Consider the following 288,358-nt stretch of genomic DNA (forward strand, 5'->3'; position numbering starts at 1 on the left):
CTGGCAATCAATTAACTGCCAGATATAAGTCAGGCCTTTAGTAAAGACTGTAAGTAACAGCTCAGCCGTCCTCCACCTTCAATTTAAAGCACAACATTAGTGTAGCAACTGTGGCTACTTGTCATGTTGCTGAAGGTGTCTGTGGAGCGAGCAGAGCGCATGCATCCTCATTATTCAGTAATGATGCATTTGACTACACCGACTTTTCACCGTCAGGTTCAGCGCTGGATTTACATCAGCGCTGCACACTCAGCACAATGCCTCCCTGTCCTCTGGTGAGGTCCCAAGTGAGCCGAGCTGTATGCTTTGTAAAAATTCTGAATAAGCCATGGTTGTTCCGTATTGCTCGAAAAACAATAGCTGTCCTGACATTTTTGTCCGCGCCGCTAAATGGCGTGGACCACTGACGAGGCAGCTACTTGTGCACTAAAAAGAGTGCGGCCCGCTACCGCTGGCGTAGCAGAAAATGAACTTGGATTGTGGCTTCTTTTGAAGTTAAAAATAATTGACATTAGAAAATGCACATTCAAGGGCAAACAAAATATGGCTTCCAGCCGAGCAAATTGCACATCTGACTCTGCCTAACGTGCACAGACATGAAGGGAAGGAACAGGAGCTGCTGGGTTTGAATAGTAATGAGCACCGCAAATCTCCCGGACGGCCTTATATCTTGCTAACAAAGGCTAGTGGAGATAAACCGCTATGTTTGTTGATACAAGGGGGAACTGTCATTTAGTCATATTGACAGAAAAAAAACACAGCTAAAATCTTCCATGCGTGAAACATACTCATATTCTGACTCACATTAATCATCCTGTCAGAGTTTAGATGAAGTACATTTATCATTAATAAATTAGTCGGAGTCGGTGGTGGGGTAGACGAAAGGAAGGGGCGGGGTATATGCATGTGTGGCTTTGAGGGATTTTGCACTAATTATATCTTGGAGAACATGAAGGCTGGGATGTCAAACTGTAATACGTCTAATTCTGTGTTTCAGCCAATCACAGGAGCTAACTCCTCAGCAGGAGACAGGTGACATTTGAGAACATCTGGCTGCAGTTTCTGATGTCGGTGCTTAACTTTACGAGTGTCGCCGTGCACACGCCCCCGTGGTGTGGATATTTAAGGCCATCTCGGGTAGATCAGGGCCAGTTCGTGTCAAGAGGTGAGACTGGAGAAGTTTTAATTCTACAGACACAAGCTTTATCTTACTCAACCATGTCCAATGTGCATTTCCAATTTTAGCTGTTGGCAGAACATCCTGTTGTGCAGGAGGAATGCAGTGTTCGTGGTTGAGTGTTCGGGGCTTATTTTGTGAAATTTAATGAGACTTCTTGCTTTTTGGCTCGAGGCAAACCCATCATTGTTGAGTCCAATAGCGATTTCAAGACCTGTTTAAATGTAGGCCATGACCAAAGAAAGATCGTGAGGTTTGAGGTTAATGTTTTTATTTTTTTATATATATAAAACAGGTAGAAAAAAATGACCGCAGTAATAAAACATTTCTATCCTGTTTAATGCAGAGGGGGAGAACTAGAAACCTGAACTGGATACTAATTCTTGTCATTTGTATTTTAGGAGTAAGGAAATTAATTAAGAACTGCACAGTATAGCCTTGCATTTAAGTATCTGCAACTGCTTACACTGCATATTTCCCCCGAGGCAGGTCACTGTGATCAGGGACTGAGATATAAGAACATTACACCTTTATTTCCTTATGACTCTGTGTGCAGATAGGATCTGTTCAAAGCTCCGTTTCATGGGACACCTGAACTGACAGATAAGAGGACAGAGGCTTTTGCTTGAGTCAGACCAACATCACTCTGACTAATATCTCCTGAGGTTGAAGCCGACACAACAGGACTTTAAGGTAAACTGCTTACAGAATAGCCTCAAGATAAACGATGGGTGCTGTTGTCCACTGAATCACATATTTAAACTTTTGTATCAGGATCTTCCATATAAGGAGGTTTGTTTTGTTTTTTTACACAATCCTGAAGCAAACACTATTTGCAACAATATTGCAGTAACTGTTTTACCTACATTTTTATGATAGTGCCAGTTCAATATTATTTCAAGATTCAAGATTTCAAGATCTTTGTCAGTACAACAGTAAACACAGTATACAGCGCACCGAAATGCTGTTTCACCCCAAGCCCCCCATGGTGCATTTATAAGTATATAAAAGATATATCTCCACGAGATATAAAACTAGGAATGAATTATTGGATAAAGATGAAAATATTTACTTCAATATTTAATAGAACTCCAAGTGATAGTTGATGGGATGTCTCTGCAGGATGCTGGTTCTCTGCATCTTCAATTTTCACAGTGTTATAGCAAAGACCCCCCACACCTCCATGCTTCACGGTGGGAACCATGCATGTAGGGACCATCCCTTCTGTTAGCAATCAAAGCATCCATGTAGGGGTTTTTGGCACAGCACCTTCTTTGCAACTGATTTTACCCAGGCAGTGGTGCTGGGAGGTTGCTGGCTTTTCTTCACAAAGGCACTTGTATGATGTCCAATGCTGTGGACAACTCTTAAGCACAGTTTGCATGACATGATATGAGAAACCTCAACATTGAAGGACCTGCCTGAGGGGAAATGTAACAGCTCTGGGCTTGGAGCCGGCTGTACAGTCTATGGTAATTATTCAAACCTTGATTACAAGCTTCTTATTTACATTAAATCTGTTACTGATTTTATGAGCTCCTTGTCCTGAAGATTGCAGACATGCACTTTCAAGTTGCCAGCTTGAAAGTAGGTCATGCAAAATATTAAAATATTTTTTTAAGCAGTTTTTTGTCAGTTGTCTGAATGTTTTTTTTCTTAAAGCAGAATTGATGCAGCTGATGATGAAAGGCTACATTAACTGAGATTTGAAAGTTGGCTGTGAGCACCAGCTATGAGCTGTGCTGTTGGAAAATCAAATCCAGAAGACAACATGGAAAATGTGATTGAAACTGACAGCGCCGTAAGCTAATGATGTTGTTCAGCAGCTGTGTGTTATGATGTTTGGGGAATCAGATGATTGTAGATCAACACTGTCCCAATCAAAAGGCTGATGATGACTGAATTAAACAAGTCCAATTCTGTCTTTTACTGTTGTTTTCTACTTTTTAAACTCCTCCCGCCTCCTCCGGTTGTCACCGAATGCTGAATAAATTCAAGCTGTCAGAGATTTCAGCTCAAGCGTTTTCTTGTTTCAAAATAACATAATAGAAATATGTCATACACTCAGGTAAATTTGGTTTACAGCATGTTGCTAGGAAACAACAAGTGCTTATGAAAACTGTCAGCCTCCACTTCACAATTTGCTCATCATCGTCTTTTGTCAGCTGTCATTAGATTGGGCGAGTCTCCTGCTGCCAGTTATGTATATTATGGATAATTCAATAAAATATCTCTCAGTAACCTCGAAGCGAGTAAAAAGCACACAAACTCAACGTTTTTATTCTTTTCAGTCATTAAGCATTCACATCAAACATGCAGAAGACATCACAGTTCACATTTTCAACACATCCACATATTATTTAAAGTAGTTTGAAGACCTCACATGAAACAGTTTCTAAAATTCACAAAGCTGATGTGACGTTTGCTCTCTGCCCAAGTCTGAGCTTTGTGACATGATCACAAATACTGCAACTGATCAGAACTGAACTAAACAGATGGTCTATCACCAGTGTTGGGGAGTACATGTACCGCTGTTACATAATTAAAATAGTAACTATATTCCGTTACAGTTACCGTTTAAAAAGGTGGTATTCACAATACAGTTACTTTGTTGAAATAAATGGATTACATGGCGGTCTTTTCCTGTTTCATATGTTAGGCTATCCCCTCTCTAATTTTGGTGATTCCAAACAAACCCAAACAAAACACACATTAAGAGGCTCTCATGTCTGTGTCTCAATCTCGCGGCCCATGTCGCCCCTACTTACGGCCGCATAATGACGTGAAGAAATATTTTTAAAAATTGTTCAAAATACGATTTAATATGAAGGCAATAGCAGAGCGTTACAGGCATCGCCCTAAAGCATGTAGCCTGATGGGCAGTGTAGTCCGTGCTGCAGGGAGGATGGACTGCTGTACCCGTGATGTGTCTTGAGCGAGGAGGGAGAAAAAGGAAAAGTACGAGCTGTCACCGAGCAGAAACGGGAGCTGGAAGCATGTAAATATAATAAAAACCACTGCAGCCAAACAGAGAGTCTGACGAGCCCAGCTGTAAGTACGCTATTAAGACTCGACTGTACGCTGTGTTCCTGTTTTCTATTGCAGCAGCCTTTCAACGCCTCTCTCTGTCTCTGCTAGCAAAGTTGACCCAGACAACAAAGTAAAGCTAGTTTTCGGTTACGAGCCCGACACGAACCCGACGTATTAGCCAGAGGTCCCTTTACTACGGTTCGGAGCCGCGGACCTGTTTTATATACGCGCGGAATAGTTTTCTATACGAGATCACTGCAAAAAGTGCAGCCTTACCTAATGTCCACCTACTGTTACTCATTTATATTAAGATTTAAACATCTAGTTGGTGTTGGTATGGAGAGTAACCTTCAGTAATAGTAATAAATCACACAGCAGTAGGACATTCATGTAGTTGTAAAAAGCACAATAATATAATAAGTAATCCAAAGTTTTCAGAATACATTACAAAATACATTTTGGGGCATGTAATCTGTAGTGGAATACATTTTAAAAGCAACCTTCCCAACACTGACTACCACTGCTGAGGGAACATCACGACTAAACCGGATACTTCTGCTTCTCTGATCACACCTCGTGTCTCGACGATGCACGACAGATTTGGGCCTCTTTGAGTCAAGAGGCTGACAGTTATGACGTTAACATCCCCCCATGTCCAAGCCTAGTGTGAGTACTGCATAACAAATCCTGGCTCGGACAGTTCAGCTGCGCTCAGGCACATAACGCATGCGATTGGTAACCACACCCAAACACAGAACTCCAACTCTTGCTCAAGAACAGCTGCTGTCACCGCGTTGAGTAAGTAATAAGACTGTACGACATGTGAGCCCGTGAACCTCGTTGTGTTCTCCAAGTGTGTTTCAAAAGTGGAAGAAAGAAGTGAGTGGGAAAGCTCAGACAAAGTGAAGCGTACTTTGATCGGGGATCAAATCAAAGCAGCGAGATCTCGCTCGTTCTGTACAAAGAAACCTCAGATTACAAGTTGCAAGTTTGATTGAGAAATGTGGAATCGCACGAAAAAATAAATAAATTGTCCTGATTGATTTAGTGAAATATGGTGAATAAACAGACTCGACATGTGTTCATACTTTGTTTCCTAATCCAAACAGAGTGTCATCGCTTGCTTATCAAACCGACTCCAACCCGTAACATTCAGTGGACCTCTGTCTACAGGCTGTAACAACATTAACCAACTTTACATAAACTTACAATGAAGCAAAGCCAGAGACGAGAGCTAGTAGCACAAGTAACAGTGTTACTCATTTATAATGACAATCTCTATTAGCCGATAGAATAAGAACGAGCTCAGAGGAGAAAGAGATCCAGAGCGTACGACAGCATTTTGACAGAGGACACTCGCTGCGTTCCAACAGGGAGTCATTATTTATGCATTAGTGATGTGAAACTAATTGCATTCATCACCACCTCACAAGAGCCTGCAGAGCTGCCGTGCCATTTCAATTTAACATACAGAATCATTTACAAATACCTGCCAAGTGAACAAAGACGAGGGGTGAGGCGTGTTGGCTCCTGCATGGGTGCTTGAATTAAAATGCTGCTGTTTTTCTTGTTATTTTTAAATGGTGACGTGTTTGTTAGCAGAATACAGTTTTTCATCTACATCAGGGGTGCGAAACATAAGGCCCAGGGGCCAGTATCGCCCCGGCGAGGTATCCAGGCTGGCCCACTAAACGGTTTTGGGAAGTAAAGATGTGTCACGGCTGCAGTCGTGTGGTGTTTGTGTGAAACGACCCAAAATGCAGGCACTTGCTGTGATGCGAGGGAGCTTTAGTGGTGAAAATAACAAAAGTGCGGACAGAACTAAACATAAACCTAAACTGGGAAAACGAGTAAGAAACAAAACCCGAAACCATAACTCACAGAACACGCAGGGAAAAACATATGGAGGTGACACAGGGAGAGCGGAGAATGGAGAGCAGAGAGACGTTTACCAAATTACACAGACGGAGCAACGATGAGCAGAGGCAGACACACACTATAAATACACACCGGGTAATGAGGAAATGACACGCAGGGGTGGACAGCTAAAACTAATGGGCATAACGAGACACAGACCTTCAAAGTAAAACAGGAAATTCACAGACTGTTTTACAAACTAGGGACACGAACAGAACACACAGGTAGGGATAAAAGAACTAAACACAAGAACCAAAACCCCAGGAACTGAGAAAACAAGATACAGATGACACCAATATTAAACACAAAAAGCTGGGTCTAACCACCCAGGACCATGACAGGGTGTCGTCAATTTTGGACTTTTAATTGTACTTTAATAAGTTTTGCAGCTTCTACTACTAAATACATTTCTGGGTTTTTATTTATTTTTGTCTTTTACAACAGGTCTACAGTTTAAAAAACAACAACAAACGGATGTTTCCACAGCATGTCTTTATCCTGTCTTCCTTCTCTCACCCCAACCAATCACAGCAGATGGCCCCGCCCCTCCCTGAGCCTGGTTCTGCCGGAGGTTTCTTCCTGTTAAAAGGGAGTTTTTCCTTCCCACTGTCGCCAAAGTGCTGCTCATAGGGGGTCATATGATTGTTGGGTTTTTCTCTGTCTACCGTACAATATAAAGCAGCTTGAGGTGACTGTTGCTGTGATTTGGCGCTGTACAAATAAAATTGAATTGAATTTAATATTTCCTGTTAATTGACAGAAACGTTCTCTTTTTCTGTGTAAGAAATAAATTAGGAAAATTACAGAAATTTTATTTATTTTTTAATCATGTAGAAAAACTAAGAAAAAATATTGTTGAAGTTGCTCTTTTTTTGTTATATTTCGATATCTCAGGGATTAAATGTTTAGTTACATTTCTTCACTGGTCCGGCCCACTTAGGGTCAGAGTTGGAGATCCTTGGTCTAAACAAACTGTGACCTAATCAATGAAGTTCTAACGGAGCACTGACCTGTTACTCTATACTGAAATATCAACGCGAGGGAACATTCCAAGCGCCCTCGTTTGCTTAACCAAAAATAAAACTGGAAAAATAATACAGCGGCAATTTTGGCAAATCCAGTATCGCAGACTTGGCAGGAGGATTTTCAGTTGCCTCTCTTCCAAACTAGTGGCCCAAAGCCTCATCTGGGCTGTGGACTGTGACTGGCAAAGCGCTTTGAAAATAGGATGGGGGGGTGGACAATGGGATGAAATGTGCTGGCACGAGAAGGGAACAAGTTTGGCTCTGCCTTTCCTCCACTCTGTTCTGCTCTCAGTGCCAGCCACCCCCCACCCCCACCCTCTGTCATCCCACTTGTATCTCTCACTCTTTTGTCTCTTCTTCCGTCTCGATGCTACACCTCCGTTCTGCACCCCACCCCCACTTACGGCTTCACAATCTAATCCGAGCAGCTCGGCTCCCCTTTGAACCACCTTACAATTGGGTGAAGATGAGCGCTGCCATTGATGCATTGTAGTTACAGCTACTCTGCTCTGCTGGAGTTCTGACTTTGATCCCTTAAGGCTGGAGAGAAAACGCTGGGTGGCTACAGCGCTGTACGCCGCCGCTTCATCGGGTCCCGCCACGCAGCTGATCCCCATCCGAACCGGCCTGACAGCCCGCAGCCCTGAGGCCTGGCGTAACGCAGATACGGAGAGGAAATCGCCATATTTGCTCCCCCACTTGCTCTTTTAAAAAAAACTGGTAAAGAGCATTAAGAAACAAAATCAATCACAGCATCAATATTTTATGTGCTGTCTTTTTTTGGAGGGGGGCAGTCACTTGGCACAATCTACTACTTCACCTGACACTCTCTGGCAGGATGGGCCGGATAAACTGTGCAGGGAGAGAGCGATGCAAGCACTGCACTAACAGCATCCTTTGAAGATTAGAGGGAGTGGTGAGCATAGTAAATTGCTCTCCCCATGTTCCTCGGTGGCAGAGACAGTTGTGAAACATTTGTCAGCGACCTCTTTGACAGAGCAATGTCACGAATGGGAACCGCAGCCCGGACGAGATTTCCTTTCCAAATATAGAAGCTAAAAAGGGGCGAAAATGCAGAACAGAAATGACAAGCTGCAGTCCTGCCACACGTGCCCAGCTTGGGCTGTTACAGCAGAATGGATCATTAACAAAGCTAACACAATACGTCAAGGTTAATGAGTCTATATTAAAATTCTGAAAGTGCATCACGGCCAGTCACGTTTAAAATGAGAAATGAAGAATTTTTTTACAAGCACATGATGATACCAAAAACCAGAAATAAAATAAACCCCACGGGGATTTGACTCCATGGTCTTCAAACTATTAAAGGTACAATGCCATTCTTAGTCTCCTTATCGAGCTACACCAAATGCCATCTGCAATCCACCCAATAATAGATTTTGACATATTTCAAAGGATAAATCAGAACCTTGACCTGCACTAGAGGAAAGGTCAGGCCGGGGGTCACTAAAGTTATTAGGATTTATCTGCTGAGTGCCGTGGCTGTGCTGATAGCATACCTTAAATCCCTCCCTGTAAAATAGAGACAGACTGACATGAAAATCTACTTGTAACTAAATCTGTGATCCATCAGGCAAAATAATTTCTTTCTTTCAGCTGCCAAAAATAAATTGGGCTCCACTTCCAAAGTAAAGAAACTGCAGTGATTAAAATAGTTTTCTTTGTCAGAAAGTAAGAGCAGTTAGAAGCTGGTGGAGGATGGTCCAGTAGAAATGTCTGCGATAAAGCAGAGAGAGTGTAAAACAGCATTCGGCTGCAGTACAACTTCCAGAGGAAGAAGAAAAGGAGAGAGCCGTAACGTTATGGCTCAGCGATCTCTGGGACAGAAGAGTAATCAGCGGTCAAATCCAATAAAAAGTTTTCACCACAAGTTGAGGATAATGCACACCAAGCATGCTGCAAAATAACGACTCGGAATTCATAATTTTTCAAATAACCGCAGTTCTCATATTACATAGTACCTATACACACAGGAAATCTATTAAAAAAAGAAGACGACATTGAGCTGATGTTTCTAAATAAGAAAAGGAAGAAATGGAGAATCTGGGTTCACCAAACTATAACTGCACGAAGGGAAACCTGTTTGTCCCTGTAGAAAACCAAACACTGCTTAATGAGCATGATTTGACTCGATAAAGACGTCGCTTGGCTTTAATGTTTGGTTGAGTTCTTACTCTGCTCATCTGGATATTACTGCTGTCTGTTATCGTTGTTATGGACACAAAACCGTCTGTAAGGTTTACAGAGAATGGTCTGAAAGAGAGAAAGTGTTCAGTGAGTTATCTGAGTGGCCTTGTTGAGGTCACAGGGCAGACAACCACTCATTGCAACCAAACCTCTAAACATTCAGCACATTGAGCCCTGAAGCAGAAGGACTACGGCAGCAGACGACAACATCAGGTACCACCAATGGGAAACTGACATCAGCCTTCAACGGGTCACAGAAATTAGACCAGAGACGGCTGGAAAAACAGTGGCTGGTTCGATGGGTCTTGACCGATGCTGAGTCTCCAGTCATCCCAAACCAAACATGACGGCGAGTTCACTGTTCAGCACCGGATCTCAAATCAATAGCAATGCAGCTGACAAATCTATGACTGTATGATGCTGTCAACTCAACATGGACCACATTCTTTCACCATTGTTTCTATGCCACTAAGGTTTAGAGCAGTCCTGGAAGAAAAACGGGTCCAACCTGGTACTAGTAAGGTGTACCTAATAAAGAGGCCGTTTGAGTAATGTATAATATTTCCCAAAAAACAAACAAAAACAAAATAAGACTTTTTGTGTGTGACTGTCTCACTGAGCACATGTGACAACCAAGACATTAAACACGACATCATTTTTAATTTAAAAAGTCCTGCTAAACATGACAGGAATATGTTTTAGTTTAAAATCATTTTATAAAGGTTACATCTGTGTACAATTAGTTTAATTAGAGGAGTACACTGAATGGATTTTGATACAAACACAAATGTCTTAAATTTTACATTAAATGTTAAAAAAACAACGACAAAGATTTCCAGTAGTCTGACTGCAGGGAATCAGTGAGTAGCCCTCACAGACTCAGTCACACGTCACAGAGACACTAGAGGAAAAGTACTGAGTGTCTTGAAAGGAGAGGGGATGAGAGCTGCATCAACTCCAAGAAGAAAAACGTAGGAGTCACCAGATCTTGCAAGAAAGCCACCAAGTTAGCTGGCTCTCTGTCAGATTCTGTATTTAGAGCGATTCACAGTCACCCAACTTTGATTTAATGAGTGTTCTTTGAAAACAAATGTCTGCTTAGATCTCATGCAGCAATAAAAAATCCAACATAAAGGCAAAACCAGGCGACTCAGTAAAACCGGTAGTTTTGTGATGCCTTCTGTTTCAGCCTCATTATCTCAAAAGCACTTCACGCCTTTTAAATGTCAGGCTGTGCTGTTATTCTACAATTTAAAAAAAAAAAAAAGTCAAATTTGAAAGGATTCTGACCTCATCTGACAAACTGAAATAAAAAAAAAACCCAACAAGTTCATTGCTTTTTCACTGATAATAGAATTTCAGCTCGTGCAACACTAATAAAACTGTCAGGCACAACCTTAAAATTAGTTTGGATGTATTATGCTGCCCTTTATTATGAGGTTAAATAAAACATGCTTGATAATTCTGATTTATAATTTGTTTCTTTAATATTTATTCTGTTATTTGAAATAATAATAATAAAAAAAGACAGGAATAATTCTCCAAAAATCATTTTGTAAGTGCTAATTTGTTAGGGCCTTCGGTTTGCACGCCGGCTGTAAATGAACTGAAACTAAAGTTAAAATGATTGACGCCTCGGTCGAATTGATAAATCTCCCAGGCCCGGTCCGGCCTGCAACGAGGAAAACGTTTGCATGATTTAAAGAGCCGGAGCAGAGAAGAAGTTTGCTGAATTCACAAATTTTCTTTGTTTACGCCTTCAACAAAATCCTGCTAATTACAAATAATTAGCTTCATGAGGCATTTGAGGCTGTGGTGATGATGCGATGCTGTATTAGCCATTCCTTTTGATTCTGGCATCGTCTTTGGACGACCTAATATTTTTGGTGTTCCATGACTTATGACTAATGGATGAACAATATTTTGACCTCTGGAAACAAAAAGCTATTATATTATCTATAAAATATGAGTACGCGATGAGAGGAAAACAAGGTGGAAAGCTTTGAAAATATAGTTCGAATCAATGCACCTGTGGGGTTTTGGTTTTCATATTTCACAAGCCAAATATGGGCATGAATTGAGGACAGAATGTAGAGCTATTCATCCAGGCTCAAAACATGTTGTTAACCTCTGTGGAAAATGGGGCTTATAGGAGTAAGCTGTAATAATACGGCAGTGCTACAGCAGCACTATGTCTGCTATAAAGGGATTTTATAAATCCAGAATTCTATCACAGCGGCAGGAATCTACACTTTCCAATGTATTAAAGTTAAAAGTGCTCCTTTAAACCCCCAAATGCAGTTTTCCAGGATATAGAAACCAATGGAAGACTGTTTGATCTAAGCAAACTGTCAGCAAATCCTCAGTTTTGAGCTGACTGAAACGCCAGTACAGTAAGTACAGTAAGTGCCCAGCACTGCAGGCTCAAGCACCATCATTTTTACAGTCTGTGGCTGGAGGTCAAATTGCATTCAGCACAATTTATTTGTTATATACGCAGTCCATAATTTTTTATAGTCCCATTACTACACCAGTAAATTTAAACTACTGAAAGAAATTGTACAAATAAACCAATAAATTATGTATATGTAAAACACTCATTACTATGGAATGTAATTTAATCATTTGTTTTACAGTTTATTTCCCATGTTGCATTTTTATCTTAAAAATTGATTTTTTTTTTAAACTCAGGCCCGTTTAAGCACACAGATTTAGTAACTAAAATTCTGCATTTTTATATTATAGTTACAGTAGAATATATCTGGTAAAAACATCAGGTCATCAGGTTTTTGCAGTGTAATTAAAAACAAACAAGAAATATATGTAGACAGATAAAAGTAATGGAGGAATATAGTCTGTTTAGCAAGCTTGCTGACAAAAAAAAGAAGATTTCTTCTAACACACGAGAAAAGACCCAGGGAAACCGAGTTAACGATAAAAACCCTGAAAACTATAAATTTCACACCTGAGCCTCAACTCTTGCGGCCCGGCACCAAACAACTCACTGACCGGTAGCGGTCGGTGGCCCGGGGAGCGCTATAATAGAGAATCTTTTTGTTCTTTCATTTAGTGAACATTCATAAATCAGCTAGCTGCATCTGTTAAACCCTGCCCTTTGTTCTCATACCATGAATCAATGTGTTACATGCTAGCTTGGCTAAAAGGCTAGCTCAGTTAGTACACTTGTTTTTTTAGCAACCATAAATGTTAGCAGGAGGCAGCTGCTCAAACAAAATTATGATTTTAATATTTACTTTTTTTATTTACTAGTTTGAATGCTTTTGGCTCTCCTATTAATAAATACTAAGCAATAAATGCTAAAAGATTAACAAAAGAAGGTCCAACTGAACAATCTGATGCCTGTGATGGAAAATCTGCATCTTTTTGTGCGGCAGTTTTAGTCTTTAGAGATACTTAACTTTCTTATAAAGCTTCTTTAACTCTACATTTCTGTCAAAATTGGAGAAAAATGTAAACTTTTCTTTCTTCTTCTCTATCTCACAGAGTCCTTACTACAGCACTCGCTCTCGTTTTATCAAAGCACCGTGAATATGCTCGATCTAACTGAGACATCGGGGGTAATTGATCATCTCCATGTTCTGGGTACAGTCACACATTTTGACAAGTGAAAAGAGAGGAACCGCTGCGCTTCATTGTCAGAAAGACAGCAGACAAAAGGCAATAGAACCGATGTTAAGAGATCGTCTGTCCTCATTTCCCTTGCCAGTTCAATTCAATTCAAGTCTGCGGCACACGGGGGGAGCTTAGCGATTACTAAAGGAGGTCTGGATCCTTATCTGTTAAAGAGAGGAGAAGTGTAGAGTTTCACCCCTGTCAGCAGGTTTCTCTGCAGCAGACGGCGAGCGAGGCAGCGTGCTGTGATGGACTGCAAGCCGGGATGGGCTCATGTCTAAATGTCGCAATGTGCGATAAATAGTTAACGCGCCCCGTCTTCATTCTGAGCCAACTTTAGTCAGGCTGGAGTTCAGGCCGCATTATGAATAAAACATGCCCAGTGTTATCTGACCAAGGAGATAACATATATGATATCGAAATCGTAGACACACAGGCTTTCATAGAGGTGAACAGTCTGATAAATGATGTGACAGTTAACAGAAAACAGTCAAGTCAGTTTGCTGACTTATTATTCATATGAGCTGCGGCATAAAAAGTAAAAAGATTTATAGTTTTACCAGCAGAAATATGAACACAGGAATGCAAATATCTGCATATGTGAATAAGCTTGAGCAGCATGTGCAAAGTTGTACATGCTCAGCAGTGAGGGGGGCGGATAGTAAGATGTAGGTTTATTGACGTATTGATTTCAAAGCCTCGCGGTGAGGGAAACACTCTGCATTCTCTAAATCGTATAGACTAAAGAGTAATCTTCCAATTTAAACTGGCACGGCGTGCTGTAAATAAAGCTGGCAGAGAAAGGAACTGATAATGACTTTGGGCTGAGTATTAAATGTTAGGTGTTATTTGGGCCGAGTTATTCGGTGCGTACGGTCAGTGCCCGTGGATCGTTTCTGAAGCGTAAAAGAACGGAGAGCACGTTAAGTTAATTCTTAGTTTAATGTGATGAACTCACTGAATACAACTAACTGCTTACAAAGGTTCACAATGCAGGAACTCCAGCAACACTTGAGGGAAGATGAACAACTTAATAATTGACCAACGCGTTTCGGCTTGTGGCCTTCATCAGGGTCATTGCTTAAATACAAGACAGGAAACAGAAAAAAATTCAAATTAACCAATCAAAACTTCATAGATAGATCAGCTGACATATAATAGGTGGGTATTGGTTAATTGGTTAAGTCACGCCCAAGTAAATACTGGACTAGATCATTAATGATGAGGACGGGGGAGGAGAAACAAGCAACGGTTGCCAGAAAAACTTTGGCTGGTGGTTCAAGGTTCAAGTTCAAGGTTCTTTATTCGTCACATGCATAGTTTTACAGGTATAACACAGTGAAATGAAACCTGACACGATCCTCGACTTGTGCAAAAAGGGGGGGGGGGGAGAAATGGTAAATGGCCTGTATTTATATAGCGCTTTACTAGTCCGTAAGGACCCCAAAGCACTTTACACATCCAGTCATCCACCCATTCACACACTGGTGATGGCAGCTACATTGTAGCCACAGCCGCCCTGGGGCGCACTGACAGAGGCGAGGCTGCCGGACACTGGCGCCACCGGGCCCTCTGACCACCACCAGTAGGCAACGGGTGAAGTGTCTTGCCCAAGGACACAACGACCGAGACTGTTCAAGCCGGGGCTCGAACCAGCAACCTTCCGATTACAAGGCAAACTCCCAACTCTTGAGCCACAATCGCCCCTTAACATTATATATAATATATACACTAGGTCAGGGGTGTCGAACTCCAGGCCTCGAGGGCCAGTGTCCTGCCGGTTTTAGATAGCACCCTGGGTCAACACACCTGAATCAAATGATTAGTTCATTACCAGGCTTCTGGAGAACTTCAAGACATGTTGAGGAGGTCATTTAGCCATTTAAATCAGCTGTGTTGGATCAAGGGCACATCTAAAACCTGCAGGACACTGGCCCTCGAGGCCTGGAGTTCGACACCTGTGCACTAGGTGAATGTGCAGTAGTAGCATCCTCGGCAACAGGATACGTGTCCAATCGATATAAACTCACAGCAAATACCATTTTCATTGCACTGTGTGCCAATTTTGAACAAAGTTATTCCATCTATGATTTTGTCAATATATAAAAAATAGTTGTAAGATGGTTTTACTTCAGATGGCCTTTTAAGGTATTCTCATTCATCGCAAATAGCTAAACTGACAATGATAGTAGACCAACACACCACCCCATCCAACACAGACCTGTAATGGCTTCTATATATCACGTCTACCTGGTGATATGCTGGAGGTTATGTAGGATTTCATGCAATTTACTACCAGCATGTGAAGTTACAGCGAGTTAAAAAAGAAGCCCTGTTTTTTTGTTATTGCCTTCGTGCTGTAGGTAAGTGTAGCAATCTTTCAGAAGGTACTAGACTCACAGCTTTAAGCCATCACCCACACAAAATATCTCAACTCTGATAAACTCTTCACCCAATTCCAAATGACCACATTGGGTACAAAACAGACTCTAAAAAAGAGAGACTGCAATTATACATGCAATAAGATCGGCCACAAAACAAACTGACAATGTTTCTGTTCAGTAAACACTGACTGACAGTTGCTTTTTAAAGCCAAAGGAGGGTTTGAAACTGGCACAGACCATTGGCAGCTCTGGCCCACAGACTGCACACATGCTGTGGCTTGCTATATCTTTAATGTGTTTTTCATGCAACCACTGTTTTCCCAGACATTTGGGTCAACATCACATTATACGTCTGTCATACAGCATCTGGATGTTCAGGGGATGCAGACACCATTCACAGTGCATGACCCACGTTGCTAAGCAATCACTTTGAAAAAAGAAAGAAGATGTTTCTGGCTATGGATCACCGACTGCAGGTGCATTTATATCCACCTGTTTTAGTTTAGTCGTCACATGTATAAAGGAGAAATTCAATGCGACATGCTCCTTAAGTTGTTCGCAAGACACGTGTGAAAAGAAAGGGTTTGAAAAATGAGCCACAAGGTGTGAAAATGAAAGAGTAATATTTATATCATGCAGCCAGTTATTATTACATGACTTCACTTGAACAAAAATGTGTGTGTATAATTGTGTCATCACTGAAGACTGTGTCAAGGAGGCCTCGCTTATATGTGTTGAATGACAGAGGGCTGGATTGACTCTCAGCGGCGTGCACCTTTCATTGTTTTATCTTCTTCAACTGTTTTTGAAAAATCCAACTTGGATTTTTAACATGAAAAAATAGGTGGAGCGTTCCATTTCACTGCCCCGTATCAGCTCAGCAGTGAACAAAAACATCAAGATTTTGAAACGATTCAACAACTATGAAGTTGTTGCCAACACACTATACTGCCAAACGTATTCAGTCACCCACTCAAATCCTTGAACTCAGGCGTTCCAATCACTTCCATGACCACAGGTGTATAACATCAAGCACCTGGGCATGCACACTGCTTCTGTAAACATTCGTGAAAGGATGGCTCTCTCTCAGGAGCTCAGTGGATTCCAGCGTGGTGCTGTGATAGGATGCCGCCTGTGCAACAAATCCAGTTATGAAATTTTCTCACTACTATATTCCACAATCACAGTTAGTGGGATTGGGAATGACAGCAATTCAGCCACTAAGTAGTAGACCACGTAAAGTCACATAGCGGGGTCAGCAGATGCTGAGAAGCATCGTTTGTAGAGACTTTCTGAAGAATGAATTGGTTGTGTATGTGGCCTTCAGGTTAACTCAAGAACAGTGCATAGAGAGCTTTATGGAATGGGTCTCCATGGCAGCTGCATCCCAGCCTTACCCCACTGGGCCCAATATAAACAACGCTGCCGCTGGACTTCAGAGAAGACGTGTTCACCGGGCTCTCCGTCTTCCAATCCGATGGATGGGTCTAGGTTTGCCGGTTGCCTGCAAAACTGACTGCATTGTGCCAAGTATAAAGTTTGATGGGAAAGACATTTGGGGCAATTTCATGCTTTTGTGTGATCAGTTTGGGGATGGCCACTGTGGAAGAACTTGACTGGCTTGCAGAGTCCGGACCTCAACCCGACAGAAATCTTTGGGATTAGTGGAGACTGCAAGCCAGGCCTTCCTGTCCAACATCAGTGTCTGACCTCACAAAAGCGCTTTTGGAAGAACAGTCAAAAATTCCTGTAAACTCACTCCTAAACATCATGAAAAGCCTTGTGGAAAAAGTCAACGCTGTTATAGCTGCAAAGGATCGGCTGACATCATATTAAACCCAATGGAGTAAGAGGGGGACGTCACTAAAGTGTTATGGGTGTGAAGGCAGACGACCCAATATTTTTCGTAATATTTCAGTGTATTTCATAACAACATGATCTGATTTGTTGCTGCAAAATCTCGTTTTTTAAAAGATGGATTTTCGCTTTTCTTCAATGTTAGTGAAGCAAAAATGAATGAAGATTTTACCAGAATTTAGTAAATGCTAAAAACATCATGCAGTTTTTTAACTAATGCATCAGTGGTCAAAGGAGCTTGCAAAGAAAAGCGTCTGGACTTCTTTAAGTTACTTGAAGACGTTTCACCTCTCATCCGAGAAGCTTCTTCAGTTCTAAGGTCAAATGGTGGAGAGTCCCAGATATAAACCTAGTGGGAGTATCCCCCCACAGAGGGACAAAAGGACCCCCTGATGATCTTCTAATCGCCTGAGCCAAGGTGTGAAACTGGGTGTGGGTCCCAATCAGCCAGAGTTTCGGGTGTGTTCATTGTGAAACCTGGCCCACATTGGGACCCACACCCAGTTTCACACCTTGGCTCAGGCGATTAGAAGATCATCAGGGGGTCCTTTTGTCCCTCTGTGGGGGGATACTCCCACTAGGTTTATATCTGGGACTCTCCACCATTTGACCTTAGAACTGAAGAAGCTTCTCGGATGAGAGGTGAAACGTCTTCAAGTAAACTTAAAGAAGTCCAGACGCTTTTCTTTGCAAGCTCCTTTGACTACGATGACCTGGATGACTGAGAACCTTCACAGACATAATGCATCAGTGCTAAGTTGGAGTTCAGCTCACATTAAAAGAGAAAACCTGACAGAATGGACTGAGCAAAAAGATGAAATTTTGCCAATCAGCAGTGCAGGAGGAAATGTGGCGAGCATATATGAGTTGTTATCAACCATCTGCACACCTCTCACCCACTGCGCTTCCTCGGCCTGCCTTTTTCTCTGCTCCCCCCCTAACTCAGTGGCTGCCGTGTGATGCTTCGCCAGCTCCATCTGATTGCTCAGATCAGACCCAGGCACAGCCAGATGTGACCCCGACCCCTGCATGTTCTTGTGTCATCACCGAAGACGGTGCCAAGGAGGCCTCGCCTACACGTCTCGAGAAACAGGGGGCCACACTTGATACTTTCAGTGACTGCTTCATTTATTTTTTTCAAGTGTTTATGAAACACCAAATGGGATTTTTAGCGTGTTTATGTGTCGATGCAATTTGAGCACTGATAAAATTTCATAGTCGAGTCACAACAGGTCTCAAAAATAATGGAAGGTCCTCCTGGGATTATCTATAACAAGATGATTCATCCGTCTCAGATGCATCAAAACCAGACTTGTGGCCTTTCAAGTTTTGAAGTTCTGACCTTTATTAAGCACCCCCTTGAGAAACATCTGTCTAATGTTCGAATGCTGTTCCAAAGTTTCATCAGCGCTTTAGGTTTTTTTCCCCTTAATGTGAAAAACCACCTGCATAAATCCTGACACGCAGATGCAATCGGCTAATGAACAAAAAGAGAGAGCGAGATCTTACAGTAACCCTGTGGGTTTTTCCCATGACAGTGGTGTTAATGTTGCTCATTTAAGAGTTCATAGACTCACAAATTTGCATCTGAACATCTGTCAGTATTGAATATGGATATCATTTGCATATTTTAATATGAAGGTGACCGTGCCGTTGTGTTTCACTGATGGCCATTCAGCAGGATCTTGGAACTTGCAGCATGACTTTACTCGCAAATGAAACTTTGTTATACTTCCTGCACATAAATAAATTTATGACAAATAAAGATTTAATTTTGTCAACAGCCTTCACAAACTCTAAGGACTATTACATGTGTCATTTTCAGAAAGTCTTCAGTAAATGGAAATGCACAGACCCCATCATCCTAACTGTTATTCCACCTAAATATTATTGTAGAAATGGGGTTTTGATACAGTCCAGAGTAATCAGTGGTAATTATAAACTTCTTTCTCGTTAGTCTTTATTAATCACTGCCCGATCACTGTGGGCAGAACCCTGCAGTTATCATAAAAATCTGTGCATTAGTGGTGTGTGGTGTGTGGTTTTTGATTAATGCAAGCAAAGCCCATCACAACCAACACCAACAAACAAAAACATCCTCCTCCATATTTAGCTATTTAAAAACATAATATCGATCAGATTAACAAGGATGTCTTCACCTTTCTGCATTCCTTCTTGGCTGAAGAATGGTCAAATATATTTGCTTTTATAGTTAAATAAATTAATAATAATAATAATAATAAATAATAATAATAAACGTATTACCTGTTTCATAGATGCTAATCTGAAAGTGCTTGTGCACCTCGTCATCTTTCCTGTTTTTATTATACCGCACATGGTCAGAACTGCTGTCCCTTCTTCATAAATGTCATCTTTCCTAGCTTGTGTATTAAATTAGTTATTAACAGCTTTTTGACGCTCCATCTTCTCTACATGTGTAGGTCAAGGTAGCTAGCAAGCGAAAACTCATCTGTTACAATGATGCTACCTTGCTAATGCTACCTCTACACAGAACCTCAGATCATAACTGGTCAGTGTAAGCAGAGCCAGCAGCAGATTGCAGAGCAGGCTGCTCCCCTATCAGACTAGTGGATTGTCCATTATGTGCATTCATAAATAACCAGAAGTTATTCTGCTGCCCTTAGCTGCCCAACTCAAGTCAATGTTGGTAACGGGTCACCAGTTTTACCGTCTGTAAAATGGAGAGTGCTGCATACAGTTTCCTACAAGCAGAAAGCGCAGCTCTAAGCAAGTCTGTGAGAGTCTCAGAAAGGAGAGAAATTATCTCATTTTGGTACTTGAATATCGATTTTTAGATTTGACAAGGCAAGTACTGCATCGTTTGCTTGCCCTGACGTATTGCCGCTTCTGTTCACTTACACCAATAACAGCAGTTAAGGCCACACCAGCACGCAGTACAATTAAGCATTTACAGGGCTAGCTGGTAGTTGCTAAGCTACCCATTATTTTGCTAGTTCTTTCGGCTACTTATCAGGCTAGTCAGTCACAGTGGGTCATGTAACTTTTCTCCATCTTTTTTTAATATTATTACTCACAATTCTGTCATTGTTTCCTTTTTTATTGCTAGTTTTTTTTAGCTTAAGCTAACCCCCAGCTGGCTAATTATTTTGACATCGTCCAGTAGAGACACAAGAAGAGATACGGTACTAAATGAATAATAAATAAAAGATGCCACATGGTGAAAGATGAAGCTAGTTTGAACTGCCTTCTCTTTAAACTCCACAAGGGTATGACAGCTGAGGTAGACCCTAAAAGACTCGGGTCACACACACACATCTATCTATCAATCTATCTATCTGATAGATAGATATGTTTAAAATTATTCTCATTATTTTAAACATATCTACCATGGGTCAAGTTCTGCCTCAAGAACAACTTTTTAGAGATTAGTAAAATCTCTTTCTGAAGCTTTCTCTTTTAATGTGTAATTAGCCATTCTCTCATATTTTGTAGCCCATTTTGTTCAATAAATAATGAGTCTAAGACCGAGGAGGGGAATAAAGCTTTTTATTATAATGATCTTACTACTAGTCAGAAAGAAAATGTGCCAGCTTGCTAGCATCGCTTGGTCAAAAACAGGAAAACAACTCTACTGAGTTCATTTTAAAGATGTACTCATAGGACAGTTTCCATTTTCATAGAACAAATGAAGTTAAAGTGAGTGGTGCCTTACTGCTAATACACTGTAATAACTTTGTCAATTTGGGATTTCCTGTCTTCTCCCTCTGTGAAGACAGCTTGCTGTTTGTTTGTAGGGTTTATAAAAAAAAAACAAACTTTCAACACATTTTAACTATTTAAAGGTGAATAAAAAGATTTCCTGTCCTGTAAAAAGTGTTTCCTGGACAGAGGCTCTGTAGAAAATTCAACTACTGAATTAATTTAACTGAGTCCTAATGAGAGTAAGCAATAATCGAGCCTACTCGTAATATAATATCAGTGTTATGGGTTTGTAATTGTTAACATAGAAATAAAATTGGAAATGACTGAATAAGCCAAGCAGTACTTTACATCAAAGGGATGAAGGACTATACCCAGTGTTTGCAGCGACTACTTTCATATCGTCTCTCACCCTCAGTCAACAGTGAGCGGCAAATGTCTCACTGATAAGAAATAAAACTTGGCATTTGTTAAATCTTATATCCTCTGATGCATATCCAATTTTGCATACATTGTAACATTCTGTAAAAATTGTGCACATTGATGGATCAGCCTCAAACAATTCTATATAGAAATGCCCAGAAAAAAAGAAAGTATTATTATTTGAATTCATCAGCATGCAGATGTTACGCATTGTGGCATGCCAGTTTATAGACTACGTTTAGAAGTCTAGGAGAAATTTGGGAACAAACATACAGATCCTATGATTGTCACAGTATGACGGCAAAAACAAAGTCAAGCTAAAGCAGTTTGAAGGTGTTAGTTTAGGAGTGCTGTTGTGGTTTAATGAAGACCAACAAACGAGAGCACACAGTGATGCGCTGGACAGCAAATTTATTACGAAATGTAATGCACTTTGCACTGAGTCTACAACGAAGTGCAGAGATGGCAGCATGCAGTCAGAGCTTGTAGAACAATGCACCCTGTAGAGACTGTATTACTCGAATTAAAAAATTAATACAGGGCCAGTTTTCATATTAAAAACCCATTCTGACCTTCAGCTTTTTCATCAAGTGCTCAATAAAGAAAAGTCTATCGTCTAAGCAGACACTTAAGTATTTGAAAACAACATGATTGTGGTTTTATTAGCATTATAACGAACTATAACACACGCTGTGAGGCCTGCAGCCGGTGACAGACTGGAGTTCGTCAGTGGCCTGACACAAAGTAGCGTACGGTGTCATCGTCATAAAGGTGCACTTTAGCTGTAGATGCATTTTTTCGAAACATGAGTCAGTTTAAAATAGTCAAACCTAACTGGATAAACACACTGACATCTGAACAGAAAGGCGGGTCCCATCACTGGAACCAACATGACTGAGTCTGCCTCACAACTCAACACAGTCAACAAACAAGTTATCAAAGTGCTGCTTTCTGTCCAGGAATTAGTTTCACACAAATATTATTATCAGCTCAGTTCTGTTTCAGTTGATAGTAGAAGGTTTGGATACACAGCAATGCATGTTTAAATCTGAAGAGTCTTCACCCTTCACAAAAGCAGAACAAAGGCTGGTTTCCACATTTTAGAGACGATATTAGGCTGGATTTTCAAACTGAATGATATGCTCTGCAATAAAAATCAGTCTGAAAGGACAATGCTGAGAATCTGTTACATTTCAAATCAGAAGCAGATTATAAAATGTCCAACATCAGCTTCACTGTTAATGTCAAACGAGTAAAATAATATATGTTCTGTCAGGAAGAACTGGAACATGACGGAGATTTTATCTGTTTCCAAAGTTTAGAAGGATTCTTGAGGTTTTCTGAAATATATATTAGTTGTTGATTTGGATATTCAAGTTAAAACTGTACATTTATTTATGAGAACTAGAAAGTCCTGTCAGCAGGGAAATCTGTGGTCATAGTCTTGGCCCAGGACACTTTCGATTCAGGTTAAACTGTCGTACCATGAACCGTGGACAGATATCCTAAATCTCTTAATATGAGTGGGCTCATTGGACATCATCATGGAAGAATTACAAAAAGTGTTCGCACACACACAACATCATGTATTACATTCTGCTGACACAGGTCATTTAGAAATGCTTGTTCTCCAGATTGTTTAAAATACTTATGAAACCATAATGAGGCTTGAAGTTGGGTAATTTTGAATTTCTTCACAGGCAATCGAACAATTATGGCTGATATGATTACAAAATACTGTGGTGGATGAAAATTGGTGAAAAGGTGCATTTGTGAGAATGTTATCTACAACAAAGATTTACTTTGATCTTTTGGGTTGAGCCATGTAGGAACAATTGGAATATCTAAATATTTAGCTCATAGTTTGGCATCCTATAATAGCTTATAACAGTAAAATAAAGCAATGTCTAGCTTTAGTATACATTTTAATAAAGAGCTACAAAACCGTAATTTAACGGGGACGATCAAATTTATGAACATTGTAGCCAACAAAAGCAAACGGGTGGTCTGGTGTCGACTTTTTAATCCCAGTTTAGGATGAAACCATACTGTATCAATATAACTTGCTAAATGGACTGATACTTATGTAGCACTTTCTGCTCTTCCAGTTCACTCAAAGTGCTATTTATACAACAAAGCAACACAGAGAAAATCTTTAACATTACAAAGCACAAAAGCTATTTTTTGTAATCTGCTGGTGTGAGAATATTTTGATGGCAACAGTTTGGTTGCACATTCTCAGATAACAATCCGGTCTTTAAGTGATGACGTGATAAATCCTGCTTCCAGGTCCAAACTACTCTGTGTTTAATAAGGCTGTTGTGTTTTTAACATGTTTTAATGCTTTGTATCCTGAACAAGCCCCTAAAAACAGTCAGTGATCACTCTGTTTTTGTTACCACTGTTTATTTTTAAGCTCAGTTTTTAAACCTTAGGATGCAACTACAGCCCTGCCCATGCAGCAGTATATGAATGACTAACCTCGTATTGTGGATGGATTATCTCAGTTGTTCTCATGACTGAAGTTTGGTCCGTTTACAGCATCCTGCCATGCGATTGCATTTGTCCCTAACCATCGGGAACCCTCATGCTAACTTTTATCGAGTGGAAAAAAGTTAGCGTTCATCCTCCAGCTTCAGTGTGTTCATGCTATGCTAACATAGCTGTGTCGCTAGCGATCACGTAGCACATCATTATATACCAGCTAGCCCAACTTCAGTAACCCTACAAACGTCACTGCTGTTTAGTTTTTTGTCTCCATTTATGTTGGAAGTGATAGCAGAGCTGTATGTTTGAATTTTTTCAGAAATCTCTCAGTCAGAACATGCTATATCATGTTTAGGTGGAAGCTAGCGAGCTAACTTCCTGCTAACTTCTAACTCGGTTAAATTTAATAAATCCTGTTTTCATGGATGCCTGGATGTTAAACTCAATTGTTACACCTGGTAAAGCAGCAACACTGATCATTTTATTAAAGATGAAAAAATTTAGACAGTTTGTAACTCTCTGTGATGCCACAGTGTTTGTTTGACTTTGGGACCTGAAGCGGAGTTTGGGCCCAAACGTGGCTAATGACATCAGACTTAAAGACCCCGGATAGCAGCAGCAAAATAGAGCATTTTAAGTTCTTAGACTGTACATTAGTTTTGCACTCGGTACCTCTGGAAGTAGAATGTGAGGAAGCTGCCATTCACTGTAAATACAACAGCATCCTCTCTTGTGACTTGAAAGTACAATGCTACTGTCACATGGGGTGAATTAGAAGCTCTGAAACTTGATGAGGGAGATGGCAAATATCCACTCACCCAACGGAGTGCAGATGGCCCAAAAAGGCACATGTTAATTAAGAAACTAACCAGATGTGTGCTGCCAGCAGTTTCAAGAAGAGCCAGCAACAGCAATCCATAAGGCAGGATAGGTCACTAAACTGGGTCCCAGACCAGCATCGGTTGGAAGTAATGCCATCTCCATTTTATATTCATGTTATATAACTAAATGTAGTGCATGTGCATCTACTGAGTGGAATCAAAAAGAATCTTTTCACAGGTATAGAGGGTTGTTTAGTCACCCAGGAGTGCTCGTGTATCCCAGTAACACCTGAAATAGTTGCAACAGCCCAGCAGCTGTGACAAAATAAAACCTTTATATCTCCTGACAGAATAAACAAGAGCAACTCAAATGAGTCTCTTTTCCAGATGTATAGAAATGTCTTCCTACTCTCAGCTGGATTTTTGGTGAACGCAGAAAAAGAAGGACACAAATAATGTCCAGAACTGTTGCCCATGTTGGATTATAGGGGGGGACTGACTTCGCTGTGAAAGTATTGGATCTTTAAGATGCTTTTGTGACCGGGCTTTCACTACAGCTTCATCATGCAGAGCTATGAGGGCAATTGAATGGCGTCCATGGCAACAACAGATTAAAGCAGTCAATGTTTTCTCCCTCTGTTCTGAAAACATCTGTGAGCAGCTTTAACACAGAATATGTACTGACATTGGCTCATTACATTTGTTTCCATTTCGGACTGTGGTGCCTTTGATGCTCCATCTCTACGCTCCTTTAGCTGCTGACATCTCATCTTTTGAAAGAGATCAATTCCGTGACGAGATAATCGCTGCAACTTTATTGACAATTCAACTGTGACCTGATACATGACTGTGTTAGTAAGTCATTGTTCTCAGCTGGAAAAGGTTGGCCTCATAAAAACTAATTTAACTTCTGAAGCAGGCCATTAGCCTCTTAGCCTTTGACAAAAGGCTGAATCTGAAAATTCTCATTGTATGAACCGTTCACACACTAATCCCGTGGAGTCCTCTGTTTTCTCTGCAAGGGGTTTAGGAGGCTCTCGAGCACCATATGTTGTGCATCATCACCTTAACTAGAGGCATGTGTCTCATAGCGTGTGTGGATGCGTCTCCATGTGTCCAAGTGCACAGATGTATTTGCTTGAGCATGTACATGGCTCTTAGATGTTTTGCTGTGGATAAGATACTTCAAGGCTGAGATAAAGATGGAGAACAGGTGGTCTTTTAATGACTCGCTCATGGCTCGCTTACTCTATTTACTTCACTGAAGAAAGGAAGAGCTCTCGCTGCATTACCTTTCTCTCTTCCTTGAGATTCACTCTGACGGCTGTTGTACGTGTTTGTGCTAACCGGCTAAGGGTAAACTCTCCATAACCCCCCAATCAATCTAAATTTAGATCTCTTTGATTTGCTGTCTTAAAAGCAACAGAAGAAGTTACTCAGCCAACCTCTGAGCTTGTTGCTCATGGCCAAGGTGACTGCACCTGGGTTAGGTAAAACGTTTTCTTAGCATCTGGTGAACTTGGTTGGCGAGAAAGCCGCTTGTCACAGTCAATCAGTTCGCAGTTCATTATGATCGACTCGGGCGGGAAATCTTTAAGTTGCTCATGCATGGATGGAGGAAAAGAGATGGCGGCACATCAAAGCATCACGGATGCGGTTTGCTCATGCATGCTAACGTGGCACCAAGGTCAGGAGAAGTTGCTAAGTGACTGCTCCCGATCCAGCCATTAGAAATTAAAGTGTGCATTGATTTAATGCTACCTTGTATGATCCAATCAGCCTGTGATGTTTTAGTCGTGCAACTTCAGAACAGTTTTGAGTGCTCTATTAAATGGCCAGAAATGCTTAAATGTCTTCTATTTCCTACTAAGTTGATATTAAAGGTAAGCAACCTTTGTGTTACCAAAGTGTTTGATTTGGACTCTTTTTTTTCTCTGTCAGTTGAAAACTGTCGATGACTTCAGTTAGTGTTGGTTACGTAACCCTCCGAGTAAGGAGAAAGCAGCAGCACACGCCACCGTTCAGTAACATCCACAGAATGTTCTCCACCTCCGGTTGATAAAGCAGAACTTGGGTGGTGGACAAATTCTTGGTCCACTAATGGTGAAAAAGAAAATGGAAAGCATGCTCCTGGTCTTGTTGCCCACCTGTAAAGCTGCCTTCATGCTTGGAAAGAGTGCACTCTTCAAAAGAAAACTGATCAGAGACCCAGCTATCAGCTGTCATCACCAGCAATGACCCTCCACATGTAAGTCTGAAACAGAAGTTGAGATTTGCTCTCTGTGCAATTCTGATCACATTTCGGTAAAATCTCAGAGCACACTGTGTCAGTGGTCAGGATGGGACTTCCAGGCAGTGAAATCAAAATTGCAGCTATGCTGAAAAGTCTTTGCACATACATGAGAATATGATGCTGAACACAAGATTGGTCAGATTTATCGCACAGAGGTCAAAATCAGGGGCAGTGCTAATGCTAACCTTAAATCCTAACCTGCTGTTGCATGCATGCATACATACATACATACATTTTCTGCTGCTTATCCATGTCATGGGCACAGCAGTGTAGCAGGAAGGCCTAGCCAACTCCTCTAGTTCTTCTGGAAGACATCAAGGACTCCCTAAGCCAGCGAGAGATGTAATCTCTCCAGTATGTCCTGGTTTTGCCTCTGGGCCTCCTCCCAGTAGAAGATGCTTGAAATACCTCAGCTAGGATGCAAGCAGTACTCATCCTATCCAAATGCCCTAGCAACCTGGCTTCTTTCATTATGGAGGAAAAGCAGCTCTGCTCTTAGCCCCTCCTGAGCTCCTCACTCTATGACTAAGGGAGAGCCCTGCCACCCTTTGGAGGAAACCCAGTTGCGCTGCTCATCCATGATCTCATTCTTTGCTTAGTATCAGGAGCTTGTGGCTATGGGTGAGGGTAGAGGAGTAGATCAACCAGTAAATCAGCAGCTTCACTTTTATGCTCAGCTCTAGGGGTTCGGTGCTTTTCTAGATGAGGTGACACCCACAGGCAGAGGCCCTGACGGTCCAGTCATAGACGATTAGACTTCACAGGGTTAATCAGAGAAGCTGGAGTCTTGTGCTTCTGTAAAAACAGCATAATGAGAAATGGAATAATCGAGGCCAAGTTTTGAGCATGGTTCCCAAATGCAGCGAGGAGACATGAGCTAAAGTGTCACTTTCAAGTGTTAACTTGCTTTACAAGGAGCAGAAAGTGATTTACAGATGTTTCTGCCCCAGCTTTCATCTCCAAGGCTCTACTGCTGCTCTATTTTCTGATTGGTGGAAATGATGTCAGCTGGAGAAGAACAGAAGGTACAACTGATGACTCCTAAACTGCTGGGGATGAAAAAGAGAAAGAAATTATTATTTATACAGAGCAAAGTGTTATGAATTACAGGCAAAGAAATCTTTCAGCATTATTAGGATGACAATCGAAAAATGTGCGTTTTTGAAAATTACATTGCTCGTGGGTTTAAAGCTGGTTTTATTTCCCACCCATTTCAGTAATTTGTCATATGTAACAGGACAAATTGTATTAGTCAGCACACCTCTGGGTTTCTTGCTGCTGCTGATTGATTTGAAATAACTCAGAACCATCTGCTCCTTGAATACCTTACTCACCATTTTGCTTATTATTACAGTTTCTCCTTGTTCTGTGCAAACAAAGTATTCCATCATGAAGAGTTTGTGAGGATAATTGACTGAAATGCAGTCATAAAATATGAGGTTTACAAAGGTCCTTCTAGAAAATTGATCTGGAACTCATAGTCACACATTTACTACACTATCTATCTACACACTAAAGCACAGAGCCAGCTTCCTCATCGGTCCATTATTTATTAACTACCTGTCAGAACAGGTACCTTAAGCTAAATAATGTATAATAGCATTTTTCTTTGTTATTCATAGAAATCAATTTACCTTTATGCTCTAATGCCTTGAATCAACTGAGATTGATTTTTCAAGACTGGTTTCCATTCTAGTCATGCTAGATTTGTATTCCTAATGTGTGTGTGTGTGTGTGTGTGTGTGTGTGTGTGTGTGTGTGTGTGTGTGTGTGTGTGTGTGTGTGTGTGTGTGTGTGTACTGGAGGGGGCTGTTAGGTTAAGAATTTGCATTTTAAGTGTTTTTTCCCCAACAAGTTTTATTATGAACCATAAATGAAGAGAGTGTGGTTAAAGCCAAGGATTGAAGGAGGACCAGTATTTGTGATGACCAGACACGGCACAGATATATCCTTGATGACAAAAAACTCAGAGTGGCTTTGATTCAATTGTATTTCAAGCTTTAAAATTGTGAGTTTTGTCGTGCATATTTGCTCAGATGGAATATCGGTTTTAAAAAATGCCCGATTGCTCTCTGCTCCCTTTCCAGACACCAAAAAAGTCCAAAGTGTGTGTGTGTGTGTGTGTGTGTGTGTGTGTGTGTGTGTGTGTGTGTGTGTGTGTGTGCGCGCACACGGGCAGCGTTTGGGATGATTGAGACTACATGTCTCTGCTTCACAGAGTAGCAGCCAGCTTTTTGTTTGTCTGTCCCCTGAATTCTCTTAACAGATGCGTTCCTAAATTAGCATTCCCGTCCTTTCCCCTTTTCCCACCTTGCCTTAAATGCATCTCCAGAAGCCCTCATGCTTGACTGTGGAGCTCCCTGAGTTGAGTGCGAGTTATGCCACAAATCTTTGTTGGGGGACAGAAAGGGGTTTATTTCATATCATGCTCCATAAACCAGCACTAAACCGGTGAGGGCGAGCAATCAGGAGGTGAACACATTGTGGGCCGCGGGGACTCTCCAACATGGCTGCACCTCGAACTCCCCTGGATTCACACCAAGCGTTAAATCAAAGATGGGGGAGCTGGCTGTACTCTGGGCCTGAGATTAGTGCTGGAGGAATGATTCCATGCTAATTGGAAAAAAGAAACCCTATGACACCTTTATAAGCACAAAACCCATTATGGGGCGTCATGAAGAAAGAGGGAGAAATTGAAAATGCAACGAATACAAATGACGGCAGAGTTTAAAAGCGAGCCTGCAGAACTTGTGATGGACGGCTCGGTGTAATAAGGGATGAAAGTATTCAAAGTGAAAATCACAAAGTAACCCCAGAGAAGCCTGATTTGAAAGCAGAGGACTCTGGGATATTACGGCACCAGGTGGGATAGTTTAAGTTAAGCCATTAGGTGGGATGAAAGGTTGCCCTGAAAGTAGATGGATGCACCCCGCCTCCTCTGCCATTACAACACCTGGCACAAAAGGACAGCAGATTTCAACATTTCATGATTGTACCCTCAAAGCCTTTTTTCGGTGTGAAAAGGAACGGACATAATGTACTGCAGGGAGTAGGAGCTGAGAGGAGCTTCGGAGAAAATAGAAAACCATACAGACAGCGTCGCGCCTAATAACGGGCAGAGGTTCAGCTGAAAGGTTGGGGTTGTACAGTTAATTCAAGCTGACAGGGTAGGGGATAAAAATTGGTTTCTCCTCTGCAGCCAACTAGAGGGCCAACCCTGTCCAATCTCCGTGATGAAGAGGAGTACGTGCCCCTCCCCTCCCTGGTAGATGGTGAAGTAGGAGCGAGAAGGAGGTGCTTTATTGAAGGTGAAAAGTTGCAATGTTTTCTGAGTGGACAGCCTCAAGGGCAGCTGGCATGAGATTAGAGGATGTTATTAGAAAGCAATGGGCTGTACCTTCCACTCATAATCCTCCCACATGGGAATGTGTGTGTGTGTGTGTGTGTGTGTGTGTGTGTGTGTGTGTGTGTCTAACCTGATGCTATCAGTGACATTGCATTCCCCGGACTATGAAAAACAGTCGTTACTCCTACACCCAGCTAAATGTTTTTTCTTTTCCTGACACTCAGCTTCACCTCAGCAAACCCTGAGTACACCACGCCCAAGCATCCCCAAAATCCTGCAGCAGGCGGAAGACAGCTGCCTCCCCCGCGTGTACCGGACACCCAAGGATGCTTTTTTGTTGGTTAAATTGGTTCAATCTGATCAACAAGTCATTGCCTTTAAAAATATGTTCATTTTATGCATAAATCAGAGTGAAAAGGTCTTTCAACAAGGTTTATCTATTGTTCAACCACTTTCCCAATTTAGGGGGTGGGAAACATCACAGGACAAGAGGTGGGGTCCTTCATGGACAGGTCCCCGCTCCATCACAGGGCTAACACACAGAGACGGACAACTACACACTCTCACATTCACATTTAATGGATCAGTCACAATAGAATAGCAGCAACCTCCTAAGAAAAGTCAGTGGCTGCATTTGGTGACAGGTTACAAGTAATGGTGACATCTGATTGGTCACTGAGAGGTCGATCGCAAGGGGATTGCACAGGTCGCAGCATGAAAAGCACCCTTTGTCCAATAAGCCACAGTCTGACTCGCAAATGTTTGCAAATAACTGCCATCTAATTATCTAATAATAATAATATTGCAATCAATCTGAGTCAACGAGCGCACCTCGTCAGCAGTGCATTTCTTTGCAACGACTCTTGTCTGGTTGGTTTTTCTGTTCTGAGTATATTCCTGTATAACATTCAAGGTTGCCAAGCGTCTGTGTCATTCTGCAGTGAAATCCTCGCGCTGCAGCAAATGTGTCGTTTTTTGTAGAGTTATTCTGTAGCTGCTTCAGATCTGTGACGTTCTGGCGGGTCTCCATCCTGAAATACCAAAGTCGCGTGAAGAAACCATTTCAAAGGCAACTCGACTGCAAGTTCATTGCACACGGTCGCAATAACTCTGGTTGTGCCACAGTCTCCAACAGCTGTTTTCCTAGTGTGACTGTAGCATGTGTGGGAGTTGTGCTTCTACATTAATAAATATATAGAGATATATGCATTTAGCTCTAACCTGACATATACCTTCCTAGAAATGTAACTACAGTTCTTAACAATTTTTTTTAAAACAAATATGCACAAATACTCTGCTGTTCAAAACAAAAACATTGTTATTTCATGACAACAAAAAGGACGTTTCTAATGAGCGAGTCCGAAATTCATCAAGCACAATGTTCAGCAAAAAGATTTTCCCCGCTACCAAGGAGTTGTTTTACTATTTTTCATAAATAATTAGGTAACATTTATAACACCACCTGCCAATAAGGCACAAGTACCCTGTCCTTATGTGCAGTTTGCAGGAAAGTACAGGATGCATGAGATGTAAGATGAGGAAATATAACATAATTTTATGTAATTATTTTATTGTTTCCTGCAAAAACCTGACTTGCTGCCTGCAAAATGCACCTAAGTACAGGCTACTTGTACCTTATTTGCAAGTCGGGTTATAAAGGATTACCAATAATTATTTATAAAATATAATTTTACACATAACAAAATGCAGGAAAATTAGAGCTGTGTTTTTGTGTTTTTTCTTATATTCAGTGATCGTCTTTGTTGTTAGGTTCCCTGCATAGCTTTTAGACTTGCAGGAACTAATGCAGCCCATTGATGTATTAAGGAGGACTAAAGTCTGTCCAGGTGAACCTGACTGTTCATCCAGTGACAGCTTGGATAGGCTCCCCTGGGATCATATGTTGGACAGGTAGACAAAAGTGGATGATACATGGACTCAACCCTGTTCATTTAAATGAAAATCGATTACTTTGAAAATTGCTTCCTCATTGTGCTCACTTCCCACGATCATTAGGGAGGAGGACCCTTTCCTCAACAGGTCCCCTAAAATCCCAGGACATAGACTTCACATTGCTCTGTAATCCTGGAAATGCAGAACATGTGTCAATTTTGTGTGGAGGTTTTACAAATATGAAATGCATAATTAAAATGGAAAGAACAGGAACCCTTGTTCTCTTTATTTTCATCTGAATATTATCTGCCAACATACAGACATCAGTTTCATTATGGTGGTGTATAAGGAAAATGCTTTCTGGGAATTTTTGTAACTAAAGCAACCCGGGACAAAGAAGAAGATAAGCAGGCGGGCGTGTTGGGTGAGTGATCGAGCAGTGCTACACGAGCTAGTAGCAGTTACTGTAGCCCTGCTAGCCACAAGCAAAGATAAGAAGCAGGTGAGTCCCAGAATCTTCTTTTATTTTGTCATTTTAAACTTGTAAAAGCTTTTGTGGTAAGTAATTTAATTTAAATATGCAGTTATATGGTGAAGATGCATTTAAAATCAGTTTCAGTCAACACTGTAATAGTATGGTAAAAAAAAAATCCAAGTAATAATTGGTATGAAGCCCCTCTGCCTTCATCAGTCCATTCAGGCTGCCTCAGTGTCTTTGGTGACTTAATATAATAACAGAATGACTCCATGATGTTGTAATCAAGGCACTGCGGGGGGGCCATATCGTCTGTGAGAGATTTATGAGTCTTTATGACTGTGCATTTGGGGCGCTTGTCAGAATGAATTTAGGTCAGACAGAAAATTAGCTTGATAAACCATAAAATGCTTTGAATTAACCACATTTACATTGACAGGATATTTTTCTCGTGTCATATCAGAGTGTAAAAATGTGTTTTTCCTGCAGCGCCTTTCACATACATCATGTAAGCAAATCGAAATGAAAGCCACAACCTAACTATGCGTGGTCACTGCTCAATCTAGAAATTAGCTTTTCATTTTAGTAAATGGTGACATTGATGAGAAAATATATCATGGGATACATTACAGCCATCTTCTAATAAATGTTAATTGCTGTTTTGAGCATGACGATGCCTCGCACTTGCACCGGTCATTAATTAATTCTTCAACTGCAAAATCGCTTTAAATTCATCAAAGATGCAGTTTGTAAGAGTGCTACGAGTGCTCCGCTGTCTTAATATCATTATGTACCTGAATCATGTGCAGGATCATGGTTGCTCTTTTATGTTTTAAGTGTTATAAAACGTGTAGAATTCATATTTTATAATGCTTAATGCCATGTCTGCTCACATTCGACTACAGGCGTTTTTGGGCCAGTTTAGGCTGGATGTACCCCTCCCTGGCATCCAGACTAGAGAATCTGTAAAAGGACATTTGGTGACCATGTAATAACAAGCTGCTGTACCTGGGAGACCAGTTTCCAGCAAAGTAAATATGGGGTGAAGAGCATGTTAGTGCGGAAAAGTCTTGGGCTTGTTATTGAGAGGTGGTTGGACATTTTTACATGTGTGACCTAAAAAAAACACACAAACAGTTGAGGCCACAGCTTTGATATTGGTATCTGTGTCCATAATTATTAGCCATAAAAGAAGTCTGACATTTGTTCAATAGTGTTTTTAGACTCTTGTATTCTTCTTCCTATTGCAATAGTAATCTTTTCTATTGCAGGAGCAAAGCTGAAAAAATTGCTGGTTTCCGTAAAAAACCACGAATAGAGAAAATATGAAAAATGGCAACAAAAACAAAGCTTTCCACTGGATTCACACACTTGCATTTCCTTCATGGAGAAAGAAGCAAAAAACGTCGACATGTTATCATCCACTTGACCCATGATGATGAACATATCTCAGTATATTATTCTTGCTATTCCCTTTTGCTTTTTATCAGTTTTTAAACGTTATTGTTTTTTTCTGTATTGTTGTTATTTATTTATCTTTTTGTAATCTTCAAATAGCTGTTCAGCACTTTTTTTGGAAAGTGCTTTATAAATGAAATTATTATAATTATTATAATGTACACTCTAAGAAGTGACACACTGATGTTGGTAGCATTATGTTAATGTTTTATGTTAAAACTAATGCCACCAATTGATTTTTAACTTTAAACACAAGTATGTTGTTTTGAATTTAATTAACAACATAATATTTCAATACAACAAAATGCAGTAAATTAAATCCAACGTAAAAAGTTCATTTAAAATGAAGAGCACTTTAATTTAAAGAGGATTGTCCTAATAGGCTCTCCGTACTTCTGAGTTTGCACATGTGCAGTGTGGAAGTTTGATCATCCGCCATTTTCAACTGAGACTTGCATATGCTTAGTATCCTGGATAGAATCCATCGCCATCTGAGGATTATTTGGTAAGTACAACAATTTAAGGATGACAAATTTGATTAATGTATACTAACTGATAAACATCTGACACTTTCGGGAATACTTTTGCATTTTTTTTTAACCAAATGATGCCTGGTAAATTTTTTAACACTCTAGCTTGTATACCTCTCTCACGTGTTAGAAGTATGAAGACATTTAACAAATATTGTTGAACCTGCTTCGGTGTAATTTTCCAAAATCTTTTGCGATTCCTGTTAAGGTGAGACTTGCCTACTAAGACCTACAGTTTTAAAATTACTCCCAACATCTACCGCACCTGCTCCCTGACATCAGTAATGACCACCGGGAGCGCCAGCGATCCTGTAGTTTGAAGAATGAAATGAATGTATAGTGTATTTTAGAAATGTGCATCAAGTTGCTACATTGTTTGAAAGAATTTGACTCCATGTTGATTTCTGGTTTAGTGTCAAACGCAGGGATTGAAGCGATTAACACTTTGATTTGTAAAGTATAAGACATGCGTTAGTCTGTTGTCATTGAAGTGCAGAATAATGTGTAATACTGTTATATATAATGCATTTAACTCCTTGTATCAGTTTCCATTGGTTATCATCGCTACCGAAGACAGGAAATCATCAAAGACATGCCATTCATTGCAGAGGTCAAAAACAGATGGCCTGCCATCAATTCTTACTAACTTTGTTATTGCAAGTCATTTTCATAAGAACTTGTATTTGAAGAAGAAAGTACTGTAAATTGTTAATTTTAAAAGATACAATATGTTTGACTGAAAGTTGTAACATTCTTGCATGTGGCCTCTAATAAAATTAATAGAGAATACTCTCTAGTTGTAATTTTTAATATGTTTCAGGTTGTTGCTAGAGGTGGGAATCACCATACATCCCACGATACGATATTATTGCAATTTTTAAAAATATTTTGCGATATTCAGATTCTGTACATAAAGGTAAACTTTATCAATATTAATTTTATCTAATAACAAAGTCTCGCACTCAGTCTTTCTCTCATTTCAGTCAGTTATATTGTTGACAAACTGAACGGTTTGTATTACAGTCTAGTCCAACTTAACTGAATGCAACCATCTGGTACAATTATAGCTATTCTGAACTATGAAATTTGTGAAAACTATGCAGCCCCTTCAGCAACTGAAGAATTTGAAAGTAAATTAAAACAAAATATAATTTTACATTAAATAAAAAAGTTTTAAACTTAATTAAAATAAAACATGTCTTAAATGAAAATAAGTAAACTGTCATGTTTATTGCTGCCATAAAAAAAGTTAAACACATTTGGACAGTGAAGGAATGTCAGGATTCTTGCTCAGAAAAAGGAGCTGATCAACATGCTCTGAAGTCAGAGCACAAAAACCTTTTTTGTAACAAAATATAATAATTAATATTATTGGTCATAAATGTGCTGCAAAAATGCATGGAGTGAGGCTGATGGAGGGCAGTGCTGAACCCTAAAGGCAACATGTATAAAAGGTACACGTATATGGATTTACAGTGTAATCACATTACACTGAGAGCGCCATTGCCACAGTGGATAAAGCAGCGCACTTAGGGAACATCAGTAAATTTCACGAAGGACAAATTGACACCAAATCAGTCCTAAGCAATGAGACACACCGATTTTAATTTATTAATTTATAAATTAATAAATTGATGTAAAATTAATGATTTTTCTATAATTGCTTCCAGGTCATTTGACCAATTTATTTACTACACACCAAACCTAAATAAATTTTAATGCATCTTCTGTAGGGCTGGGCATCTTATTGCATTGCTTATCAATATTGTGATAACACACGTCCTATGTGATTAAAATGATAGACTGCTTTCAAACCTCTAAAAAAATATATGATAATTTAGTTGAGACTATTACTTCCATTAATGTCAAACTTATCACCAATTCAACAAGATAAATAACTGCTGGTTTGTCTAAATAGCACATTTGCTAAGTTTAATTTGCAGTATTTGTATTTGTGAGGCTGCATTGATAGATTTATAGGCAAAAATACTATTATGATCTTTTATTGTAACTCTTATTGTTAAGAAGCTTGGAAAGAAAGGCATCTGGACTTCTTTAAATTGCTTGAAGACGTTTCATCTCTCATCCGAGAAGCTTCTTCACTGAAGAAGCTTCACTTTTCTTTCCAAGCGCCTTAGACTACGATGACCTGGATGACTGAGAACCTTCACAGACTTATTGTTATTGCAAAAAATACCACAAAATGTCATGATAGGATTTTAAGTCCATATTGCCCAGTTCTAATCTTCTATTTAATTTTAATATTTTTAGGGGCACAATTATTAAATATATTGTTGAACAATCTAGAATTGATTAAAGCAAAAATGAAAGCTTTCACGTAATGTCAAAATTGAAAAGCTTCGATTTTGGGGTTCATATATTTGTTGATCTGACTCAGAGGAGTCAGTGCCTTACCAATCATGAACCTCACTGAACGTCACTGATGTGAGTTATGAAACATTGCTTAATCACTTATCTGTATTATGTGTTAATATTTTTTACTTTGTTTTGTAAAGAGGTTGAAAGGAACCAAAATAGGAAACTTCTCTCATATTGAGTTCTTATCTCCACCAGAATCCCAGCGTTGATGTTCGACGGGAATGCGTTCTGAAAGCTGTCTGTGTCTACTTAAATGAAAAGCCAGATGACCTGTTCAAGGAATTCTTGGTAAGTTAAAAAAGGAAAACGATCAGTTATTTTCCTTTTTTTAATTTGGGATTGGAAATGGAAGGTGGACTTACTTGTCCATATGTATATGTATGCAATTAACTTATCTTTTTCTTTTATTTTTATTTAAAGGATGTGGATCTTGGAGCAAGCAGAGAAACGGAGCAGCTGACTTTGGGAGTCTATGTTGTCAGACATGAAGGAGCAAACTCTGTAGATACACCTGAGGACATTGGTGTCATCATAGAAGGATGCACTGTGCTGCAAGCTCTTAGTGATGTGGCAAAGGGTTGTGCCCTCCTGCTTGGACTAATCTACACTCTAAATCTGAGCTAACCAAAGCACCTGAAATACACATTTGAATTTCTTCAGAAGGTGCTGATGGAGTTGGATGGGAACAACCTATCCATGAAGGTGCAGGTTCTGAAAAACAAACTGCTTGAGTGAAACAGCCTGCTCTGAACTATAGAGGACACTGAACTTTAAGGTTTTCGAACCCTTCGCCTTGCACTTTATAAACTGTTGTGTTTGAATTGCCACAAGAACTTCTGCAAGGCCTTTCACTTTTCTGCGTTCTTTGTTCTTGAACCTTTACCAACATTGAACTACACTGAAAAAGACTGCTCGTAATTTTGGACTTCAGTTTAAGTTTTGAAGCAAAGGTTATTTTTCTAAATATGGACAAAAATGACACTAAAGTAATTTCTACCTGCTGTTTGCAGGGCTGTATTGTGGGCTTTTCATTGTAGCCCAATCAAGTTAATGTTAAAAATGTTGGAATCACAACACTTTCCAGTTTTAATCATTTCAGTTTAACATGACATTCTGCATCTTGTCTTCCTGCACTTAAAATGCACTTGAATATATGTAAAGATTGTTTAGGAAAAAAGATCTAGAAGCATTTGAATTGCTCAAAGTGTGCTTCAACAAGTTTTACACAAAGTGTTATTAAAGTTAGGTTAACTGAATAAACTTGTGTTCGATTTTTTTAATTTACAAACTTAAATAGAGTAAGTTGCAATTCTGTTAAAGTGATTTAATCCTATAGTTTCAGTAGAGCGTGTTTTGGGTGAGTAGATTTATCAGATTTACTTAAAATTTCTTGTTCAAATTAAATATATCATACATTTTATATTTCACTAACCCAGTTGTGTGGAACCGGTTGACATAACTGGGTGGAGTAAATACAACATGTTATTTCTTAAAGTAAGTAGAGCTTGTTTTGGTTGAGTAGGTTTTATTTAGTCTTCTCAATTTAAATCAACAAGGTTAGTTAGATCAACATTATGATATTCAGCTAATACAACATGATTCTTTTGATTTGCATTTAATTATCCAAATGTTATCGGATGTACTTAAAATTTCTTGTTCAAATTAAATGTATCATACATTTTATATTTCACTAACCCAGTTGTGTGGAACCGGTTGACATAACTGGGTGGAGTAAATACAACATTTTATTTCTTAGAGTGTAGCAGTTTGTTAAACAGCTTGGAAGGGAAACGTTGGCCTAAACAGAATTAGCCATGAATAAAGAATAGCTAGCTAACGTTACCCTGTGGTGCTTGTGTCTAATGTCAGCTAGCATACAAGTGTCAGCATTGTATTGCTGCTATAGGCCATATGCTGTTTTCAGAGCATTCATGGTGTGACCTGCTCTCTCTGTCTTTTGCCAAGTCAGGCTATCCCGGCTCAATCTAAAGTTGGAGCTGATCAAATTCTCCCAACAAAGTCAGAGAGAAAGTGAAACAGAGAGAAGAGATTCAGCTACATGTTGTAAAAACACACCAGGGACCAGGTCAGATAAAAAAAAGCTAGCTAACACGCACACAGTGAATGTATGTGTGAAGTTTTTTCAGTATAGTTGATTCAACATAAAACGGTCATTTGAAAGTCTGTCCTTTCGTGCTATTGCTGCCGTATTCCCACTGAGTGTTTGAGGTCGCACAGCTTTAGCATACCTTGAAATCCAAGTCCTCAGACAGGCTTGCCCATTAGTCCTAAACATTTTGCATTTGCAACATAATGAATATTTTCCGCTTTAAGGGTGTTCCTGGACTTTATATGGTAGATATATATTAGTATCTGCCTCGCCAGGACTCCACGAGGTGGTGCATTGCTCCGTCTGGCCGAGTATCTTAACAGTATCCCCGTGGTGTGTGCCGTGTAGTGGCTTTCAAATCCTGCACTGTGTGCTTTGAGATATGAGAGAAAGCATGTTTAAGTTTATTCTTGTGTGGATGCTGCAAACCGCTTTCAAAATCGGACAGGATTTCAAAACTCCTGAAGACCGAGTACGTGTTTTGTAGTGAGCTAGTCTGGCCGAAGTCTTTCATCAGAAAACTTATAATGATGCCGTTTTCCACCAATGACATTAACTGCTGTTGTCTCCATGGTAGCTTTAAACGGGTTCCTGAGAACAAGGTCATTTCAGGGGACACAACTCTCACGACGCTGCTTCCTATACTCATTCATGCATCTCTATTACTACCAAGGCTCTTTCATTTACAATTCTATTAGTATTTGCCCACAATATCTCATCATGATGTATATGCAGCACAAAGGTTATCAATTCACCTTCACTGACCCTTGAATTGACCTGTTCTTAACCTGAGGGCACGTCAGTTTTACAGCTAAGAGCGCTCCATTTTCTGCAGTGCACCGTTTTCTCCATCATAGAGGAAACAGGATCCGAGTATCTCAGGAGTGATAATGCTGCTGTTGTGGATGAGTCCTGCCTGTGCTCATCTCAAGTATCCTGTCAACAAGCCTTTTTGTTAGCATTATCCAATATGTTCTTTTTAGCCAGCACTAATTGAAGTTATTCTTAAATAACTCATTTGATGACTCACTTCGAGCACTGCCTTACAATTACAAGGCTTGAATAGTTTGAATGCTGATTAAATTATATCTGTGTGTATCGCTGTAACCCATTTATCCATCAATACTCTGCTTTCTTTCCAAGGCTAGGTTTTTAAAGATTAGCAATGGCAATAATGGCAGTTTGAAGATGCCAACTGCTTTATGTGGTGTTTTCCTTCAGTTATGCACACATACTCTCAAAGTTTATTTTATTTTTCAAATAAATTTTCTTTCTACTCGCATCTAACTGGAAAACAGTCATTTGTATATAAAAGTTTATAACATTTACTTGCAGAAATGCTAAAAGTCCATACGCACTCTAAGCGAAGGGTCTTTTTACAGTTTTCAGCATCTGACAATAACAAGAAATTAAGCAGATTATATGTTTTTTTTTCGTCACACTTTGAGTGGATTCAGATTCTGACCAACACTGGTCTGCTTCTAAAACATATATATTAAATAACCTTTACCTCACTGGAATGCAGGGAGATTACATACATGGATACATAAATACAGAGGGGACATAGTACAGAGGTAAGGACCTTCTACTTTGCAGTGTTCTGCTGGGATGTGGGAGCTCATAGAGGGACAGGAAGAGCCTGAATAAGCTGGTCAAGAGTGCTGGACCTGTTGTGGGCTGCTCCCTGGACTTCACTGAGAAGGTGACTGAATGGAGCATGTTGGTCAAACTCACACAACCTTCTTGCACTCTGCATGAGGCAGTGAGAGTGCTAAAGTATAGTTATTAATTGTATTTTCTGGAAGAGAGAGAAATGCATGCTTGTTGTAAGTATTTCCATTAATTACAGCAAGTTGCCCAAGTCCTGAAGCAGGTTAGCGAGCTACTAGCCAATCAAATAATAGTATTTTCTGTTGCTGGGGTAAATTTTTTCCCACCTTAATGTATATATATCAAAATGTTACAAGATTTGACCCATCAGTATAGTCCATCAAAGGATAATCAGTGTTTCTTACCTGTTTGCTGGTGCCAGTTGTATCCCATGAAGGAGCGGCGGCCATCTTTAACCAAAATACTAATTTTTAGCTTGTAACGAACAAGCTGTCAGTCATTAGTCTCCGCCCCATCGCTCCCCTTTGATACGCCCACAACACAAAAATCAGGGTGAAAAGTGTGAAGCTAAAAAAACAAAAAAAAAATTCAAAATAAAATAATTGATTTAAAACAAAAATATTTTTCATTTAAAAAATTTTCATTTCGCCTTTTTTAAATTGGCGGGGGGCTGGAGCCTGTGCTGGACAGGTCATCCGTCTGTCGTGGGGCTAAAATTCTTATCGTTACATCAGTTTGGACCTTTTTAAATGGCTGCTAATGAAGAAAGGCACAATATTATAACAAGACGCAATCATAAACAGATGAGAAAACATAAGCTAACAATTTATGATTAACACTAAATAATCTAAACAATGCACACATGTATACAATGTATCCTGTAAACAGCAGCCGATCAGCTGTTTTAATTGTCAAACTTAAATAAATCATCAAAATCCATAAGAAACATTTTTTCTCTGATGCAGAAAACAAATACGCTCTCCGTGTAGCCTGACTGTGATCATTGAACATTGATTAGTGAAGCAGAACATGATAGGCTAAAAAACTACCAGTACAGTCACAGAAATATGTTAGCTTACTCTTTGAGCCTGCCCACCTTTTTTACTTTGGCGACTAGACAGTATTCGGTGCTCATTCTGAGGGAACTGAATCCTAATAATAACAGGACTGCTAAATCCTGCACATTAATGCTGAAATTCAAATTCATAACTGATTAAAAAATAAAAGGAAGTCAGCAACGAGGAAGAAGCCAGAGCCATGCAGCATCTGGCTGTTATTGAGACTAATCCCGAGGAGACTGGAAGAAATATTCACAAATATATTATTCCAGAATTTATTGCCACACATGCTGCTCACAGTTATCTTGCCATGGGCAGCAGCGTGAGTGAGTTATAGCAATGCTCTGTGACACCGTCACTCTGAAATCCTTTTTTCCAAGTTTTCAGATATCTGAAACCAAGAAGGCACGTAGGCCTTAAATATACCTCACAGCCGTTACTGTAACACTTTTTAAAAACAACGATTTCCTGACATAATTCCCAAAACCGAATATATTTTTACAGATGCATTAACTATAGCATTGTTTCTTTCTCTTCCAGTTTCCTACTGACATGCAACATGTAATACATGTTCTATGACTTTTACATCTGACAACGTACATTTACATTTACTACAGGCAGTTCCCAGAGTCGCTGTACAGCGTACAAAGATCTTTCCGAATAATTATTACAGTTCATATCACTTTTTTGTGTCAGAAAGTTTCATTTTTATGTGGATGTAGATCCACTGGTATTCCTATTTATCCATATTATATATTCTGTATTCATATATGTATATATATGGTATATTTATGCTTATATCCTTAATCTCATTCCCCTTTGTTGTGTCTGTAACATGCAACTTCTGTCGGTGCTGTGCTACTGGAAACTGAATTTCCCACCCGAGGGATTAATAAAGTTTCATCTAATCTAATGTCCAATTTTTTTAAATGGTGCTAATAGCATCCATTGGTCTTTATGAGTCATATCTAACTAAGCTGAGGCTTTAGTGAAAACATCAACAGGGTTTTAATAATAAGGATTATTGTAAACATCAAATATCAATCTTGAATTTATATCGTGCTTTCTGTTAAACTCGTGGTAGCTTGTAAAATGTGTCCATATATGAAATACTACGTTATATGTTTAATGTGTGAGAATGCCGACAGCCACAGCAGCTCCCCCGTAAACGTCGGAGCAGTTTTGCATCTCCTTTTCCCTCCTCGTCACAGCACGCTTGGCAAAATTTAAAAATTCAATAAAAACACCACAGCTGATGATCTCTCTTCATCTATAATAAAGCACAAATTTGTCGACATGGTGATAATTATAAGAAATTTAACTGAGCGTCTGCACGGTGGAATGGCTCACCATAATTGCAGCTACTATAAATGCTTACTTTATTGCCATTATAAAGTATTCATGCTCCGTGGTTGATGTGCTCAGAATGTTTCACGACAGCGGCACACTGACACACAGCATGAATGATCAGAGCAATAAACCCCCAAAAAGGGCAAAAGGAGGATAATTCGTGGGAGTCAGTGCAGCCACAATACTAGTATTTTTACACGTTTGAGTTAGTACTCTGTGTTTAAACATGAATCCAATTTTGTACCTTCACCCTGCTTTTATCCATTCTGAGCAGCCGAGGAAGTGAGCTGTGCCAATTCAGCCGAGTCCTCAAAGACAGGGAAAAGGAAAAGCCAGAAGGAAAAAGGCCTTTTCCCTTCCTCGCACCATCCAGCTAATAATACCTGAAGTCAAACGGACCGAGCGTTCCTCAAAGATAAGGAGTAGATGCTTTTTGTATAAAAGAAGTCTGCCATCGCATTGCTGTGTAACAAATCCCAAATTAGCATTTGAAAAGATAAAAAGCAAAATTATTCACCGATCAGTTTGTTCCACTTACTGTTTAATCTAAGAACACCGTGTGTTGTATTTACATTATATATGCATCATTTCTTGAGGTGAAGTGTGTTGTAGTTGGAGTGGAGAAAGCAACAGATATGAGCTAATATCTTAGTCTTTTTCACATCATGGTTAAGTGCACAAATACTCCAACAGCTATTTTCTGTTATGGATATTTAATAGAAGATGTCGTCAACAAAGGTTCATTTTGTGTGGAAAAACAGAAACATTTAAATTATTCCACAATGTTAATATTATAGGTTGCATTAAGTGGAGAAATTTAACTTTTTGAATCATAAGACATTCTTTAGGGTTTAAATATGAAGCCATCACTTAAGTATCAAAACTGTTGTTTCTCTAATGACCTACTTGGCATCTCTGACACACCCCTATCCCGGTTCCAATCATATCTCTTTGACCGCTCCCAGTTTATCCAACTTAAACCATTCCACTCTCGTCTATTCCCAGTTACTTCTGGTGTACCCCAAGGTTTGGTCTTCGGTCCTATTCTCTTCATAACATACGTCCTCTTTTCCATAAATCTGATCTTTTGTTTCACTGTTGATGACGCCCAGTTATGTCTCTCCTGCAGGTCTGATTCCTCCCTCCCATCTTCTTCTCTTACAGGATGCTTATCCCTGTTAGAGCTTTCAGCTGCTCTGCTCCCAGGCTGTGGAGCTCTCTACGCCCGGATATAAGACACTCTGGTTCTCTCCCCCACTTTAAATCTCAACTCAAAACTTGTCTGTTCAAGTCTGTCAGTGTTTGCCGGATAGTCACGTGACTGCAGCACTTGAACCTACATCGTTACCATGGATGTCACATGTCCAAAATGGCGGACAATTTCGCGGTCAGGTGGTTAGAAGTCAAATGACTTCAAAACCTTCATACACACACTTAAAAATGCCAAACTTTAAAGCAGAAATATGTTTACGGCCTCGCATGAAACCAATTTAGTCTCTAATTTCTTCAGTTGGTGTTTCTAATCTAAGTGGTGTCTATTTTACCACTTTGTGGGGAGTTTTGGGACCCACTGCTTAGATCTGCATAAATGCAGCTTTAGCGCGGCTGACCTGAGTGACACGCAGCTTTGGATTATTGTTTAATGTACATCCAGTAGCTTTCCAATCAAGCTTCTTTGCTGACAACTTGCTTCTCCACTCTTATCCAAATATCCACGCTCTTATTGAGTTCCAAAAAATACAACTTAATGCTAAACTGATATAAAAAGGAACTTCCCAAACCGATGCGGCTCCATCTGATAATTACAGGCTATGGTTTTAACCATAACTATGCTCATGCTCACATCAGAGCTGATTATGCGAGACATGGAGGTTTTAGCCATGTCATTCTTGAAGTTTCTATCTTTTCATTTCTAAAACTTAAAAAAAGTAACATCACCCACTTTAGTTATTGTTTTTTTTATCAGTGGTCTGATAAAACCACACCCACAAAGTCCAAATAACAACCGTGATTTTTTACATTTTAAACTGCCATAGCTGCTACCGTTTCCTCTTGTTCTTCTCGTAGCTTTCCACCTTCTCCCTCTCATTAACACACATGTATTCTGTGTCGCTTCTACTGGCTTTCACTCCTCTTCTCTCCAGTGCATACCTTCACCTCTCCAGGCTCTCTTACTACAGATCACAATGTCATCTTCCAGTATCATAGTTCATGGAGACTCCTGCCTGACCTCACCTGTCACCCTGTCCATCACCATCGCAAACAAGAGCTGACCTCTAATGTAATTCCCCCCCCTGAACTTGAACCCATCTGTGACTGCTACCTCACACCTTACCGCTGTCTCGTTGTCCTCATATGTCCTGCACTGCTGATCACCGCTGACTTTCTCGTGCGGTATCTTAAGTACCTTCACCAAACTTGCCTGTTTAATTATAAATATATAATCTAGGCTTTTTCAGACATGAAATAACATGATGTTAAGTTGGGAGTCTTGTTTAATTTTTAATATGCTGACATGGTGAATAAAGTGCTTTCCTGAATATTCCTGTACTCAGCATTTGGTGTGATGAAATTTAAGCACGCAGAGACGGCATTCTCCTCTCATTTCTTTCTTTTTTTTTCTGTTTTAACCTTTCCTGGCTCGATCATTGCACGAGGAGAAGCTGGTTCACAGTGTGTATGTAGCGTTAGAGATGATGATTGAAGTCTGAAAGGCGGCAGGTTTTCCTCTGTGCCGCTCCGGCCTTTTCATTAAGCTGACTGCATTCAGTTCAGACTTCCACGATGAACGTGGAATGGAAATGTTACAGGTCGGACCTAGCAAGATTGCAGTGGCAACTTTTACGTTAAAGTGACAAGGGTGTTTATTCAGACATGGTAAATTGTCATCAGGTGTGCACGCCTAGCCTTGGAGGTCACCGAGGCAGTTTGCCAATTTGAAACCAAGTGTTCTGGTGCTTCAACAGCACCAGCAGACTGGGTCAACGATGTACGTGTGATGCAGCATCCACCTAGCTGACCTTTAGTCTCTGCACTATTATTACCATTCAAATACAGTAAGTCTAGACTTTAGAGTCATTCCAAAAAACCGACTGCGTTACAGTAAACAGTATTCTCACCAATCCATTTTCTATACAGGCTGGATAGCAGAGAGGCTGAAGCCAATCCCAGGTGACTCTGGGTGTTCACATCCAGGACCAATTTAGAATCACCAGTTAACAGGACTTCCAGGGTGTGATGTAAATATAGCAGGTGCAGTATAACCTGTCCAGGCGCTTGCTGATTCCTGGAACTTTTTGATGACACCTCATTTGCATGTTTTTGTACTGTGGGAGGAAATTGGAACAATCCGAGAAAACCAATGTAGGCTTAGAGTATATCATCATTAAATAATCCAGACTACTAGAGGCAATTTAAATGCATCACTAAATCATTTAGATGATGTAGGAAAACTTGGTAATTTAACTTTGGCATTTAATGTGACTCAATTTGTTGGATTTTTCATTATCTTAATTCAAATTATACACATTAGACATTCTTTATTCCCAATGAACACTTGATGGCTGGTGATATTTAACATCGCGTACTTTGGCTTGTTTTTTCTAAAGCTGGATTTGTTCACTGAAAATGTCAAAGTAACAATTAAAAGGTTAGATTAACATTAACGTCTGTTATTCAGCCTAAATTATATCTCACCAAGCAGAAGGCAGAAGTTGTTTCGTGCACACCGTGCAGTGAAACAAAGAAGCTTTTTATTTTCGATAGTAGACTCAGACATGGGGAAATTATATGCCTGCAGTGTCTTTATAACTGCTGAAGCCTAGTTATCAATGCAACCTCCATTCCATCAGCGGTACACTTTGGCACACGTCGCTACATCAGATGTTTAATTGGCCGTTCCTCAGTATAAGTGGAGAGCACTGAAGAACTGCAGTTTATCCATCAAACAGTACCTTAAAAATGACTGCCTGTTCCTTCTTTTCTTTTTCTTTCTTTTTACACAAAATTGCAGCTTAGCGAGCACAAGAACACGAGTGGATACTGATCTTGACATTTCTTCTATGACTAAATCGAGCGAAAATTGACAAAGTAATATGTACCTTGATGAAAGGAGCAAAAATGTGACGGTTACAGTGAATAGGATTTATAGTTGATCAAGTGTCTATTCAAACAGCCACTGAGGGTCAGAACTTTGGTATAATTCGGAGGTTATTTGTCCAACCTGAGTTTCTTTTAACACAGAGGACTACACGGGGCTGTAGGCTTTCTCATTAGGTTGTTATGGCAGCATTTTTAAAAATATTTTATATTATATTGAAAAAGAAACCCTTCATAAACCCTTTGCAGTAAGTGCTGCTCATTTATTGGCCTCCATAATAATCATCAGTTGTTGGGAATATGTGCATTTGTGCAGACTAATAGGACTATTCCATTCAGGGGATTTTATTTTATTACAGCCGAGCAGTTTCACGTGTACGTTGATGAATTTAAGTATGCAGAAGTATTCACTGCCACACATAAAAGCCCTAAATCCCCCCCCCCCCCCCAGGACCTTGGATGGTGTCATGCAGCCTTGGCCCCTCCTTTTGGCAGCATGCCGCCTCCTGGCAGTCAGAGCTCATTTTACTCGCTCATCCACACCCCTCGCATTGATCTGTGTCGTCCCGAACATCCTGCATGCAGGCATCAACTGAGTACCGCTTTTACATCCAGTCTGGTGAGCAGATGGCCTACATGGACCCAAAAGTGAGGACTTGGTGTTCCAGATCTTTAGTAGTGGGATGATTGGGGTGGGAAAATACTGGGCAGTGCGAGGCCACTGGCAGTGTCAAGCAAGATGGACCAAATGATGATGCTGCATAATGGTCTGCGGTTGGGCAGATACATGGTTGGGTTGGCAAATGGAAAAGAACTGATCCACCATACACTGTGGCACACTGGGTAGATGAAGACCGGGTGTCATAATGATGAGGTGTGTTCAGCTCCAGAGATGAATGCTACCAGCTGCCTCGCTGAAGAATTGGACAGCACAGTGAGCCTCTAGCAAGGATCCAGCTAACAATGTAAAAGTGAAGGAATGACCAGGCATCAATCAGGTCAATTACAGCACGAGCTGTTAAAGTCATTTACGGCGAGAGGAATTACACAGCTGATTCACAGTTGCCAACATTTAGCTATAATAATTCAACAAAATTGGTCTTAAACTCCAATCCAGGTGCATGACATTATATAGATTGATATTCACTCGCAGGAGAAGATCGAACACACACACACACACACACCATGACTTTGTGTTTTTGGAAAAGGGGCTGCAATAGGGATGAACTCAAAGACTAGAGCAGGGGTGTCAAACTCAAATACACAGTGGGCCAAAATTCAAAACTGGAACAAAGTCGCGGGCTAACGTTAATATTTATTGAAAAACAAAATCTTCCTCCAGATATAAGAATGAATCTTTTCTTATGGACTCAAACAAGTTTTGCTGAAAAACTGAATATGGAACAAGCAAAGCTTAATACTAAACAATATATATATTAGCTGTATAATACCAGTAGGCCAGCTCTAATAGTAATTTGGTATGGCTTCGCGGGCCAAATGTAATTAGGCTGCGGGCCAAATTTGGCCCGCGGGCCAGAGTTTGACACCTATGGACTAGAGAATGATGCCGAGATTGAACCTTGGATGCAGACTTTTAGTCGAGTTGTTGGTTAGCAATTAAAACAATTCACATCAAATAGTGTTTGAGTTTGGAACGAGCTGCTAACCACAATCACACTCAGACAGGCTCAGCATGGGGGCTGACTGAAGATTAGGCTTTCTAGATGTCATTGCCAATCATCTATTTGTTGTTTAAGGAGGATGGGATTGTGGTCACTACTGTTACCACATTTTCAGGCATTGCTATAGAGTGGCATTTATCAGCCGAGCAATAAACCTGTCAAGTGCTGTCACGGTCCTGAGTCTGTGGACTCAGTGTTTGTATTTGTTATCCTTGACTTCATGATGTGTTTTGATTCTCTTGGTTTTTATTTCTGTCTCTGGTATTCGTAGCTCCTTAGTTCCTTGGCACTTCTTGTGTTCTAGTTCTGAGGTTGTGGTTCTGTGTTACTTCTGTTTAGTGTACAGTCATTTCTGCCAGTGTGTCCCTTTGTTCTCTGTCAACTGTGTCCACTAGTCTAGTCCGCGTCTGTTATGTTTCCTGTTTTACTTTGAAGGTCTGTGCACTATGTCAACGTGTTGAGTTTTGCCTCCTCTTTGTCTTGTCAGGTGCCTCCCAGCTGTGCTCTCCTCCTGTTTCACATTCACTAATCACCTCAGTATGTATTTAAGCCCTGTGTTTTTCCCTGCCAGTTGTTGTGTCCTCCACATTTGTTGTGTGTGTATTCCTCCTCTTCTATCATCAGGTTAAAGTCATGCCACGCTATGCATCTCCAGTCTAGTTAGTTTAAGTTTTTATGTATTGCCAAGTTTGTCGTACCAGCAAATAAAGCTGCATTTAAGTTAATGTTTTGTCTCGGAGTCCTGCACTTGGGTCCAGCCACACAACTCATCGTGACAAGTGTGAAGTAGATTGGATGAGCAGTTGTTGAGAAAACTGAAAAACACACACATCACATCATATTACAGAAGAGTCCTTATTTCATTAGTAAGATGGCATGATGAGGGTCTATAGGGTGGCTTAGCAATCAGACCTAAAGTTCACTGGGTTTTAATTGCCATTTGGTAATTTGATTAACTGGAAATTTTCTGCACTGAGAACAACATTATCAACCAAGGCAGGTCCATCAGTTTTACATAAAAGGCCTTGTCCTTTGGAGGAGCTTAACAGCCCGTATCTTAATGTGTGGCTACCTGTCATGGGTGTTGCTTTTGTTTCCACACTACCTGCACTGACGATGCAATCCTGGCAGTGAATTTTAGCAGCAGAACACAGCCTTAGTAAAATAACATGCAATATTCTGATTTAGTGTTTTTCTGCTTGTGTTTAGTTCCTAATAATGTATGAAATGTGGCAGTGTTTCCAGTATTTAATTACTATTCCCATTAAACACATTACGGGTAGTTAAGAGCAACAGTGCAGCACGCTTATAATTACAGAAAGAGTGGGGCATTTCAGTTTCTTGTAAAACAGCAGGATGTTTTCAGAATTCTTCATAGGTTACACAAAATTGATATGTGTTAGTTTGAGTGTATACTAGTGAAAATGTCCTTGTTGGAACTTCTTATAAAAAGGACAGAGATGGTAACTGTATCAGTCATCTTATTTATTTCTCTGCAACAAAGCAAACAAGCTTATAGTTGGAACATGTTGGGATTCCTTCCCTTTTTATCCACTGAAGGTTATTTAGGAAAAACGCAAATAACTTTCAAAGATGAAGTTAAAATGTGTTTTCAGAATTATTTACATTTTTAACTCAAAATTAATCATTTAAATATCTAATCTGCAAAATGACAAGACTCCGGCTGTTACTCTGGAAGAATATGATCTTTCTTTAGATGATCTGTCAGGTGGGATTGTATAAAATTCCCATTAAACCTTTTGTCTTGAGATTTTCATTTTCTTATTAAAAATCATGTTTTCATTTTTCATCAAGTCATTTGTATCAATTTTTAATTATACGCAATAAAGTCACCAAACATGATTTTTTGAACTATGTTTTCAATTTCAGTTCTCTCACCCCAACCAATCACAGCAGATGGCCCCGCCCCTCCCTGAGCCTGGTTCTGCTGGAGGTTTCTTCCTGTTAAAAGGGAGTTTTTCCTTCCCACTGTCGCCAAAGCGCTTGCTCATAGGGGGTCATGTGATTGTTGGGTTTTTCTCTGGATTATTGTGGGATCTACTGTACAATATAAAGCACCTTGAGGCGACTGTTGTTGTGATTTGGAGCTGTATAAATAAAACTGAATTGAATTGCAGAGGATCTAAAACATATAAACTGATTTAACACCAAGTAAGACATACTTACTCAAAAATATAAATTTACCATATTAGCACACATCAAAGGCCTTTGTTGAGCGCCAAGGAGACAGCAAAATTTACACATCGGTGAAAAACAAACCACTTCTTGTGTGAAGTAGATTGCAACCCTCTACCTAACACAGAGAAACTACTGCATGTAGAACCTGCCTGTTTTATTACTTCAGCTGGATCAGGGACACAAGCAACCATCTCTACCAGTGCAGATTAGATGGTGCAGATGTGTTAGTACTTTCAATCAAAGCAGGAAGTGATAATATTTTAGATGATATAAAGGCTACTTTTCACCGATATGAATACAGGTGTGCCTTGAAACTTTGCCCTGTCCTTTGGTGATCCTTGGGCAGAGAATGTTTGAAAATCACTCCCACAGAGGTGTCATTGTAAAGCCTTGAGCTAAGTGTTTTTGCCCATCTTGTGCCGTTTTTAAAGTGGACATGATGATTGGAGCTCTGACCAAAAGTATACCCATTCTGTTTTTTCTAATTGGCCCAGGAATTTACATCATTTTGTATTCACTAAGAGCTGAAACCAGATCATCAGAAAAGGGTTTGTTAGGGTCACAGATGAGTGGAGATGAACTAAACTTCTACAGATGAGTTGCCACTGGATTGCCATTTAGTTTAAGGCTCTCCTATTAGCTTCACTTTCAGATCCAGTAGCTTCTTTGTCTTTTATGTACAGTGACCTTTTACCCTGAGGCCCGCTAACACGTTAATGTGGCCTTGACAGCTAGGCAAGTACATTCTTATCACAAAACTGACAAGAAATAAGATCACGTTTAGGGCGTGCAAGTCCCCGTTACACTAATGAAGTCTGTGACATCTGTGATCCACGGTCATTGAAACTTTTTTCTTTAGTTTTTCTTCCCCAATTAACCTCCATATTAACGCGCCCCGCCGTGCCGCTGGGAGAAAAACACTGACGACTCACCGGGGTTTGCAAAACTTCACATACTTCTAGAAATACTTCAGATTACGCTTGCTGTCTCTGCGCGACAGGAACAAAAACATCTTAATTTGACACTGCAGATACAGCAAATAACAGACAAATCACTGATCTGACTGACTTGTGAGATTGTTGGATTCCACAAACACTTGAAAATAATGAGCTTCTTCAAACAGACAAAAGAAGCACCGTGTTCTGCATAGCAATGTGTATATAAGAAAAACTTGGCTGCACTGAAATGTATTTGTTTGTGCCAGCTGTGACTTTTTTTAAATCTTGCATTGCTTCTTGTAGAGTGTGTTGAAGTGTTGGCAGGATTAGTAGACAGTTCAGTTTCTGGGCAAACTCACGGGTTGCCATATAAAATGAGGTCACTTGCTTCCCTTCGGATTCTAATGGCAGTTATTGATGTCTTTAATAAGTTTTCCCCTTTCTGTTGGGTATTAATGGACGGCTTGATTCTGGGTGGTGCCGGTGGTGCCACGAGAAGCTGAACAGACCAGACAGGGAGGCAGATGTGGAGAGAGTGAGACGACAGAGATTGAGAGAGAGAGAAAGTGGAAGAAATCCTAAGAGTTCAGTCATACTAATCCCTTTGGCCGAGAGCTGTGAGTCAATTATTCTTCATTTGTCTTTTATCTTGCCACTACTGTCTGAGAATGGGGCTCCTCCAAGGGCTCACTTATTGATGCTGTCTGCCCTGAAGGGCTCACCATAATTCTGAAGATGGGACCAGTGGTGTGCAGGGTTGAAGGGGGTAATTGTGTCAGGAATTGGGCTTGGTCAGCGAGCGGGTACCTCATATTGGGTTGTAAAAGCTGACACGAGTGGAGGCTATAATATGGAGTAAAGGGTGCTTGGCAATGTTACAGTTTTGATAAGGTTGGAATTTACGGGAGTGAGGTTTGTTTTTTGTCTGGACACAACCATCTGCTGGACCGTTCAGTGTAAATTACTGTAAATGTGATTATGTGCGCTTATATATAACATGTAATGACACAAAAAAGGGGATTTATAGTTTGAAAGTTAAAAAAATATCAAGAAGTCAAGGAGGTTCGTGAACGCTCCCAGGATACAGTCGAGTAGTTATTATAGTTGCTCAGGAGTATCGTGACTACATGGTCAGTGTAACAGTGTTTAATAGTAATGACCACAGATATGTTAATGTATTAGCATGTCCTCGCATCGACAGTATTACTGATGCTAACATAATGGTTGGCCCAAGCTCACGTTAATAATGTGAGAGTTTGGCATAAATGTTAGTGAGTGCATCAGGAGTGGGACTCGTGTGTTTATGCTGTGAAAATGGAAAACTGTACATAAAATGACAAATGTGACTTTGGGTGAAGATTCTTTACGTGAGTTTGATTAAATCTGACCAATAGTGTAGGAGGTGTGATTCCTGCAAAACTGTCCACAGACAGATGGACGGACGAATGGATGGACAGACGGGTGGACAGATGGATGGATGCCTCGCCGTGGCGTGAGCTTATTGGTCCTTCAGCCAGATGAGCCAAAAGTTGAATTCTTAGAATATTCCAGCAGCCCTTTCTAAAAAGTCATTTCTGTACCGTTGCTGTTTCACTCCACGAGCCTTTGACTGAGAAAATGTCTTAAACCCATGTTACAGACTGTTATTTCAGCCTGTAAATCTTCTCAGTGACTTGCCGTGCCCTACGCTCATGCAAAAATACATTTGCCAGCGATTATCTTAACTGCATATTACGCCAGCGATGGAATGAATCCAAGTCATAACTACTGAAACGTTGAAGTCAAGCACTTGCATATTGATCTTCCAATTTAGGGAAAAGGTTGCCATGGCACAGAGTGATGAAATGAATCTGTGTGTTACAGCAATTCCTTTGAATTTGAGCGTCAGTGTTTTTCTTTTTAGAATAATAAAAGAACCAGTCAGAACTGTTAGATTAAAGGAAACCTCCTGTTCTTGTGATGGCCAAACTCTAAAGGCGGTAACTCTTGTATTTTCATTTCTTCATTTGAACACAGTAACACACTTTAATTTCCAATAACTTTATCGATTGGTTCGGATACATTTGTTCTATTTGTAAGCGCGCATTTAGTTTACTTATGTATTCATACCACTTCATTACTTTGATTTTTGACTAACCTTTGTCTTTTACTTCTTACCTGCCATCATCCCTGGGAGTTGCTGGACAAAAGATGGTAGCCAGGGTTGGAAACCACTAAATGCAAAGAGGGATAATTGGACCGCACCAACACTTCCTGCTGAAGGGGAGAATGTGTGTTTTCTTTAATTTAAATCAAAGTATTTGTATTTAATTAAATATTAGAGTTTAGGGTTCAGTGGTTTTTGATTTTCTTCTTTGGTGTTTAGTTTATTAACTAATCAGACTACACTGCATTGTTTGTTTAGTTATCCCTTGTGTGTCATTTCCTGTTTAGCTCAGTTATGTTTGTGTGGGCAGTCATTTGGTTTGTTACGTTGCAGTTCTTGCTTGAGTTGAGTTTGGTTTATTTGACCTCTTTTATGAGCTCAACATTTATTACTTTTGTAAATATAATTTTTGGGTTAAATAAATGGCAACCCTATTTTTCAAATAATTCCTGTGACGACTCCTGTTTTCAACTCAGTCCATCACAGTTCTCATTTCCAACTCCATATTTTTATTATGGATTGAACTAGGGTAGCTTTGCATAATTCAGAATTCAAAATAATCCTCCTTTATTTCTTACTGGGTCCTAGTGTAGCCCATTAATTCACCCACTGACTGCTATGAGCCATTTTACCTTCCTTTACCCTACCATGAAGGTAGCTTTCTTCTTAGCTTATTGAGGTTTTGCTGACACGTGTCCATTAACCATGTGATGTTAACTTATCTGACATTTTGAACATGAAAACTGTGGTAACGACGAATGATCAGCTGAATAAAACCGCAGTCAAAGAAGCTTTCAGACCAGTTTACAATCGTCTCACAACCACCACTCATGAGAGAAGATTGTGTCGTCCCCAACTGGCTTGGAAAACCCGGCTCGTTATTGCTTTGGTTGCTAGTATACTGTTGAAATCATCATTTGAATAGAAGCGACAGACTCAGTGATGAACGCAGTCCAGCTACTCTCTGAACTGCAGTGAAACTGAAAACTGTGATGCAAACATGAAAACCTAAAGACAACTGTGGCATCAAAGAAAACACAGGAGGTTTTTGGTGCAGCACCTTCTTTGCAACTCATTTTGCCCACTGAAAGCCAGCAAGCTCAAAGAAACGCTGTCAACTTGTCAGGGACGACACATTTTTCTCAAGAAGCTGGTTGTGTCACGTCCAATGCTGCAGACAACTCAGCAATCTGGGAGCAATGTTATACTACACGAGAAAACTCCACAGGAAAGTATCCTTACATATTGGAAACTCTGCCTATTTCCCTTTAAGTGATCACACATTTGTGAGGAAAACGCATTTTGTTTTGCAAATGAAAAGCTTCCTCTCTCTTCTATCTGTGTGTGTGTGTGTGTGTGTGTGTGTGTGTGTGTGTGTGTGTTTCACAAGTCTATGTCACGACTTGCCACAGTGGCCCTCGGCTGCTAGTAAGCAGCTGAAAAGATGATGCTGAGTTTATACCAGCGTGTGAAAAACAGTATGTCAATCAATGCATTTGTCCTAATATAAATATAATTTATATAACACCTGAGGAAAGTTTATGATCTTTTTCAATCATTAGGATTTATGCACTAATTACCCATCAAAGCATGGTCAGATCATTATCTAAATCAGTTATAGACAAGCACAATCTGACTAAACCAACATCACACACAGTCTTTACATGTCGTTATTGAACACACTGAGTAATGAGTCACAGTCCAGGCTGAAAAAGTAAGTAACTCACTGAACCTTCTTTATCAGGCACGAACTCCAGCAGAAGTCTGTAGTTCTTTATGTGACCCGTGTAATGATGAGGAGGAATCTTCGACCATACTGATGAACTGAATCGATTTGTCAGTATTTTCCGATTTTGATTGGCTAATCATGAGTCTAGTCTACTCTGCCAGTGCCTGTAACTTAACCGAGAACTTACCTTTCCCAGTCTCATGCCAGGCTCTGAACAAATACAGACACTTACACTTTTAACAAGATGTCAAACGAGAGAATACGAGGAACCAAGTGAACCCAGAAATGAGACAGAAAGAGGCAGAAAACCATGAAGGACATAACTATGTCGGCATCAGTCATCATCACACCAAAGGCAAGATATGACATAAATCCAAACCCATCCCTGGATTAACCACAACTACCTAAACCTCTTTGTTTCAGGCAGCTCTACGAAGTCTGAAATCTGTCATCATAACGGTGGTTATCAACTTTGTCCATTAACTCAGGCTGTCTGCTTCAGAGTCTGCCGCTCTGCTCACATACATGAAAGCGCCGTTTGATTCGACATTTGACTTCTAAGTCCACACAAATTGGATCAATTGAGGGCTGCTTGGTCCAATCTGTGAAACTGTCAGAAGGATGGAGAGAGATCATTGCATTTAAAGATACAATATTTTATACTTTTTCCACACTGTCAGTGATGGCCTTGGTTTATAACTTGACAACTGCAAATTCGAGCTACGAAACACAAAGCTGTATCCAATTAAGCATTTAAGCTACAGTACAGGTCTGACCGTCTCCCATAACCTAATAAAGGAAACTCACTAATCACTTGACAGTTTGCTGCCAGATCAAAAGAAAGATTTCACTGATTAAAAATTATTGGCAATCTATGATCTACAGATCTGACAGATTAATGTTCAGGTCTGAACTCTGACAGCCGCAGCTCCAACAGTGCAAAACAGCAGCTGATTAGGACCAAGCATATAAACATTTATACGTTTTCTACATAATCGGCTGAATACTTCAGTGACAGCGTGACGCACCATATAACATACTGCTATAACTTTACAGCTGGCCTTCGTTTGGTCGCAGTAGTAAAGCTATGGTTCAGTAGGGTGGATGTATTCCATTAGCAGCAAATCTGTATAGTACAGCTCAGTGTAAATACAAGAATCAGAGAAAATCTGGACCTTTTGTGTTCAGCATCAGTCGAACTAGCGAGGTAAAATAGTCACTTTTGTGACCCTGGTGACACTGAAAACTCAGTACACTCGTATAGCTCACTAATCCCTTCAGTTTGCTTCATACGACATCCCTCAAGACTCAATATTACTAAAGCTAAAGCTCACAATAATAAAAGAAATCAGACCAGGAATAAAAATAAATTAAACAAACAAAAATTAACGTGAGGATAACAATAAAAAACCAAACAGAATCCAAGACTCAAAGACTGCTGTCAGACTCCACAACAAAGACTTTAACTGATCAAACACACACATCTACAAATGTGCAATAACGCTAATGTGCAATAATCTTTTCTGGCATCGTTGTATTTTTACTCAGTTGTATATAACATTTGTATTCTATTTTTATCTTATTGTATATTTTATTCTACTGTATATAGTATTTTATTTTATTCTATTCTGTACAGTTGTGTACTGTATTTATTCTTGTTGTATTCTAAGTTTTTGCTTCATAACTTTTGCACTGTCCACTTCCTGCTGTGACAAAACAAATTTCCCACGTGTGGGACTAATAAAGGTTATCTTATCTTATCTTACATATATATCAACCAAACATCCAAAACACAACTCATCAAAAACTGAGGCTAACTGCTCAATGCAACTGATTTAAATGTCCGAATTCAGGAAACAACCAATTCAGTTCGATTTCTGTCCAAATCACAACAGCAGTCACCTCAAGTTGCTTTATATTGTAAGGTAAAGGTAAATACACCACATTCTTCTGTAAAATCTATTAATGCAAAGTTGAAGCCTTTTTTTGGAAAGTAGGAAAGAGGTAGGAAACCATGATGGTCCCTCCACCATGCTTCAAAGCTAGGCTTGGTGTTCACAGCCCGTTTCCTCTTCCTTGCTGTGATCTAGAAACACTGGTTTCCATCATGGTGTTTCTGCATTGACCTTTCTTCTTTGCTATATTCCCCACAGTGGGCAGATGAAAAGAGGTTTTAGCAAACAAACATGTTACCCTTTGGTTCTTTTTCACCTTTTTTAAGGTTGCACACTGTGATCTTTAGATTTTTGCAGGATGCTCTGACGGAGAGTAAGAGTAGTTCTGGATTTGTCTCCATTGTTGTGTCTTTGTGCCTATTGTGGACTAACTTCCAGCCTGTTATCATTACAACACTGTTCATAACAACCAGTTTGAAAGCTGTTTATGTCTTTATCTCTTTGTCCAAGCAGCTTTTGAGGAAGCTGTTAGCACAGCACATTACTAATGCTGGGCAGACACTGTGCGATTTTTTTTTCAGTCGCACGATTCAGCTCCTGCTCAAACTGTACGATTGACTGGCAGGGGTTAGAAGTTCGTAGGTCACGATGCAGGGTCTCACACTATACGGCTGGATGCTCTGATGCGACCTGAGTGCTCACACTGTGCCTCCATAAAATGAAGGTTATAACAGAAATTCTGTCGCTCGCTCTCCCTCTCTGTCTTTCACTCACACACACACACACCACCACCATCAACTTTGCTAAATTGCTAATGAAAAACATGATCAGGCAGCTGTGATTGAGCAGCAGTGTAGATCCAACTATTTTCACGGTTGTTGTGGTCGTGATAATTTTGTGAGGCCACATCGAAAAGGCTCGGGTGAGCTTGTCATAGTTCTACAAGTTGTGCCTCCATCGCTTGTGTCCAGATCACACGCTGCACTGCCGTGCTGCTCCGTCTTTTTCGCTGACATTTGTGTTTCGTGCGCAGTGTGAGAAGCTGCGGTGACGCCCTCACGACGGTCGTGAGGATTTCAAACCTGTTTGAAATCCTCACGACCAAGCGATTGATGATCGGGAGCTGGTCGTGAGGTGTTAATCGCTTCTCGTTACCCCACGTATACTACACGATGCACGACGCACGATGAAGGCCAAAATCGGGCCGATCGCCAAAACGGTCGCACGACTCAAAAATCGGCTCAAAATGGGCCAAAAATCGCACAGTGTATGCCCAGCATAAGCCCAGCATTACTCGGACACAGGTCTGTTTGTTAGTCGCATTTTCTTTGTCTAAATGTGACTTGGGTGACGATCAGGGACCATTTTGACGATATTCAGTGAATGAACATGTTTGTCATTTTTTTTTTTTTTTTTGCTACTATAAACATATAAAGATGGATATGGCATTGGAGATTGGGTGTCACAAGGATGGAGCTGTTTTTTATTGGAGGACAAGATCTGTTGCTATGGCCTTGGGCTGATAATGAGGCTTTAAATAATACAGTGAGCCTTCATTTTAAACCTGCCCTAGTTAACCTTCAGCTGTTACTACATGCACAATTATAAATGATTTAACAAACCAGCATGTCAATAACAAATGTGCTGATTCCCTCCAGGTCAAAGTGTCAGATCTATACGCTGCTTGTAGCATATTCTGTCAGTAGCCTTTTTGCTTTCATTTATTCTAAAAGCCATGAGATAACACAGAGTTACAACAGCTAGTTAGAAAAACTGCTGACAGACAGCCAACAGAGTGACGGAAGGAAAGAGGGGGGAGAAAGAAAGAAAGAAAGAGGCGTCCTGCTATGAAAAATCTCTTTGATGCTTCAGTACAACCTGAGAAGAAACGTTTGCTCTTTCATCTCCAGGTTTCTGGAGAAATATGGAAATCGCATCCTTGAAATCGCTGCAAATATTTTCATATTCTTTGAATGCAGAATTGTTCATTTTTTCCTCTTTTTAAATATGTCAGGTATATAAACGATATACACAAGACATCCTACTGTATGTGTCCACGACAGATGTATTTGTTGCAACTAGAGATTTTCTCACATTAACTGTATGTGTGAACAGGGTTCAACAGGATAATAACAACAGGAGCAAATTAACACTTGAAATTCAGTGTGTGTCACACAGTCGCTTCCATATTAAAGGATGGGAACGCAGGCTCGTTTCCATTTAGCATTATGTCGTTTAATATGAATTCACATGTTGTATTTTAAATCTGTTGGTTTGTTTTTTCTTTTTTAACATATAATGATTAATAAACTTTGTGTTATTTTACTCTAATCCGTGTATGTCTGTCATTATATATACTGTGTACACACACACACACACACACACACACACATCTGAGTAAAGTCTTTAACCAAAATAAAGCTGATACAGATTTTTTATTTTTTTTACTTTTACTGTTAAATGTGTGCTTTTACAATTTAAAAGCCAATTTAATTATTATGAGTAGGCTTTATTAATTAGCATAAACTGATAAATAATTGAACTGTTAAAATAGCCTGAAGCTACTCTGTGTAAAAGAAGGCATGTTTGTTTTCCTCCACCTCATTTTATTTATTCGTTTAAAATCTCCTTAAATTCATAGTTACTATGATCAAAAATTAAAAGAATAAAATCATCAGAAATAGCTCCGTCGCACGTCTTACAAGATTCAAATGTTGCTAGTTGATAATAAAGGTTGCTGATCCATCTGCCACAAAGTGTGAAACGTACTCTTTTCTTTGTCAAGAACAAAGACACCTGAGGAACCACTGGCCAATGTTTCCATGCCAATGCTCTATAAAAACATTATCCTATGGGTCTATTTCCAAAGACATGTTATGCACCTTCAAAGCCAGAGGACTCGTGTAAATAAGAGACCTGCAGTATTTTAAAAATGACTCATAAATGGAGCGTTCTTGTAAGATGTCATCATGACCGATGTCAGCCTAAATTTGGTTTTCACTGCTTATTTCCTTAAAGGCATGAGTGAGGTTCCTGGAGAGAGAGGCTCACAAAAATGTCACGCAGCCAGTGAAAATTTAGACAGAGCTTGACAGGAAATAGAGACAGAGAGACAGAACGAGACGAGGCAGGTTTAGAATCTGTGTGACGTCCTCTGTGGAGACACAAGACTCACAAGACAGAACCTCAGTGTTTCTTCACCCAGTTATGGCTGATTGACAGAAATGTGAAACTGAGAAACATCAAACAAGCTGCTAATGTATAAAAAATGTGAAGCATCCAACTACACTTTGTGGTTATGATGATGTATCATTCTTTTCTATTAAATTTTACCAACACATTTTAACAGCCACTTCACAAGCGCATGGCACAACACAGAAGAGCCACCTCCACAGGACAAGACTCAGCAGTCCATCTGCATCTTAAGGATAAAGGACACTCTTTCGAGGATGCCAATGTTCACATTTTGGACAGAGAGGACAGATGGTTTGAAAGAGGAGTGAAAGAAGCATCTATGTCCACTGTGAGCAACCATCTTTGAACAGAGGCGGGGGTTTACGACACCAACTCTCTGCCATCTATAATCCAGTTTTGAGATCCCTTCCCAGACGCCTTAACGCCCACTCACATCCTGGGCCATCTGACCTCAGGAATTCGCATGATAAGGTGGGGCCAGGTTTCACAATGAACACACCCGAAACCCTGGCTGATTGGGACCCACACCCAGTTTCACACCTTGGCTCAGGCGATTAGAGGATCATCAGGGGGTCCTTTTGTCCCTCTGTGGGGGGATACTCCCACTAGGTTTATATCTGGGACTCTCCACCATTTGACCTTAGAACTGAAGAAGCTTCTCGGATGAGAGGTGAAACGTCTTCAAGTAAACTTAAAGAAGTCCAGACGCTTTTCTTTGCAAGCTCCTTTGACTACGATGACCTGGATGACTGAGAACCTTCACAGACAACACATTTTAAAGTAAAGGTCCCTTTGACCTTCTCTTGTATAAGCGTTGCATACAGTATATAATGTGTTCTTACTGCCTGAGGTCCGTGTAATCGCCGCATTGCTGCAGCACAGTCTGTTATGCTATGCTGCTTCGAAAGAAAAAAACAAAAGCATATTTCTTGTATTTTTGTATTGTTTTTCTCCTTTATTATGTTCTCTAATGAAGTATTGATTTCACAGAGTTGGAAATGAATATCAGCCGGGCGCTGTGGGAGTGGGCTCTGAGGTAAATCTGTGTGTGTTGGTAGATTTTTTGTGTAACCCTTGTTCTTCTTACTGAAGCAATGACTCAAGTGTTAAGAGGCACGGCGCTCGTACAGCTATCATTTATCTTGTTATGAATTTAAGGTTCATTTGCGTGATCCAGCTTCAGTTTGAAGTTTGCTGTGACAAGCGCAGAACGCACTGCGCTCATTGCTAATTACTGTGAATCCAGCAATTCAATGGATGCTAACAAAACAACAGGTAACCTCAAGCTCAGTTCAACACAGCCGTCTTGCACTGACGCTTATCCAATTAAAAGTACATTTACCATAAACTCAGTTGCTTTCTGACGCTAATTGCCCCCCAGCCCCACCTCGCACTCATTCTCTACCTGGCAGCACTCCATTGTTTGTTTTGCACTTTGCTTAAGTGCAAGGTTGGAAGTGCAATACCATGAAGCATCCTGTGAATCCACTCGTCCGTGGTCTCATCTGATTACAGCAATTATACTAATGTCTCAAAATTAATGCAGTAATGATTTATTGGCGCTGAAAATGGTAAATGCAGGTCTGCCCACACTAGCACATTTAAGGCGCATTGGTCAATTAGCCAGTCAATTAAACAAGGTCCACGTGTCATTTCCATTCAGATTCTTTTAATTAATACCATTGCTGTGCGAAAACAGCTGACCCATATAACGTGTGTGTGTTAGAGTGCAAATTGGTTTATTGTTGATGAAGAACAAGGTTAGGAATCGCATAATGATTCCACAAGACGTGCTTATGGTGAGTTTGCATATATTTAAATTTAAATAATATTTATACAGTGTCCACAGAGGACATTCAAACCATGCTAAAGTCAAAATGTATGTCAAGTGTTACCGCTGTGCAACTATTCAAACTTGAAACTTGATTATGATTTTGGGTTCTCACAGTTAAATAAGCTTGTGTTGATTGATATTGTGTATGTGTGCTCTGCCAATAGTCCTCCCTACATCTGTACCTCACCACATGCCTAAATGTGCTGATAACAGCTGTTTCCTTCATCGCGCAATTTCAAGTTCAATTTCAAGTTTTCTGGACTAGTTTGGATGAGCAGCTAATGCTAAAAGACACAATATGTCAACTTAGACCTCAAAGTGACTCATGATCTGTTGTTGGGAAGTGTCACAGCCCTGGGGCGGTGGCCCAGTGTTTGTTTCATTATTATGAATCTTTGGTTTATTGTTGGTTCATTACTATCAGTGTTTTTGTTTCTGTTTTGGATTTTCAGCTCTCTGCTGTGTCCAGTTTGTCTCTGTGCCTGTCGTGTGCTTCCTGTTTTACTTTGAAAATCCGTGTCTCATGTCAGTGTTTCTGGTTTTGCTTCCCTCGTCTCGTTAAGTCTGATTTCTCCCAGCTGTGTTTCCCTCCTGTCTCCATTCCCTGATCACGCCACTGTGTATTTAACCTGTGTCGCGTCGTGCCCTCATTTCGCTGTGTGTTTTTCCTCTGTGGTCCTTGTAGGTTTCCGTGTTCAGGTTTTGGTTTGTTTTAGTCAGGTGTATTTGTAAGAGTTTTTTTTTTTTATCCAGCAATAAAAGTTGTCTGCCTGCCTGCTCCACACAGCCGATCCTTGACAGGAGGCGAAAGAAGAAATCAAGCGAAGACTGCTGTAGCGTTGTGTCTGCACCAGAAAGCAGCACAGCATGTTCAACTGCAAGAAAATGCAACATAAACGGCAGTAAAATTAATACATTAAAGCCAAGAAATATGGTTTCGCTTACATTAATTCTCCAACATTAACTCAAACGTCCACATTAACCGTGCACCTCACAAAGACACAATGAAATCACCAAAACAAAGATATTTATCCAATAAACACGGTGTGTAATGACAGCGTCAGTGAAAAGGTCAATATATTTCTGAATTTATTGGGGAGCCAGAGGTGTGAGATCAGCAGAGGTGAGATGTGGGAGCACCTGGAAGATCTTCTAAGGAGCTTTGCAGCAGCATTTTGCACAAGCTGCAGATGATCCAGGAGGGCTTTACTGAGGCAGGTGAACACTGAGTCACAAAAGTTCAGGCCAGATGAAATAACAGCACAACCACCTCAGATTTTGTTATTTCTCATGAGGTAAAAACAGCGTGGATCCAGGCCCTCGACAGACATTTCCCCATCACATTTTTAATACTTGCTTTAACATAGCAGCAAGGATGAAACAGAAGTGGGGACTAAACAATTTTGTTCATAAATGCCATGTTGGTTTTTTACTTTTGGATTTATTGATCAAATACAGTCAGGTGGGCTCCTCTTTGCGGCGGTAGCAGGAATGCTAAATATCCATAAATCTGACAGAGATAACAGAAATACTGTTCTTTAAAAAAAAAGCCCAAAACAATTAAAAAAAAAAACAGAAAAAAACTTGTTGATTGTTGACTGCAAAACGGAAACAGGAACTGGATAATTTTCATCCATTTTTCACAGCCTGAGCACTGAAAACACAAAGGTTCAATCTGTATTTACACTAATTTCCTGAACGTGTCCAAAAACTGAAATTGTGCATCACGATTGGTGAAAACGTCTCTATTTTGTGCTCAGTATGATGAGCACCACATTACAAGACGTCCAAGGGAATCTTGTTGGATACGAGAGATTTTGGCACTGTTTTTCCATTTCTATGGATTCTACTTTAACAAACTCCTCAATCAACTTCATAACTGGTCCGTCTAAACTTGAGCTCTTAGTCATGTTAATTCAAAGTCAGTAAGGGTAATTTGCTGCGGCAGCGCGGTGGATTTCAATCATTCGTCACAGCACGAGAAGCTGTTACACCACACAGCGACACGGCCTAGTCCGTTCCAAACTGCTGAATCGAGTCCAAGTCTGGAGACGTCTACATGCCAGTGTTTAGTCACAGACATGGTGCCACCGAGTAGCTTTAATTTTTATTGAATTCTCACAATTTTGAAACCAGACTGCATATTATTTAACTGTTACGCCAGTATTTTACTTTAAAATGATCATCACATTACATCAGGCGTTTCCAACTCCAGTCCTCGAGCGCTACCGTCCTGCAGCTTTTCGACAAATCCTTGTTCCGACACACATGAATCAAATGAGAGTTACAGGCCTTTGCCAAACTTGATGGCACGCTGACGAGGTACCATCTGATTCAGCTGTGTTGGAGTAGGGACGCGTCTAAAAGCTGCAGGACAGCAGCTCTCTGACTGGAGTTGGACACCTTGATACATGATGCATATTAATTTCCCAAACCGTTTTTTTTTTTTTGGCTGATTTAAATTTATAATTTAAGCAAAATTATCATGTGAATAATATTTTAATTTTAATATTGTTATTGTTGATTTTACACTTAAAAATAGCTCTACGGTCGATATTTTACTGTAGAAGAAAATGTTTTAACTTGAAAAGAAAAAAATGTTTTTCCCTCAAATGAACATGAAAATAACCTATAAAATAAAGTTTGTGCACAAACACAAACACAAATGTTTTCCACTGTAAAAAATTAACTATCAAAATAATAAAATAAAATTTAAAAAAAATTGTTGCAATTTCCCTTTCAATGGTTAAGCCTTTCCTGTAAATATTATAGTGAAACATTTTTAACCAGTATGACTTTAGAGTTAATGTTTTACGAATTAATTTACAGTTTGAATAAATTGTTTTGCTATTTATAAACATATTTAATATGACACAACAAACGTGAGCTTTTATCAAAGTGTTTACCTCATGAAATATGAGGTAATATATCACCTTTCACTGTTCAATTCATAGTATGAATGATCAACTACTTTATTTCATGCATACATATATTTTCTAGTGAAGTATTCAGCTAGCTCAGTAGTTCAGTTGCTGTTATCGAACCTTTTTTAGACTAAAGTGCTTTAACTGTTCTACTCTGTAAGCTTAATACACAAAGCATGATTTTATTCAAATTCCTAAATGTAACAAAAAAATGTCCACCTTAAATTTCCAACAAAGTATTTTATTTAACATCTTTTGATCTTGTGAACATCAGATGTTTACATTTTTACTCAACAAATCTGAAATACTTACCTCCATGACAGCAACAGTAAGGAATCAAACTGTGGAAGTCAAACTGTGTGAAACCAAAGTTGTAAGTAAATAGCAGCGTTACCACATTTTTCAGATATAAAACAGCGAAATAAAAGTAGAACACGTACTTTTATAAATTGTGTCTAGTACAACTTTATTAATAACTTGCCTCTCACAATGAACATCTGTAGAATGTGTAACACAGTATAGCTTTCTGATTGTCTGAAACAAGAGGGGAGGACTGGATCCACTCATAGTCAGCAATGTCTGAGATGAGAGTGAGGACTCTGGGATTGACCGACTCTTTTCTTCCTGGACTCAACCTTGGTGCCTCTCTCAGGATTTATAGAAAAGAAACACCTTTATTGATGAAAGGGCGAGAGAGACTGAGGGAATGAACACCCTGAGGTGGGCTATGGTCTGATAAACACACAAATCCATAATAAAAGAAATGTCACTGTTGAAGGCACTCCAGTGTTCCACAGGGTAGTGCATGTTAAAGCAGAAGTAACTGGCAAACATTAGGCAGAGGTGAAGGTTGTGATGTGGTCAATCTTCTCGTCGATGCTCAACATGAATGTCTCAGCAGTGAAGCAGGAGGAACCTAAAAATTAAAAACAAAAACAAAGAATTAAAAACTTTAATAACAAAAACTGTCATGTCACTCATATATACAAATACTTGTTACATGGGTTTTCTGACTGGCTGAACTTCTATGGTTGTGTTAGCCAGCGTGTCAGTGTGGAAGCAACAGAACATGAAACTAAACAAGCCACGAGTAATGGATTGGATTTATATAGCGCTTTTCAAGGCACCCAAAGCGCTTTACAATGCCACTATTCATTCACTCTCGCATTCACACACTGGTGGAGGCAGCTACGGTTGTAGCCACAGCTGCCCTGGGGCAGACTGACAGAAGCGAGGCTGCCATATCGCGCCATCGGCCCCTCTGGCCAACACCAGTAGGCGGTAGGGTAAAGTGTCTTGCCCAAGGACACAACGACCAGGACAGAGGATCGAACCGGCGACCTTCCGGTTACAGATACGCTTCCCAACCCCCTGAGCCACGGTCGCCCCAACGAGTACAAGAACGTGGCCGGTACAGCAGAAACTGTCTACTTACAACAAGCAACGATGAAGGGTGTTGGTGGCACTTTCTCCATCTGAGCATCTTCTGCAAGGCTTGTCATCTCAACAGTGCAGCAGAAGCTCTTCCTTCTCATCAAATCGAGCCAGTAAAAGAAGCATCATCTCAATGACTTCTAACAAGCAAACACTGGACTGACCTCTCTGTCTGAAGTTTGAGAAGAGCATTCAGGACTTGTTTGCGCTTTTGTGCATCAACATATTTGAGGAACTTTGGTGAGGAAGGTCTTCACCAGATTCACACCAGTCAGTTGTTGGTAATGTGCCGTCATACCAACTTCATTGAAGAAAGGGGGCCATTCCTGGCCAATGTGCCCTCTAATTTTTCATGTGTCTGAGCGAACACACAAACTCTCTGAGCGTCCCTTGGACCACTGTGGTCACGCCAGCATCGAATCCATCCAAGTTACATGTTTATTAAAATAATCAAATTACAGCATTTACATTTATGTTAGACTACTTTTAATTAACTGCTTTAGCCCACTTACAATGAAAATGTAAAAAAAATGTTGTTCGTGACCTGTGTAGTATGTTAACACTATTGGAAGTAAAAATAACTTGAACTCCAATTTCAAAAACACAACTTTCTTTTTTCTTCTTTTTGTTTTTTTTTTTAATAAAGCTCTGACTTGTATTATGACTCTGTGGTCTGGGAGAGAGTCTGTAACTCTGTCTGCAAAATACAGTAAATAATGACCAATGTTGGGCAATTAATTATATAGTTACTTCTTCAAAAAAGTTACTGAGTTTGGCAAACAACAAGGTTTTTTGCAGCTATTTTTTTAAAAAAAAAGTTACTCCGTTTTTTGAAGCTGTTTCCCTAAAAATGCAGCCAAGGCGTTTTTAAATAAACATTTCAAACTATTTACAGAACAATCAGCTGTTCTGCATCAGATTTGATGCCACACAAATTATTTGTGCCACTCCGCCGTCACTCCTAAAACTTCCCCCCGTTTCTTAACAACTAGATGCCACGTTGCCATATCATTTTTTGATTGGTCGACGTGGTACTTTTTTGGACGAATAGGAAAGCGAGAGGGGGGTGGAGTTTGTTTTTGCTCACAGGCTTTCGAGCCTTTTTTCTTATAAAACGCCGTTTTTACCGTTTCTTCCCGCAGTAAATATAAACAACGACAGTATTCAGCAAGGAAAACAAACATTGCAGATATTTTTATCATAACTCTGGTTTTACGTGGCCGATCAACAGAATTTAAAAACTGGTATAAAGTCCACACTTTTCCCGTCAGTTGTTCCGTCTGTCCTGCTCACATCTCCAATGGTTGTACACGTTGTCATTAACGTGGCTTCACTCCACATCAGCCACGCTGCTTTGCTCGCTAAAACACCGGTGTCGGCACATGAGGACGCTGTCATAGCCTGTCAGCAATGTTGATTAGCTGCGTATATACGAATGTAAATCGCATTATTGGCTGGACTATGGGATAAGGTGGCATCGTTCTGATCCCATACGGGAGCAGCCAGTCACTCACTGACTAACACTGCAAAACAGAATTGTTAAAGTTTTAATTTTAATTTCAATTCAGGTTAGATTTTTTTATTTGTGCGCAACGCAGATTTTCTGTGCGCAGAGACCGTGCCAGCAGTGCGCAATTGGGAACATTGTTCCTGGCATAGTTTCTGGATGCACTTGACTAGTTTTTTCAACTCATCTATACCTTAATTATTCTTTTTAAACAGCTTCTTCATTTCTTCTTTTTTCAGGCTGAGTCTCCAGTCTCAGAGAGAGACAAATGATTTGGCTCCCACTGAAAACTGCTTGTATCTAATCTGTTATTATTATGTGAAATAAAGCAAAAATGTGATGTGACAGCATATATCCATTACCAGCACAGCCATGCTTACATTCAACAATTAAAACCTGTATTTTTTTTCAACACAAATTTAAAAAAAATTAATAGCGTTTGACTGTTATAAACTTTATGGAAATCCTCCGTTAATAAAACAATGCAAGTGTTTTGAGTAGGGTTATGTATTTTTCTTTCTGAGAAAAAATTAATTTATTTACAGAAAGTTCACATGAAATCAGCAGCTTTAAAATGTTTTATAGCTGACAGGTTTTTTAATCACTGTTAAATATACAGATATTTTTTCCAGTGAAGAATGAGGCTTCTCACTAATGTTTTGCTCAAATAAAAGGATCTAACATTGTAATTGCTAAATTCAGACCTTTCAGGGGAACAAGGGTAAGCTGAGGCAGCGTGTCATCAGCATCTTTGATGCTGGATCAAAGTGAAATTATTTTCCATCAAGCTTTACGGCCAATATGTCCTTTTGTTACATGTACTGTATGACCACGGGCAATTCAAAACCACTTTTCATTGATCTTGACCTCCACCCACAATATACACAAAAGAAAACATACACAATGGCTGAATATCATTTTTAGTTTCTTAGTATTTTCTCTTTATTCCCACTTTTGTAAACCTTTAACTGTTACACAGATATTGTTCAGGCACAGTTAGTAATTATTGTAGTCTGACCTGTAGATTTGACCTCCTCATAAACACAGAGGTTGCTGACGTGTCAGTTTCTGTGACTGACATACAAATAAATGCAAAAAATAAAGTGTGTCAAACGCACGAGAGGCCAGGAGCTCCAAATCAGGACAAAAATAGCACTTTTTCTTTGAGTCATGACTCTGTCAGACCTGAGCACAGAAGCATGATGAACTTTTTTTTTTTCTCATTCGCAGTGAGTCATGCTTCATGCTGTGAGATAGCCGTCGCAAATAAACGTCCAGAAAAGGTTCAGGAACTATCGCATCAGAACTTGGCTGCTAACTGTTGTTGTTTTTAGGTTTTCTTCAGTAAGCTAATCCCACGATAGCTGCCTGCACGTCCATGAATCCACCGCAGACAGGAACCGCTAATAGCAAAGATGGCACGTTGCCATTTTGCTAAAAATGTATACAAAAACAGGCTTAAGGAGTGTGTGTGTGTGTGTGTGTGTGTGAGACAGCCATACTTCTATTATAAATCCAAAACACAGCTGGCTGGAAAGATGTGAGCATAACGGCATCTGCTTCTGGCCTTCATCTCATTCACACACACACCCGCACCTCAAGCACCGGACTATAATTCATAATGAGAAAAAGATTAAATTGGACTTATGAGGAAGGCAGCGCTGTGTTTCCGGCCAAGTGTGTCTCTTAAAAATGCATCAACACTTATTACATTGTGCTTAATGGCCTTCGAAGAAATTTGTCCCTTTGCCATTTTGGTCACGGCTTAGGAAAAGTGGTCATAATGGATGCTAATTAAGTCATGACTAAAGCTGGACACACAAACTAACACACACACACACTGAGACACACACACTGAGACTCTGCTGTTGGAAAACGATAGACTTTCCCATCCACAGTTTGACTGAAATTGGCCAGATATGTAATTCACAAGAAATAGCAATAAGTTATGATTACAAGATGGAGAGATTGTTTCCATCATCTGAAAATACTGGCTGCACTCCCTCAAGTGCTGATGTTCCAGACATATGTGATTGTTGCCTCGAGCCAAAGCATGACACACTGAGGCTGTGTCTGCTTTACTGCTGGCTAAAAACTTTGACTGGAGTTGTCAACTGTTACGGATTTTTTATTTTTTTTAAAAAGGAACAAAAAGACTTTTACTTCACACTGGCAGCCACGTGAAGTCACACAGAGTCCAGTTGTTTCTTTTACTGTTTTTTTCTTCCTTATTTACAAATAAAATGTTTGTTAGTGTGGGAATCAATTGAAAACAAATACAATGACGCCAGGACTGACGAGAAGTGGTTAGCGGTTCCATTGAACAGAACTATAATTATCTACTTCTCCATCTGGTCATGTGGCCTCCTGTGCCAGGAGTGAACCTCCTGCTGTCTCCTGTCTCCGCTCAGCCAAACACAGCTAAGCTTCTCAAATGAGGTCAAAGGAGCGGGCTTGGCAAAGCTTAAGATACAGCTTGGACGTTGTAGTTTTCAGTGGTATCCATGTTGGCCAAATAACTGTGGTCCCGTAGCTCTTGCTGGAATTATTTATTATTATTGTTATTATTGTTTTAACTGTTTTGTAATATTTTAGTTTTGTGAAATGGTGCCATCTGAAAGTGAAGCTCAGCACTGTTTAGGCAGACTTTGTAGGGAGTCATGTCGTCTGATGATGGATATACAGCTGTGACGTGTGTGGATGCCGACAACCACAACTGTAGTCAAACGTTTACATGAACTCTTCGTGTGCATGTCATGGCAATTTGGTGCTTTTATTTATTTATTTTCTGACTGTACAGGAACTGTGTGCATAAGTTTGAATTGATTTTAGATTTGTGTTAACCTGTGCAGGGTCCAAAGCTTATATAAATGCTGGATATTGGCAAAGTTCATTCAAATTGGTTGGTTTCCTGGATATAGACGTGACATTAAGCATGGTCCACACATTTTAAATAGGACTGAGGTTGGAGCGTTGGGAAGGCCATTCCAGAAGCTCCTTTATCCAGTCCAAATCCAGTTTTGATGTGTGTTTGAAAATTATTCTGTTGGAAACCCAAGTTTCAACTGTTGATTTGAGGTGGCTGAAGAATTTGGAGGCAGGCCTTCTTCATTATTCCATCCCTTTGTGCAGCTTACCAGTACCATTGACAGAGCATGTTGCTACCACCACCATGTTTGACAACCAGGTCACCTTTACTGCTCTAAACATAAAACATTTTTCCAGGAGGCTGCAAATCCAGTCGAGCTTGAAAGTGTTGATTTTGGAGCAGACTCTTCCTTCTCGTTCAGCACCCTCTCAGCCCATCGTGGTTTGGTTTCCAGTAGACTGCAGGCTTGAGCTTTGTTGGTTTGTGAGTTGTTGCCAAACAGCCAAACCAATTTCCTCTCCTGTGAGAATAACAGTTTGGGTCTTCCAGAGCTTGGAAAGCGGTGACACATCTGAATACCTTGTTTATGTACAACTGTTTGAACCAACTTGTGTAAACCTACAGTTCTCCTTCTTAGATCTTTACCGAGTTCCTTGGATTTCCACATTGTTCTGAGTCAGTCCAGTGAGTGCTATGAAAGAAATGCCTTGTATGGTAACAGCAAAGGGAAACCAGCTTTAGTCGACCATGATCAGCAACAAGAACTTAATAGACCTGGACCATGTCAAGTTAAAAGACGTATCTTCAGCACCATTTATTAAACGATTAAAGTGGGTGTATATTTGAGCTACTATGTAACCTTTTAACCCTGTTTGTCTGTGGACTCAGGCTACGTCCACACGTACACGGGTATTTTTGAAAACGGAGATTTTCCGTTTTCGTTTTAAAAAATAATCCCGTCCACACGTAAACGCAGAAATGAAGGAAAACGCTGCTAGGAACATGCCAAAGCAACAGGTGGCGATATATTCCTAACCGTGTAGAAATGTTGGCCAATCAGAAGTCTAGAAGCCTCGGTGGGAAATAGTAAACAAAGATGGGGCATAGAAGCGAGTCGTATGTGTGGAGGGACAGTAACTGTGTGTGTATATGTAAGCATTTAAACACTGCAGAGAGTACAAGTAACAGTAACAGTATTGTAGAAATTCATTTCACCGAAACAATAACGTGGCGCACAGTGTGGCGTCAAAAAAGGCGCACACCTTTGACGCTGCGTTTCCTGCGTTTCCTCAGTTTTTCTCGTCCACATGTAAATGCAAAAATGGAGTTTTCGAAAATATCCACCCTGGCCGGCGTTTTTAGAAATCTCCGTTTTCAGTGACCGAAAACGCCGTTTACGTGTGGACGAGGGTGCAAACGCATAGAAAAATCTGCGTTTTCAAAAATACCCGGGTACGTGTGGACGTAGCCTCAGTTCTTGTTTTTTAAAGTCATTAAAGATGTTGATGTGTGTTGTACAGTCATGAAAAGCCTCAAACTGATGAATGAATATAAGCGTCTGACCACAACTGTGGGTCAGACGCTTATGTGACAATAACTGTGATGTTTAACAATGAAAGATCAAAACTACACACACGCAACTTTGGAGGCATTTCATTTACAAAACAAACAAACAAACATGCGTACACAATAATGAAATGTAATGTAATTAAAATTTAATTACTACTTAATGTAGATAAAAGTAATTTTTTCTGCACCAAAATAATTTCAACGTGATAACAAGAAGAAACAATTTTCTCTCTGCACGTAGGCCGTTTATGTGTGCGTATTTGTTGTGTAATGTTTACATAAGAAGTTATTTAGAGTTAAAAATGGGAATGTAAAATGTGTCTGGAACAGCTCCTGCAGAAAAGGGTTGAAAGAATATCCCGTTGTTCAGAAGAAGTAACAAATCGATGCAGCAAAACCAGAGAGATACTTTTTCCCCCTCCTCTTGGTGTCCACAAACCACTTCAAACACTAAGAGTTCAGTTAAAGAATTGGATGTGTATGTGAGCAGCAGCTAATATAGCCTTGACCAGTGCTGACATATCAGATTTTGTGCTGCTCCCTCTGGAGCCCCAAAGGCGTCTAAACAACTTTATTTCACATTTAAAAGCCGATACTGAGGTGGGAATATCGGTAGAGTGGAGTTGGGACATTTAATATTTATCTGAAGGCTCCTCGAAAAGCCCATTAAGGTTAAGAGAATGCCAGAAATACACATATAATGTACCAATAAACTATTAAACGTTTTCATTAGACAAACAAACACAGTTGTTGTGTTTACAGACTTGATAAAGTCGTGTGTGTAAGTCACAGTGTGCCAGTGTTAGCTGACAATCAGCATTTTCATTTGATTTCTTCTGCCTGTCTTTTGTTAACAATATAACACAAAATCCAAAAGTTCAGCTTTTATTGATATGGTGCTAACTCGCATGAAATATTAATCTCAAGGTATTGTAAGGTAGCAACTCTCTAACTTAACTGACAGAAACACACCAATCGAATGAGGCTGGTGTTCGTATATGTGGAAGATTGTTACTTGGAGCCAAAAAGATTATATTTGCATGACAAACTTTCAGTATGTAAAAATACATTTTCTGGAAAATTCCATATGTTCATTGTACGAATGCTAAATTAGCTTTAACCATGTCAAGTTTGGATTGTAAAGTGAAATTTGCTAAGGAAAGAAATCGTCTCTCTGTGCTCGTCTGTCATCAATCCAGCGGACGTCACCACTTTATAATGAAACAAAGAACCAACACAGAACAACATGTCATACATAATATTGCAGCCTATGCCCATAAAGACAGCGCGGAGACCGAGACACTGTGTTTCACCTTTGGAACCTTTGGTAGTGGCTGTTTGCTGTAGCAGACAGGTGTATGGGACCCCTGCGCTCACTAACACTGTGCTTCTTGTCAGAAGTAAAAATATTGTGTGTGCAAAAAGATATGCTCAAATTACATACATATAAATACATATTTATACATTTGATTAAAAAAAATGCAGTTTCCTGTGCTGTATGTACACAATTATATTAATGCACAGAGACAGACCTGATTGTTTTATGATCTACGTTATGGCCAAGATTTAGTTTTTACAGTGTAGAGAATATTCAAAAGCATCATATCAAACTTCACTACACTTAAAAACCTAACTATGATTTTCTATAGTCATCCAAAAACATAAAGATGAGTGCTCTCGTTAGCACTGTAACCACGGAAGATTTTAAAAGGCTGAAAAAACAAAGATGCAAATGGCATCCAACACATCGTTGTATTTATTTGCTTTTTATAAATGTATTACTGAAAAACATGAATGTTAAAAGGGCAATTATTTTTGCTTTTTGTCTTTAATGACTGAATTATAAGGTTTGGCTATAGCCATGAATACGTAACATTCATGTCACGTATACGTGACATGAATGTTACATTCCAACCACATGACTGTGCAGAACACAAAGTTAAGAGGTGTGCTGCATTTCATAAATGTGTCTTTATTATTCATGAAAATTGAAGGTGGGGAAACTGAAACAGCAAAGTAGAGAACAATCGTTTTTGTTTGATTTTATTTAGGCATGTTTGAACTTCCATACATAATATGCGAACTCTGCTTTTCTATTAAACGTGTCAGCAGAAGTAATCCAACATTTTTACTTTTGGGAATTTTGGGCACTGCTTCCTAAAGTTTACGCTTTTAGACATTAATGGCCTGATTACACCACGAAACCATTTATTTCATTAAACTTAAAATAATTACTCAGTTTGCAGTTCTGGCTGCCGACGTTCCTTTGGATCATCTTTGATTGACATGGATAAAGAGGAATTGGGTGAAAGCAACAAGCAGAAAAGTTTGCCTCATCATATCCACCCCGAGCCTCCAACCATTCCCATCCATGCATGTTACATACTATGACACTTTGATTGTGTTTACATGTAATGCTGTAGTGCAGCGGTCCCCAACCCCCGGGCCTCGGACCGGTACCGGTCTGTGAGTCGTTTAGTACCGGGCCGCGAGAGTTGAGGCTCAGGTGTGAAATGTATGGTTTTCAGGGTTTTTAACGGTTTTCAGGGTTATTTTGTTATCGTTTTTATCGTTAACTCGGTTTTCCTGGGTCTTTTCACGTGTGTTATGAATAAATCTTCTTTTTTTCGGTACCGGTACTAGTTTTATTTTGTTGTATTTATCCGCGACACCTTAAAAGCCGGTCCGTGAAAATATTGTTGGGCATAAACCGGTCCGTGGCGCAAAAAAGGTTGAGGACCGCTGCTGTAGTGTATTGATTCCATAAGAAAACTCCATCTGTATAATGCATGCTGCTGACATCAAAACACAAAACAACTCCAGCTTGCCGAACGAAGCTCTGCAATATTTCCTCTCTGTAAAGGATTCCCTGTGTGGTCGTGTTTCAAGCTGTTACGCTACATGATGCAATAGGACATGCACACAGAAACAGCATCAGATGAGTGAGCGCTGTGCTGGCCACTCTACTATTTATGCGCCAACGCACAAAAGTTTCCGTGCGCACGCACACACACTACTGAGGGCTATCGCTCTCACTCTGCATAAGAGTCGTGTTGTTCCTCAGTCATTCAGTCAGAGACACTATCCAAACAATCAGCCTCCCTGTCCAAACATGTTAATCCACCTACTTCATCCTTATTCCCATGGACACTGGCTGCTGTCTGCGGCAGCACTCTTGTTCTCTCCTGGGTGCACACACACATGCACACGGGCGTGTCAGCACTTTAGTGAAGCTCTTCTAACAAATATCCCTTTTTGCATATTCAAATGAGGAGCTTATCAGATAACACTGCAGGGACTTTGCATGATGTGAGGGGTGGATTTTCTATCTGGAAAGAAGTGAACGGCTCTATGATTTTTCCAGTGCCCGGTGCGTTCCCTCTAATCAGTGAAGAGGCACATTACAGTGGAAATATACGTTATCTTTTATACCAACCCTTTATACTTAATAGGAGATGATTCTCTTTTAACTTTGCACCACTTCCAGCGCTGATGTCACGCTGGTGCAAAAGTCACTGTGAAAAGCGTTACCATGTGCTGCGGTAATGCTGATGTCTGAGTATGCACCCTGATGCAGTGTAAGTCATTTGAAGCGTCTGGCAGCAGAGGCCACTGGCTATAGAAAAAACAAAAAACAGTTTCCTTTTGGTATTGCATTCAGTGGGAGGGATCAATACATTTTGTGTGCAATTCATATTGATTGTTTGGGCATGTTATATGTACTACAGTTTAAAAGAAAAGCATTGAGAAGATGGATGGGGTCGGTTATTTTTCACGTCTGAGGCACGATGCATGTACTGTAACTCTGTGGGGACATGAAAGCACCCTGCTGTCAAAATGCCAGCCAATTTGATGAAAACAGCTTTTCAGCTTTTATTTTGATGCCAGTTTCATTATGTGAGTCATCTTTTCACAAAAGACTAAAAGTACTGTGACTGTACGCATTTAATCAACGATCACGATGTGATGATGTCACTGTTCTTCGTACTAATTCAGGTGCTTTAGGTATGTTTTGATGCTAAATCCTTTGCAGGATTTCTTTAGCTTTATATCTGTTAATTAGTAATAATTCTGTGTAAAATGTAAATTAAAAACAAATTCCATTTACAAATTTTGGACAATTTCAAAATGATGTTCATGCTGTCAGATTGGGAAGACATTGAATATGTCATCATCTACAGAATATAGCATCATCACAAGATTGGGAGACTCTCTCTACACAAGGGAAAAGAGTACAAATCGATGCCTGTGATGGTCGGGCGCTCGGGCAGCACTGCATGGGCTCAGGAACAATCATGGGCTCAAACCAGAAATCACCGTCTGTAAACACAGTTCACTGTGCAAGTTAAAGCTCTACCAACAACAACAGCATCTTCAGTCCATTTCAAACGGACCGAGGGAAAGTGGAAACTGTTCTGTGGTCGGACAAACGGGAATTTTAAATTCTTTTCGGATGGATGCCAAATCCTCCAGACTAAAGAGAGGAGAAACCATCTGCCTTGTTATCAGTGCTCGGATGCTGCACAGTGCTACACTTTTTTTTCTTTAAATGCTACATTTTTACAATTTAAACATTTGATACATTTTCTGTGTTTTATTGTGAACGTAATATGAGTTCATGAAATCTGGATTCTTTTTATTTACACAGCAGTTTTAGAAGAACCACAGAAGCCAGGCTGTCATAGAGAGACAGACACTCAACCTAACCACACTAAATGTATGTCTTTAGACTTTAGGAGGAGCACAGGATTCGCCCTCAGGCCACAGAGATAACTGCTGCCCCAACATGAAATCCACGCACGGCAATACAATGAGCGTGACAGATCCACCTTACATCACACGCTGCTGCAAACACCTTCTGCCTCGTGCACCTTAACATGTACTTAAAGAAGAACCTCATAAACTGGAAATAATAGCACTCAGTGACAATTTTCAGCCGTATATAATCTAAGATAAGTCCATACAGTAAAAAGAGCAACATGTGATCTTTGCTAAAATGTTAAATAAACATGCAGAATCGTTCTTTAGTTCCTTGGTTTCTTAACTGTGCTCATTCTTTGTATCACTGATATTTAGATGCAAAAAGATAAATACACACTTCATAAATAATTAAATACCTAAAAATCTCATCTAGGTTTATAAGACACCGTAGATTGATCTACACAGTTTTATCCTCAGAGCGCGGCTGGGCAAGGTTGTGGGGCAAACAGTGCGCTGTTTCCATGCAGCTACAGTATCGAAGACATTTGCAGACAGTGAAGATAAGATAACAGACACAGGAACTATCGGGAGGTCTGGTTGTTCTTGATGCTGCTTTTGTTTCTGCTCTCGGTCTGCATCACAGGATCTGTAACCCTCGGTCTTCAACTTTGGCCGTGAACTCTTTAAAAGGACACCTACTCTCAAGTGTGAGGTAAACTAAAACATACACATACATCCTCCCCATAACGGTAGTGACACCAGCACTGATCCACGTTTCCATCTCGAGAATCATGTTGTCCGTGTAACAGCTGTAATCTGACAACGCTGTGATCGAGACAAGTCGATGCTTTCTTGTAGGGCTGCTCGATTATGGCAAAAATGATAATCACGATTATTTTCACTGAAATTGAGATCTCGATTATTTGACGATATTTATTTAACAATAACAATGTGTTGAATAATGATTTTAAAGACTGTCATAAAATAGTGTGCAAATACTGATAACAGTGCAAATGTTTGCAATATAAAAAATAAATGAAAAATGTAAACATCTGTGTTTAGTGAACTTTGCAGTGTTGCTCTGTGGTGCAGCTACGACACCGTAGCAAAGTTTACACACTGTGTCTACTTGATCCATGTCTGACTCCGCGAACCCATAATGTTTCCACATGTTTTTTTTTACCTCTCTTTTCAACCAACGGCAGTCACTCTCCTCTCCAAATAACTTCTGCTTAGCTTTCCGAGCTTCCCTCGGGTCCTCTTAATCAGCGGTCCCCAACCCCCGGGCCTCGGACCGGTACCGGTCCGTGAGTCATTTGGTACCGGGCCGCGAGAGTTGAGGCTCAGGTGTGTAATGTAGTTGTCAGGGGTTTTATCGGTTTTTATCGTTTACTCGGTTTTCCTGGGTCTTTTCACGTGTGTTATGAATAAATCTTCTTTTTTTCGGTACCGGTACTAGTTTTATTTTGTTGCATTTATCCGCGACACCTTAAAGGCCGGTCCATGAAAATATTGTCGGGCATAAACCGGTCCGTGGCGCAAAAAAGGTTGGAGACCGCTGCTCTTAATTGTTGTGACACGTGTTCGAAATGCAGAGAGGTTCGCTCGATTTGCCACACGGAGCAGCGCGAGAGTAAAGCACGAGGGAGGGGCTAATAATCGGCTCAGTCATTTTTAATGAACGTTGAAAGCCCAGATCGTAATCGAGATTAAAATTCGATTAATTGAGCAGCCCTACTTTCTTGAAACTTTATCAACGTCTCTGACAAAGAAGCTTTCCCTAACATCTCCACTGCTGTTATTAGCTTCCAATCCATAGCCCTCTTAGCAGGTGCCTATTTGGAATCACCTGCTGTTACCTTGACTTTGCTGTGATCAGAAAACCAACGAAGCCCAGGCAGAACACAACATTTTGGGGAGGTTGTTTTATTGGGATTGATGGTACCTAAAGGAGCTCCTGCTGAGAGAGATGTTGATGCATAAAAGACTGAAGAAACACAACATGAGAGATCTCTACAGGCCAACTGCGCCATGTTATTCACATCTGCTGGTAATGGAAAACATAAAAACAAAAACCCCACTCGGACAGAAATCCATAAATTTATCAGCACTATTCATGAATCATAGATCACATGTCACTGTAATCCCAGATTCTCACAAGCTACACAAAACATTTTTTTTGGGGGGGGGGGCTTTTAAAGCATCTTTGTTTCTGACTCTTTGTTTCAAACCTACTGTGGCACTTCAGTGGCGTCCCACAAGACGACTTAAAAGGAAGCGCCGCGGGCACGTCGGGGACGACGGTGACATTATCTCTCAAACCGGCAAAGTGAGTGCGTTTGCTTCTAGTGACGTTTGTAAACACGCATGTGTAGATTTGTAGGATGTGATGGTGTGTTAATGAACGGTTTCCATACTGCAAGGCATTAGGAGGGGCTGGGATTTGCAGTGACATGGAACCGCCCTGCTGTGCGTGCACGGGGTACATCCACCGCTGAGGGAGGAATGTTTTGTACTTTTGTGGTTAGACTGCGATCTCTCAGATTTTTGTTGTGGGTGGCGATGCTTTGAGGCTACATTTCCCACCAGTGTGTGGGAGGGGCACAGCAAGGGATGGACTGAGGACGGAGGGGAGGGTGGGCAGTGAGCGAAAATTACACAGTTCTCCGGTTCACAATGTAGCTGTGTGGGCCTGCATTTTTGTCTCGTTCTGTGCAGAAAAGAAAAGAAAAGCTTTGGTCAGACACCAACTGCCCCCGCGCACCTCCAAAGCTACAGCTTTTCACAGCGTCTGAAAGAAACGGGGAGGAAAAAAAATAGGCGAGGGAAAGAAACTAGAGCCACAAGTGAGTAAGTGGGAAAGAAAAGACGGATTGCAGGCAGCGTTATCAATAAACCCAGCGAGGTTCCTCCTTGCGTGACCTCGTGGGTATAAACTGATTTTGCTGCGGTTCGGTTTTCCGCAGTGTCTGCCACCTGAGAGAATCATTAAAGTGGCTTTGCAGAAGGCTGGCAGCTCTCCCTGACACATATATCAAGAACAGGAGTCTTATTAATGCACGAAAAAGGAGGAAGTGCAAAGGCCTCCATTGATACTCTCTGGTGTAATTAAAAACTAATTGGGTAGGCTGTTTTGATGACATATTCCATCTGATTACCAAATGTGCGAAGGAGGAACTCTTGAGATGGTTAAAAAAGAAAAAAGTTGTGTTGTTCTTTAATTAGCCGTCACAGGAGGGGGTGTGATTTACAGTGAACGGGATGAAAGTGGGGGGTGGGGGGGGAGTTTAAAGTCTAAAAAACTATGATCAGCTTCCCCTCGAGTAACATTGTTATAAAACTGGCTGAAAGTGTAACGCTTCAGTGATGAAGACAGTAATGCTGAGCTGATATAATCACATTTGCTGTTGCTGAACCTGAAACGTCACATTTGCTGCCTGGTTCTCGCTCATGCAGCTCTTACTTCCATTTAACTTCTCCTTTCTGTCTGCGAGATAACGTCTCTCTTGTACGTAAAAGGCAAGGAGAATAAAAAGCAGTCCGAATACGTACGGCTGGGAAATGATCTAAAAGCACATCAGCGTAATTCACTTACTAGACCTTCACAGAGATGTGCTGAAAAACAGTGACGGGAGAGGACTGTTTAAGAAAGAGTATCACATCAGATTTATTTACATCCTGTTCAGAAGAGAGATGACATTCTGAGCTGAATGCACAGAATAAAGATTTGGAGACGGCCTTTTGAAGTCTTTTAAATGCTAATAGCGTGATTTGGGGGCAGGGAGAAAAAAGCACTCTTGAACTAAATGTTTCACACATTTGGAATGAAATGATGGCAAACCTTCCACTAGAAAGAATAACATTATCTGCATACTGGTGGAGAAACAAAGGAAGTTTTGAAGAGGGTTGAGGACTTTAATGGAGGATGCAGATCTAACAGAAAGGGTTTTTTTTTTTGGTGCAGTTGTTTGTTTGGCTGCTTTTGAAAAATAAATGCCACGTTTAGCTTTTTTTCAAGAGTATGGATTTTATGTTTCTGTGTTTTTATTGTCATTATTGCTTAAAATAAGATATCTGATAAGATGTTGAATCTGGCATTCAGGAGAGATTATGAACTGGCAGAATATCTCTGAACTGTCAGAGACAGATCCTAACCAAGTATAAGCTCAGTGACCGCAAACTGTCAGCTGAACAGGAAGACAGAAAAAGTCAAGGAAGCCACGAGGAAAAGGAATATGTGATCACTGTGTGACAGGTGAGGAGGAAACAGTCCATCCTTCAATGAAGTCAGGAGCACTTTAACCAGTATCCACTTTATCCAGATTTCAGCGAGTTAAACGTCATCTCAAAATGAACAAGGAGCAATCAGGGAGCAGCTCCCTCCTCCTCAGCATATTTTGTATACATTCACTTTCTATTCAGCATATTTTTTTTCTTTGTTCCTTTTAAATGTACTTTAAGGAGTTTGAAGTAAAGTACAAATTGAGCCCAAAAATAACTTGAACTTGAAAGAAAGGCAGATGTGGAATTTAACCTCCTAGGACCTGCGTCCACATATGTGGACATCACATTTTGGGTTATTTAGACCAAAATACTCAATTTTGCTCTACATGGGCCTGATGGCCACTTACGGGGACATTATGCTGCTACTGTTCTATCAAAATTTTAAACGAATATCCTCATATGTGGCTCTTATTTTTCTTAAAAGCAAAAATAAGGTAAAAAAAAAATCTGGTAATTCTTTGTTTTTACATTCATCGGGCTCCAATCAGCCCAAATATCAAAGAGAAATTAAAAATGCATGTCGTGGAAGAGTTCGGGTCTTAGGAGGTTAAGTGTGAAAAGTATAATGTGAAATTCAGACTCACCACATACACGGTTCCATTTCCTAAAAGTTGCAGCACAATTTTCAGCATAGCTTAAAAAATAAAAGACAATTCGTGAAACTCTGACATCTTCTTCAGGGTCAAATAAGGTCAAAGTAACCTGCTGTCTGGAATCTCAGTTTCTGTTGTGAGGTGTCAACCAATATATCCTAAAGTTGACCTTATAGACCTTCGTCTATGTAAGACAGACTCTAATGGATGTTAACATCACCCCACTCTACACCTCGACACAAAACATCACCATGTTGGCGAAGGTAAAAATACCAGATGAAGGAGGAAGGGCATATCTGACAGACCAGTGTACTATACGAACACGTCGCAACCTGAGGGACCTGCAAACACACACACACACACACACACACACGGATATGATGTTGTTTGTTTGCTCACAGTATTGAATTAAGTTGAAATTCTGCTTTATTGTCATTGTTGTTGTGTTATTCTACTACAAATTATATTTCAGTGCTTTGGAAATACTGTTTTCAAAAACTGTAATGCCAATAAAGCACCGCTGGATATTGATGGTAACAGAGGGTATATTATACAGTTAGCCTAGATTGGGGAAATTATTTTGTTGTTTCTTTTTTAAAGTTAAATACACCAATCACCAGTTCCCCATGAAAAAGCTTAAATAAGTAGAACAATATGAAACCAAAGAGACAAAACAAAATAAATACGATGCAGGAAAATTCCATCAAAGCTGCAGGAATGAAACCTTCATTTGCTAATCAAAAGTGTGAAGCACTACAATATGGAGCTGCTATAGAGTCAACAAAGTAAAATATATGTGAACACAAAACACAACTGGATTCTTGAGAAAATCATTTTTAAAATTTAAATATGGTTTAAAACAAATAAACAAGCAAGCAAATAAAAGCCCATCTGTTCTGATTGCTGCTGTTTCAGAAATAATCTCCATCGATACGAGCCGGCTCGCGCACGTGCTGCGTGCCGTCCATGCACAGGGAGGCTGCAGGTGCCACTGAAAACAGGAGGCACAGTTGGGTGCTTTGTTGCAACGAATAATTGAAGGACAGAAAGTAAATGATGGTTTCTCTGTTATCATTTCCAAAAGTCTGTTCCTGCCCCTTCTGCAACTCAACCCTGCAGACCAATGTGCTGCATATGCACAGGCTTACACAGAGCTCAAGCCCACGGCATAACAACGTTAGCTAAAAATGCTCTTAAAAACAACTCGACTGCTATGATTAGTGAGATTTACCAGTATAAATCGAAAGCTGATCGCTGCATGCAGCAGTTTGTAAGAGTCTTGTCTCTGACTTGGTTATGCCTGCAGCATTAAACGGCAGCAGGATCCATCCATGAGTGCCTCCATAAGAGATGGCTGTGCACATTTATGCTTGTGGCATATACAATAACTTCATTAATTATTCATAACTATGAACCATTCCCAACACAGAGACGTAATCAATCAGGTTGTAACACAAAATGATATACTGCACTTTTCAAGTCACACTTTATAGCTGCCTAATCACTTGTTCCAAACCGGAGTCCTCAGGCTGAGTCCTGAGTTCCATCACAGCTGCTGGGAAATTCATTTAGTTGATGAAAACACACTGATTGAAGACAGACACAACATATATTTGCTGCATTGTGGTTTTGTTAAAGGCAAACAAGGACCGAGCGTGCTATGTAATTACGTCCCCTCTGTTAGGTCACCCAACCTGCTGACTAGAAGGACTGAATTTAGACCAAAAATGCAGAGCTGCTTATTTAATGATACCAACCAGGGTGAGCAGAACTATCTGCAAAGATCTGAATTATATTCAGCCCACATTTACATTAATATTCACATCCATATGTCAGAGCTCACACAGCCACACTGAATCCAGTCCAGACTGTCACCACACTAGGATACACAATACACACCCATTTAATAAATATCCCAGGAAAATGAAGTGTGGGAGAATGACATTGCCATTTCATTAGGGACAGCAGGATAATATGGGAAAAAAGATTAGATCGTTAAAATGTATTTAACACCACTTCACTATCCGTCAGTCCAATTTCTTCAGCGTATCAGGTTCAGGATTGCCTGAATCTGGTTAATCATGTCTGTGGGGGAAGCTGGAGAACTTGGAGGAAGTCCAGTCAGCGCAGTCAGCCTTGAACTCCGTGCTGTCCGCTGCACCACAGTGGCACCTGAGCCACATTACAGTTTTTTGTATTGGTTTGGTACTATTTTCATAACTAAAGTGTGCATTTTCAAATCTCTCAGTACAAAACTCACATTTGATCACATTTGTAACACCACTAGTCATTCTTTCAAATCTGATGTCATGATTTCATTGTATTTGCACATATTTTCCTTCCACTTAATCATTGTTTCAGAACACATGATCATTGTGATATATTTTGAGAACATTTGCTTTAATCACCCAAACAAAACAGTAAGATCTTTTTTCACCTTAGCAGTCATTTCATTCAGGAGCAAATAATACAAGGCAAGCGTTTCAAATTGTCCTTGGTGATGAATGAGTGTAACTGAACTGTAAAACTTTACACAGCAAATATTACACTTATGTTCAGACATAAAAAAAATTATATATATATATATATATATATAACATTACTGTAAACTGACAATTACATGTTGTTCATCTATACAATAGAGTACTATATTTTAGAAGTGAAGTTGCTATAGCAGACATGCCGCTTTTCTTGGCGAAAAGTTCTGATGATAGAGCTGACAGTTGACCTTTGTAAATTAGGCTGTACCAAGCTGGCAGCCTCAGCCATGGTAAAGCCTCTGTTAACCACATGGTCAACAATGATGGCCCGGACTTCATTAGAGACGATGGTGCGTTGTCTTCTGCTACATTTCTCTGAAGACCACCTCTCTGTCGAGGAGCACCACCACCTCTTCGATGAAGGTTTCCTCTCCCTACGAGTCTATCCTGCTCCATATTTGAACAGTGCAAAGTCTCAAACACAGTTCTACTTATATGGTAACTAATTGTGATCATCAGGGGGAAACAATTAGCAATTATAGTGTTTCTAGATTGAAAGCTCTTGCAGCAATGTGTAACTTACAAATGACCAGACAACAATCAGTCAAGTTGAAAATCCATGGACATAATGAAGGATTCATTGATTAAACATTAAGATCAGCTGAATTAAATGACAGACAAATGTATTCAACTGAATAATAAGAGATGCAAATCAAAAATTTTATAGAGATAACATTATGAAAGGCAGTAACTGTGAACGAAACATTTATTTAGATGAAACACTTATTTTGTGTAGTGAAAAGGATATTTTGTCATTATGTGTATTGTACTAACACAATTGAAAATATGCTGAAATGTTTGAAAAAGGTGCACTTTTGATGATCTGTTGTGATATAAGTACTAAGAGTTTTGAAAATGTACCAATTGCTTGTGAAAACTGCGGCAAACTAATAAAAAAAACTGTAAATGTATTTTTAATTTTCTGCTCCTGGCTATGAAACGCTATTGTTGTCATTTAGTTATCCCTAACAATCTGTCTTAAGTAGATCTGTAGGGTGAATATAATCTATGATAGCATAAATACTTCAATGATTCAATAGACAGAAACACTATAATGTCAACCACTGGTTTGAGAAATTGTGTTATGAAGCCATGAGCTGAGATGGTTTTGGTTTTTGGTTGGGTTTTTCTTTTTTTTCTTTTTTTTGCCATTTCGGTGTTTTGAAACCAGACGTAATGATGCTTGCAACAAGTCATTAACCAATGGAAATACCCTAGATAAGCCTCCTGACTTCAATAATATCCATAATTTGCTAAATGAATTTCATGTTTCATTAAATATGACCTAAAACTAGTGGCTGAGCCATAAAGTCATTAGCAAAGTGTGTACTGATGTCACAGGGAAACGGCGGTAAGTCTTCCCACAGACTTATGCACAGCTAACTTTTTCGCAAAGAAGGGAGTCGTGGCCCCCGCCCCCTCATCATTTTCATTTTTTTCATACAATATGTGCCACATGCTTGAAAATTAAAGAAAATTAAAGACACTAAACATATTTCATTTTTATATTATTATTTTCATGAGGTGAGATGAGCAATTAAAGCTGAAGTACAGACAGTTCATTTGTGTAAGCAAATTAATTAGCTAACATTAAGTAGCTTCATGGTCGCTGTAGTCAATGTTCTTGATAAGTAGGAACAATAATAACACATAATGTCAACAACAGTAAGACAATAATATCAACTGTCAAGACAGCTCTAGTCAAAACTTTATGTTCTGAATTTTAAAAGAAAAAGCATGTTGTGCTAGCAGCTGCGAAAAACGAGTAAAACTGTGAAGCACCTGCAGGAAATGAGTTACATCACCATCAGCTAATCCGGTCTTTAAGTCTGATGTCATTAGCCGCTTCCAGGTCCAAAGTCAAACGAACAACGTAACATCACTGAGAGCTACAAAGTATCTTAATTTTTTCATCTTTAATAAAATGATCATCGTTGCTGCTTTACCAGGTGTAACAATTAAGTTTAACATCAATGAAAACAGAATTTATCACATTTAACGGAGTTAGAAGTTAGCAGGAAGTTAGCTCACTAGTTTCTGCCTAAACATGATATAGCATGTTCTGACTGAGAGATTTCTGAAAACATTCAAACGTACAGCTCTGCTGTCACTTCCAACATAAATGAAGACAGAAAACTAAACAGCAGTGACGTTTGTAGGGTTACTGAAGTTGGGCTAGCTGGTATATAATGATGTGCTACGTGATCGCTAGCAACACAGCTATGTTAGCATAATAAGCACACTAAAGCTGGAGGATGAACGCTAACTTTTTTTCCACTCGATAAAAGTTAACGTGAGGGTTCCCGATGATTAGAGACAAATGCAATCGCATAGCAGGATGCTGTAAATGGACCAAACTTCAGTCAGGAAAGCAACTGAGATAATCCATCCACAATACGAGGTTAGTCATTCATATACTGCTGCATGGGCTGGGCTGTAGTTACATCGTAAGGTTTACAAACTGAGCTTTAAAATAAACAGTGGTAATAAAAACCGAGAGGCCGACAGTGATCACTGACTGTTTTTAGGGGATTGTTCAGATTAAATCAAGCAAGATACAAAGCATTACAACATGTCAAAAACACAACAGCTTTATTAAATGCAGAGTAGTTTTGGCCCTGAAGCAGGATTCATCACTTAAAGACCGGATAAAGCACCGACTTGTCTGTGATTTTGTGTTTTTTATTATTATCATTCTGCACATGCATTTGTTCCAAATCACAATCGGTAGTGGGAGTGAAGTGAAGCCAAGTGGATTATAAAGAAGCGATGCAGCTATCTGTCAGACGACTAGTAGAGCAAGAACGTAACTGTAACTTCAAATGACAACAACTCCTACATTATGCAGCAACTAGCGGCACTCCGACAGCTTCGACACGCCCTTCTCTTTAAATGTTGAGGAAAGCAGCTTGGAAAGAAAGCGTGCGGCGTAAACTCGGATAAATGACAGGAAACGCGAGGAGGTGAAATAAAACTGGAAAGAAAATGAAATCTTTATTTTTAGTCTTTTGCTATCCCACACAGGATGGAGGGAGTTTGGGGTGTTTATATTCATTAGTTTTTCTGAAGACTGCACAGCACAGTGTGTTACTATAAATGACAACAGCTGACCTTTTTCATGTTCATGTTTTCCATCCTACATATCGCTTTAGAAGTGAAGCCTCTGATGGATCATGTCCACTGGTGTGCAGTAGAGAAAGTGCTCGTCTCCTCTTGTAAATAATGAACAGCTTCCCTCTGGCCTTTTTGAAATATTTGACACATCCACGTACCTGAGTTGCAGTGTGAACGCCCGATGAAAGGCTAAAATAATATTTTCTTAAATATTAATACACCTTAATGACCGTCTTACTGTCTTCTGTAAAGCGGCGTACTACAAAATAGTTTACGTTTGAAAACATCATTATCACTTCCTGCTGACATCATTCAGTTTACGTGATCACAGGTCAGCAGTTCTTTCCCCAAAAAGTTCAGTAGTAATAGATTTGCCCTTTTCATACAAAAGATGTGATTAAAAACAGACATTAAAGACATGACTTGGTTTAAATGAGGGTTATTTCCCATTAAAGATCGTCTCTTGACTGTTTCATGGCAGACCTGTTACCTCTCTTTGTACTTGTGCTTCTGTGACGAGCTGGGTCTCCTCCAGTGTGTCAAAATGCTGACCTTTCAACTCGATTTTGGCATGTGGACTAAGTTACACAGAAGCAAATCTGGCAAGTGGGGCAGGTGGGGAGCAAAGGTCAAGTCGGTCTGAACCAAAAAACACTGCATGCCGGGTTGGCACACGATGGCTTTCTGGCAAGCAGTTCTGAATGTGTTACCTCAGCTGCCTCAGGACATTACAGTAAAACTCAGTGTCTGCAGTCTCACTCTGGGTGACACATTCACAGTCCACGATATCATGACTGTTGGAAAAACAAACACAAAAGGAGCACACCCACAGTCTGACTCCTCACATTTCATGCTGCCTTCTGGCTTTCTGTGCATTCACTTCAACTCAGTTTTATTTATGTAACACCAAATCACAGTGGTCGTTGCCTCAAGGAGATTTATGTTGTAAGGTAAAAACCTTTCAGTAAAACAGAGAACATTGCAACAATCAGAGTAACCACTTGGTGACAGTGGGAAGGAAAACCTCCCTTTTAACAGGAAGCAAGACCAGGCTTAGGGAGGGGCGGACATCTGCAGCGACCGGTTGGGGGTGAAGGGAGTGAGAGTGTGGAAGAGAATGAGAGATTAGTAATTATTCATAAAACATGGAGAGTGAGAAAGATGAGGGAAGAAGAAACAGCCCGGATCAGCCGGGCTGCGAGAGTTCAGGCTCGGGTGTGAAATTTATGGTTTTCAGGGCTTTTAGTGTTAACTCGGTTTCCCCGGGTTTTTTCTCGTGTTGTAGTTTGTGTCTTATTTTGAAAGAACTGTTGCACGTTACCATAGCGACCAGAGAGCATTAAGGGGCAGAGAGGAGGATGTTACTCTCGATGTTGTTGGTGCGTTTCAGGAGGACGCTGCTAATAAAGTTACACAATTACACCATGAATTCACGTTTATTATTATATTTACAAAATACCAGAGTTTTTGTCTCGGTCGTAACATTTTATTTTGTTTTATTTATCCGCGACAACTTAAAGGCCTTTTCACTGAGTTTTATGGGCATCCTGATAATAATAAATTACAGTAGTCCATGGTAGAAGTCAGAGGCAATTTTAGCCCATTTTTGGGGGTGCTTCAGCACGAGTGAATGAACACGGTGCGATAAAAGTACTTGTAGAAGTACATTTTACCAAACACTTACATTGACTTACATTTACTTGAGTAAGGGTTAGGGGTTGCCAGTTCAGCATGCAGTCAAGTTCTACACTCTATACCTACTAATTTTATTCAGGTGTGCTGCAACAGGGACACATGGAAAAGTTTCAGGACAGCAGCCCTCGAGGACTGGAGCTTGAGACCCTGCCTTATGGTGTTCATGCAGTTTTCTACCAGCATGTCTGACTGCCTGTTCAGCAAATGCAAAATATGTCACAGGGCGAGAGGCCACCAGTCTACTGCAGGACTAATACAAAAAGTCAGACAACTGTTCAGGCTCCAAGTCACACCTATGGCCAATTTAGGATCTCCAGTACAAGCAACCAGAGAGAAGCAACACAGGCACAGGGAGAACATGCTCCACTCAGGTGGATTCAAACCCACAACCTTCTTGCTTCAGCTAACCACTACACCACCACGCTGCCGTGAAAACAGCACATTCAGCTGCTATAAATAGACTTCTTGTTCTATACTGTGAGCAGATGGTTTTAGCATATTGCCTGAAGAATAGAGTGCAAAATGACAAATCATTTTCAACACACACCAAGTTGCAAAACCACTTAAACAACAACACTAATCACAGCCACTAAATGAAATCTGTTACTCCAACATCTTTAATATTATTTTCTAAATCAAGAATGTAGCAGATGGCTCAGAAACCATCTGTTACATGTTTTATATTTAAAGGAAAAAACACATACAGGAGGTCTAAATTTATGTCATTTGTTTCTCATGCATGACATGCATCGGACCTGCAAACATAACTGATCTTTAATTAGGTGAAGATTTATGACATGTATATGTGCAGAAGTGTTATTTTCCTTCATAAAACTCTCACCATCCAAACGCTGATCAGTGACAGAGTTCACAAAGAGGCAACACCAATAACGAAATTACCCCCACCTCCTACCAGCACCCCCCGCCAAACCCCGCTGTTTATGAGCAAATGAAGTCCCCAATTACTCTGTGCTTGCTTCTGAAGCAGCCACCAGCAATATGGGCAGCAGTTTGAATGGAAAATAAATGCTGACTAATTCCAGACATCCCTGGATGAGGTTACATCTCTCATTTTGAAAGACACAAGTCCAGGCAAGGACAAAGAAGCACTGTTGGCCTTACAGCTACAGCACATATCTGCAGTGATTACAGATGGTTATTCATCTACTCATACCCTCTCTCTCTCTCTCTCTTTTAATACTCTTCATTTTGTCCTTCCTCATTTTAATTTTTCTCATTTTCTCTGTGCTTTACTTTCACCTCACAGCCTCCCCCACTCTTTCTCTCTGGCCCCCAGACAGCTAACATCATCAACATCCAATAAAAGATCATTTCTATCTCAGAAAAGGTCGAGATAAGAATCCAAGGTTCAGCACCTTCGTTTTAGAAGCTGATTAAATGGAATTTCTAGCAGCTACAAACTCGATTTTATTCCAGTGTTTTCCTTAAATGAAAAGAACTCGTGCATTTAAAACTTGAACCCTATTTAAATTCTGGATCCAACATGGAAAAGAAAAAAGTGGTAACGCACACATGCAAAATGATTTTGCGTTCTTTACACGGTCGAATGCTAGATGCTGGATAAAAGGAAGGAAGGAATGTCAAGCTACCCCTTGAAGACTATGTGTTCTCTCAAAGAAGCAATTTCATTATCTCGAACCAGGCAGTCACGACGATGAAGATGTCATGACAAAAACAAGCTGCTCAGCGTAGTGAGTTTGGATTTTATAGCCAGTATGGATTGGATTTTATAATGAATACAAGAATGAAGCACCTTTATTTAATGGTGAGCCCAGAGGTGCACAGCTGGAGGGAACAAATGAAACAAACTAGTGCAGGAATGAAATGAAACTTCAGACAGTGATGAACAACTGATTGATGAGCGATGATGTTGTTACATCACCTAAAGAAGTTCTGTGATCTTTTAGAAATGTGACACGTCTGAATCATGTGTAAATAAATCACAAAATCAGCTTTTTTGATTATTGATCATTAACTCGACCAAAACTTTGAGAATCTCTCATTTTGCATGTTTTGCATTCCAGGTTTATCTGCCCTGGATGGAGCTGCATATCGTTTCCGAGGATGTTTACCGTCCTGTTTAGTAGTAACATCACATTATGTGCAGAGAGCAAAGACTCACAGGACTGGAAATCAGCCTGCCCCATAAATAGTTAATCTGACAATCTATAACCTGCCACGCTGGGTTCTTATACTATCAATAACAAACATATGTGCCAAACGCAGGCTAAAGGACTGCTGTTTCACTGTATCTGGAAGAGACATAAAAAACCTTTTGGAGAAGATTATTGTCAAAAAAAAGTTTCATTAGACTCAAAGCAATTTCCATTTGGCTTTATCCCAAAGAACACAATTATAAGAAAGAATAAACACACTTTAACAAACATCTGTCTTTTAAATGCCAAAAAAGAAGAAGAAAGAAAACTAAATATTAATCACTGGATTAGACAATAGACATAAAGGACAAACATAATACTGGAAAGGCTCGCAGCCCTTTTTGAAATAGATTTTGATATTTTTCTACTTACTGAATTAATGTTTTGTTTTTTATGTGTATTTTGTTTTGTGGGATTTGGTTTGTCCTCTCTGGAAGGTTCATTTAGTTGGTTTGCCTCCTGTTTTACATGGAATTTATTCAGTTTGGGCCTTTAATTAATTAATTTATGTGTATTATTATTTTATTTTTACATCCTGCAGCAGAAAACATTTCAGAGTGAACTTTTGTCCGGCTAATGTCTTCTTTTGAAGTCCAGCAGGAGAAGAACGCTGGACCTCGACTTGGAAACTACCCAAGTACTTTTAGTTTTGAACAGCTGAAGTGGTTTTACTTGACATTTTTATTTAAACATATTTTCACATGGCCGTAATGACACTTTTAGCTAGATGAGGGATTTGAATGCATCATCCGCCGCTCTTAATTAACGGCGCAAATAACTGACATCGTTAGTTACACAACTAATTACTCCTGCTTCTCACATTCTGTTCAGGTAAACAATGTGCTGTCCACTCCCACATCCCATTATTAGTCACCGCGCTACCATTCGTCGATGACGGCGAGAAATTAAAATAAATGAGAACAAACATTATTTATTAAATACGTCCCTGTTTTATTAAATATAAATGGTAAATGGCCTGCATTTGTATAGCGCTTTTCTAGTCCATAGGACCCCAAAGCGCTTTACACTACATTCACCCATTCACACACAGGCGATAGCAAGCTACATTGTAGCCACAGCTGCCCTGGGGCGCACTGACAGAGGCGAGGCTGCCGGACACAGGCGCCACCTCTGACCACCACCAGTAGGCAAACATGGGGTTAGTATCTTGCCCAAGGATATTTGGCATGCATCCAGGAGGCAGCCTGGGATCGAACCACCGACCTTCTGATTAGTGGCTGACCTGCTCTGCCACCTGAGCTACAACCACCCCACAAATATAAATACAGTTAATGAGGTTTGGACTGAAGTGAAGAAATGCACATTGCAGTAAATCGAAGACAGAACTGTTGGCAAGAAAGTTTACTCACCAACCAGGTAATTATTATATTATATGTGACATAGTTGTATTTAAAAATGACCTCACGGCAGTTTATCTGCGTGCATCATTTCCAGTGCGAGTTGTAGTGTTTCTCATTTCTTTTGCAGCTCTTGAATCCATAAATCTGAATGTTGGAACTAAAATGGACTCCAGAAGCCAACGAGCGCAACAGGACACCATTAGTCCTTTTGTATGCTTTCTTTAGTGTAGTATCCCTGGCAACTGCAGTACCTGTGAGACACTGATTAAAGTTCTTTTCCTCACTGCCAAGCCTATGAGAGCTCACCATTAACAGGCCATAGTGCTGCATTGTCAGCACACTAATGAAGCCAGTGTGTTCTTTTTAAAGTGTCATTCTGGATTATGGCCATAACGTGAGGGCGAGAGTGGATCTGTGTAAGTGTCTCCGCGAGACCCAACAGCATGCGTCCATGTGCTCTGCAAACCCCCCCCCCCTCCCTCCCCTGACGTTTCCGCAACACGGCGTGGGTCCATGCGGAGCCTCGGCGCCTTCACGGCCCGGGATCCCTGCCGTCACCTCACCGGGCAACTAGCATCGGAGTAATTTCATCTGACAGGTGACTTAACAAAGCTTTGGTCCGTGGCAGGCAGCAGACCAAAGGCTGGAGGATGGATGTCGGGCCTGTTGGGCCTTGTTTTCAGCTGGGAGGTGTGTGTCAGTATGAAGTCGGCCAGATCCTGATGGTCTGTGTTATAAGAATAAAGAGAGGGAGACGTTGCCGACTACCTAAAAACTTCACCTCAGAGGTTTGATATTGATATCAGATATCTGTGTCTGGTGGGCTTGTTGGTGCCCTGTTCTCTCGCACACTCCAAGACATGCACAGAGAGAGATAACTCATTGCTGTCATTGCACCGTCATACCTGGTGCAATAGTACAACGAAACAGGAAACAGTGGGTCAGTTCAAAAAGCTCCGAGTGGTCAGTAAGACTGTGCAAGTGTCAGTATGTTCAAAGCTCTCCAACTGTGTAAAATGTACATGAAACCAAAATGTAATGAATCACATATCTCATAAATTCATAAGGACATTTTTGACAGCAACGCACATAAAAATTTTTTTAAAAAAAAGGCAGGACAGGGACTGTGGAAAAATAAGTGGTATTAAAAAGAAAGCTGAATTGACAGGTAAAGAGATGCGTCTAAGGCTACGTTCACACTGCAGGTCTTAAAGCTCAATTCAGATTTTTTTGATCAAATCAGATTTTTTTTGTCTGCTTGTTCACACTACAAATAAAATGCAACAGCAAACGCGCTCTAGTGTGAACGCTCAAAGCGGTGCAAAAGAAGACGTCACACACAACGCGCTCTGTTTAGACCCAGACCAACAGTATTGTTTGACTGATGGCCTTAATATAAAGACTTCAGACTTTACGTTTCCCAATTTTTGCTTTAAGTTATTTTGTTATTTACATAATAACCTAATAATTATCCTTATTGCTGTTTTAGAGGAGCGGTGCTTCAAAGGATAGGTGCAGATTATACAGTACAAATAAAATGTTCACGTTTCTCCAACGTTGTCTTCCCAACAGTTTCACTGACATCTACACTGGATGTCCAGGAAGCGTTCGCGATGTCTTCTCCGGTGCTGATAGTTGGCGTCTGTCTTGTGTCAGTGAAAAGACGGATTTAATGCGACCTGACCATCAAACAGCAGTCGCTTTCTAAAACATCGGATATGTATCGGATTCAGGACCACATACGGAAGTGACCCAGATCGGATTTGAAAATATCGGATTTGTGCCGTTCACACTGTCGTACCATGATTGGATAGATGGATCGCATAGGGTCAAAAAAATCGGATTTGATGCAGTGAAGAGTTTCTTAGAGGTAAAGGTGATGTAGTGGGGGTTAAATTCAGATTAATGTTCTTCCACGTAAAATTCTGACCATCATCTTCTGCTTTATACTCTTCACTCAGTAACAAACATTTCAAAGTAAAAATATCTGTTCGACCGCAGCCACCGTGTCCTCGCTCTGGCCTCACTGATGTATAAGAACATTTACAGGGTTTTATCAGACGGGACAAATGAGATGCACTGGCCTCTGCGTGATAGCAGAAAGGGTCACAGACAGCTGGCCACTCAGCCTCTGAATATGTGACACATTTATTGGGCATGACAAATGAAAATATCGACTTCAGGGTCAGAGTTAGCAGAAGAGACAGGTTAGCTAAATGACTTGGACACAATGGAATTGAGAAGAATGCCTCACTGTGGACGGAGAGCCCACACAATCATAATCAGCACTGTCACTGTACAACTGTCTCATTAGGCAAGCAACAGGTGTAAGCAATCAAATGGCAGGTGTTGCTAATTATTTGACGGCAACAGTACCAGTGAGCATTGTTTCTGGTGATGCAGCATATTGGTAGGAAATGGATGAAATTAAATAAAGTTTTCCCACAAGTGCTTTTTCCTCAGTATGGCATCAGCTGACAAATCCACACCCTCAAAATCTTCAGTCTGTCACACATCGCAGCATTTTAGCGTTTTTAATGTCCTTCAGCCAGAGACGAGGAACGTCATGATATGGATTTTCTTTTGTTTTGCCTGATTTTTTTGTAATTTAACCAACATCTTTTCTGGACCCTTATATTTGTTTACATTTTACAGATGACTGTAGAGTCACTGGGACACGAGGACACTGGGATACATGTTGGACCACTGACGGCATCTGCACGTTGTTAATATACAACTACAGCATCTTTGGACTGGGCTTCATTTTGGATCCAGATGCAAAATTACGATTTTGCATCACCTTCATTATAAAACAGCCTTTTTCTCTCTTTTTTCAGTGATTTTCAAACAGAATTTACTTTAAAGATTATCAACAAACCATAAATATGAATTGAACTGAATTACAGGACGATGAATGTCAGTAGGTTTTTATATGATTTATTGCTCGGGTATGTGCACAAGTACATATATATTGTCGGGGTCCATTTTTACAAGCTTCTGTAGATTTCATAGTTAAATAATAGGATTTTTTTTTGTAATGCACTATATCAAAGCAATGCAGGTTAACCCAAAATGCGAGCTCTGGTGTGACTCATGCAGTGAGGTTTCGTTTATACTATGTTAAGTCACATTAACATTAGATTATTACAATCCCAGACCTGTTTTATGTCTTATTATGCAATTTATTAGTTACTTTAAAAAGCAATTCTAGGAGTTTTGTCATTTTTCTTGCAGTGTCTGCTCCACTGTCAGACCTCCTCTTGAGCTGTTCGGTTTTAAATTTATGTGTTTGGGTTTTTAAGGTTATTTTCTGTTTTATTACAAATGTTTTTCGGCTGAGTCAAAAACAGGGAAGGCAGTGAGACACTGTATGTGACAGTGAGCTTTACAAATAGGTTCAACTTGACTTGATGTGAGAAATAAAAACACTTTTTTATTTATTTACTGTAGCTGTGAAGCTGGGAGACAATCCTACAATCCTATTTTAGTATTGAAAAAAGAAGAGAGATAAGTACAAAAACTACTGCAACTGTACACAATCTGTACATGCGAACAATCAATGTTTTACATCAAGGGAAGGTTACAGTTTATTAGCACGAGGGATTAGCTGCTCCTCTGGAGCTGATACCACTCAGAGAGGAATCAAGCACACTGAGGCCGTAGGCTTGGTGGTGCAGGGCTGGGGGATGGTTTGACAAGTGCTTCAGTATAAATCAATAGCAGGCATGCGCTGATAAATCCTCCCAGCTCCAATGACCGACTGGCCCTCACACCTACGCACACAAAACAATCTCGGTCCCCCGTGTCACAACAGCTAAAAGTTATCACTGCCATGGATCAGCAGTGCGTTGATGTGTCAGCTGAAAGTCAGCTTAGAGCCCAGCTAGAGGAGGCAGGAAGCCTCAGGTCTGGTCGATTTAACTATGGGCCGCGGATATTTCAGGAAAGCAGCCTGACATAAGGTTAATTGTCAGCACTGGGAAGTTTGAGTACAGTTAATCAACTCGAGAGAGGAGGAGATGAAGGTTTTAAGTCTAAAATGATATCCATAAATCCCAGCTTCTTTGGCAGCGCTCGTGATAATCAACCTCCTGTATCAAGGCATCAAACATTCTCAAACCTGAGAAACTGGATGCTTGTGGCTACGTCATAACTAGCTCAGCGTCAGACGACTTGAATCGCACAACGAGTTGTGGTGACAGACTGAAGGAGCTGCAGGTTTCGATCAGGCGGCAGCGACGGGTTGATCGCCCACACGCGCCGACTCTCCCTGACGTCAGCCAAACCCACAAACACATTTATTAAACAGAGACGTGTGTCTTTGTGATTCAGCACAGACCTGTTTGACATCTTTCCCCTACACGTGTCACAGATCAGTCTGCCTGCTTCGACTGAAACACAAAAGGTGCCATTACACGGCTGAGCAGCCGGCATCAGCTCGTCTCAGATGGGCATGTTGATGTATTAAGAGTGTCATCATTCAAACAGCGCGCGGGCTTCGGTGCAAGGCCACAGCGCAGGTAGCTATTTGAAAAATCAATAGAAGCCCAGCAGTTATATCTGTGAAAAGGCTCAAATCAGCTGCAAAGGGATTCACATGTTATTTCAGGTAACAGGTAGCATCGTAAGCTCGCAGAAAATGCACCGGTATCGTTCTTTTATGCATGCAAAAGCTCCCAATCTTAAACCTGATGCACTATCAAAGCGCACTGAAGCAGGTTTACGGCATCAGAGAAATGGCGAAAGGTGTAGCGCGCTGAACTGGAAGCTGCAGTGTTTTCAGGAATGATATACTGTCCTACATTCACACAGCTGATGCATTTTTTATGTCCAAAACCAGAGGGGCTTTCTCACCTTCAATTTTAAAAGTGTTTACTCAGCAGCAGTCCTGAGAGCTGATAAAATAAGTTAGGGCACCTGAATTAAAAATGATTCCTCGGCTGAGGATGTGTCCCCAAAACAGTCCCCCGCGGCGCCTCTCTCCTCGCGGTAATGCGAATGGAAAAAAAGGTCTCGCCTTACCAATAAGGGCCAGCTCACATGCAGTCCCTCCTCTGTGCTCTTTCACTCTCCCTCTCTGCATTGCCATTATATAGATCTATTTTATGCCATAGAGGGGAAGCACACAGTAAAATGAGACGACAGAACGCTGGGAAACACAAGAAAACGATTAAATATGTCATCATCTAAATAATAAAGTGTGTAAAATACAATATTAAATACATTATTTTCATGGTACACGACTGGGTTTCAGGTATTTTTATGATTATCTTTCAAAGTTTGAAACAACAGCTGAAATAAAAAGTGCAACTACAACTTCCTGGTTCTTCTGTGGACGTTTGAAATTCAGGTTTGCAGGAGAGCCTGTGTTCGCTGTCTGTAGCCTAAAGACAAACGATCTAATATTGTTGTTTATTCAACATTAATGTGTTTTTAAGCCTTTCCCAACACCCTTTCCCTCCAGGTTGGAGGTTTGCGAGATAGATGTTACCGCTCGGCCGTAGAGGCGCATCCGTGAAGCAGCGGATTGGCTGCGGCCGTGTCTGTAATAACAGTTGGACCCTGCAGGGATAAAATACTGTAAAACATGAATCCAGAATTGTTATAATTAAAGAAAATGCAGGTATCAGAGTTTTTCATCCAAAGCTCAGTCGTGGCTCATTTTAATTGTGAAGCAAAATGTTACTTTTACACTGCGCGTATCATTTCTCCTCGTCAGCTTCTAAGCCGAATATGTGATTTTTCACAAGAGCATTTGTTCCATCTCAGTGTGTTTTCAGGCTACAACTCTTTCCAAGCCACTGTAGATGTTGTCCAAAGTGGATTTACCGTGACGTGGACACCAAAGTAATCTAAACTTTTCAGTGAAGTGACACTTTGAAATTTACACAAGATAAGGAACAAATAAAGTAGAAAATCCGATTTGCTTGTCACTTTTGGCACCTAATAAAAACTACATTTGTAGGGCGAGGAGTAATGTTCTCCTGTTGGAACGTGTCCCCAAGATGGCTGCCCTGGGTCAATGTTGTGCCGCTGGAGAATTTCCCAGTGAGAAAGATGGAGCACATGTTGGCCTGGGTGTACGCTGGCCCCGGGAAGCTAGCTTTACTTCTGTGAATTATTTACAATGATGTATAGGTCCCGGTGCTGGGAAGCCATTCTGTTTTTGGCTACCAGCTCACATCTGTTTTCCAAGACGTATCCGTCACTGGGAGAAATTCAGAAACTGTGGACTTGATGTATGCTTTTGGCTCCATTTTTTGTGCAGGACACTCTAGAATAAAAGAGCTCAAGCTGGATTTCATAACACACTTATGAGGATTAGAGAAACAATGCATTAAGCCCTGGACGAAGTCCGTTAGGAAAATGAATGAAAGAAGAAAAATGACAGCTGGTTTCTGCCTGCGTGTCTGCAGATCGGTGCTTTCGTGTGCTAGCAGAAAGCTCTCGAGATGAGTTTTAACTGCTTTCCAGAGCTTCCTAATAAGACAACAATCAAACAGAAAACCTGTTCGCCATCACAAGCGTTAATTTACCAAAAAGACGGATAGCAGCAATGCTACATCTCTGATGGACGAAAGAAACAACAGTTTCTCACATCTCTTGGAATCTTAGTCTTTTCATGTCGTCTTCACTATTTCGTGATTCTTTTATATATAAAAAGTGTATAAAATTGAAAACTCAACATCCAATTATTTGTGTCTGGTACAACATGGCCTGCATTTGAAGCACTCCAGGGTAATGCAATAACAACGATTCTTTACCCAAACCTGCCCTGATCTTTACCAAATGGCGCTCTACCAGTTTGCATTTTGCCCGGTTACTCACTTATTTCAGTAAAGTCCTGAGATTTTAGTGGTGGCTTTAATTAGCCAATGGGAAACCTTTGGCTTCTCCAGTATATCCTAGTGACCCAATTACAAAAATGTTAGCTATCTTCATATGGTGTCGTTTTGTTTAGCATTGGGGGAAATCACGATGCCTCTGTGGACATATTACCTACATTTTGTAAGCCGTAAAGCACAGGTGCTATTGGATCTCTGACTAAAACTGTAGACCCTGGTCTTTTTCCTGCTAGTGGAGGATTTTTCTCTCCCATAGTCATTAAATTAAAATCTGTTCATTTTGATGCAGTAGCACAGTTTAGTTATTGACTGTGAAAAAGGAAAATTAGGTCAGAGAAATGTGGAGCACGAGCCATTCTCAGGACACAAAGACAGTCTTTAGCTTTATAGGTTTATCTTCCAGCTCGTTTGAAGTCGGTGATTTCAGGTCATTGGCATTCAAGCACCGATGAGCAACAGAGATGGTTACTTAGCGTCTCGGGCTGACTGACGGCTTCGATTAAAGTAAATTTTGTGAGTTAACTTTAAGAGGTAGCTATTGATTGATCTTGTTTTTTTTCTTTTAAAAAAAGTCTTCATGCGTGTGATTGAAACTGCTCAATCGCTCCTGGTTTCCTGGCCTGAATGTGAGTCATTGTAAGCTCCCCGAGGAGAAATGTGGCGGTTTGAAGCCGAGATCAAGAGGACTCGGCTGAATAAAAATAACACAAAAATACATTTCGCATTGAACACTTTCCAGGCTTTTCTGCACCAATTGATTGTGGTTTAAAAGAATGGACAGACCATTTGAGTTCTTGGTGAGACTACAGTTCAAAGGCAAGTCTGGAAAGATGGGTTCTTCTTTCTCGGGGGGTTTTTTTGTGGCACTGTTCCCGTATTGAATATGTTGAAACTGTCAGCCACATATGCATACTGCACTCATTCTTGCTGTGGGCGTACACGGCACAAAAAGGACTTTTCACTTCCCTCTAACAAATATAACTCTGTGTTCAAAACAGTGGATACATCATGCCAACTCATGAAAACTAGTTAAGTAGTTAGCGCCTTGCTGGGCCTCATACTCTGTTTATAGAGCAGCAAATCATAAACACAAGCTTTATATATTATTTTCTCATGAAACTATCGTTTTATGGGGTATAATTGTTCCTTTTGCTCAATTTTGGTCTCCACCAACTCTTGAAGGAAATATTTGGCTCCCAGCAGCTCAATGTTGGCTTTATTCACAAGCCCATTTTCATCTTCATCTTTTATCTGCCTTTCTTAGCTGGTGGGCTTCACAGTGTGTTTTATCAGAATCATTTGGCATGCCACCAGAAAATATATGAAAGTGGTGAGACCAACGACTCAAGCCAAAAACACCAAAGCAATGATGATATTTCCAGGGTTTGTCTTAACTTCACTGTCTGTAAATAGCTCTCAAACTTAAAAATGTGGTTTATTGAACAGTTTATGATGCACAAATCATTGTTCGGTGACTTTTCTTTCTTTGGCGTGAGGCGATAATGCCACGTGGACCACAATCGATCAGCAGATTTTTATTAATATTATGAGACGTTTAATAATTTAGGAGTGCTACAAGTGAGCATTAACATATTTGCATTGTTAAACCACAATAACTCAGCGAAAGGACATGCTTCCACATGTTCAAGATCCAGTCATGTTCACATCCAAGATGGATGAAATATGTTTTTGCATGTTATTCTAGGACTTTTAAAAACAGAAACATAAAAAGGTTTTAAAAAGTTAAAACAAACATGTTCTCTGTCGCTGATATTTAAGCTGCAGGTCGGTTATAAAAAAGCATAGTTCATGCCATTAGAAGAGCTGCAGCCTTTATCGAAAAATGTGGGTGTTTGTAATTATGAGTAATAAAAATCAAATCTGATAACATTTCACACTAACACTATCAAAACTTAACAGAGTATTTGTTCCTTGCGAACGCTGCAGACACGTTGATTTTTTAAAGAAAAGAGTTGACGAGGCGGCGACTCCCTAAGCCTGGTTTCCACGGCTCCCTCGCGTGTTGCAAAGCAGCGTCTGAGCAGAGAGGTGGAGCTGCGTTATGAGAAGATAATGTGAGGAGATTGAGCAATCCAGTGAGCATGACACCGCCTCTGGCTGTACTTCTTGATTACCAACCGTTTGTTGCTTCTGTAACCTCAGCGGGGCCCTTCACCATGGAAACTCCTCATCACTCACTTCCCACCGCGCCTCATTATAGAGCCACCGCCGCGAGCACTGGTCCAGGATCAGCTCACCTGAGCCTTGGCACTTCAAAACTTACACTTTGCCAGTTATTAAAGCTGATCGGGGATGGAACTACAAAGGAAGTGGCAATTGAATGCGAGCCTCTGCGCCCGAAGGTGCGACTCTTCCTGGTTTGACGATGTTGTTGGCTCACCTCGGCGGCTGGATCATCTCGGATCATGTAACCATGAGTTAACATATGTTAAGCAGGCTGCTGTGACTTCTTTATCAGACCTGGATCTACAGATGCTGCCGTGATCAGCTGGAAGTTTGACTTACAGGGGAGATAAAACAAATCTGTGGTTCTCATGAATTAAATGCAAAAAGATTACACTAAAAATGACTTTATAACTTTTAAAGGACTGGGTAGCATGAAGTCTTTGCCTGGGGCACATTGCTCAACTTTTAGCATTCAGCTTGTAAAATAATCATACAGTTCAGATAATGTTTTAATAATTACATAAGTGCCAAAGTGTCAAGTAGCTCAAATGGATTTTCTGCTTTTTCCTGATCTTGGTGGCCTTTTGCTGCATATTAACTCGAGTCCTTTATTATATTGCACATTTAAGCACAGCAGACATTGGGATGAACTATTGATTAGAACAATTTGTGAATGAACCAATTAAAAATAGTTTAAAGCAATTAAAAGACAATCAAACAAATAAAACAATTAAGCGAGCGCCATGTTTGATGACTTAGAGAAGTGATTAACAGCCAGTTTTGAAATTGGGCCTAATCTGCTAATGAAAACTGGGAACGATGTGCTTTTCCTGGAGATGTGGATGCTTTGCAATATTTGTTCAATGTAAAAATGCCCTAAACAAACTTTCCATCAACAGGCCTGCATTATTTAAAATGCCCTGTAGCCACAAGCTGCTGAAATCGGTCCTGTAAGTTTTCTCAAAGTGGATACAGTGCAAGAGCCAAGATCTTGCCCTGCTATAAGATTATTTTTTTACCTAAACAACATGTGTGAACACTGCTGAATGGAGTCATATGAGAATTAGTAATTGCACAAGGCTCTTTGAGGCAGGAGGAGCGGTGCTGAGGGGGTTGTCAGGCAGGATTTTGAAGGTGATGCAAAGGAAGAAAAAAAGTTGGCTCCTCTACCTCGCTGTTGTTTGGATGAGCCACGATAGCCTGCAGGCACAGGCAGACAGGAGGCTGAGGACTAAACACATGCAACCCGCTCTCATTCCCATCGTGTCAAATGCTGCCATTTTGTCAAAGCCTCTGGCGTCTCTGAGATACGCACAATGTGTCCTTTGGCGTTAGTGCTGTGACGCGCTGGCTGCGGCAATATCGATCGCCAAAAGCGACGCTCGTGTTTCAAAGAGAGCCGGAAAGTTCACGTAAGGAGGCTTGACAGCTGATGTCCCATAGAAGCTTCGTTTTCACACATAATTTTGCTTTGCTGCATTTCCGAGCTGTTTGCTTGGCAGTGTTAGAGTTTGGGTTAAAACAGTCCACTCGTGACATGCAGTTAAAAACGAACAGTGTTCATTTCAAACGACGACTTCTGGGGCTGAAAAACTAAGCTAAGCTGAGGCAAAATGCAAAAGCAGTTCCTCTTATAGTCACTTGGCAAAAAATGTCAAGACTCATGTTCAAATGTTCAACTTAAAGCAGAAGAAACAAAAGTGTTAGCTGTGTTTTTGAAGCACAAGTACAGGTTTGGCTTCTAGCCCCCTCAATACGACTGCATGCAGACTAAATCGTTCTCTAACTCACCTGCTAAACCCTGAAAAGAGCCTGAATCAGTCGACAGGTGCAGCAGTCTGCCAGGCTTAACCTCTGCTGACCTGGAAAGCTTGATCATGTTGGTGCTCTCGAATCCTTTTTAATGCAGTTATCGCTCAAATAATGTGGGTTGCTCTGCATTATTTGTGCTAACAGCTCGTCTAAGAAGGTAAATGATGAGATATAGACATGTGCACTGTGTCCAGTCAGTGGATGCAGCATGCTAACTAGGCTTCCTGATATTAGCAGAGAAATTAGTAGCTCACTTTTTTGTCCCAATGTGGTCAGCTGCTTCAACGTGCACTCATCCAATGAGATGATTGGGGAAGGAGACAATATCTTTTATCAAATCTGTGGTAGACAGGTACAGCCAAGGCACAGCTTCAGCCTCAAGCGCACCTCCAACCTGCAATATAAAATCCTCTCTGTTGACTTTTGTGCTAGCAGCCATCATAAGCAACACATTTTGATTCCCGTAAGCAGCACTGTGTCTGACAACAGAACTCATACATACATGAGCACAAACTGAATCTCAAGTTGTAATTTGCATTTGATATATTACACTTTTTCATTTTGAGCTTTATCTGAAACGGCACCGCTTAACTATTCCCATGACACCGTGGCTCTGTGACTGTACTAATGTTAGGAATGTTAATTTTGGTGCTCATTAAATTATCTTAAGGTACTTACCCAACATCGAATATAAAGGAAAAACTAAAGGAAAAAATCTTTTTTTAAAAACATACAGATGTTAATCCCTACATGTCTGACAATGTTGGTGCAATCTGTTTGATTCTATTGGCCCACACGTTCAGGAGCAGTTAGGATACATACAGACACATATACAGACATACTAAGCAGTGGTGTTTGCACAATTCAAACACTAAATAAGAACTGTGCAATAGACATTTGGCTGCTGCATCTCATTAATGAGTATATTTCACTGCTTATTTATGTATGCTATATTTTTTATTCTAATTTCTTACTATGCGAATTTCTGTCGGGGTTCTGCTTCTGGAAACTTTCTACACACTGCGATCATTATAGTAAGAAGAAGACAGTAACGTTGCAATTGTGTAATTTACCAACTGCAATAGAAAATAATTTATAGCTTTACATGTGTCGATGCATTAATCATTATCAATTTAGGTTCATTTATATTTATATTGGACTTATTGTTACTATTTTAGCCTCGAAGATTAGCCACTAATTAGTGCAACGTAATGGAAATTAAAATAAAGATTTTTTTTATATTATTAATATGAACTGATTAGTACTGAAAGTCCAAATAAAATAGAAATTCAGGCTTTTTGTAAATAATTTGAGATAAGGTTGAGCCATGAATAATTCTCAGACGGTCCCTAAAAGTCATTCTTTTCTAGCCTTTTCAAACTATGACAGAGAGGGCGAATAACTGAACGAGCATCCTTTGGTGCATACGCCAGGCTAATTAGATTCCTCGTGCGCTTTAGGAAATATAAGAAAAGCGAACCTGCATTGCAACACTGCATGTATACAAAAGTGGTCAAAAAAATCCATTACTGCCACATTAATGTGTGTGATTACGCCCCCCCGCGCCTGTTTAAAGTTGTTTCAGAGTGTCGTGAATGCGGTATTCAATAAGGTGCTGAAATGCATTTATGCTCGCGATAATTTCCAATTAGTTACAATTAGAGGCTTCGGTGTATGGCACAGTTTATTCAGCTGAATGTTTTGCTGAGGTTGCCCCGTCTGTCTCTCGGGGAGCCTGCGGTTCCTGCTCAAGTAAACTGGTGTGCCCTCGCAAGCATATTCCCATTTTCTGCTTCACTGAACTGGTGGTCCCCAATAATCCTAACACCATCATTTAGTCAGGCAGGGTGCGGAGTGTTTTCATTCCCCCCTCCTCCTTCCTCTATTTTCTTCATCCCACACAGTCGGCTTGGATTCCCCGAGCCTAGCAGAGTAGAATTAATGCGTATAGTTTGTTGGCCTCCCTTTTTTCATGCACCTTGAGAGAGAGAAAAGTAGAATCGCCTCAAGAAAAGGTGCTTTAAATTCACACGCCGGTTTTTTAGGTGCTCAATGCTTTCTTCTGTTCTGATTTCTCCTGATTCTGCTGGCAGTTTCTCTCCTACACCTTATAGAAGGATCACAGTTTTTTGGAGAGCGTTCCCTCTCCTCAAAGAGGCTCTCAAATGCGGGAGCCTGGGCAAAGTGCTTTTCCATCATCTCTCCCATGCTCTGTCATGCGGACAGCAGGTTGGAACAGAATGGCTGCTTCGCTTTAATACCGAGAGAAAAGAGTGCGAGAGAGAGAAAGAATGAGGCCCGATGATGGACAAAAAGAGCGAGAAAGGGAGCGACGGGCAAAGTAAAGCCTTGCTGTGATGCTGGCACTCAGTCAGGTGCTTCTAACTCGCTCCCATCTTAAGCAAGAGATGAAAAAATGGACAGAAGTTATCTATAATAACCAAAACTGGAAGGGGCTGAAACAACAACCACAAAAAACCCCAGTGAGATACTGTAGAGGCAGGGGAAATAAAAGATAAGCTTCCTTGCTTGTCCTTTGCACCATGTCCTTTAAGACAGCAGCATATTTCCTCTTCAAAGATAAGGATTTGATTATCCAGGACAAGCTCTTCTTAAGCTTTGTCCTCTTAGTTCCACAGGCGGGAAAGACATCACAGATGAAACAATATGCTGCGGATATGAATCAAATGGGAATGTTACACGCTGAAATAGCAAAATGGCTGTGTTTACAGAGGTCTATGAAGAACAAAGGCAGAGGCTTACAATGATGGACGCAAATCCTGAGTCTCGGTAACTACCAGCTTCGGCTTCCATTCTGAGCACGCCTGACAAGAACTTTGATCTCTCACATCCAGTCACCTGGCTCTGTTCCACCAGCCCGGATAAGTCTAGACAGATAACGCACACACAACTTTGTTCTCTGAATTTCAACTGTTTACACTTTCTCTCACAGAGCTCTGCCTCCTACATGCAGCATCACAGATGAAAATATAGGGTAACGCCGATACTTTCCTCAGCCTTTGCACAACAATCTCCTTAAAAATGACGCAGCTTTCCCTCAAGGTTAAAGAATAATGAAAGGTGGCTTTTGCATTTGAGATTTCTTCTGTGTTTTATCTGATCTGTTGCACAATTCAGAGATTCTGGCACAAAAATATTTGCATTCATACTGATGCTGAGGACCCACCAAAATACTCGGCTTGACTGCGGATTTCCAAGCCTATAAGGATACGTACCAAAACAGCCAAGGACTGGGCGTGAAGGGACAGTCTGCTGTCACAAATCTGTCCCCATACAGCTGAAAAGCTTTTAACTTCAGGATACTGCAAACTGAACACATGTACTGGTTGTACTTTGTAAAGAGTGCTGAGACTGGCTTTGAGGCAGCTGCAGTTGTGATCTGGTGCTATATAAACAAAAGTTAATTGAACTGGTTACTATATTGTGCTTTTCTACTCAGATACAACACACCTCATTCACACCAACACCAATGAATCATCAGGAGCAACTCAGGATTCAGTGTCTTGCCCAAGAAGACTTTAGCATGCAGAGTAAAGCATCTAGGCATTGAACCACCAACCTTCAAATCAGTGAATGACCTGCTCTACTTCATAATAGTGGGTTGCAAAGTGGTCCAAACACTCGAGCTACTGTAATTCTACTGCTTCACCAGCACCAGTGTTCCAGTCAAACCCAGTAAACTCAGTAGGTAATTACAGTGCACTCCCCAGTAATGCAAAGTGTCTATTATTTAGACACTTCTGAAAAAATAGACACAAATGCCATTAATCACATGGCATCAAGCTAAGGAGACTAATGATAAGCTAGCTGCTGATGTCTCCAAACTATACGCTGATTGTGTAAGTGCAAACATGTTGAATGATGCCACTTCATTCTGTGGGGTGGTAAGCGTCTCCTCCATTGTCTTGGTTAATCCCCCGTAACCTGGAGACTAGCCAAGGACTCCTTGGAAACCAACGGAAAAAAACTGTATTTTCTGACCGGGTGATGTGTGGTTGCTTGCTCTAGCTAAGGTGATATTAGTCATGAACAAATATACAGATGCACCAAAACCCTTCTTGCAGCTACATTCACCCCAAGTCTGCATTTTGTCTCCAAATACTCACAGAGAAACTGTAGAGTGCAAATCAGTTTCAGCAATCAGACACAACTTTTACTTGGAAGCTGAACCGTCTCTGTTGCTGGTTTGTATCACACTTTTTCAGGTTTTACTGCAGCTTGGCAGTTAGTTAGCAAGTGTTTGCAACACTGTCACAAGGTTTTACTACCCGTTTTACCCAGCAACACTTTGCAACCTCCACAAACCATTCAATTCAGTTTTATTTATATAGCACCAAATCACACCAACAGCCTCAGGTTGCTTTAGAGTGTAAGGTAAAGACCCTTGTGGGGATAGGTTAATTGGATAATCCAAATTGCCACTAGGTGTGAATGTGAGTGCGAATGGTTGTCTGTCCCTTTGTGTTAGCCCTGCGACAGACTGGCGACCTGTCCAGGGTGTACCCCGCCTCTCGCCCTATGACAGCTGGGATAGGCTCCAGCGCCCCCCGCGACCCTGAAAAGGATAAGCGGAAGCGAATGGATGGATGGTAAAGACCCTAAAGGAATAAACTAGTTTTCAGCTAGTTGGGGCATGCACATTTCTAAAGACTTCATGTTGCCAAATGGTCTCTAGGCCTGTATTACTGAGGCTTTATCAAAACAAGGTGTTCTTTACAGGTGTCGGTAATTTAACCATCACCTAAAAATAATGGAGATTTTTTACCTCAGTCACAGGCACAACGTAAACTGCAATTTTTCTCCAAATATCTATTTTGTTACCAAAACCAGACCAACCCATAACGGACAACAAGAATAACAACTACCTAACAACTAAAAGTAGTGATCCCACAGATAAATCAAAATGTTAACCAGTCTGTGTCGGTGGGTCACCTCAGCTGGTTAGCACACGGTGCTGATGACCCCAAGGCTGTGGGGTTGATCCCTGCATGCGCCACAAAAATACCTTTTACATTATTTCCTTAGGGATTAATAAAATATTCAGATTCTGATACAGCTGCTGCCTCCATCTGTCATGATCCGGAGTCTGCGACTCCGTGTTTATGTTATTATTATTCTGTGGTTTTGGTTATTTTGGGGTTCTTGTACATTCCCTGTTCACGTTTCATGTTCCTATGTTCTGTGTTCCCCAGTCTGTGTGAAGTCTGTGTGTTGTGTCATTGCGTGTATGTGTTTCCTGTTTTATTGTGAAGGTCTGCGTCTTATGTGAGTGTTTTCAGTTTGCCTCCCTTGTATTGTCACATTAATCACTCCCACCTGTGTGTAATCTCCCTGTGTTCTCTGAGTGTATTTTAGTCGTGTCTTCTGTCTTAGTAGTTGCTGGTTCGTCTGCGTTATTCCCCTCCGTTATTCTGTGTTTGTTCCTCTGTCTTCCTGGTGATTCTCCCTGCAAGGTACCCTCGTTCGTGTTCTGGCTTTGTGTTAAGTTTTAGTTTTCCCAGTTTAGAGTATTTTCTGTTCTGTTCCTCGCCCCCTTTCTGTTGTGCTGTATTTCACCTTTTGTTAATAAAGCTCACTCACTACTTAGCAGTCCGCATCTTGGGTCCTTATCTCCATTCCACACGTCTGCTACGCCAGGCGTGACACCATCATTGGTTTAGTAGAGGAAACTGCTTAAAAGTACTCATGACGTCCACTTACAGCTCGCCACAGTCCAGCATCACATGACTAGAAGAGAGCTTATCAACAGCTAATGTTTGATCCAGCTCTGTTGGACAACGTAGTTCTCACATCCACATCTGTCAGGTAAGTGCTAGAAAACTGAAGGGCATGCATGAAAACACCTTCAAGCATCATACGTGTGATCTAAACCACCTTCACACCCTCCACCTGTGAACACGTCTTGGCTGCAACATTTAAGCACTCGGGAATCCAGAAGACTGTAGGCCATTAAATACTGCCGGTGTCATACGTTAAGCACAAGACGGCATTTGGCTGCAGTGCCCGATGCACCCGGTACTTTTCAGTCCCAAATTGAACCATCGAGCAAAAGTGAAAGTAAAAAGCAAAAGAAGACCGAGCAAAACAAAGTGAACAACAGTCTGCTGGCTTACACACATCTGGGTTACTCCATCATCACCACTCTGGGCTTCTAATGCATATTTTGTATTGCTTTCAAAGAGGACCATTATCTCTAGGCGTACAATATTGCCATGGCTGGGGCATCAAGGCACAGCCGCCAAAGGACACCTTGTGTGTAATCTGGAGATCCTGGCAGCATCTGACAGACCCGTGGCATCTGACTCCCTGGGATGAGAATGTGTTGAAATAGCCTGCAAAGATCTCCACTTATACTGTTTAATTGTGAACACAGGCAGTGTTGTCACACAAAAGAAATGCTCGTGCTGAATAGAAATCACTCACAATGTGAAAAAGAAAATGGCAGTTGAGTTACTTTATTGGCCAAACACTTATAAGAATGTCTTACAATTTTTTCCCTCTTTTTTTGGTGAGTGATTAAGGTTTGAGGGTTTAATAAAGAGGGAAATGGAATAAAAGAAATAATAAAATAAAGCCTAAAGTGCCACTTGAACCACCAGCGGGTTGCTTCTTCAAAACCTGTACCTTCTCTCCATGTGCCTCTCTCTCTCACCCCCTCAACGAGCTCTCGTGTGCAACATCTAAATGTAAAATGTCAGAAGTAATCGAGAGAGACATTTGAGCTGCAGTTCTGAAATTAGGTGAGGCTAAATTGCAGTCAAGGCTGTGTATTAGTTCAAAGTGTGATTCTCTTGGCCTTTGCGAACGAGAATCTTCCAGGTCACGTGTGCCCTCAAAGCATAAAGCGCCTGATTTCCTTTTTATCGCCACCGTTTCAATCCGAGAGAGAGCGATGAAGCCATTATTGAGCCCTCTGATCTGAGGCTCGATACGGTGTCCCCGGCTGTATAAGCTAGCCTGAAATATTGCAGGTTGCTCCCTGTCCTTTGGAGAACATTAAGCCACAGTGATGGCACAATACATTTTGCAGAGTGGTGGCCGGTCACTGCTTCTAATTCTGGGGTTTGCTTTTAAAAGGAAACCTGCCATTACTCAAACAGGAAACCCAAGTGAGAAATTGACTCTTTTCAGATTCTCCCATCCACAACACCTGCTGTCAAGGTGGCCTTCTGTAACTCCCTCACTCTCAACCTTTTCAGTCCAGCTCTTCAGGAGCCGTCGCTAGATGCGTTGTGAGGGCAGTACTTTGAGTGCACTGGCTTAAAAGACGGCATCTTTCTTTCTTTACCCCACTTCTGTCACAATTGAGCGAGCTACAAAGCATCCGTGACCTGAGCTAATGTTTAAGAAATCCTTGTTAAATCAAAATGTTTTACCCGTGTAACGATCAAAAGCCCGCTAAAAGCCCCTCTCATCAAATGAATCCAAATGAGGGAGATGTATGAGTAGTGATAAAATGAAAAGAAGAATTAAAACCAGTCCTGCACCTTTTAATCACTCCTTCTGTTGCAGCATCAGACGTCTTTTAGGTTTGTAAGATCCAAGAGTTTTTTATCTCCCTTTGACTGTCACTGATGCCAACTAAAGGGAATGAGGGATTCACCCAATTAATTTACTGAAGCCCGCAATAAAAAAGGCTGAAAAACAAGCATCCAAGCGGACGGCCTCGCAATTCAATTAATTAAGTGGAGTGCGTATTCCACCAAAGAGGAAACACAGTGCAGTTAGAAGATGATGTCATGGTGCTAATAGAGAGTCGGAGGCTTTTGTTAGCGCTGCAGACGCATGTGTGACTTACGAGTTGTTCCGTTAGTTTGGATTTTATAAGCAAACTTTGGGTTGATGAAGCCGCGATAAGTTGTGGCCGCAGTGTGGCGTTTGTGCGTACGTGTTTGTGTGTGTTGTTCAATTTACGTCCTCGTGTGATTGGAAGATATTAAAGTTTTATATTACTGCATAACAGACTCAATGAATCCTTGTAGTAGGAATGTTGGTACACGTCCTCTTTGTGACTCTTGGGGAAATAGTGAGAGTTCATTAAAGCAGCTACAGGGATTTCAAGAGGATGACTTCCTGTGCGTACTGTTGGGTTTAATCACAAACAGTGAAATGGCTTCTGTTCAGCTGAAGATATTTTGATTAAAGGCTCGTGCTCCCTGCCTCAAGCGATCCGGTTTCTTGGAGGAATCTGCAATTCCCAAATCATCCCCAGTATGGGATGGTGAGTAAAACATGATACTACCTAAAAAATAAATAAAGAGGGAGAGAATGATTGAATCACGCTGCTTTAGAGGAGTCTCCTGTGAAATTTCGCATTGAAAAAATCCTCTTTTGTCACACGTACCAGCTATTTTAAAAGGTATATATTAGACTTTTTGTGCCTTCATTGCATACAAGGTAAGAGACGACAAGAGGCTGTAATTTCTTCGACACCTGTTTTCATGTGTATTTTCAATTTCACTATTAAAGAAGTGAAATTCAAAGAAGGTTGAAGGTTGTAGTGATTTCTTTGTCCAGTATAGCTGGCAGAGATAGAAAAGCTGGTGTGCTGATAAAAGTAAAATGAAACTCGTTACACTGATAAATGAGACACATATATGTGCACGTTTTTCATCTTTTCCACATTGTCTTCATATGGTGTTCCTGATATTCTAAAGTGATTCATCGTATCAACAATTATAAAGTAGCAGCCAACGAAACTTCAAATAAGAAACTCTGCATGAGGTCGACAGTCTCACGGCGCCCGCTGATAACAGCTGCAGATGTGACAATGTAGGAAATCAGGAGATGTTTAAAGAGCAGTCTGCAAAGAGAACACTTAATTGCATGATAAGCAGCATCCATGAATGACCCAACCAGGAGGTGATCATTAGTCATAAGGAAGGTGTGACTGGCAGAGCCAGAAATAATATTCACCATCAGCACTGAAGCGAGGAGAATTGAATATAAAACACATTCACAGCTTCTTGCAGCTGAAACACTTTTGTTTTTAATCATGAATGATGAGGAGGACTGCTTATGCTTATGAGAGTCTGGGCTGCATAAAATGTGCACTATTTGAGCTGCTTCAGCTCACCCACAGTTACTGCAAGTCACTTTGGAACCCACCTCCAGCCTCGGACTCGATCAGTCACTCTGTTGGTATTAATGTCTGAGGTTTTGCTGCTTTTCCTTGTGGAAGTGTGGGGAGGTGCCAGAACAGGGCAATGCAGGCAAGCATTAATTACTGCAGAAGGAAGAAACAGTCTTGGTGACAGCAGCGCGACATTTACATACTTTCTCCTGCTCGGTGACATAATCTTCTAAAATGGTTCGTGCCCTCGTTTGCTTAAGTCGGCAACTTGCAAATCACAATAAGAACTGCAGCACTCGTGCAGGGTAACTTAGGCATTTCTTGTTGATGATCTGATATGAGCATCCAATTTAAGAACAGTGGATGTACGCGCCACGCTGATTATGTCATGTTCTGTGCTGAGGAAAATGCCTGTGAGCCAAGAGTTCCTCATTCACGGTTATCAAAGGAAACACCTTGTCTTACTGCAAGCTGCAGCGTGCACGTACAGATTACCTTCACAGCCTGCATCTCTCAAAGCAAATCAACAGAACAGTGAAATAAGGAGAGATAAAGAGACAAAGTCACATTTTCTCTCTCGGTTAGAAGCAAAGTGTCGGTAAAAACCCAGGAAATAATCAATTACATTTCACTGCCGCGTTTGCCCAATTCAAGTCGGCATCAAAGGCGGGTTGGGCTGAGGAAGATGAATTTGAATAAGAGCTTTGATTTTCGCATGATTTTTGCCGGTTGTGATGCAGCCGTTTTTGGAGCGCACGGAATTCGGGAGGCATAGCAGCTTCTTAAAGAGCAACTTTGTTTACGTCGTCACGAGCTTCCCTCTCCCTTCAGCCATGTTGTGTGCTCATTCTATCAAACACTCCCTAAACTGTCAACTGAAATTTCATACTGTCAGACTCTGACAGCTTTAAACTCCCCACCTTGCATCCTGGCCCAAATCTCAGTTACTCAGTATATTATTTAGAAACAGTGGAAGGAAGATCACCTGATGAACTTCTGCCCATCATAATTTATCATCCACTGTCACAACCAATCTCTCTTTCATGGTCTGCCTGTGAAACAGAGTTTGATCTGCAGCACGTTATTTTTCTAGCTTTACGAAGCTTTACAAAAACCATATTATTCCTTAAACACTGCATGGTGGTAAAACCATCCCCTCTCTGCTGTGATACTGCTAGAGACTGTTTTCCATAGTCTGAAGGAAACTGTAATTTCTCTAAGAATATAGCAAGTGCTCTGCTGCCTCCCACTACTTGTCACAAACTGCTGTATTGATTTTTGCACGCTGCAAAACTACAGTAACTCTCCCGATCTACAAGAATAACATCACATCTTTGCCTGGAGTGTTGTGTTCTAAATATGCCAACATGTTATGTTCCCAGTGTTTAGAGAGAGTCAAAGCTGCAACCAGCTTTTTGAGAAAGTGGAGGAGAAACGAATAACACCGAAAAAGTCAGAGTGTCTTCGGTTCTGCTAAATTAGTCAGACGTGCATTAAATGCACTCTGATAATCAGACTGAATTATCATTGTTTTTCCCTAACCGCCCTGTACTTAATGATGTCTTTATCTTGCCGATGTAATTTTCAATTGACACGCAAGCTGCGCAGCAACTGCTTAAAGCAGTCGCAACAACTTTCTCGTTATGAGTGAAGAAATACGACGTTTACCCGTTTTAAAGACAACTCAAAGCGTTTGACTTAAAACGTGTCAGTCTCAGGTCATGGAATCTGAAGTGTGCTGAAGTAAAGCAGATCATGAGGTTGTGAAAATCCAGGGTGGTGTGTGGGCATATACAGAAACCCTTAACTGACTTAATTTAAAATGTTTATATAACCGTGATCCTTCCTTTATTTTAACCGCACTATTTATGCTGCTGTTTCCAAGTATGGGGGCATAAAACTTTGTTGTATGTAACTGTTGCCCAGAAAGACCCGTGTAAACATATTCTCATTTGACCTATCAGTGGAACAACAATGCAACTTTAAAAAAAAAAGAATAAAACTTTTTGTGCCTTTTGTAAACTTTGGTAAGTTTTCATGCTAAAGCTTGGTTAGAGTATGGGATCAATTAGGCCCCAGTCACACGGACCTAGAATCAGAATCAGAATCAGAATATTTTATTGATCCCTGGGGGAAATTATTTTATTTTAGAGACCAATAACTAGGAAAAAAATATGTATTAGTTGCTGTGGTCACCTGTAGTTTGCAGACAAAACACCAACTTTTCTCCAAAAACTCACCAGCTAAACATTACGCCACAGTAAAAACTGTGAAAAGTGTGATGCGAAAATACGATCACCTGCAAAGTAAAAGTTGTGCATTAGCGCTGCAGCCAACACGTTTCAAAAGGCACATCGCTTATTGTGAAGGCAAACAGTCTCTGTTTCCAGTTTGTATCACACTTTTCACTCTTCCAGTACTGCTTTTTGTGCAAATTATGGGAGACGGCAGCGATCACAAGGAAGTTTTTGGTGCAGCACAGTCTAGCACACAAACACATGATGCACAGCGAATAGCAGTAAGACCCCAGCACAGAACAAAGCAGGTACGATATTAGGTCAGACTGAGTGCAAAGGAAGAAACTGGGTTGCAAAGTGGCTTGCAGACGCAATCAAATGTATGAAGGCAAAAGTATTTTAAAGAGCGTACCCTTTGGAACTGGATGTGTAGAAGGATAATAGTTGAGTTAAGAATTATACAGACAGCAGCTGTTATTTCCACAGATGTTTGCAATCTAAACATAAATATAAGTCTTTGAGCACAGTTACTGAAATGACAGATGATTACATTGTTGAAGAAAGACTTTTTTAAAGGGTTTGAGGGCTCTTATGTTTTTTATCTGGTCAAGTTTAAGTTTCAGTGTCATTAATCACACATATGATTCAGGATGGAGACGTCATCACCTGGAAGTGCCAGCGAACATACAGTGAGTATGGTTCTCCATGTTTACAAGCATCTTTCAGGAAACAGGGCTGCTACACGCAGCTTCATCTTATGTGATGTGATGATGGCAGACAGATTATTTAGTTGCTGGAGCGTTTTTAGAATATAGGCTGGACTGCAAAGTGAACATCAACATCTCCACTTGCCTTTCCTTTCATACATCAGTGGCATACTAATCAGAGCTTGGTCTCAGATCTGCAAATCACTGCCTGCATCTCAAAGTTTGCAGAATGATTTTGTTGAGTGGTAATGAAATGGTCATTGAGGCTGGATGTAAGACCAGGCTAATTATGCATGTATGTGTCAAAAAATGAAACACGACTCGATGAGGAGAAAAGTAATGATGGCTTTTAGTTTTGACTCAGAGTGGGTTTTTTTTTTTTTTTTTACAGTGCCAGTTGAAGGCGAGGGTGTCTTCCTATTGCATGAAAAATCGAAGACAAGCTGAGAGACATAAAATTTTAGGCAGAGGGAGGGAAAAGGGATGTGGGGGTGTATTGTAAACAACTCCTACCCTCGGCACTGCATGTGGTGGTTCACATGAGAAGCAAAGCACGAAAAAAGAAAAAACCTCATCACATTCACAGATGGCTGCACAATCCAAGGCAAATGTCAGAAGGACTCACATGACAGCTAGAGCACCTGTGGAAAAGAACAGCGCAGCGAGCACGATGGATTTACAGATGGTTGTATGTGCGGGGAGATGATGGAAAGCCCATCACAAATGTCGCTGTATCATCTTATTTTCAGGGACATTAAATCAAACAATTTGAAGCAGCCGCAGATGATGCGCTCCCATTTGGTCAGGATGTTTATGTTTGTTGTAATAAAGTATAGACAGATCCAAAACAAGCATCTTTGAGATTAATTCAGAAATCAAACTGTGCCAGAAAATACTCCACATAGGCAGAGGAATAATGAGATCTGGATATATAAAAATTAGCTTACAGTGCAGTGCAGATGAACAAACTATATAATAAAAAATGGAAATGCAAGCAGCAACATTCATATTCCCAAGATTTCTACTAAAGGTCACTTCCAACTAAATATAAATTAGCAACGATTTCCTCTTCCATTTTTCCCTCTGATTATTTCACAGTTTTCTCCCTTGGGATGATTTGAATGACAAAGCTCTGCAGAGCTTTGAGGCTAAAGGCATAAGAGTTCTCACAAAGCAGCATTCTCCCCCATCCCATTCCCATCCAATACATATGCTAATACTTCAAGTCACAGTTGGTCGAATAACTTACAGTATAAAACATTTTACTGTTAAATTTATTCCAACTGGCAATTCAAAAATGTATCCGGACAGCACCGATGGGCGAAATAGAACAAGTATCCTAGAAAGTCGTCCTGCTTTTGAAGCTTGAGCCCCTCCGGGGAAGCAGGCGGGGATCAAAAATGGGCTTTAAAAAAAGAAATAAATACAATCAACTACCTTAGACTGACTTAGATAACATAATGTAGTGTTTTGCAGGGAGACTTTGAGACTGAAGACTTAAAATGTGAAAAAACTGCTGAACAGAATACAAAGAATAAAATAAAATAAAAAAACAGCACAAAATCACAATATACAGAAAAGTTCAATAAAAAGCATGAAATAAGAAGGAAATCTACTTTATACTTTCTGACTGTTGTGTTGAGCTATAGGGGAATGAGGCCGATGGTATTTTGTACCAAGGTGTCATTCTCATGCTGGCATTTCAAAGTCCCTCCTACGTCTGCTCTCCTGATAAGGAAAACATTATGTCTGTGCACATCTACAAGCAGCTGGGCTGTCCTTGTGGCCCAGTTTAGAGCCAAAACACCCAGTAAGTTGACCTCAGTCAGCAGACAGAGGTCATTGTACTTCTAACAGCTCCACAGAGGCTAACCTGGTCAAATGGTACATCTCCATCATTTGACCGTAGAACTGAAGAAACTTCTCAGATGAGACGTGAAACATCTTCAAGCAACTTAAAGAAGTCCAGACGCCTTTCTTTCCAAGCTCTTTGAATTCAGTGGAACACTATCAGTTGTGGATTGGTCTCCCCAGAGCCTGGACCTCAACGTTACTGAAGCAGTGTGGGATCATCCTGACAGAGCAAAGTGCAACCGACATCCAAAGATGAGCTTTCAACGTCCTTCAAGAAGCCTGAGAACTGTTCCTGAGGACTTAAAGAAACAACCATAAAGCTTGACTAAGAGAACTCAGACTGTGTTGAAGGTAGTCATACCAAATATTGATTTTGAACCTTGGTGTAATTGTATCCTCTTATCCTCTGTTATGTCTTATTTACTGTATTTTCATGTCTGTTTCAATAAATCGTTGCATCAATTTCCATTTTCTAAGCAAACTATAAAAAAATGAGTCATAATTTGAATCGTTTGCACAGTAACTGTATTCTTTGCTCTTTCCTGCTTTGTTGCGACACATGCCGCTGCTCTCAGAAACATATTTAATGTAAATGCAATGGAAAATTTTTGAAACAAGAAAACTTTTCACTCATTTGTTTTTGAGATAAACAGCAACATAACGGTCCTTGTTCATTTTAAACACGTTACACGCACAGATAAAAGCTTGTTCTTCTAATGTTTCATCAGTGCACGAGCCTCACACTTTTGTCTTTGTGTGTCATCAAGCACCTCTCCCTGTTTCAGACAGATAAAACCACTTAAAATAATAAATACGTTATTAATGTGTACGTGTACTTTGAACATAGACTAACAATAAAAAATAAAGATGCCCAGAGGCTGCGAGAAGTGATTTCTAATTGAAAACATTAACATATCAAAGTGTTTAAACTCGATCGCTCAAAGCGATTCAACAAACACCTCTGGCATAATGATGTTGATATACGGTATTATAGGTTAACAGGCAGACACGATTGTATCCAGGCTGAGCTGTGAATGCGATGTTCAAAGAATTGGATAATGTGCACTTAAAAAGGCTTTGATGATGATGATACAAATAAATAAATAAAGCTTTCTGTTCCAACCTTGTTTATTTGCTTTTGTTTTCATTCAGCATCTGTTTCCACAACTGCTAAAGAAAAGGCGATGGTGCACTGCTGTGGAGCTTTCTGCCCGGCTTGCTGATTATCATATTTACTTTAAAAGAGGTTTGCTACATTTGGCTTTTTTTAAAGAGTAATCCAATTATGACACATGCTGTGGGTGTGCTTGTGAAACTTTGTATGTGCTGTGCTGGTTCAAAGCTGTGTTGTTCCCTTAAACCAGCGGTCCTCAACCCCCGGGCCTCGGACCGGTACCGGTCCGTGAGTCGTTTGGTACCGGGCCGCGAGAGTTGAGGCTCAGGTGTGAAATGTATAGTTTTCAGGGTTTTTATTGGTTTTCAGCGTTATTTTGTTATCGTTTACTCGGTTTTCCTGGGTCTTTTCACGTGTGTTATGAATAAATTTTCTTTTTTCGGTACCGGTACTAGTTTTATTTTGTTGTATTTATCCGCGACACCTTAAAGGCCGGTCCATGAAAATATTGTCGGGCATAAACCGGTCCATGGCGCAAAAAAGGTTGGAGACCGCTGCCTTAAACAGTGGAAATAGTGATGAATCCTCGTCTGTATTGCACGAGGGAAGAGAGGCGCGATCCCCCTACATACTCTGAGAGCAACGGATCAACGCACAGTCAACATGGGTACAAGTCTTACTACTCATTTCCCTTTACATTCATACTGCACACTCCCTACTAGGGATGGGTACCGGTATCCGGTGCCATGATGGCACCGGTTCTGACATAAACGGCAGTAACCAGACCGAAAAGCAGCGCACATTTCGGTGCTTTATTTCGGTGCTTTTTTTCCTGAGATGTCATACACTTTGAATGCTAGCCAATCATTTTACCTTTGCAAGTGTAGTAGGCGGGCCCAGGTACGCACGTTCTTTTAGAGCAGAGCTACAGATTAAAAATGTCCAAGGCGAAGCGGTCAAAGTCTGGCTGTACTTCACAGCAAAAGATGCAAATTCAGCAGCCTGCAACAAGTGCTTTAAGCTGATACTGTGATACTGTGCAAAGGAGGTAACTCCTCAAATCTGATGAAACACCTGGCGACGTATAGCATTTTGTTAAAAGCCGAGAAATGCGCCGTATTTGATAGCTTGCTGCGAGACCTCCCACCGAGCACATCTACTGCGGGTGTGGTGCCTGTTATCAGACCCGGAGTTAGCAACATCCCCCAAAAACCCGAAGAGGAGAGTCCTGGCCCCTAGCCCTGCCAGTGTAGCAGAAATGATGAGGATGATGATGCAGCAGCAGCCGTTCTTCTCTGCGTGAGTAGCTTAATGTTGTTCATGTGTAATTTACATTCAGTAGGCTAACCACGTTATTACATTAATGCATGTAAGGTGAACTAGCAAACATCATTATAGCTACATGCGGCTGTCTTCTTGTTTGATGGCAGATGCTCCCTTCACCCTGGCCAAAAAGGCTAAAATGACCAAAGAAAAAGAGGGAAACAGTTAAACATGAGAGGTTTTTGGACAAAGTTTCTGTTTTTTCCATTGATTAAGCACTGCTTCCAGCCAAGAGTGACACCATATATGCCCTATAGCTGCAGAAAAGGCTAACATTGTTATCTTTTTACAAAAAAACAGCTGAACATGAGAGGTTTTTGGACAAAGTTTGTGTTCTCCATTCTTTAAGCACCGGTTTGAGCACCGTTTAAGCACCGGCACCGTTTCAAAAGTACCGGTTTGGTACTGGTATCAGATAAAACCTAATTGATACCCATCCCTACTCCCTACAGCAACACACTCAAACAAAAACCTCAACAACACAACAACACGCCATCAACAAGTCATGCCACGAAATATAAGGAACAGAAAAGCACAACCCGGAAAGGAATCAAATTTCTGATCCACAGCAGCAGCAGCAGCAGCCGCCTGCCCTGAGGGTGTTACAATAATCTGGATCAAATTGAGGAGATCGGACCAGCCGTGCAAGATGAGGCTGCATCAGTTCAAACATATGGACCTGGTGCAGGCTGACAGACTGGAGTCCTAATTATACAAGCATCTCATAGAGACTGGGCTGCTCTCTGCAAGGAAAAACAGCCAATTAAAAATCAGCAGACAGAGCAAAGGGCCATTTTTTTTTATTTATGTGTTTGTTTGTTTGTTTGTTTATTAATGCATGAAGGCATTAAAATATAACTGCAATCTCAGACAAATATTAACTAGAGACCATCTACTCATGGGCTCGCACTGGCTGTGATGTCAGCGAGTGTTAGACCACACCCACACCATGTGAAAATATTACACACACACTTTATGTATGTGTGTGTGTGTGTGTGTGTTAGGAGGTGGGTAATGTGCCCACTGACTGTCTGACCTGCTTCCAGTGTCCTGTACTCAGAGCTCGCAGGGTTACAGGAACTGAACCTGTGAGGCTTCCTGATTGTATCTGGAATATTTGCAGAGCTGTCTTATCCACAAACGCACAGACGGAGCGACAGTCACATCTGCCAGAGGTCTTGAAACCACAATGGGGGTTCTAGCTACATTATGAGGCTTTCTTAACACATCTTGCCATGATAGCAAACACACACAGAAAGATAAATCTATGATGTGATTTATATAGAATGAACATCCATCAATGCAATTTCTTCCACTTATCCAATTCAGGATTTCCTGGGGGGGGGGGCTTTGGCTACGTGGAGTTAAACAGTCTGTGTGGATGGCAGTAAAGGAACTACTGGCTGAATTACCACAAGCGGATCAAACATAGATGACACCTTTCCTTTTTAGTAACTTTGTGAATACTAGCGGGACTTAGGTTAGTTACCTGCAGACTGGACAGGAAGTCCTATTGTTTTCCTCAGACGACAGCTGATGAGTTCACAGCTATAGTCTGTACTGCTGTTCGTCATCTCCTTATGCTCCTCTTTTCCTTCCCTCAGCTGCTCACAAGCACATGGATTCCCCTGCTGGAGCCTAGTTGTTGTGGAGGCCTCTTCCTGCTACAAGAACGTTTTTCCTCACCAGATCTTGTTCATAGGGAATTAATGGATCCATGGTTCTCTCGGTATAAAGTAATCTATGATATGCACTATAATGATTTAGTATTACACTCTTACAATATTGGGGGATGAAAAGAATGATTTAACAGGGCTCAGGTATCCTTACACACAGGCATGTGTCACCAGAAACTCTAAATCCTCCTCTTCCATCATGCAACTTGATAGTGTTTGTCACTCAACCCCTCCAGTCTATTCTACACCCATCTTTTTCAAACTGCACCAGTTTTATCATTTTGTCTCCTGGTTACATCACTATGACATCATCACAGTGATTTTGTCAGACTTGACAAAGCTCCTTCAGAGCCGTAGAGGACATTATGTAACTGTTTTCCCAGGCTGAGTTCAAATGAAACGTGGTAAAGGGATTTTGATGTTTATTACCAGAGGACTGTCTCCTTAATGTGACATTAAAACTTCCTGCTACCTGTAAGAAGTATTCAAATGCTAATTGACGTTGCTCTTTTGAACTACTTTTACCTGGTGTTCTGATCCAAGCGCTGTCATTTTTATCTTTGATCTGCTGCGTTAGGCTCTCATTCCCTCTCCAAGGATTTTCAAGGTTAGTTCACACGCAGCTTCTCGAGAATACACACGATCTTAACAAAGCCAGTTTCACCAGTATTTCAGCCTTAAGCCATTTCAGGTGAGAACTCCCTCTCCCGTTCAAAGGCTTTTGGGCTTGTCAGTAATATTGATTGTTTTCTCTCGTTGCGCAGGCTTTGCATTAAATGTTGTGAAATTTGCAGAAGCAGTTATGCACAGAGCAGAGAAACCACCGGGGTAAACTTTGTGAAGATGCTATAGGCTTGAATGAAATAGAAAAAGACATGAATTTTATGAAGCATTGATTGGCTAATTTGTGCCCCTCGTGTGGGAGGGTTCGCTGGATATGTGTTAAATTTCGTTTTTTGTAATTACAGTCTGCTGAATTTTACTAACACTTCACACAGACCAGGGGCAGCATTTAATCCATGTTAAGGTGTTTTCAGATGCCTGCTTCCTTCTTCTGTTCCTTCTGCTTTTTGGCTGCTCCCTTAAGTCTCACCTGCTTCAATCTCATCCCATCCCTGGCAGGGGCGGAGCCAGAAAAATGTTCTTATGGTGCTATGGAAAACAAATGGGGTGGTAAAATCAAAGCCTTTTTAAAATAAGTATCAAATTGTTACATTCTTACATTTACACACAATCGCAGAAATCTGCACTGTCATGAACACATTTTTCACTAAAAATTGAAAAGTAATTTTTCATCATTTATTGGGTTAAGCTTCTGGAGTCCAGGGTGGAACTGACTACTTTTAATTTCATCTTCAACTTTTTTCTCACAATAAGATGCCGCACTATTTTTGATTGATTCATTTTTCACATCTCAAAACACTGTAGCTCTCTCTCTCTCTCTCTCTCTCTCTCCCACTTGCTTATTCCCTCCACCGTCACTCCCAAAACTTCCCCCTCATCCTAAACAACCAAATGTCACGTGCTGCCATATAACTTTTTTATTGGTCGACATGGTGATTTTTCCACCAATAGGAAAGGAGTGGTATTTTGTTCTTTCTTTTTTTGTGCTGTCCTTGAAAATGCAGTTTTACAGTTTCTTCCTGCACTAAACACGACGACAGCGTTCAGAAAAAAGCATCGCTTATATTTTTTTTTACATAAATCTGGTTTTATTGGCCTATTAACAAAATCTTCAAACTGACATACAGTTTGAATTTCAAACCTTAAATCGGTCATGTGATTTGGAGGCGCCGACGTGCCCGTTGACCCAGAGGGTTAATAACACTCACCTTCATTCCACTTCCAGAGTGTACCAATCAACCACCAGTGTTAAAAAATAAAACACAGGTGTGCTCTGGCATCATAAGCATCCGTTGCTACTGACAACAAGAAATAAAGCCAGTCCACACTATGGGCTGAACCATCTCACTGCAGCATGCTAAAAGTGTTAATGCTGGCTTTTTTTTTTTAACAAACAACGCTGTCACATTCAAAACTAGGGTGGCAAGAGATCATTTTAGGGTGGCACATGGCCCCACCATGCCACCCCTGTAGATCCCCCCCGATCCCGGCCATCTGCCTCTGTCACATCAACGCTCTGCATGTCCTACTTCATTCATGAATCTTCCTGTCCTCTTTTCCTTCTACCTGGCAGCTCCGTCTTCAACATATTTTGCCGAGTATATCCAGCCTACCTCCTCTGCACGTCCAAACCATGTCAGCTTCGCCTCGCCTGACTTTGTCTTTAAACCGTTCTACTGTCATGCTCATTTCTAATCCTCACTTCGCATCTCTTGTTTACTGTCTGTTGCTTTGGATGGTTGAACCCACCTATTTAATTCGCGACCTCTTCCCCCATGTTCACCTTTCCACCTGTCTCCCTGTCATTCACACACACTCACATGTATTCCGTCTTACTGTTCCCGTTGAATTTCATTCCTCTTCTCTCCAGAGCATACCTCCGCCTCTCCACACTCTGTACCACCTGCTCCCTACTCTCACTACAGATCTGCAAACATCAGAGTCCACGGAGACTCCTGCCTGACCTCATCTGTCAGCCTGTCCACCACCAGTGCAAACAAAACAGGACTCAGAGCAGATCCGGTTTTTTCTTTCTTTTTTGTTGTTGTGCCAAACACATTTAGTTAACAAAGAGGAGCACTGCTGACTCTTTATAGGGTCATCTTGTTAGTATTTTCTTTTTTTTCTTGATTGTATTTTATTATTACACTCATCTGTGTGGTTATACAAAGCCGAAATTGACAGGGAAATCCCGCACCACCCTCCATGACCATGTCTCACAGAGACCTGGTTCGGCAAGCCCCAAACCCACCCAGGCTCAGCCACACACACACACACACACACACACACACTGGCACATATATCAAAGCAAACAAAGTAAGATTCACAAAGACACACATCCATCCATATCAGCCCACCTCCTGCAGATGTGCATCATTGCTACACATCTGCAAATCACTTTGCAATTCACCTCCAACTATTGTGTCTGACCGACAGGCTTGTTGTGCTTCTGCGTCTGCTAGGTTAGGTCTGAGGGACCTACGGTTTGTGGACAAAAAGTGAGCATGGACTTACAGAACTTCAACAAAAGGATGACTACCTGTCTGTGCTGTCTGCAGTCGTCTGTATCTACAACAGACAGCTGTTGCCTGCTCTGTTTTGTGCTGTGGTTTTGCTGCTGCTCTCCCAACCTCTGGCTATTCATGTGTACATACAAAGGGCAGGGAGGTCCATAAACAGAGCTACCAAAATAAATTACTACAAATGGAAATAACAAATATCAGAAGAAGGAAAAGGAATCCCAACTCTTATTCTGCACACAGATCTTTGATAGTACTTTATTTCTGCTTTTTTGCAGGTAATATGCAGTTTGGTTAAGACATTAGGTTTGTTGTATGTTTTATTTACACTAATGTTTGGTGCTTTGTTTTCTATTCTATCTGTATTATTATCAGCATATGTCTAGGACCTGTGATTTGATGGGTCCTTCAGACCAAATTTCCTCTTATGTTATGTTTATTAATCATTATTTCAGTAGTTATTACTTTATCCCTAAAGAAGACCTCAAGAAATGCAAAAAAGGACATTTTTGCATTCCAAACCTGCAGTTCCTCTAGTGGCCACTTGAGGCTGGCTCAAATAAAGGGCAAAACATAAATTCCCATGTTAGGCTGGCCAACTGTACAGCATTTAGAAGCATGTGTGCAGTATGCTTTTGTCCTCTATGAATAGTTATGAGCTCATCTACCTAGATAGGTGAGTGTGTGGAAAGAGGTCAACCTGAAGCAGTGAATGACAGTGACTTCCAAGTTCAGAGATTCCTGGAATTCGGCATTAGGCCCCACCTGTGCTGACATAAATCACTGAACTGGACCAATCCACCATGTTTTTACTTGGAGCATTTTCATTGATGGTCTGACAAAAACAAACACAAACAAAATCCTCGCTATGGTACAAAGTTTATTAGTTTAACTATTTAGCACTAATTATACAACATGAGTGTGTCTGTTGAAGCTCGCTGGTGTTAGCTGATAGCACTCCATCATGGCATGGCTTTAAAATGCAGTTAAAACCAAAGGACGACACATCAGTACCCCCATCCATCTGAAAATAATCAGCTAATAAAAAGTCGCATTTCTTCCTGTTTTGCGACGTTTTCCAAAACACAGAAGCCACATTTTTAAGTGAACTAGTTTCAGACACTAAAGTGCAGAGTACACTCATGAAGTGCTTTGGAAATGAGAAAATATTCAGAGGCAGACTAACAGATATTTTATGTTGATTTACTAGATTTGTTTTCAACCACAAGCAGCAGCTGGATGCAAAAGGCTGTTTACTTAAACAGCCTTTGTTCTATAAATCAGTCACGAAAAACCATTATTGCATATTTTCCCCAAACAGCTGAACTGTTCTTAGATCTTATTTACAGCATAGCATTTGCAGCACATGCTTGGTAGACGACTGCTCACTCTGTCATTACTGAATGTGTACATATATATATATATATTTGCTGGACTGAGTTGGGGGTGTTTGTGTTTAACCTGAAATTATGGTGGTTACCAATCCTGTGCTGTGGTTATTCCCACTGTGTCACAAAGGCTAGCCAAGCAAAAGGGTTATCTTGCTCTTTTTCAACTTTATCTCCTCAGCCATATTGTGCCTCCAGTCCAATCCCTGCCTTTTAAAGTCTCTGGTCTCACTTTTTCTTCCTTTTTGTGACAGATTGAAAAAAATGAATTACTCTTTGTTCTTCACCTGGGGGAATTCTGAAAAGCAGTCACTCTATTTTCAGCAGGTGATTCTCATTCTGCATGGCTTAGAAACTGGCACAATGAATACCAAAATCTGACAGTACACAATAAATTAGAGTAGAGGCAAATGTAAACATAATTAAATGCGTCCTGTGGGCCCCGAAGCCTGGTGCACTCCAGCGTTCATGGACATTAATGCAGCCTGCCTTCTTGATTTGGACTCAAATTGATCATTTTATGCACAAAATGTGTGCTATTAAAGCATACCTAAGGGAGGGAGCTGTCGCCGAATGTCCGCCCCGCATTCACATCCAACTGGAGGCAGAATCTTGGAAACCATGACTGCCTTAAAAGGAAGAGGAGGAAGTGGGAGAAAATGAAAGTGGAAGACAGCAAGGCTGTTAATAATTAATTCGGCAGAGTTTTGGTCCTAGGAGGCCAGAGGAAAATATATTGATGTTAGAAAAATGCTAATTAGAGAAAGGCGCACACTTTGGTTTGGAAGGCATCCGTCTGCCCAGGCAGTTTGAAATCTCACTGCTGCCTGGGCTAATGGTGCTAGTTATGCCTTTGGGGAAACACGGCATGAAACACAGAGGCGGGTGCTAATGAGTCTTGCGGACCTCTCCGGCACACAGGATGAATGGGAACGATGGAGAGAACACACTGAAAGGGAAGAAGGAGCCGCTCTTGGTGGAAGATGATTCATATTCTTTGGAAATTTCGTAGCAAACGAGGGAAGAGGGATCCTTCGGTGGGTAAAACTGGATTGACATGCACCCCACAGACTCTCTGCTGGCAGCCAATATCGAGACGCACTGCAAAGAGATCAACAGAGAGCGTGCGATGATCAACATATCTACACTATTTGGTTTCACACAGCATGAGAAAGACAGAGGAAGCAAATGTGGGGGGGGGATAAAGACCACAGTGATACAGAAACAATCAAATTACTTGTTTATCCACATCTATGCCCCGGTCCCCCCAGGTGTGTGGTCAGAGTATATACCCTAACAAGAAACAGTCTATAATCATGATAGTTTGGGCTAAACGCTGTTTCTCATGGATTTTACTGGGCTGAGTCCAAATATGGTAATCATAATAGCTGATTGGCTATTTATACATATTTCTAATCATTAACTGTTAGCTTATGTCGTCTTATCTGTTTATGGTGACTTCATATGATAATATTGGACCTCGTTCACTAATATATTTGTGGAAACGTTCTTACCCTCAGCACACAAAATCCCCATCAGATTAATGACATGTGCGCACCGGCCAATTTCTTCCCACAGTGCATGTGTTGAATCAGTGAATCAGTCTCATTCCACATTCTTCCTGCAGTCTGCACGCTACCTGCATACCTCCACAGCCCCTTTACACCATACAGAGGGGGGGAAACTATTTGAGCCCCTGCCGAGTTTGTAAGTTTGCTCACAAGCAAATGAACGGTGTCTAATTTCTCTGGTAGTTTAATTTTAATGGTGAGAGACAGGATACCAAATCAAAATCAAGAAGAAACGCATTACTTGAACGTCATAAATTGATTTGGATGTCATTGAGTGAAAGAAGCTCTTGATGCTCTACAACCTGACTCCTGCAGATTGTCATTGAGTTTGGCTGTGAGCCGCATGAGCGCGCAGCCAAACTCAATGACATGCAAATCACTTTATAACTTTAATGTAATGTTTTTTTCTGGATTTTTGATTGATATTCTGTCTGTCTCCATTAAAATGAATTCACCAAAATAATTTAGAGACTGTTCATTTCTTTGTGAGTCAGCAAACTTACAAATTCAGCAGAGGATCAAATAATTATTTCCCCTCATTGTATAAGCAATGATGTTTACCCCGAGGTGAACGCTGCACCGCTAAGGTAAAAAAGCAGGAGAAGCTCCGACTTTAGTCTCACTGCAGCAATGAAGCCCTGAACAACAAAGCTGAGGCGCAATTCTCTCCGTGCAGAAGACACACTCACCCAATTAAATTCAAATTCACACAAATGTGTCTATAACTGTTTCCATATTACACCAGTTCCAATTTGCCGGTGTTGAGTAAATAGCAACAGTAAACTGCAGTTGTAAACATGTAAATTATGAGACTGTGTTGTAACATTGTAAAAATCAAACAACACACCGCCTTTAACATAAATGTTTAAACAGAACATCACCAGAGTTTGGTGGATCTGGAAGGATTTTATTTATGTTCCTGAGAAAAAGTGCAGCTTTCCACCAGAGAGACAATCGTTAGGGGAAAAAATGCTGCAAGAATGTTAATAATAATAAAAATAAATATAGTATAATATAGTTCTGTGTAAATAATCATTCTGTACATACGATAATTTTTAATCCTACAACTGTTTATAACTTGCATAGTTCACATTTCTGTATAACTGTATATCTCAGATTTCTGTATAGTTTTTTATTTCATATTTATATCCTGTTCATAGCCTGTTCATACTTATAGAATAGTCATAACATACTTCATACCGTGTACATTATAACATACCATAATAGACCCATTTCTGTAATATACTTACATATCTATATTATTGCTAATATATATTGTAATATATCATGGCTAAAGCACTTCTGGATGGATGCAAACTGCATTTCGTTGCCCTGTACCTGTGCATGTGCAATGACAATAAAGTTGAATTCTATTCTATTCTATTCTATAATAATAATAATAATAATAATAATAATAATAATAACAGCACAACTCCCCCAAAGTGCAAGATCAATACTAAAACGTGGATTGTTTTATTACAATGTGATGACATCAGCCTGTTGCATGTGTACACGTCTCTTCATGCGATATATTCGTCATTATGGTTTCTTCACATTTATTAAGGTCAATTTCACAGTGGATGCTAACAGTGAAGGTCGAGACAAAGTGCCTACCCAACCTAAATACTTGTGTCCTCCAAGGTCTAGTGTATTGTTGTGAAGTTTGAAAACAATCCATAAAAAATTGTGGCTCATATAAAGTATTTACTGATTTTCACATTTGGTTGACCCGATCTCTCTCTCTCTCTCTCTCCACTGTTCCTCCACTTCCTGTCCAGAGCATCTTCCGGTGTGATGTTTGCAGCCTTCATATCCTCTTCGATTCGGTCCATCCAGTGCTTTTTTTTCTCATCGCTACGGACAACGGGTGTGGCCCGATATCCATGTTGGTCGGTCTGTTTCTACCAACACACAAAATTTGAACAAGATATCTTGAAAATGTGGTTGCTACACTTCCAACAGACAGATAAACAGAAAACCAAACTGAAGCAGCTGCACACTCCCTCCCTTCAGGGAAACAATAGTAGTAGTATTCAATTTAAAAACGTGCTTTTAAATTTTGTAGGAAAGCCAGAGCTTCATTATTTGCTTGTGTGCATCGTCTGAGGCACTTTAAAAAGTTGTTTGTAAGGTAGGAACAGTTCTTGTGTGTGTGTGAAGTGTTCGTAAGCACAGTTTACACACACATTTATGCACAGCTGTTTATAAATGAGGTCCATTCTTCATTATGTAGCACATCAATAACCACAGAAGTGTATATAGAGAGAAGACTCGAATATGAAACATATTAGAAAACTATTATCTTGCCTTTGCATTTGGTGCATGTTCTATGAGACGCAGTGCTTATGAAGAGGAGAATGTGAAAGAAAATTTAAAAAGAATAAAAAATAAAGATCAGTTGCATGATAAGAAAACATACACGTTCAGTTTGTTCAAAACCAGATGAATAATTAGGAAAAAGAGCCGTCTGAAAATTAGGACCCAGTTTTTCCAAAATTCAGGCGCCAAAATCCAACTGACTCATTTCCAGTTAAGAAATGACTCGACTACATTAGACAGTTGTGCCAACCAACAATTTTAGGTCATTTTAAGCAAAAATTAAAATCCTCAAGATGAAAAGGTTAAGAAGAAGTTCAGCAGGTAATATTAATAACTTATCTTATGTGTGTAGCCATTTGGTTGAGCTGATTTCAGATTGTAATTATAGAGCTGCATTAAAAGTCACACCGTTGTGACCGTTTCCATATCGAATTTAATTACCATTCATCCAACACATGTGGAGGTATTTTCAGGTTCAGAATGACTTTAATCCCTGACGGTGCTTCTTTTGTGACAGCTGCTCAAATATTTTAAGTGGTGGAAGCACTGAGCCTGGATTCTCACACAGCGACAGACTGCCGCGTGGCTGCTTTTCTTACCTCTGTCATAAATATTCTGTTTGCCAAAACCATCTAAGCTGATGGAACTGATGTGACTTTGGAGCATTTCACTGAATCAGTGCATGTATGTAACAATACATGTATAATGTGCACTCGACTGCACCGTGGGGCCTTTAGCTTGCTGTCCAGCAGTCTCACCTCGTGTGTGATGGCAGGAGGATATCATCAGTCTTTAGAGACTGTGGTCTGGATCCACTGCTTTTTTCATCGTTTCATTTCATTCCTCTTCTTCCTGTTTGTGTCCTCTGTTGCTGATGTTCTGGTCATGATGTATTTCCCCTGTTTTTGGTCCTTGATTGAAAAAAAACACAAGAGTCTCATGAAGAAGCATCCACTAAGGCCTTTAGTGTCTGTATATAAATCACAGCCTTCTTTACACTTTTACTACAAATCTTCACTTTAACCTCCTCGTAGCACCGTCAGAAGAAACATTATTGTCTCTTCACAGGTGCCACACTGGGGCCGTGCACTCAACGTACTTCTATTGAACCTGTGACATGAGAAAACAAGTCGTAGACCCCAGTGTAATAATGGTAGAAAAACTCTGGGGCAGGCTACTCATTACTTATTTTACACACCTGGAAACTTACTACAGTAGGATTTGTTCAACACTGTTCTAGTTCTGACCAGTAGAAGCTTTAACTGTGACATTTGCACCTGCAGCCACTACAGTGACTAACTTAAAATGTTGAAATCGAATTAAAACATTAAAATTTTTACCAAGTATGTAGCCTTAGACACCCTGTAGTGCTTTTTCATACATTATATGTGCCTTTTTGTAATGGAGACCAGGAGTTCCATTAGCCTTTCTTGACTGACTGGTTGGGAATTAAAAACTATAATGAAGGAAATCACACATTGGTTGATAGTGAGTCTTTATTAGAGTTATTTGGGTTAATATTTAAGTGACTGCTCATGAAAGGTGAAGAGACCGGGGTACTGGCCATCCGACCTGTGTCGGGAAGAGAACCGGAGTTAGAGCTGTTCATGTTTAATCATTTGTCTGTAACTTAAATTATTTGGATATGTAAAAAGAGAAGTGGTGACAGCGCTCACCTTTCCTGGTTGCTTCTTTTGCAGGATGTGGAGCAGAAGAGTAAAAGCAGCTCAATCTCCTGCTTATGAGCTCCTGGAGCGAACCAACTGCCAGGCTAGGGGGGTGTGGTTAAGGTGCTTTAATGTATATAGAAGTGTTTGAAGTCAATATGTTATTGAGTTATTTATAGGATTGTTACAAATCTAATTATGTCTATGATGTGTTATATTGTGCTTGATGTTTTCTTATGGGGAGGTTTATGTTTTTGTTTAATTTGCTGACCCCCAGACTTGGTCTATTCCAGATGCTGCCTGAATCAGGTAGAGTATAAAAGGAAGCCTTTCCCCTTTAGAAGGGTGGGGATTCTTTCCTGTGTCAACATGTGGGCTCGTTAATAACGTCTAACATCTGATGGACACATTTTACTCCAGTCTCGTGCTATTTTATTGGAAGTGACCCACGACCACAGGTACGCATAGTTAACTTGAGGTCTAGTAATTATGCCAGATGGATACACGTCTGTGGATTGTAGCGCAAGGATAGAAAAGCAAAAATAGATCTTTGCATTAATAAAAATAGGCTTTTCCTCTACTTTGGTCTTTCTCAGAGCCCAGAGAAAGAGTCAGGAGATCACTGAAGCAGAGAGTAGATATTCAGCCATCCTTGGTGATTAATGTAAGCAGTCTGCACAGCTTTCACTAGGCTCTACAAACGGCTTTACAATATGTTTCTCATTCACGTACTCACCCCAAGCAACAATGACGGCAGAGCTGCCATGCGGCGTCTCGACTGAGGACACTTGGGTAAACGGAGAGGCCGGGTATCGAACCGCTCCGCCACCTGAACCCCCGCCCCCCCCCCTACGGAATGTCTTTACAAAATTTAAATTCATCAAACAGCAGTCGAGATATTTCAGCCCTGTCCAAATCACAATTATGCAGAAACAATCAACTAGCAATCAACTTTGTGCGCCTGTTTCTCATAAGAGCTCGGTCAAATTACACACTGTGATTTGTGCTTTCTGTCAAACATCCCCACACATTTCCCAGGATAGTAGAAGAATAGCAAATAAATGACAGTCATTAAGTATTAATTTGCAGGCTTGTATGAATTCTTGACATTTGCCTCGGGCAAATAAGGTGCAGTGCAGAAACAAATTAAGCCTCCCTGTTTATATACGTTTCTTACACGTAAAGCTTTAAAGCGCGCATCCTGTGCTTTCTTCTCCAACATGAAAAGAATGTGTTCCTGTAGGTGGTGTTTACTTGATGTTCTCAAAGGACTTTATTCAAATGATCTTCGTGTGTTGCTTTCTTTGATCTCTGGAAGTAAAGTGGATTTTATTGTAGCATATTGCACTACTCTTACTCGAACTCAAACAGCAAATATGATGATGGTAACCGCTGCAGTAGCCTTCCACGTGTAAAGTACTTATTTCTTTACCTTTAATTGCAAATTTCTGTTTGATGTGTTCCAAGAGCGTCCACTGGCATAACGGCTGCGCCTTCCCGCTTCATTAGACGCCCCCCACAGCTTAATAAAACATAAGTGTCTTATATCCTCTACAGTATTCTATTTTTGTTGCATCAGAGATAGCAACGTGCGCACGGAGGAGAGAAGCCACCTTTTGTAGTGGCAGATCGTCAGAGAGACAAGAGCTTCCCCTTTCTCCTTCTCTTTTAGCTGGAGCTGATAGACCTGATTATATTTTCCATGCCAGGCCTCACACAGTTCCTTCGTGAAATGGGCGATCAAATCGAAAGCAAGTACATCAGTGCAGCAGGAGATAACTTAAATAACTTGACAAAGATTAGACTTTGATTGGACACAGAGATTGTCTTATTGATCTCTGTGGCTCCATCAAACGTGATATGATCGTTACTTAAATGTATCCCATTAAACAACATTCAGGTCCTCACTCATTTTTCCAGTGATGCAGAATAACTAAATGCATTTCCTCCACAATCACGTGCATAAGTGCAGCTTTGATGCCCCTATACCTGATTCATGTCTCTTCTTTTTGAATACTAAAAAAAACATTAACAGGCACTAAAAGAAATCAATAATTTCCTTAATTTTTATTGCAGCACTGTAATTAAAATGGAAGTTAGATCCAGCTGTTTTTGCAGAAGTGACAATTAAAAATCAAACAATTAAAATCTGATTGTTGTAAGTTCAGACTTTCACCTTCAATTCAAGCAGTTTAACAAAATCATTTGCTCAACTCTTTAGGAATTACACATGTTTTCACATGTTGTTATCCAACGTGCTCAACGGTCATCTATAGGGTGCCCAACCCCCGGGCCATGGACCGGCTGTGAGTCGTTTGGTATCGGGCCGCGCGAGTTGAGGCTCGGCTGTGAAATTTTATCGTTATTTTTTTAACTCAGTTTCTCTTTTCCTGTGTACAGGTACTGATTTTATTTTGTTGTATTTATAACAGGTAATCTGCGACACCTTAAAGGCCGGTCTGTGAAAATATTGTTGGACATGAACGGGTCTGTGGCGCAAAAAAGGTTGGCGACCGCTGGGGTAAAGGTCAGGCTCCAGGGTGCCTGGCTGCAGTCACAGTTCTGACTCACTTACATCTTCCTATAACTCACAACTGCACATGAATATATAGCATTTTTCTACTCTGCCTGAATACTTCATTCACCCAAGCACCTTTTTTCTTTGCGAAGTGCTTTCCTTTACCGTTCTCACTCCAATAAACACCTTAGAAACTCTGTGTTTAGTATCTTACCCACACAGACTGGAGCAGTCAGGGATCAAACCGCCAACCTTCCCGAGATACAGCCACCCTACAGCCCAAAGCTTATGACCCGCGCTTAGTGGGAATTTTTACAACCCCCATCTTTATCAAGAGTGGGGCTCAACAGGTTACCCACACCTCTCATCAAAAACACATCCTGGATAAAGGACAAACATCCACTCAGTGTGCCGTCTGTCCAGCTGTGGACACTAAGGGCATCACAGACCTGTTATTATGCAGAAAGTGCATGATAATATTTACTGATGGAATTAGGAGAAATGTTTTGGAGGGACTGAATCTAGAGTTCCCAGAAGAACCCGTGCAGACACAAGGAGAACACGTAAACTTTACACAGACGGCAGGCTAATCGCACCAGCACCGCGCTGCTCCTGTACTCATGCATTTCTAAACAAAATGAAATCTGATTCACCTGAAAATGGTCTGAAAGGACTTCAGTCGGGCCTTTAATTAAAACTGAAGCTTATTTCTTCCATAGTGCTGCTCATGTAAATGACCTGAATGTCAATCCACCGCTGTGCATTCCAGGAAAATCCCAGAATCCGTGCTGCACCGCAAAATCATACACATCACAGTTGGAGCACTAACCCGGGGAGCCGAACGGTTAATGTTCTTCGGTGCTCATCTAACAGTCGATGCCACAGGTCATTAGCATTCACAGCAGCTCTCTGCTTCCCCCTTGCCATCAGTCCCACTTCATCAGTTAAACATCGAGCTCCTAACCCTGGCTTTGTTTGGTGGGAGCGTCCATGTCTGATAAGGGCCCCCCTGATACGTCTGACATCATTAATCACCTGCACCGTGGGAGGACAGTGGGCAGGTTGCAAGGAGCAAGTATCACCATCCTTCCCCACAGATCCATTTTAACGGTGCCGTGCTCCTAATTAATGGAGCCGACCTCGTCTCTTCACACTTATGCCTCAAAATGCACGCGGCGAGGGATGTAAATGATGGTTTAAGATTTCTGCTCTCAGCTGGAGGGATAGCGTGAATCGACGCGGTGGCTGCGTGCTTCCACTGTATGCCAGCGGAAACAGAGTGGAGCCTCAGTGGACAGAAAACTGATATTCCCACATACTTGAAAGGTGTAACCACAAATGTCAGCGCCATCAATAACGCAACCTTGTTGGTGACCATTTTTCTTCCTCGCATTAAGCAGCGACGTGAAGGAGAGCCGTTAAAACAGTCAAAGTGGGAGAAAGATAAAACACGCAGCCAATTTTTTACCGCAGATAGGAACTGCTGCTGGACCCAGTTTAATTCCTCATTACTGACGATGTGGTGCACTGGTTCACCGCTCAGAAAGCTTCACCTCACGTTTGCTGTCACAGCCGTGAGCGAGCCGGTTCTTAAGAGTCCAGACATGAGCTTAAAAAAGCAGATAATGTACAGTCAAAAGAAAAACAATGCTTAATATGGTGATTTTCTTCTTCTTTGCAGTCTTTGTTATTTTTCTAAGTTTGAATCTGTATATTTGCATAGAGATAAAACTCCTGAGGGGAGGAGAAAAAACTGCAAAACACAGAGAAATGCAAATTACTTGTGTTCAGGTGAGACTATTAAAAAAAGGTGTTACATAACACATTTCATCAGGAAGCCAATACATAAACAAAGGAGCAAATAGAAAATGTGTGTATGAATGTGTTAGCGAGTGCAGCAAATTATGTTCCTCCCTTTAGCACTTTTGCTCTGAGTTAAGGCGTCCTATCTCCATACTAATGTCTCCGCTCCAATCTTAACCGCTCCTGTCACTGCTCAAATTAAGGGTACTTAGTCATTACCCACACCTGAGGGTAAAAAAATAAATAAAAATAAAAGGTTACTCTGAAAAAGATGCTCTAGTCAGAACAAAATAAACCTCATTAATTACTTGGAGTTTCCTGCTGCACACAGAGATTCCTTGTATTTTTGTTGTTATTTTCTTCTCTCCTGAGTAACGTACCGCAGAGAGCCTCTTTGCCAGGCTCAATATCACTGGCAGTAATACCACCTTTGAATCTAATAAACAGCCAATCACCATCATTCACATGGTACTACTTGGTCCCCTCAGAGATTTGCAATTGTACACTCACAGCAACCAGGGAAAGTTCACTCATTGCTGGCAGGGGTTAGCCCAACGACTGCAGTGAAAATAGCCCCAATCAAAGTACTTATAACACAATTATACTATGTGGTGACCAAAAATAAGTTTATTTTTCAGTTCTCTTTATATATAAAAAAATCATTGGATTAAATTGCTTTCCAGCAGCAACAGATTGGTTTTCACAGGCTTCAGAGGGCTACGGAAGAAAATGAAGGTGCCCGTAGAGGAAGGAGCGGCATCTACTTTATTTTGCTCTACAAAGCAGCGCTATTGAACATTCCAGGTACCTGGCAAATTTGGTGTCAAGATGCATGAAAGCCTACCTTGAATTTCAAAAGAATCCTTTCTGAAAAGAACTGAAAAGAAGTCGAAAATCTAGTCAGTTTTCTTCCTTTATGGGAAGTTGGTTGCTGTGGACACATTAAAATCAACTGTCTAAATGCTACTTATATAGTGCTTATCTAGTCTATTCACTCAAAGCTCCAGCTGTTCATAAAAGCACTTTTAACTTGACACTGAAATACTCGCGCTACCAATTAATGTACTGGGTGCAACTCTGGGTTTGGTGTCTTGACGACCTGCCGTACCTTCTGAGCCACAGCAGCCCCAATGTTGAGAAGGTCACACCTGGGGAGCCAGGACGTCTCTAAACTTGTCCTGGACATGGGACCCCTTTAGTCTTCCTGTGGGGGGGCTGTAGCTCAGGAGGTAGAGCAGGTCTACAACTAATGGGAATGTTAGTGATTTGAGCCCTTTCTGCTCTGGTCTGTATGGCCGAATATCCTTGGGCAAGATATTAAACTCAGACTGAATGAGACATGTTGAGTAGAGTGCTCTGAGTGCTTGAACAGAAAAGTGCTATATAAGAATCAGTCCATTTAGCGTGCTTTGTGTGCAGTTGGCCTGTTGGTTGCTGCTTCCATGGACCAGACTTAATGATTTGTGTTGACTCATGATTTATTGTTGGAATCTTCATCTTGCTTAAGTGTTTTTCCATTTCCCGAGCAGCTTCCCTTCTCTTGTGCTCCCCGATTCTCCAGTCTGTGTCTTACTTTTGTGCATGTGAGCGCACTTTTGGTCTCTCCTTCAGTTTACTTCCATGTTTATTTTGAAAGTTGCTTCCTAATGTAGCTGTGTGTGATTTTAATCCTCCCTTTGTTCCTTTCCTGCCCTTGTTATTGTTTTGATTGAGTTCACACATGCTTTGTTAATCCCCTCCCTGGTGTGTGCATATTTCTCTTTCAGTCTTTGTATTTCTCAAGCAGTTTTGCAATATGGTTGGCACATGGTAAAGCCATAACCACATAAATATCATCACTCATGGTTTCCCAGCAGTGCTTTGCAATATAAAGAGATGACTGGTGCAGCTCACCTATCAGGGGTTTTATGATGTGGCGATTGCTATTTGCTGTTCTTGGACCGTAATATTCCTAAAGAACAGCAAAATGAACTAAAAGTGGAAAGAAATGTCCAGAAACTCAGATCTGCAAATTTTGTCTGCAGTGTTGGAAAGGTTACTTTTAAAATGTATTCCACTACAGATTACAGATTACATGCCCCAAAATGTATTTTGTAAAGTATTCTGTTACGTTACTCAATGAGGGTAACTATTCTGAATACTTTGGATTACTTAATATATTATCATGCTTCACATGAATGTGATTTATTACTATTACTGAAGGTTACTCTCCATACCGATACAACCTAGAGTTTTAAACCTTAATATAAATGAGTAACAGTAGGTGGACATTAGGCAAGGCTGCACTTTTTTGCAGCGATCGCGTATAGAAAACAGGTCCGCGGCTCCGAACCGTAGTAAAATGGCCTGTATGTGTAAAGCGCTTTACTAGTCCCTAAGGGCCCCAAAGCGCTTTACACATTCAGTCATCCACCCATTCACGCACACATTCACACACTGTAGTAGTAAAGGGACCTCTGGCTAATACGTCAGGTTCGTGTCGGGCTCGTAGCCGAAAACTAGCTTTACTTTGTTGTCTGGGTCAACTTTGCAGCGAGAGACAGAGAGAGGCGTTGAAAGGCTGCTCCAATAGAAAACAGGAACACAGTGTACAGACGAGTCTTAATAGTTTACTTACAGCTGGGCTCGTCAGGCTCTCTTTTTAGCTGCAGTGGTTATTATTATATTTACATGCTTCCAGCTCCCGTTTCTGCTCGGGGCTGATTGCCGACACCACGCTAACCCCTCTCTGTCCTCTCTCCTCTTGCTACCACCAAATATTACCTGCTACACTCCAGTTCAACTCCCTAGTCTACGTTTCCACCCTCGAGTTGCCGCGTCCCCTCGTGGTTTGCATTTAGCCAAATAAACCTTGTAAAAGTCTTTTGCTGCCTCTGTGCTGCACTTGGGTTCAGTTTTGTTACTGGCCTTTGGCCTGTTGTGAAAAAAAGTTCTTAACTTTTCAATTTCTACAGTTTTTTTTCGTCTGTCTGTTTGTTTGTTTTTTATATCGAATGGTTCCACAGTTTATGAAAAAAACTGGATATTTTCTATGAATTAAGAAGAGTTTCTGTTTTATAATTAGAGGATGTTCCTGCAAGAATGTTTCCTGTGTTATTATATTTTTATATTTACAGTTTAAGTCGTGCTGACAGATTTCTTCTTGTTTACTCCAGCAGCATGTATCATGTAATAAACTGAGATAAACTGTTAAAACTGTGTTTCTTTATCTTACATTAAGATATTGCAGTGATTCAATGTGTCGTTATCTGACAGATATCAGAGTTTATGTGGCTAACGATGTAAAAGGAGTTTGACATCCCTGGCCTAGATAAATCTATTTTATTAAAATGCAGGTTTCAGCATAATGATAGCATGTTGGCACAGTGGTTAGCACTGATCCTAGGTTTGAATCTACCACCCAGGTGGGAGTGAATGTGAATAGTTGTCTGTCTGTTGGTATTACAACGTGTTTCGGGGTTTACCCACCTGGATATCCTGGATGGATGCATGGATCTATTTCAGCACATATTTTAAACTTGTGCTTGAGTTTTATGCACATTTGCATTCATCTCCATGTCATAACAAATGAATTTTAAAAATCTTGACTTGGGTCAGCTTCTTAAAAGAAAGTGTCATAAATACATCATGTGAAAGCCAAAAACACACTGCTGTAAAGTTTGAGTTTCACTTTGAGCATTAAGCTGACAGTAGCTCAGCTTACAGTCAGGTTGTGTTATCATACATTGATATACGCAGAGTGCCGACCCACTGAGTGCTGCGCTGTAAGATCAGCTTGTATGTTGGATCAAACTGCACTGATTTGACGTTGTGCATTAGAAAAGCTTTTCCCTCCGTCTATCAATCTAGACGACTCCACTCCCGAATGCAGCAGCTTGTTAAAACCTCAACTTGAGATTTAAGTGGGGCACAATGGATCTATACGTACCTGGGCATGTACCTGGGGTCTAGCTATGCAGTTGCTCCTGCTCAGAAGAGCATGAAGTGTGTTGTAGGATCTAATTGGAAAAAGGAGACCACACCTGAATCACCAGAGTGCTCTAGCAAAGAGAATACAACCCAATTTCAGGCCTCTTTTTTCTCACACTGCTGGATGATAGGACACTCAGACTAGACTCGAGAAGAGTGTTCTGTGTGTGTGTGTGTGTGTGTGTGTGTGTGTGTGTGTGTGTGTGTGTGTGTGTGTGTGTGGGCATGCCTGTGTGTGAAACTGTGGAGGTTCTGAAAACCTTTTGAAAGCACCTCCAGCAGTATAAGTAATACTGAATTAGCATATTTATATTTTTATGCTGTAACCCAAACCTAAACATCTCTTTCAGCCTGTGCTTATGGACACAAACTTTAAGCAGTTTTTTATGCTATTTTCTGCTCCTTAATTAGCTGCTGTGCCTCTCTCACCTCTCTATTAAGAGACCCTGTGCTCTCCAGGGTTGGAAAAGCATAGAGTTGACAACCAAAACGTTCAGCTTCTGTGTGTGTATCTGTGGAGGCGTGTGTGTCCGTGTCAGATTAAAGTAGAAAGTGATGAAACGATTCCTTTCTGTTGGTAAGCACACAGAGAGAAAACAGGCAGCGGGATCCTTGACACCCGAAACCCATGCGCCGGGTCCCACCACAGGAGGGCACTGCATCGAGTGTGAGTAATTACATGTGTGAGTGCTTTGCTGCCCTGTAGCTTCTAAGAATCCCCGTCATAATTATCTCCCCACACAGAGCTGCACAGTCTCTCAGGCACACAAGGCAAAACCACACTCTCATATTGTTCCAATATGTCTCTCAGGCGTGCTAATTATGGGAATCGAGAATTGATTTTCGTGTGCTGTAACATCCTTGTGGGTTGCGCTCGTGTTTTAACAAATGGGATGAGTTTCTGTGGGTTAAAAGGCTGCGATAGCCACAGAATACACAGTGAACATACTGGTCCATTAATCTTCTGCAGTCCTCAACAACAACAAACTCGTGCGCTACTTCCGAATGAGGACAGGATGCGGGATCCGTCCTCCCGTATTGGAAAGTCATATTTGCTGACGCACAAACGCAGTCCAATCGTTTACAGCACAACAACCAAGCCAGCCGTCTCAGTTACACTTAAACAACTGAGTCGTGCCCACGCCTCCTGGTCCCCCAGCCCCAGCTGCACCACCCCCGCACAATCCATAATGAGATTCCTGGCTGTTTTTTGTTTTTTTTAATTCTTTATTTCTAAAATTTTTTGCTGTTTTGCCATTGATACTCCATGATGAACTTTAATGAGATGCTTTGGAAAAGATGAGCTCAAATCAGCACTTTTCCTTGGATTGCAGGCGCCGGCTCTGAGGAAGAAGAAGTGGAAAAAAAGAAGCTTTTGCCAAGGGGTGGTGGCGGTGAGGGGGGGCAGCATCGATCCATATGCATTGTCTCATTAATTTTGCCAGAGGTGTGGATTCCTGGTGATCAATATCCAGCGACTGCATCTTTATTCTTCGGTGTAACCTATTACTGTCTGTGAAATGCAAGGCCCGGACAACAATTAGAGCTGTGGAGCAGGCAAGGCCAATCAATACCATAGATGTATGATCTGTAAAGAAGGAAGCAATAACTAGTCAAAGGTACAGGGTGAATTCTTCCAAGGCTAAAGGCTAATTTGGTTGAGTGACTCCACCTCAGTCAATAGCCACCATGCTTCTCCAGAGCTCAGCCTTAATAAGAAGAGGGACCTTCAAGACTTTTTACAATACAACTCTGGGTTCCAGGGTCCTTTCCATCAATCTGCTGTGATGAAAGCAATGATCTCTTCACTTCTTTGCCTTTTGCACAAAGCTCTGGACTACTAAAGGGCTCATAGACACTATAGGTATAAATACGACTGAGAAATATATGGAGGCCATGAAAACTACAGTATAATGTGTACATTAAAAAGAGGAAGGTTTAAGGTGTTGCGGATAAATACAGCAAAATAAAACAGGTACCGGTACCAAAAACAGAAGATTTATTCATAACACACAGGAAAAGACCCAGGGAAACCGAGATAACAATAAAAAAATATAATAAATAAATAAATAATGATAAAAACAATGAATTTCACACCCGAGCCTCGACTCTCGCGGCCCAGTACCAAACAATTCACGGACCAGTACCGGTCCATGGCCCGGGGGTTGGGAGCGCTGCTGTAGAAGTCTGCAATAAGATGGCTTCTGTTGTGAGCTCTGTTTAGTTTATGGCCTTAGTTCAGTAGTTTGGCTAATATTAGAAAAAAGGCTGTTTTGGCCAATAAGTGCACACTTTCTTGCTCCTCCTTGTTAGGTCAGTTTTTTGGAAATGAAATGCTCATCTCGATCATGATAGCTAAAGCCGTCTTTTATACTGTGTATAGGATCACGGTAAAGAAACTGGAGTGAACAGCAAGATGCAAATACATCAGGAATAGAAGAGAAGTAGAATGCTTATCTGTTATATATAGAGAACTTAAATACAGGGAGTGCAGAATTATTAGGCAAGTTGTATTTTTGAGGAATAATGTTATTATTGAACAACAACCATGTTCTCAATGAACCCAAAAAACTCATTAATAGCAAAGCTGAATGTTTTTGGAAGTAGTTTTTAGTTTGTTTTTAGTTTTAGCTATTTTAGGGGGATATCTGTGTGTGCAGGTGACTATTACTGTGCATAATTATTAGGCAACTCAACAAAAAACAAATATATACCCATTCCAATCATTTATTTTTACCAGTGAAACCAATATAACATCTCCACATTCACAAATATACATTTCTGACATTCAAAAACAAAACAAAAACAAATCAGCGACCAATATAGCCACCTTTCTTTGCAAGGACACTCAAAAGCCTGCCATCCATGGATTCTGTCAGTGTTTTGATCTGTTCACCATCAACATTGCGTGCAGCAGCAACCACAGCCTCCCAGACACTGTTCAGAGAGGTGTACTGTTTTCCCTCCTTGTAAATCTCACATTTGATGATGGACCACAGGTTCTCAATGGGGTTCAGATCAGGTGAACAAGGAGGCCATGTCATTAGTTTTTCTTCTTTTATACCCTTTCTTGCCAGCCACGCTGTGGAGTACTTGGACGCGTGTGATGGAGCATTGTCCTGCATGAAAATCATGTTTTTCTTGAAGGATGCAGACTTCTTCCTGTACCACTGCTTGAAGAAGGTGTCTTCCAGAAACTGGCAGTAGGACTGGGAGTTGAGCTTGACTCCATCCTCAACCCGAAAAGGCCCCACAAGCTCATCTTTGATGATACCAGCCCAAACCAGTACTCCACCTCCACCTTGCTGGCGTCTGAGTCGGACTGGAGCTCTCTGCCCTTTACCAATCCAGCCACGGGCCCATCCATCTGGCCCATCAAGACTCACTCTCATTTCATCAGTCCATAAAACCTTAGAAAAACCAGTCTTGAGATATTTCTTGGCCCAGTCTTGACGTTTCAGCTTGTGTGTCTTGTTCAGTGGTGGTCGTCTTTCAGCCTTTCTTACCTTGGCCATGTCTCTGAGTATTGCACACCTTGTGCTTTTGGGCACTCCAGTGATGTTGCAGCTCTGAAATATGGCCAAACTGGTGGCAAGTGGCATCTTGGCAGCTGCACGCTTGACTTTTCTCAGTTCATGGGCAGTTATTTTGCGCCTTGGTTTTTCCACACGCTTCTTGCGACCCTGTTGACTATTTTGAATGAAACGCTTGATTGTTCGATGATCACGCTTCAGAAGCTTTGCAATTTTGAGACTGCTGCATCCCTCTGCAAGATATCTCACTATTTTTGACTTTTCTGAGCCTGTCAAGTCCTTCTTTTGACCCATTTTGCCAAAGGAAAGGACGTTGCCTAATAATTATGCACACCTGATATAGGGTGTTGATGTCATTAGACCACACCCCTTCTCATTACAGAGATGCACATCACCTAATATGCTTAATTGGTAGTAGGCTTTCGAGCCTATACAGCTTGGAGTAAGACAACATGCATGAAGAGGATGATGTGGACAAAATACTCATTTGCCTAATAATTCTGCACTCCCTGTAGTGCATTTTATAGCTAGCGGTGCATCACTGAGCACGGGTCATTTCCAAGTTAGTGAACAGCTCTCTGAAGAGGTGTAAGTACATTTGTTCTATATTTGTTCTGCTAGCAAGAAAATAGCAAAGGAATGCTATAACAGAAAACAGCCTTATATATAAGGAAGCTGTATTATGTGCACAGCTGTGCATGATTAATGTTAGCAGGTATGTTTGTAATGCTCAGTTGTGTGTACTATTGTAGAATACATATATACAGCTTCTCAGCTCCAAATGTCACTAATTTGCATATTCTGGTTGACTTCATTTTGAATGCCAGCAGCTTATTCTTACTTCAGATCGTCCAAGTCTGTTTCAAACCGAGTCTTCCATTTTTGAAAATGACTTCCTGTTCTTAAAAAGTTAGTCTGAGCTGTACTTCTAAAGTTTCGACTACCACTAGAATGCTAACATCCTAACTATGCTATTGGTGGCACTTGTAACAGTAGCAATGCTATCGCCCTCAGCTCAAGAGTCTTAAAAATGTGTCAAGGAAGGCTAACTAATTATGATGTTGATTATATGAATAATGATGACATTAGAGAGGTGATTAGGACAGGAGCATCATCGTGGTTTTCTAAGCAACGATTTCAATGTTTTGATGCAGTCGGGGTTGCCAGGCTGGGGGCTGATGACAGGCGTGCAGCTGCAGAGAAAGATGACATCCTTGCGTAGCTCAAAGCTTCCTCGCCCAGCTGTATTTTCATATCAGCAGTACAGCGGCTGTTAGCATATTAGGCTGTCCTTTTCTGCCAGTTCCTGCCATGGTTTACAAGTAAATGGAATGACTATAAATCACCGGTAAATCACACAGCAGAACTAAGATTATGTTGAGAATAATGACATAGCTATAAATCTGCCATGGTGCTGACTGGACTGGACAAAAACACAAGTTTATTCTGGGGGTTTGTAATATAATTTCCAATTCAGATTAGCCTGACATTGATGGATTGCATCATCATTCTCTCAAAATGCAAACTGACTTTTTTTTGTTGACAGGCTGACAATTTGACGTTAGTTTATTGTGTGGGTGGGCTGCTTTATCAGTGGTTTGTGGGAATAAAAATCAAGTCAGATTGTCAGATTTTCAAATTTTTATTAAGTCTGAGTGAAAAAGTTTGGAGGGCAAACTTTGCTGTTTGCTATTTCCACATGTCTTCGCATAGAGTGACTCATCCCGTGGCTCGGGCAGTAGCGGGGAAGCAGCTTATAGATATTGGTGAACTGTATGTCTAACAGCTTCCTTGCTGTCTTACTGGAGAACAGTGATGGCTGTTGGTCATTTGTGTATGGATTTCACTGCCACGTTTGAGAAGTTGCGGCTCTCAGGTATTCACTGCAGCATGAAAAGCAATAAATAGCAAAGCTATCTCACTGTTAAAGTCCACTTAGCTCCTGAGGGCCCGGTGCTCTATATGTAAATGAGAGTGCCTTGTAACAAGCACGCCGTCACGCACACACACATTGAAATCCTAGCTGAAGAACGCACGCACATGCACGCGCGTCTACCAAGTGACTATGACACTGCCTTAGATGAAAACAAAATACTCGTGAAGTTCCTTCCTCCAGCAGGCTGGACGCGAGGTGACTGCGTTGTCCTCCACCATTCAAGTGCTTTTCTCTTGTTTTCCTTTTCCTTCTCACACTTCACACTGACTCAGAAACAATTGAATTAGACATTGTGTTTGCCAGGCTGTTAATATCCTGAAAATCACCAGGTGGTTTGGATCTGTTTTTGCTCTGCCTCACACGCGCTTATTCAAAGCGAGCCTTTAAGCTTTCCATCACAATATTGGGACAAGAGATGAAAGCCAGAACCTTTGATTGTTCGACCCCACCCCTCCGAGGTTTACCACTGACCTGAGAAAGTCTGAAGGTAATGCCAGTTAATCAAATACATCAGTCAAAGTGAAGAGAACGGCAGCGATGACCCCGGTCCGGCACTCGCCTCCGTGGCGTCTTCATGACAGGAAGGGTCGAACCGCAAGGAAAAACAAACTTCAAAAATGAGTGGGTATTTATTTAATTAACCATGACAACATAGTTTGGCTTAACGAGCATTTCTTCCCCGACTAAAGTCTGCCATCCATTCTCTTGAGCTTCTCACAGTTGCTCAGGGCAACTCAACATATTTGCCAGCTAGCCACTAAAATGAGTGGGAAGCTTGCCAAAGCTTTGTAAATATACATGAAGATGAAACAGCTCTGCCAACTTCCTTCTGGTACACTGGGAATGAAGCTCTAATGAAGTATATTTCATGCTAACTTTTTGTAATGGAGCCTTTCTGTCCTGAAAGACACACATTTGCACAGCTGCCCAACATGTGTTTGCTAATAATGACCTCTGAATAATGCTTTACTTCAAGACTTTTTATGATATCCAGTAAGAATAATGACAGTGAGTCACGAGCCAGACTGGTGTAACATATTTAATAGCAAGGTCTGGCTAAAGCCTGTTTATGAGGCCCAAAATCATATACATCAGTTTAACTCCTGTGTGAGCTATAGTCTCTTTTATTTTCTCGTGATGGTGGCATTAATAGTAGCATTAAAATGTTTTTTTCCACCGTGGTTTGGTTACAGCTCCTCAGTGGGGTTGCTGTGGTGAGCATCCATCACCCTCCAACAGGCTGCTCTCTTCTCTCTCCATCAGGAATCACAGAGTGACACCTCGTTAATCCAACCGTGAAGATTTGCAAAGCAACTTGTGGATATTTTTACTGTAGTTTATATAATGCACGGGTCAGTGTATACGTGGCAGTACAGAAGTACACAACCAAGTACTTCAGTGAGCCATAGTCACTGTAGTGAATATCCTGCACATATGTAGGACACTGAATCCTGTGCACAGCTAACATGCAAAGTTTTTACTGGAACATTTTAACAATTTGTCTCTTTTATATTCTCTGAGTATAAAAGCAGGGAAGGCAGGCGCCTCTGTTTTGTATCTACAGCAGTATTTAAGATATCGCTTTGTAGCCCTGCATTTTTATTTATTTGGGTTTTTTGCATTTACCAGCTGCCTCGTCAACTTCACATGGTTGCTCATTTCTGCTCACAGTGAAACAAGAAGGATCCAGCACTTGCTGCTAGCCTGCTAATGCTACATGTCTATGTGACAGGACGATGGCTAGGCTAATAATGAGCTATAAGGCTTTTGCTGGCTGTTTAATTACATTTGTGACTGTTATACATTTTATATTGATAGTAATTATAATAACAATGATGAAGCCATAGTACTCAACAACATTACAAAATACTAAATACTTTACATACACACAAAAAGGCAGAATTATCTAAATGTAACTGAAAAATATTTAAAGGTTTATTGTAAGAACATTTCAGTTAATGGTGCAAATTCACATTTCATATATTTTTTATTTTGACAAATGTCAAATCTGAGGTTAAAAATGACAAATTGACAGAATAAGTGTTCAAAATGTCAAGCTGCTGTTCTCTGTGGGATATCCTCCAACTCCGCCTGCTACGAGGAACCCTTGAAGCTCTTTTCTGAAACTGAGCGGTTTCTGTCATATTTCAGCCTTGACTATAGAACACAGTGACTGGATGTGCATCAGACGTCGGTGGTCTCTGCTCATGCAGCTTTTACCTGTGCATATTGGTCCTCACAGACGTCTTTGGTCCACCTCATCATCAGAGTGTAGGCTCCATAGCTCAGTGGTTAGAGCATTGGTCTTGTAAACCAGGGGTCGTGAGTTTGATCCTCACTGGGGCCTTACCTGTGTTACCTTATTAGCACAATTTCATTCTGATGTGCTAAAAAATGAAGTGTCTACTCACCATGTTCTTGGAGAAACGCCGAGACTTTTCTGATTGATGACAAACCACTTCTTTATTGATCTATGCAGAGGTCTCGAAATCCCTCATTAATCGTGCAGGCGACGTCAAGTCTCGTCGTTATGGGAAAAATGGAGCATTTTGGACCCAGCGTGCATGCATCCCTTAGAATACACAGTGCCAACTTCTTTTACATACATGTAAACATTTTGCAAATTTCATAAATGTTCAGCTAATCGGTGAATGGTCGCCTGCCTCTGTGTTTTGGCCCTGCGACTGCACTAGTCCAGCGTACACGCTAGCCCAAAGGCAGCTGGGAATTGGATAAGTGGAAGAAAACGAATGGATGGATCAAACCCAGGAGGACTTTAACGTTTTGTGATCCCATCTTGGCACCGCTGCCAAGTTTATGGCAACTGATTGTCCAATAGTCTCGAAGCCGACACACAAGTAAAAGAGTCCTTGCACTAGTTATAGTGTAGCCATAAATTCTGTGTGGAAATGTGTTACAGTGTAGCAAGACTCAATTAAAATCAGATTTTTTGTTGTTATCATCCCCATTCCCAAAGCCTGTAGCTATTGTGCAGTGAAAACACATATATTTGCAACTTTTGTTGAAAAGGTGAAGCACACTCTGCAGTATTTCAAGGGCAGCCACTTGGCACTGACAATGCATGCTGTGTCTCACCTAGAAGGCAAAGTACCCGAACAGCAACATATTTTTTTAATCAAGGACCAACAGCATGAATTCATTTCAAAAGCCCAATCCTTACAGTGTTAGCTTAGACTCAACTCCTTGTTCTTCCACGGCACAGATCATTAAAATATGCTTAAATGTCTGTGGTTTTAAAAAAAGAAAGAAAGTAAGAGGGGGAAACTGCCCTGAGAAGTAAAGTGAGTGACTGTGAATCACTGTTAGATCTTATTTCCCTTAGCTGAGTTGTTCATGTTAAAGTTGTTTTATTTATAAAAGCATTCCAGCTGAAGCCTTTCATGTTAGCTTAGATTCACTGCAGGCTTAAGAGTCAGACTGAAGCAAGCTATCTTCAGAGACAACATCGTTTTTTTTCACCTTTTTGTTGGGAAGAAAGGGTACAAAAATAGTTTCATACAAGCGTAATATCCAATATGACAGGCTTTAGCGCGGGTGAGCAATTTCGGAGCAACTTACCCGCCCCTGTCTGTCTATTTCTGTGCCGTAAAGCACTGCGAGCAATCGTAACCCATGCCCAGCTCGATCATAAATGAAAGTGACTTTGAGAGCAAACAAACAAACAGAGCTTAAGTGAATCAGTTAGGCAGAAAGAGGCATGTGGCAGGCAGGTGATGGATGGTGGCGCTTAGGAGCCGTGACTTTTGGGTAAGTGACAATGACACACATAAAGGCCACCATTACCCATTTTAAGATGCGGTTAAAATCCTTATCGACCCGCCCGCCTCACTTGCCAATATGCCAGAGCATCACGCCAGCTGGAGCTAGATGGCAGGCGGGGAGTGATTTGCATTGACGAGAACTACCCCATCCCCACTTTATAACACTTGCACACACTCTTTATAGACAAGTTTCCTTATGTGAGCAGGGTTTCAAACCCAAAAGAGAAAAGCACCCATAGTAGCAAATTATTGATGGATTCCAAATGCTGCACTTTGCAATTCGTCACAAATGCACTTCAGAGTAAAAGTGTGCTGCAGAGTCAAATTAATACCTTGACACCAATTTGGTTGAGGACACTTTCTTCCACATTTCCTAATGCTGCCAAGTGACTCTCACATGTGCTGAATAATTGCATGAAATTACAGCTTCTTCCACACTTTTCAAATGTGCACACATGCCAAAATCAAACCTCATGTGATGCATCAATAGGCCTACATCAAGCAGCAAATGGCTTTTTTGTTCTTCCATGTTAAAAAGCACATCTGTTCGCGTAGCTCGCGTCCATCAAACTGGTGATTCTTTCAGTCGGACATGCACAGACACACCTGTCCTATATTTTCACACGACACTTTGGAAAGTCTTCCTATTTGCCTCAGAATTGTAGCTCTGAGTGGTGGAGCAGTGTATGAGACATGAAAGAGAAAAATTCAACTCGTTTTTCCCCCATTTCTGAAAACAGTCTTAAAGCTACAAATTCGGGATGAACGTGGGCCGTGTGTCCCTGCCTTCATGAGCGCTCTAAACACTGTTTCATGCTATTGTTTCTGACCTAAAAACTGTTTCGAGTAAACTCACATGCTGTTTACTCAAAAATCAGGCAATTTTTGTTTTTCACTCTTGAAAGCTACTGGAACAGTAGCAGAAGCTCGGGGCTCAAAATATGACACAAAGTAAGTGCTGGTTTGAAAACTGCACATGTAGGGATGTGGTGTCGGTGTAAGCATGTATATAAATGTTGTATTAGGTGTTTTTGGTTTGTTTTTCTGTAGACGAGTAGTCGGAAGAGTTGAATTTGGATAACATATGAAAAACTTGAATTACACCTAGTGTGGATCAGGTAAGATATAAAGTTGACTACTTGACCTTATATAATTATTTTGTCTTGATAAAGTGGAACCAAGCCTGTGAGCATGTGACGCACTTCACTAACCACATGGAATAAACACAAACTCCTGGTTTGAAGGTTTCATTCAAGGTGTCATCACCACAGGTAGACATGAAACGTCCACTTCTAGCTAGCTGCAAAGTCCATGTAAACTGGCTAAAGTTTGATGTTAGGCAAGTTATTTCATCAAGTGATAACTACATGTTACATAGCACCTACATGTTTTGCCCTCTGCTAATAACTGGGAAAATTGCATGTTTAATAAGAGTGCTGCTATCCATCAAGGGTAGCTGATACTGTTGTTTTGTAAGAGAGAAAGTAGAATGAAAATGTTGCCATCAGTAACAAGTCCGTCATTAAACAAGTGCCAGTACCTGCCAAGATGTGTGCTTTATGATTCGGTATTGGGAATTATATCAGTGTCTAAAGGCTTATGTGCACATGCTTTGTTGCCATAGAAAAAATAAATTATTGGTCTACGAAAGCACTTCTGGTCACTCTCATTGATTTTCCTTCCATCAGTCCATCCATTTTTTTCACTGTTCGGGTCACAGGGCAGCATTGTGTACACTTATGTAGACAAAGGACAAGTTCACCCTGCCGAGGACAGGATTATCAGGGTCCCACTCTGGAGCCAGGCCTGGAGCCCCAGCCCAGTCCCATGGGCTGACTGAGCCTCCTGTTGGGTCCATCCCATGCTGGAGGGGCTGTACGGGTTTGTTGTTGTGGGTTGGGTGGCAGTCAGGGGCGGGAGCCTTTACTGAGATCCTCGACTTCAGAAGCTGTAACTCAGATAATGTCAGGTTGAGGCCAGATGGTGTTTTAGTCTGATGTGGCAGCAACTAGGTCAGACTAGGGCTGTATCCCAATTCAGGGTCTGCAGCCTTAAAGGCCGCATTTTAAGGCCAATTACGTCACAGCGACGCGACGAAGGCTGTCCCAATTCGAAGGCTGCTCGAAATACGGCCCTCAAATGCGTCCTTCATTTCCCTGAATTTTAAGGACGTGGCGGTGTAGACTTCGTGGCCCAACATATCCCAGAATGCATAGCGCGGCGGTGGGTGTGGATGCCGGAAAAAAACAGCGGATGAGGGGCGCCCGATGAGTAAACTTTAAGTAAGTACTGAATATTATGTCACTTATTTATGTGCAAATGTTTAATAACGAAGAACATTAAAACATTACTGTTGGCCACATGTCGGCAAAGTTATGTGACATCAGTGACGTTTGTACTAACTTGGTTTTAAAGCCTTTACTTTAAAATATGCGCCGTTCAATAGCTGAGCTTAATCTTACAGAGAATGATCAAACAAAAACAGAAACAAACAAACAAATGAACAAAATATTTTCTCCTTCATTTCTGTCAAACAAAGCTGTATGAAACGTTTCCAGCGGTTGGTATCATGGTTGCTAGGCAACCTGGGCAGCGCGACGGAGGCTAGACCGTCCCATTTCACAAGCTTTGCACTTCCGGCCTTAGCGGTCTTTGAGTACGCGGCCCTTGTGGACCGTTAAGGCTGCGTACTTTAAGGCTGCAGACCCTGAATTGGGATACAGCCTAGGTGATCATAAACACGCGCTGCGATGTGGCACATTACACACTGGAATATTGTTGTTTGATATTCTTTTTTTATACCTGCCGACCATCATCAGGATAAAGATGCCAAGGACCAACCTTTGCTGTAATTGTGCTCATTTCCAGGCCCTGCCTCTGTCTTCATTCCATACAAAGTTTAGATGTAACATTACAATCAGATAAATGATAATTGCTAAAGATTACTTCTAATAGCCTGAGGCTTTTTTGAGTGTTGAGTGTTTTCTTTTTTTTTGCTTTTACGAGAGAAAAAGACGATGGTTCTGGTAGCACCTGTGGAATTAGAGTAAACATTATTTGTTTTCATTCAAAAGTGTTCACAGAAGTCAGGAATATTCTCTGTATTGATCAGAGCTGTCTTGTATTTTGTGCCAGTGACGTAAACGTCTGTCAGTAGTTATGTTTTGGTCAAACGTCAGTCCCAAGCTCTTGAGTGAAACCGTACTGTTGTTGTCCTTACCTACAGCTTTCCACTCTCTTACATTTATTCAGTATTTATGTGAGCGATAAAGTGCTCAGAACTTTTTAAAATGAAAGCCATAAATTCATCCTGCATAATGACGCCTTCGGTGTGAATGTCTGCGTTAACAATACAGTAGCTGAGTCCAAAAAGTATTTTTAACTATTCATACTTTGATTTGTGTAAAGGCGTTAAGGCTTCAAGGATTTATCTGTGTTTAACTAACGTCACCTCTGTATCACCAGATATAACTCACTATTTTATTCTACCAGAGTTAATGGAAGTGTTGAGGTAAACAGCAGAATTCATTCAAAATATTGTAATCAAAGGAGCTTGCAAAGAAAAGCGTCTGGACTTCTTTAAGTTACTTGAAGACGTTTCACCTCTCATCCGAGAAGCTTCTTCAGTTCTAAGGTCAAATGGTGGAGAGTCCCAGATATAAACCTAGTGGGAGTATCCCCCCACAGAGGGACAAAAGGACCCCCTGATGATCCTCTAATCGCCTGAGCCAAGGTGTGAAACTGGGTGTGGGTCCCAATCAGCCAGAGTTTCGGGTGTGTTCATAGTGAAACCTGGCCCCACCTTATTCCTGAGGTCAGATGGCCCAGGATGTGAGTGGGCGTTAAGGCGTCTGGGAAGGGATCTCAAAACTGGATTATAGATGGCAGAGAGTTGGTGTCGTAAACCCCCGCCTCTGTTCAAAGATGGTCGCTCACAGTGGACATAGATGGCTTCTTTCACTCCTCTTTCAAACCATCTGTCCTCTCTGTCCAAAATGTGAACATTGGCATCCTCGAAAGAGTGACCTTTATCCTTAAGATGCAGATGGACTGCTGAGTCTTGTCCTGTGGAGGTGGCTCTTCTGTGTTGTGCCATGCGCTTGTGAAGTGGCTGTTTGGTCTCTCCAATGTAGAGGTCTGGGCATTCCTCGCTGCACTGTACAGCATACACCACATTGTTAAGTCTGTGTTTTGGCGTTTTGTCTTTCGGGTGAACCAGTTTTTGTCTGAGCGTGTTGCTGGGTCTGAAATGCACCGGGATGTCATGCTTGGAGAAAACTCTCCTAAGTTTTTCTGATACACCGGCTACATAGGGGATGACAATGTTGTTGCGTCTGTCCTTCTTATCCTCCCTCGTTGGTGTCTGGTCTTCTTTTCTGTGCCTCTTTGCTGACTGACCTCAGGAATTCGCATGATAAGGTGGGGCCAGGTTTCACTATGAACACACCCGAAACTCTGGCTGATTGGGACCCACACCCAGTTTCACACCTTGGCTCAGGCGATTAGAGGATCATCAGGGGGTCCTTTTGTCCCTCTGTGGGGGGATACTCCCACTAGGTTTATATCTGGGACTCTCCACCATTTGACCTTAGAACTGAAGAAGCTTCTCGGATGAGAGGTGAAACGTCTTCAAGTAAACTTAAAGAAGTCCAGACGCTTTTCTTTGCAAGCTCCTTTGACTACGATGACCTGGATGACTGAGAACCTTCACAGACAAAATATTGTAATCATTTCATCTGCTGCTTGATAATAATTTTGCATAATATTATTTGCATATTATTCACACTGTCAATTTACTGCAAATCTACTCAGTTTAACCCTTTAAGTACGAATGTAAAGCGCTAAATTAAATTAAATCTCAGGGTTTAAAGTCACGTTTAAAGCGCCCTGAGCGATGCCTGCACATAGAAGTCATTTCGGCGTGAGGGAGACCGACTCTGAAGGCCCTCAGACAAGACCGAGGTGGACATGAAATGGATAAAGACTATGAATAGAGATTCCATTTTCCCCAAGTTAGAGCATGACACACACAGATACAGGGCACTCACAGAAAATCCATAAATGCAAATGGGTGTTTCAGATGCACCGTGGTGGCTGCAGGACACGAGGAACTCTACATCAACAAGCTCGTTGGTTCATGAGGGGGCGAGTGGGTGCTGCATTGATTTCTGGCAAACGCCTTAAAGTTGATTTACTTATTCTTGGATGATATTTATTTATTTACTTGCTGCCTGTCGTGTCTTTTTTTTTTGGTATTGTTCTGAACACTGAGTTAGGAGGTAGCCACACACTGAAGACAACAACTGTGGCTTTATTATCTCACATAGGTGCTTCAATTTTTTATCAGAACCGTTGGGAGGAAAATATTACAACTCAAAATTAGATGACTCACCCACAACTGTCTCTCGTGTGACAGCAAATAATTCATCACAAATTGGAAGCGTTATTAGATAAATCCTCGATGTGTCTGACTGTGGGTGTGAGGGATGAAGTGGCAGTGCTGGATTCAAATCTTCAAATGTCAAGTAGCTGTTAATTATAAACTGTAAATGACCTCTTTGTCTTTTGAAGCACATGGCCACTTTTTGTTTTTGCTTTTCATCCAATGCATCATCCTCACTTGAGACCCTTTTTCCAACTCCCCAAAGCCTAAATGCCCGTGAACAGCCTCCCTAGAGCTTTGTGATAGACGAAAACCATGAGGCTGCTATGAATAGTCTTCTTTTTCTTTTTTCCCCCGAACAAGAACATGAGACACGACCGTCACGGTGCTGGGAGAAAATCTATACATGCAAATCATGGTGTGTTTATTGTGGTAGCTACCGAGCAAGAGGATCTCCATATCAAAGCACGATTAGCTAACCGGTTGATGCAGTTCAGTGGTTTTCAGATTGATTTCTGGAAAAAATGATCACCGTGGATGTTCTTGTTTCCAGGGTATCGTGTTTCCTACTCAAAGAAAGCTTGCTAATATTTCCACACCCACACCATGTGTCAAGATACATGAGCTACCTCGTACACAGCAAATTCAAAAGTGTTAAATGTTTTGGTGTTAGTAGTCTTCTTGCAAAAGTAGAGTTAATTTTACTCTAAGTAGAGTCACATTCTTTTAATGTAACTCTGAGGTGTAAAATGATAGTAGTTAAAATCGAGTGTTAAAAATTAGTGTTTCTATGTCAAATCTGGAGGTGTTACAATGGAAACATTAACTCTTGATCTCTTAACTCTGAACTCCTACAAGGGGCTATGACACCAATAGAGTAAATTCACAGACTCCGCCCCCAGCACCATAGGCTCCAATCAAAGCTGAAGTGAAGCCGTTTCAGAACATTTTGCTCTACATATTTGAGTTGTTTGCCATGCTTGGTAAGTCATTTTTTCAAAGATTGTTTCAATTATTATTAGCTTTTACTTCTGTGGCTCTTTGGAGGTGAGACAAAGCTGTGTGGAAGGCATTAGCCATGTTGCTCGCTGATAGCATAATATTCTGTTTTAGCTAGCTGAAAGGTATTGTTTGCGGGCAAATACCACAGCCTTGAAAAAAAGCTTGCATGTGAATTTTCAGTCAAACTTTTGGTCAAATACACCTTAAACAATGTCTAGAATGTGAAATGTTGGTATAATGGTGCTACTTGAAGCCTGAAAACGATCTCCCATGAAAAAAAAACGAGCAAACAGCAGTAGCAGACGTCCTGACTGGGGTCTACGTTAGCATTTAGATCCCTCCAGAGTTTTGTGCACACGGTTTAGGTAAACATGAAAAAGGTTGAGGTTTTACATTTAGTTCAGTATTACCTGTTGCCTGTGTCCTTGTCTTTTGGGAAAATACTTTACACAAGTAATGGCTCAAAGAGGATTCCTTTTTTTTTTTTTTTTTTTTTTACTGTGCTGCAATTGATTACAGGATTATTTGTGCCATTAATTAGTGTCAACTAATTTTTATTCAATCTCCACATAGGATATACTTGTGAAGATGGAATATGGGGGAGAGCAGAAGTGCGTTGAAGTTCCACAAAGTGATGAATGAAGGACATGCATATTGTATTGAAGAAATAAGTGATGAGAATGCTGTTATTTGCATTTACCAGCTCACCTATGTCAGACCTTTTGATAAGCAAAATTCTAATGAAAGTGAGAACATGTACACTGTTACATCTTTCAGAAAATGTTTTGAAATTGTGGTGCACAGTTCAGAATAAATGTTTTTCAAAAACCATTGCGTCTTTTTAGTAAATGTTTATTTCCAAAAGAAATTTCTAGAAGTTCAGAACAGGAAAATTCCCGCTTTTTAGAATTAATTAGAAGATAACTGTTACGTAGTTAAACTAAAATACTCTTTGAGAGTTAATATATAAACTCTTAACACCAAGTGTTAAATTATCAACTCCAGACAGATTTGGTGTTTAACACTAAATCAGAGTTAACGTACCAACTCTCCAAAAAGAGTTAAATTAACACTCTCTGGTGTGGACCCATATAGACACTTTAATAGTGTTGAAATCAAATCCGACAGTGTTAATTTGGACATGCTGGATTTGCTGTGTACCTGTCTGACACCGGCAGTCAGGAAAACAGTCACAAAACAACCCCAAACGACAGTAAATGAATACATAAAAGACGTAAAACTAAAGTTATTTAACTGAAGACAAAGACTGGACATAAAAATATTTGTTTTTCAAAACTGCCAGAGAACAACAACATGTCACGATGTGCTTTTATTTCCTTTCTTATTTGGAATAGTCCCGTAGGGCCCCAACAACCTCTGGCAGTAGAGGGTAATGTGCATATAGGCCATGAGGCAAAGCCCGGGGCAAAAAAGCTCACTGGATGCTACCAGAAGGTGTCAAATAAGGTTATAAATGTCTGGCTCCTCCTTTCTTACCTCCTGTGGATTTTGTTCAGTGAGACCCTGAAGAGCAAAAGTGGAGAACTTGGACCTTCTGCCCCCAATAAAAATGTGTCTGTAAGAGCTAGTTTTAAAGGAACAAGTGCAAACTTGTTTCCACTTAAAGGCCAAAGAATGTAACAAAATATTAAATTCATGCTGACAAATTTGTTGAAAGTGACTTTCAGCATGACGTGCAAAACAGATGGTGCCAACGAAGAGACAAGAGTCTGAATAAAAGTACACGTCAAAGCAAAGTCGTTAAAACGATCTTCTATGATAACGTTACTGTGTGATTTTAATTTTACAAGCACTTCATTTGTACATAAAATGTTCACATGAAGCAAAGCTGACAGGCAACATCTGCATCTACAGCAGCTGTGGCTCAGGAGGTGGGTCTGCTATGATCACAAGGTTGGTGGTTTGATTCCCGGCTCCTCCAGTCCTCTTGTTTACATCATCTGTGTGATTTTTTTCTGCTGAAAAAACCTAAATAAACTGCACAATTTAGCTGTTTAGGCAATAAATTCACCAAGTATGACATAAATTCAAACTCATATATGCAACTTCAAATTTAATTCTTCTTTTTTTTTCTTTTTTTTTTTACTTATGAGAAGGTTATTATTATTTATTTTTTAATGGTTTCAGGGTTTAACGGGTTATGTGACCTTAGCCAAGATACTAAACTGCAAATTTCTCCTCATGCATGCACAGGATTGTGTGGGTGATAGAAAAGGCATAAGAGAGGATTTAAAGGCACATCATGAAACGGCTGTATGAAAGGGTGAATGTGGCTTGTAGTGAAAAAGTGCTCAGTTAGAAATGAAAGGCGCTATATGTAAGTACCGGTCTGATGAGGTGTCCCAGTAGGTGGGAGCTGCGACTATTTTTAAAGTTCATATTTAACCCCCTGAGTTAGCTCTGCCACTGTAGTAGTAAACAGACCTGAACCTGACATTAGAGCTACTATTGAAACAACATAAGAGTGAAAGTCACGAGGGAGATGTACTTTGTCTTTATCACACACTGACTCATGTTTTATCAGATGGAAACACTATCAAATAGCTTAGCAGAGCCCTGTGGAGTTTCTGATTTACACCAGTGAAATAAACGGTATCTTTTCAAATACGTTAAAGACAACAGGCCGTGTGATTCAAGTCCTGCTCTGCTAGCAGATACATACGAGTGCTGCTCTTGGTCCACAGCACTGCTTAGGTGTCAAAATAACATCCACATACAAGTCAGGCCTCAAGGTTTACCAGCAGGAGGTTGCATGAACATTCATTGTAATATGAATCGGATTTACGTGTTATTTACATGAGATTTTTAAGCAAATCGCAAAGTAAGAAATAATAATATAGTGAATTTAGAGCCCAAAGGAGGAATCCATGAGCCAGTTCCTTTCTCACTTCCACACAGAAAAGAGGTCAGAGCTTCAACTGAGTGCAAAAAAATTCAGATCCTTGATCAAGTAGTCCTGAGCTACAACAACAAACATACAAAATCCACACATTTGAATATGTAACACGATGTGTTTGAAGACATTCTGCATGATTTGAAACGGCAGCTTTGGAGTACGTGCCCGAGTTCATTTATATTTTACTGGGTGGATGTAAACTGCAATCATGGATTATTTATTATTGTAGTCAACATCTTTTCCACAAGCTTGCATGTCAGCGATGCAAATGTGAGGCATGTTGTTGCTTTGGACTACGTGTCACATTTGCATCATGGCGGTCAAAGACATGTCAAGCAGGCATCGTCCAGAAATGTGACAAAATATTTACACCTAACCTGACGTTTACCTTTAAAAAATGAGATTGTGCATTCAGCCCAGTCTTTGATGTATACAAGTAGACTTTATTAACACAGTAGCCATAATGAGGAAATGTATCAGATTTCAGAAGCATAAGTATTATATACACACGATTACTGTCTCCACAATTTGAATGTTTCATAATAGGTTCTTAAGACTGAGTAAAGAGATGAATAGATGCAGACTTAACTTCGACCTGTTAGTATGTGATTCAGTCAGAACGGTTTGCAGCTGTACTTAGAGAAGCAATGACTGCTGGCATTGGGCTGATTCAGCAGCTAAACAGGTGCTGTTGGAATTCTATCAGACAGGATCCATTCATACTTAGCATATTCACACTTTGCATTAGGCAGCATAAAATCCGCAGGAGAATAATTGAATTATTAAATACTTTCCTGACATCAGGGTGAACTTGATAAAAGATCACCTTCACAAACCGAAGACTGAAGAAAAAAGAAACATTTGATTTTTTTTACTACTTTAGGAAAGCAGAGTTTCTGCTTTTAAGGCTTGAAATGAGAATATTTTAGCTCAGCAGGAGCACACACACACACACACACACACACACACACACACACACACACACACACACACACACACACACACACACACACACACACACACACACACACACACACAAAGGAGGACTGCCATCACTCCTTCACAGAGAGCAAGGGGCAAAAAGTCAATCAATACAAGAGAGCCTGAGATATATTAGCTTTTAAAAACCCGCATCTTACATTTCCCATAATGCAACTTTTAAGCCGTATTTGTCCGTGACATATGTACATATATGATGTTTTAAAAAATGCTTGCTTTCTGCTAAAGTCTTCAACAATAAGTGAAGTCCAAGACGTAACAGGATATTGGTCAAATATAGCCTGAAATAACACTTCTGTGACCGGTCACGTATCTTCTACACCAAAACTATTTAGTTCCAAGTCACTGACCTCTTTAGATGAAATACAGCAGCTGCTACGAGAACTTCAGTTAAGCTAAACAACCAGCTCAAAACTGCTATAAAATAACACGTTTTAAGCTCTGATGAGTTTTAGTCACTAAACAGCTACTGTTATAGGGTTTTATGATTATGTGGTCTTGAGCCTATGTTGGATGGCGAGATGTCCTTTATTGACTTTTTGAGAAATAAAAACCAAAACAAGTACAGCAACAGACTTAACGAATTAAAGTTGTGTGAGTGGCCATTTAGGATTTCACAACACTAACTAATTGAGGCTTGCCCCCCCCCCCTCACTTTTACGAGATTTTAATTTCAGGTCTCCTAAAAAGTGAAAGGTGAGATCAGCCCTGTACAGTACTTTCAGTTATTTTTTCTGTATTTGGTTATTTTTGTCTCATTATACCTAAAAAATTTGTTTTAGAAGCGATAATGATGATGAGGGTATTTTGTCGGTATTTTGACTCTACTTACATATGAGGATTTTTACCTGCGTCACTACAGAGGTCTGTGTGCCGCCCTGCTTAGACCTCTGGCCCCTCCTTTAAGATTTTAAAATGATTTTTTTTTTTAAATGTGCATTTAAAGTTACAGCTTTTAGACCATGTGCAGCACCATCTTGTCCAAGTATTGAATATATCACTCGGTTAGTTGCCGAAATGCTGCTGCATTAGGTTTTGTTAACAAACTGCAGACAGAAAATAACTCAGTAGAATATAAGATGACTAAAACAACAAAGTTGTTTAAGGGGCAGCAGCGAGCGTTATGTTACAAACCGAGGACAGACTCTTTGCAAGCTCCTTTGACTACGATGACCTGGATGACTGAGAACCTTCACAGACTCTCTGTTCGTTGTTGGCTAGCTGGACTGAAATGGATGGTCTGGGTTGTCGCGATGCTGGGGTTTTAGGACACTTTATAAATGAGGACCGTGGAGACGAGACATCATTTGAGCCCGGTGCCCCGACAAGCTGAACTGTGTTTAATTTTTCCTCGTCAGGTCGGGGATCTAGAGTGAGCCGCTCAGTCAGCTTTTACGTGAAATAATGCTGATCGCATCTCGTGGACAAACGCTCTGCCAGCTGATTGCATCACTTGCAAAACAAAAAGCAAACTCTGCTTAAACTGCTCTTTGGTTTTAGCTTTCTTGTGTTTCCATTGAGTTATTCTCTCCCACCAATGCAGTATGTTTATATGTAGTATCTGCCTGTTTGTTAGCAGTGTAGCATCCACAACGTTGTCAAGGTATCATGTTCAAACTTTGTGAAGGTCGATACCACAAACAGCAGATTCAAATTTGGTCAAAATCATGTCGAGGACATACCAAATGTGACATTCTTTAAAAATATTATATTACCCACAAACTTCACAATAATATATATAAGTTTCATTGCACCTGAGGAAAGGGCATGGAGAGATACAACATAATATGACTTCACAATGACACATATACATGTGCATTTATCAATTATGCATACTACACGTACATGCTTGATACATGTAGTGTTTTATATCGTGTCCACTTGAAGATAATAACATCTTCTTGCATATTATAAAGAAATCAAAAGAATTTTGATTTTATTTGCAGGAAACAAAAACCGTGTTTGTCCATGAATGTGTGAGATGTCAGGGCGTCTTCAGTTTATTTTCTATTTATTCTCTATTTTTGATTTCTTATGTTAAAATTATGTAAGGTTCGTGTGTTATTCTTAGTTAAGGGGGTAGCTGAGTTATTTTGTATTTTTTGATTTACTATGAGATAATGTTCAATTGTAGTGTTATTATTAGTTTGTCTGAAGTTGTTTTAGTCTGATTTATGAGTCTTTCCTGTCTTCTGTGTAAGTCTTGTCTTTGTTTTACTCCCTTATCTGTTCCCATGTGTCTGCTTGTGTTCCCAGGCTGTCTGTTCCACATCCTGTTGTCCAGCTTGTGTTGTCATGTCTACATCTCTCCATGTTTCCTGTTTTATTGTGAAAGTTCTGGTGTCTCCATGTTCAGTGTGTTTAGTTTTACTTCCCCTGTGGCGTCGGGTTCATTTGTGTCAGCTGTGTTTCCGGGTGTTTCCACTCCTCTCATCACCCTGCTGTGTATTTAAGTCCTCTGTCTGTCTCTGTTCATTGTTGGGGCGTCTGTTTACCTGTCAAAGTTTTTGCTTTAAACTGTTCAGGTTCATGCTCATGTCAGGTTAAAGTTATTTCACTTTCAAGGTTTTACATGCTCCTGTTAAGTTTTCATGTTATGTCTCACGTCATGTTTTTCATAATTAAGTTAGTTCAGTCTCAGTTTAGGCTTTACTTTAGTTTCATTTCGCCTCGCCTTGTCTTTCTGGGTTTTTTGTATCAGCCGTAATAGAGGCTCGCTTTTGTTTAAACCTCAGTTCATCTCTCCTGTGTCCGCTCCACAAACCCACCAGCTGCTCAGCCGTGACAAGAATAGTTACAGATGAAGCCTCATAGCTGTGCTTAATGATAATACAATAAGCAGCACAACATCCTTTAAGGGCGAAGATGATTGGAAAAGAATGGTTTTGGCTACAGGGATCGCCTTCTCTCGTGTTAACTTTGGCACTTTTAAATGATCAAAAGGAGCTGAGTGAGGAACTCGTGAATTAATCCACAATCTGCAAGAGGCATCGCTCGTGAATTGGAAGTTGGCACAATTTGTGAGGGTTTGTAAATTGCTTCTGTGGATCAGGCCCCAGAACACTCAAGTTTGAGTAAAATAGCTGTGTAACAGTTGTGTACGTTCAAACCCTGCTGACTTTGCCACCATCACACAACATCATCTGACAAGCAGTTTTGATGAAAGCATACTGGCAGCCTCAGCGCTATTGTGTGGGGAAGGTCGAGGTTTGGTTGTTGTTGGGTTATATTGAGCAAAGTCAAACAGAGTTGTGTAACTGAGAGAATTGTGATTATAATTGATTTGTCTGATGGCAAATGGCGAGCAGACGAGATCCTCGCCAGAACCTCAAACCAAACAGAACCTTGACAACATTCCTTCACATGGAAACATAGCCGGCCTCTCTGCTTTGAAAAATGTGTGGTGAACAGACTGACGTGACCCAAACATGATCTGGGAAAATGTTCGCTTGTTCTCACGCAGCTCGGAGCAAGACTACAACAACCCGCCTGCTCGCTTCGTCTCGTGTCCCCCGCTTGTGATTTATTGGGGCTTTCTGCAAGGTGAAAAAGTTATGGCTGACTTGCTACTCGTCTTCCATATTAATTACATAAACGGAGTCGGGTGAGAGGCAGAGATGGGCACCGATATTCCCCGGAGTTACACAGATCAATCAATATTGATCAACAATACCTTGATGTATGGCAACATCTCACACCCGAGACCTTGGGCAGCTTGAGTGATGATAGCGTCCAGAAATGGTGCTGTCTCTAAAACAATTTCCCACAAAACAGATAGGATGGAATAGAGATCTAAGACGCAGACGCACACACCTCCACACCCACCACCTCATTGTTTCCCCTCCTTCTTACTTACTTTCTCTCACGGAAACATGTCTCAGCGCCCCATGAAGACACGCTCTCTCGCGGATCTTTTTTCTCCGGGGTTGGCGAGATGAATATGAAATGAAATCCATATGCTTCTGTCAATATCATAGCTGCCAACACAGCTCCACGACTATTATACGTGGCTACACCTCGGGCAATACGCTGGCTAATGAATAGTGCAAGCAACCAAAACGAAACATTACTTCATAGCAGCGCCATAAATGAATAAACATGAGTGAGAGGGTGCGGGGACAAAATGTTTACTCATAAAAATCCTGTTTCACTTAAACACATTTTGGATTTTCATTCTGACACTTCAATTTAACTGGGTGGCTTTTATTTAAATCAAATTGGGAGGAAGCGAGGAAATGGAAGGATAAGAAATTATGGGAGAGAGTAAACACGCATGCATCTAGTTCTATACAATCTCACATGACCACACACACACACACACACACACACACACACACGCGCGCACACACACACACACACACACATTCAAGGACAGAGGGGAATTAGCAGAAGGCGGAGGCAGGTCTCTTTCCCTGGTTGCTTTAGGCTATTTCAGGCAGCTATTTCAGGTCTTCTGTCTTCTTCCTGTGTCTCCTCTCTCCACATATCCATCTGACTGCAGCCGAGGGAGGACAGAGAAGTATTTTTAACGCTCTTTCTCAACAGGACCTTTTATTTATTTATTTCTTTTCCAGATCTACCTCGGCTCATGGTTTACCACTTTCTGTAAAGTGAGACGGGGGGAAAAGACCCTGCTAGGCTTTAACATTCAACTGCAAAAATGGAACATTTGACCGGCGTTGACACAGATGCCGATTCAGGCGAGCTTCACTGCTGCAAGACCTGCATGACCTGAACTATCAGGTCAACAAACAATTCTGCAGCGTAGAAGGACTTGTAGTACTCTAGACTTTAATATTAAAACGCGTTAATATATATAAATATCTCTCTATATATAAATATATATATTTGTGTTATATTTGGCATTTTCATGGGAGCAAATGATGTGTTTTTGCGACAGATGGCAGTGACAAAGTGCCTAAAGACACAATTTAACACTGGTTCATTGCTAAGTTCTTTGTTCTACATAGACACAACACTGAGTTGAATTAGGTGCATTTTATGCATGAACAGTTCATAAGCCAGGGTTAACCCATTGAAAAGTGCCGTCGGGGTGGCTTCTTTTATTTGTCATTCTTTGGACGTCGGATTTCGCTCCACTGAAGGGGATGTTTTGTAACACCAGGTGACTACTGAACGTCTGCCGTTGTCCTCCATGCGACCTCCGCGTCCAGGCTACAGTGTGGTTGTTGTGGACGTCTTTTTGATGTCAAACTTCGACTCGTTACAGACGTTGTTTTCATACTGCTTCTATAGGCCCTGTAGTCTCATGTTTCCAGAGGGTGGAGGAAATGTTTTCTGTACAGAATCAGTTATGTGTGAAGAAATACAGAGTGATCAGCTGACATCTCCAAGATGGTGTGGGCTCCTGAGCTAAAACGAAAGTGAGCAGCTGCTCGGTGGATTTTGCACAGAGAAATCTCCCCAGCTTCTCACAGACAGTTTGAAAACGTGCACATCGACAAAGACTGTCGAGCAGATACTGCAGTTCATATATACACAACTGCACAAATTTGTTGTACTTACTGTCGCAACTTCTCTCAGTCCTGCTACCGATCACGACCACGTTCACTCGCTCCTACAGCTCTCGTCATAATAAAACAGGATGCTTCTAAAAATAAATCATATATAGTTCAAACGCTCTTTTAAATGGATGAAATACATTGTATTTAAAAGGAATTCCAAAATAATTTTAAAATGTAACGAAAATGTAAAATAATTTAAAAAAACAACATATACTGAACAAATTGTGTTACTTCATAAATAATCTGTATGTATCGCATTGATAACAACAACACTGATGTTTGTAAATGAAAAAATATTACATTTAATAATCATGTAAATTTTCTGCACCTGCCATAGACGTCCAAAAAACTACCCATATGAACTTCATATTGATGTCCAATTGTGGACCAAGTTTGGACATCGTGTAAAGCCAATACACCCACGATCTGCACTAACCGACGCCCAGTGTTTAGTAAGAAGTGGCTTAACAAATAAAAGTCATTCCTCTGAAAATGGTCATGTGCAACTGAAAGTGAGAAAAGCAGCAAATGTCCGAAGAGGAACTTGGAAAAAAACTTCAGAAATCCTGAAGAAATTTCACTGAAGACCATACAAAAATGAAAAACCATATCCCAGAATTCACAGCGCGGCCCAGCCAATTCCAGTTTCCAACAATGGCAGCAGCTACTTAGTTTTAATATTTCTCTTATTTCTCTTTCTGGGTCGCAAAATGAACTTTTAGCATATTTTCAGGCGAGAATGTAGCTGTGTAAACTTCAAACATCTGAGCCGGCGAGAACACCGGACTCCCGGCACGAACACCGGACTCCCGGCACGAACACCGGACTCCCGGCACATCGTTTTCAAACCTACGCTGTCTTTCGCTACTCAGGTTAAACGTGATATATAAGTCAACTTAAAAATGTTATTGTTGAACTTTTTTCAGTGTTTTATTTGTTCCCGAGTAAATCGTTTGGCTGAGATTAAAGTTCTAGTTTTCACACAGCTGAATAAACGTCAAACTTTACTCCAGCGTCATGTTATATTTTAGATAGCGAGGAGCAGACGGCTGAGTTTCACTCCGCTGAGCGAGCTCGTGACATAATTCTGAAGGCTAGACCGTCACAGTCGCTCAATTCCGGCCTCCCCGGCTATCAAAGGACCCGGCCCACATAGACAGCAAAGCCCCCCCCTTTTGAATGTCTCCCTAATTCTGAGGTCTCAAGGTTGGCAAGTATGCCCAAGACCCCTTTTGCAAAGTGAATTACACATCATCACATGGTGCTTAAGAAATTTCACAATAATTTTCCCTTTTTTTTTTTGAACTGGTCAAATGGACTGAAACTTAAGAAAAGACGAACAAATAGAAAATTGTTGCAAAAGCACAAAACACAAGGGAAATGGAAAAAACACACCACATAAGCCAAAACATGCAAATTGCACTTAGACACACTTAAAAGAAGTTCATCATGTTGTGAGGAAGAAAAAGATTTTTTTTTAAATTGCAGTTGTCGAGTTTGTCTTTATTCTTTGCATTCGGTTCATTTTTTCCAGCGTGTTTTGTGTCCTTCTGCAGCATTTTTTCTTCTTGCTGGTGATTTCTTGAGTTGCTGTCCATTTGACCTTGCAGGGCCACCGTATTGTTCTCTACTAAAGTCCATTAAAATAAATTTTTAATTAAACATCACATTTCACGAACAGAGGAAACTTTTATCAGGAAAAAGGATTGCACAAAACGACAGCACCACAAACATTATGACACTGAATTAAACTGCGGACCTGAATCAGGGAAAACCAGCATGCAGAAAAATAATGATGACAGTAATAATAATATAATAATAATGATGACACACTGACTCACTTGGGATCCTATCGTGTTCAGGGAAATGATGCAGCTTCATATAGTGCTGACATCTGTGTTTCACAATGACATTATATAATGGCAATGTCGTCCTGTGTTATGTAGAGAAACAAATGAAATCTCACACCTCTGGCACATTTTGTTTTTCACTTGCTGTGAGATAATTAGATCGAATGATGCAGCTGAGATGAGATGATGATGAACAACACTGTCCTTCTCTGCTTTCACGGTCAAGAAGTAATGCATGAGTTATGTGACTGCGGTTCTGTTCCCACATGTTTGATTCTGATCAGACTCTCGAATATTTCCAAAGTGTATATGAGAATATTTCCGATTCTTTTTTAAACAATGCAAAGAGAGCAAAAAGGAAAAGAAAAGAAATGTATAAACTTGGCTGTGCAGCTGGCTGTTTGCTACCTTGCCTCAGGTACAGACTTCACAACCTTGTCCCAGTTGTTTGGCACAGACAAATGAACTGAATCCCAGTGTGTCTGGGACTACAAGCAAAACTGAAAGAGTTGAGCAGGCAGTCCTGTAGTGTGCTATGGGACACTTTTTATTTAGATTATGTCCCTATGTGTGTTTCCTGCTTTAAAAGCTCAGGTTCTGTCACGTTACGTCCATGTTTTAAACCATGTTTTTTATGTATTATTTATTTTGTAATTTCTGTATGTGGTGTAAAGATAGTGCGGCCTTAAACATGGTTCAGTAGGTAAGACAAGATCAATGTTAAAGCATTCAAAGTTAGTTAAAAAGAAGAAAGGCAGCACAGCATGCACTATGTCTAAAAATATATCAGACACAGAACATGTGCAATTCATTCAGGAATTCAGGAATCTGAAAAGTGTTAATTTGTTGGTAACCAGCCAGCAGCACAAACGTTTGTGTGATTGTCAAATTGGCTGTTTGGTGCAAGCAGAAGCGCTAAAATGTAAAATCACATATTAAAAACAGCCTGACAGTCAGCTCTCCCCTTCGTAACAACGCATCCATTTTTGGGTTTGTCACACCAGCAACCTCCTTGCAACTAGTAAAAACCTGTGATTTGGAAACCACTTGCAAGTAGTTACGTGACGACTTTTGATCACAAGGCGATTAGTGGGAGACAGCATTTCTTCAAAAAGTCAAGGTCCCACTCGACTGCAGTCACTCTCAGACTGACTGGTGAAAGTTGGCAGAAATTGACTGTGTCATTCATAAACCTATGAAGCTTCACTTTGCAGCTGGAGACATGACTCACCTCATTGCGAACTGGTTGCATTATATTCCTGCATAAAAGCAAAGTTGCTGAGCACTTTTTTCATTTAAATCGTCTTCCTGCAGCAACTACGTCGGTTTATCAGGGAAGTTCTGCTTCAAACCTGAGGTGCTGGCTGGTCTCTGAATATAAATAATCAGTTTCAGTTTACATCAGTGAACATTGTGTACGTAGACAGCAGCAAACTGACAACAGACAGAAACAGATTTGAGGCTATTTCTCACAGACGGATGTAAAGCGTTTAATCACAAACTGACGGCAGCGTCCGCAGACCCGCGAAGGAGCCGTTTGAAAGTCACAACTTCGTTGCTCTTGCTGAACTCTACAAACGCTCTTTTGCTAGTGTGGATGAATTGTTTGCCGATTGCTGCTAACTCCTGGCCCTTTTTGTGCCTTTTTGTGTATTTTCAATGAAATAGCTTGATAAATAATATGGATCGTGAAAGTCACAAGGATTTCTTCTCAAGGGAGTAAAATCCATTTAATGCATCTACTTATTGACATATTACTGCCTGGACCAAAGCCAAGGACCAGCAGACTGACATCAACACCACTAACATGGCCAAAAATCAATTAAGCTGCAAGTGCAGCTTTAGTCATTAGATTTTAACATCTTGTGTATATTAATCCAGTTTCTCCTGTTTTTCAGTATTCCGAGTGAAAAATGTGCTTTTGTTTTGACAAACTGTTCGATGAATTAGCTGAGACAGAATTTAAGGCCAAATTTGAACAGAGCTCCATGCTTATGAAGATATACCTGCTGTTCACACTGCAGTCGCACTTGGATTCCTGTCGCATCCCTCGCTGGCGTACGAGTTCTCAGTCACCTCCTCGTAGGCGATATCAGCTCCCACAAAAACAGACGTTCGGAAGCAGTGCCTGGCAGCTGATGTTGGACCGCAGCTGCTTTATGGATCTCTGCCATTTCTTCACATTTCCCCAAGGGCTCAGTGACTAGCTGGCCAGAGAAGAGGAGAACAGGATGTATTGATCAGTAGCTAAGAGTAGAACGGAGCCACTCAGAGTGTCAAGCCCAAAGGGAGAGGACAGAGGAATTGTACTTCTACCCTGTGAGTGTGAAGAAGTTGAGGGAGGGGGGCTTTTATCTCCAGTCTGACAAGGCCCCTTGATGCCTCATTACAGTCAGCCATGCCTGTCCCCTCCCCATGTTTTTCACTGGACACTTCTGTCTTTCTTCGAGCTCTTGAACCAAATCTACCGTTGCCTCTTTGAGGGAGAGATTTGGTGTAAGTAAATGTTCAGTGTGCTGTGCCGCATCACAAAGCCCTCCTTTCTCTGTATGTCTGTCTGCTGAATCTGCTTTAAATTTCTCAGTGGAGTGGGAACAAAGGAAAGTGTTTGAAAGGTAATCAGCATTTCTTTACTGGTTGTAGCTGCGGAGGGAAAAACTCGTTTCATTTCATTTTCAAAGCGGTGGCTGTACAGCACCTTGCTTCGGTAATTGTTACCCTCGGAGAGCTGCCAAGTGGTTTGATGGTGTGCCAGATTAGCTGTGTGTGGTTTGTCTCTCACTTGGGCCCACCTTGTACGCGGCCTATCGCCCAGGCCTACGTTGGCACGGGCCCGTACCATCTGTCAGAAACTTGGGCTTTGAACCACTCCCCCACTTTCCCCCATATGAAAAAGAAATCATTCTTGCACAGAGAAACGGTAACAACTGAAGACACCAATAGAAATATTCTTAAACTGTTCTTGCTGGTTTATTTTAGTTTTAATGCGTGTGAAATTTTATGTAAATTCACCATTTCTCAGGCAGTAACAAAGACGGATCAGGAGTTTACTTTTCTGTCAGCGCTCTCCTCAACCAGCCTTTTTTTCTTTTACAGAAAAAAAACCATAACAGAAACAGTAACTGGGAAGCAAAAAGATCTGAAGTTGATTCAAAGTGTCATTTTTTATTATAGACGTTTTCACTGTAATTTTTAATACGATGTTCAAAGTGATGGCCGTGAAAGTACAGCAACCCATTCATTTGGCTGAAAAATGTGAAATGATCCTATCGGAGCGATAGCATCAATTTTAGAAGTAGATAAAGAAAATATCTCTTCTTTAAATGTAGGAACCGGCCAACATCAAAAGTCTGAAAGACTGCATGAGACAATTACAGTGGCCCAAAAAACCCTAAAAACTGCCAAACATGTAACCAAGTGAAGTACACTCTCAAGGAAGTAGGCTTATTATTGTCCCATCAAAATACACGCGCCTGAGTGGAAATACAGAGTTTACAACAAAGTGCAAACCACTGGTTACACTGAAGAACAGGAAAAGAAAACCTCACACAGATGAAACCAGTAGCACCCGAATGATGGCAAGGGAAAAGCACAGTGGGGGGGATATTATGGCTAATAGTGGTGTCACGGGTAGGGAGAGGACTCAGGCACAGACTGGAATTCAAAGTTCAATACGACAGTTTATTTATACCAATATATACATGTAGGGGGAAAATCCAGGGAGTCGAGGGGTGATTCGGGAAGGGAAAGGTCCTCTCACACACTTGCACTCCACCACACGAATCCACACACCAGCACGCTCGTAATCCAACGCAGGAAAGTGAGCAACGTTCACAAAGAGTGACAAATCTCAAAAGGCAAACTAACTCCCGAAATATCACGAAAGCTAGGAACTAACACTAACGTGGCTCACGCCATCATCCAGCAACGACAGGAGCCGAGCCCCAGCCTTAAATAGCCATGGCGTAATCAGCTGAGCAATTAGAGCCAGGTGCGTGGGCCAAAGGCAGGAGCCCGCAGTGAGCTCCGCCCAGGCAGAGCGACAAGGGGGAGAGAAATCAACCATAACAAATGTAAACTCATGGGGCCGCCGGCAAACACAGGGACCCTGACAAGTGGAACCAGGCACTAGTGTTTATTGAGGATGTCATTCTGATCAAAGCAGCAGGATGAATTCTGAAATATGCAAGGCTATACTGTGGAGATGCACACAGCCGGAAAATTTAACAAACACAAACTTCAGTAAAACAGCAACGATCACAGCACAGAAACTTTAAGGCAAGCATCTTTGGACAGGCAAGTAAAGGTCTTTAGGTCAGTTAGCAAACAGTAACTGAAACTTCTCTCTGTCTCCTGGGCTGAGCTCCAGTTCTGTGCAGACAAGCAGTGAAAGCTGGAGGGGTGAGGTTGGGTCAGGCAGGTTAGCAGTGAACTATGTCCAGCAGCCCCTTCAACAGGTTTACTAAGAGGAAAACAGGAGTACAAACACCAGCGATTCCACACACGCAGGTAAGCTGCAAGTTGACATACAAATTTCATAATTTCGTTCAAGTACTAAAAGTGTTTGAATACTTATGTTTGTTTGTCCAATTAATGTTTAGCCTCCAAAACTGAGGACTGTGAATAAATTCCTAAACAATGCAAGAAATTATGTAAGACAACTTGAAATAAAGCTGAGAGTCTGTACTTCAGTCACATTTTGAGAAGATGTGTTATTGTCCAGCAAATTGTGAACTTAACTGTACAAGAGCTGCACAATGTGGTGATCTGGTAGCCAAGTGCGTGTTAGCGTCATTATAAATGTTTTGTTTCTGTCACCGCTTTAGTTCTTTGACTCGGTTACATGTCGATGTTTGAGAGTTTGTGTATGTGTTACACAAAGTGGACACAAAGGAGCTTCTGGTATTTCAACAATTTCACAGAATGTTTCATGTGTCGTTCTACAAGACATCCTTGGTAATTAAATCCATTTATTGTTCCTATTGCAGAAACATTTTAATATTTTAATTGAAAATCAGTTTTTCTTCATTTATTGCCGCTCACTGTTGTACAAGTCCCATTCAATCATCAACCATGTGAGGAGTTCGCACAATCAGTGATCATTAAAAAAGCCCAAGCAAGGCTACTGGTTCTGCTTTGTTTGTGGGTAAATACCAGGGACGAGTAGTATACACAGAAGGTTTGAAAAACTGTCACTCACTAATAGGAAAGGTGCTCGAGAAAAATATGACAGTGCACATTAGGAAACATTATCCTAAAGCAGCTGTCAGCGAGATAATTTTCTCAGTGATCTGTGGAATAGTTTGCTCTGCCAAAACTGCAGATAAATATCTTAAAGTTAAAAGACTTAGCAGTAAATTGCCTGCAATTATGACAGAAATGATCTAATGAACAGTATATAAATCTTATGTTCTAATGTTGTAATACAGTTTATCGTGGCATAAAAGCTCCAAATGAACTGAAACTGTGAGTAATCATGTTAATGTTAATGTTCAGCTGCATGTAGATCACATAACACTGGATTCTTTCACCACTGATCCACGACAGAGGCATTAGTAAAAAAATAACTTTTTATGAGACATAAAGGGTCAGTATTTGGAAGGCTGTCACTTCCAATCACACTTTGCAGGAGGGTCAAAACACGTAACCTCACCAGCCGCACTTGGCAGACTACAAGCGCGCTTGAGAGACAGCAGACAGTCTGGACCCAAAGCACTCCAGGGAAGGGCAAACTTGGCAACAATATTCCCTGCTGCACACAGGGATACACGTATATACACATATACACGTGCTCTTCTCTCAACCTCCTGCCCCCATCTCCAACATTACACAAAAAGCACCTTGAAAGAGCCACACCTGCTTGTCAAAGCCATGGTTTGAAACCCCCTGATCACTGGTGCAGATGGATGGCCATGGACAACCGGCAAGATACCAGAGATGGAGAGAGAGACTGGAAGAGGGGCGGCATCACTCTTTACATGCTGCAGCTCTCCCCCTCAGAGGAGCATGTAATGCTGCAGTGACATTAGACAAGGTTTGCCTAATCTACCCCATCAACTGTCAGTTGAACACACTCTTTCAGCTGCTACTGTTCCTAATTATGCACGCACAATGCAGAGCAGCATTTATCATTTCTGTTCTATCACTGGGCTAGCTCGAAAGCAGCTCCTTCTTCTTCATGCCCTGTTTGGAAGAGAGAAGCTTCCCCCTACCCGAGCCCTTTGAATAAGTTGTTTTCCAGCTAATGATGGAGTAGATCCGGGGAGGAGATGCTGGTCTGCAAAACTTTTCACCAATTATCATGCAAGTCAAAAACAATAACAAGTGCATGTAGTTTAAGCAGTAATATCTGTTCTATAGGTAAATTGCCACTGTGGCTTTGTAAGAGTATCCTGTTAGCTTTGCACTACTTTCCACTCACAACACATAGTTGTTTTTGTTTTTTTTAAAGTCCAAAAATAGATTAACCACGTTACCCACAATGCAACTCCACTGTAGCAATATGTGCTTTGAGGGCGCCTTTAAAAAGAGTAAGGGGAGAAGTGAAGGTTGAAGAAGACCAACGCAGCGCTTTCCTCTTCACATGTCTGCACTGAGCTTCTTCAGAAAGTCACATATCCATGAAGGCACATCTTCTGTCTCAGTGCGGCTTATCCTGACTAAATTATCCTTTTATCATTTTTTTTACATTATTAAAATTGTGTTTTAAAAGTTAAACCACATGTGATGAATTATGAAATTCATGCGGAATAGAAAGGGGAAATGGTTGAAGAAACCACACATCGGTGGGGAGCGTTTCCCCCCCTGTCGGAGCCCCGAGGCAGCAGCAGATCAAAACCAAGCCACACATGAAAGCATCAACTATCATGTGATGAGATGATTTGTTTTGCAGTCTGAACTTTCAGAACTCTGACAATGGCAAACTTCATCTTTCAATAAATGTCTGTGAAAGAAGAAAAAACCTGCATTGTTAATCACTTAGTAGGGGTTCAAAAGTACTTCATACCACGGCGTTACATGAAACACATGCATTGACCTCGGTGTTCAATTTTTGCCTGTTTGATCTAAAGCTGCAGGTTACAAATGCACTTTTCACTCTTTTACCCAGGTGCAATGTTCCCAGAGCTCCTGCCACCTATAACATCAAATGAATGCATGATTCACCTGCAAGACCTGTGACTTTGGACACCGTCTAGGAAAGAAAATGACAGATTTTAATTGAAAGATTGCTTTGAGAAAAAGCTATTAATTGTGCATTGTATACAGCAAGAAGAGCAATGAAAGCTATTAGACTGAGGCTTCCCAGCTGATGATCCAGTTAATCTCCGTACTAAGGTTACTCTCAGAATTGACCAAGCAGAGCAGCATCCACATTAAGCAAATTGTGCAGAGTTTCATATGCTGTGGTTATTGGTGGTTTTATTGTATTTGATGCTGGGAGTATATACCCTTGTAGCCTCACTCTGGAACTGCATACTTTATGTTCGGGTTTTACAGATGCATCAGCAAAATGTCCTCAGTACCTACTTTAAAGGGCACCTATTATTCATTCTCTATTCCAGCTCCGTATTTCTATTCTCGGAGTTGTAGCTTTGCCCAAGACACAGTTTATACTTTATTACTGGGCTTTGGCGAAGCTCGTGAGTTCATCCTACTGCAGTTCCTTTAATCTGGTTTTCTTCTGATTGGCTGCCAGTCACAAACAGAAGGTTTGAACTGCAGATGGGCGGGGCTTCTTAGCTCACAGCCGCTCTCTATGACGTTACACAAGTTTTAGACTGTTTTCAGTGTTTTGTTTTTTGGGGGCTTTGAGCTTTTGGCTCAGAAGGATTGCTTGTACATGTGCTGACATCATTAACTGAAGCTTGCTGTGATTGATCGATATAGATATAGATATAGATATAGATATAGATATGGATATATATGGGAGTAAATAAGGAAAACAGGCCATGATGGGCCCACTTCAAGTTACCTAAGTTCATTAATATAGCATTTTTTTTAATGTCTCAGATATGAGGCAGCCATTTTTGTTCTTTAGCCTGTTTTTTAGCATCAGCTGTGCATAGAGAACATATTGGCTCATGGCTGTTTTCTTTGCTGTTTGGAGGAAAATGATTCTCACTGTTCACAGAGACTGAAGGTGACTACAGAACCTAGAATCCTGATATTTATTCCCCATCATACGTGTGTCTGTGTGCACGCGTACTGTGTTTATTAGAAGAAGAAAATAGAACGATACACATGCACACCTTCAATGTGAAGCGTGGTATTTGCTTTCTCCCCTTTTAACTGCAGCCCATAAAAACTTTACTGAGAGCCCTCCCTTCTGCTTTCATCAGCATATCACTTTGAGCTGCTATTATGCAAATGAAATCACAGCTCTATAAACCATATGTAAATGGAAACACAAGCATGTCCAGACAAAATTACAGTCATAAATTTGATCAGGAGCCCTCTAATAATCAGAACAGTAAGTGAAGCTTTCCTGTTCTCGGCTATTCGGCGAGATCCTTTCCATTCATCAGCGCGACATGGCAGTCGAGACGTGTCAAATTGCCTGAATTTGAGGTCTGATTGTTGGGAAATATGTTGCAGCTTCTGTAATTGTTTACAGCCTTTCTGAACGTCCTTTTGGAGCACTCAGAGTACTCTCGTAATATACCCACGGCAGATGAAAAAGGCAGTCAGCCCGTGTCCTTAAATCAATCATCTGTGCATTATCGAGATTTTCAGTCATTTACTTTAGATGTATCCTCTCTCTGTTACTGTGATGTATTGATCAGCTGGATACAAATCTCAAATCGCATATATACTATTTACACTTGAAAGCACAGAGATTTAAAACGCATCGAGTAGAGACCAGAGTGAGACGGAGAAGCAGATTTAAAGCCCATGCGAACTGAATGGATCCCATAAGATTCCCTGTTACATTAATAATAAATATAGCCAACAGTAGACGTCAGAGGGATCCGAGCCCGTGAAGCGATTGCTTTGACGGTGGGAATATAAAACTGATTCATCATCGTGGATAAGTGCTACACGTCCGAGACACAAACTCGCAGCTAAAATGTCTTCTAGTAGATTTCATTTGAAATTTGCGCATTCGACAAACCTGAATGCAACCACCTTAGGCTGCATTGGACACTTCAAACTTTTGCAAAATTATTAAGTCTGCTAAGCGTCCCTGAATCACGTATACCTGCTCGTCTATTATTGCAGCAATCTGTAGTGACATTTGATACAAAGAAATGCTTATTTCATGCTTCTTTAAAACTGTGACATGTTTACTTTTAGTATGTTTGCTCAATGCCGTTTGCTAGATATTTGATTTGTCTCAGTATCGATGTTTAAACCATTTCTTTCTCTCTCCTTTGTTCCAGCACAGAAATGCTCTAAACAACTCATTGGCATAGAAGCAGTTATGGCTGATGCATTTGTACATAAACAGCATATCGGAGCATCGGCAGCCCTGATCCTATATTCATGTTTTTACTATGGACACAGGTGCCTGCTGCCTGAAACATCACTGATGAGACTGATCATGCTAAAATAAAACTGTCACGGGTGTCAGAAAGTTCCAATGTAACTCTTGCTTTTCAAATTAGAACTACAATCTGTTGCAATCCAGTACAGCCACAGCTGGCACATCAAGGCTCCGATGCCAAAGAGCACCCCGTGCGTGTCTCTGCATCACCAGCGGATTTGCTCAGACTCAAAGTATTTGAAGCCCAAAGTTCACCAAAGTATAAAAAGGTGTTAAATGAATTTTCCACTGCAACATCTTCAAACACTCTCTGTCTCAAGGCGCCACTTAGCAAAACTCTGCCGTCTTTGAGCCTAAATTAAAATGGAAAGCAAGGAGCCATTAAAATAAAGGCTCTACAAAATAATGAGCTTTCAGATCAATAGCCAACATCGTTGCGTGTAAAAATCCTTAATGGTTAAAACAGAATTTATTCTTAACTAATATTCAACAAATCTGATGAGCAGAGAGTGTTCTCATATAAAGGAGCTGCCAGAAGATTATCAGACGGTGCCCTGGCTCTTTGTTTGTCTCCTGCTGCGTTAATGGGCGCTGGTCCACATCCAGAGAATGACCAGCCCAGCATGGCGCCGGTTACTTTAGCCTTCATACAAGCTATGACGCTGTCACCTTTATAGCCGCTTCACAAGTGACTGATCGCTGTTTGTGTTTGGTCAAACAACGGATCTTTCTGTCTGTAATGGCAAATGCAGGGAAGGCTTTAAAAGAAGTGTGTGGGCCGAGTAAAAGGGCACTAACAGTGGGTCTATATTTAATGTAGACATCACATGGCTGGATGGACTGGGTGAGAAATAAGGGCGACATAGTTTGCTGGATTTTGTTAAACAGCCACAAAACTGAATGCTTCACCCAAATATTCAGTTAATTTATCTGCTCATTCACTCGTTAGGGAACTGAGACATTTAAATTGGATTTTAAAGGCAATTAGATGTGAACAAATGAATGGCTGGAAAGCATCACGGTGCCTACCGGGGATTACCTGCACATTAGAATTACTTAGTTGGGATTTTTTAAAATAGCTCCTAGATGCCATTATATGTAATTAATACATCAGACAGATGTATTTTCATGCATTTTTCTTTTTGCATTTTTTTACAACCTCTTTAAATTATGCTAAAATATATTCTTAAGATGGTTAAATTGTCTCTTTTTTATGACCTAAATTAAAGGATCTTTTGTTACTAAATATCTCTTTTCTTTTGTCCCTTTGCTGCTTTAGGAGCTCCTTCATGAAATAACTGACTGTGATGCAGATGAGGAAAGAACTGATAACCTAACCTGTGGGCCCCGAGCTGCCTCTTCCTGTTATAAGATTTTGCACATAACTATGTTTATAAGGCACTGGGGGGAAATGAATACATCAAACTACATTTTGCGTCGTAAAATTCAATTTCCCGTGTCTGTGTTGGCTTCTTGGCTCTGAGCACCACTGGGCATGTCTGAACCTTTGAACTCGATGCGTTAATTCTCCTGTGTCTATAACCGCAGTCTGACCCTGGTTGTGCAAACGTGGCGGTGACACGCTCCCTCTCTCACAGGCTGTCACCTTCAAGTGAGCGTTCAGACAAGCCCATTTCCTCTCACAACATGCAAACAGCACCTCACACAACCTGCCTGCTCCACAGATGAAGTATGAAGTCCACACACACATATGGCTTAAATAAGCCCAGATGTAAATGTAAGCACTGAGTGGTGGTGGTGGGGGGGGGGCACACACCTGCCCACCACCTGCTCATATCCTCAAATACACTTTCTCGGTCCGCACACACACACACAGTAACATCTCGGGCTCTATCCAGCCTGAGGGCTGATCAAAACCGCCGTACAAAAGCTGTCTTGGTTCCCAGAACACAGATTCACTCTCTCGGTCTCTCTCTCCCTCGGGGCTCCTGAACCGTCCCGCCCTGCCATCCTCAGCAGCCCAAAGATGAAACAATAATTCCTCACATATTGGGGTTACATGTCACATATCAAACAATATGGATTTGGCAAGTGGAGCGCGATCAGATATTGGCATCTTACTAAAACACTCTGCTCGGAGACTTGCTCTGCTAAGGAAACATCCAAAATACCATCCAGTCACCATAGTGGAAAATGACTGTTTTAATATTTAATTTCTTCATATAATTTTGTTCTATTATATATAATTACATTTCTTATCAAATTATTTCTTGTTTACATTTCAGACTTTTCTATGACCCTGTACTGCATAATAACAATTACTTTATGTCAGTGCATTCAAAGGGCTGCAATACAGCATCTGCACTTAATAGTGTAGTTATAAAGAGGCTTTTACTTTGACGGGACAAATATACATCACATGACTTAGAAATAGTGTTTATGTTGTGCATGTAGTGTAAGCTCAGGGTAATCTTTTTTCAATGGGACTTTTCTCCTTTTCCAGCAGTGACAGTGTTTAGTCTGCATGATGATTGTGTCAGTGTGTACGCCGCGCTGTATCTTGGTTTTCAGGCACAAAAATAATATTCAGTTGCCATTCTGCCCCAGTACACCTTTTCATTAGCACTGCTCATCCAAAAGCCAAGCTTTTAAAACCTCACAGTGCACTTTAAAGCCTCCGGGCTCACAATGTCCTGGACTTCAGTATTTTAATGCTTCAGGAATGAATGTTGGTGCAGAAATGAAGTCAAGGATTGTGATTTTTGACAACGAATAATTCAAACCACACAGCAGCAGAATAAGCGGCATCTTCTCAGACGCCTGTGTTGACTGCATTTTGGAAAGGATGTTCTCAGAGCATCTGAGTGGTCAGGCGTTGTGTTTCTATGCAAAATAATAACCTTTATGCATAAATGTACAACCAGCAGTCAATTTAAATAGGTCATAAATATCTATATTTTTGTGTAATGATGTTCCTGTGCTGTATTACAAATGCATAACTATCATATTAATGTGTTATTGCTACAAAATATTTTCACTAACAATTCAGACTAATACTAAATACACATTTAATTATTTTTCTTAATTTCCGATGATGCTGATGGCAAATAGTTTTTTTTTTTTTCAAATATTAAGGATTAAAAACACATAAAATTATTTTGTTTCAGTAATATTTCATGTGCAGCCTAATGCAGACTCGGTGCCCTTTTTGCCTGTACCTTTTCTTTGTCATTGCAAAAATTTGAGAAAGAAAGTGGATTTTAAAATACATCCTGTAATGGAGCTAAAAGCACAGTGAGTGGTTATTTGGCTTCCATCACCATACAGTTACATCAAAGTCTACAGAGGGGACAATTCTCTTCTCTTTGGGTGGCAAGGAAACAAAATATCAGCCCCTGTATGCAACACACGCAGTGACACTAGATGTAAATATAACACTCTGAGCCAAAATCTCAATCTAATTGGCAATTAAAGACAAATTAGTTTCATTGTCTGACGCCTTTTTTATCGCTGGGTTTTGTCACTCACTTTTAAATGTCAGCCCCAGTTTTGCTGGTGTTCGTCAGATGAGGTTTACAGCGGAAAATCGAATTATGTTGAACCTATTTAACCCGTAACTCTCTATTGTCTTCAAATGGTTTGAAGCTTAATGTGAGGCTTTTTGCATTTCTATTTGTAGCTTTAAGACATTTCATCAGATCACTGACTGAATTTGGATATCGATGTTGGAGCAGAGTCGTAATTTTACCAAATCATAGTGTCAATCACTACTTTAACATTAGCTCAAGAGCTCAAGTCCGAACAGCATGTGATCTACACATGACAAGGAAAACAACAAATGCCTGGTCCTATGAAACATGTCTACATATCAATGTTTAAATGAAATCTGTCTGTGGACACAAATCTCAGCAAAACATGCAGCAACTCTCTTAAAAAGCCTGAGATTTATGTTGGGAGATGATTCTTGCTGTCAGCACACCACAGAGCACTACGCCTCTCATAAAGTCCAGTTCACATAAGCTCAGGTAAACACAGTCACATCCAGACTGACAGCCTTGAAACTGGCAGAGTTCTGCATGAGTTGCTTCCCTGAGCAGCTTAGTTTGTAGCGTCCAACTCCAAACCGTTCAAACCAGGTTCTTCACCTGCTGCAGTGTTGGTTTGATGGTACATATATTACTACTGTTACTACGATTACTACGAACAATAATAATAATTTTACTATAATGATCATATATATGTGTGGATGAACTCTAGCTCTTCCTTAATGGCTTTAATAGCTTCTAATAGCTTTTAATTTCCTTATTAAATTTTAATATATTTTTTTAAACCTTTGTATTGTTTATATTGTCTTTTTTATTACTTAACATTCAGTTTATTTGAACCTTTGTGAACAGCGCTTTGCTGTATATATATATATATATGTGTGTGTGTGTGTACTGTACTACAATGGTAGATTCTCCTACTGAACATGGCCGAAGTCACTTAGAGGCAGAGGAAAGCTGACTTTAAAGGAAGGAGGAAGAAGCTAAAACAGGGAAGCCAGTGTGTGAGATGAGGGGTTATACCAGTGACATGTAAGATAAATAAAGATGATTTTGAACTGTGACCCATGCCAAGCTTATTTAGTCAAGTAGAAGAATAGAAATGTGGAGCTGAAAATTGCTGTAATAGGACTACTTTAAATGTTTGTCACTCATTAGCAATTTATGAAGGAGGGAATAAAGAAAGTGTATTTGTGCAGCTTGGTAAGCCTGCTGTGTGTGTGTGTGTGTGTGTGTGTGTGTGTGTGTGTGTGTGTGTGTGTGTGTGTGTGTGTGTGTGTGTGTGTGTGTGTGTGTGTGTGTGTGTGTGTCAGACATTTTTGGTTAGATGAAAACGCATAAATGAAGCAGACACGTCTGTGGAGTGACTGAAGATTTCTTTCATCCTGTGCAGTTGTGTATTTGCATGACAGCTGTCCTGTGTTAACACAAGCTTTTTCAAATGATTTATTCATAAATCCTTCATAGCCACTTTTACACAATAGATATGAATTCACATGCTACGCCTCCAGCTGACCATGTGAGGAGAAATACAAAATGGAAATCACAAAAAGCAATATTTAAAATAAATTACCAACATGTCGTAGAATCCAGGCTTCTGCCATTTTTCAAGGCTGCAATAAGCAAGACCTCAAGTTGCTCTGATGCGTTCCCGTGAGTCAGATGAGCCGTGGATTTCACAGAAGCTGTAACGTACGTGACCCCGTCTAGAACAAACGCAGACAAGTGCCCGATAAGGCCACGGTGTGCTCGTGAGTTTGAAACCAGCATTTGTTTTGTTGTCTTCTTCTGTGCCCTTGAGTTTACTCTGCAAGGTGAAAAATGCACTGAACCAGTTTTAACATCTCCTTTTCTTTCCCTCGTGTGATCCTCCTGCTGGATGAGCCATTTTTAGCTTTTCCAACAGCACGTAATCATTACATATTATGTGCTCATATTATTTGTCATTTTCTCTCATTTACTGCCATAATTGGCATCCCTGATATTTTTTTCAGGTTAATCAGCGCAGTTATCTAACTGTGGATGGAAACAGTTGATTGTAAATACAATAGCATATTTTAAGTCGCTCTCACAGTGTTTTTAGCTTTTCTTTACCTTTCCAGTCTGTGCTGTATATTGCATGTCACTGAAAGGCTTGCACACTTGTACTTCAAGCAGTTTGCTTCTACTTCTCTCTAAGATTTGTGTATTAGATTGAATATTTGGAGCATTTAAATTCTAATCTTAAACAGTAACAGAAAACCTTGGGAAAGATGTTTATTTATTCTCCGAGGGGTGTATGAGAAGAAGAACAGCTCTGTTATATGCTTGGGGTGTGTGTTGTTTCCAGATCTGATAACTAAAGCCAGCACAGAAAATGCTGATGCTTAGTGTCGGGCCAATCTTGTGTTTAAAAAGTCATAATTGCGCGTGGGTGCTGTGGCCCTCATCACAAAACAGGGTTTCACAAACCACTCACAAGTATCTAAATCATTTCCACCTCCACCAAGGAAGTTGTGTTTTTTGTAGCATTTGCATTAATGGCTTGAAAAGTTTGGATTCCTTGGTTTGAATGGATTCTAATAAAACTTTGCAGAGGTACAGTCGGGTCATGGTCGGTTGAAAACCAACAAAAAGCCCTATAGCAGACTTAATGTCAGCATAATACATTCACACACACACATGCTGCACGTCTGTTACTCCAACCGTCATCCAGGACACATTTCTTTAAAGTTGTTTTTTTTTTTTTAGCAACAACAGATTTTTCAGACTGCTAAGAAGATGCTAGCAAAAGATACTTTGAGTTTATTTTGCATTTGTTTTGTCCATAAAGTAACAGGTTTCTAATCATTAAGATACTTGAAATAACAATTTTTCTAAACATAAATACATTTTCTAGCAAAATTAGAAAGTTGGTTATCCTGACATACATGTAAAGTAAAGCAGTTTGAATTCCTCGTGTCTGAATACAAATACATTTGACTGGCCTGGCTTTTCTACTTCTTCTTTGTTGTCTCTGATGTACTTTTACTGAGGTTGTTTCTACTCATTTATCATGTTAAGTGAATGCGCCTCTGCTGTATCCAGTGGATTTTACCACTGACTCTTCTACATGAGGGGCCACTTGGTTTTTTCTGTCACATTGTGGCTTCTAGTAATGACAAAATCAACTACAAACAAGTGAATTTGTGACCTTTAAAAGTTTTGCTCAGCTCAGCTCCTCCCCCAGCAGAAAAAAGCAACATTGATTTCAGCCTTTGAGCTACAGTTTGTGAACTTTAAAGTCTCCTGACCTACAGCTGTATTTTTAAAAAGGTGACAGTATCAGTCATCTCATCGAAATCATAGAAAAAAGACGTTCTCTTCCAGCACGTCCACAAAAACAGTTCCTCCCACTCAGCGAGGACACGCTGCACAAATGCAGAAATCGTCTGCTCGTCCTACACCCAGCTGGACGTGACACTAAGTGGACGCTGTTGACAGGATTAAAAAAAATAAAAATAAGAGAAGACTTCCAAGTGAAATCATAACAGCCCGTCGTTAAAACTCCAAGCGGACGTCTAAATATGTGCTAAATACAGTAATGTGTCACATCAGCTCGTGACAGCAGCTCTTGTCGTTGCTCGTGAAGAGCTTTTGTGTGGTGAAAGAAATTAAAACATTTTGAGCAGCAGCAGCAAACAATGGACAAACCACTGCTGCAAAGACGGATTCAGATCGGCGCTTTGTTTTTGAATGAATTTACCAAAACTGCAAATTTCCTATTGTTGTTTTTCAAATTCAAATGCAGCTCGTCTTCTGTTCTGTATTCCCAGAAAATACGTTATTTTTATGAGTTCCCCATGTTGGTGTTACAAAAGTCTACATCTCTACTGTCATCAGAGTATTTTCAGTGTGCACCTTGGTCCACAAAACAACAGCAAAAGCCTAAATCAAAACCTCGGGGTGGAGAGATCGGTTTATCCGTATGAGCCCCCACTATCCCTCCTCCACTCCTTCAATTTACTTTGTTCTAGTGAAGTGCACCTTCATGCTTGCCTTTGCAAATTGCAGTTTTTACTTAACAGAACGCTTAATTGCAGGCACATGCTCGAGTGGTCACGGTGCCCATCAGAGGCAAAATGAGTCACAGCAGCGCAGCATAGATTATTCTGGAATCAGCAGTAGCCGTGCCAGGCTCCCACTTTAAGCTCCCCTGGTTGCAAACCAGAGCCGAGTCCATCTCATGGGCACCAACACCAGATGGCAGAGCCAGTAACAGAGCTGTTGGAGAGGGAAAAAATGGCAAATAGGAATGAGAAATGGAGAGAGGAAATGAGAGAAAAGTCAGAGATTGAAAAGAGAGGATGGGATGCATTTGTGTTCAGTCTTATCATTAGATTTCTAAACTCAAACGGCTGCGGATGGATTTGCATAGCCTAAGGTTGGCAGTGGCCCACTTTCCCCTCACCGGCTTTCTGAAAGACTGCCAGTGCATTCCATTATTTGTGTCAAGGCGGGTTCTGTGATGAAGAAAATAACAGTGCTGGCACATCCTCAGAGTTTATGGTCTCGCCCCTCTGTTCCCCTCCCCTCCCGGTTTTCACTGTCTGGCTGAGTCTTGAACGCAGATATCTGCTGAGGAGGGAAGGCCCGAACAATGCATGCAGAGGCAGAGGTACAAAGACTGGGAGTGAAATGATCAGTGGATGACACACATCTGCACATTTCTCTGTTAAAGCTGCTAAACCTTATTTGATGAAGATATCTCATATGGTGAGGCTCATGAATTTTGGTGCCTCGACTGAGCCGCAGGTCCACCTTGTGTGGGCCAAATGTGATGTGACGCTTGCACCACAGCTGGCCCAGGCTGCACTCGCCATAGCCCAAGTTAGGTCCACTTTTGTGCCACCACTGGCTCGCACCACATTACCAGTGCCATAACTGAGCTGGAAATGTCAAAATAAAAGCCCAGATTATGTCCAGAGGTTTGTGCTATCTGCTCACATTAAGATCATTTTATGTGCAAAATTCAATGCTCATCAAAAACCTACTAAAAGTAGACGTTTGTAGAATAACATACTTTTTACACAAAAACATTATGCTGTCATCATAAGCTAATAGTGTGCATGCAAATTCACTTTGAGTCTACCTGAACTATTCTTAAAATGACACAGAAGCACTTGTATCTGATTTCATTCTGCATGTGGGGCGATCGTGGCTCAAGAGTTGGCAGTTCGTCTTGTTATCGGAAGGTTGCCGGTTCCCGGCTCGGACAGTGTCGGTCGTTGTGTCCTTGGGCAAGACACTTCACCCGTTGCCTACTGGTGGTGGTCAGAGGGCCCGGTGGCGCCAGTGTCCGGCAGCCTCGCCTCTGTCAGTGCGCCCCAGGGTGGCTGTGGCTATAATGTAGCTGCCATCACCAGTGTGTGAATGGGTGTGTGAATGGGTGTGTGAATGGGTGGATGACTGGATGTAGTGTAAAGCGCTTTGGGGTCCTTAGGGACTAAATAAAGCGCTATACAAATACAGGCCATTTACCATATTGTTTGGATACAAAATAGCATACTGTACAAAATAGTTTATTTTCGAATAATGCTTATTACTAATATGATTAAGTAAGGACTAATGCTACAGTCTCACTGGGGAATAATTTTGTTGTACATGGACAATGACAATAAAGAGCTATTCTATTTTATTCTGCTAAAACAGTGGCTGGAGATCACAGCATAGCCAAATTATTGTTATTGTAAAGCAACATACTTGATCTAATTTTCAGTGAAATGGTTGCATCAGGAAGGGAAGCAGGTCTGCAACCATTCGCAGAAGGTTGCTGTCTACAGAGTAACTTTGGTATCAGTCTGCAATCAGCTTTTTTTAAACAGGATAAAGTTGAGAATTGCATGCAAACTGTGTAATAACAGGGTAATTAACTGTGATAAATCAACAAAAATCAAAAATATGTTGTTGTCTATTCCAAATCTGCATACATAGAAATTCATATTAAAAAAGAAATTCAGATTAACTGCTTACACTGACCAGAACCTCATAGATACAGTGATGCAGATTCTGCAGGGCGCCAAACTGCAGAAGCCACAGGCCGCACTTTTCAGTAAGACTGTAAGGAGAATACAGCCAGATGAGTCGAGCCTCCGATAGCAAAGAGATGAGTTATTGCAACATGTTTAGTCGTAGTTTATTCTGCGTAAAGTATATCAAGTATATGCGTAAGTTGACCCTTACACTCCATAGTGTGTACATACTGTACCTGAACAGAGGAGAACACTTATTGGGACCTGATCTCTCATAAAATGAAACAATCTGTCTGCGTCTATAAAGATTAGAGAGTAATTATTTGCTAACCTTTACCAGTCGTGTCAGAGACTGAGAGGATTCGAGAGGGTGAACCTGTGCAATCAGCTTGCGATCAAAAGTGGTTGCCCTGAGGTTGCACACTCAATCTCTGAGTCATCGAACGTGAAAACAATTCAATCCAATCATTCGGCAACCATCGATTTCTCCTCGGAGCCAGCGCGTACTTTGGTGTAACTGAGTCGTAATTCGCATTAACAGCATTCTGGAGGTTTGCGGTGTTGCGTCTGACGGCGTGTGGCACCGTGCAGGTGCATGTCGGTGTGCACTGCGTTTGCTCATGACTGGCATTTCATGTTTTTGTTCTCGTGCTCCCGATTTTAATATGCAGTGTATAATGTGTTTTTATTTACCGCAAGGGTCAAAGTCCCCTCGCAGCTGCCTCTGAGTCTCACTGATATTCTGCGAATTACAGCCACTGTATTCTACACAGGAAGCTCTTGTGGTATGGGGCTATTGTTATTCATGGGCAAGGTGTTTTTCACTGTCTCTGCATATTTTTAGAAATTTGAATAACTATCCCCCTGTGGCTCAGACTCTGCTGACCTAATGAGTCAACCTGACTGATTGACACTGGAGACCATCAGAGCAGCCATTCATCATCGTGTGCGGTGAATAAACATTGGAGATTTCATCCTCCCGATGTACGCTTGATAATGGATCATTTTAATCTGATTGACGAAGGAAACATTCCCATAAAAACTGCCAACACGTCCCTGACAACGCCTGATCACTGTCCCATGTCTTAAATCCATAATTGAAGGATGTGGAAATGATCAAGAGTTATTATGACGGCGTATTCAGTTCATGAAAAAGCCCTTTCTGCTGTAAAATTGCTGGTAGCACTAAAAAAAAGAAAAAAATGCTTTATTTCCTTTTAAAAAACTAACTTCAGTTGACAAGTTTAAAAGAAATGTCTTTAGGACAGCAATGAAGTGCAGCACATGACTGACTGCGATGTGAGTAAAATGTGCTGGAAGCTGTTTTAATAATTTTCGCCTCTTCTGTATTCAGAGGCTCACATCAAGCTGTCACTGAGCAAGACTTCTCCTCGTACATCACTGCTGGTCTGCTTTTGCCTCAGAATAGAGCCAAACTCCCACCTCTGGCATTGTCCTGTCAACAGGGAAGATTGTTTTAGGTGGACGTGGATTGGTGATGCCATCAAAGGCTTTCATAGCTGCCCAACCACAACTGTCCACAGCCTGGACATCATCCTAGACGCCACCTTATCTTTGGCCTACACTCACCTGGAGACAGGTAATGAACAAGCGGTTCATAACTATGGCTAAATCCTGGTAGGTACTCTCATTAACGCACACTGGTTCCCAGTATAGTCCTGCATTATTTACAAGATTCTCCTCATCTCCAAGTCTTCCTCCTCCGTGCCCGTCTTGTGTTCTTCGTCTCTACACACCCTCCTGTAATCTTTGTTCTTCAGACCTTTCCGTGGACCAAAAGCCTTCCGTGTCCGGGCTCCAGCTCCGTGAAACGCTCTCCTGAAATGTTGAAACCCAAAGACAATATAAGAAATTTCCTCAAAACCCATTTTACAAACTGGCATTTGGTCTTCCCCACAACCCTGCCTGCTGTCCCACTTGACATAATCGTCATACTGTTAGCTGCTTTGGGTATCTCAGAAGGCTCTTTAGCACTAAATGCAAAAACAAACCTGGAAAATCGAGGTAAGAAAGGGAAATAGCACCACAATTATCTAAGTTGAGTAGCTTTTCAGTTTGAAGGGTGCGGTTCAAACGATTCAACGTGCTTTCATTTCACTTGTGGAATGAAAGTGGAAATGAGAGGCTTTACATTCTGTGTCCAAAGTCAAGCATTTAAATAGGAGGAAATATGTGAGACGCAGATATTTGGTTTGCTGTTCAGAGGCATTGCTTGACACTCCCGCTGTCTTTCTCATTGACACTCGGTTGAAATGTTAAACATCCTTCTTGTGGTTTTGTCAGATAGAAGCAATAAGGAGCACTTGGTTAGCTTGGTTAACATAAAAAAGCCTGCAAAGACGGCCATGGAGGTAACATTGTTCTGCTTATACAAAGCTACAGCACGCAGCTGCGCACAAACATATAGCAGTGGTACAAACCTTTGTGGGAGGGGCGAGGTGAAAAGTATCTCTGCGTGACTGTGAGCAAAACATCTGTTCCATTAAGCAAAAAAAATAAATAAATGTGATGAATCGGATTCTAAGCACAGATTTCAGGCATGTGTATGTATGTCTGCATATTTCACGTCTAGCAATTAACTGACTGATGTGCAGCTTTTCTGATGTCCCTGAAATGTTTACTGCAGGAGACGTGGATTGCAGAAATTGCATGTAATTGTTTTTTGATGAAGAGGGCATAAAAACCCCTCTTCACGTCTTCATCAGCATTCTCCCTTCCCCATTTACACTGAAACCATTTATAAAGTAGCCTAATGCCGACTCTCGCTGAGGAGTGTCCATCGCGTGTCAGCAGGAACTCATTTATACTGCAAGTTGGCCTGATTGCTCAAACTATTTAGCAAGTATGTGGCGTTTGTAGGGGAATTTTCCAACCCCCCCCCCCCCCCCCCCCCCCCCCCCCCCCAGTCTGAGGATGAGTTGAGCACAGAGTTACTTTAAAAACTGCTTAGGCTGGAAAACACACAGTAGGCTTGCCCTTTATATCTTTGGCAGTTCAGTCGTAAAATCCCTTAGGGAGGCACACACCCATTTAAAAGCTGTTAAATGATGATTGATGAGGCATCTTCACGATGAGCGTGCCCCCTCCCACTACTTTGGAAACAATCTGTTATCCCCAAAACACCAAAAGCCAGGCCACTTTGTTATATTAGACCCCCTAATTTTCTTTCATCAGGGGGAATGGGAGGCATTAGCCGTTTAAGTGACAGCAGAGATCTTCCAAGGGCAAGATGGAAAGCCCTTATTCTAAGTGGGGGTCAGAGGGCTGCCTGTTTGTTGATACCCTCAGGGGGAACTTCTCACTCCACACTCACATGCTCCCTGTTAAAGATAACATATGGTCAGGAATATATATCAGACAAAAGCAATGAGTGGGGCGATGTTGTTTACTTCTCGGTACACCAGGCGGAGATATCTGTTTTATTTCTTCTCATATTTGGTAGCTTTTGCTGTTCAGATTAGCTTCTGTATGTGACTCTGGGCTGTGCATGCTTTGTAGCTTTGCATCTTATATAACGTGAACTTTTTACATTCATCAGTCAAAGTCACCTTCAAAAATGTCAAACTTTGTTTTATTCAATTTGGTCATAAAATTCTATTCGAGGTAAGAAAGTCTGAATTTGCTGACATGTAAAGACAATAGCTCTTGGTTGTCCTTCAAACAGCACTTAGGCGATGCCACTTGAGCACAAGGTTTCCAGGAGAACAAAGGATTATAATTACGTGGCACACTGGATGTACAGTTTCTGCCTGCAGTACAGTACCTTGGACATATTACACTTGCATACCAACATTACAGTTAGCCTGTTTTATACATGGGTGTAGAAATAATAATCACCATTCAGTTTATGTATGCTACAAATTGGTTTAAATTATTTTAAAACATATTATTGAACATCCGCAGTGTATTTTATTCTGTTATAATTAACAGCAAACATGACAGCAAAAGATGTAAAAATAGTCGATAATAGCTGATATTTAAACTTTTACACAAAGAGTTTTAATAAATCTATAGTTAGCATACCAGAATTCAAACTCAGAGTTGCTGTTAAATGCAGATTTGCTTTTAGTGTTGGCATTTGAATTGTTTACACTATAAGCTACAACAGCCCTACCTTAGCTTGTAACGGCGGTTTGGCGAGGAAGGAGCGGCTACCAGGTCCAGCGGGCATGTGGTGTGCGGGTTAGCCGGACAACTCTGAGGCCAGTCTACAGAATAGCATTTCAGCCTTTAGCTAGTTAATGCAACCAAATTAGATTAAACTTGTGCTAATGGCTGAAAACCTGCATGTAATGCTTCTCTTCTTCTCTCATGCCAAAAAGATTAGGCAGTAGGTAGAAGTCTTTGTTGCAGTGCTTAGTGCAACACTGACACCCTGCAAATAGCTTGTTTGACTTTCTCTTATTGTCAAAACGGAGGAAGATAAAGTGAGCACTTTGGTTCCACACGTCCATCAAAACTGACACAACCACAAACACAAATTGCTTGAGATGACAGTGGCAAGATGCAAACAACACATTAGAGGTAAAAAAAAAAAAGGCTTTTCATTGAGTCCCTGATGTTTGGAGCACAAAGCATGAATTTAGTACGCGTGGTATACATCCCACTTCGTTTCACATAACGCCACAAGTTATAGAAATCATTTCAGAAACTGCTGTGAAAATGGGCACAACATGCCCGCAGCTCTTGTCTGCCTCCTTACTTACTTTGAGCTGAGCTCATTGTAATCATTATCTTGTCCTTTAGTGGAGTTTTTTCCTGTTACGACGAAGCGAACCCTATGAACAAAACCACCTCTCACAGTAACAATGTCTCCACTTTTATTTGACTTCCACTTGCATTTGCAAATCCTCTGCTATGCACTGTTCCCTTCTTGTGTTGATGTTACATCTGAAACATGAGACCGGGGTTCAGGCCGGACAAGGAGATAAAATAAAAAGAAATGTTCGTCATTGATGGAGAGAAGCACAGACACGTCTGTAAGATGTGAGGTGAAATCAACAATGGAGATACATTTTGATTCGAGACATAGTCTCGAGGAGAATTGATTGTCAGGCAGGTATTTTCATCCCCCTCCTGTCGCAATAAATTGTCCACTCTGGACTGGTATTGATGCCCCACAGCAAAGGTACAATATGTGAAAACAAGGGAGAGTAACCCAAGAAATAACCCAAAGGATACTCTGAGAGATAGAAAGAGAAAGAATTTCACAGGGAGGATGAATTACCGGGAGAGAAACAAAGACAGAGGAAAATGAAAAGAGTGAGAGGGCTGAAACTGTCCCGGCACCCAATAGAAAATCCGTATTGGCTTCAGCAGCGTGAAAAGTTAAACCCTTTAAAGGATTTTCTTTCATCAATGCAACTAACACCGAATGCCCTGACTTATCAGACAGGAGCCCACTGAGCCCTTTGCCCTCACATTACAGATTTCCCACTGAGAGCAAATGGGAAAACTCGAGTCTTTGTTTTTGTTCTCTCTGGGCACGCAAACTCTGATTACTGGATGCATGTGAGGAGGATACTGAAGGAGGCTTTACTGAAGTTGCTGCATGTCTCTGGTCACTCACAGAACACAGCGAAGAGGCTGGAAAATGATGCAAGTACACGAGAGGAACTATAAAATGCTTGCATAGCTGATCTCACACTAAAGCTCTACTTAACACTCACTGATAAAAGTTCATGAGATTAGGAGGCGCATGCCCCGAGGCTCAGAACAACCAAAGCCTCTAAAGCTACAGCTTCTGTTTGTGGTTCATTCATTGATGCTTTGTGTTTAATATATGCAATTAAGGCTCATTATCAATGGAAATCTTTTGGGTTCTGTGTTAATACCGAGGTCTATATTCTCAGTTAGTATCTTGCTATGTGAAGGACAGATTTGTGTCTCTGCCAATGTCAGTAAAACAGAAGAAAACGAAGAAGTTACATAATAATCTGTGAGACGACGCAGCACGTAATAGCAATAGATAAATATTTGAAAAGACAAAGTAGTCAGTCTGACCTGAGTCCTGGAGATGAAGGCCGAGCATGAGCAGTGGTCAGAAGAAAGCAACAAAGGTATACTGGGCACAAACCGAGCCAAATCCGCTATACCTGGTGCTCAGTGAAAATGATCAATATGCTTATTGTGGCATTTTAGTTTGGTGGTGTGCCGTGTGATTTTTCTAATTATGTGCCGTGGCTCCAAAAGGTTGGGAACCACTGCTCTGGAGCTTCTGTGGAGACGAATAATAATTAATTTGCAAATTCTGACCGTTAAATGAGTCTGATCTGTTCTTTCCACAACAATAGGTTAACACAGTAAAACACACTTTTCATGTGAAACTTTTGAAATTTGACGCGACAGCCAACACATCGACCTATCGCGTCTGTATCGATCTGATACCGGCGCTGTTATTGATGCTGTCAGTGTATGGATCGATCTGGCCTTTCAAACAGACGTTTCACGTTTCACTGGTTTACATTCAATTTTGTTTTGTTTCCACAGAAAGATGAAATCAAGCCTGTTGGTATGAGAACATTCAAAGATCCATCCAGGCATCAATCTTTACCTGCTACCATTAATTAATGTCTGTCCCAAACCTGCAGCGCAGTCTTATGTCAGTACATCCTGATCCATGTGTATGAACTAAACGCGTGTTTAGTTCAATATAATCATTAATGATATTGCAACAGATCATAGATTTAATAGGAAAACTCTGACCGTCCTACCGTGTGCTGGTTGCGTGTGGTAAAAGAGGCAAATACTGTGCGCATATAATCAATTCAGCAGCCACAAAGCTCACTGCTCTCTATACTCTCTACCTTGGGTCTCCTGCCACCTCTACCCTTTCCTGCCTCCCTATCCTCCTCCTCGCCTCTCACCTCCCCTGCCCTCAGACATCCTGCAGTGTGGGCCTCAACCTCCACCCCACACAGTTCACATGAGGCTTTTCCTTGACCCTGAAGTCAACGGACACACTGCCAGTCTGATCATGTCAGATTAGTGCCTCTCCTTCTTATTTGACTCAGTCGCTCTCTCTCCCCACTTGTCAGTATCTTTGTGTCTCGCTGACGTCTTTTTCTATTTCTCAAAAGATAGCAGACAGCGTGAGGGAGACAGAATCAAGCGGATAAAGGGAGAGGCGAAACAGCCCATTGTGAGGGGCTGACACGACAGCCATTATCATTGCATGATGGCCAATTATAACCTCTTTTTCACTATTTGTGTTGGTGCAGTAGATGGGATTTCAAAGTGTAAGTAAAGTGTTGCCTCTTTAATGACAGTTTACAATGAGAGTTTCTCTTTATCACAAAAGCTTCCGCCAGACAAAGCCAAAAGTGTCAATTTAACACAGCAGCTTTAAGCCTCAGGCACTTGGCCACTGCAGGCTGTAAATGAGTTTCATTGTCATTGCAGAGCTGCAGTGACGACAGTTTAAAGTAAAGGCTTAAGCAAGAAAAAGCAAAAGTGGAGTAAAGTAACAATATGGTTCAGAATTATAATAAAACCCAGTTTGATCAACATTATTTCAGATATTGTTTTTGACAGTTCATTTTAAGATTCCCGGCATTTTCAAAGTGATTCTGAAGAAAAAGTAAATGTAAAAGCTCCTGTTACATTATCTGAACTTTCACCATGTCAGGTTAAAATATTCTGGAACACTGTGACCTTGAATCTTTCCAAAGGGATATCTTGACATTTAAGTACAGTGTGTAGTCAAGGCTCAAAATCCATGCAGCCTCCTGCCGGTAACCCACTTTTACCTTTTTAGCATGAAAAATGTTCTCGTCTCTTCTCAGGTTGTTGGAGCGGCAGTTTAACAGGCACTGACACGGCACATTCACCCTGTGCCACTAAGGGACTGTTTAAAAATGATTGGGGTGGGGAGAGATGCTTGAAGTTAATTCATAAAAATACGCTGCTCTGTGCTAATCATGTCAGATATTCAAACTGCAACAGCGTCCCCCAGCATCTCACGGTGGGAAATACAAACAGGATTCCCAGATGTGTTGTAAGACTGTGCCCAACATATGAATGCTAATGTTAATGTCATCATGCCAGCAAGCTCACAGTCAATCACACTGTTGTGAGCAATTAACGGTAAACACAAAGTCATAAATAAAGTCCACACATTTTTGGACAGTGACAGAATTTTTGTTATTTTGCATCTGCAGTGAATTTTAAATCAAGTAATCAAGACGTGAATGAAGCTTAGTTTTCAACAGAAGTATTAACTGTTTAGGAATTACGGTACTTTTTATACACAATCCCCCATTTTCTGTCCCATGTTTCAGTCGGCTGCCCTTCCCCGAACCTGGTTCTGCCACAGGCTGCTTCCTGTTCAGAGGGAGTTTTTCCTTTCCACTGTCGCCAAGTGCTCGGTCATAAGGGTCGTTTGATTGTTGGCTTTTTCTCTGTAAAATTATGCAGATGGTGTTTTTCGCTTACAATAAAAAGCACCTCGAGGTGACTGCTGTTGTGATTTGGCACTAAATAAATAAAACGGAGTTGAACTGAACTAAACTGAATATTTATCCCATAATGAATTAAGTATCTGGAGTTGATTCCAGTGTTTGAACCTGCATTTGGTAGCTTTTCACTGGAACTTTGAACATGAGATCCAAAGAGGCAGATGCAAGTGAGGCCCGCCATCATTAGACTGAAACGGAAAAATGTCAGGATTCTTACATAGAATGACTGCAAAGGCCAGTTCAGCAAAACCAAAAGGCCCAAAAGACGATCGGAGACAACTAGCATGCATGAAGAAGTTATAATGAAAAAACTCCTTCACAACTTCTAGTCAAGTCAAAACCATTCTCAGGGAGGCTGGCATAAAGTAAACATGTTGTCCACGAGTTCAACATTTCAGACCGTCGTTGGCAGCTAATGCTTTTCAACCAAGTGTTAGAAATGAACATTTTATTTTCAGTTATTGAATCTGTCCAATTACTTTTGAGCCCCTGAAATGAAGGGATTGTGTTAAACATGCTCACATGCAATGCAATGTTTTTGTTCAACTGACTGAATTAAAGCTGAAAGTCTGAACTTCAGCTACATCTGAGTTGTTCCATTTAAAATTCGTTGTGTTAGTGTAGACAACCACAGCTGGGACAAAAGGTGCATTTACTGTTGATGTGCTGCTGATAGTGGCTGGGTGAAATGAAGCGTACAGGGCGACACTCCCTGCTCGGATTCAGCCAAATTAAAAAGAAAACAACTTCTTTCATTTGGCTAAAGATGGATGAAACTTCTTAAACTGGGTTAAGAAATATCCAGTGCTTTAGTAAAACATGGAAGGTGGAGGTGAAACATCATCTTCAATGAAGACATTTGGTGAAATCATAAAAAAGTCAAAAAAAATATAAGTGAGAATAAGAGAATTTCCATACACACAATGCAAAGACAGATTTAAAAAGCTGTGTAGGCTTAAGAACAACACTCCCATCAGACTGCTCACAGAGCTGTGATCTGGCTTCATTTGGTTTGGTTGAGGTTCTGCTATGTTATATCCACACAAACATGAGGTCCCCTAAATATAACGATTAGGTTTTTCCATCAGTGGATGTTGTTCTTCCGTGATGGCACAGAGACTGCATCGGGATCAAACTGTGACAGAGTGACTCGTGGAGCATGACATATCATTTTCACTCATGGATTCCCCACCACAGAGTTCAGACCTTAACTCAGCTGAGAGTATTTAGTATGTCAGAGAGATTTTAAACAGTAGTTCAAGTCTCCTTCCATCAGTACATCTTTGTGAAAAATGAATGCAAAAACCATTGTTGTCACACTGCCATTGTGAATGTGTGCTAAAGGTGGTCCAACTAAATATTAGAGAGTGGAACTTCTTTTTTTTCCAGTCATTTCCATATTTGCCTTCCTCACCTCCCCCCCAAAAAATGTCAGCAGGGAGGGAGGATGTCTGCCAAACACTAACAATACAATCTGCACCAGATTTGACTCCTTTGCAGTCGCACCCATTTACCCAAAATAAAACCAGAGCTGGATGCTTTTATTCTGACACAGTGGAGGAGATTCAGTGCACGATGCTCACTTCCAAGTGGTCAGAACTGAATTTCCAAGGTGTGATCCAAATGTAGCAGAAGCCCTGTGAGAGATGAATGCCTGCAACAGATGAACTTAACAGACCAATTTAAACCGGGTACATATTTTGAGCCAGCCTCGGTAGCGACAGATCAGATGCCAGTGCCTCTGTCCTAGACTGCCGTTGACACACATTGAGCGTCCTGCGGGTGGTGGGCCTACACCAGGATGGGACCATGTCTTCTCTTCGGGCTGTGCCATGAGCTGAAGCTCAGCACCGGACCCAATCCTGGGCTGCATAAACTGGTCCCTTCATTTATTTCCTTTCATTGAGGCAGGCTCTTCGTCTGGGCCATCACACAGTACCAATTCAGCTTAGGAGACTCTACAAGGGGCAAAAGCCACTGTAGCCCCCATGATCACTGGGACATACAAACCCCTCCAATATATATATCTATAGTTCAGTCTCGATTTAAGAAGTGGAGTAGCTGACAGTGCAGCACCTAGAGAGGATTGAAGAAGTTTAATGGCCCTCTCTTCGCCTTCCTTTAAAACAATAAGAGCGCATTGTCATACAGTCCCTCGCCTGCTTGTAATTTACAGTTTGTGTACGCAGGCACGTGCGACACTTTCAGCATTTGCACGATGACAGATGCAGGAAAGCGAAGCAGCCGCTGTAATAGAGTCAGTCTTTGCCTGTTGAGGGCATTTTAATGAGATGAGACGGTGAAAATATAAAACTGGAATCAACCCCCTAAACAATTACACATCTCCTTAATACCACAAATCAAAGCTTACATCCAATCACTAGGCCTGTCTTTCCAGTAATGTGATTGCAAGAGTGGCATCATATAATATCACAATTGCCTTTTCTGATTAATTGCCCTCCAGATGCGTACTGCATATAGCCCAGCACTCAACTCAAGGACAGCCACCTGGCGTCTGCAGTGCGCTGTGAAGAGAGGTGCCTGCTCATCACTGTTTGATCCTGCAAGCGCCAGCAAACCGGTGTTTTATCGGGACAGCTAATTATAGGCAGAGAAGGATGTGGAAACAGCATCCTGCCTCCGGAGCAACGCGGCGTGCCCACACATTCATTTAAACGCACATGTGCTGAGAGGCATCCACAGGCTGAGTCAGGCCTTTGTGTGATTTGTGAGTGTGTGTGCATGTGTGTGAGTCCTCTGAGGTTCACCACTACCCATCTATCAAGAGGACAGGACAGCAAAATGACACGGCTAACTGCACTGCTGTGGTTGGTCAGTGACAGAAACATTTCTCTGGCCTCAATCTGAGGCCCTTGAACTCTGCAGTCTTTGTTTGTATCCTCCTGTAACCCCTGGTTTGGAGATTTGTCGAGGTTGAACCCAGTTTGGAGAGGTAAACATCTCACTGGACTTAAGTGCAGCCTGCTCTTGCATGCCAAGGTTGCCAGAGTTCACCTGGAGCCCAGTTTACTTTGCTTTTTTGTGCACAGAACTGAGCTCCGTGAGGAGAATTGTGCCTTTAGCTTTGACAGTCACCAGGACGATAATGGGATTTTGTATTATTTATTACGAAAGATAAAAGCTTTTTATATAAATTGGAACTTTTCCTGAAGACAAATAAATAAAATTAGACATTTCTATTCATCGTTCATGAATAATTAATAACTGAGTTATTTTTGCCTATTTTTGTTCGCTTTTTTATCTCAAATTACTTTTTTTTTTTAAGAAAATTAAATTAAATACATTAAAAAACAGTCAGACAAACAAATCACAGCTAAAAAGTTGGGTTTTTTCAGTCTCCCACACAAATACCAAGGCTGTGCTGCGACAAACTAATCCTGGGCTTAGCCACAGTGAATCTGGATCTGATTTCAGGTCCAGATTCACCTCTGCAGATGGGTTCAGCTCAGGTGTGTCAGCCTTCAGCCCCATGATCCCATCATTCTTTGCAGCTTCCTGTTTTATTTGCCAGTCACACATCAGGGGCTCATGAGTAATAAGGTCTGTGTGGAGTTGAAATGAAAATAATCCTCCGATTTTGAGTATGTACGCTTCTGCGCATGTGTGTGTGTGTTGTGTTCTGCTTTCAGTTCAGACACACTCCCAGCATCTCAAGGATGTTGGGAGACGGCGGTCTTAACCTTGGATGCCTACTTCAGGGCGCGAGCCATAAAACCGCTGCTTTCACCTGCTTTGAGTTTTCTTTTGCATTTTTCTCACCAAATTTCCAGCATCTCTCAGAACTCCTCCTCTGAGCGCAGACATGTCATATAAGTTATTATCAATAATTTTTATGGTCATGACAGAGCAGCGTGAGCTGAACTTGGCTCCTCTTTGCAGCGGAGGCCCCTCCGTAGGGTCCCATATGGAGCAGAAGATGGAAACACTGATGTGTGCCGTTCATCTTTATGTCAGGTTGTGTGCGTGTGTGCGAAATGTGTTTTATTGATAGATGTTCTGACAGCGCATCATCTTCAGACCTGTCTGAGGAAGAGGAGGCAGCCTGTTCTGATTTGTGAAGAGCTCAGAAGGCGCAGATGTCAGAAAGCAGAACAGCGAGTGGTTTGTGAATTTCTTCCTCTCTGTCTCTACTTCCATCCTCTGTTTAATACTTGAGCATGCAGCTGCAGCGCATTAATGCCAAGCGCAAATATTGACACACACTGTAAAATCTAATTAGTTCCCAGAACTCAAAAAAATTGAGGAAACTCGTTGCCTCAAAAAAATTGAGTAAAGCTTAGCTAAAAATGACTAAATTAGGACAACTTATTTATTTTGAGTACTCTGTACAAGCTCATTTGTTCCCAGAACTCAAGAAAATTGGATCAAGTTTACGTAAGATGACCAAGTTAGGGCAACTTACTCATTTTGAGTACACTGTACAGCCTTGTTAGTTCCCAGAACTCAAAAAAATTGAGGAAACTCGTTGCCTCAAAAAAACTAAGTAAAGCTTACTTAAGATGACTGTTAGGACAACTTACACATTGCAAGTCTGCAGTATTAAGAATAACTTGATATTTCTGACTGTACAGTACTAATTGTTTACCTACTGACAAACATTTCAAGTTCAACTAAATAAAAAAACAATTTGTGGTAACCTGAATATGATTAAAAATAATTAACAACACTTTTTGTAATGATGTTAAAATCAGCCCAACTTTTATTTTCAAACACAACAAAGTATAACAGCCAACATACTGGACACTGTTCTGCTGAACAACAAACAATTATATTGCATCACTGTTATAATCTTACAATGAAACAAAGTCTCAGATGTAATTATTCTGAAAATAAGTTCAGGCCTACCACAAGTTTGTTTTGTACTTGCATTACTTATATAATCAAAATAAAATATTTATTGTTCTGTCACAAGTGCAGTCTCTGATTTAAACAACACATTTGTTTTTCATTCCAACACATGAGCTGGAATGTTGTAATATTTTAAGGATGCTTGTGTCCAGTCCAGGCATTACTGCCTGAATGACTGTCATGGATCGAGGTGATCCAAATGTAGGTGCAGAAGAAAGTCTTTAACTTCCCTGAAGTACAGTGGCAGTGGATGTGGGTTGGAGATGCAATGAGCTTGAACCTGCAGGCGACCATCTTCACTGACCACACCATCTGTGACGGAGGACTCATCTCTCCTGGTGTCCTGCAAGCAAACAATCATATTTTTTGGAACATGAACTTAATTGCTTTCTTAAAACATTTTTTTCTGCATTTGGTATAAAACAGACTCCAATTTACACAATCTCAGGCTCCCTCCCCACCGGAGAGGTGACATTCAATGTCCCAATTGTCAGTCTGGATAGCCGTAACCACCACCCAACACACAATAATGTCATGAAAGCATCATTTTAAAAAGGGCTATGCAAACATGGCCAATAACTTTCATTCTAATGATGTGCAAAATTATTTGGGAACAAAACAAATTTTGCTGTTAGAAAACTTGCAGACTTGACTATATACAGTGTAGACCCTCTAAACTAAGTTTGGGGGATGTGATCTTTCAAGAAATGCAGACCAAACTGTTGTTGTTTGTTTACTTACACAGCGTGTCTTGTAGAATTAACTGGAGTCACCAGCAACAGCATAGTGCAGTCATATCTCAAGTCTAATAACAGAAGACAGGAAAAGATCAGTAAAGAAACAACTTCCCCAAACCAAAGCACAAATAAAACAATAAGTAAAACAGGCTGATCTAAAGTATGATTAAAGTTCAGCCTGATTAATATAAATGTCACTGACAGTTGCTAATATATTGGAAAACCAAAATACTTACTGAGTTGATGTCTTTCTGTCCAACAACAGGAGTGCTGGTCCCGAGCCTCAAAGACAGTAAGAAGCAAGCAGAGGGAGAAAAAACAGAACATTTTTCAGAAACTGATTTTATCCTTAATGGCTGTGCAATTATTGTAACATAGAGATTGCTTATGTTGTTAAATAAAGGCTAGATTTGACATTAATAGATGCCACAGATGTTCAAAAGCTGCCACAAAGCATGAAAAAAAATGGACGTCTCCGAAAACGTCGGAGCATTTTTGCAAATATGTGATGTCTTGATAAATCGATCAGATATTTGAACTTTACACAGCTACATTCTCGCCTGAAAATATCTTAAAAGTTTATTTTGTGACCCAGAAAAAGTAATACGTTTTTTAGCCGCGCTCTTCCGCCATTGCAGCGCTTACAAGTACGCACAGGTTCCGACAACCGGCAACAAATGCGATCCTCCTTTTCCCCAGACTACCCTTTCTGGGTCACAAAATAACCTTTTAAGATATTTCCAGCCGAGAATGTAGCTGTGTAATGCTCAAATATCTACTTAATTTATCAAAATATCACATATTTGCAAAAGTGCTTCCACGTTTTCGGAGAGCTCTGTTATCCACCAGCGTGATAGCTGACCGGGAGGTCAAGGCTCAATAGAGTCCAGGAGCACAGCTAACTCCTGGCTTATTGTTTTCAACCCCCCCTGCACTCTTTTGCTACTCAGGTTAAACATGATATATATATAGTTAGTTAGTTATGGCTATGGATTGAAAATACCCCCCACACCCCACCCTACCCCTAACAGCTACACCTCCCAAAGAATTTTGTCTGGGCTCTTATCTCACTTTTTTATTTCAATCAACAGAAAATTTCACAGACATAGTTTTATGTAAGGTTTTTAAGGCTGTGGTGTTAATTTTTAAGTAACATGAGCCCAGCGGCAGCAGCAACGCTAGGCTAACACTAACTAGCTAGCAAGATTATAAACCTGGTGCTAAACTAAGAGAAGCCACAAAATCAGTTTGAATAAGAGTAAACATTTACTCACCAAGTCAGTGTGTCAGGTAAAGATCCACTGCAATGACAATAATCTCTTGAGCTGACGCTTCTCCAGGTTTGCTCAACATATTCCATAACAAATGCACCATGAACATGCAGACTGATCCGAGAGGGAGGAGGACGGTAGTCACGTGGCATTTTCAAAACACATCTTTCATCCTTCCGCCCTGAGAAGCAAAACTTCCAGCTTACTTAGTTTTACTAAGTTAAGACAACTCAAATAAATTGAGTTTATCAGCATTTTTGCATAAAAAGTACTGGTAACTTATTTAAATCGAGTTCTAATAACAAATTGTTAAAAATTGAGTTCAGCCTATTTAATATTTACGGAGCCCTGGAGGGGACATGGGAGAAAAAAAAATTAAGACGGACTTTTGCGAGATCTCGCAAAACTAACTCGGGATCTCGCAAAACAAACTCGGGATCTCGCAAAACTTTTTTTTTTTTTTTATTTTTTTTTTTTTATTGAAACAAATTTTCATATACAAAACAAGTCAAGGAAACAGACCAGAATTGTAACAATTTACATTATAAAGATGGTGAAGCAAGTCATCATAACTTTACAGGGAGAAAATAAAAGTTTCTAGGGTAAAGTAATAAGGAACATAGACCTTTTGACACAGGCAGGAAAATTAGAATAGCAAGTATTTTGTGATTTTACAGTATAGTACAGCAGTTTTTTTGTTCATATTTGAAATAAGCTTAAGTGACTTAAAATATTGACAAAAGTAATTCAAGAAGACGGTAAACATAGGAGAGGCATTCTTCCACTTACATAAATGAATAAAAAACTTACATAGCACTATTACAAAATTGACAACATCTGAGATTTCAGAATCCAGATTGTCCATAAAGTAAAGAATATCCTTAGATGTAAAGGCAGGTACATTGGAAATTCTGAGTGAAACCCAACAGTGTATTTCAAACCAAAAAGCATTAACATACTGACAAGTGAAAAATAGATGCTCTAGTGTTTCTGGATCGGAAGAACAGAAAGCACAAGAGTCGGCCTCAAAATTAAACCTTTTATGCAGGAATTCTCCAACTGGATAAATGCCAGATATGATTCTGAAGTGTGTTTCTTTCATTTTAGGCGCAAGTGGGTATTTTAGGTAAAAAGAAAATGACTTTTCTTTCAACATGCTATCAAGGTCATGTCTGACATTGACATTGTAGTTGCAGAATACTATTTGCTTAAAGGTATTAGAGATGAACTTATTATTAAATTGTTTGTCCTTTATTGAGGTAGTACCTATCGTCAGTGAAGGTAAGCATGTTCTTATTAATGAATACTTTAAAGTATTTACGATAAGATTTAACAACGGTGTGGGTATCGCTTTACAAACCTTATTATAATTATTAAATGAAATCTCTATTTTATACTTATCAATAAATTCTTCATAAGATAGCAAGTTTCCATTTTTATCAAGCAGATCAACAACAAAACATACACCGTTATCATACCAGTCTGATTTAAATAAGGACTTCTTATTGATGACTATAACCCTATTATTCCACAACACAGAATTGTGAGGTGAAAAATTGTGGGTGAAAATTAGTTTCCCAAAATTCAAAGCTTGCTTATAGACTAGACAACTTAAGAGGAATCTTAGATATTTCATAATCACATCTGAGCAAAAAATCTAACCCCCCGACCTTATTAAAGAGTTTGTTTGGAATATGGTACCACATAGATTGAGGATAGGAAATGCAGTCTTTTATCCATCTGAGCCTGAATGCAGCAATAATGGATTCAAAGTCTAAAGCTTTCAAGCCCCCATTTTCATAGTCTTTAACTAATTGTGATTTGCGTATATAATGTGTTTTATTCTTCCAGATAAAGCTGAATATAATAGAATTGGACAGTTTAATCATTTTAGGAGATGTAAAAATTGAATAACAGGGGTATATGAGTCTTGAAAGTCCTTCTGCTTTAGACAGTAAGATACGACCTAATATGGATAAATCACGTGTTAACCAATGATTAAATATTTTTTTTAACTACATTTAATCTAGGAGTTATGTTATTATTCTCTCGATCATTAGTATTTTTACTGATTATTAAACCAAGGTATTTTACTTCCTCTTTTACTGGAATATTGTTAATAGTATTTTGATTACAGCTGTGTACAGCTAAGATTTCACATTTTTTAAGGTTTAGTGTTAAGCCGGATGCTTTTGAGAATGAAAGGATTTTATTAATTGCAGTAGAGACCATATTTACATTCCTTAGAAATAAGGCAGTGTCATCAGCAAACTGACTAATTCTAAATTCTTTATCAAGAATGTTTATGCCTTCCAGATCTGAAGAGAGTTTGATATAAATGGCAAGCATTTCTGCTGCAACAATAAACAATAATGGGCTAATAGGGCATTCCTGCCGAATGCCACGATTAATTTTAAAACTATTAGAAAACCCTTGATTGAGTGCAATACTACTTGTTATATCTCTGTACAACATTTTCACTACACTAACAAATCTGGGACCAAAACCCACAGCCTCCAGAGCTTTAAATAAAAAATTATGCTCCAAAGAATCAAAAGCTTTAAAGAAATCAAGAAATAAAATAAGGCTATCATGAGGAATTAAATGATTGTAATCCAACATATCTAATACTAAACGAGTATGATGATGGATATGACGTCCTTTTATAAAGGCTGACTGTGTCTCATCTATTATTTGAGTTATTCCTGTTTTTAATCTGTTGGCATAGACATGAGCTAATAATTTGTAATCACAGCAAAGAAGTGTGATAGGTCTCCAGTTATCTAAAAGGATAGGGTCCTTGTTTGGTTTAGGAAGTAAAGAAATTATTCCTCGTTTCATTGTTGGAGATAGCATCTGATCATTTATACATTCATTAAATACCTCTAGTAATAGATCTTTAATGTCACTCCAGAAATATCTGTAAAATTCAATCGTGATTCCGTCGGGACCTGGTGATTTACCACTCGCCATTTGGGAAACAGCAGCATCCAATTCAGTTAAAGTGATTTCAGACTCAGTGAGATTTTTAAAGTGTGTGTCAATTTGAGGAATTTTTTCATGGATAGAGCTAAAAAAAGAATTAGTCTCCGAACTGGAATAATTTGTAGTGTAGAGGGCTGAATAGAACTCTGTAATATAGTTGTTTATAGTCTGTTGGTCATCAGTCAGGGTATTATTAATTTGTAACTTCATTATAGTTTTTTTTGTTTGTCTAGTTTTCTCCAGGTTAAAGAAATAAGAAGAATTCTTTTCCCCCTCCTCAATCCATTTAGCCCTTGAACAAATGAAGGCACCTTTTGCTTTATCTATATAAAGTTCATCTAGTTTGTACTGCAACTGGTTTAGTTCTATAGAGTTTTCCTCTGTCAGATGTGATAAATTGCACAATGAACTTATTTGTGCAGTGATTACAGCCTGTTTCTGTCTCCTTTTATTAGCCATTAATTTTCCTTCTTCACTGGCAATTTTTCTGACATTAAACTTCAACCATTCCCATTTGCTAGTAGAAGAAAAATCCTCCATTGCTTTTACCTCTCCTATTAATGATTTAATTTTTATACAAAAAGATGAGCTTCTTAAGAGGTTACTGTTAAACTTCCAGTGAGAATTCTTCGGTTCTGATAATCTATTATCCGGGGAGATTGAAAGTGTTATGGCACAATGGTCAGTAACAGGGGAATGAAGAATCTTACAGTTGGATGATAGGGGGAAGAGACTACCAGTTATTAAGCAATAATCCAGTCTTGAGCATTGAGAGCGCTCAGAATTACTCCAGGTGTATTGCAGTTTTTCTGGGTTTAAGTTACGCCAGATATCGATTAGGTTGAGGGTGCAGGAGAAATCCATTAATATTTGGTTAAAATGAGAAGAGTTATATTTAGTTGGAAATCTATCCAGTTTTTCATCTGGTACCATATTAAAGTCACCTGCAACAACGACTTTTTCAGTTGAATAAATGATCTTCCATTCTTCTATCATTTTTTTCAAATCAGAAATTAATTTCCGGTTTTTAGCTCTATTGTTGAACCCATAAACATTTACTAAAATGTACTTAGTATCATCCAACTCTATGTTAACCAATGACCTTCCTCATCACCTTTATGATCAATAACTCTTCCATTAAAACGATGTAGAAAAATAGCCACTCCTGCTGAATGAGAGGTACCATGAGATAAATAAATATCACCGCTTCCCCACTGCTTTCTCCAAAATATATGATCATCTTTACTACTGTGTGTCTCTTGAAATAAAAAACAATTCGTGTTAGGCTGTTCCTTACAAAAAAGAAAAATCGCTTTACGCTTTATGTTACTTCTTAAACCTCGAACATTTAAAGAAAATGTTGAAAGAACCATTGAATATAGCTTGAAAGTGCTGTAATAACTAGAGTAGGGCAATGGAACATTTTACCTCCTATTAACTAATAAACCCAGTCAAAGTCAGGGACCATTGAGCAAGTTACCGGCTTAAATTTAGTTGAACAGTTATACCTTCTTATCTAGGTCGTTATAAAGTTCTTTCATTCTTTGATTTGACGACCATCGATGACAGCATATCCGTCCTTCAGGAAAGCTTTGAGCCCTCTGCTCCTTGCCTCCTCCACCCTCGGCCACAGACGTTTGCGGGCTTCTCTGTCTTCCTTACAAAAGTCCTCTCTAAACCGAATCTTCATCTCCTTGCAGAACTTCGCCTCCTTGGACATCTTCCACACTAGGTCTCGAACAGTTCTCATGGCAAACTGTATGACAATCAGCCTGGGTTTGTCACCAACTCGTCCCTTCTGACCCAGCCGGTGCACTGTATCCACTGTGTTGTACAGCTGCTCAGCGTTCGCAGGAATTATCTTGGTCAGAATTCTGATTATTTCTTCTCTCGTGTTCACCCCCTCCTTCTCAGGAACGCCAGTTAGCAGCAAAGACCATCTCCGTTTGTATCTAGCATGCTCCAGACACATTTCACGAAGAGTCTCGTTCTCTTTTTTCAGCGTCGCCATCTGCGTTTTAATACGTTTCACATCTTCCACCACAGATTTAACAGCTTCCGTATTAGCATCCACGGACTCCTTTACTTTTCTTACAGCGTCGGTGTTTTCTTGCAGCTGGAATTCATAATTCTTTAAATGTTCACTTTGGGTGTCGAATTTACATACCAGTTTTTGGATAGCATTGAGGAGAACTGTGTTTGAAACTTCGTTTTGCGTCTGCGATTCGTTAGCCTTCATTTTTTTAGGATTTGGACTTTTAACTGGTGTGTGGTGACGATCAGCTTGCGGTTTGTCTTGTTCCATCCATTCAATATCTTCTTCGTCGCACGCCTGTCGAAGAGCCGCTAGGTGGTAGCCATGATCTTTGTTAATGTTAGCCATTTCGCCGCTTCGGAGAAGGTGGCCGAGAATGACGGAGAGAAACACAGGGAGGAAGTTTTTGAGTTTTAGAGATGAAGTATAACTAGTCTGCTTCTAATTCCGGTTTACTTGATTGCGGTCAAGACATAAAGGAGGTTCTTTTCAGGAAAAGCCTCGGAGCCCACTCAAGTTGAACCGCTCACTCCGCCATCTTCCCAGAATCCCCCATCTCGCAAAACTTTTGCGAGATCTCGCAAAAGTTTTAGCCGCATTCTTCCCGTTAGCTTCGAGCTAACAGGAGGTCTCGACCTCCTGTTAGCTTCGAGCTAACGGGAGGTCGAGACCTACTACAGCCAGGAGGAACACCGCTTTCCCGGCACATCGTGCCTCGACCTCCCGGTCGGCTTCGAGCCGGCGTCCGAAGAATGCGGCTAAAACTTTTGCGAGATCTCGCAAAAGTTTTGCGAGATCCCGAGTTTGTTTTGCGAGATCTCGCAAAAGTTTTGCGAGATCCCGAGTTTGTTTTGCGAGAGCTCGCAAAAGTTTTGCGAGATCCCGAGTTTGTTTTGCGAGAGCTCGCAAAAGTTTTGCGAGATCCCGAGTTAGTTTTACGAGATCTCGCAAAAGTCCGTCTTAATTTTTTTTTTCTCCCATGTCCCCTGCGGGGCTCTGTAAATATTTTTAATTAAACACAATATTACATTTTACAGTGCAGTGGGAAGCAGATTTGCAAATGAAAGAATGATGAGTGAATAAGTGAATGGTTTAAAAACCCCAAAGTTTCTAAAGGAAAGATTACCTGTGCTAGCTGTGGCTGAAATGTGATGAAGCATGGCAGCGTGCCACCAATCAGTGTTTGTGGTAACGAAACAATAAGAAAGTAAAAAATCTAAATAAAAGCTGTGTTGAAAGCACCACACAGTCCTATCTGTAGACATCTGTATATAAAAGATGGTCAGAACAGCATATTTAATGTATATATTTTTCATTTTTTAGGAAACTGCACATCTGAACCAATGATGGGTGCATAGAGGAAAACAGTTTTGGGGAAAATAGTCTCTGTACCTGACAAAGGTCACACAGACCGAAATGCTGTAAGTGAATGTGTGCGGACGTTCTATTATAGATTTGTGGAGCTTGAAACTCGCATATTTGAACAGGTTGTCTATCTAAGCTATCTAAAATATCAGTTCCTAAAAGTTCCTAAACATATCTGCTGTTTACAAAGTGTGACGCCAAGAATAGCGAGTACTGATCACCTACAGCTGTCTTAGGACACCTGTCAATCAAAGCAGCCACACCCCTGTAGTTATTATGAAGGGCTCAACTATTCATGGAAGCTGATAAAAGGCCAGTTGTTGTACCAGCCGTAAACATACTATAACACTGTAAAGTTGGTCATTTTGATTTAGGAGTCTAATTGGCATTGATTTGCTGCAGGTGTGAACAACTGAACATTATAAGAATTGGAACTTTTGTCACTTCAGTATTGGTTTCATTTATGGTATCAGGCCCATCATGTATATATTTCAGCCAAAGCAGCTGTCTAAACAGACACGGCTGCCTTGCAACAGTTTTACTGCTTTTACTGCTCCCTAGGCGCTGTCAAACACAGGTGACTAACATCTAATATCGTATCATAATGCCTGAAGGGCCAAAACTGCTTAAAACTGATTAAACTGTGTGGGTTGTCTAGACACAGCAACAATCGTGGTTGGGCCCTACAAGGAAAAAGGGTCTGTCCATATGTATTAATGCAGAATGGTGTCAGAAAAAGGTCCTCGCAGTTTAAACTGTTTCTGGGGACGTTTGGAGCCAGTGGGGTGTCTTTTTGCTGTTTCAGCGCCTGAGCGTATCAGTAAGTCCGTAAAAACGTGAATCTGAATAAACCTGAGCGCTGGGGAATCACTCTCTCTCATTAATAACAGTTTTAGGTTGTTGGTGCATGACTTTACGAGATTATCTGTACTACATTGCTGCTCTTTTCCGCAGAGGCTGCTTGTTAATTGACCAAATTAATCTTGAGGCTTAGGTTAGTGCGCCGTCACTGCATTTTGGATCAATTATTCTTGGGTCTACCTAGTTTTTCTCACGCTCAGAAGCAGCGTGTAGAAAATACATGGACGTAAGCTGTAGGTCTAAAAAGGGAAGAGAAAGCAGAATTGCCTTAAACCTTTTTAGGGACCACTAGAGGGAGCTCTCAAGTCTTCCTGCGTACATGTGACATTAATATTGTTAAATTATGTTCTAGTTAAGCATTAATTAACTCATTTTAGCCCAATTTGATCTCTACTGGGTTACACCAATAAACCTAAATACAAAGACAGTTAATCATCACATTTCATTCAAGTACATTCTGTAAACAATCTCATTGCTAATGATGACCAACCGCTCTAATGACACAATCTGTTCTAAACAATCTGCACCACACTGTGGTGCAAAATACAGTCAAAAGTCAAAGGGCTTCACTCTTATTAGAACTTATTAGTATTTTAATTTTAATATAGTTTAATAATTAGCAAAGCTATACAGGTGGCTGTATCAGATCCTTTGTTATGATTTGTCTGTGCTCACAGGTCATATGCTTGAAACCATCAATGATGAGTCGCTACCACACGGGTGTGACCAATGTCCTCAGGAGCTCAGTCACATCCACCCGTGATGTACACCAAGTCAATAACATCATTCAGCTGTGGTCACTCTTGGCTCTTGGCCCCCAGAGGATTCACACTAAAGTCATTTTTAAGCTGAACACATGGACACAATGATGGAGGCCTCCACTGGCCAAACAGGCTGACTTCCTGTTAGCTCCCAAAACACAAGAATGGAATAAAAAATCAAATCAATAGTACAGCTCTTATTATTTAGGTTTTTATAAAAACAAAAGTTATTTGGAGTTTTAGATTGTGACGCTCACATAATTCATTTTAAATGCACATTTTCTGAGTGAAAAGTATTTTTTGAGCTGGATTTCCATAATGCATTGCTAACAGTCGACTTCATGGCACCAGCTATGCTCCTGGCAGGTTAGTTAAGTCACTGCGGTGGCAGCAGCCCTACCCTCAGTGGTGCCTCTAATGAGGGTACCCAGATGTAAATGCAGCTGAACTGTTTACTTTCATTTTATTTAACCTTTTTTATCCCATTAAGAGCCAATGTCTCATTTACAAGAGAAACTTGTTCCAATCAGCTTAATAAAATCTCAACAATAAAAAAGAAACAATAAAATAGCTAAAATTTTCAAAGCTTTACAGTTTCCCAGAGATGATTTAGCAAAATCATTTATATGTCTTTTTAAGACTGCATGTCGAGACCCGCAAATCCCTTTGTAATGTATTCAATGAAGACAGAGCAACAAAGGAGAATGTCTTCTTTACAAACTGATTAAACTAATGACATCCTGAGATCTGCTGATCAAGCAGAAAATACCTGAAAAACTCTGAAATGTTACAATGGAATATTTCAACATAAGCACTGTAGACACTTTATAATAGAGCCCTGCAATACTACAGATTTCTGTACTACACCAAGTAACTACAGGGCAAGATACCAATACTAATATTACGAGTACTAATACCAGTACAAGTAACAATGTAAATGTGTCTTTACATCACATTCTGTTGTTTAAATGAGATATTTTCTATTAAAATAATAGTTGTGAGGGTCAAAATGTTCAGACAAGAAAGATAATTAATTTATCACAATCCAGGGAGCTAAATACTGAACTTAGAGAACTGTCAAGAGATTTATTCTAAATGACACTTCTTCAGCTGAGAGTCTAAGAGGAGAAAACACACAAACAGACGCTGCAGTTTTAACTTGCAAGGGCGTTTCGCAGAGCGCCCACATCAGAGTGGGGGCCCTGTGAAATGCGCGCTCTGTTCTTGCAATTGTCTTTATTTATACACAAGAAAAATGAATACATTTGACGTGAGCATGTGCGTATGTTTATGTGTGTGTGTGTGTGTGTGTGTGCGTGTGTGTGTGTGTGTGTGTGTGTGTGTGTGTGTGTGTGTGTGTGTGTGTGTGTGCGAGGTCAGAAGCTTGTTTGACTTCTTACTATCGCTGTGGGAAGATTCAGATACAAATATCAGAACACGTTTCATAAAGAACAATCAGTTCTAAGCAAGGAAAAGGTCATCATGCAGTATTCTATCACATGCAAACTTATATCATTAAAAGTTTATACTGACTACTAAGTACAATTTTCCCTTAACATTCCCTCCTGTTGTCAGTATAACTTTTAAGTGAGATATCAGTATGTAACATCTTGTTGTACATTTTCTGGTTTTGTAAGTGCAGCAGGTGTTGTTGAAGAGGACGCAAAGTCCCCCTTTTTCTGCTAGTATCATGTCCAAAGCTACTCGATGTTGCATCACTGCGATCCGTAATGCATTGATTTCCTGATTCTGCTGATCGTTGATCTTGCACGAAGCATTCAAGAAGAGTCCAAAGCGGTAGTCCAGAGTTTCGATCCTCAGCATGTTTTTTCCGGTTCCCACCCAGGGGAACAATGTGTGGTGTACTTTCTGTCCGGTAGTCCACAGTTTGAATTCCTTGGGTACTTTGCTTCCCCATATCGGGTCATGTGGTTGAAGTTTGGGGAACGTGGATCTTCTTTTCCGGCGTGCTGTAGAAGTGGTGTTTACTGCGGTCATCCTGCGGTCATCCTGTTCTCATGTACTGGGCATATGAGAACAGACATAACAGTCTGTATTTGCCGATTCCGCCTTGGTCCTGTCGTAGATATAACGGTACCAGGCATTGTTCATCCAAGGGTGTATGTGGTCTTGCGTCATGTCTCTTAGGTGGGAGTTGTCGTGCGTCCATCTTTTCTGTCTGCCTCGTGGTTCAGCTGTTGTTGGCGTCAGCTGGGGTCCTGTAAGGGTGAGCGTCGTAGTCAAGGTAACCAAGAGGGTCCACCTTCCCATGGTTGCACACAGGTCTGTCACACCTCACACTTGGTTGCCCTACAGTTGATCAGAGGCTGGAGGTTGAAGTGTGAGCTTACCCTACGGGGGCCCAATCAGCACTCCCCCCTCACCACTGAAGCAACCAAGTGTGGGCTAATGTGCTGTCTTGGGGGTGCCGGGGTTTCCTGGGACCTCAACCTTTTTGCACTGGCTCTGATGTACCAGGAGGGTCTCTCCGCTATTTTGCAGGCAGTTGGAGTGGTCAGAAGCACTTGGTATGGACCCTCCCACCGTGGCGAGCTCCAATCAATAGGATTGAAACAAAGTATCAATCCTATTACACTATTGATCAATACCTCTACTGTATAAACATTAATATGTCTCTATGATATGTCTCTGTAAGAACACTGGAGACTGTAACAGCTGTCGACGTGTCAGGTCACATTTCACTGTGTGTCATACCTGTATAACCGTGCACGTGACAAATAAAGAATCTTGAATTTTGACCATCACATGAACACAAATGGTACAAAAACAGAGATTTGCGAGTGTAAGCCGGTGCTACTGAAACATTCTAAAGCAAAGTATAGATTTACCTGCAGACAGCGAGTGCCGAGAGCTGCCGTGTAATTCACTTCACGATGGACGTCACGATCGCTTTCAGCTGCCGCACTGTCACTGCTTCATCTTCTTTATTTCATGAATTCCAACACGATGCGCTTTCTGCTTCCCCTGACAACAACTCACAAGATAAATATATCAGAAGCTCAACCATGTGAACTGATCTGAGAGTACATCTGGACACAAACAGCCCAACTGGTCCCCGTGTGACAGCTGTGTTTAAGCTTGGAATTTTAACGCCGCGTCATCTCTTTGATTAAAATAGACAAATTATGATGCAGTTTGCTTTCCATGTATTTTGTACACTGCTTTAACATAATAAGAGACATTTTTACATGATACAAACACTCACTGGACACTTGTACTAGATTGATAATATCGGGATAGACCTCCGTACACCCTCAGAACTGTGTTAATTCTTCAATAACGTTCAATAAGGTTCAGAAAGGTGCTGGAAATATTTGTTGCTGCAGATTTGTTGCAAATCTGCTCCCACTGTGGCAAAGTGGATGAGCAGTTGTAATGCTCTCCACTTGTCCCAGATGTGTTGACTTGTTTTTGCACATTATGCACATTATTCTGTCTCTATATTTATTTGCTATTTGTCAAAGTAACAAAGTAACATGCACTAACTATCCCGGGTTTGTTTGTGTAAGCATTCTGTTGCTGGCAAAAACAAACATTCTGCAAATGAAGGCAAATACTCAGTTACATGTTTCTTTATATTTTATTATGTTGCAGATTAAGACATGTGTTCATACTTCCTATGTTCTTTCTTTTCAGTCTTCATGTAGGTCAGGTGTGAGGGAAAGCCCGCCTAGCATTTCCTGATTTGTCAAACATGACATCAGCAGGTGGAACCAAGAGGAGGGGTTTGTTCTACCATAGAAAGGCTTCCTTTTGTTTGTTTCGAGGTCTAAAGGGATTTGTTAAACCTTTTTTTTTGTAAATAGAGCCGTTTAGTTGTGTAAATGTGCTAATTAGAAGTGAGAGCAGATTTTTGTCATTTTTTGTCATCTGTGTAGAGTTTTAGGTCCCTCAGTTCAAGTGAGTGGTACTGGCTGGACTCATTGAAGGGAAATTGATGGGCCTATATATAATCAGTCTCTGCCAGATTCAGATGAGGGAGGAGGGGTGAGCTGTGTTACCAAATCCATGTACTTTTGAGTTTTGTTAATTAAGGTACTTTGGGGGGGAGTTTTCTTAAGTTTCACGTACGATGGAGTCCACTGTGGAAACCCGAAATGTCTGCTTCCCTACCACCTTCCTTGACATTCAAGTCTGACTATGTACTTCACACCCACATCCCACAGGTGCTCTGTTGGTTTGAGATCTGTGACTGTGGAAGCAGTTTGAGGTGATTTGAGCTTTGTGGTATTGTGCGTTATCCTGCTAGAAGCAGGCATCAGCAGATGGGTCGGTCTAAAGGGATGAACACGGTCAGCAACAATTATCGAGTCGGGTGCGACATTTAAACAATGTTCAGTTGATACTAAGGTGCCCAAAGTGTGCCAAGAAACTATCCCCCACGCTATCACACCAGCAGCAGCAGCAGAAATCGAGACTCATCAGACTAGGCAACATTTTTCCAATCTTCTTTTCAGCAGTTTTGGTGAGTCAGTGTGAATTGTAGCCTCAGTTTCTTGTTCCTAGCTGACAGGAGTGACAGCCCAGTGTCTTCTGCTGCTGTAGCCCATCTGTTTCAAGATTTGACATGTGCTGTGCATTCAGAGTTGCTGTTCTGCATACCTTGGATGTAGCAAGTGGTTATTTGAGTTACTGTTGCCCTCTTATCAGCATTCAAGCCACTCTCCCTTGACCTGGCACCAGAAAAATGCTCACTGGATATTTCCTCTGTAAACCCTCGAGGTGTTTGTGAGAGAAAATCCCAGCAGATCGCTTCACATTCAAAGTCCCTAAAGTCACCTTTCTTCCTCGTTCTGATGCTCTGAACTTCAGCAGGTCATCTTGACCATGTCTGCATGGCTAAATCGACTCTTCCTAAATGTGTCTGGCTGACTGCGCACTAAAACATGCTAGAACAGATTCATACTCCCCTTCATTGTCGTGCTTTGTTTTCATATTTATGGCGTCTGGATCTTTTCTAAAGCTGCAAATCATTCCAACCAGACAGTGATGTCTTTTTAACGTATTGCACGTTTCGCATTTATCACTTGATGTCTGTAATGCCAGCAGCTCATTCAGCACCTGGGGCACAGATGAAACGTATTCGAGCTTGCCCTAAAAGGTATTTTGAGTTGAGGTGTTTGAACTAGGAAATATTTCAAATGCATAAAGATGAATCAGAGTGCCTTAGCTCACAAATAAGTTTCTTTCCCTCTGAGTACTTTTTTTTTCTATTCTGCTTTTAGCGAATAATCTTATATCCTTGCCTTTTTGCTCTGTTGATTCAGATGTAATGAGCTGCATTAATATGCCCATGCAAACAGCGAGGCCCTGAGTTAACTGGATGTTTTGATGTGTGGACTCAGAATGCAAACATGGGAAAATGAATTTCTGTGATAGGCAGTTTCCCTCAGAGGAAGATGGATCAGAGCTGATAAACACCTCAGAGAGTCAGAGGCAGTGATTAGGACACACAAATGCTGCCTTATTTTTTTTCCTCCTTTAGATGAGGTGTTGTTGATTAAGCCAAGCTTGCTCATTACAGACACCTAGAGATGGAAGAAACACGCCTGTGTGTCTTGGTTGGATGTTTTGGGAGGGTTTGCATCATAGGTTGCGCTCTATTAACAATTCAAATGCATCTACCGCAGCACGAATGCCACCAAAATGTAAAAGGCACATAAACCCGGTGATACTCTTTCTAGCTTTTCATTCTGCTGTGGTTTCACTGCTTGCAAAATCCACCCAAAAGCAGAGTAAGCAATGAAAGCTTTTTTTTTATCAGCACAGCTGGTGCCCAAATATCCCGTGAAATAGTATTTAATATTCTCTCCCCTCTTTCACTGAAGAGATGCTGCCTCATTTCCTTTGTGCTCTTGTATTACAGAAAGTCAGACCTGCCTGCGCCTACCTGCTGCTTGTCATATGCTACTCTGATGTAAGCTCTTTTAAAGGTCCTATTAGCGTACTGTTATGATAATGTGCACTGTCGAGCTTTATGTTGATTCTAATAGCTATGCTTGTTTTCCTTTAACATAAAGCAGGGAGTTAAATATTGCCCTGTGTATCGTGATATAGCCGCGGGACCTTTTTCAGGCAACATTTCTTTATATTTGGACGTGCTAGCCAAGTGCTATCAACTACATTCACATTTGGAAAAACTGCTAATTGCTAAATTGCTCATTCTCAAGCAAGTTCTTGAGTGAACAAGTGTCCTTGTTCCTAAGTAGCTTTAAGGACATTTAGGTGCTCATCTAAGGTAGTGATCATGTTAATGTAGCTAAACGCCATCCTTGAGCGCCCCACCGGTGTGTTTAGTTCTGATGAGCGGGCGTGGATACCCGTGGTGCACACATGCTGGTAGGATGGGAGGAAGCCCGAAGCCACACATTCAAAATACAGAACTTGCGAGTTGCCAAGTGGCATCGCAGCAGAGATGGTAAGCTGTCTGAAAGCTGCTGCCAGCTAGCCCTCACCACAAGCCGCGTGTTAGTGTTACATATCAGTTAGAAATCGTCCTTCTGTTTTTTAACATTTAGAAGCAGACGAGCAACACGTACAGCCTGAAAGCAGTACTGAAGCTGGGCAGCTGAATAGTACGGGCCCCTGCATTGATTAAATGATCAGGAGATGCTATTTAAACATGTTTTTTTCTTTGAATAATGATTATGTTAAATGTGACCAATGTGCAAGTTGTGCACATGTCATTTGTAGTTTTTCTATTTTAAATTCCTGATTTGAAAATCACACAAACTTCCTTCCTGATGATTACCAGACGAACGGGTGTGTGGCTGCGCTCACACTGTCCTCCCACTTCAATCACTCATGTGCTATATGTGCTATATCACTCATATTCACTATGATACATAATCTAGTAAATAGGAAAGAAGTGCAGGCAGCTGTGGAGACATTTCACGCCCAGAATTATTTTATATTTTCTTTCTAATTATCTCATTGTATTTTATGCCATAGACTCCTCAACAATGCTATTTATGGACGGCCATGATATCCTTAATCTATCTCTACGGTTAAACACATGTTTTAAACCCACATCTGCGTGTACCTGAGTTCATTTATAACTTTGGTGGAACTGTATCCGCCTACAAAAGCATGACGCAAACTGCAGATGTGACTGTGCTATGAAGTACAAATCTGTAACATATTTGCTGTAAATGATCCCATTAAAGCAAAAATAAATAAATTTTAAAAAATAGCCGTTTTTAGCAGGAGCCCCAGTGTGATCAAAGCTGCAAATGCTTAATAAGCAGCTGTCGTATGCAATTCCAGCTGATGTTTAAATAATTGTTTGCTTTTATTTTTAATAATGTTACTCAGGCTGAGAAGAAGGAAAGCATTTCTGTTCACCCAGCACTCTCAGCTCACTTGGCCTCTTATTTTTCTCTAGACCACAAACATCCAGGACACAATGGAAGATGGTCTGGATGGACTACTTTTTGGCGCGTCATCAGACAGTTTTGTAGTCCGTTATTCGGTGGATGATATAGGCTTATGGGATCCATGTGATGTCAGCAAATTTTGCACCACCTCCAGTGTTTTTGTGTCTTATATCTGCACATTTATCACTTCTCATAGTGTTACATGACATGCAAGGCTTCAGAATAGGGCTAGGAATGTCATTTGCCCCAAATGCATGATGTGAAACAACACACCACAAAGCATAAAATGCTCTGAATAGCATTCCAGGTGCCTTGGGAGCATTTGGTGCCTTAGTCATATGCTGTTTCGTCATTTGGTAAGCTGGTAACAGTATTTTAGTACCAGCATGGTGCTTTGCTTAAATTTATCATACCTAACATACGTCCCAATTCCAAAATAGTTGAGATGCTGTGAAAAATGGGAATAAAAATGGAAAGCAATAAATATTGTAAATCTGTATTTTATTCAGAATAGAGCATAGAAAACATGTTTAAGTGTCACATGTTTAAACTTCATATAATGGACCATTGTATGAAAAACATTACTAACACCACAGTGTAGCATCCCCCCTTATCTAACAGTCTGCAAACGGGATTTGGTGAATTTCTGGGAGAGGAATATTGTCCCATTCTTATCTCTGTTCTAAGCTGCTCTACAGTCCAGGGTCGTCTTTGTTGCATATTTTGTTTCATGATGATCCGAATGCTTTGAATTGGTGAATGAGCTGCACTGCAGGCAGGTCAGTTCAGCACCTGAACTTTTCTACTACAAAGCCAAGGCCTTCCATGAAAAAAGACATCATCTGAATGGGAACAGATGTTCCTCTAACACCTGTATATAACTGTCAGCATTACTGGTGCCTTTTGCAAGCTGCCAGTTCCATAGGCACTGAATGTGGTGTCCACTCTTTCCAAAAAGAACTTAAAATGTGGATTTATCTGCCCACAGAGCAGTTTTCCACTTCTCTTTGGTCCATATTAAATTAGATTTGGTCCAGAGAAGCTGTGAGTTTTTCCCACAGAGATTTCTCCACATTCTCAGACTCTGAATGATGTTGTGTTTTGTAGATTCAAGTTTTCATAATTTAAAATTGAGGAATGTTACTCTGAAGTTGTTCAACAATTTCCAGGTGGAGTTAATTGCAGATTGGTGAACTTCCCACTTTTACTTCTTAAAAACTCTGCCTCTATAATATAAACTTTTGTTTTTTTTAATTTCATAACATTTCTTTTCTCCCTACGATATTTAGCTTCCATCTTCTTGTGCGTATCCATTGCAGGGTCATGGGTGGGGCTAGAGGCTATCCCAACTACCTGAGAGGGAGGGTAGACCCTGCACAGGTCACCAGGCCATTGCAGGACTAACACATAGAGACAGACAACCATTCATATTCACCTTCTTGGATTCACCAATTAACCTAACCCCAGTAACTGCATGTCTTTGAAGCCATAGTACCTGGAGAACACGCAAATTTCCCACAGAAAAGCCAGATGGTGGATTTGAACCCAGGACCACCTTGCTGTGAGGAAACTGTGCTAACGATCGTGCTGTGCAAATATTTTTATGACCGATTGTGTTTCAGAAATGATAACAAACCTTCAAATAAATGTGTCACAATAAACTGCTGTAAGCAGGAATAAGAAGCTCGACAGAGGCGACAGCAGTATTCATAAATCTTAACTGAACACTGCATTGCGGTCACACAGAATTAAGTTTAATGCATGCTTGAGTTGGAGTGTCTGTCTCGTATGGCTACAGAAGTTTTGAGTACATCTTTTAATTTCCTTTTTCACAGAGAAGAAGGGATTATTTCTTGGACATAACTCTGGTGGTTGATTAGTATTATATTCAGTGGGAAGGAGTAGTTCGGCTGTATGACAGGGAATGTCACCGTTCACTACTTCAGCCTTTCAGTGTGGCTAACCTTGAGCTGAAATACGGGCAGAGCACAATAACTGCCGGGGAGGTGCTAAGACATTTGTTAAAGTGTGACAATGAGCGAGGAGTTAATGCGAGCTGAAGAAAAGTGAGTGATTCATTCGCTGGCTGACTACTGTGACTGTCATTAGTGAAGGGAATGGAGCGTCAAAGCAGACTGAAAAGACTCATGAAATATTTTTCCTTTCAGAAGGTGGCTACGTTTCTGCTGCAGTGCCTTTATAAGCATATAACCAGAACTGATGGATAAAGGAACACTGGTCAGTTTCTGCCTCACTGAGCCCCAGAAAACTTTCCACAATGGCAGATAAATATCAAAAAGAGCTTTTTGTGACGTAATAAGACTTCTAAAAGAAAAAAAGAAAAAAAATCATCATATAGTGCTTCACAGCAAATGCAAATGGACAAATGCATCTGATCTAAAATGTGAGCTGTTCATGTACCTTCTACTTTAGTGCTAAAAGATGCTGAAAGGTTAGCCTCGCGCTGGCGGCTACAAACCACATGGGTGATGACTGTGGCACGCATCACATTTCTAAATATGAATCCTCATGCTAAGCTGACGAATAACAAGTTAACATGAGACAATGGCAGAAATAAAATTTAAAAAGCATCAGACCTGCTACTCATACTTTTCACTGTCAGAAACCACAGCCTGGTTTTCTTATTGAAATCACAGCGTAACATTCAAAGCTGTGAAGACGATCACATCCCTTTCTAAACTCACGTGTGCTGGTCTTTAAATAATGTCAAAAAAATCAGAAAAATCATCTGAAACATCCAAAACGAACAGTCTAGTAGTGCAGTCGCATGTATAGAATAGAATAAACCTTTATTATCCCACAGATGAGAAATTTCGGTGTTACACAGCTCTTATAGCAAGGGGAATATAAAATATAAGAGGGAGACACAAAGTGGTCCTGTATACATAAGCAACTTATTGAGCCCTTATACTTTATACGCCCTGTTGTTAAGACAACAGAACGTATAAAGGTTGGTTTTATTATTATGAAACATGATATATATGCTAAGCAAGAATAATTCATAATTTCCTAATAATGTTCTGTTTATATCTTTAAATCTTGAGAACATGGAAACAGCTTACCTACCCTTCCACCGCCTGCCTCATATACTAAACATCAACAATGACAAAGTGACATTATTATAGTCTCTCACATACAGATATTCGAGGGTTCAGGAGCCCAAAAAGAAAACTATATTTATGGCTTTTCTATATATAAAAATGGTGTTTTAACTTCCAATTCAGGTCATGCAGTAACATTTTAACTGATCATAAATTCACATGAAACAACAGTTCTGTCTCAGTCGAGTGAAGCTTTAAACTCGTCCTTACATTTGTCACCATGTAGAAGTTTGGAGATCAACCTTTCAAACTGCTGCAACTTACTACAAAAAACCAAAAAGGAGCCATATTAATGAGGCTGTTGTTAGGATCCTGCTGAGCTCCTACATCATGTATTATGATTATTATTGGCTGGTTTATATAATATAGTGCAAATAATTTTCCAAACAAAATCAAAGTCGCTCCTACAAAAATGTACCTTTTCCCTTTTCTGATTTTCAAACCAGAGGAGCACAGATGGTTGCAGCGGGGTGTTTATAGTGTCACTGTGCAAAAAGCTAGAAAACAGAAGGGGGTTAAAAGGAGATCCATTTGTGTTGCGGAGGTTAAATTATGGAATAATTCAGATATCAGTTTTAAAAAGTGCAACTGTGTTAAATAAAGAATGGTTTCCAAATGTATTTCTGAGGCTTACAGGTGCCGTTTCATTTACTTCCATTTTTAGATGGTAGGGGAGCTTTAATAGAGACTTTGGGCCTGACATGTGTAAGTGTGAGCCTGGCCACTCACTCCTTGGTACACGGACTGTGGAGTTTATGCGATTAGTGAATAAAAGAAGTCTAAGTAATCTAAAAGTAAGAGTCTGAATGTGCTGTTAACACCAGAGTTTGGAGAGTCCCAGCAGTGAGCCAGACTCTGCATGTGGATTTAAGCCATTTCTGCCACGTAACCATGTGTCAGACAGCGTATTTTTATTTCAGCTGTCTTGGTTGAATTATCACCTCTCAAGATCTCCCTTGTCTGTTCCCGTGTTTTGCAGAGCCGTTAACGGCACTCCTACAACCTCAATGAAAGGTATGCGCGAGGCCGTATAAAGCTATAACTATCTGGAAGCAATGGGCCAGCGAGAGGGATGATTCATCTCGACAGCAGAGCTCATATCACTCCGGGTGTAAAAGGGACATCGCTGAGAGAGAGCATGCCATAATATGGATGCCATCATGAAAAGCTGAGACAATGCACTCCTTAGCGAGGAGCACACATACCGTGCAGCGCAGAGCACAGGATTGTCCTGCACACACACATCATTTCCACAGAGTTTGCTCGGAACACCTGAATAAACTTTGCTCAGGGTTTAGGAATAATAGCTCGGTGCAGTCCTAATATCTGCGATTATACTGGAACTGGTTTCATAAATATGCTCTTATCCAGTCCGGGAAGTCAAATCAGTGAGTCCTTATTTAAAGCGCGAACAGCTTCTCTCAAAGCCAGAAAAGGTGAACACATCCACAAACACGGGTTGTTATTTGGCTGCTGTTTTTTTAACACCTTATTTGGTGCAGCTGAATCAAATCCGGGACTGTTTACCCTCTCGGTGTTGGCTCCCGGCAGGAGTGGAGCACGAGCCAATCAAATCAGATCAGCATGAAACAACAGCTCCCCAGCCAGCCCGACACAGGTGATTTCATGCCACTTCCAACTGAATCCTGGAGAGGACAATTTAAGGTGAGGATCCAGTCAAAAAAAAAAAATTTTGTAAGTGCTCTCTCTGTAGAAAATCCAAAGCCTCGATCTCTCTCAAGTTTTAAAGACAAAGTAAAAAAAATGAAAATAACTTTTAAACTGTACCTACTTATTTAATAAGTAGTGCTGTGCTGTAATGCAAATTTTGCTATAAACACAGATCCCGTCTTGCCGATACTTTAAAGAGCTTATACAGCTTATGTAGGGAGATGAGGGTCATGAGATGAATCATCATTAATTTGGAAATTCTGGACACATTTAGTTTATTTAACATTAGTTAACACAACGAAACACACCTTTGTTAATTTTGAAACTGGGTTTTTTGGAGCCCTGGAATGTAAATGTGTCCGTCTCTAACGCAGCTTCTGTTGTTCAAATGTGCTATAAGCTGTAAATAAAATAAACATGACAGTCAACACAAAAAGGTTCGACATGTTCCATGCTGCATGTTTATGTTGTCATTTTTCATTTCCAACAATAACAATAATTTAGCACAGTTCACTCTGTGCTGTTTACCGAACTCAAAGGACAGAAACAAAGTATCCTATTCTGCTAGTATCAGTCAGATACCAGCGTAGGTATCAATGCTATCGATATTTGGACTGATCCCCCCACCTCTGTTAATTAGTGCTTTATTGGAGTAGGTATAATACAAAAATCCTTAGTGTGGTAGCAGATTCTTGGATCTGCAGTGAAACAATATGTAACAACTTCTAACAGCAGTGACCTTTTCCATAATTTTCCACAATGTTTTATCTGATTTCCAGCAGCCGACCTGAGTAATCGTGTGACAGATTACAAATGGCCTGTTTAAGTGCTATTGTCCGCTGTTAATGGGAAACAAGACTGAACAAATGAAAAACAGCGAGACAATTTATGATTTGCTCTATTTCAAGCAAACTAGGTGGGAAGAGGTAAAGCTGTGAATCCCACGAGAGGGCAAAAGCAATATCCACAGAAAAGGAGGAGGATGTTAAAAGAACCTTAGCGTGAGAGGATCGAGGGGCTTTCTAGATAGGTAGTCTAGTTTGGCTCAGAACTAATAAAACAGTTTTTAAATGAAGCTGATTTCCTCATGCCGACCTCAAGCAAACATTTTTGTGAAGTCACAAAATGAGGCAGACATGGATTTTTTATGGGGTGACTTTAGCTTTTAGATCTCATGACATCATAGCTGTGAGAGTTAGTGGCTGCTGCCCCCCCTGAGCAAATCCTTCCTGTCCTGTCCTCTTTTTTCAGCTACCCAGGGAGAGAATTCGTGACTAAACAGGATGAGTGATTATTTGATGTGCAGATATTCAGGTTCCTGCTCGTGATTTGTATAAATTGGCACCCAGACCCAAATAATTCACCACCCATTCAATTGCACAGCTGCCTCAGAGAGTTGGATGAATGTCTACTGACACCTACTGGTTAAAAATGTAATTTCATGAGTGGGACCAATCACAAGCAGAGATGATGCAGTCCTGCGATCAGAGTTCTATCAGCTGTTAAACGTATTCAAAGTGCCATCAATGTAAAGTGGTGTGCAGAAGCCACCAGTCATGTCTTTATATTTTTCTTGCAAAGACACAGACTTTTGGGTTATTGTTAAAGTGCTCGTGGTAAATAGTTCTTGAGGCTTTCTGAAGGTCTTTCAAAGTTTTTCTTTGGACATTGGCTGTTTTTTAACACATTTCAGGCCACTCCAGGTACGCGATCATTTTCAGAGGAATGTCTTTTTGTTTGTAAGCCACTGCCACTGACCTGTGAATCATTCAAGCATAAAAAGGCGCCTAACTCAAGGAATGAACCAGCATTGTTTCTACACATGAAAGATAACTTACTGAAGAATTTTAAATTGTCGCTATGTTACTGTAACAAAAACATGTCATTGGTTTTCATTTTTTCCAAAGTCATTGAAAAATGCCAAAGATAAAACTGTTTGACAGACATAAGATAGTATTTTTCCCACAGTCAAAGAGCTATTAACTGAAAACTTGAAACATCTCTGCATGGTGTGGAGGGCAGGTGGGGGACAAAAGCAGAAGTGTCAGGCCTAAAGAAAACTATCTACAGCAGACTTTATCCGTCTACTGTTCACTGAAGCCTTATGGGCTCAGTGGAAAGGTGGCTGTCAAGAGGCCATTGTTAACTGGGACAAAGGGGTGAGTGTATGTCAAGATACACAAAAACTAGACTGAAAATGAGTGACAATGCAGTGATGAATCCAAATTTGACATTTTTGGTTCAAATTGTCATCAGTATGTCCAGAGGAGGTCAGCCGAGAGGTACAACACTGAGTGCCTACAGCCATCTGTAAACCACGGTATAGGCTCTGTCATGGTTTGAGACTGATGGATGTATGATCCCAGAAAGGTACAGTCAGATTTTGATCCATCATGCAGCACCATCAGGAGAGCATCTGATTGCAGATGGCTTCATTTTGTATCATGACAATGATCTCAAACACACTGTCAATGCAGTAAAATCATACCAGGATAGAAAATCCACACAATGGAAAACTATCAGTCATGGATCGGCCTCCTTAGAACTCAGATCTTATCATTACTGAAGCAGCGTGGGATCCTCTTGACAGAAAACAAAACAAAGGGCAGCCAACACCCAAAGAAGATCTTTGAATGTCCTTCAAGAAGCCTGAAGAACTAGTCCTGAAGACTACCTAAATACATTACACGAAACCTTGACTGAGACAATTCAGGCTGTCCTGAAGAATAAAGGTGGTCTTACCAACTATTGACTTTCAAGCTTTTTAGAATTGTGCAAACCAATTTCAATAAATCACTGTAGCTGGTTCTTATGTTCCCAGCAAAACATTTGTTAATAAAGAGTTGGGCTGGGACTTTTGCACAGCAGGGTAATAATATAGATAATTTATAATAATAGGCCATAATAATGTACTTACACATGAAATAAGGTTCAAAATGAAATGTTACAGCCACTTTAACTGATTTTTTTGCCTCTTGGAATATTCCAGCAGGCTGTTCAATAATTCATTCATGGTTAAACCGTGGGTTAACATTAGTTTAAAGCTTTTTTAATGTTCTTTTTCTCTTAACTATAGCTGAGATTTAGTCCTACATGGACATTTTCTCTTCTACCACTGTCTGTGATTACATGAACTAATTCTTTTGATTCCAGGATTGGAAAAAAGAACACTATCGCGTCAAGGCTTTAAATGGGATGTGAGTTCAAAGGGGACCAATTATGCTTTTCGTTTGTCTCTTTTATGTCATAAACAGTGTAAGAGGTCAGTGTATGCCTGTGAGCCTAAAACCCAGCGTGATCTAAATTCTCAGACTGTTTCTTCTACTCTTGGCTCGGTAATGTCAGTGGGAGTGAATATCCTTAATATGGCCATCTTGGGCACGCGTCTCTGCCTGTGAGCACAGATGTCCCACCAGCGTGGCTGATAAACACTGTGTTTGTGAGGACAGACAGTCAGCAGAAATTTAAATAGGAGATCAAATGTATGTATTTATGTATAACTAAATAATGCAAACCTACTATAGTACAGTGCAAAGGTACGGAGCCCCGGAGGGGACATGGGAGAAAAAAAAATTAAGACGGACTTTTGCGAGATCTCGCAAAACAAACTCGGGATCTCGCAAAACTTTTGCGAGATCTCGCAAAAGTTTTAGCCGCATTCTTAGGTGAAAAGAACTCATCATATTTTAGTAAGCTGGAAAAGTGTAGACAGCAGAGAAATCTAATCTCAAGCTTGTTGATAAATGGGACTGAATGTAAAGATTTCAGAAAGATTGAAAAGGAAGTCTTCACTTTTTATTCCAAATTGTACTCCTCAGAATATTCAGCAGCTGATTCTGATAGTTTCTTTGATAAGATTCATAATCTCATCCCATGTATTGACAAGCCTTTCAAAGATCTGTGTGATTCAGAGTTTAAAATTGAGGAACTGGATTTGGTGGTCATGAAAATGGCATTAAACAAGTCCCCAGGGACAGATGGACTCACTACTAATTTTTATCAATTCTTCTGGAAGGACCTAAGAACTTTATTGTTTGATGCATTAAAGGAATCGATAGAGAAAAAAGAACTGATGCCGAGCATGAAACAAGGGTTGATAACCCTGATCCCTAAATCGGGTAAGGATAAAAGAATTTTAGACAATTTAAGACCCATCACCTTACTAAACACTGACTATAAGATCCTGTCTGGAGCTGTAGCTGAGAGGCTAAAGAAAGGCATCTCAAACATTATCAGTGAAACACAATCAGGTTTTTTGAAAGGAAGACTAATTCATAACAATATTAGGCTGGTTTTGGACCTCCTTGAGTACAGTGAATTAATCCAAGAGAGAGGGTACATCCTGTTCTTGGATTTTTACAAAGCATTTGACTCAGTTGAACATACGTTCATATTAAAAACTCTGCAGTCTTTTGGTTTTGGAGAGGAATTTATCAATGTTATAGAGATGCTATATAATGACATTAACAGCTCTGTTTTGCTAGAACATGGTACATGTTCAAGGTTTGAGGTTAATAGAGGGATAAGGCAGGGATGTAGCAGCTCACCACTTCTGTTCATCATGGTTGCTGAGCTGTTGTCTATTTTGATTAAAAACAGTCACATTGAGGGCTTAACTGTGATGGGTGAACAGATAATAATCAGTCAGCTCGCAGATGAAACCACCCTGTTCTTAAAAAATGAGGACCAGATTCCTTTAGCCTTACAGGCGATCAACCACTTCTCCAAAGCTTCTGGCCTACAGCTGAATATTAATAAATGCGAAATTCTAGCTCTGCATGAGTGTACCCTGCAAGCAATAAATAATATACAGATCAAAAAAGAGGTTAAGTATCTGGGCATTGTAATTTGCAAGGATAAGACATCAACAGAAAATAAGAATATCTGTACCAATATAGAAAAGTGTAAGTCAATTTTAAACAGGTGGCTGCAAAGGGACATAACTCTGTTTGGGAGAATCTTGCTAACCAAAATGGACAGTCTGTCCAGACTAATCTCTCCAGCCTTTTCTCTGCCCATATCTCCAAAACTAATTCAATCTATAAATAATCTTAATTTTAGGTTCATATGGAGGAACAAATGTCATTATATAAAGAAAAATGATATGATTAAGAATTATGAAGAGGGTGGGGCTAATGCCATTGACTTTGATGTTATGAATGGTGTACTAAAATTGAAATGGTTAAGATCTTTCATTAGGAACAAAAATTCCTTTTGGAACATTATTCCCAGTGTGATTTTTGGCAAAATGGGTGGAATAGACTTTTTGTTACGTTGTGACTTTGATTGCAGTTCGTTACCTGTTAAACTCTCAGCTTTCCATCAGCAGGTCCTTCTCTACTGGAAATTAATCTACAAACATAACTTTACTCCTCACAATACCCCTATATGGAACAACAGGTATATCCGTTTGTGTAGGAAATCTGTGTACATGGATGAATGGAGATCTAAAGGGATTTGGGCTGTAGCTCATTTTATGGATGATAATGGGGTCTTATTAAACATGAGACGTTTTGTGAGAAATTTGATGTAAGATGTACTGTTAAGAGATATAAATACCTAGTGAAAGCCATTCCAGTCCCTTTGAGATCAATGATAAAAGAAGATATTGTGCACTCTGAAATTTCTCCTGGACTGAGGCAGCTCTGCATAGCTGGAGTTGAATTTGGTGACAGCAGGTTTACAAACAAAGTGATCAGGAATATTTTGAGAAACGAAATTTGCCCTAATCCGGTTAAAAGAAATTATATCCTTAAAGAATTTGAGACCAGGGAGGTTAAGGCGATAAGAAAAAAGTATATTTCACTTCCTCTTTCCCCTAAAGTAAAAGAGGTTCACTTTAAAATCATTAATGAGGTTTATCCAACCAATGAATTCTTAAGACGGAAATTTAACTTAGATGTGAACGCCTGCACATTTTGTGAAAATGATATTGAAAGTCTGGATCACTTGTTTTTCAACTGTGAATCAGTGCACTCCTTCTGGACTGACATGTGGAGCTGGCTACAGTCCAGGAGAATTCAGTTACCACATTTGACGGTGACAGTAATAAAATTTGGAATACTTGCTGAGAATGCAGATTTTGACCTGTTGATTAGGACGTTTTTGTTAATGGGAAAAAATTTTATTCACAAATGCAGATACTTTAAAGCTAAACCATGTATACAAAGATGGCTGAATGACTTTAGACTCTGGGCTAAATCGCTGAAACTTGTGAATAACAAGAAAGCCCATAAACTTGTTGTTTTATTTAAAGAGTTTAACCTATGTTAAAAAAAAAACAAAAACTCCCTATTTTATAATCATGACTGCCCTTTTTTTGCTCATGTTATTTTTTGCCTTTGGTTCAAATCCTTCAGTGGCTGTTCTTTCTTTTTGTACTAACTCTTTTAGCTTTGTGCTTATTGTTGTTGTTTTTTTGTTTGTTTGTTTGTTTTTGGGTTTTTTTGCTATAATGCTCAACCGAGGATGTAACATAATCGGATTAATGATGGTGCCTTGTATGTTATACTGTTGTTTGTAAATAAAGTTTAATTAAAAGAAAAAAAAAGTTTTAGCCGCATTCTTCCCGTTAGCTCGAAGCTTGTTAGCTTCAAGCTAACGGGAGGTCGAGACCTACTACAGCCGGGAGGAACACCGCTTTCCCGGCACATCGTGCCTCGACCTCCCGGTCGGCTTCGAGCCGGCGTCCGAAGAATGCGGCTAAAACTTTTGCGAGATCCCGAATTTTTCTTTGTTTGTTTGTTTTTTTTAACTTTATTTATCACATTTTAGATATACAGTCAAGTAAAACAGGAATCACATAAAAGATAACATTGTGGTAGTACAATGAGGAACAGAGAGAGTGACAAGGACAGTGAGACAAAAGTGAGTACAAAAAATAAAATAAATTAAGGGGAACATAAATAAACAAAAGTTTGCAAGAGCCAACATCAAGTTAGCAGTTTCAATCGGTTACAGATGTTAACAGTCTTGAGAGCCTTAGTGTTTTTTGATGAGGAGATTGTCCTTATATATTGTGCAAGTTCCATTTTTAATACAAGAAGTTCAGGCTTTCTGCCGAGGACTTTGCTTTTGTGTATATGAAATTTTGCCAAAAATAAAACCAAATTTATAAAGAAGAAAGTATCATTGTCCTTGTCTTTAAAATTATAATAGCCAAAGATAACATCCTTATAGTATAGTTGAAGATTAGGGAGAACAGAGTCAGTAATAAACTTGTGGAAATCCTTCCAGAATTTACATGTAAATTTACATGACCAAAACAGATGAGAAACTGTTTCAGGTTGCTCTTGACAGAAGGTACAATTTACATTTATTTCAGCCATAAATTTGGACAAATATTGTTTGGTAGGGTAAAAATTATGAATCAACTTAAAGGAAATCTCTTTAATTTTGTTTGTTAAGAAAAACCTTTGTGGTAAAGTCCAAACTTTTTTCCATTCAATATCTGTTACAAAATTGGCCCAATAAAATATGGCTGATGGAACAGAGACCATTGCATCCTGAAAGAGAGATCTTATTTTGGTATTTATAGACTTATGAGAGGAAAAGCAAACATTGCCAAGAGAAGAATGTAACACATCCGGGGGAGTGACCTGTAGTGGAGCACTGTGGGAGCATCTGTGTAACATGGACAGACCAGATGGGATGGCATCGAACACTATTGAGAATTCTTTAGGCGTTATCGGTACATTGTATCTCCTGAGGAACTCAGAGTAATTATATAAGAGTCCATCTTCTCTATATAACTGACTAACCAAGATTATTCCATTATTAAACCAGTTATTTAAAAAAAGAGTTTTATTTTTATAAATAATATTGCAGTTATTCCAAATAAAACAGTTTTGTGGAGAGAAATTGTGTTTGTAAATCAGCGCCCATGCCAAAAGAATTTGTTGATGAAAGTGAGAAAGTTTCAGTGGTATTTTTGGAATACTATAATTGCAGAGCAGTAGGAAGTTAAGGCCGCCTAAATTAGAGAACACATGATGTGAGATAAAGTTCCAGATAGAAGTGGGATTTTTTTAAATACTTTTTAATCCAGTTTATTTTAAAGGTGTTGTTAAGAGCACCGAAATCAATAAAATGTATACCTCCTTTATCATATGAATTTAAAGCTACTGATTTACGCAAGTAGTGAGTTTTATTTTTCCATAAAAAATTGTATAATAATTTGTTAATTGACTTACAGGTTGTATTATCAACATGTAGTGACTGGGCAGCATAGGTTAGACGGGAGATACCTTCAGCCTTCGATAGCAGAACTCTTCCCTTCAACGACAGGTCTCGCTGTAGCCAATGATTAAAGATTTTTTGGGATTTATCTATAATAGGAATGAAGTTTCTGGAGCATCTGGATTGCTCATTTTTTATTATTTGAATTCCAAGGTATCTTACAGAGTTTCTTACAGGTATTCCATGAATTGAAGTTGCTAAACAACTTTTAACTGGTAAAAGTTCACATTTATGCAGGTTGAGTGAAAGTCCGGAGGCTTTAGAGAATGGCTGTATATTGTTAATGGCCACTGAAACTTGCGAGGCGTCTCTGAGGAAGAGAGCTGTATCGTCTGCCAGCTGACTTATGAGTATTTCTCTGTTAGCAATGACCAGGCCTTTTAAAGAACTGAGTTTAATGTGTGAGCGAGATCCCGAGTTAGTTTTGCGAGATCTCGCAAAAGTCCGTCTTAATTTTTTTTTCTCCCATGTCCCCTGCGGGGCTCCGTACAAAGGTGATTTGGATATTAACACATACCGTACAATATTTGTCTAAAATAAAATACAATTTTTAAAGAGCCTTCCTGTTTGACATGTCCCCTAGATATTTAGGTTGATCCACGGATATCCCAGTTTAACGACAGCTCTACACTTTTCTGGTTTCCGTGACACTGAGCACAAAACCAGGACCCTGAAACTTCATCACAGTCGCCTTTATTTGAATCCTGTGATTTCTCTGCTGCTGCATGTAGCAGCGGGAAAAGCCTTGTTAAAATAACATGTAGTTGTAATGTATATTTTTTTATAATGTTACACCGAAACTTTAAATGAAATGTAACAATAAACATTCAATATAAATAAAATAAATCACAACAAATACACAAGTCTGATAATAATTTACAAAAATATTTCAGAATATTTACATATCTGTTTGTCAAACAGTAAAGACGCCTTTTATTTTCTTTTTATGTATTTATATTTTATTTTGATATTTGTCGTGAAAAGCGTCGTGACCGTTACGCGCACGAGGCGGGTGACGGCACTTCCGGGCCGGGCCGTACGGAGGCGCGACGTTACTGTGGGCGCAGCATCCCGAGATACAAAGAAGACGCAACAATGGCCGATATATCCCTCTATCTCACCAACGTTAATGTGTCGATAGGACGGAACATGGACGTGCGGCCGGTCGGTAGTCTCGCCTCCATAATTACCGCCGTTAGCGAGGTGATAGCAGCCTTGCTAACGATGAAAGTGTAGCTTGTTGTCACTTGTCAGCTGTGTCATGGTTGTTCTCCTTGGTGAAGATGTTACTATGAGATATTTGTCGTTTTTGTTTGTTTGTGATGTGTGTTTGTTCACAAAGGCACCTTCCAGCTCCTGGTTTCTCTTATTTCACTGACCGGCTGCTTTGTGGAATAGTCTGAATATCTCTGCTTCCTTGTTATGTCTCCCCAGAATCAGAGTCCAAACCCTCCCAACGACTTTGAGAGTGTGGAGCTGGAGGAGCTGGATAAAGGAGTGCAGCAGAAGGAGAAGGCACCCCGGCGGATCATCCATTTTTCCAGCGGTGAGACGATGGAGGAGTACAGCACCGACGAGGAGGAGGATGGAGAGGAGAAGGAGCAGGAGAGGAAGGACCTGCTGTCCTCCCCGGTCGATGCGGTGAGGGTGAGGACCAGTGAGCGGACAGTAGATTTGATAACAGAAACTGTGTCGTCTCTTTTTGTTCTTAAGTAACTGTTACATTTGATTCGTGCTGCAGTCAAAGATGACCTGGGGGCCTTACTTCTGGTTCCATATGTGGAGAGCGGCTACGTCCACCATCTCAGGTTTGTGTAGCAACATTTATTTTACATATGCTTTATTAAACTCTTTAGGACACTTCTGACTTTATATATATTTGGAAACTGCATATGTCATCTTATGTCTGTGAAGGTTCTCAGTCACCATATGTCATCTTAGTTTTACTATGCATCGCATCACTTAGGCTCTTATTTTAGGAAATGTTGCAGAGGTTTAATAGAAACTGGAAAAGCGGTAATATTGCTGATAATATTTACCTCTTATTTCTCACAGAAATAAAAAAAAAAGCAGTGATTTGCATATATGTTTTAATTTTAGAAGATTTTTGGTTTTGCACAGGTTCAGATCACCTCCAGGATGCGGTTGCTTAACTTGCTTATTCATAAATGTAAAATTTTAGTCCTAATAGTCAATTATGGATGTTCTGCCACAATTTAAAGTTTTCCTGAAGAAGAAGTCTTGATAAAAAATAAAACATAGAGTCTTACACAATTTACTGCAGTGTCCTCGGTTATTTTATATTTGGATGTCATCATTTTCACCCAGTCGCAGGTCATTATAGATGTGTTTCAGCTCCACAGTGTTACAGAACAAGCAACAAGCCATCAGTTTCTAAATCAAGATCCGTTTTATTTAGCAGTCTTCCCCCACATCCAGTATTCCAGGCGGGACACCGAGGCCTTCCTAACCTGGCTGAGAGCTTAATCTCTACAACATGCACTGGCTCCGCCTCGGTTTCTGCACACATGATGCCACTCGCTTATTTCAGATGACGCTGTGGCTAGCATCTGACTGTTAGTGGATATTGGGTAACCTTCTGTTATATTACCCATCACGTCATTTGTCAGTCGCCTGTATCTTTTGCTCCAGTTTGTTTTTTTTTCTTTCACTACAGAATGAGATTGTCAAGCACGCCATCACTGTCGCTACACCTGCCATAAATGTTGCCATACGATGGAGTCAGTCTGCTATCACTCTGTGATTTATAGTGTCAAGTTGGCAGTGAAATGTTTATCATAATACAGCAATTACCTCGCCTTGTCATCAAAAGCAACACCTTCGAACTGTGGCCAATCATTTAATCGCCACAAGTTGCAGTCGGCTGCAGAATGTCAGAAAATGAACAGATGGCGAGAGACAGAGCTCTGAATCAGGAGGTAGCTTTGTCGAGCTAAGTGTGTCCAGTGTAGGATGGTGTTTCAGTGGCTCGGCTAACATTATGTCAGGATGGTGGTGTTCTTCGTAGTATTTACATTTATTTAATAAGATATCTGTATTTGGTGCTCCTCTATCAATACTATATACGCATGCAAAATATCGCAGTACTACGCAGTGATAAATTAAAGAAGCTTGCTTTGCGTTCTGCTGTAGGAGAAACCAGATTCACGACTGAAGAGCGAACACAGACAAGCTCCTGTCACAACACTGTCCAGTGATATAGGAGGGGCGGGTCTAACACAGTCCAGTTTTATCACAACGGACAGGTACGGTGTCAGCATCACCATCAACCTGCCAATCCTCTTTTTCATCCCTCCACCCCCTGCTTGTGAGGTTCTTGAACTCTTTCACTTGAGGCGGCTGTCGTCGGGCAGTTTGACAGGACCGTGACCTCTGACTCGGAGGTGCTAATTCTCATCTTAGCCAATTTGCACTCGGCTGCAAAGTGTGCGACGTGCCAGCTCGAGGTCACCGCTTGATGAAGCTGACAGCCAGCTGTGACTGCCCGACCAAAGCTGGCTAACACTTAAAACCTGACTCACTGCTGCGTGACTTGATCAGCTTGTATTTTATAATCACGTATTCCTTTTGTTTCCACAGCTTGCGACTACCTCGGGGAGAGGATGGCCTCCCTGTTTGGGATAACATCAGCCAAATATCAGTACGCGATTGATGAATACTACAGGATAAAGAAAGAGGTAGGAAGCTGTCTAATTCAGAGACAATGTTCATGATTATTCTGTGTAATTTAAAAACATGTTTGTGTCATTTGGTCAGAGGGAGGAAGAGAAAGAGGAAAACCGTCTGTCAGAAGAAGCTGAGAGATCCTTTGAACAGCTACGATCCCGGGAAGAGGTGGACGAGCCGATCACTGTGCCAGACCGCGTGGAGGAGGGGGAGGCGGCGACCGCTCGCCCTGATGTCACCTATCAGGTGGAGAATGAAAATCGGGCAGCTCCGAGCACCATCCGGGTCCCTGCCATCGTGACAGCAACCTAACCATCCCTGGAAGAAGGAGAATCTCCTCCCGGTGTCTGTTTTTTAAAGCAGGAACACTGTCTTGGTTTGTGTACAGCACAGCTTTAGATGGGCGGCACTGCTGCTTTGTGGTCGAATGGCGGTGGCAGCAGAGCTGCGACAGTGCAGGAATTAACTCCTGGATAACATGTAGCGTATTTTGATCTTTGAATAAATTCAAATTAACAAGAGGTGTATTGTTAAAAAGAGAGAGAGAGAGAAATATAGCTTGGGAAAATGTTATGTGCCAACTGCTAACACAGTTTTCTTTCCTTCGTTTGCCCTTTTAGAGCAGGTTTCCACTTTGATAAGTTCATCCAGTGTACAGTGAAGCGTTGCTCCCTTGTGCCTCCACCGGTACTGTGCCTAAATCACTGATACAGCCAAGTCAGCGCCACGTGTTGTCATTGCAGACATAAAACAGCCTTGAATTTAGTGAGCGCACTCTACACTGGATAACGTGTTACACGTAGGTTTTGTAGTTTTTGTCGTTCTTGGAGCACCAGACTGCACCAGCCAGCTGGCCTTCCTAACACCCCTCACACGCTGATTGGTTCTCTGTTTTTGTGTTGATGTGTATTAAGCCTGCGTTACGTTTAATGTCTGTGGAAGCACTGAGCAGATTTAGTCCTGGTTATCAGAACAACTACGGATCACAGGACTGACATCTAATTTAAAAAACCAGTGGAAACAGGTTCAGCTGATCCGTGTGGCTCTTCTGCATCTACTGTAAATGTGAACACAGATGTGGCGCGTAAGCCTTTGGTAATGGCAGGGAGCATTGTGACACTAAGTCTGCAAAATGACTTATTTCTAACTGTTTTTATTACCATTTTTATATTTATGTATTTATTTTACTGAACTGACTGAGCACTTAATTTTGTGATTTTTCTATTGTTTTACATGATAAACTGTTAATAAATTTATTGTCTGACTTTTAGACTCGTCTGTGTGGAAGTTTTTTTTAATTTCAGGACGGCAAACATAAACAAGATTAATAGAGACAGCTTTCATTCAAGTCGATGTTGGCAGCGCTGCTGATTCGTGTCCTTTAAAGGCTCAGAGCGCGGCCACAGTGCGAGCGACATGAGCGATTGGCTTTGTCAGTTCTGACAAACAGCCCGTGTCATTGTGTATGCAGACCGCTCTGAGGTCACGGACCCTGTCCGCTCGCAGCACAATGTGCCCATTTTCAGGCCAGAGGAGGTTTCTGTGGTCATGAGCGGCCTCCTCTGCAGTCATTCTGATGACATAAACAACAGTAACGCACGCTTAGCTCAGCTCAGAGGTGGGAAAGATATTCAAAACTGGTAGGGTTTTGAATAAGAGGGTGGCACGAATATCCGTCTGATAATTTCAAACCAATTCAATACCAAACCACAGCTTTAGCACATTACAGTCATTTAAGGTGAGTGCCATGAGTTTCAGTAAGGCAGCAGGTGTGAAAAGGACACTGAGAAAAAATGAACATTTCTTGAAATAAAGTTGTAGATTTACAGAAAAAAATTCTCCAATATTCTCTGAGAAGTACTTATGGAAGAAACCCTGAATAACTTTAAGCTTATGAAGTCAAATAATTAATAGGAAGACAAACCGTTTGTTTAAGTGAAGACAAAAAGTCTCCCTGTTATTGCTGCTAGCAATCATGAAATGAAAAATGAAAAACTAGGGAAGTTATCAGGTCGATTCCTGCTCTATGCTCAAAAAGGATGAAATTCTTCTTCCAGCTGTTTCCTGTAGGGGTCGCCACTACGTGCCTCTACCTAGTGTCCTCTTCTGCCACAGCAAACCTCTGCATGTCCTCCTGCTCTGCATCCATGAATCAGCTTTGTGGTTTTCCTGTTTTCCCCCTGACTGGCAGCTCCATCTTCAGTATCCTTCCTTCAACATGTCCACTCTCCCTCCTCTGCACATTTTAACATCCACGTTGTCTCCAAACCACTCCACAGTGAGATTTCCCTTCGGATGCACTCATTTTCTTTCTTTCAAAGTCTTTTACACCTTCTGCGTGACCTCCTGTCTTTTGGTTAGTGCCGTCGTTTCCAAACCATAAATCACAGCAGCTCTCATACTGTCTTGTAAAACTTCTCTTTCACTCTTGCTGCTATTCATCTGCCACAAATCAGCCCTGACACTCATTTTCAATTACCAGAAATTAATGTTACCAAAAAAGTAACAACATTAAATTGATGTAACACTTCCTATTTAAAATAAATACACCAATTCCTTTCTTAGCCAAACTCATCCCTGTGTACACAAGAAGCTAATGGGCTAACCGCTCAGCTTAGCTTAGCAAAAAGGAGCTAACCTTGTTTCACACAAAGCTCCTTGCAGCCTCCTGCAAGCTGTGCTTCAGTTTTTATGGAGATTAAAAATATTGATTATCCAAAACTGTGTTATTCTGGGGGGTTTGGAGTAAGTAAGGCTAACAGCTGCTGGTTTTAGCTCCATGTCATTTTTGACCGATATGCAAATCAGTATTTTAGCTTATACCACGATGAGGCATTCAGCTGTCTATGCACAATTCATAAGAATCTTTAATCTTCTTAGAAGTGCTGTCAGAATTTACCTTTCACATGAGGATCACGTAATGGGGGCTCAGTGCTCAAAGTCAAGGTCACGTGTGTTTTTCCAAGCAGTGAGAACTGTGAGGGATCATTAGTCAAATGAGATACGTCATCGGCATTCTTGTTTCCAAAATGCTGAATTTTCCACCTCTGCAATCAAAAAGATCTTTTTGATAAAATATTAAGTTTCATTTTGATTTTTTATGCAAATCGAGTTTCCCCTTGACAGTGCCTGAAAAGACAAGGCAAGTGTGTCAAGGTTAATTAGTCAAAGTGGTGTTGCTAATGCTGAGAGCAAATTTTAGAGCAAGAAACACTAACGTGACAAACTGGAGGTTTTGAAGTGTGAGGAAATTCCGCTTTCAGAGGAGTTTCACTTATTTTCTAAAAATAAAACAGGGCTTGAAAAAAAGTAGTATGCCAGTATTTTAGGGCTTGATGAGAACCTGAATGACTTATGGTGTATGTTAGGTGGTGAGCACAGAATTTCCCCTTCAGTATAATTGCTGCTTTCTCTGTCCCTCTGGTCATTTTGACAAGCTGGGAAATGATATATTTGGACACCTAAAACTGCAAACTAGCAAACAAGCTAGGAAAGAAAAGCCTGTTGGTGCATGAAGCTCCATTTGGTGGTGGCTTACATATCACAGCGCATCATTACAGTGGTGCCATGATGAGATGGCTCATCTCTAATTCTCAGAAAGTGAAGTGAATTCACTCCACAGCCAGAGCCACACAAGGCATCCTCACACAGCACCCACGCTGGGAGACAGTACCACCCACCGACAGGCTGTGCAGCCCCGTACACAGTCATAGCACACTGATCATTCATTCTGCTCATAATTCAACAGAAACAGGGCAGATTTTTAAATTGTTTGTTTCCGATGTGAGTTAGGCTGCAAGATGAATATTTTTGTTAGGAATATTGATGTTGTTGCGAGCCTGAAGGTTAATCCATATCAGCGCTTGTCCAACCTGCTGTAAACAAACCAAAAACAGCTCCTAGCTCATTTGATCTATTATTTATTTATGTGCTTCTATATCTCCGTATCTGTACGCATACATTTCAAATCTCAGTTCAGCCTGGGGATTTTTTTTATTTTAGCTGTAAAAGGCTGATGGGGCACTGTGGGCACAGTGGGATGGTTGTGTGGACATCCGATAACTTGAGAAAGAGGTCAGGTTTTCAAACATAGTCGCATCTAGTCCTCGGAATTTGTTGCTGAGGAGTTTCGGTCCACTCTTCCTTATAAAACTGCTTCTGTTCTCTGAGGTTTGTGAACATTTGTTTAAGCACAGCTTTCTCAAGGTCCCACCACAGCATCAGGCTGAGGTCTGAATTATGTATCACCTTGACTCTTTTCTGTTTCAGCCATTATGTTGTAGACTTGCTGCTATGCTTGGGATCATTGCATAAGAAATAAGAACCACCGGGGAACATGATATAAAAGTGTGTTATGTTGCATCAGCCATGAACCTCTCTGTTCTCTTTGTCTTTGGAAAGTGTGGCTAATCCAACCAAGCAGGGCACGTTGGCATTTGCTTGCCCTTTTTGTCATTAGCCCCCACTGAAAGGAAACAAAAGGCTTTTCATCTTTAAAAACCTCAAAATCTGATAAGTTTTCAAATATACTTACATTCGGTTTCAAAAACACTCAGCTCAAGGCTACATAATGGGACCTCCCTAATGAGTGGGTGACATCATGGCTAAATCTTTTATTCCATCTGTGGCGATTGTCAAAAAATAGAACCCTCAACCTAAAAGCAGAGTTACACTAACTTCTCTTAAAAAAGGAAATGTAAATTAAAAATTCATTATATGTTGTTGTTGTTGTTATACATAACACACGTGTCTGTGTGTATTATATGTACATAGTGTATGTAATACTTACAAAGGCACTGTTACACAAGCACACCAGGACAAATCTCAGGTTTTAAGTTAAATTCCCATCAGCGCAGTTTGCAGTTGCAGCACCAGACTCTGGATTAATCTTCAGAGTCTGTTCAGTCTTTTAAATCACGTCTTAAAACTCACTTTTTTACGTTGACTTAATTCAAGTTCAGTTTGAGTACCATCAGGCCTGTTTTTTAATGTCAATACATTCTGTGTTTGTTTTTCTATTTTTGTTCTTAACTGATTGTGAAGCACTTTGGTCCACTCTGTTGCTTCTAAATGTGCTGTAGAAATAAAATTTGAATTGAACTGAATCAAAACATAGTATAAGTTAAAGTAATGGTAATATTTTAAATGACATGTGGACATTATTTACATTTACAGTGTACCCACTCACTACTACATTGCATTTCCTTCCTCTTGTACACCAAAAGTAGAGCAGCATCCAAACCAAACCACTAACTACCTCTTAGATGTTTTTCTTTGAGAATGGCTGGTCTATTTTTGTTTCTTTTACAAATTGAACAATTCCTTATGAGTCCAGCAGAGGGCAGCACTCTCTTTAACAGGAGAGACTAACTGAGGTTAGAATAGAGCGGGGGAGCAGCTAAGCTAAAACAGTGTAGGTAAGCACACTGATCATGAAGTAAGTTTGTGGATGATATTAGGGTTTGTTTTATTTATTTATTTAGCCTCAAATGTAACAAAAGCAAAACCTCATTAAAACTGCAAACTGAATTTTCCTGATGAAATCTAATCACGATAAGCAGCACTGACTAGCAGCTGGATCAACAGAGAGGAAACCGTCTATCTGAGCTGCTTCCTTCATGGAGATGTGAGACACGTTGCAGTCATCGGGCACTCAGTGATTAAGAGGGAAAATCCAGACTTGAAAATTCACAATGCTTTTCCTTGTGACTTGTGTGTTTACTGGCGTTGGCATGAATGAGCACATGTGCACAAACATCCGCATGCAAATGTGTGTGCATATTCAAAAGGGTCAGTCCCAAACTGCTGCTTAAACATTCATGTGCCAATCTCCTCCTCTCCCTTTCAACACGGCAGACTCTGTTTGTCTGCTGCTCCGAGCATACCTGGCATTTTTTGTGGGTTGTGAGCGGTGGGGGCTGGGAGAGAAGGTGTTTAGTGATCTGGAGGGAGCCATTCAAGCGAGCATTTTGGCTTCTGAATCACTCAGATGTGGTGCGCGATTCTAATCACGGATCCAAAAACAGAAAAGTAATACACCATGCTAGACTGCCATATGTGCTGATACCTCCAGTCTGCGATTAATCAGGGTGCACATGCTGTTTAGTCACTCGCAAATTACTGTTCTTACACAAGGCTTAGGTGCAGTTTGCACTCCAGATGTAAGACAACCTGCTAATCAGTCTGGCACCTGGCTGCCTTGTCCTTGAGATGCTACCATAACTCCCGAGTGTGAAAAAGAGGCATGTATATAAATGGAAACAGAAGAGAGGAGGTAAGGACATCAAGACTGTGAGACATATAGAAAGACAGAGAGAGGGAGGATGATGAGAACAGCAGCAGCCCCTTTGATGTGGGCCTCAGCGGGGCCCTGTATGTCTAAGACGAGGCTGAGGGAAGGGGATTTCCAGCACTGCTCGGGCTTCTGTCTCACCCCCTTAGCCTTTGCTTCCTCCGTGGGCTACAGTTTAAAAACAGAGAGCCTGTCTTCAAAGACGAAGCCCCTGCAGCCAGGACCATCACTTGAGAATGACAGCTATTGTCATGCCAGTGATAACACATGGTTACAGTCCCACGTTCCCAAAGGGGACGGGGGTACACATGATAAAGTTTGGTTATGTTTGCATGCCACACAATGACACTAAGGAATCATTATTGTTCCGTGTATGCGTCGCAGTGCAACATTTGCATGCTTTGTTGCACTTTGTTGATTTTTTTCAGTGATTTTCGTTTTACCTCAAACACACGCACACAGACCCACACATATGCATGTGTTGATTTTTTTCATTATTTTTCACATGCATCGAAAACACACGATGCACGATTAGGATCTCCGCTTCACTACTGCCAAAGCTCTTTTTCTCACACATGTTGCAGTTCACACCACACTACACTCTCTGGCTGTCTGCACACAGTGCCCTTTGCACACCCAAACACACATGCACACACCCAAATGCAGAAACATGCACTTCACTGTCAAGTACTGTACGCACACACACACACACACACACACACACTATGTGGTGGAAAGTCCCTGGCACTAGCTGCCTACTATCTCAGCTACAAGTTTGCTAGTACAGGTGGCTGCCACGGTGACAACAAGGCTAACCAGTATGACCTGTGAACCCACAGGGTACTTTACTGACCTGCAGGTGTAATAAACCTTGCAGGGGCTAAAATTAAGTAATAAACATCACATGTGCAATATTTTCATTACCTAGTCTATTAATTCATATTGCAAAAAAATAAAAAATACAAATTGCAGTGGGATAAATGCACAGAAATGTTTCCTAGTCTTTGCTTTGCACTATAGTTTTGGCAAGCAACACCATCGCTATAGTTAAAAAGTGCAAAACTCACTTTTATAATTCAAACATGCATATGAGACAGAAGGAAACTGTAATTGCAAACTGTATTTTTTTCTGTAGGTCTTTGATGTTGATGTCTTCATGCTGCTTTATTGTTATTTTTCTAGCAATAAAACAGATAGAAAACAGTTTTTTGTGGTTACATGGGTGTTTTTGTACACACTCCATTTATGCATTATTATAAGTAAAAGTGAGTGTCTGCAAAACAATAACATGAAAACGATTTTGCAAAAAACAAAAAAAGAAATAAATATGTATATATATATATATATATATATATATATATATATATATATACATACATAAATGCATATATGAGTCAGTAAAAGCACCGGACAGGATTTCATTCTTATCAAGCCATTATGACTCAGGCTCATGACACTAATCAAACCACTGTGTCCTTGATTACAATCTGTAAGTTGTCTTCATCTGGACACGAGTCATGGTAAGTGCTGACGCTTTGTGAAAAGTCCTGGCATGAGGCTGACATCAGTCTCATTTCCCAAAACCATTTTAAGGTTATAATGGTGGTAAAATCCATTTTATGAACCCAATTTAACGTTTAGGTGTTTTCCAAAAGCAATTGATACATGCTATATCACAAAATAGCTCTCAGAGATTAGAAAGAGGATAAGAGCAGCACAAAAAACTCACAGTTTGTTTTTTTTTGGCTCATGCACATTTCCTGATGGAACATATTGCGGTTCCGTGTTCTGTGTTGTTTGCCGTATGCTTAAATACCCACTGCAACAAACAAATGAACAAAAAGGGTAGCATAAACTGTTGTTTTAATGCATTCATTTCTCACCCCAAATCACTTTAGATTGGATTATCAAAATTATAGCAGGAAATGCAACAATCAAATAATTGTGCATGAGCAAGGAACTGGTGACTGTGGGGAGAAAGAAACCTCTGCCAGCACTAGAAAGGGCAGCCACCTGTTGCTAACAGTTTACCAGTGTTGCGTGCGATGAAATAAAAGAGAGAAAAGAAGATGATAATCTTAAATCTGATTGGCTAACCTTCCAGGAGCACAGACCTAATTGATTTTTAACTATTATTGAAGGCAGTGCAAATGAAGCACCGCAAACAGACACGAATAAACTACAAAGTGATGTAAAAACTACCACAATAGAAAAAAAAGCTACAAAAATGTATGCAGTGTGGCTGCAAAGTGAGAGACAATGTAATCACAAAGCGCTAAAAGACTAAAAGAGAGACACAAATTGACTGAAAAAGAAACAAAAGAAACCACCACAGACAGTAGTTCAGGGTTTTTTAGGCCCTGGGTTTTTCAGTCGGGGTGTTTTGCCTCTATGTAGGAGGGGAAGGGGAACCATTTACGTGTCTGTTAATGAACCTACATTTTACTTTCACTATTCATGTGCTGCTGTAGTCGGGATGTAAAGTGCAAGCAGGTTTAGCAAAGGTGTGCAAACTGTTCATCGTTGACATCTGCCCGACAGTTCAAGCGCCGTTGGAAGTTTGAAGGAGCAGCAGTGGGTCATTTTGGGTGTTTTGACTCTGAAAAAAGCTGAATGGTCAGCGAGTGCTGTGTTCTGCAGGGTGGAGGCCTGATGCTTTTTTTCAGAAAGATTGATGTAACTGCTGGTCATGGCAAAGAGTAGTGAAACATCCTCTGCAGAATAATGTGCCTGCATGGGCGGAGTGTGGCACTGCAAAAGGACATTAAGGTCCAAATGTAAACTTTAGGTACTTTCCTCAGTAAAGAGCAACAACCACCCCCCCTCCCCTCCCCTAACCTCCCCCCTCCCACACCTCCAATGGTGTCTGTCACTGCTGTCAGATCTGAACAGCGTGAACACGGATCTGAAACAAGAAGGCAGTGAATATGTCAGGTGGCTTACGGGTCAGCTCGTGGTGTTTCGTGGGTTGCCGGTGACAAAAATAATGGGGACTCTATTTGTGTGCACTCTTTGAAACACTCTTGTTTTTACCATTCACAAAACAAAGACAGAAGTTGGATTGATAAATGTCTACAAAACAAAAGGGAGATTCAAGTTCTCTGCTTCTCATTTGATAACCATAGTCAACGAGGTTAAGAACAGTGGGCAAAGCAATTGTGGAGCTATTTGTTTAATTGTTGCATTTTCTGTATCGTGGATATCCCTGCACAACATAGCAGCCCGCTGCAAGAGGGCTTTATTTTCTGAAATGACCGAGATCCTTTAATATGTGTCGGATGATGTGTTTTGTGTATTCTGTGTTAAGCTGGTGCCATGTTCTGTGCTGGAGCAGCAGACTGAGGGTAAAACACACCAACAGACTCAACAGACTGAGCTGCAAAGTCAGTAACACTGTGGGTGTGGACCTCGCCTATCTGATTGTGGTGTTTAGACAGTCCTTCCCACCACAATGTGCTGGACAGTCACAGGAGGACGATCAACACAAGACTGTTTCCGCGATGATCCGCTGCAGGATATCATTCCTACCCATTTCCATCTTGTTTATGTTCTACAATTTGTTTCATTTTACTTTAGGATATTTATTTTTAACAAATTGCACCTTGAATGGAATACCTTTTATTTACAGGATTTTCATATTTTCTATCTTTAACATTTATAGGTTGATTGAGCATCTGTAACAAAGCAACTTCTCCCCTGGCATTCTGACTTGAATTCTGATTGACAGTCAGTTACAGTAAAAGTGGGTATTGATGAAACATTAGGGCTTGAATTACATATTGCACATAACACATAGTACCTCTTATTTTATTCCATGTCACATACTCTGTAGCTGAAAAGTCAATTAATTAATTAATTAAATAATAATAATAATAATAATAATAATAATAATAATAATAATAGCAAAAGTGAGTACAGACTGCTACAAAACTATGTAGCTTATTTCATCTGTTGTGACAACAACAGCAGCTTAACATTAAACCAAAGTTAGCATAGCCCATCATTTATCATGGCCCTAGCTGACCAAGTTAGCATTAGCCACCCATCTGCATTCTTATTTAAATACGGTCATATTTGATGGTCATCCAGCTCTGCAAAGAAACAAAATGTAAATTGCTACGATGCAAAAGTCGAGACTGCCCATAAGCTACTGGGTGATATCACTGTGGATGCATCCATCTTTTATATACAGTCTGTGGTTATTTTCATGCTATAGCTCAGTTGTACACAAATGTAATGATACATGCTATAGATAACATGATAATTGTCAAGGTCCTGAGTCTGGTGACCCAGTGTTTGTGTGTTTGGTTTAAGTTATACTCTGAATTATTGTTTTCTGTTTGTATGATACTTAGAGTTCCTGGTTTCTAGGTTTCTGTTCTCCGTGTGTTCTATGCTTAGTCTTAGTTGTCTGTCTTTTTGTCCTCCCTGTGCACCACGTCCTGTTACTTTTTGTCTCAGCTGTGTCTCCCTCCTGTTGTGCATTTCGCTCGTTACCTTGTGTGTAATTGTGCTTCTCTCTGTCCCTCGTCGGCCCGCTTGCTCGTTATCCCCCCATGTTGCCTTGGCTTGTCATCCTGTGTGTCTCCTCCTCTTCTCTCCTTCCCCTCACATTTCCAGGTTTTCTAGATTTTTGTTTCCAGTTTTCAGGCTTCATGTAATGTTTAGTTTTCCTAGTAACAGTTCTTTTAGCCCCCTGTAGTCGTTCTTTCTTTAGTTTTGTTCAGTTCAATAAAAACTCGCTTTCTTTTCATCGTCACCCTTCATCTCTGATTGCCTGTGTTTGAGTCCACACTTCATTCATTTCATTTCGGCTGCCGTGACAATAATAAGAAATTAACAGGTAAAACTTTTCCTCCTATGTTAGATAACTAAAAAGCATATTCAAATAGGACGTTACTTTAAAGAGTATAAAAAGTGGTGGTGTGCAATACTCCAGATTTTGGCGTTGATACCAAGTAAATACAGGGCCGGTACTGATAATAGTTAATAGGAATGTATTTTTTTCCTTTACGTTGGGTTTTCTCCTGGGTGCAGCACACCAAGCTGTAAAGAACAATTATATGAGCAAACATTGTGATTTGCAGCCATCCTTCACTGGATTCTTGCTGAAAAATGACAAATTAAAATAACAGGAATTCAATAAAAACTGGAAGTTTAAAGCAAATAATATAAGAAAAAAAGCTAAGGGATGCTAAACTGATTCCATAGAGGGAGATCATAATTCTCATTAAGCAGCACACGTCACAGCACAAACTGAGATCTTATAAAAATGAAACAGAGTTCAGCTTTAAATGTCATTCATTTCCAGGGTGCAGCAGCACTCCCGTGCTTTCAGTAATGTGGAATTCATAGCACAAAAATAGCATCTGAAACTCTCTTCATTTCATAGTGAGATGTACTGATCTTGAAAGAAGAACGTCAGCTCTGGTATTTATAGCGTAGCTTCCTGTCTGCTAACAGAAACAGATGTGACAAGACATGGTGGACAAAGCGCCACTGTTTTGAACGCCCTTCCACGACGGGATAAAAATATGTCTTTACCGCATCCACTTTACTCAAACCAGGGTGTGCCCAGTCACCTACATGTTCCTGAAGGAATAACAGACAAGAAGGCCAAATAAATAGAGAGCGTGACTCTCAAGGAAGTGGTAAGGTTTTATTAAAGGCCACGTGAAAAGGAGAATGGGAGCAAACCAAGCCCAGAGAGACACAACAGACCCTGATTTCTTAAACAAAGTCAGGTTCGTATTACTCGACACCTTTTGTACTCCCTGTTTCAAAGGAGTTATGCGAAGAGCTGCAGACTACGTTGACCTGCATCAGCGTTAACGAGAACATCCCGTTCCGAGTCTCAAAATGCTAATACAAGGAAATCTCCCATCATCCTGGAGGAGAGGAAACTCCCTGCTTTTGTTGTGCTGCGGCCAACCCACGCAGCAGCAAAACAATAGATATTTTTAGCCCCCTTTGTCAAATTTAACCCACTTAGCAGTGCCGTTAAACTAAAATTGCTATTTTCATTTCTGGAGGGTTTTCAGGCAAGCAGAGTCCTGTCTCCTGCTCGCTGCTTTGATGAAACACTTATGGCTGAAAAGCGTTTCTTGTTTTGCTTTTTTCCCTCCTTTGTCATAGGACATGTGCGGTGAGGTGCACTCAGAGCCCACGGTACCAAACAAAGCTTCACAGTTAAGTGCTTGTTATGTCTGTGCTTCAGACGCTGTACCGTATATTTACAGAAGAAGATTTGGCTCTTTTATCCTCCCTTTAAATTTCCTTAACACAAAGGATCCCACACCAGCCTGTTTGTCTGTCTGTGGGGAAGCCGATCATGACACACGGGGGAAACATGAGAAGAAGAACAGAGGGAAGCAGTCGACCAATTCATTGTCCCGACTTGAGGATTCAGGGGGACGAAAACACACGGAGGCATGCAGTGAGAGAGGAATTCCCCTCAGTAGGTTCAAATGATTGCAGATGTGTGCCTGGCGGACCGCTACTGTGCACATCTGGGCCCAGAAAGCTGCCCCGCGCCTCCTCTTCCATCCGCCGAGCCCTCCACGTCTCATCTGTATAACGCTGCCCTGCGCTCTACCCTGGAAAAACAATTAGGTGGAACACATGGCCGCGGTAAACTGCTGCTTGCCAGGCAGCCAGAGTACCGGCTGCGGTGGATCTGTAGCAGAGCGTGTATCACGGGAGTCCTGAAAAGGCCATTATCTTGGCGGCGGGGAGAATAGATTTTGGCGTGCGGAAAGTTTGGGGGATTTCAGAAAGGAGAGATGCAGCCTGTAAGCTTTGGTGCTGCTGGAGGTCAGCAGTAGTCTACAGCCTCTGCAGAATTTCAATTTTAGCATGTAGTTTTATGAACTCCAACACATGTGGGCATTTTGAAAGGCACAGTCTACTCTTGGTATTAAAAACAGAGGCATTAATGAGTAAGCATGCTTGCCTGGGCAGTTTGTTGCTAGATTTGGAGGACAGGATGTCCTCTTGAACAGAGAATTACTTTTACTCATCGACCTGTAATAACACTCATATAAACCGGAGTCATCGCCTGGCACCTTTTACCTGACACACACCTGTTTTATCTCCTGAAACGGAGCCGTGCACCTGAGTCAGGCTGGCGTGTTTGTGTTCAGTCAGAGACAACAGCCGTTTTACACGAGCTAAAAGTCACACGGCGCGCATGCACACCGCTGCACGCTCACACTGCTGGGAAATTCCCAGCAAAAATTCCACTCTAGCAGTCCTCTGTGAACACATTCCTGAGTTCTTCATAACATCTCACAGCTGAAATGAAAGCCAAACTTGCAGTTATGGGGCAGTTTTGAAGATCCAGTTTACCCTCAAGCTAGCAATAAATCTTCCCAGACCGAGGATACTGCATGTAAGCTCATATCCCTGCTAGATTTCCTGGATGCAGCTCACTCTGGGAATGAAGGAACAGGCAGAGGATGAGACGAAAGGAATTCTCTAGGTGCTTGAAAGTATTTTTTTTAAATCTGAATGTGTATTAAGGTTAATTAACGAACCAGGGTCTATGCTTCTGCCACGCCAGCACCTTGTATGGTTTGTATAATTTTCAGGAACAGCTTTCTCATTCCAAATTCCCCTTGAATTCCCTTCACTGACTTCACAGCTATTTATTCCGAATCCCGTTTGCCTATCTAACATAACCAAATAAGGTCGATGAGAGCATGATTTCCATTTGCGGACAATGTGGATACACAATTAATGAATGCATAAGTGTGCAAAAAGGGGGGATTTTTATAGGCAGGTAACTGGGATCTTTCACTTTCTCCTTATTAGCGCACCGCAATCTATCAAGCAGTGGTCACGCTTCAAGGGTGCTTAATATTTGGTAGCACAACAGTATAATTTTCTTGTATGCTGCTGACACCGGTTTGATATTTCTCTTTCATCCTCGTGTATATACTGGTCCAAAGCCCGGTTGGTTTGGCCGCTGCTGCACGGTACAGTTGGCATTGCTGCGATTGCAGCAGGGTGTTTCCTCTCTTCCTAAGCCATCAGGAGATCACTGACTTCAGTCTGTTATTACTGAGGCCACCACCAAATAATGGCCTCCAAAATTACTTGACATGGGCTTTCCAGTTTTTTTTTGTATCTACTCTCCCTCTTTCTCCTGGTATTGTGCAGTTTTTCCACTTTATTGCATTTCAGAAATGACCCGCTGACTACGATAGCTGAAATTAGAAATACAGACTGTAGCAGGCAATAGTCTCTTACTGTTGACACAAATGTAAGAGAAAGGCGCATGTTTTGTCTGTTTTGGGTTTTTTTAAAATAAATACATAAGGGAAATTTTCAGAGAACTTTAATAACGTTTTAAAAAAAGCCACACACACACAACACTACTGCTTTGTATACTTTGATCAAATCGTTTTAAGAAGTGCAAAAAGTTATGCAATGCTAGCAACTTAATGTTAAGTTTATGTAGGTAATTACCATTTAGCTTTGTAGTTGTCATCAAGGCAAACATCTGCTGGGGCAGTAATTACTCTTTAGCTCAGTTTTCCAGACATGGCTTAAACATGGTCTTAAACTAAACGTTTTATTCAAAGTCTAGGACTAAGCTTAATTCATGTCTATAAAGCTGGCTAATACTGTTAGCTGACCTGAGCTTGTGCTAAACCAAGCTAGCACTGGGGGCATATTTGAGTTAGCTTAGCAATTAGCTCACTAGATTTTCTTATTCTTATTTTCATTGTTCTTTTCATGCCATTTTTCTTAAAGCAGTTAGAACAGGAAAGTAACATTTGTTTCTTTATTACTGGCGAGTTGGTGAATGTAGCGTAGCATAGCTGAGGCCTAGCTAGAGAGCTAAAAGCTTTTACAAGGTTTTGTTGTATTTGCAGCTGTCAGTGCCTCAAAGTTACCACAAATTAAGCCTACACTTTAATACATTGACTTCTGGTAATGAAAACTATTTAATTATCAGTCAACTTTGTAAAAAAAAAAAAAAAAAAAAGTAGCATAAACAGGAGCTGGTCCTCCAGTCTTAAAGCCTGAGGTGCAATGACTAAAGTAGCACTCACTCAGCTTATGAGTAAGGCGTCTCAGCTGCATCACTGTACATTTGGCACTGGAAGTACACATGATGAGATCACTGCACACGAGACTGCAGAGGATGATACAAGAACAAGACACAAGGCACGGTTGATAAAGCCTACTTGGAAAACCTGTCTGAATACGCCTGCTGGCATGTACTGAGAGAGGCTCTGCAAAAGCAGACGCGAAAGCCAGAGGGGGCTTTGAAAAAGAAAAACAGGGTTTGGGTTTCATGCAGTCCTGTGACACAGACTGAGATGTGTTCACTTCCTCAGCTTAGGAGAAAAGAAGCTCAGGTTGTTCTTGTTGGCTTTTAAGTTTGCCTTCTTCATTTTAATTCTACACATTCAGGCCTAGCTCTAGCAACGCCCATAGTCTATAGTAAGCCCAGAAACAGGGCCTGTTTGAATATGTCCATCCTACAGGATAACTTGGTGATACATACAGGATAAAGAGGAAGTCTGTGGGAGTGAGATGGCTGTTTAAAACCGCTATTGATCTCACCCACCACTCTCACATCCAGGCATGTGGGTTTCTTTGCATATTTGCGTATTTTTAGATTAGACAGAGAACACATTGACTTCAAAATAAATAGACTCAGCGCCTGTGAATGTCATTTGTTTTGTGTCTGTCCAGGGGATTTCATGTGCTATTCATGTGTTATTTAAGGGTTTTTTTTTTCCTGAGACTTTTATAATAGGATATGTGGGTTAAAACCACGGATACCTCCCCTCCCCTCAACGCTCGCTCTATTGTTACCACAGACACCTGCTCTTAAACAGATCACTCAGAGAAACCCGTCAGCTCTTGCTCACTCGTCATATTATACCATATTGTACGATTCACAGACCCTGTTTTTACTGGAAAAAGAACAAACAGCGGAGGTCATGTCAAAAAGCTGAACTTTACCGATCGTTACTGCACACTTACCATCACAAAGTCGTTAAGGCTGGAAACACGTCAAAGAAACCTCTGGGAGGTCACAGCCTTGAAATACCCCCTTACTAACATTTATTTTAAATCAGGAGAGGACTCAAGGGGGAACACAAAGGACTTGCATGTGATAAACTGCACAACTTGTAGTGTGCGGCATGATTGTGTAACCATCGTAATTTCTGCTCTTAGCAGTTAACCTGCCTTTGACTTTGGCTTAAACTGCACTGTCACTGCACCGCATCATTATCAAAGTTAAATTCTCAATTTTCCAGCTACAACTCAACAAAATGAAACGTGGATATTTTGGGGGCAACTGTATAAACATGTCCTAACCGCCTGACATAAACACTTGGAAAGTTGTTCATGCTGCATAAGAATTACGATGCTGGCCCCGTCACGTGGACCCACAGCACCAGTTGTTATTGGGTGGTGTGTGTTTATGTTTTCTGGGAGCAGAAAACCTGGAGTGCCATAAGTTAAATATATAATATTATAAAGGTGCAATGCACTATTTTACACATCAATCACACTTTATCAGTGACAGTGAGTACGGATTACCTCATGAAGACACTGGCATGATGTCTTTATGATCACCATGCCAGGTTCTTATTGGAAAGGCAGGCATATAGACATCCCTACAGACCCTTGTGCTAACCTTCTCATGACGAAATGTACTAAATTTTAGCTGGATTTAATAAGGGGGTCACCACCCGCACCAATGTTTTAAAAGCAAATGCAAGATAAACTGTAAATGGCTTCTCTTACAGTGCAAACTAAGAAAACTGTGGGTTTTATTAGCACTAGCCTTCTCACCTGGTGGTCCGTACCTGTTCACTGTAGCATGCTGAGCGGGATCCTATTTTTGGAGACAGATCGGAAACCAAGTCAAAATAAAATTGTAGAAACTCACTCATCATAACTGGAGCACAGACTTCTGGATCTGGATCATCTGTTACTGCAGATTTTCTGCACAGCAAAAGGTAAAAAGGCACCAGCACCCCAAACACAGTGTGACCCAAAGTCTTACTAAAATAAAGAAAGGATAAGATAAAAGAGAGAAACTTGTTATGTAATGTTAGGTATAGCTACCATCCATCCATGCGTTTTGTTGCACTTGTCTCTATCGGGGTCGTTGGAGAGGGCTCCTAGCTACCATAGGGCAAGAGGCGGCACCCTGGACCCTGGACAGGTCACCAGTCAGGGCTAACACAAAGAGACAGACAACGTTCACACTCACATTCACACCTACGAGCCATTTAGAATCATCAGTTAGCCTAACCAAACTAACTGCATGTCTTTGGATGTGGGAGAAAGCAGGAGTACCTGGAAAGAACACCTTTTTTTAACATTGACCGCGTAGAGGAACTGACTTAACTGCAGAGCCAGTCTCACGTGGCTGCTCTCTGCCCAGCCTGGAGGTCACTGCAAACTCTCGGTACCTCAGCAGAGCTGGCAATATCATCAAGGACTACTCTCACCCCAGCAATCAACTGTTTGAACTATTACCGTCAGGCCGACGGTACAGGTCACATAAAACCAGGACAAACAGATTCAGGGATAGCTTCTTTCCCAGAGCTATCACCGTAGTAAATAAGCACAAAAACAATTGAACCTATTCCATACCGTCACTGTCATTATATTATGCTGCTACTCATACTGTCATTATATTAATGCTGCTATCCTATATATATTGTACATACTACTGTTTGAGTAATACGATTGTTTTTTTTTTGTACTTTTTATATTTTACATTTGTATTTATTATTGAAACTTGCACCAAGGGAGTGGCACTCCAATTTCGTTGTACTCTGTACAATGACAATAAAGGCTATCCTATTCTATTCTAACTTCAGGTTTTGGCATGTTTACGTTCGCTTCATTCTTCACCTCAGAGTTTCCTGTTTGGAGTAAGAAACGGGTTCAGAGCCTGCATCTTCTTACTATGCAAATCAGCTGGACATATCAACAAACCTGTCGGGGCAAGCAAAGCTGCAAAGGTTCCGCCTGCTACAGCTACTGCCATTGCATTCATTATCGTTTACAAAGTATGTATATGGAAAGAACTGGCCTTACTGGTATGCTACGCAATGGCTGCGCGGTGTTTCGCTTTCCATTGTACAGTCAGTTTAGTGCCCCCGTTTCCAGAAGAGATGAGTAGCAAGTGTTCCAGTTTGATCATCAGAGCAGCGCCGTAGTGAATAGGGTCACACCAAGTAGATAGTCAAAAAAGTGCAATTTTCTTGCTAGTTAAGTAAATAAGAGCCTATTCATTAACTGGGAGCCGGCCAGCTCACCAAAGCTGGAGTGCAGACGTTTGATGGAGGGGAAAGTTTGCTCTTGTGTCAACCACCAGATCATCACACCAGACAGGAAACCAAGGTTTATTTTAGCTATGATATAAACCAGCTGTGATCTTTATCTCACGCTTATCTTATTTACATCTCAAAACCACACTTAGTGCATACTGTACATGCTGATCCCTGTCCAAAGCACAGCCAAAAACAAACCAAAACAAAATGTATGCAAACAGACGGGAACGACGGCATTCTCTGTTCTGCTTAACGCATCTCAGCACAACACCCGAAAGCATTTCCAAGTAACTGTGGCACCACTAATTGCAACACACCTTGAGGCTGCTGTTGCAACCATTTAAGCATTTGCAACATGACAAATCACTCAATAATTTACAAAGAACAACATGCAAATTCTAAAGAATATGCATATAGAAGAAGGAAGTAACACAAAGCATTATCTCTCTCTTTCACACACACACACACACGTTCAGCAGACTTATATCATCTTTGCATCACTCAGCACTTTAGTGCACTTTAGATAAGCCGTTCCCAGAAGCTGCTCAGGGCATTGGGGTTCTTAGAACCTCTGTGCTGTGTTTTGGTTTGTAAAATGATTTTTTTTTTTTGCCTGCTTTATGTCTTTAGGGTTTCTCGCAATATGAAAAATTGAGGGAAAAAAAGTGATTTCAGGGAATTTTTTTCAAATACACATTTAAGAATGTTCATTGTCATGGAAAGAAAATGTTTCACACAAAGTGAGTCAAAACGTGCTGACATTTCATCTTACACCGTCAAGGTTTTCAGAGAAGGGCTTAATCACGCCGTTCCCCTCGTTGCTTAATATCTAAACTTTTGAGCTTGGAAAACATTAACCAGGCTGTGGCTTTCTGAAAAAGTATTTTCATCGACAGCGGAGATCCCCCTGCACTCCAGAAATCAGCCCCACGCCTCTTTGTGCTGGCGAGGGGGTGGGGGTCTTTCTGGTTTCAGATGCAAATGCTGCGAGCGTTGCACCGATGCAGCTCGAGCTAGCCGCGCTTTCACGCACTCAGAACAGAAGCTGGAGGAGACAAAGAGAGAAAGACAGCAGAAATGGGGAAGGAAGGGGACAGGCATTGTGATGGAGAGGGCATCTGCAGGGGACGGTCGAGGTCATGAAATGTCAACGCAAAAAAAAAAAAAAAAATGAGAGGTGCACAAGCTCAGTGATTTCATACCATCATCATTTCTATATTTGGCCTTCTTTGATAGAGTCATGTAAAAAGTCCTATTAATAGTCATTTTTCTACAAACTGCACATTTTGGAGTTTTTTTGTGCTGCGCACTTAAAAAGGAGCGTTTGTGGTTGTGCATGAGTGGATGCATTTTTGTCTTTTTTGTAATACAAGGTTTTGAGCTCACATGATTAATCGCGTGGTCTTTTTTTTTACCATCGTATGACATCTACTGTGTGCGGGGCTGAGTCACAGGGTTAAATTCAAATGCCCTCCCATGTGTGACATTTATCACTAATTACTTTTCAGTAAGGTTTTTGGTTTTTTTTCCCACAAAGACATAATCATAAAATCTTACAAGGAAGCCCAAGATTTGACTTCTGTTAATCATATCGACACGAAATCACACTGAACAGGTTTTGTGAGTCATCACCTGGATGTGGTAGTAACTCATAAAGAGGAAGTGATCATCTTCTGTTCAGCTGCATTAGACAGAGGGGAAAACCCGGCTGACACATGGACATTAGACGCTTCTTCATGAATAAGGAAATGGGAATTGGCCATTGACCAGGATACCCGACAGTGATTTTTGTTCCTTGAAATGATCATGTTGCCTCTGTTCGGGTTTTTTTATTTTATTTTATTGTTACACAGTGCCATCACTTTCACCTTGGCTTGTTATGTGATAGGGAGAAGTTGAAATCTATTTTCACTTTTGTGCAGCAGGATATCATTTTGTTTCTTTTAAATATAGTCTGCGCCATATTTTATTGGTGTCCAGATATAGAAAAGGGGAACTGGTTTCATTTGTGACAAGGCAATATACAGCTACAGTTTTAGCCTTTAATCTCATGCAGTAGTACACAGTGTAGCGCATGAATTCATGTTGTATATATTCAAAACACCAATGTTACAGTGTACATCGGGACTGCGCCAGACACATGCTGATTAGATTCTGCACACAGAACTTACTCATTACACTGTAAGGATCTGTTGGGCAAAAACAGTTTTGCAAGAAAGATGTATCTGGTAGTACTCGTCACAGTTCACAGGAAACATTAGTGACTACGGAAAGAAGGCAGCAGGCATTTAAAACTTTTCCAAGTAAAGCCCAGGTGTGAACAATGAAATGAATCACTGGCTCTTTGTATTGTAAGTGCTACCTCACTGGCAGCTCACACTGGGACACATAATGCTTTTTCTTCTACAGTAAGACAATAACATGTAGAATTCTAATAACTTTTGCTGAGTTCCAATTCGGCACGACAGGTTTTCTGCATGAGTTTCTCAGTCTTTCACAACGCTGGAGGAGTTTTGGGCCTCTGTTCTTTACAGCGTTGCTTCAGTTTTGGGGCCTGCGGGCGTTCATTTACGCACAACTCTCTTAAGGTCACAGGATTTCAGTCAGGTTCAGGTCTGGACCTTAACTGTGTCACTGCAACACCGTGATTCCTTACTTTAACCAAATCCTCACACCCCTCCAACACTGTCCTTGACAGCTAGTATGAGGTGTTTGTACTGATATGCTGTGTTTGGGTTTCACCAAGCATGGCACTCTATGAGCACACATGTCCACTTTGGTCTCCTCTGTCCAAAGGACATTGTTCCTGAAGTCTTGTGCCTTGTTAAGATGTAACTTTTTAAACCAAAGTGTTGCCTCCATGTTCTTTTTAGAAAGAAGAGGCTTTCTCCTGGTAGCCCTTCCTAATAATACTGTACTGCCATAAACTTGAACCTGCTAACTGAAGATTGTGAGATTTTATTCCTTTTTTTAGTTTTGCAATGGTAAATTTGCTGGGACGTCCCATCAGGGAGCATTGTGTTAACGCACACCTCCAGACCAGCAAACTGATGACATTTCTGCTTTTTACAGAGGTGCTCACATTTACTGATGGTCAGTTAATCAAGTCCATTTGAATAACAGCACCTGGCAGCTATTCATCTTCTTAATATCCATGGAAGCAGTAAGGGTGCACATAGTTTTTCTAATTTTATTTTCCCATTACTGATGCATACTTTTGTTGCAGGTTGCATGTAAGTCAACATGCTGTAAGTGCTCCGTGCCAACGGGAAATTGTAAAAATACATCACTTCCTCATTGTTTCGGGTAATACAGACTATACTGCTACATATGGAACAGATACAAAGTCAGTCACTGTTACCACTACATTTCTCTTTCTTTGGCCATTAACTGAACTTGATTAATGGCTAAAGAATTTTAATAAAGTTAAAGTTGGGGTGAAATAGATTATTGCAAGCCTTACAAGACTCCTATGTTTTAGATATCAACATAATAGAAGCATATAGGATTAGTGAGATGTGGTTCTGCATAGATGATACTGCCATCACTGCTGACAGTAAGTCAGTTGGTGGTGATGTCGTGTGGTGATGTTTTAATGTTTTGTTTTGGGCTTTTTTTAGATACCATACATATTTCATAGATCACTTTGTTTTTGGTAATCAACAATTTTCATTACAATTAGTAATAATGACGTCAGAGTGTTGTGTTATGTATGAGTATAACACAAACAAGTGACAAGCGAGGTCAAAGAATGGCTCTTAGGAAACTCTCTTATCTTAAATTATAAGAAAACTGAAATCGTGGTTTTTGATGGTAATTTTCCTCACAGACAACTTCGTGATGCCTTTGGTTCCCTTGCCAGCTCCCTCTCTGCCACTGTTAGCAATTTAAGTGTGTTGCTGGATAGCTCTTTTAAATTTGATAAACAAGTGTCCGCTGTAGTTAGATCTAGTTTCTACCAACTGCATCTCATTTCTAAGGCTAGGCATTATATTCCACATAAGGACCTGGAAAAGCTCATCCACGCCTTTGTGACCTCTAGGCTGGATTACTGCAACTCCCTTTATTTCAGTCTTCATTCGGCCCTTCTTCATAGACTGCAAACTGTTCAAAATGCGGCGGCACGCCTTCTGACCGGAACTGGGAGGTTTGCCTCTATTACCCCTGTTCTAGCTGACCTGCACTGGCTACCCATTAAATACCGTATCCAATTTAAAACACTGCTGCTTACCTGTAAAATGATCAACAACACAACCCTGAGCTACCTTATCAAGCTCCTTAGATCATACATTCCCGCTCGAGCACTAAGATCATCTACTCAGTTACTCCTGGTGCAGCCAAGATCTCGTCTGAAGTCTAGAGGCGACCGTGCGTTTGCCTTGGCTGCACCAGATTTATGGAATAACCTTCCTCTTGCTATCCGCACATCTGATTCTATCCAGTCATTTAAATCACGGTTAAAAACCCATTTATTTAACCTTGCCTTATTTAATCTGATCCCTCGACTTACTCTATTTTACCTTTTATACATGTGCTTTTAACATGTTTTACTTGATATGCATTTTATGCTATTCCTGTGTATTAGTGACACTGACCTGTTAGCATACTTGGTACTTTGTTATGGTCCTATAATATTTAATCATATTTAATATTTATAATATTTATGTCTTAATTTCTGTCTTTTATGTGAAGCACTTTGGTATACCATTGGTTTTAAATGTGCTCTATAAATAAAGTTGTATTGTATTGTATTGGATAAGCAAGTATGCTAGAAGAAGTACTCATACACTGTTTAGGAATAGCTCAAAACATGCGACATGCTACACTGAAATTATTTTTACAAATTTAAATTCAGTGTCTAAACCCATATGGAAAAGATATGTATAAATCTTATAAAGTTTGTATCTGTCTTGTGTGAAACTTGTATGAAAAGCATACAAGAGTGAAAACAGATATAAGATCCCTTGAAAAATTATATAATGAAACTTGTATGTTTTGGATACTTAGTAAAATAATATATGAAAGTAATGAGAAAGTGGCCACTTTCATGAGTAAATCATATAAGTTTTTACTATTTCTTTTCCATATGGGAAATTTTGTAACAATAAAAATGTTTAGAGCTACACCAATTGTGCAGCCTCAGTTGTGAGTTTGCATTATTCAACATCATGACAGTAAAATATATTTACTAATGCATTTTTGTGTAATGCAAGATCAAATGTAAATAGCATTTTTATGGTGAAGCTGAGGTGTAGCTACTTATAACCACTTCAATTCCTGATGGCAAGTTAAAACTTGTGCTCATAGAGCAGTCTATAAAGACATAATAGGCTTGTAATCTGAAATAATAAAACATTTAAAGAGATGACAATTAAAAGAACGTAGTGGGGCGGACAAGACTTATGGATAATACTTGGAGAAATGCTCTTCACTGCAAAATAGCTGATAAGTGGACATGATGAGTAAATGTAACAAACTGGAAAACGAGCTTATATTTCTTTGTGAAGGCTTAAAAGATCGTATGTCATAAAAAGTAAGGACAGGTTTGACCACGTTATTGTGTTATTGTACATTTTTCCTTTACCAGAAACCACAAACATCAGTAGAACCCTTGGTTTTATCACCATAGAAACGAAGCAGGCCTTTGTCACCGGATGAAGTTCACGTCCCTTCAGTTCAGTTCCGGGTAGAAATAGTGTGCATCAAGTGAAGTCTGCTTGCAAATTCATTTGGACGAACTTCTCGGCCAACTTATCCTGTAAAATGTCCCGAGGCTCGAGTGCAGGGTTTGATCGACACATTACCATCTTCTCTCCTGAGGGCAGACTCTATCAAGTCGGTCAGTATGGGGATCTGTTTACATAAAAAGCCGGTTCGCTGGCTTACTTGTTTGCTAGCTAGCTAAATGCTCTGTCATGGTTCGCTTAGCCGAGGTTATAGTTGATTAAAAGCGACCCGCCAAATCGAAAGTAGTATGATATGTGACCACCACAGTCTTACTAATCCTGTGCGAGTTGTTATTATGGGGCTCCTTTTACGACGCTACTATCAAACTAAACACAGGGGATCAAAATAGCTAGCTGGCTGTTAGGCTAGTTAGCATAGTTAGCATTGCAGCCAAGCAAGCTGATTCATTGCTGAATGAAGTGTTATTCAGTTAAATATATTGGCTAAATAAAGTGTTTTTTGTGACTGCACTACATTTGGCTTTTTTGCAATTTTTCTTAGTCACAGGAATATTATTTTATCTGAGAGCTGCTAGTTGGATGGATTGAAAGAGACAAGATAACATTTAATATTGTAAATTAGCGGTTTTTCCTCTAATAAAGCTGAACTGAACATGGCCATGAATTTTGTTGCTGTCTTCTAATCAGCAGTCATTCTACAGATGCCCAAGCACCTGCAGCAACAGTTAAAATCAAGTCAAAGGTTTGCAAATTTACTCAAAGTGAAGGGTTTTAAATGACACTATTTTACTACTACTGCTTTGGATGTAATGTTTGAAGCCAGACTACACAGAATTGGTACATAATTCGCTGTCAGCTGCTCAACCAGATGACATCTGATAATAGTACTTCACTTGTGGCCCCAATTTTCCAGCTGAGCAAAACAGCTCTCTGTGACTGTTAACCAAAAATCCTAACGCTCGTAGCCATTGTCAAGCAAACGTGTGCTTAAAGACACCCTCTTTGTTTTTCTTTTGCAGAATATGCTTTCAAGGCCATAAACCAAGGTGGGCTCACGTCAGTAGCAGTCAGGGGAAAGGATTGTGCAGTTGTTGTAACACAGAAAAAAGTACCGGTGAGTTGATGTCAGATTGCTTGTTATTTTCTTACAGCCATAACAGTAGCAGTGTTATGAGAAGTGCTATAGATGTTCTGAAATTTGGAGTAGTAGTTAGGAACAAATGAATAAATAATGCAACCGTCCCTCCATCCATCCATGCTGCTTCTACTGCTTTCTGTGCTGAGGTTGCGTGGCTTTTCTCCTGTTACTCCAGCTTCCTCCCACAGTTCAAAGACCAGCATGCGTTAGGTTAGTTGGTGATTCCAATTTGGCCTTGGTTGTGAGAGTGAGTGTGAATGCTTGTTTGTCTTTCTGCTGTGACCCCATGACAGACTAACAACCTGTCAACAGTATACCCAGGCTCCCAAAACAGTCTCATATTCATAATTCTGGGATAATGTGGAAAGTGACCTTCTTTGCACGAAAATATGGTCCAAGTAGTTGAACTGTTCCTAAGGTCTTCGTCGCCCAATCTTTAAACATTTACCCAGCACAAAGTTGATGTCACACAGCAGGTAAACATCAGCATCTACCATGTGTAAATGCCACAGATGTTTGGCTTGTATATCTGTGCATCCTAAGAATTAACCGTTAAAACCTGCACCAATCAGGAGTCGCCACAGCAGATCATCTGCCTCCATTTCACCCTATGCCCAGCATCCTCTGTCACACCGACTCTCTGCATGTCCTCCTTCTCTGTGGTCTTCCCCTTTTCCTCCTGCCTGGCAGCTCCAGCTTCAGCATCCTTTGTCCAGTATATCCACTCTCGTTCATCAGCACATGTCCAAACATTCTCAGCCTCAGCTCTCTATGTTTGTCTCCAACCTGCTAAACCTGAGCTTATGTACTCATTTCTAATCCTAATTCTAATCTAAGACCAATTAACCATTAGAACTAGCAGTGGAATTTGTACTTTACAATTTGCATTTGGCCCGGGTAACAATTGAGAACACAGATGGCCGTAAAACAAACAAACAAAAACAACTTTTTCAGAATTAGCACTGGACCAAAGCGCCCAGAGCTCCTGATTGGCAGTCCAATTAAGCTCAACAAGTAATTCGGGTTGGCTCATCACAGAGGTTTAAAATAGCTGATTCAAGTCCAACACCAGAACCACAATAGAAACTTCCAGTTTCCCTTATGTTGAGCTGTGAATGATTGCTTACAGCATGTTAGTGTGATGAAAGCTGCAGTGCTTAATGGCAATAAGTGACCTGGAAATAAGAGTTAATTTAGTTCATGATGTAATCATTTCGAAGCGATTAGAGGCCTTCTGCAAGCTGACCTGTAGTTACCAGCACGTCTGCCCAGCTTTCACGGCTCAGCGCGATATCCTGTTCATCCGATGGAAACAGTTTGTGCACTGGCAAAATGTTTCAGGCACAACTGGTGTAGTTGGGGACAAACAAACAAACGGGTTACAGTCCAGCCTGTGAGAGAGAAACCTAAACTCTGAGGGGAATTTAAGAGGCAGTGTTTTACACAGCACAACCCAGTGTAGATTTAAGGAGATTTTTACAGGTTTTAAATAAAATGAAAAATGTCACATTTTTTTGACAGAATGAGTTTTTCCCCAAATCGAACTGCTAATTTGCTTCGTTTGTCTCTCCAGCAGCTTGCTCCTTGTTGTGTTTATTTTCTCACGTAATTCTAAAAAGTTCAAACCTGATTGTTACTGATTATATTTACACTAAATGTTTGATAAGTTATGTAATACATTGAGTAATTTGTCAGTTTCACAGTTCTGTTCTTTTACATGTTCATGCTTTCCTCCGGTACAGGACAAGCTTCTGGATGCCTCCACAGTGACCCACCTTTTCAGAATAACAGATAATATTGGATGTGTAATGTCTGGGATGACAGGTAAGAAAAAGGCTCAAAATGTGTAAAATTGTATCAAATCTACTATTGTTACATAAAAATTGAACATTAAAACACCCAAATCCATTTTGTCTTTCAAATATACAGAAACAGCTGTTTCGACAAAGGCTGGTTTTTGATAGATAAAAGGGGGAAAAAGCATCAGGGTACTTTTCTGAGTTAAACTTGGCGAGCCTTTCTTCTCAGTCAGAGCTCTTACAGCAGCTGACAGTTCCTCTTTCCAAGTAATCATTTCTTTTGCAGCAAGAACAACTTTCTTACATAAGTGTGATGTTAGAGACTGGAAGTGTCACATTTATTGACTTCTTTGGGAAAAGAAATTGACCTTTATCTTTTTTTTCTGGTCCATCTTACGCATCATTTAATGTGTTACAGCCGATAGCAGGTCCCAAGTCCAGCGAGCTCGATATGAAGCAGCCAACTGGCAGTACAAGTACGGTTATGAGATTCCAGTGGACATGTTGTGTAAGAGGATTGCTGATATCTCACAAGTCTACACGCAGAACGCTGAGATGCGACCACTGGGCTGCTGTGAGTATGCGCATTCACACTGCTGATTCTCCACGCAGCACTTCATGTCGTTTGAGCGCCCTTTCTAAATGCATGCTAACACGCAGGTATGATCGTGATCGGCATAGATGAAGAGTACGGCCCTCAGGTGTACAAATGCGACCCAGCAGGCTACTATTGTGGTTTCAAGGCCACGGCCGCCGGAGTGAAGCAGACAGAAGCCACCAGCTTCCTGGAGAAGAAAGTGAAAAAGAAACTGGATTGGACCTTTGAACAAACGATCGAGGTATCATAAAAGATTTTCTTTTGCTGGTGTAGCAAAAGTTCATACGGAACAAACACCAATGTGAAAGTAAAGTGTGTGCCTTTGCGGTGGTGGTTTCCAGGCATCCAACATTCTAAGAATGAAAATCTCATCAACTTACCTTTTTTCCCCAACCCCCCTTTTTTTCCCCTTCAGACAGCAATCTCTTGCCTGTCAACTGTTCTCTCCATTGACTTCAAGCCCTCTGAGCTAGAGGTGGGCGTCATAACAACACAGGATCCCAAGTTCAGGTAAAAGTTCAGCAGCACAACTCTGTTGTATTCCTCTGAGCACTATGAGTCATTAGAGCACACAGTTAGGTTTATTTGAAATAGTATTTTTGCACCAACAAGGTGATTCCCAAAGAGGCCTATCTGCAGCAGATGAACAGCATCTTAAAGTTATGTCATTAAAAACTGAGAAGAAATTCAGCAAAGACCTGACACGAGACCTGCAAGATGTCTCTGGTCCTTCAGTTAATCAGTCTGTGACAATTTTTGCCCAAATTGTCGTCACTATTTACAGAGCAGGTCAGGAGAGAGTGAGTGTCTGCAGCCACCTGTAAAACACGGTGGAGGCTGTGTCATGGTTTGGGGCAGCATTTCAGACAGTATTGTTGGAGATCTTGTCAAAATTGATGGAATTATGAACACAGAAGAGCATCATCAGATTGTCCATCATGCAGTACTATCTGGAGAACATCTGATTGACAATGGCTTGTTTCAAAAATACTGCCAGTGCAATTAAAGGATACCTGGACATAAATAGACACAGTGGAGCACCATCGGTCATGCATTGGCCTCGCCAGAGGCGGACCTCAGCATTATTAAAGCAGTGTGGGATCATCCTGACACAGAACAGAACAAAAGGCAGAAACATCCAAAGAAGAGCTTTGAATGTCCTCTATGAAGCCTGCAGAACTGTTCCTGAAAACAACTTAAAGAAATTGCATGAAAGCTGCCTAAGAGTGTTCAGGCTGTGTTGAAGATCTTCCAAATATTGACTTTTATTTAAATTGTGTAAACCATGTATTTGCCTTATGCACTTTATTTCCATGAATGTTTGCACATGGTTAAACAAATTGCTGCAGCAATTTCACATTTCCATAGTAAAACACACAGCGACGAGACCTTCGTACAGTATTTGAAATGCTGAAGTACTTAAAAATATTTGAATTTAAGACATCATGTGGTACAGGTGTTTGGCATTAAGTGAAATATAACTTCATAGGGACATATTGTGCTTTTCATCTCATTTACTGTTGCTATGGTGGATGCCACACGTGCAATTGACCCTAATGGGAACATCCCTGTGTGCTCACAATGCTTTGTTATAGACCCTTTTTTTCTTAAACTTAGCCCATGTATGGTCATTAAGAGCGCAGAGGCCCCACCCACCTACTGTTCAAACCTTCCACTTACTAGAGTTAGCCAATCAGAAGAAAGTTGTTTAAAGGGGCTCCACAAGAGCTAACTATATGATAAGTACGGCATATATTCGACGGTGAATCATGCAAAGCTACCCTGGTAGAGGCCAAGAATAAAGATATGGAGCTGAAAGTGAGCATAAAATGTTCACTTTAAAAACACGAGTTAGATTTTGGAGTCTTTATCTTCATCTCATTTTTGTCCTGCAGGATCCTCGCAGAGACTGAAGTGGACACCCACCTAATGTCCCTCGCCGAGCGGGACTGAGCGAGCAGAGCGGCGTCGCCTGTTGGATTTAGTTAGAGCATGATGGGAAATGCAGTTCCCAGATTGGAGGCTCGTGTTATCTTTGTTTGCTGTACATTTACCCCACTGTTTCATTCAACAATAAAAAGAGGTTTTTTGAGTAAAACTATTATAAATGGGCTGTTTGCATTTTTTATCATTTCTTTTTAGGTCCTCTGCTTGTCAACTGAAACCTTTTACCGTCTGTGTTTAGCAGCAGGGGAAACTGTTTGTGGGAACATGCAGAGCTTCTACTTTTGAGCTTCCTGTTGTGGCTCTTGGTGCACAAAAATCACATGACTTACAAAGGTGCTGCGGAGAGGTTATTCTACTACAAACTCGGTGATGCAGACTTGATTTGACCTTGTTTTCTCTACTTTTTTGGCTTTTTTTTTTTTTTTTCTACGCACATGTCAGAAATAGAATACTTTAACTTTCCGGAAATGTCACACAACACAAATAGTTTCTCTTTGCGAGGGGAAACTTTATAATTCAGAAAAAGGGGTTGTTGCCGCAAAATTGACATACGGGGACGTGTCTTTCTCAGCTCTCTTTGTCATCCACATGAGCAGAAATGATGGCAATGTGACCTCAGTGTGTCATTGTGAGTGGCTTCTAGAAAAATCCCCCTTCCATATTGGAATTCTTTGCAACACACCAGTTTCTTTTAACCAGAGTATAAGTCTTCACATCTTCTTCTTCTAATCGAAGAGGAATCTTAAGTCAGTTACTCGACCAAATTTCCAGGCTGATATTCTGTCTGAAACTTCCGCTGTCCTTGAGAAGTTCTGTAATCACTGGAAACAAAAAATCCCCATCCTACTGTAATAGTTAATGTTTACAAGCCAGAGAGGATACAGCAAACACAATTGTGTAACCGAGTCATTCTGGGGCATTCGAGCGTTGCTTCAAGGATAACTTTACTGGGAAATTCATTCTGGTTGCTTCAGATAATTCCTTTCTGAAAAATTCCTAAGTACCTGCATGTGTCAGCTGACAGGGACAGCCTGGACTTCCTCGTAAAGCAAAGAAAGTTTCCTGGTCCTAATGACACGGCGAAAAAGAAAAAGAAAGGGCCACTGAGCTCTCTGGAACGCTCACCCATATTTGTAAAACATTTCCTCCTTGGTATTTCTACCCAGTAGCGCCAGTTCCTAGCTGCCACTCACGGCCATTCCAGGGGAGGGTGGAATATTCAAGCACATCATGTTCCTCTTATGCCGCCCAGGGACTTTCAGCGCGGTGACTCAGAGACCCTGTGACCTCGCCCAACAAAAGGAAATCCCAGACTGTTCCAAGCGCCTGAGTGTGATCTTTTTGGGGTTTTTTATGTGTGTGTCTCTCTTTCACAAGTCTGGTTGATGACTGTGCTTCATCACTATAAGTGAGAAATGATGCTCGTATTACAGCGTGGAAAGGCCAAGACAAAGTCGTCATGAGGAAGGAAACGCACAGCAGCCGCTCAAAGCAGTTCATGTTCATAAACTCCTCTTTTATTTTTCTTTATATAGTGTTTAAAATTCACACACATGTACAAGTACAAAAATAGTCTCTGTATTTACAAAATATTACACTCGTCTGTTCTGGTATATACACATTATTTTGTACAGTTATTACAGTAACATCAGGACCATACAGAAGTCATGGTCTTGCTTTGGTGTGGGGGTTTTTGGTACGGATCGTTCAGCGATCCCGACCAGACTGGGCGCCACCTTCATACTCATTCGTGATCCCAGGACCAGCACCTGTGGACTTGGACGGTAGAGGGTACGGAGGGTGGAGACGGGGGGACGTGGGTTGAGCTGTCCCCCCGTTTGGGAGCCGTGGCTTCGACTAACCCAATAGCAGCTTTACATCACCAGTGGACGGGCTGTTCTTGTTACTTTCCAAACTTTATGTCATCATAGAGCTGTAGAGAAGAAAAAAAATGTTATAGATTCACGCCTTAAAGTGTTTTGACTCCATCGAATCTCAGTGTGATATTCAAAGCTGAGCAGATACTGACCTCGTCTTCTGACAGGTCCAGATCCTCCATGTCGCTGTCGTCCGATTCGCTTTCAGGCAGCTCCCTGAGCTCCTGTGCCGTTCTCTCATACAGCTGGCAGCGGATCTCCTCGTTCTGCCGCCCGTAGGTGAGGTGGTACGGGGTGAAGCCACCGTAGTTCAGGCAGTTGACGTCTGCACCGAGGTCGAGGAGGCGACAGACTAGCGTGGGGTTCTGGAGGTCAACGGCCAGGTGGAGCGCCGTCCGTCCACTGCACTGTTCCTGCAGGAAGCAACAGAAACACGAGGTCAAGTTTCTGCATGTGTGTGAATAAGACTAATAATCATAATAATCATAAAATAATCCAAATGGCTTCCGTGTTAGAGACACCTACCTGTGCATTGATGTCTGCACCAAGCCGAACGAGGCTTTCCACCAGAGAAATGTAGCCATTGATGGATGCCAAGTGGAGACAGTTATGTCCTATGGAGAGGGAAGGAAGTAGAGCAAACTCAGTTACACACACTTCAACAGCTGTGTAAGTGAAACATAAGAGTGTGTTTGTTTCTTAGGGCGCTATTTGAACTCGATGCTTACCACTGTAGTTGGGGAAAGACACAATGGAGGTGAGGTGACGTTGGCAGTTCTGGGTGATGACGCCAAAGCAGGCCAGGGAGCCCTTTTTGCAGGCGATGTGGAGGGCTGTGTTTCCGCTGTCGTCGGCCAGCAGCGGGTCAGCGCCGGCCTTCAGGAGTCTGTCCACCAAGTGGGCCTGCTCTGTGATCACTGCCAGGTGGAGGGCGGTCTGTGTGGGACACAACAGAAACATATGTTAACCTGACTGCAAAGTGTGCAGGTTTCGGAAGGGATTCGTGGATCTGGCACAGTGCCGCTTATTACCTGTCTCTGGTGGTTCTGCACATTGAGGAACGGGTGATTATGAGACAGTTTGATCATCTGGATGGCATGTTCGGTGGCTTCGTGAATGACGGCCAAATGGAGCAGCCTGTGTGAGGAGGACAGAAAAAGAGAGGGGAGTTAAAATAGAGCCCTTCAAAGAAAAATTACGCACAGAGGAAGTGGTTCCAGTCAAATATGAGAGAACAAAGCCTGAGCAGTGGAGCGTTTCGCAAGAATGGAGTTTTGTCGGGTTATTTCCACCAGTTGTGGCTTGACACATCTGATGCTTTATCAGTTACTGGCAGCAGGCCAGGGACTTTCCTGAACGCGCAGAGCGGACTTTAGCACCGCCCAGACTGCACGCTCAGCCAACACACACACACGACTATGCACTGCGTTGCCAACACATGCGCACAAAGTATTTTTAAGACCTTTAAAAGATGTTGTTTCCATGCAACTTTTCCGACATTTCTGTGCAGCTTTTCAGATCTTTCATGTGCACCGATCCTGCGCTCTGGTGCAAAAGCTGATTTCAATTTACGCACAAAGCGGAATTTTGCAAATGCGCAATTAAAGTTCGATTAATCGACGCACACACACATATACATGTTCATACTAAATAAATACATTGATTTTTTTTTTTTAAATAATAATAATCCACTTACGTGTCACCGTCTTCGGTCACCGCAGTTCTCCAAGGCTCGTATTCCTGCGAGTGATCCTCGCTCGGCAATCTTAGCTCCTCGAAGTCGTTCGCCAGTTCGTCTTCCTTAAGTGAATCCACACCGCTGTCAAAACGGTCCTCTTGGCAAGGCAGCATTTTCCCGTGTTTGGGCTCCATGTTGTCCAAGTTATAATCCATTTGGTTGTGGTTAGAAACTCTGTACATGCTGGCTTTCCTTTCTCCTATCAGCTTAAGCTCCGTCTGTATCAGAGGGCGAGAGCAAAGTTGTGCTACTGAGGGAGGGCGCGCTGGGTTTTGTGTGCGCGTCTGCCGGGGCGGCGCCTAAGTGGGGATTTCCAATTGACTTATCTTAGCAAGGGAAATCACATCGGGCCTGTGCTTTTGTGAGAAAAATCCCCCCCAAAAGACTCAGACTGAAAACTTGTAGTTTCCTATTAGACACCTATTTTCACCTGTGATGTAGGTTAGGGGACATAGATTTAATTTCAGTGAATGAGACATGATTGGCATGAATGATAGGGAGACAGCCCCTGACTGGCTCTTGAAGAATTCCCTACTGCACTGGGGAAATTATCTGTTTCAAGTGGCTAACCAAAGTAGCACTGCATACTTTCATTCCTATGCTTTCAACCAAATCTAAATACTTTTTTAAATAGACAGACATCCAAATTTCCTGTGTTTCAAAAATTACGCATATCACGGGCTCTTCGCAGTTAACCTCAGCGTGAAGCCTATAAATATTCTGTGGTTGTAATTCTCAGTAACAGACAAACCGAATATTGGTTGCAAAGCACAAAGAGCCAAATCAATATCACGTGCAGCCTGCTATACGTTCAAATGTACAGCTCATATATTTATTATTATTACTATTATATTATTAAAGATTTAGGACTTTGGCACGAAATACATAGACTGTATTAAAAGATGGACCTTTTTATATATGGTCTTCCATACATTGAATCCATACGCTAGACACCTGTCATTTAGTCGTTGCACGCTCAAAAAATACCAACGTTTCACTGTCCAAAACTAAAACATAAAAATATAAAAGGTTGGATTAGTTTCAGTTACAGTTGTCACGAAGGCAGAAAATAACTGCAGAACTCAAAACTATATTTTATTTACTTGTTTATGTGTCCTGTAAACACATAAAGTTGAGCACTTTAACATTAGAGTCTATGGAGACTTGGAGCTAGCCTGATGGATATAATCAAACAAAATGATAAGCACCTTAATGTTTCTCTTCCATAATCAAAATAACACAGTTATGATCACACATCGCATTTAGAGACGTGAAAAATCTTCTCATGTTGTTTAATTGGGACAGATTTCGGTTTACGCTACAAAGTGAAGTTATGCAGACAGAGATTCTGGGGGGAAGATTCTAAAGTTTCCTCATGGAGACTCCCTTATGAAAGCAACACTGCATGTTCCACAATAGGATGTTCTGGACTTGCCCATTTAGCATTGCACATGCCTAACACCAGTCAGGCATGAGCTCCTGGAAAACACTGTGTTAACTCATGCAGAAAACTCTGCTGAGATTTTTGGGAGGAATTTTAGGAAGTTTTCTTGGTTTGATCTTGCTTGGGATCTTTTTTTTTTTTTTTTTTTTTAAAGGAAATTCCTTTCAGTTACACAACAAGGTAGAAAGGTGCGTGACAGAGCTACCTGTATGTGCTCCCCTGACATTTCACATGAAAAAAATCCCAGGATCACTTCTGTTTGCATTGTAAAAGGTAGGCTTGGTGAAAACATAGCAACGGTATCCAAGAGCAGCGAAGCTTTCACACCTCTGTGGGACGATTCTCAGTAGAGATTGCACTATACAAAGAAAACACACACACCCGGAGGAGGGTCTGTGATGTCACTATCTAGAAGCCTGCTGTATCCCTGTCTGAGAGTGTGTGAGAGTGCGTCACATCAGAAAAACGTCACTGCTGCAAGCATGCACGGCTTTTTCTGTGTCCTTTAGAAATTCCAGACATACTTTAACCGCTGCCAAGTATCAGAATGAGGAATCTGTGGACAAACTGTTCTTGCAGACCTCTATGTTTTCTTCCTGTTGCTGTGATTGTGTGCTTTTGTGTATATATGGTCACACATCCACCGTGTGTGAGAAATGCCGGGACTTCCACTTTACGTTTATGAAAGCTGCCTTTTTTTTTGGTGAAGCTATGCAAGCGCTCTCGTCTCCACGGGCCCTGTGTTTACCGCTGGTTTCCATGGACACCAACCACTGACGCTGTACATTGCCCTCTGTCTGCGTGTGGGTAAATTACCACTTATCTGAGTCAGTAAAATGCCTCAAGGGGCTTCACACCTCGAAAGTCATGAAACTTTCCCACTTTCGTAACTGACCAACTCCAACCTCACCCTGTGCCGGTTTATTAAGCCCAAGCTGAAACCGATGTAGTCTTACATAACAGCTCTGCAATAAATACTGCAGCCATGGAGGTGATAATGCTCAGCTTTTGCTTCCATCAAAAACTGCTAAATGCAACAAAAAACATCCAGGGTAACTTTGGAATGGCCACAAAGGGAACAAAAAAAAGCACAGAGTGTGTTTTGAATTTTCTGAACTTGTTTTACAGTAATACCAAAAGTCTGGTATACAGATGACGTGCATGGCTACTTTTTTTCCAGTAAAAAGATGACAATGAGGAAGTTTTGGTGTGCAGTGCATGTTTTACGTAAAGATCCTGGAGTTGCAGGACTATATTTAGAAGCCGAAACAAGGCAAATTCTGGAAAGTATCTATTTTTGTGGCTTGAGCTTTCAATTTTGGGAAATGCACGCATTTCCTTTCCCACTGATTAACGAAAAGCATCGAGTTCTCTGTACACAAAGTGTGAGTCTAAAGCCAGTCGATGGCCAACTCGTCTGGAGAAGGGTTACAGTTGGCCTGCATTCAAAGACACACCTCTCTGCACCTTTCAGACATGAGAGCTATTATGCATAATCTGTACGCAAACCTGTTCAAGATCAGCCCTGATTCCTAAATTAGCATAAAGACACACCCTTATATTTGTTAGAATGGTTTCAGGGCATTTCACCCTGTTGCCAGGGTGTGTTTGCAGCCTCAGTTTTCCTTTCTGTTTTTTTTTTTTGTCTCGCTGTTGTTTTGCCCGTATTTCTGGTTGCAAAGCATTATTCACATTACCTGCACTGTGTGACTACTTTCATTTAAAAATTTTACTAACTTGAAGACATTCTTTGTAGGCAAACGGAGTCTGGAGGTCGGTGGATTAGCCTCTGACTCCCGACAGTGTTTAGTTACCATTTCAGTCTGTTCTTGTTTTTAATTTTGTTGGGCAATTCAATTTCTTTTAAGTTGGAAATACCAATTTACCAATCCTACCACTTATCAGTTTCTCATTCCATAATTAGCCTGCATACAGTATATTCTTTCACTTGGACCAGATATTATAGACGAGATAAAACATGTAGCTCCAGCCACCAGATGGCAATAGCTGTGGCTGCAAAACACTTCTGATCCTATAGAAGTCGATGGGAAAACAGCTCTCCGTCCTGACGTCTGTAAACACTTTAATGACACATTAAAGGTCTCAGTTCCTCATTTTGGGTCATACTGAACAAAAAATTAAGTGTGTTTTGTAAATCTACCATGCATCAAAAAATGGAGGATAATTCGGGGGTGTGCCCATTAGCCAGTGAGCATGCAGCTTCACAGTAAGACCCACCACTCTTTACAACATGCAGTTTTTCATTTCAAGGCTCCAGAAACTAAGGAATGATGTCATCTTCCATCTTTTATTATATATTATTTATATTTTTATTATTCGCATTTAGCTGATGCCATGTTGGTCTAAGGCAGTGGCTCTGTTGGAGAGAGTGGTGACTTTTTATGACTAAAATGTCATAAAAAGCATATTGATCATTTTCCCATCCATTTAGCGGTTTGGTTTATCCCCAGTATATCTTTGTTGCTTTCTTCTGACCACTGCTCATGCTCGGGCTTCATCTGGGTCCGAAGCTTCTCCAGGACTCAGGTCAGACTGACTACTTTGTCTTTTCAAATATTTATCTATTGCTATTATGCGCTGCGTCGTCTCACAGCATGACTATTATGTAATTTCTTCTTCGTCTTCTTCTGTTTTACTGGAAGTTGGCAACCCGTTTAATTAGAGCAGGTAGTTGTACTGCTCTCTAATGGAAGAGAATGTAATTGTTCAGCCCGTTACTCACGCTGGTGGCTTAGAGTACTAATCAGGTGGAACCAGATAATCTTCCACGGCACACCTGATCGTTTCTCACGGTACACCTGTGTGCCGCGGCACAGTGGTTGGGAAACACTGCTCTAAGGAGCTCATAGAGGAGGTGTCACATTAGTTTTTTGAAGCCAGAAGTTATCGTATTTGGATAGCACAGTAGAGTGCCCTGGTTGGGGTTTGAACCAGGAACTTTCTTGCTGTGAGCTAGCATTGCTGACCACTGTGCAGTGGTACAAAAATAAGATAAATGCTCTCTTTAGCCTAAATACAACGATGTGCAATGGCAAGCCCCAAAATGAAATTAAACAAGAAAAAAAAACTCTGTTAATTTCAAGGATTCATACATGCATCTAGCCTCATTTATTTATTTATTTATTATTTTAATTTTCCATGTTTCCAGCTGATTTCTCAGCCATTTCTGACTAAGTGTCAGTTCAGGGAGTCAGCGTTCAACATCACAACTAAGAGTGTAACTGTTCAAAGGTGGATGTTTCCAGATTATTTATAGTTTGTAACCTGAAGGCTACATGTTTCCTCCTGCCTGCTACCTTAAGCCTTCTAATCTTACTTGTGGCAGGAAATGAGATGTTTTTTTCTCTCCCCAAATGTGTCAGAGTGCAAGTCTCTGAAGTGCAAGATAAAGGTAAACTGAATATAAGATAAGCAGAAAGGTTTTTTTTTTTTTTTTTAATGTCGCTTGCATTAGTTGGTTGTATTCAGTTTAGCTTCTAAAAATAGCCTCAGCTTCCCAGATGTGGACCTGTCATTCATGACGACTTCCCTCCTGTTTCAGGAGGGAGCTATTACTTCATTTTTACAGTAATCAGTCAGTGGACAACCTAAACAAGATCTTTTTTTTGTGTGGGCATACTGACACAGCAGTTCTACACCCAAAGTTGACACAAACTACACCCACCTTATGTTTTCATAATGTGTGGCTTGATGTAAAAAAGGAGTATTTTACTATGACAAGTTCACACATTGCTGTTTTCCATGGGTGATATTTGATAATGGGTAGGTAGGGTTCAATGATATGAGTCAGGATGTTTCTCTGTCAAAGGGACTTCACCGCACTGATGCAACATAATTAGTTGTTAGTGCATAACAGCATAGATAACGTATCAGATATTATATATAATGCGCTTTAATAAAATCATTAGGATTAGATTAGTTCATGTGAGTGACGTTTGTTCTTTTCCAGTGATCTCACTGCGTCTGCATGGCCGAGGAAATGCACTGACCCTGTGTGTTTCCCATAACAAATTGAGAAATGGTTCAAACAGGTTTCCATACCTGTTTCAGTGGTGTGTGCGGTCATAAGATTTTGCGTTTCCTTCTCTTTCTTCTGCTATAACTTCTGAAAAAGTTGACAGAAGACATCTGAGACTCAGTGTATTGACTGAAACTTTCAAAGTGAGGTGAAAATCTAAGAGATCCTCCCCTTTCTTGACTTAGTTTCGTGCTGAATGCGCAAATGCATATTTACTTCGGGGAAGTGTAGGCGTTATTCGGAGAAGGGGTAATACCTTTGTTACCCTTCCCAAGCATTCCCACGGTGTTATATGTACATGCATATTGTAGCTGTAGGCTATATATACACACATATACAGAGCAGGAACAAGAATCCATTTGATATCCTTTCCTCCTGCTCCACTGCCCTACTGCCACAGGCATCTCTCACGGTCAAACTACCAGGTTAAAAACACTTAGAGCAGCATGCAAACACATGAGAGGCTCTAACATCAGCTCTATGACAATATGACAGTTGGGGACAATTTTCTGGCCATTTCAGGACTTTTTTTTGTTTTGTTTGTTTTTTTGGTCTTTTAGATGTTTGAGTTTCAGAGATTTATTGAAATTGTTCGGCATGTTGGGAGAATCTCATGCTTGTATGTATGTAGGCTACAGCCAGTAGCTCATTAGCTTATTTTAGTCTAAGAAATAGGAGCAGGGGGAAACAGCTAGCCTGGCCAAATTGTACACAAAGTGTACAAACGGCAGCTAGTACTTTTGCTGTTGTCATAGTCACAAGGTTGCCAGGCAAATTAGTGGGGTTTCCAGGAAGTCTTTGTCGTCAGCTGAGGAAAAGTTCCAGCATGTGACTCCCAGTAAATAAAAAAGGGGAAAAAAGAAAATAAAAAGAACTTCTCTGCATTAATCAAGCCACACCAGAAATTAATTTAAAGGTGCTTGTAGATCTGTTTTAACCATTCAGCTAAGCTAGCTGTTTCCTCACATTTACAATCGAAGCTATGCTAAGCTAAGTTTATTACTGCTGGAAAGAAATCAGAGGTCACAGATGAAGTGGAACAATGGTCTTCTATTCAATGAGTCATCATTTTAATCCCTCCTGGCTATTAACCCTGGAGAACCCATGGGGTCAGAGCCGACCCCATGGGTTCTCCAGGGTTAAAAACAGTGTAAGTTTAGCATAAGTTGCTTCCACGTTAGCGTCATTTTTCAGACCTGTAAGCGATGTCTACTTGTCAAACTGTCTGTGCTCTTAATGCATAATTAAAATCACTTCCTGCAGTCTGGTTTGTTACAAATGTTGGAACTGTATTGGCGATGTGGGATACATACTAAAAGTTTCTATAAATATGCTTATCTTGTGCTAAAAGTAACTGGCGTGTATGTAACGTTAAAAATTAATGTGCCTATTCTTCAAAGTTTCACTCGAAATGGGAGCTGCTACCAGTCGTTTGAACAAAGGTTTAGGTTCCCCTTCACCACCTCAACATGTTGCAAAACAGCTTCTTACCTGGGAAATATTAGTCCTTCTTCTTCATTCTTGACAGTTCATTCACTGGAATGACTTCAATTGAAATGAAAACATGAATTGAAATTCAAGGTTTTACATACTGGGACATTTAAAAAAACAAAACAAATAAAAGATCCACATTTTACAGCAATAACTTAAAGCAATTTGCTTTCTCATTATGACTTTATCAGTCTCTCACATCATTATACAGGAATTGTTATCAGGGCGTATTTTTGATTCTTTTCTTTTTCAGCCAATCTGTTGTAGATTTGTTGCTATGCTTGGGTTTGTTGTCCTGTTGCATGATTCAGTTTGAGCCCAGCTTTAGCTGTCAGACAGATGCCTTCACAGAGGAGGTCATGGTTGACTTAATGACTGCAAGGTTGGGTCTGCAAAACAAGCCCGAATCCTTCCCCTCCACCACTGTGCTTGACAGTTGTTATGAGCTTCTTGTGCTGATGTGCTGTGTTTGCTTTTGACCGAGTGTGTTGCTGCATTTGGTCCAAACATTTCCGCTTTGGTCTTGTCTGTTCCAGAAGTCTTTTGCTTTGTCCAGATGCAACTTTGCATATCTACGCTGCCATGTTCCTTTTTTTGAGGCCCGAGGCGCGCTCCCAGCAACCCTTCCTAACAACCTGTATTTGTTCAGTCTTTATCTTATTGTACTGTCATGAACTTTGATATTTAACATGCTAACTGAAGCTCATAGAGTCTGAGACGTACTTCTTGTTGGTTTTTTTACCTTGGGTTGGATTTGCTGCGACATCCACTCCTTTGAAAATGGGCAACTCTCTTGAATATTTTCCACTCATGATAATCCCACTGCTGAACAATGGACTTAAAATAGTTTGTAAATGGCCTTATAACTCTACCTACATTGATGGGCAGCAATAACTGCTTCTCTAACATCACTGCACATGTTTGTCCTCCTCTGTACTATGTTAGCACACACCTGAATGCTCCACACCAGCAAAGCACCAAAACCTCTGCCTTTATAAAGGTGCTCCCATTTACTGATGATCACTTTATCATGTGCATTTGATTAGCAGAGCCTGGCTCTAACTTACCCTCTTAATTGTCACAGAAGATGTAAGGGTGTACTTTTCACACACTAGTCCTACATTCAACAGCTCAATAGGTCACTTAAATAATTTTAGAACCTGCTAAGGCCAGAATAGAATAGAATAGAATAGAATAGAATAGAATAGAATAGAATAGAATAGAATAGTCGTCATTTTATCTGTACAATGAAATTATGGGTGCTCCACACCAACTGTGCCAGAATAAAATATAAATAATGGACAGCAGGAACAAAAAGCAAACAAGAGAAATATATACGAACGTGATGGATATATGCCATGCATATTTGTGTGAGTGTATAGTGTTTGTTAACAGTCCGAATGGCCCAGATGAAGAAGCTGTTTGAGAGTCTGGAGGGGTGGAACCTGATTGACCTGAGGCGCTGACCAGAGGGCAGCAGGTCAAACAGGTGGTGGGCGGGGTGCAAGGGACACCTGTGATGGCCTGGCTTTCCTGAGACAGGAGGATCTGGCGATTGTCTCCAGGCATGGCAGAGGACCGGCAGGGATTTTTTGGGCAGTGTAATTACCCCCTGTGCAGCCTTCCTGTTCTCAGTTGTGGCCCCTGCGCACCAAACACCAGGCAGGAGGAGAGCATGCTCTCCACCAAAGGGGCGGGAGAAGGTCAGCAGCAGTTCTTCTTCCACAGGACACGGAGGAAGTGCAGCCGCTGCTGGGCCTTAGATGAATTATTTTGTGTACTAATACATAAAAACCGAGTGTACTTTCACACAACATGTAGAATCCTAGTCTACTGGTTATGCCAACATGCAGTCCAGCTTAAGACAGCTGTGGGGCTGTTGGAGCTCTGCCTTTACACGTGTAGTGAGTGAAACAGGCTAACGGCAGTTAACATTGTAATAAAAATTTCAAAGTGTTAAGCAGAGGAGGAATGCTAATGGAGGGGATTTACGCCATTTCAAAGCTTCCCACAGCACAATGAGCCCAAGAACTCAAACTGTCTTTAGAGTGAGACGATTAGCTCCAGTGGTTCAAAGGAGACAGGAGAGAAAACGCTTTATCTCAAGTGAAGAATAGATCATAATTACAACAGGTGATTTCAGCCACATTTTAATGATGTCAGAAAATAGGCAGGGCAGTGACCTGTGCACACAAGTATGATCTGAGCTCATGTATTTACTTTGCTTTACACATTATTATCACAGTGCTGACAGCCATGTGACTGGACATGCAAAGCAGATAAAGCAGGTGACAGTGAGCTATGATTCTTCCAGCAAAGCTTTAAGTAATACAGTTGGAAGGAAATTAGGAAACATGCAGCCCGACCACAAACTGTGATTCTCTGTTTAGTTTTCTTTCTCTTCTCTCGAGTTTCTCGTTGATTGTCTGTTGTGCCAACCCAGCATTGTATAAGACTATAAGAAACAAGACAAAAAAAAACATTACAAGTGTTATGAAATAAACCACAAAGACAGCTCAGACTTTCTGCCTGAGTACTATACTGCGCTAAATACAAATTAAACAAGCAAAGTTTCCTGACACACTTAGAGCCGTGTGAAGCGCTACGCACTACGGAAATAGTGAGTCTACAAGATAAGCCACGAATCAACTGAGCAAAATCTTTTACCGTCTAATACTCTCCCGTATATTTTTGCATCTGCCGAACATCAGGCAGGCCTCCTGTCAGCTTTGGTGCCGTGCACTAGCTCATGCTGCTAGAATGACCCGTACTGTTAAAGGAGTTCAGAGAATCAGCAGTCGCTCATAAGAAGACTGGAACATTCTGTGTGTTTTTGGAGAGAGGAAAAACAAATGCAGCCAGCAGACACATAATGGATTCATTACTGCGTGTCAGACCACCCGAAAAGCCACAGCGTATTTTTGGCCTCCACCTAAAAAGTACCTTTGTGATCTGCTACAGCCTCCCCCTTCAGTCTAGCTGCAGTAACGCAGTAACAGGAGACACAGAGAGACGTCCAGTGCAATTAGAAAGCATGGAATGGATCAGATTGCATCCGAGATGTGGAAATCATGAACAACTGGCTTAAAAAATAAAGGAGAAACTAAGATGATTTATAAAGGATAAACTCAAGAGATAAGGGGGGAAAGGAAGGGGGGGAAATCTTGTTTATCTACAGTTATTTAAATGTTTTGATTAATCATTTATTATCACTATCAAAGCAACTATAGCACCAAGACCAATATGGCAATGTGGCCAGTAGAGGATGCTGTGGATGTGGATAAGGACTGGAAGTTCCAAAGAAGGACTTAATAGACACAGAGGACAGGCCAGGAACAACTGAAATCACAGCTGTTTATAGATTATGAACACAAATGCACTGATTCAAGACGAGGCCCAGATTAAATTAGAAAAATCTTTGCTTACTTTTTTTCTTCTTTTTTCCACAGATAAAGAGTGAAATGAGCCAAAGGGATCAACACTCTCTTAATGTGCTTATTGTACTGTTACATGGGCAGCAGCTTGTCTCTGGGGCTTTACCCTCTGCAGGTCGTCTACTCGTATCTTATTGCTCTCTTGACATTTATACCTCATGGAGGCCAGGCTTGAGTTTCTGGGCCTGAATGTGACAGTACAAAAATTACCTTTAAGAAATGCAGCAGTATGTATTATTTGACATTATTAGTAGATCTGCATGTGCAGCCACCACACAGAGAATAAAAGCTCATTAAATGACTTTAATGTGACTTTAAAAAAAACATTAAAAATTAAACTGTTTTTCTTGTCTGTTTCCTGATAGTGCAGAAATGTTACAAATGTCTACACGGGGAACTTAACACACCTCTTTAGCCCCCTAAAAATAGCCATGTGCAGTCACCTTGAGGCCTAATAATCAGCTGATTGTGAAAACAACTGGTTTAATTCCCTGAAAGCTCACCCACTGCCTTCCTTCTTATCCCCCCGAGCATATGATACACTGGGTCAACCTTTATGAAAGGAAAGCCAATAATGCCATCCCACAATGGGACACACTATCCACTTGTTTACAATGCAAAAATGGATGTGAGACATTTTTATTCAGGTGACACTCTTTATTCATGATGGCTAAACATAAAAATGCGGTGTAAGTGCAGTCAGATCGTGTGTTACTGAGTCCTCTCTGAGATCTCATCCTTCGCCACTGTGGACAAAAAAAATCTGAGGAAAGACACAGAATGTAATTTTTAGCTCAACCAGCCTAAAGACAGACGAGCCCACGCCGTGACACATCCGTCATCCCACCGGTTCATCTGTAGTTCACAAAAATTGCTACTCCTACAAACACAACGATCACCTAATGGGTTTTTTTTTTACTCCTAAAGTACAGAACAAGATGCAATAGTTAGCACGGTTGCCTCACAGAAAGAAGGTCCTGGGTTCAAATCCCCCATATGGCCGGGGCCTTTCTGTCTGGAGGTTGTTCTTCCTGAGTCTGCGTTGGTTCTCCACCTTCACACAGGCCAAAGACATGCAGTTAGTGGGGTTGATTTAATTGGTGATTCTAAATCATAGGTTGACTGTAACGGTTGTCTCTCTGTGTTAGCCCTGCGACAGAGTGGCGACCTCTCTAGGGTGTAGTCTGCCTCCCAACATATGGCAGCTGAATAAGAGCCAACATAACAGAATGTATGTATGGAAAATGATAAAGAAGGAAAGTCATCAAATGCCAAATACTGATCATGGAGGGAGTGCTCCAGTGCAGCGACATGCCGTTCACATATTTCCATGTATTTTATGGTTACTACTGATAATACTCTTGAACTTTGATTAATTTGGTGAATTAGATTGAACTGTTCAGGGTATGAGCTTACTGGATTTCTTTGTATCCTAATTCTCATTGGTTTGTGCAACACAGCCAAACAAGTATCACCGTCTTTCTGTGGAGTTGTTACACCTCTGCTTTTGACTGTACTCTCAGGAAAATCCTGCCTAATCCTGAGACTTTTGTTAAAGGGTTAAGAAATTCACAATCCCTGTCTTGGGTAGAGCTTTGCTGTTTCATATTTTTGTACCATTTGTGCAGCCAACAGCAAGCATATTAAGTTTATTTGTCTATTGTGTAATGCAATCAGCTATTCGTAGTTAAATTGTGTACTGTTTTATTTGTTTGAGTTTATCATTATTCTTAACTGTTTCTCTTTCACTTGAGTGATTTCAAGAACAGAGCAGCTTTGGAGAACCACCGTCAAAGGCCTCTATCGCCCTCGTGTGGTTGAAAGGTGAAGATTGTGGGCTCTGAGTGGATATTGTGTACAGCACTATACTAAGTCGAATATTGTACATTTCATAAAAGCAAATGTTTAAAAAACTTAAACTACCTCATTAAAGGACACCAAAATCCATTTTATCAGACATCAAAAAGCTGCGTTTACATTTCCAACAAATGGATCACTGTATAGTCAAAGAGAGCTGTGCACAGATCTCTCCTGGCAACAAGTAAATTAATAACCAAAGGAGCTCAAAATAAAGACAACACTATCACATGAAAGTGAGGGATCATTAAACTACGTTAAAAAGCAACTTCTTGTCAGGTAATCACATTTTCTGGCTTAGTTTCTGTCTTCTAAAGGTTGCAATTTCATGGTGCTTATTCTGTACATACCTAAGTTTAATATCTGTATGAAAGCCTGTATGGGGTTTGTCTCTTATCCCTTCATGTGCAAATATTAAACAGTGAAATTTAACACCATTCGGCATGTACTGATTTTATTTTACCGAAGTGCTGCAATCTTCTCCAGTAAAAGAAAATGCACTATTTTCATTCTTCCGACTGTCCATCACGGCACAACACAACATCACGACTGCAGCCTCCTCTCGCTCCTCAAGTCATCCATCACTGCCACCCAGGTGAGTGAGAATAGAGTCAAGCGTCGAGCCGTGACAGCTTGAACCCCGAGGTGCTTGAATCATCTGCCACTCAGCTTGCAGAGGCTCTCTAACACCTCTGCAATGTGTTCCTGCAGCTGCACCGGGTGCTTGGAACCTGTCTGATTCCAGAGCCAAATAAAGGGTCCAGACCTGCAGGACTAACACGCTGTCATTCATGAGTCAGCTCCGATGAGACTTTCTCTGTGCTTCCAGTCTCCATGTTCATTAGAGCTCCACACCTGCAGCTCTCATATTCCCTGCAGATGTGTTCACTGCTTACTTGTAACTCCTGTGAAAACACTTCACAGAGCCATAACTCAGGTGGTATTTACTATTTAAGTGCAAGTAACAACACAAAGAAACATGAATAGTATCCATTTCTGTTGAGATGGGTTTTTTTTACAGCTTTAAGGTGGAAATAACAGCCTTAAAGGTTAATCGTGATCTAACCAAAATGTCATCTTGCCTTTTGAGTGAGTTCAAGTTATTGAATATATTATATTACATGCTTTTTATATTATTATATACTTTTCCAGCAGCTCGTAGGATGTTTGAGAAGTTTCTTTTAGATGATTTGCATTATGAAGTAAAGAAAAGGGGCAACACAATAACCATTTGGAGGAACTTATAAACCCCTACAGTTGACTTACACACTGATGAGGTATAACATTATGACCACCTGACTAATATAGGTCCCTCTTTAGATGCCACAACAACCCTGACCCACTAAACCTGAAGGTGTGCTGTTGTATCTGGCACCAAGATTTTACCAGCAAATCCTTTAAGCTGGGAGGTGGGGCCTTCATGGATCAGACTTGTTTGTCCATCGCATCCAAACGATGGTCGATTGGATTAAGGTCTGGAGAATTTGGAGGCCAAGTCAACACCTCAGAGTCATTGTTGTGCTCCACAAACCTTTCCTAGACCATTTTTGCTCTGTGGCAGTGCGCTGTTCCTGCTGAAAGAAGCCACAGCCATCAGGGAATACAGTTTCCATGAAACCATGTTAATGGTCTGCAACAATGCTTAGGTAGGTGGTACGTGTCAGAGTAACATCAACAAGGATGGCAGGACCCAACAAACTGATGCACGGTGTATTCTGACACTTGCATTAACTGTTTTGGTAATTTGAGGTAGCTCATCTGTTGGATCGGACCACACGGGTCAGTCGCCACAACCTTACAGTCATGAAGGCCGCCCATGTGCCTGCTGGTTAACCACTCTCCCTTCCTTGGGCTACTTTTGACAGATGGTGACTACTGCAGAGTGCCAACATCCCACAAGACCTGCAGTTTTGGTGACGCTCTTAATCAAGTAACATGACCATGACCTTTCTGTTACTCTTCTCGCTAAGCCAACTTTCTTCTGATTGGCTGCCCCTCACAAACTGTCTGTATTGGTGCATTCACAGAAGCCTGAAGTCTGGGATTACACAAATACGTCCAGATACACTAAACTTATTATCTGAAAATGTGGCTGTGTAACTATCAGACAGAAAATAGGAGAAAGAAAAACTAATACAGTAATAGTATAGCTTAGATACTACAAGTAGCATCTACTTATAGTAGATTTATGGGTTAAAAAAAATGACCTCCAAAGATAAAAAATGAAAAGGATACAATTTTTTTAAAGGTATGGATTTTGATCAGCACCAGAGACTGCAGTGCCAGCCTGTCTAAATCAATTATAGATTTGTAATATTAACAAAAGGTGCTTGTCATGAAATATAAATATAGACGCATTTGTGTGAGAGTCTCTAAATCGCTGTCAGGAGTTAACGTTTAAGTTAAGTGTACAAGAATTAATCTATGGACAAAATAAAGAATTAATCCTCACAACAGACTTGATATAAAGAGACGTTTTGAAAAAAGTTTTTTTTAAAGACTACAAATCCCTGCAAGCTTCCGGTCGCAAGCTCGTTCACAGAAGCATTTGATTGGACAAACTCAGTAAAGCGCCTTATGATTGGTTGACGGTGGCCATGTTTGTATTTCCAGCTGGTAGATGCGGGCTAGCTAGCCGGTTAGCTACCGCTGCATTTGGCTCTTTCTTCGGGGTGAAACATTAAAGAAAGGCCGTGCCACCCCGTTAACACCGGCTTATCTGACAGTCGCAATGCCGGTCCACTCGCGGGAGAAGAAAGAAAGCAACCACGAAGAAATGGAGGTGGACTTTCCCGAGCAAGACGGCAGCACAACAGACGAGGAGGATACCGTGAGCTCGTCCGTGTCTGAAGATGGAGACAGCTCGGGTGGGAAAAATAGGCCTTGAACATCAACCGACAGTTAAACTCGTGTTACCTACTCGAGTGTAATTTATATGTTTAACAGTGCGCGTGATTTCTCTTAAAAATGGGCTGACAGGTTGAGCTTGGGTGTGAAGTGCAGTGTGGGGTTGTCATGTGGATGAGGATAAAAAGCAGTTGTGGTGTGGACGGGTTGTCAAAGCTGTCATGTCTGTATGTGAACAGAGATGGACGATGAAGACTGTGAGAGGAGGAGGATGGAGTGCCTGGATGAGATGACCACACTGGAGAAGCAGTTCACTGACCTGAAGGAACAGTAAGCTCTCTGACATGTTTCACACTGAAAGCACCTCTGACATCTGGGACTCACACTCTGAGGTGTTTGTCAGATTCACTGGGATATTCCCAGTGACATGGACCGTGGATCTTGGTCCATTTTAGCCAGTATTACTGGTCAATATCATGGATTTGTCTTGTTGCCTTCAGGCAGTTTGTATAAAATACTGGTTCTGAAATGGTGTTCCAGTATGCTGTGAGGCTGTGAGTCCAGAGGCCTATACTACAAAATAAGTTCAACATACCCACGCAGCCATCTACCAGTTTGCCCCAACATAGAGGTGTGTGGAGCGAGATCTGGAACCTATCCCAGCTGTTACGGGGAGGGGGAGACATGAGCGTAGTGATGCTCAAACACAGCTATAAACACTGCAGACTCGCTCACTATCTGCACACTGAAGTCCACACACGATAGTTTACAGGAATGATTGACATAACCTGCTCTGGAGGAGGTTGTAGATTACCATGGCAATGTACCCCGCCATGACTTGACTGGGACTTCTGTGAATGATCTTGCTGAACCTACGATGTAACCTATACAAGTGGCCGATGTCATTGAAACATTTATGCTTGTGCTAGTGCATTACATGCTATTTACCATGTGCTTTCTCCCCTCCGTCGTCCCCCGCTCTTTGTTGTGGTCGGTTTTTCCAGGGTTAACATATTTGTCCCTCTAGTTTTCCCACTGCTTTGGACATTGTCCCACAGCCCTTCTGATAGTATCAGCAATCAGTGCTGAAGGCCAGTCGCAATAGTTGTGGGCTGCCTCAACTGGTCATGTAGCTCCATTTCTAGAGAGGTGCACACCAGGTTATGCCATAGATTTCCTGCTGAAGCATAATTCCCCAGTAAGAAGTGAGTCATAACACACCCTCGTAACACTGAAAACCCAAAGGGTGAACCTGGATTTGCATCAATAAGCCCCAAATCTTGCTTCACAGTACAGACCTCCATTGTGCCTTTGGATTCTGTGTCATTCCTGGGTTATTACTGTCCAGTCCAGGTACTTACTTATGTCATATTTGGAGAGATTTCTACCTGTCATTCACCGGGCCGGGCCATGCCAGTCACATTTATACATCAGTTCTAAAATGGGTCTGACAACAGACATTACAGCACGGTTTTAAAATGCAACTATCTGCCGTTCAGGTTGTATAAGGAGCGTTTGAGCCAGGTGGACATCAAGCTCCAGGAGGTCATGGCCGGTTGTGCCCAAGAGTATCTGGAACCTTTAGCCAACCTGCAGGAGAACATGCAGATCAGGACCAAAGTGGCCGGTGAGTCTATAGTTGTCATGGAGACGTATAGGTCTGACTGTGACCTTGACATACAAAGTTTACATTGTAGTTTGTGAACCTAGTTGGATTAACAGTATTTCTGCAAATATTACTTACAAAATAAGGTCTGACCTCCATCTAAGTCACAAGTCCAAGCAAAGATGGTCTGACTGAACAATACTGAATCATGCAGGCTGGAGAAATTAGGTGCATCCCTGAAGTGAACTTGTTTAACAGCAGTAATCTCCATCAGAGCGTTTCTGTAGCTTCTTTTCAGATTTCCACAGATTTCATCTGTGCTTCAAGCACGTGTGTATCGATCTTGATTTATGTGTAGAGATCCTGATCATTTAAAGGGTTCACTATATTTTCTTGGCATTTTAAATGGGAATATAAACTTTGAAATACTATCACCTCCTTTATGTACGACTCTCAGCTGTAGAAAAGGATCTTGTCCTTCCTGCAGATTAGATTTGTATGATTTTTTCCAGGGATCTACAGGGAGCTGTGCTTGGAGTCAGTAAAGAACAAATACGAGTGTGAGATCCAAGCAGCGTGCCAGCACTGGGAGGTGAGAGGCCAAGTTAAAATACATCTTGTTCAAAAACAGAGAATTCTTTATCTTTTTCTTTCTTTTGAAGTTGCAAATACGTCTGTAATTTTAGATTTTTGAGATGTTTTGCTTAATTGTGGAGTAAATTCAACTCAATCCTACTAGTTTAAGCTATTTGACTATTTTTGCTCAGTATTGTTGTGTGTGTGTGTGTGTGTGTGTGTGTGTGTGTGTGTGTGTGTGTGTGTGTGTGTGTGTGTGTGTGTGTGTGTGTGTGTGTTTTCTGCCTTCTAGAGTGAGAAGTTGCTGCTGTTTGATACTGTGCAGAGTGAGTTGGAGGAAAAGATCAGAAGACTGGAGGAAGACAGGCACAGTATCGACATTACCTCAGGTAGCAACAAGAACATCTTTTTTTATTATTCTTTATTTTTATCAGGTATTTATCCAGAGTTTAGTCAGGAATTGCCAAACATTTGTCAGAAGTTGGGTCTATGGTGACCAGAGATGGGCAGTAACCCGTTACTTGTAATCCGATTACTTTTTTCAAGTAACAAGTAAAGTAAGGGATTACTATTGCAAAAACGGTAATTAGATTACCGTTACTTTCCCGTAGGAACGCTGCGTTACTGCGTTACTAAAACCGTGATTTTTTTTGCGAGAATGTCTCATGACAGTGACGTAAGCGAGTGCGACGTTCGTGACAACAGCTGTGTGCAGATCAACAATGGATCATATATCGAGTGCAGAGAGAGTATGAGCGTGCAGCGTTTAAAGCGTGGAAGTACTGACCTTACTTTGAGTTTGATTCCATAAAAAGTGACAAAAACATTAGTGTCCGTTGTGCGTGGGAAGAAAACTTCTTTTTACAGCGAAAAAAACCCCTAAACTTCCAAACAAGCACCGAGTAGCTACGACGTAATGGGAAACTCACAGAGAAACTCGCGGATTCTTCCACTGACCGCTGTGCCACACCTGCACCAGGGTAAACCTCCGCCTACCCCACTCCTGCTTTACAGGTGAAAACAGAGCAACAGGACCGCTAGTCTCTGATTTTATTTATTTTCTGCTGTTTTACTTGCATCTATTTGAAAGACTGAGTGTAAACACAAAAATATTTTATTTTATGTGCTGGAATGTGCAGAAAATAGGTTTAAATGTTAAACTAATTTCTTCCAGTCAGAGAATGTTGCAGGTAATTTAATGTTTGCTTGATGCATAAAGTTAAAAGATTAAAACTAATAAAACAATGCAGAAAAAGTAGAATTGGGCTGAAAGATCTATCGCTTTATCACCTATTCAGGTTGTAAATCGTGTTTTTAAAAAGTAACTAAGTAATTAATTACTTTTGAAAATAAGTAATCAGTAAAGTAACAGGATTACTTTTTTGGGGAAGTAATCAGTAATTAGTTACTGATTACTTTTTTCAAGTAACTTGACCAACACTGATGGTGACTCACATTTAGGTTGCCTAGCTGTACTATACTGTAAATAAAAGATGGACGGGTACAGCTTTAAATCTGCAATCCTTGTGATGACCTGCAGGGACCCACAGCTGCTCATCTGATTTATAATCCAAGTAATGACATCAGATGAGTTTATTGTCAGTTAAATCTACACTGTTTCAAAACAGACAACCCCAAAACAGGACTGTTGTTTCACTAGTTTTGCATTCGACCAGGGTCAGTGTCACTGCTCGTAGGTGATCCTACACAGGTGGTCTGAGGTGGACATTGTCTGGTGGAGCCTTCCTGTTCTTATGAGTATAGATATCCAGCATGATTTTGATCCTTGTTGAAATCTGATGTGTTGTTTTGAGCAGTGTAGAAGGAAGTGGTCAAACGCACAGCTGTTTTCCGCTCTCTCTCCGTTCTGCAGAGTTGTGGAATGATGGATTGCACTCACGGAAGAACAAGAAAAAGGACCCGTTCTGCCCGGTCAAGAAGAAGAAGCCCGTTGTTGTTTCTGATATCCTTCGCTGCTGTTCTGTCCTTGTCTCATTCATCTCCACACACAGACGTGCTGTTTTGTTTGTTTTTCCTGTTTTTTTCCTCAACTTCTATCACGGCCTTATATTGTTTACATGCTGCAAGACCTGGATATCCTTGAAGACTGGACTGCAATAAGAAAGGTATTCTTCTGAAAGCAGAGTTTGTCACCTGCTGAATGTGTCCACGCTGTGATTTAACCTTTCAAGTTGTGTCTGTGTCCTCCCCTCCCTCACAGGCAATGGCATCACTGGGGCCCCACAGGGTGAAGGTGGATGGTAAGAGTTTCTCCTCGTCCTTGGTTACAGTCGATACCTGGCTGAGTGTGGCGATCGACCCGCACTTACACACGAGGGGTTTTGACTCAGTACTTTGTGCTCAGAGGAGACTCCCTCCTTTTTTAGAAGACTTTTTATTTCTTTTAACCTTACTCTGTCCCCGTCGCTTGTCTTGAAACCTCTCCATCTCTTCCTCTCTTTCCTGCTGCTTCTCCAGTGCCTGCAGTAAAGCCTGACAGACATCACCACGTGGCACGCTCCGAGGACGGTCGACTTTTCTATGACAACCAGTGGTACTCCAGGGGACAGGCCATCTGTATCAACAGGAAGGACGAGTACCCAACTAGGTGTGTGGGAAGGGGGTTTATTGGAAACAGCTTCTAGTATGAATTCTGAATGTGTGTGCGTCTGCTCGTGACACACTGTGCAAGGCTACGTGACTGAATGGCTCTCTAGTCACATGCTGGGGAGACAATGTGCCTACGAGGCTGAATGTTTGTGGCTGCACATTCTGCATCGTGCCCTGTGTGCCGTCTGGAAAGGATGCGCTGTCAGTTGAAGGCACGCAATGATGCCACATCACCTCCCCCTCGCTTTTACCGCCACCACTGAGTGGCGAAACAAGCAGGTGGCTGTTATGAGCAGTTAGAGCTGTGATATGGCAGCCATGCACACCAGACAATATACCCCAGGGCAGCTGTGGCTACAACTGTAGCTGCCTCCACCAGTGTGTGAATGTGAGAGTGAATGAATAGTGGCATTGTAAAGCGCTTTGGGTGCCTTGAAAAGCGCTGTATAAATCCAATCCATTATTATTATTATTATTATTACAGGTAATGTACTTAAACTTATACAAATACACAGGGGCCAAGTTAAGTATTAAGAACTGTAACAACAAATGCAGCTGTTTTCTGCAGATGTGTTCCAGCACTGTGCTCTTGAACTACCATCTTCAGCAGGCCGAGGACGACAGTGTAGTTGGAGTAGCTCTGACCATGTGATGAGATCCTTCCTGTGGAAGCAGCTCAGTAATGAACCTGAACATCACTTCCCTGTCTGTAGTAGAAACTCATTTGTTTTATGCAGGTGTGAACAAATTCTTCCTGTGTCTGCCTTTCACAGAAAAGGTGCTCAACATATCTGCTGTACTGCAGTCGTAGAGGAAGCTCT

At 40.7% G+C, this 288,358-nt stretch overlaps 4 protein-coding genes, 1 non-coding gene and 1 pseudogene across 7 annotated transcripts in view; 4 read left to right on the forward strand and 2 right to left on the reverse strand.

The window, feature by feature from the left end:
* Window positions 1-66,270: 66,270 nt before the first annotated feature.
* LOC146371386 (uncharacterized) lies at window positions 66,271-198,733 on the reverse strand (annotated as a pseudogene).
* Window positions 148,601-148,673, forward strand: trnat-ugu (transfer RNA threonine (anticodon UGU)). Its single transcript has one exon. It is a non-coding gene; the product is annotated as a tRNA-Thr (tRNA).
* Window positions 198,734-231,561: 32,828 nt separating the features above from the next.
* LOC146371388 (protein FAM177A1-like) lies at window positions 231,562-235,510 on the forward strand. Of its 3 annotated transcripts, none has more exons than XM_084953658.1 (5): window positions 231,562-231,756; window positions 231,988-232,200; window positions 232,295-232,361; window positions 234,154-234,251; window positions 234,331-235,510. In XM_084953658.1, exons 1-5 carry the CDS (start codon window positions 231,649-231,651, stop codon window positions 234,550-234,552), a joined length of 708 nt encoding a protein of 235 aa, XP_084809784.1. In that variant the 5' UTR covers window positions 231,562-231,648; the 3' UTR covers window positions 234,553-235,510. The 3 variants fall into 3 exon arrangements, with proteins under 3 accessions (XP_084809784.1, XP_084809785.1, XP_084809786.1); XM_084953659.1 differs by having other exon boundaries at window positions 231,988-232,194; XM_084953660.1 differs by having other exon boundaries at window positions 231,634-231,717.
* A 23,002-nt stretch (window positions 235,511-258,512) lies between these two features.
* On the forward strand, window positions 258,513-264,179 carry LOC146371389 (proteasome subunit alpha type-6). Its single transcript, XM_084953250.1, has 7 exons — window positions 258,513-258,688; window positions 259,556-259,650; window positions 261,417-261,498; window positions 261,892-262,047; window positions 262,134-262,312; window positions 262,487-262,581; window positions 263,967-264,179. Exons 1-7 carry the CDS (start codon window positions 258,613-258,615, stop codon window positions 264,022-264,024), a joined length of 741 nt encoding a protein of 246 aa, XP_084809376.1. The 5' UTR covers window positions 258,513-258,612; the 3' UTR covers window positions 264,025-264,179.
* Window positions 264,180-265,513: 1,334 nt separating this feature from the next.
* LOC146371390 (NF-kappa-B inhibitor alpha-like) lies at window positions 265,514-267,895 on the reverse strand. The gene is made up of 6 exons (XM_084953249.1): window positions 267,592-267,895; window positions 266,927-267,032; window positions 266,624-266,831; window positions 266,421-266,509; window positions 266,048-266,308; window positions 265,514-265,951 (listed from the first exon to the last, which is right to left on the reverse strand). The coding sequence occupies exons 1-6, from the start codon at window positions 267,813-267,815 to the stop codon at window positions 265,922-265,924; spliced, it is 918 nt and encodes a 305-aa protein (XP_084809375.1). The 5' UTR covers window positions 267,816-267,895; the 3' UTR covers window positions 265,514-265,921.
* Window positions 267,896-282,489: 14,594 nt separating this feature from the next.
* Window positions 282,490-288,358, forward strand: part of LOC146371391 (breast cancer metastasis-suppressor 1-like protein-A) — a 10,237-nt gene continuing 4,368 nt past the window's right edge. Inside the window, exons 1-9 of the mRNA XM_084953309.1 lie at window positions 282,490-282,765; window positions 282,985-283,075; window positions 284,245-284,372; window positions 284,864-284,943; window positions 285,220-285,316; window positions 286,801-286,890; window positions 286,989-287,053; window positions 287,149-287,188; window positions 287,406-287,535. Coding sequence (XP_084809435.1) covers window positions 282,630-282,765; window positions 282,985-283,075; window positions 284,245-284,372; window positions 284,864-284,943; window positions 285,220-285,316; window positions 286,801-286,890; window positions 286,989-287,053; window positions 287,149-287,188; window positions 287,406-287,535 — 857 coding nt within the window. The 5' untranslated portion in view covers window positions 282,490-282,629. The remainder of the gene's footprint in view (window positions 282,766-282,984; window positions 283,076-284,244; window positions 284,373-284,863; window positions 284,944-285,219; window positions 285,317-286,800; window positions 286,891-286,988; window positions 287,054-287,148; window positions 287,189-287,405; window positions 287,536-288,358) is intronic.

Source organism: Perissodus microlepis, chromosome 15, assembly GCF_051167445.1.
Source record: "Perissodus microlepis isolate ML-2025 ecotype Zambia chromosome 15, ASM5116744v1, whole genome shotgun sequence".
Taxonomy (NCBI): Eukaryota; Metazoa; Chordata; class Actinopteri; order Cichliformes; family Cichlidae; genus Perissodus; species Perissodus microlepis.

Excerpts from the sequence above, each read along its gene's own strand:
- LOC146371388 (XM_084953658.1), top strand. The coding sequence starts at position 231,649 with ATGGCCGATATATCCCTCTATCTCACCAACGTTAATGTGTCGATAGGA. Across the intron at positions 231,757-231,987 it reads TAATTACCGCCGTTAGCGAG|AATCAGAGTCCAAACCCTCC; the intron begins GTGATAGCAGCC and ends ATGTCTCCCCAG. Across the intron at positions 232,201-232,294 it reads CCCCGGTCGATGCGGTGAGG|TCAAAGATGACCTGGGGGCC; the intron begins GTGAGGACCAGT and ends TTCGTGCTGCAG.
- LOC146371389 (XM_084953250.1), top strand. The coding sequence starts at position 258,613 with ATGTCCCGAGGCTCGAGTGCAGGGTTTGATCGACACATTACCATCTTC. Across the intron at positions 258,689-259,555 it reads GGGCAGACTCTATCAAGTCG|AATATGCTTTCAAGGCCATA; the intron begins GTCAGTATGGGG and ends TTTCTTTTGCAG. Across the intron at positions 262,313-262,486 it reads CCTTTGAACAAACGATCGAG|ACAGCAATCTCTTGCCTGTC; the intron begins GTATCATAAAAG and ends TTTCCCCTTCAG.
- LOC146371390 (XM_084953249.1), bottom strand. The coding sequence starts at position 267,815 with ATGTACAGAGTTTCTAACCACAACCAAATGGATTATAACTTGGACAAC. Across the intron at positions 266,510-266,623 it reads GTCTTTCCCCAACTACAGTG|GACATAACTGTCTCCACTTG; the intron begins GTAAGCATCGAG and ends CCCTCTCCATAG. Across the intron at positions 266,309-266,420 it reads GTGCAGACATCAATGCACAG|GAACAGTGCAGTGGACGGAC; the intron begins GTAGGTGTCTCT and ends TGCTTCCTGCAG.